The 288,358-nt window shown below is 40.3% G+C and overlaps 13 protein-coding genes and 1 long non-coding RNA gene across 34 annotated transcripts; 6 read left to right on the top strand and 8 right to left on the bottom strand.

Moving 5' to 3' along the window:
* Nucleotides 1–5,027: 5,027 nt before the first annotated feature.
* sipa1 (signal-induced proliferation-associated 1) lies at nucleotides 5,028–49,756 on the bottom strand. 5 transcript variants are annotated; one of them, XM_088088257.1, is made up of 16 exons: nucleotides 49,446–49,756; nucleotides 25,883–27,519; nucleotides 24,468–24,592; nucleotides 24,183–24,371; nucleotides 22,252–22,426; nucleotides 21,794–21,897; nucleotides 19,073–19,230; nucleotides 17,734–18,340; nucleotides 16,679–16,953; nucleotides 15,582–15,959; nucleotides 14,194–14,320; nucleotides 13,974–14,088; nucleotides 12,754–12,852; nucleotides 11,866–11,938; nucleotides 10,542–10,620; nucleotides 5,028–7,939 (listed from the first exon to the last, which is right to left on the bottom strand). In XM_088088257.1, the coding sequence occupies exons 2-16, from the start codon at nucleotides 26,988–26,990 to the stop codon at nucleotides 7,796–7,798; spliced, it is 3,756 nt and encodes a 1,251-aa protein (XP_087944383.1). In that variant the 5' UTR covers nucleotides 26,991–27,519; nucleotides 49,446–49,756; the 3' UTR covers nucleotides 5,028–7,795. The 5 variants fall into 5 exon arrangements, with proteins under 5 accessions (XP_087944383.1, XP_087944385.1, XP_087944386.1 ...); XM_088088259.1 differs by lacking the exon at nucleotides 49,446–49,756 and adding an exon at nucleotides 32,980–33,116; XM_088088260.1 differs by lacking the exon at nucleotides 49,446–49,756 and adding an exon at nucleotides 28,227–28,444.
* A 5,265-nt stretch (nucleotides 49,757–55,021) lies between these two features.
* LOC121952379 (histone acetyltransferase KAT5) lies at nucleotides 55,022–66,475 on the bottom strand. 3 transcript variants are annotated; one of them, XM_042499014.2, is made up of 16 exons: nucleotides 66,387–66,475; nucleotides 66,240–66,306; nucleotides 64,925–64,993; nucleotides 64,648–64,784; nucleotides 62,724–62,792; nucleotides 62,455–62,637; nucleotides 61,732–61,902; nucleotides 61,566–61,640; nucleotides 60,239–60,301; nucleotides 59,711–59,959; nucleotides 59,531–59,620; nucleotides 59,298–59,438; nucleotides 59,067–59,160; nucleotides 58,792–58,951; nucleotides 57,662–57,743; nucleotides 55,022–57,159 (listed from the first exon to the last, which is right to left on the bottom strand). In XM_042499014.2, exons 1-16 carry the CDS (start codon nucleotides 66,414–66,416, stop codon nucleotides 57,025–57,027), a joined length of 1,815 nt encoding a protein of 604 aa, XP_042354948.1. In that variant the 5' UTR covers nucleotides 66,417–66,475; the 3' UTR covers nucleotides 55,022–57,024. The 3 variants fall into 3 exon arrangements, with proteins under 3 accessions (XP_042354948.1, XP_042354949.1, XP_042354951.1); XM_042499015.2 differs by lacking the exon at nucleotides 62,455–62,637; XM_042499017.2 differs by lacking the exons at nucleotides 62,455–62,637; nucleotides 62,724–62,792.
* Nucleotides 66,476–68,019: 1,544 nt separating this feature from the next.
* On the bottom strand, nucleotides 68,020–88,691 carry abcg4a (ATP binding cassette subfamily G member 4a). The gene is made up of 15 exons (XM_042499375.2): nucleotides 87,964–88,691; nucleotides 85,032–85,269; nucleotides 78,259–78,376; nucleotides 78,041–78,173; nucleotides 77,897–77,947; nucleotides 76,821–76,966; nucleotides 76,589–76,712; nucleotides 76,259–76,373; nucleotides 76,038–76,174; nucleotides 73,849–73,947; nucleotides 73,555–73,723; nucleotides 73,363–73,463; nucleotides 73,117–73,275; nucleotides 72,449–72,567; nucleotides 68,020–71,930 (listed from the first exon to the last, which is right to left on the bottom strand). Exons 2-15 carry the CDS (start codon nucleotides 85,258–85,260, stop codon nucleotides 71,705–71,707), a joined length of 1,926 nt encoding a protein of 641 aa, XP_042355309.1. The 5' UTR covers nucleotides 85,261–85,269; nucleotides 87,964–88,691; the 3' UTR covers nucleotides 68,020–71,704.
* Nucleotides 88,692–91,036: 2,345 nt separating this feature from the next.
* On the top strand, nucleotides 91,037–92,061 carry LOC148187331 (cobalamin binding intrinsic factor-like). The gene is made up of 4 exons (XM_088088625.1): nucleotides 91,037–91,112; nucleotides 91,212–91,353; nucleotides 91,498–91,631; nucleotides 91,965–92,061. The coding sequence occupies exons 1-4, from the start codon at nucleotides 91,037–91,039 to the stop codon at nucleotides 92,033–92,035; spliced, it is 423 nt and encodes a 140-aa protein (XP_087944751.1). The 3' UTR covers nucleotides 92,036–92,061.
* A 231-nt stretch (nucleotides 92,062–92,292) lies between these two features.
* LOC121952096 (C4b-binding protein) lies at nucleotides 92,293–97,496 on the bottom strand. Of its 3 annotated transcripts, XM_088088623.1 has the most exons (6): nucleotides 96,256–97,496; nucleotides 95,870–96,013; nucleotides 95,512–95,676; nucleotides 94,651–94,818; nucleotides 94,374–94,574; nucleotides 92,293–93,363 (listed from the first exon to the last, which is right to left on the bottom strand). In XM_088088623.1, the coding sequence occupies exons 2-6, from the start codon at nucleotides 95,970–95,972 to the stop codon at nucleotides 93,344–93,346; spliced, it is 657 nt and encodes a 218-aa protein (XP_087944749.1). In that variant the 5' UTR covers nucleotides 95,973–96,013; nucleotides 96,256–97,496; the 3' UTR covers nucleotides 92,293–93,343. The 3 variants fall into 3 exon arrangements, with proteins under 3 accessions (XP_087944749.1, XP_087944750.1, XP_042354511.2); XM_088088624.1 differs by having other exon boundaries at nucleotides 92,294–93,363; nucleotides 95,876–97,496; XM_042498577.2 differs by having other exon boundaries at nucleotides 92,303–94,205; nucleotides 95,870–97,496.
* Nucleotides 97,497–97,627: 131 nt separating this feature from the next.
* On the bottom strand, nucleotides 97,628–102,755 carry hinfp (histone H4 transcription factor). Of its 2 annotated transcripts, none has more exons than XM_042499061.2 (9): nucleotides 102,168–102,755; nucleotides 101,689–101,915; nucleotides 100,787–100,898; nucleotides 100,463–100,615; nucleotides 100,273–100,350; nucleotides 99,012–99,132; nucleotides 98,769–98,907; nucleotides 98,551–98,675; nucleotides 97,628–98,454 (listed from the first exon to the last, which is right to left on the bottom strand). In XM_042499061.2, exons 1-9 carry the CDS (start codon nucleotides 102,325–102,327, stop codon nucleotides 98,136–98,138), a joined length of 1,434 nt encoding a protein of 477 aa, XP_042354995.1. In that variant the 5' UTR covers nucleotides 102,328–102,755; the 3' UTR covers nucleotides 97,628–98,135. The 2 variants fall into 2 exon arrangements, with proteins under 2 accessions (XP_042354995.1, XP_042354994.1); XM_042499060.2 differs by having other exon boundaries at nucleotides 101,689–101,918; nucleotides 102,168–102,752.
* Nucleotides 102,756–103,443: 688 nt separating this feature from the next.
* dpagt1 (dolichyl-phosphate (UDP-N-acetylglucosamine) N-acetylglucosaminephosphotransferase 1 (GlcNAc-1-P transferase)) lies at nucleotides 103,444–108,955 on the bottom strand. Its single transcript, XM_042499989.2, has 9 exons — nucleotides 108,502–108,955; nucleotides 108,241–108,361; nucleotides 107,943–108,156; nucleotides 106,670–106,816; nucleotides 106,307–106,391; nucleotides 106,025–106,213; nucleotides 105,819–105,906; nucleotides 104,667–104,822; nucleotides 103,444–104,570 (listed from the first exon to the last, which is right to left on the bottom strand). The coding sequence occupies exons 1-9, from the start codon at nucleotides 108,666–108,668 to the stop codon at nucleotides 104,505–104,507; spliced, it is 1,233 nt and encodes a 410-aa protein (XP_042355923.1). The 5' UTR covers nucleotides 108,669–108,955; the 3' UTR covers nucleotides 103,444–104,504.
* A 1,167-nt stretch (nucleotides 108,956–110,122) lies between these two features.
* On the top strand, nucleotides 110,123–135,900 carry c2cd2l (c2cd2 like). 2 transcript variants are annotated; one of them, XM_042499828.2, is made up of 15 exons: nucleotides 110,123–110,402; nucleotides 110,695–111,144; nucleotides 122,896–122,991; nucleotides 123,138–123,257; nucleotides 124,929–125,039; nucleotides 126,115–126,228; nucleotides 127,396–127,495; nucleotides 127,583–127,715; nucleotides 128,384–128,448; nucleotides 128,708–128,829; nucleotides 130,668–130,839; nucleotides 130,956–131,054; nucleotides 132,071–132,204; nucleotides 132,803–133,016; nucleotides 133,971–135,900. In XM_042499828.2, the coding sequence occupies exons 2-15, from the start codon at nucleotides 110,779–110,781 to the stop codon at nucleotides 134,213–134,215; spliced, it is 2,091 nt and encodes a 696-aa protein (XP_042355762.1). In that variant the 5' UTR covers nucleotides 110,123–110,402; nucleotides 110,695–110,778; the 3' UTR covers nucleotides 134,216–135,900. The 2 variants fall into 2 exon arrangements, with proteins under 2 accessions (XP_042355762.1, XP_087944759.1); XM_088088633.1 differs by having other exon boundaries at nucleotides 132,110–132,204.
* LOC121952942 (uncharacterized) lies at nucleotides 124,238–152,457 on the bottom strand. The gene is made up of 8 exons (XR_006106470.2): nucleotides 152,334–152,457; nucleotides 149,854–150,031; nucleotides 148,100–148,180; nucleotides 147,396–147,469; nucleotides 144,429–144,603; nucleotides 126,824–126,933; nucleotides 126,613–126,712; nucleotides 124,238–125,027 (listed from the first exon to the last, which is right to left on the bottom strand). It is a non-coding gene; the product is annotated as an uncharacterized LOC121952942 (long non-coding RNA).
* Nucleotides 136,625–137,291, top strand: h2ax (H2A.X variant histone). The gene has a single exon (XM_042499951.2). It carries the CDS (start codon nucleotides 136,728–136,730, stop codon nucleotides 137,154–137,156), a length of 429 nt encoding a protein of 142 aa, XP_042355885.1. The 5' UTR covers nucleotides 136,625–136,727; the 3' UTR covers nucleotides 137,157–137,291.
* Nucleotides 141,075–178,284, top strand: LOC121953028 (pleckstrin homology-like domain family B member 1). 8 transcript variants are annotated; one of them, XM_042499944.2, is made up of 25 exons: nucleotides 141,075–141,291; nucleotides 146,894–146,992; nucleotides 147,705–147,828; nucleotides 150,379–150,549; nucleotides 152,357–152,482; nucleotides 154,102–155,132; nucleotides 160,310–160,540; nucleotides 161,396–161,527; nucleotides 161,689–161,826; nucleotides 162,413–162,541; nucleotides 163,925–164,080; nucleotides 164,176–164,286; nucleotides 164,389–164,478; nucleotides 164,584–164,715; nucleotides 165,032–165,154; nucleotides 165,343–165,498; nucleotides 165,685–165,825; nucleotides 166,589–166,687; nucleotides 167,551–167,629; nucleotides 167,827–167,971; nucleotides 168,319–168,409; nucleotides 169,927–170,073; nucleotides 171,730–171,949; nucleotides 176,581–176,666; nucleotides 177,288–178,284. In XM_042499944.2, exons 2-25 carry the CDS (start codon nucleotides 146,933–146,935, stop codon nucleotides 177,426–177,428), a joined length of 4,059 nt encoding a protein of 1,352 aa, XP_042355878.2. In that variant the 5' UTR covers nucleotides 141,075–141,291; nucleotides 146,894–146,932; the 3' UTR covers nucleotides 177,429–178,284. The 8 variants fall into 8 exon arrangements, with proteins under 8 accessions (XP_042355878.2, XP_042355879.2, XP_042355877.2 ...); XM_042499945.2 differs by lacking the exon at nucleotides 141,075–141,291 and adding an exon at nucleotides 141,519–141,736; XM_042499943.2 differs by lacking the exon at nucleotides 141,075–141,291 and adding an exon at nucleotides 144,565–144,884.
* Nucleotides 170,063–201,587, bottom strand: stk36 (serine/threonine kinase 36 (fused homolog, Drosophila)). 4 transcript variants are annotated; one of them, XR_015778955.1, is made up of 22 exons: nucleotides 201,070–201,587; nucleotides 200,839–200,979; nucleotides 199,878–199,955; nucleotides 199,652–199,782; nucleotides 199,314–199,563; nucleotides 198,209–198,302; nucleotides 197,934–198,118; nucleotides 197,684–197,847; nucleotides 197,490–197,595; nucleotides 197,179–197,310; nucleotides 196,922–197,098; nucleotides 196,747–196,838; nucleotides 196,558–196,621; nucleotides 195,786–195,896; nucleotides 195,617–195,691; nucleotides 195,407–195,518; nucleotides 195,195–195,321; nucleotides 194,914–195,094; nucleotides 193,777–194,709; nucleotides 193,322–193,413; nucleotides 173,172–173,331; nucleotides 170,063–170,188 (listed from the first exon to the last, which is right to left on the bottom strand). XR_015778955.1 is itself a non-coding variant. In XM_088088631.1 (21 exons), the coding sequence occupies exons 1-21, from the start codon at nucleotides 201,151–201,153 to the stop codon at nucleotides 173,283–173,285; spliced, it is 3,375 nt and encodes a 1,124-aa protein (XP_087944757.1). In that variant the 5' UTR covers nucleotides 201,154–201,587; the 3' UTR covers nucleotides 171,956–173,282. The 4 variants fall into 4 exon arrangements, 3 of the variants coding, with proteins under 3 accessions (XP_087944757.1, XP_087944756.1, XP_087944758.1); XM_088088631.1 differs by lacking the exon at nucleotides 170,063–170,188 and having other exon boundaries at nucleotides 171,956–173,331; nucleotides 196,747–196,835; XM_088088630.1 differs by lacking the exon at nucleotides 170,063–170,188 and having other exon boundaries at nucleotides 171,956–173,331.
* Nucleotides 187,106–192,146, top strand: atf5a (activating transcription factor 5a). The gene is made up of 4 exons (XM_042499232.2): nucleotides 187,106–187,348; nucleotides 188,302–188,550; nucleotides 188,865–190,053; nucleotides 190,151–192,146. The coding sequence occupies exons 2-4, from the start codon at nucleotides 188,409–188,411 to the stop codon at nucleotides 190,335–190,337; spliced, it is 1,518 nt and encodes a 505-aa protein (XP_042355166.2). The 5' UTR covers nucleotides 187,106–187,348; nucleotides 188,302–188,408; the 3' UTR covers nucleotides 190,338–192,146.
* Nucleotides 201,588–202,684: 1,097 nt separating the features above from the next.
* On the top strand, nucleotides 202,685–217,824 carry LOC121952595 (A disintegrin and metalloproteinase with thrombospondin motifs 15). Its single transcript, XM_042499367.2, has 8 exons — nucleotides 202,685–203,936; nucleotides 207,951–208,083; nucleotides 208,219–208,386; nucleotides 211,484–211,767; nucleotides 212,336–212,513; nucleotides 212,606–212,778; nucleotides 213,994–214,169; nucleotides 214,300–217,824. The coding sequence occupies exons 1-8, from the start codon at nucleotides 203,010–203,012 to the stop codon at nucleotides 215,084–215,086; spliced, it is 2,826 nt and encodes a 941-aa protein (XP_042355301.1). The 5' UTR covers nucleotides 202,685–203,009; the 3' UTR covers nucleotides 215,087–217,824.
* Nucleotides 217,825–288,358: the final 70,534 nt, after the last annotated feature.

Consider the following 288,358-nt stretch of genomic DNA (forward strand, 5'->3'; position numbering starts at 1 on the left):
TGACATAGGGCAGGACTCTGTGATTAGTTTATCATTGACGCACATGGCTTGTTATATGAGGGGAATCACTTATTAACAGGTTGCATGCTTAAAAAAATGTTGTTTTTTTACACAGAAATCTGTTAAACATTTGATTAGTTGAATCAGAGTCCAACAATGTCAAGAATATAACTTGAAAAAGTTTTGCTTTCTACATTTTTTAAAGTTTCGTTTATGAAATCCTTTGAATAGTTTATAGTTTTGAATAGTTTTACAGAATATTTAATTTGATGGTAGGCTGGATAAATAAACCCCTAGGTGTGTTTCTGAGCAAAAGACGACCTCTTGGATAAAATATTTCTGTATCTGTAGATGTGTGGTATTGATCAAAGCTCTGAAATCTGTCTTAGGCCATACACAATGTTAAGAGGACAGTTCACCCCAAAATAAAAAAAAAACAATACCAGCTGTAGAGATTTCTGACTTCTCTCAAAAATAATGGAACTACATGGCACTCGGATTGTGGCACTCAAAGCACCAAAAAAAAAAAAAAACATTGTCTCTTTCCAGAAATCATGACCTTCTTACACAAGATAATCCACAGACCTTGTTGTGAACAGTTTCATGTAGGAACGATTTTCTTCCTACCAAACTACACCTGCCAAGTGTATCACCTCACAGAGGGAAGCGTGCATCTAAGGGCCCAGACACACCAAGTCGACAGTTAGCTGTTGGTCAATATCGAGCTGTTGGTGAGCGTCTTACATCCTGGTTTTTATTTTTTGTGCCCCACACCAATGGATCCTGTTTGGTCCTTTTTTGCTTTTTATGGCTGATTAAGCCAGATTAATGTCGGAGACGCCGGAGTCTTTTGTTAAATGAAGTCAAAAGTGATTGAAACAAACTTGTTATGGGCTACTAGGTGAGACTTTTCTTTTTTTAGCTACTTTCCACCAAAACCACACTGTAAATATCCTTTAATTCTGGCCCGATAGCTCACCTGAGCTAGCTAATGTTACAGCTCAGCTGAGGAGGACGCCATAATGTTAACGTCTCGCACTGTCACAAGCAAAAGCCTTTCGTTCACGAGTGGATGCACACTTGCTCCTGCGCAGAGACAAGGCCGATAAGTTAAGAGGAAAAATTTGTATTTTAATTTTGGGATGAACTGTTCCTTCAAGTCTCATTTATGGCAGAAAGACAGCAGTAATGCTGCAGGCAGATTCATATTTGGTCTCTTCTACTTGTTGTATGGGTCAACAACAGCCTGGCCATTTAAAATACAATATACACCCTGCAAACCAGGAGTCTAAACACACACACACACACACACCACCACATGGCCTCTGTATTTACAGAACACGGATGAGTCAAACTGGCGTTAAGCCCTTGAGCTGTGTGTGACACATAGCCCCTAGTGAAGACTCCGTCCTGTGCTCCAACCCCAAATAAAGACATAGGCCGGCGCATTGTTGTCATCAGCTCTCCTCCTGCTGTCAGGGCAGAGAAGATGAAGCGTTTTTCTGCGGCTGGTGTTTAGGAAAGCCTTCCAGAGGACAGAGTCCTGGCAAATGTTTGTGTGATGTTGTCGTGCTGTATTATGATCATGGAACAAGCTTTGGAAAGTCTGTTTGTCTTACCTCATGCTGCATCAATTCAAAGACACGGGAATGTGCATCCCATCAGGATTTCCAAGTGTTTTAAAAATATCACCTCACTCTTAATCTTTATGTGTGTTTATATGATACAGGCTGGTTTTATTTTTATATCTTTATAATGGCTCTTTATCCAATATTTTGTATTTAAATTAAAGTTAATGAAATTCTTTTTTAAATAAATAAATACATTTCAGAGTTATAGCATTGTCTGTGCTGTAAGATTGCGTGATATACATGAACCGAATCAGACTTTTATGGTTTGCTCTGTCAGCATTTTTCAGTTCCCTGCAGGATGTTAAGTGACTGAGAATATCTCGACAAAGAAAGCCGGGCCACGACTTTACTGCTATTCTGGTGGAGTTTTGAAGGGTCAGGGACAGAGCTTGGCGCTGCGCTATGCTTGCTCAGCTGATCTAAGAGGCAAACAGGAAGTTAAACGGTCTGTTTCTGGGATCCTTTAAAAGCTGGTGAAGTGTAATGGTCACAGAGCCTTCATTTCTGTACTGCTGATGCAATTCAATGTCAACACCATGGATGGATTACTGAACAGGCCCACCAGGAACAGGCCCAGGGGCTCAAATTGCCAGGGAGGGCCTTCACTTGCAAAATGTCACTCAAATTAACATGTGCAGATCAGGAGGAGACTTAAAATGACCAGAAAGGACACAAAAAAGACCATAAAGAGATGCAAAGGAGCTGCAAAGAAACACAAAATAACCACCAAACAGGCAAAACAACCACAAAGTGACACAAAATGACCAAAAAGACACAAAATGGCCTCAATAAGACATGGAATTACCTCAAAATGACTTCAAAATGACTCAAAACCCCCACGAGGAGACACAAAATGACCACAACAGCTGCATAGTGACCACAAAGAGATGCATAACCAACACAAAGTCTGTGCGTCTTGCTCCCATGAAGGAGAGGTGGTGGTGTTTCTGACAGTGTTGATGACAACACAATCAGTCAGAGGGTGGAGATTAAGTTCTCAGAGATTCTCAATAGTTAAAGTTGTCTGTCATTCAAATCAGTTAAAGTTTTGTCAAATCTCTTCAAAAGCAAAGCCAGATCATTCAGGCAGATATTATTGGCCAAGCAATGTAAACTTATTTTTCACTGCAAATTTGCAAACTTTGTTTATAAAAGAAAAAAAAGATTAAAATGTTTTTTGAATTTTTTTTATGTGTGATGCAACAACAACAAAAATCACATTTAGAAAATGAAGCAGTTTGACTGTGGGAGATGAGTGGTTTTTAATCCTCCTCCTCGGAGCTGCTGGTTTCATTTCAGCCGTGAGATTGATTCACACCTGGAACATCACTGCAAATATCCAGCTGGTACGACTGAAACCCAGCAGCACTAAATGTTTTACCATTACTTTTTTAATATTATGTCTGTTATTTCTTTTCCTTTGCAATTTGTTTAATTGATGCTACAGCCCGAGTCTGGTTTAGAGACGTTATTTCTAATGTAGATCCAGATCTAAAATAAAAAACAAATCATTTCTTAAAGTACCTGCATCATAGCCTTTTCCGGTGGTGAAATAACACTAAATTCTACGTACTGAACCTGAGTACTGCTTCCATCACGGGTCTTTCCCTTTGATACCAAAAACATTATTTTCCTCTAAATAGACTTAATAGTTTTGTATACTACAAATACGTTTCTTAGTTCAACTGCAATGAAAGCCTCAAGTTTTAAGACCTAAAGAGGCCTGCTAGTTCCCACATATAACATAGTGTGTCAGTTTTCATTTACACATTACATATTTATTAATTAATTAAATTAAATTATTAATTTGTGCTTTTGTTCAGCTTACTTTTACACTCAGCTAATTCCTTCTTTTCAGTGAATCTGATTAGGCTATGACCTGTGAGATAAATCATGTTGTTGCTTAAGTAATCCTGAGTTCTGTTCCTTGACAAATTAAGATCTACCTCTCTGTGGTCACCAAGGTCATGTCTAAATTTTCACCGCATCATATTCGCATTATTTGTCCTCATGTTTGTATCCCATGAACACTACAAATTAACAATACGTTTTAATAGCTAAAGACTCCTTTTTTAAACCCCTGCTCGGGATTCTGATCATGCAACTTAAGACATACAATAATACTGATAACTCTCTCATTTTCTTTCTTTTGTTTGTTTGCTAAATGATAAGAAAATAGAGATGTAGAGTGAGTAAATGCTAGAAACTTCAGAATTTTTTCCCATGTTTTTGTTTCAAAGTGACTATTGGCAGTGACTATTATTTTTTAATTGGTCCAGTATTGAGCAAGTGGGCTGCATCCAGCAGCCGTGTTTACATGACAGCTTCCAAAAAATCGTTGTTCCCATTAGTCACTTAAGCACAAAAACATGGGAAAATAGAGTCAAGGCTGAAAAACACCTTAGTTTCCCAATAAATGACGTGTACGTCTGATATTGTGTAGCATCTCTTCTGATGCACAGGTCAGTTTTAGGGACTGTAGTTTATTTATCGGAGGAGGGGTGTGGCTTGGGTTTTGTTTTTTTGTTTTTTCTTTAATCTTGATCATCCGTGATGCTACAAATATTTTTCCTTGAGCCTCTCCATAACAAACTAAAACATGTCTTTGCATGTTCACACCAAATTGAGGTATAAAGCCAATACAACAAGGAGAAAGCATCAAGGGGGTTGTCACCAAAACAAACAGCTAATTTCTTTTAAGAAAAAGGCAAATCCTCCTTTAAAATCACATCACACAAGCTGTTTGCACACATCAGCAGAATATAGGTGTTTGACAGCCGCACACAAGACGAACAAAATTACAAAAGGCTAATCACAAACACAGTGCGCATGTTTGGCCATTTTTTAAAGAACACATGCCTTTTAAAACAACTTGCAGGTGCTGAGTTTGTGAGTATATTTACAATAAATTCAAAGTGCAACCATCTAAAGTGGAATGTCCCTATGCTAAGCCAAATAAATACTCTAAACTCCCTCCCCGGAGCTTAAAAAATGATTTGACGTCACTCCCTCATCTTGTAATACCCCTGCCCCTCTCGTAAATAACGAACAGTCCCTAATTGTTTTGTTTCACCTTCAAATACCAATTCAACTGATGAAAACACTTAAAAAGTAAATTAAAGATTCTGAGCTATTTGCTTTTTTCTTTTTTGGAGTTGTTTATCTTCCACAAACACAAACAGAATGACAAACACCTCCAACAATCATCAACTTCATCTGCCACTGTGCGATTCGTCGCTGTGTTGTCTAAACAGCTGTTTTAGTTCATTCAAGATAAGGTTAAGTAGATGCAGCACGTTATGCCCAAAATATTGCTGATACCCCCCCCAACCCCCCCTCCTCTTTTGTCCCCTTTAGGTCATTGAGCCACAATCAGTTTCTTTTTGTCAAATACTCTTTTGGATTTTCTGAGACAATTTATTTTTTAAATATTTAAATACCAAAATAATCATCCCTTAGAGGACGCATACGCCATTCAACACATTCATTTCAACTTGATTTCAATGCATCATCACTCATTTTCAGCACCTTTTTCCTTTTAATTCGCTTTTAAAAATCATATATTCGTCCGTTTGCTTCCTCGAACAATCGGTGGTACTCACTGATGTTCAGTGATTGTTCAGACCAACAACACACATCTATTATTATTACTATTCCTTCGGATCTCGTGTTACTCAATGACTTTTCCTCGCACGGCGGATGAAAAGACCAGATGTTGTGACGGCCTCTTAGAAAATCCTTCATCTGCCACAAATAAAAACCTCAGTGAGTGCAACCAAAGACAAAGAAATGAGGTCACTAAGCTGGGTTAACATACATTACATTTTCTGGTAGGCACAAAGTCAGAGAAATAATCCTTCACATAACACCAGTATGACCAGTTTGACCATCCATTCTGAAAGAAGAGTTTCACTCATTAAGGCGTACCTAATGGTGTTTCAAGACCTTACTAAATATGCAAGAGCTACAACTGAAGTAGCTCAATACTAGTATGATAATAAAAAGTCACATTTCGCAAGATCTGCAGATAGTATTTTGTCGTATCATATCATGGTTTGTTGGGTTTTCTACAAAAAAACCTAAAATTCATAACCACCTTTTCCTTTCTGCCCTGTTTCACATTTTCTCTCAAGACTTCCCTCCAGTTTAAACAGCTACAAGAAAATCCACATTTGCATGATTAATAAGTTACATTTTTATACATACACACATACAGAGGGGAGCTTGGAAGTTGCTTGGCACATTCTCATGCTTGACCAACCTCCTACAATCTAAATAACTATACAAGACACAGTAAAACAGGTCTTCTCACACCGCCGTTCAGTCATGAGGCTTCAGCATGTGCGGGAGATGAAAACAGGACGCCTGCATGGCCAACACTTGTCTGCATAATCATCCTGCAAAAGGAGGGCGTACACAACCCCAATGCACTAACATGGAACTGTACATACAGTATCTTCACATACTGATAAAGTTTAGATTCATAATTTAATCTGTATATACTGTATCTTAATATGCTGGTACCAGGTATTCACAGTGACTCTAAAATAAAATTACAAGAGGAAGTTTGTACAAGAAACAAGAGAGTCTGAGTGACTGGCGAACGTTTGGCATCCCTTTTCATCAGAGTTTGTTTGATTTCAGGAGAGCTGCCTGGGCTTTTTTTTTTTTTAATTGGCACTGAGGAGAAGAAGTCCGACTCCTCTGGACACACAGCGGGACACAAAAAGGTGAGGTAAAGGTGGCGTCAGTGGGGGGGGGATGAGATCATATCCACCTTCTCATGTAGAGCGAGACATAACCTGGGCTAAATAAAGTACAGTATGTGCCCCGTCCAGTGCTGATTTTACAAAAAAAGAAAGTGCAAGAAACGACACAGAAACACACACAAACACACGTCGGAAGTGAAATGGTAAAATTTCACCTATTTGTCCTTACCGCTACCACTCGTAAGCCATAAACAATTATCCCAAAAATGGTCACTGTAGACATCCGCCAAACACAAAACATATTTAAATACAATATTCTGTATTTCACTATTAGTTCAAGGTGTTTTCAATTTGGACACCAAAAGCTATTTTGCCAGCTCAAGGAAAGAAAAAAAAGCTGCCTTTTGGCATTTTGTGGTTCAGGCCAGCAGGAGGAGATCTTCTACAGTATGGCTGCTACAATAGTGAGGTTAGAAGAAAACAGCTACAGGCAATCATGGAGGGAAGCAGTTCTTTTCCTGCCATTGTCTGCATCTTCAGGAGAGGTATAACCCTTTTCAGTATCCCTTTAATACTGTTTACCTCCAGGAGGAGCATGCTCAGTTCTTTTTTTTTTCCAGTTTATGTATGTTGTTTTTTCAATCGCCTCACCCTAAAAATCTTAAATACAGTACTTCTGAGAAGTGAAGAGGGCAGAGAATGATGTTCTTACGTAACAGGCCTTGCTCTCAGCCCAGTCAGTTAGCATCATTACATCTTTTGAAGTAGAAGGCGGCCTGCAGGCTTGTCATTGTCACGTTCCCTTTTTTTTTTTGTCTTGCCTCCCACACTATCAGCGCCACACTCAGACATCGCAACCAGCAGAGAGGAGAGCAATACTACTGTTCACATATATTATTGGTGATATATATATATGTTATATATACACTTTTGGTCATTTCAGATAAGACACCACCAAACATGCTATACAGTGTCTCTCAGTCTTAATTGCCACTTTTTTTATGCAAGTGCTATTCAGCCCAGCTTGTCAAGTATTTGAAGCAAAGGTACAGTAAGAGATGCACACACACGCACGCATGAGGCACACATCCACGCACATACTGTATCATACACACACCAAGAGAGAAGCACTCTGGCACCACCGCAGCAGCCTGTGAGCTGCACACTGGTCAGTCTGTGAAGGTCATGGGATGTTGGAAATGTCATTTCTTTCTTTCTTTTTTTTTTTTTTAATGAGTTGATTTGCATACTCCCTCACCAGCAGGCAGGTCCAGGATTTCAGGATTGTGGTAACACACAGATTAAAGAGGAAGTGTGTGTGTGTGAGAGTGTGTGTGTGTGTGTGTGTGTGTGTGTGTTTGCCTTTTGCAAATATGTAACAACAAAATGAGTAAACTGAGCGCACGGGCACGCTTTGCATCTTTCCGCTGGTTTTGTGTGCGTGCAGCGGCGGAGCTAACAGGGCTTGTTGACGTTGCACAGCAGCTCTGTGACTTTGATGAGGCGAGCCACTGTGCTCTGCGACTCCTCCTGCAGCCGCTGGTTGTTCTGCCGGAGGCTCTGCACCTCAGCCTGCAGCACCGCCTTGTCCTCCTTCTCCTGAAAGACATCGGCACACAACAAAACACAAGCCGTCGCTCAGATCGCTGTGGCAGGAGCGGGAGGGGAGCGACAGGTACAGCGCTGGCTTTAAGGAAACTAGTGGGCACACATAAACACAGAGCTTGGTATAAAGAACTCACAAACCAAAACAGTCCTGAACCAATTAGTCACCAATGTGATCATTTCTCTGACAGAAAATTACAATAGTTCAGACTCTAAATGAGAGTTTTTTCCAGGCTTTGGGATTTTAGATTGCTGGTCAGACTGAGTGAGCAACTATAATGGATATAGGGCTGCAATTAATAATCAATATTTATTATTGAGTAATATAACTAGGGGTCAACCAATAATCGGCATTTTGCCTATTATTTGTATCAGAACTTTATTCAAATGATCGTCAATAAAATTAATCAATGGAATTAATTTTCGTTGAACTTTAATAAAAAGTTGCAAGGAACTTGCTGTATATGGTGTCGAATGTTTCAGTTTTTAATCAAACATTTGCTGAAGGCATTTAAACAAAGTTTTGTGTTGAAGCTTGTTAGATTCCAAATTATAATTTGACAGAATTATTTTCATTTTTATTATAAATGAATATCAGTTCTAAATATCTGTCTCATTAACTACTAATAATCAGTATTGGTATCGGCCCTGAAAAACCAATATCGGTCGACCCCTAAATAGCAAAGTTAATATAACAGTTACATTTCAATGAATGATTTGACTTATAAAATGTCAATAAAATGTGAAAAATGATCAGAGCCCAAGGTAACAGCTTTACTGTGCTCGTTCTGTGCGACCAACGGTCCAAAACCCAAAACACTCAGTTTACTGTTCATTCAAAACACAAAAATGATGAAAATGCTTCATTTTGCTCCATAAATGACAAAGACAACTAATCCGTTATAATTATCAGTTTAATTGTCTGTTGATCAACTAATAAATTGCTGTCTGAGCACTTAATGGGTATTTTAACATAATTCTTGACATAGACTAAATGACTGGTTGATTGGAAAAATATTCATTTGATGAATTAATAATGAAAACATTATAGTCATAAATAAATAGAAAGTGTTTCATCTAATTGGTAGAATTATGTTTATATAATAGTGTACAAACAGAGACACCACCAACCAAAACATTTTCAACACAAGGTCCATTTGTCTGCTGCTGAGTGACCAACGCCGACCCAACACCAAACGACTTTACAAGCAATGTCACCGTCGCAAATTTTTAATATTGGAATAGAATCATGAGTTTTACCTCAGCTGGTGTGAGCTTTTGTGATCTTGATAGTTTGGTGTTAGAAAGTCATAAAACTGTATAAAGTCAGTCTTTTTCACATCTTGACATTGCCATAAAATCAAGCATGTCTAATGTTATTGTTAGTATTTGGTCTCGGCTCATTCAAATAGTGACGCAAAACAACCAATAGCTTTACTCTCTTTAGCACTAAACAGGAAGCAGCAAACCAGGTAGACAGCAAACATGGAGAAGACTTGGGGAGGGGGGGGGGCAATAGATTGAAAAAGTCCCAGTTCTCTTGTACTGTGAAAAAGGAAGAGAAACTGGTGTCGTAGTGTAAACAAGAGTTGATTTTTAATTTGGTGTGTATCTGGACTCCCCCAACCACTAATTTTCTTTCAAAATCATAATTTCTGAAACAGTTGGCCTCTCATTCCCACAGTCCCCTTCCACTAAATACAGCATTTAACCAACAGAGGCTGGTAGCAAGTTGAGGTGACAAAATCCAAAAGTTTGATTGCAAATACAGTTTGTCTTTATGGATTATACTGACGCCAAGTTGACAAGAGTACTGTCGACATATAGCGCCTTTTATCTTGTGTTTCTAGAGTTATGTGTTTTTGCTGACACATAAATTATTGTTAATATTTCGTATGTCTTAAAGGGAGTTTGGGAAATAACCTACAAAGGCCTATGATTGTAGTTTTGCAAAAAGTGACCCTGTAAGATCCCGAGTCTTTGAAACTTTTAGTGTCTGTGACTAAAAACTGACATTGTCTTTAAATTTGAGAGGGTGTCAGACTTAAGTCTTTTCAAGGTCATCTTGCATGGGAGTCACACATTCATTTTCTGAGGAAGGCCATGAAATATGTCTGGAAACTTCAGAAAATACACTTGGACTTTGTATTGAGAATTGTTTGTCGGCTGTCTCCGAGGTTGAGAATAAGAATAAGGACAGTATTCTTTGACATCTACATACACACATAAGTAGAAATGTACTTGAAAATATTAACAACACTGAGTTACATACATTTTTTAAAGTATGATATTGGAATATAAATAATTCTGAAATGCTACTGTACAAATTTACACAAAAAAATATGAATAAATTAACACTTTTTGAGTGTTTTTTGTATTTAATGCATCTACAGTGAGCCCTCTGCGACATGAAGTTACGGAGTGAATCGAGGGGGATTTGCACAAATAAACAAAAGCCGACGTTAAAAAATACAAATCATCACGCTCCAGCGACAGAAGCTGAACAATTCAAATACTTTTTCCTACCTGCTGACTTGTCTGTGGCGCTCACTGAAAACATTATTACAGAGAAAAACATTCATGAAAGTCAAAGCACCTTTTGCAGGTCATCCTGCAGCCTCTTCAGCATGGACTCCAGCTGCGACACCTTCTCTTCTAGGTGGCCTGGAGAGTCACTGCAACAGAGAGGGGCAGCGACACTTCGTCAAAAGCAATCACACAACCTGACGGTTCGTAATCAGAGAATGCATAAATAGTTGTCTTCACAGGTGCGTTTTGTCAAATGCTTTTTCTTGTACTTCTTTGTGTAAGAAAAACTTCTCCTCTCCTGCTGTAACGCCTTTCATTTCATACACCGAGTAAACTTTTTAATTTGCGTGATTGGCCTTGGAGCCGTCTGTCACTGCGGCAGCCTCAGAGCTCCAGACTTCTTCCCCGCTGCCTTTAACCTCTAACACTCAGAGATCAATTTAAAGTAATTGCTAAGGTGACAAGCAGACCCCTTTTCAGTGAGTACAGTCATCCCATGATGCATTTCGTCTGCAGTTACACATAATGACTCCGCTCCTGGTGATGTGAGCAGCTTGATAATGCTTTTAAAGGAAAGAACATGGCACTGTCGTCAAATGGTTTGGACCTAGTTGTGTATTTTTGGCTGGTTATTTTATCTTTTTGTGCCAATTTGTGTAAGATATCCCAAAGTGTTAACCATATCTGAAAACATAACTTAACTGAAAGAGAGTTTAGTCACAAAATATGATCTGAATCTTTTATTTAAGTGGTATTTTTTCCCTATGATGTCACAATTTTTGCAATTTGTATGTTCACAAATAGAAACTGATAGGTGAAATGAAGTTTACCGCATCCGCAGTGTCTTTTTCAAGCATTTTATATGTGAGCTGGAGCTGAACTTAAAGCCAAAATAGTCATCAATGCTGACCTTGTGGGTGTACGTAAACTGTGCCTGTAAATATTAGGCACTTCTTCTGAAGAAAAGCTTCATGTTGGTGTTTGCTTTTTTTTGTGATTGACTCATTCTGATTGTTCTCGTTCTGTGGACTTTGACGCAGCATGGAGGAGAAAAACAAGGTGACTGAGTAGCTGGAAAAAGTGCGAAAGAGAAATAAAATGGATCGTAGTGTGAGTTTTACAGAGAGATGACAACAACTTTGAGTCAGACAGGCTGTGTGCGTGCATCTGCGTCTGCATAAGTGCACCACTGAGTCAGCAGGAGTCTTTATGGGGGAGAGAAACCATCGCATTGAGTCAAACAGTTGGATGTGGCTGATAAAGTCTAAATAATTGAGCAAGAGTAGAGAAGTTGAGCTGAGAAAAGGGATGTGTGCAATGATCCAGACACAAACAAAACCATGAGACTAACTGCAGAGATATTGAACTGTGTGTACTGTATAGCAACTCACCTCTCCTTCGAGTCTTTCAGCTTGCCGTCTGTCTGGTCGGCTCCTGCTTGGGAGGCGTCTCCGGCTTTACGGTCTGCGGTAAAGAACAATGTCCATAAAGTTATGATTACTATTATTATATATTATAGTTATCCATATAGTTATTATTATTAAAATATCCACACCTATCGCAATGAAAACAAAAGATGAGGGAGACAAAGATGAACATAGACACTGTCTCTCATTACAGAAAATCATCGCTACACCTCCTACAGTAACTTATCCTTATGTAGTGTAGATCTGTTGCACTCTTTTTTTATGGCCAAAATTATGGACATCTGGACATCATTTCCACATGTGATTGTGGAATGCCTCACTCCAACACCAATATGCTGGGAATATTGGTATATAATGAGACAACTGGCCCCTGTTGTAGCAGCTTTGTGTCTCTTCACAGTCATTTTGTGTCTTTTTTAGTCATTTAGTGTATCCTTCTAGTCTTTTTTTCTCTCTTTTTGGTAGTTTTGCAGCTTTTTGTGGTTATTTGTGTCTCTTTGAGTAACTCTCTTGTCTTTTTTTGGTCGTTCTTTGTTTTTGGTTGTTTTGCCCCATTATAGTAGTTATTTTGAGTCTCTTTGAGGGAATTTTGTATCATTTTTGGTAGTTTTGTGTCTGTTTTTAGGTATTTTGCCTCCATACAGGTATAGGTAGGAGGAAAAAAATACATATTTTTGATTTTGGGGTGAGCTGTCCCTTTAAGATTGAGGTAGAGCCCTCATGGTGAGATAAAACACAGGGAAACTCTTTTTTTATTGATTTTTGTGTGCTAACTACTAAGACAGCTTGTTGTATTATTTTAGCTTTTTATATAACATTAAGTGAGGTGTGCAGATATAAACGGGTCCTCACCTTCTCGTGACAAAGCCTCCAGGATGCTGCGGCAGGCGGTGGCCAGGTCAGCGATGGACTGCCACTCCTCCTCAGTCGAATCTGTCGTCTCTGAGAGAACTGAGAGGAAGAGGTCCAGATTCATCTCAGTTTTTTCATGGAACGATACAGCAGAGCAGAGGGACTGCAGACTTTTGAGCATACAGTGACAAAGAGTCACCACTGGGGGATGCTGCTGTGTTAATGCTGGACAGATTCAGGAGGTAAATATAGAGGGGCAATGATGTCTTTAATGATGCCTGCGGGTTTCACTGAATTATGTTTCTGACTTCAAGATGCTTTTGACAACATGTCATTTAAGGCAGCATATTTAAATAAAGTAGATAACAGGTATGTGTGTCAGATAATGGCTGAAAATAATCTGAATACAAAAATTTTGATTGCATACAAATTCAGTGAAAACTTTAATAAGATACAAATTTTTTAAAAAGGACATTCTTATGCTACAATCGCTCATTTTTAAGATCTTTTACGGCCTTTAATGTGACCTTTTAGTTTCAAAGTTGTGCTGTCCTTTGAAAGACTTTCTGTGAAAGAACGTGATGTAAAACAATCAGAGGCTTTAGAGACCGCCCCCGCAAAAAAATAAATCAGAAGAATCAGATGAGAGGATGAGCAAGTGTGCTCTTATGGCAGCTAAACGATGAGTCTCATAGTCTCAGCGGAGGCAGAGCAGATGGTGGAAGAGGGGCTCCTTGATTTGGGGGCTGCCTAAAAACTCCACCCCTCCCACTACCCATCTGTCCCCCTTTTATCCCAGCCCTGGCAGGGGGTGGCAGCAGAGCAGGGGTGATATTAGATTAGCGGGATAGGGGGCAGCGTGGATGAAAGAGGAGGGACAAAGGGGATGCAGTGGGGAGCAGAGGGAGGATAATGAAGAGAGGGGTTTAAGGCAGAAAAAATCTGGAAAAAAGGACACGAATCAGGCCGAGATGATTTGCAAACATGTGTAATTGTTCCATTTTTGGCATCACTTGAGCAGTCGTGTCAGCTGTTGTGTCTGAGAGCTTTGTTTTGAGTCCATGATCAGGGTCACAACACCTCTTTGTGCTCTTTGTGTCCGAATTAATATACATGCATTTAATTTCTTATTAAACATGCTGCCATACTTTTGTTAAAGAGATTATGAATATATTCTAATTATATATATTTAATTGTTAAAAAGAAACAGGAGTACTTACTCTTGGTGATGGAGTTATGGAGACTCAGTGCTCGAGAATTTCTTTCAGCTCGGTCTAATCTGGAAGACGAGTCACTCACCGAAGCTTTGTCATCGCCAAATTCGGCGCCCGTGAACTGAAGACGGAAGAGATGGAGACAGAGGGGAAACGACAGTGTCAGAAAAGGGACAGAGCGCTGCGAGAGAAACCACTCAGATGTCCTTTCGTCTCTGCCTGTCACCTGTTCGTCCTCAAGGGGAACCTTGGGTTTGACAGCCAGGATCAGATCAGGTGTGGCGTCTCTCAGCTCGCCGACATTCTCGTAGATGTGGCGGCCCCCCTTCAGCCCCACGTTGTCGTAAACGTGCCTGTTCACCAGAGAGGGAGAGAGATGTGGTGTTGGTCGTGGTTGTTTGGGGTTAAAAAAAAAAAAACGCAAAGCAAATCTGCTGTTGATACTGTGTGATAATTTTTTTTTTATCCAATCCGGAGGTCAAAACAGAAACTGGAGCACTTAGACAAGTAATCTCCAGCACGGCTTAGATTTAGGCCTGATTGATGTTTGCTTTCCTGCACTCACAAAATCATCTATCAAAAATATCATATCTGATGCGGTTTCGGTCAAATGATTCAGTTCTGCTTTGCGAGACAATCAAGAGCAGTCAAATTCATTTTGGTGAGCAGCAGAGTTTAATGTCATCCTCATGAATATTTCCTTTATGCACTATTTCCTCTCTGAGCTGTCGAGGCTTTTTGGAGTTGTCAGGGGGGAAACCAATGGTGTGCTTAAAATTATTTGTCAGACAGATACAAACATGTGCTGCTTTTGCACATGCTCAAACAAACATCCGTGTGACTGATACAGAAGAAAATCACAAAATAATGCAGACCATAATATAAGTAGATTGTTTAATGGACAAAAATGTGCTAGACTAATGCCAGTGCAGTTAACATTTTGAGTTGCACAAAAATCCTGTTTTAATGTATCTGTACATCTTGGGGGATTTGTTGTTCTGTTCTTCAAATGGACTAGTTGTCCTTTCCTTGTTTAATCCTTCAAAATAAACTGCTCAAAACTGGTAGACACGAGCACTGGAGATAGCACCAAGGTTCCAAAAATCCTTAATGAAACTGGTTTGAGAACCATAGCTAATTCAATAGATAAAGAAGAGAAAAGAAAAAACTTAAAATCCAATGTGTTTTTTAACTTTTTACTGCTGAAGATTTAAAGATCTACTGAGCAACCATCCACATAGTTACACAGCGGGATTTAAAAAAAAAAAAGAGAAAGCATTAAAATTGAAAAAGGGACATCTAAGTGAATTTTCTCATGTAAAACTTTTGCATTAAGTTAACACCGTTCAGTGAAGCAGAGTGACACACGGCTTGGTGTCCTTTTGCCGCGCTCTGTCCTTTGCAGGGAAAGTGACGCACTGACTCTGAGATTAAATTGTGATGAGTCAGCTTGAGTTTGAGGATATTTTCAGCCGTGTCTGATGATGTAAGAACCCATTTACCTGATGGTCTCCCAGCATTTCTTCTATATTATCTATCGCTCTATAATGCCACCATGTCACTCAGGCTATAGCAATCTGAATGATCAGTGACATGGACTTTAGTAACACTTACCCATCGCACGTGTCCCTGTAGGACGGCTGTCTCTCCAAGGAGCAGCTGCGTGTGAGCTGCGAGCCGCTGCCGTCCTGGCTCTGATTGGCCGGCTGGTCCTGCAGAGAAGTGGCTCGTAACAAAGGTAAGCTGGGCGGTGTGAGGAGCGAGTCGTGACTTCTCTCACTTTGCCCTTTATCACTCGACTGCCCTTCGCCCTCTTCGGCCTCCACCTGCACCTCTGTTATGTCCGCTTCATTGACCCCAACCGCCTCGTCCTCCTCAGCCTGCTCTTCTTCTTCTTCCCTCTCGTCCAGCACCCAGGCCTCTCCAGACTGATCCTCGCCGGGCTTACACTCCACATCCTTGATGGCTTTCTGGTACAGCTCAGAGAAACTTCTGCAGAACAAGAAACAACAACATACTGAGTAAGAAGAAAGCAATCACGCTTCTTGTCGCACTGCTGAGTCATAAATTCATCTAGAAGCCAAAAACAAAGATAAGATGAAAAAAAAGTGCTATATTTGTCTATAACACTCCTTTGAAATCAAGAATTATGACATCTTTGTGGCAATTTGCGCTTTGTTGTCACAGAAAAAAGCATTTCAGGACTGAAATATTAATAAACTAGGTGGGATTCTCTGAGGATGCTTCTGCTGCCACTTTTAAAATGTTGCTCTGACGTGAAGAGCCGCAGAGGTGTCCAGTTAAATACTGGTTTTATTTATTTTAACAATTTAGTCCACAGCTGCCCTCTCTCTGACTTCAGCTGAGTGGAAAATGTGCTATTAACGGTGGGACAGCCTGTGCCAGTGTGATTAAAGATCATTAGAGGGATTGATTGGTTGTTAGCCAGCTGGTGTGACACTGACTGCAGGCCGTCATCCACAGCAGAGCGAGCTGTGACCCCTCAGTGACACCTCGCTTGTTTTCCTGAGCTGACTTGTCCCACTAACCCCCTCCTCCTTAGCCTCTCTCTCACATCCTCACTGGGACTACTCTCTCCAGAGCACGCCTTCATGAGCCCCTTCTCCAGTCTTTCCCCGAGTCTGTTGACCCCAAAAATGCCCTTGTTAGTGCTCTCTCCTCCTCCTCCTCACATCTGCAGCCTCACCCACCTGCGAGGCTTGCCGTTTTCGTCCGGAGGAATGACAGTGATGTGGATCTTGTGCGCAGTGCGGAGCAGCCTGGTCCTCTCCTCAGGGCTCAGGTGAACCAGCGAGTGTCCGCACAGCCGCACCACTCGAGCCCACAGCTGCAGGCCTCCGCTCTCTGCGTAACAGAACCGCTGCAGCTCCGTCACAAAGCCTTCCTCGTTCATGAGGAAGCCAGGCTGCCCGACTCCGTCACGCAGGGGGGTGACCTCCAGAGCTTCGCAGCCTCGCGTCACCAGCTGCAGATGAGCGGAGGAAGATGAATGAATCAGAAAGACATTAACCGACCACCAGTGGTGGAAGAAGAATTCAGATCCTTAAGTAAAAGTTCTGATACAACCGTGTGAAAATACTCTGTTACAAGTAAAAGTCCTGCATTGAATTAAATGTTACTCAAGTAAAAGTAAGTATAACCAGGAAAATGTACTTTAAGTATTAAAAGTAAAAGTATGTAGACAAATGTAGACAAATCTTAAAAGAAATCCCAAAATCTTGAATACATATATATATATATATATATATATATATATATATATATATATAAACCAATATACCAAACTCAATATATCTAAAAAAAAAGTATAGAATTAGAATTAGAATTATATTTTTAAAAAAAAGATCATCCAAAAAGACTCAAAATTTAAAAAAAAGCAACCCCAAAATTCAAAATTATTAAAAAAATATATATAGAAAAAGACTAAAATGTTTATCAAAATAGTTGGCAGTTAAAATTCTGGAAATCGACCGACTGATTAAACAACTAAGCAGCTGTACTTGTGTCAACTGGTGATTTTATTAATAACAAATCAAAAACAAAATGTTTTTAAGTAAAAAAGTACACTACTTCCCTCTGAAATGTAGTGGACTGAAAGTATAATGTGACATGAAAATAAAGTACTCAAGTAAAGTGTAAGTTCCTCAAATTCATACTTAAGTACAGCCCTTGAGTAAATGTACTTAGTTACATTCCACCAAAGATGCCCACTGCAAAATTTAAAAACCCGGACACAATCACCCACCTCTAGCCTTTGCACCACCTCCCGTATGTCCTCCGCCTGGCTCTCCATCACACTGATGGACACCGACTCCCCGCGCTCGTAGTAGATATCCAGACAGGGCCCCCCCTCCTTAGTCTCTGTCACCGCCTTCCAGCCGATGACATCTCGACACGAGCAGTTAAACACCACCCTGCGCGTGCACCTCTCAATGAGCACCACTGACTCGGCCGACACCCCGAGCAGACAGGGGAGCCTGTGCTCTCCCGCCTCCCCATCTTCTCCGCCGTTGACCATCACAGCCCACACCAGCGCCCCGGCGCTGTGCAGCTCGGCCCCTTTGGCCCCCTTCAGCTTGTCTTTGCGCTTGCCTCCCAGAGAGAGCAGGGGGAACTTGGTGGAGGAGTCGATGGGCGTGGTGGTCACGTAGTTTTCAGCCAGGTCCTTCAGGTATTCCTGTCGCGTGCGTGTGGCCATGGAGCGGAACTTCTCAGACTTCTCCGCAGCGTTTTCAGCATTCACTGCCTTCGCCAGGAGGAAGTCTCTGAAGGCAGGCGAGCGGGGGAACCGGGCACCCTTAGGGAACAGGGGGCCAAATAATGGCATGTCTTTAGAGCGTGTCACAGCCACCCTGAGAGCAGGAGAGAAAAACAGGAATGACAGAGTAAGAGAGAGGGCGCAGCACGAACATTCGATCTATGTCTTGTTTTTCAGTGCTTGACTGTTGGGAGGTGCTCTCCAGAATCACAAACATTTACACTGAGTCTGCTGCAGTGAGGGACAGATCTGCTTCCTCCTGAGCCGACCCACCACAACTATGATGTGATCCAGTCACAAATGTATTGTCCCAAAAGATTTCAGCCTGTAAAATTCGTGTAAGGTCTTTTTTGGGGGTGATAACCCTTTGAAACCTGGAAAGACAGCAATTTCTTGTGTTGCGTTCAGACAACTTTCAAATGCATTTAAACCTCTGAAAACTCAGCAAATTGGTTTGATTTGTTTTGAACACATGGGTAAAAAGAGACGTCCCACAAATTGCAAGAAATTACGGGGAGAGAGAGATTATTCATTAGATAATAACAATAATATTAATAATAATTATAACTATATATTTATAATATTATAATTATTGTAATTATTATTAACTATTTTATCTATATATTATTATACATTAAAGAAAAATTAACCTTTTTTCTTTGCTTTTTTAGTAAATTTCAGGTAATTTTCTTGTAAAGTCTTCCTGTGTTTTTGAAAGAAATCAAGTCAATTTGCTTAGTTTTTAAAGAGATGAAAGATGTCTTTATTTTCCATTAAATGCCGAGTGTATTTTGAACAGAGTGTAAGAGACGGGATCAAGTCAGACCTGTAATAGGTGTTGTCAGTGCAGGGCTCATGAACCTGAACGATGATGAAGACGTGTTGGAAATGGGAGCGGATGGACTTTGGAGTGAAGGGCAGGGCGCCAGGCTCCTGGAACACAATCGTCACGATGTCGTTACCAATGTGTCGCTTCCTCAGCAGCTGGAAAAGCAAAACAGAGACACAGAGAGGTTTATTAAAAAAACAGGCTAAAGTCTTCATAGTTAACTAAGAGGAGAACAAGTCACATCTCAGCGAAACTGTTTGACATGCGTTAGATCTCAACAATCTACACATAGCTTTTAAAAAGCAGTTAAAAAGAATCCACTTACTAAGCAAAATAGATTTTCTTTGAAAGCGCATTTCTTGAACTCGGGGTGTTCAGATCATTTAAAATCATTATTATGTTGTACCTGTCATATTCTAATTTAATGTTGTAAAATTTGTAAAAATGTAAAATGTTGTAAATTGTATGTTTGTACGTAATTTTATTGTTGAATGATGTTATAGCTACATTATTTACTGTATGTAGTCTTCGACCCTATTCTGCCATATTTCGGCAACACAGAGGTCATGTGGTAATATTGGCATTTCTGTGATGTGAGGTTGTATTTAGGCTTCCTCTGCCCCACATTTCTGCCTCCTTCTTGGTCAAGAGTTAAAGAGTCTGCGTCTGTATTTCTAATTAAAAGATTTGACAGCATCTTGGGTGCAGGAGGCTCATCTAGCTACACCAAAAGAAGGAAAAATAAGCTCAAATCCAGGTGACAAGACGAGTCGAAATCTCAGTGATGAGATGGATAACCGATGACAAAGGTTTGGTAGAATCAGTTCTGCTTGTTTAACCCAAATTTAAATGAAAAAAAGGAAGTTGGTGCTGTGTAGTGTTTCTGTGTTATGAAGAGTGGAGTTAAAAATAAATACTCTTCTAAATACAATTCCCTAATCCCATAAGATTTCTATCCCTGACAATACTAGTCCATGTGTATAAGGTTATAGTGTAAATATTTGTTGGTTTTATCTATTTTATTTAAATAGAGACCAAAGGGGGTGTAGCTGCCAAGTCAACAACTAACGGGCATCCAAATGAACAAAATAGTAAAAATCCATGCTGTTTAATGAAATAAAGGCCAGCTTGTGAAAAGAGCAGTCCTAAAGCTCAGTTAAAAGAACTAAATAATGACAATAAGTAATTCCACGTATTTTCTAAAACAGACATATATGGTCATGACCACGCTGTTGCTATTGTTGTGAGCACAACTCAGTGGAGCAGACCAAATCACCGTGACACCATTTGAGGGTATAAAACTGGTAATTGATGTAAATTGCAGAAATATATTTAACATTGAAAAACTCGTTTATTTTTTTGGCATCAATTTCAGCTGTGAGTGCAACTTTTATAGGATTGAAGTTAAAAATGGTGGTCCGAATTATCTGACGTTTCTGCTGTGCGTCTTTTATGCTGTGCTGCGTATCATTTTTGATAAACCAAGCATACTGACGTGGAAGCTAAACAAGATACTGCTGTGGATGGGGCTGCAGGAAAACATATTTTAGCCACTTGAAATATCAATATTAGTTTAATTTGCTGCTTCACTTAGAATATTTTCTCTGCTTTACCTTACACACTAACCTACTGAGGCAGACCAGCAACTCCAATATTCTGTGAAATAAAGTGAGTGTTTTTGTCAATGGAGTCTGGTGGTTTTGAGATAACGGCTTCAATTCTGAATTGGAAAAAGCTGACAGTGAGGGGAAGCAAAATATTCTAAATATAGAGTTCATTTAAACTGTTGGTGGGCCTTTTTTAGGTGGCTAAAAATAACCAACTGAGGCAGAGTTTGCTCAGCGGAAAAGTTTTGATGTATGTAAGTGATGCCAGGGCTTTCTACTTGCAGGCTAGTGTAAAGACATTGTGATTTGGCCTCTGTGCAAAAACTTTTTTGTAACTGAAAAATATAATTTCTTCTAAAATAAAAAAACAAACCACGACTGAAACTAGATTTAAAAAACACTTCATTAAAATATTAGATTCAGATTAGATTTTTATTTCAAACCTGAAAAATAAAACTAAAAATAAGTAATAATAATAAAAGTAAGAAAAAAAGAGAATTCCCAGCAGACATATTCAGTGAACAACGTAAGTATTTCATGCCAGAAAAGGAGCAAGTGGATGCTTTTATTAAAACAAATTGATATTATATTGAATATTCCCACTTCTCCATAAAAACATCTACAGCTGCTGTTGCCAAAAAGTGGACATTTAATAGAAGAATGTTAGGGCTTTGTCACTGCCACGTTTTGTTATTTAAACTTTGAATCTATATTAGCATGTCATGTCCAGTCTGTTTGTAAGAAACAGGCTTAAACTGCAGACTGAATATAAAGAACTGTCTGCTGAACGGGAAGCCTGGCTGAGAGGCGACAGTGAATACCTCAATGGTGGGAGTGAACACTGGGGGGCAGGATTTTTTATGTCATGCTTGTTGCGGAGTACAGAGGCTTTTTCTAAAGCATTTACCAAAGCATGACAGTCTGAACAGAGATGCGTAATGAAGGTTGTACCAAGACTGATGCAATTTCTTTTACAGAGAGAGGTGAAACGTTGGAGAAAAATCTCATTCTGTGGATTCAGAGAGATGAACTTGGCATTGGAATAAAAATGCATCTGCAACACAAAAGGCAGCAGAGGAAAATCAAATGGCATTTTTCTGTATTTTTTTACCTGTTGTGTGTTGTTGGCTGTGTACGGCAGCATAGTGGACACATGAAACATTATCTCATAGTCCTGGTAGCGCGTGTAGAGCGAGTGTGTCCCGGTTGAGTCCGCTACACAAGCAAAGGACGTACAGAAACACACACACATCACACAAAGAGACAGACAGATAGGGATTTAGCAAAATCAGTCAACGTGTCTAAATGAAAGACTTAACTCAAACTGTCACAGTCACGGTGGAATCTGTCCCATTTGCTGCTCCGTGCCGCTCACTGAGGGGAAAACAGCTCCCAGATAATCAGCAGTGACTATGCTATTTTGCAGGCATTACTCAGATTACATGTGGCTAGATAGGAGTTATCTCTGGCTTTCAGTGGTGCACTGATGCCCTTCGGATAATGGTCCTGTGACAAGGTGAGATACGGCCAATAGATGGGGATGCGGTGCGCGTTTATTTTCCAGCTTACTCTTGTTGTCCAGCTGAGCTCGGTATTTCTCCCAGCCCTTCAGCCGCACGCGCTCCCCGAGCAGGTCCAGAAACTCCTCAAACGCCGGCCCCGAGCTCTCATTGTTGTACATGTCTTCCTCTGAGCTCTGCCCGGCCCGGCAGTACATCACCCCAACCTTTCGCTGGAAATTCAGCTACATTAGAAGACAAGAGAAGCACAGAGTTTATAATAAGCCTGCCAAGACCTTTCATCTAACAGGGCATACTGATCATTTGACATCTTACTTTACAGCTCACAAAGCTTGACAGAAACATTTTCTGTTGCATAATTTTATACACCTGCACAGCATATTACACCATCAAAACTCTTAATTCCCCTCAGCTTTTATGAGTTCAGGCCGCACAATCCTTCAGACAGAGAGTTCATTTCAGGAAAGTTCTTTTTTTCAAGCAGTTCACCTTTAAAGGTGAAGCTATTGGCTCTCTGGTGTGTGTTTGGGGGGGGGAGTTATATGTTCAATAGCTTTTGCAATGAAATGTAAAGGGACATAAAAAAAAAAGTTTTTAATCATGTGAAAGGCTTAACCCTTCCAAATCTGATCAAATTGGCTTGATTTCTTAATAAGGCATAAGGCAATGAGCATCAAAAGAAGAAATAACCCCAAAAATAGCAGGACATTAGTAAAACAATGCAAGAAAATTAACTGAAAATTTGTAAAAAAAATTAAATAAATAAATAAATAAATAAAAAGAAGAAAAAAACACAAAAGGGGAAGAAATGGATTAAAAAAAAGAGATGACCTAAAAAATTATCATTGTAAATGTGTAATTATGATCATTATAATTATGCATTTTCCCGTAGATTTTTTTTCTTTTTTCCGTAGACATTTTTTTTCTGAGCATTTAAAAATAATTTTCTAAATGTACTAATTTCCTGCAATTTGTGGAACATTTCTTAGCAAGATGCCCATTGCCTTTCTTTTTGTTTAATACTTTATAATACTTGTAAAAAGGCATATCTGAGAGCAGCATAACAAAAGTGATGTCACTTCAGGTTTCTAAGGGTTAAAAGTACGCAGGATTTTCCTAAAAACCAATGTCAGCATTCACACAGAAGTCCTCGCTCTCAATAATGATCCCCTAAATGTGTGTCACGGTGTATTTTTCTGCAAAGACCCTGCCCTCTGCCTTTATTTTCTTATTTTCCTCTTATTTTGATGTGTGGTCAGGTGTGTGGGACATTTATATGTGTGTAGCCCGCAGCCAATAACAGCATGTGTTACTTAAAGTTACTTAAGTTAAGTTACAAATAACAGCACAGTTACTTAAATAACAGCACAGAAAAATGCAAATATCAATGTGTGTTTGTTAGGGCTCTGAGAACGTGTGACAAACAATTGCTATTAGGTTATATATTCTGATTATTAACTGACTGATTAATCATTAATGAAAAAATTAAAAATAAATCTAAATGAATTTCAGACTTGAAATGATTAAACAAACAATTTGGGCCATAAGAAAAAAAATATGAAATAAAGAATTTCTCCCAATAAAACAGCACATCAGAAAACAATGCAGATATATTAGAGAGACCGAATTACTAAAACTTAAACAACTGCCTACTGTGCCCTTTTCACAGTGTGCAGCTTGTTTAATGTCAAAAAGTAGCACCAGACAAAAGCGGCTGCTGTACTACATCATAACTGAACAGTCAACATGGTGGCAGAGGTCATTGAGAGGAATGAGCGGATGTAAAAACTGCACTTTCACATCTAAACACACCTGACGGATCACTGTGGAGGTGTAGACTTTAGAGTGTCAGCTTTTCAACCTTTTTTCATTCCTGACCTTTTGAAAAAGAGCTTTTTGCTGCTGTATGTTACTATCCGATGTCCTGAAAAGCTTCTATCAGACACACGCAGCAGTGTCAGCAGACGGAGCCTTACTCACCCCCTGCTCGTCCAGCTTCAGCAGGGTATCCCGGACCTTGGGGGAATTTGAGGCCAAGCGAAGACAGTGCAGGTTCAGTTCAGGCATGATGAACTCCAGCAGCCTCTTGGGAGACAAGCCCCTAGGGGTCGTGTGACGAGCGGCAGAAGGCACGGACTCCTCCAAGATGGAACCTCGCAGTGTCTTCATCTGAGGAGACGATTCACAGTCATCACATCCAGTCAAATCAATTTTACACACTCTGAACTTGACGAGAGCTTTGAGGAGAGAAAAGTGCCAGGTTACCTCTGTGGTGCGAAAGATGATTCTGTAATTGTACTGAGCTCCGCTGGATCCTTCTTTCTCCTCTCGACGGAAGCTGATGGCCACTGGACCGAGGCGGTCATCCATGCCGAAGAAATTCTGATGTTCTGTGATGACAATAGGGTCACGTACATACAACTGAGACAGTGTCTGGGTTAATGTAAGAGGACTGTATGAAAATTATTCAGGTAGAAAGGGGAGGAGGAATGGTATTATTTTATTTAAAACCTAATTTTGACTGCAAAACCTTCTGTCTAACATATCAAAGCAATATATTTATGGGAAACAAGTACGTGCCCGACCTTCCCCTTCTTCCTAATGACTTCTGTACACTCCCTAAATGATAAGACGATAAAACTGAAACGTATGCCATGATAACGAGTAGTAAAGTGATTGTTCATTCATGACTTACTAGCAATACAATGTGCTAACATATAATTTTAAGCTACTGCTGTATCTAACACAGACTCCATCCACTACTGGACTCTGTGTAATACTCTCCTCCAATCACGAGCACGCATTCGCCCACTGAAATTTGCGCAGACATAACCGGCCAATTGGAACATGCCAAATACATGCGGAGCCCACAGTATATATAAGATACATATGACAGTGTGAGGATCAGTGTGACTTGGTCGATTTTATGTCACGACTGGGTGTTCATCCATCGGGCTCCAACCACTGTACCAACAGAGTCCTGTACCATGCAAGATGGAACATAGGTTACGGTACTGTAACCCTGGCTCTGTTGGTACAGGTGGAGCCCTCTACCTCGGTGCCCTGTGGCTCCAGTGCCGCTCAATGAAGAGACCGTAGAAACCCAGCTGGCTCCGGTCGTTAAGATGTCAGAAAGACTAAAGACTCTTACTCTTAAATTTGGGAGAGCTGCTCATTTTTATAAATATTTTTAGACTGTCTTACAGCACAGGAATAAGATGTGTTAATTTTGAAAATAGCTGAAGTTCCCGTCTAACGTCATCTGTTAACAGAGTTCTTGGTCAAAATGACGTTGGCATTAGGTGTCCTGACACTGAATTCTGGTCACCCTACGTCACAACCTAAATTGAACCAAGTAGCAACGTCTGATGGTGTTGGTGGCCAGCTGGGATGCTGACACCATCATATGCGTCCTACAAATACTGTGGGCTCTGCACGTATTTGAGGAGTCATTCTAAGATTAGCTGATGACATTTATGCAGATTTCAGTAGTCAAACGTGTGTTTGTGATTGGAGGAGAGTTTTACCCATAGAGTCCTGTAGAGACCAGTAGAGGGCAGAGCCCGTGCTAAAAGAACCAGGGTTACAACAGCATATCTTTCTTTCTATCCCTGTAATTCTATTCTCTCCTTTGACTAAACAGAACCAAAAAAACTGCAGTTGACTTGCACAACACATACCTTTCATGTAGAAGTATTTGCGATAGTAATGGGCTCCCAGATCTGCATGCTCTATAAAGTAGTTGCTCTTGCCCTGCTGCTGGACGTTACTCTCTCTGGGCTCCTCCAGCACTGACACTGCATCGTTGGGGGTTCGCAAGCTCGACCAGAGTCCCCGCCTGCCCTGAGATCGACCCAGACCCACCTGCTCTTCTCCCCCAGTCTCATTGCGGAAGTGGGGGCAGCTGAGCAGCAGCTCGTTATCGTTGCCGTCACCTTCATCCAGCAGCAGCGACTGCTCAGGGTCATCTGTGTTCACCCCGTTGCCTCCCCCGCCCTGTGCAGGTGAGGACGGGGTGGCTTGGGAGAGGGGGCGCAGCTGGGAGGCGGCTGAAGCCCCTGAGGTGATATTCTTTTTCCGTCCAATACTGTCTCTGTTTGTGGCCGCTTCGGTGAGGTCAAACAAGATGCTCTGAACATCGTAGTGGGCAAAGTTCCTCACCCATGCCCCGCCACCGATGTTGTCATACGGACCTGGTTGAGGGATCTGAGGGGGTTTGGTCTTCTTACTGAGACCTTCAGGCTTTGGCGGCTTGGCAGGTTTTGGGGAGTCCCCTGTGGAAACAGACAGACCCCGAAAAAACCCATCAGGCTCCGGAGGGTTGCCCTGCAGTCCTAAAAGCAGGAAAGGGTCTTTGAAGCGGAGGGCGTTTGGACTCAGGGGCCCCTGGTCGTCTGTGCTCGGCTCCTGGGCTTGACTCTGTCTCTCCAGAGAGGACAGGCTGCCATATTCCCTGTGTAGCAGCACAGCACCATCCCCCTGAGCCCCCGCACCCACCTTCTCACCAACCACCCGAGCTGCTTTCCCCCCTGCCTTCCCGGAGGAGTCCAAGTCTCCTAAGGTTACATCGCTGTTACTTCTCTGCATGATGTGGCCCCGGCCCATCGACCTCAGCGTCAGCCCCACTCGGCTCGGAGTGAGGCTGTCTCCATCTGCTCCATCACCTTCCCTCCTTGGCGGCCACTCCACGACACTCGCCTCCCGTTTAGGGTCGAAGTTGACGGTGGCAATAGGCGGCCGCATGTTTTGACGGCGAAACTTGCGGATGAAGAGGTCATCTGACTGCATGGTGCCTGAGAAAGTGACTCCAGTCCAACGATCTTTTCTCCACTCTGGTCCACAGCTTTCCGCTCTCCCAGTTAAATTTCTGTCCTGGTCTCTATGGTGCTGGTGTGAAACAGGAGCACCGTGAGCGAAGATGAAAAACCCTTCTGAGTGAAAGCAACAAATATAGTCCTCATTCGCACCACTTAAGGTGTTTTTTGAACTTTATCAACCCTTGGGCTCTCATAGATGTCTCTGTGAGGTGCCACACTCTGTTTTCACAAGTCAACGAGTTCTCGAGTGTATATGAAGAGGACTGAGGTGAATGTGCAGCTGTGTCTCGCTGCAGGGGTCCGTCCAGGTGTGCAGATGTGTGTTTCGGTGGTGCTCCAGTTATGAGGTGCTCCTTCCTGCGGAGTAAGGATGAGAGAATCATCACTGGAGCTCGAGTCCTCTGTGCAGGAGAGGCTCTAGTAACCCTTCTAACATGGTGTCCAATCGTCTGCACTCTTCAGTGCCTGCTGCTTCCCTTTTGGTCTGGTCCACTTGCCACCTGTAGATAACAAAAACAAAAAAATGTCTTTTTTTAACCTCATCGTTCACCCACACTGCTGCTATCTTAATCGACAGCTTTATATTCAACTCATAGGAGCTTGTCAGAGAGCGCGCAGAAACACTGTGGAGGAGAATGGCTTTGACAAACAAGTATTGAATTCCAACAATAAAGCAGCAGGCAGGTCTGACGTGAGTTTTATTGTTGAGTAATGCCTTGTACCTCTGTTTTCTTTCATTATTAGTCTTTCCTTTACACACTTTCCGTTCCAAAGTTTCCCTAAATAGTTCCATAGCAGACTTAATGCTCGGCACATCCACCCTGCACACGCTCACAATAGACAGTATTAACAGAGGGGAGGGGGCCTTCCTGGCTCACTGACACACTGCCAACATACAAGAAATAAGTGTAAACTGTCTCCCACCCCCACATACGTTCACACACAAACAGACCCAGCTTTGTTGGTCCACACTCTCTCACCAACATTTAAAAGACTATATAAATAATAGCAACAGCAACAGAAACATTATTAACTACAGATATGTTACCATTTTCGAACAGCTGCAATTATTTTCATTACGTCAACAAAGAGGTTAAGAGTCATTTAAAGGCGACAGTTTGGTGCCAGGACTATGAAGCAGTGTACTTCCCTTTTTTAAAGTACGAATGCAATTCTTTGTGTTACGTTTTAAGTGCAGCTTACCTACAAAGTGAGTTTTGTTTCATGTACAGATCGGCCAGTTTCTGTCATCATTTGTCGCAGATGCCCCGTCTTTGGCCAAATTGACGTCAATCAGCTCAAGCTGAAACCTTTTGTTGCTCTCAAAAAGGTATGAGGCTTCTTCCTGTCTAGCTTTTTTCACATGCATCTCGTCTCTCGTGCTTGCAGCCTAAAGAGCAGGTGCAGTGGTGCATTGCTGCTACCAGAAAAGCCTCTCTCTCGCTCACACACACACACACACACACATGCAAAAATTGAGCAATGTGAGGAAGTCACAAGAAATCTTTGTTTCCCTTCCTTGCCTACTCTCACACTCTCTCCGTTTCCTCGCAGTCAGAGAATTTATCGGCAGACGTTTCCATTTTGCTGCGAAAAGCCTTTCGAAACCTGTAAACAAAATATGGAGGTTGAGTAATTGTTATCAGAGGTTATCAGTAGTTTTAGCAGTGCGTCACTGGGGCTGAGGTGTTCACATGCACTTTTATCATGTAGAAGACATTCTGTAACTCAGAGCTGCTCACTGTTAGCAGGAAGAGACTGCAGATTAAGTTTCTCTCAAAGGGTTTTTTGTAAATACTGCAGTGGATCATGCCTGCTCTTCAAAAAGAGTGGAGAAAAAAGGGTTTTACTGGGCTTTGTTATTGTTTTATATTGTCTTCTGCAGCTTTTGATCACTTTCAGCATTGTCTAGTGCCTGTTCTCTCATCATAGTCAGCACAGTTAGAGTGGTGCAGGACGTCATAGTGGAGAAGAGCAGGCATCCAAGTTTTTGTTTTGGAGCACTTAAAAATGCATGAATGCTTTTGTTTACATATAAACTATCTATCATATTTGATCTGAAGCTGCAAATTTTCACTTGCTCTCTTGAAAATACAAACTGCTTGAGCTGTGTGACATTAATATTTCAAAGGTTCCATAAAATGGAACATAAATATGTTGGAAGGACACTGTTTTTTCTTTGATAACACCATGGCAACAGTCATGTCAAAGTTTTAACAATTTATATAGAAAACAATAAAATGCATTTTAGTTTGGTGGCATGGCTCTGTAATGCTCAAAACTGACGCAGACTGTCTTTAGCCTACAATTGCCCCGGCAGAGCATGAGGCACTCAGCAATTGATGGAAATGAGCACAAATTGGGGGAAAAAAAAACATTCAAAATCCAAATAAATCTAAATGCTAATACAAAAAGGGGGTGGGAAGATGGGGTTAAATTACTGGAAACAGGCAAGATGCAAGTTTATGTATGCAGGTCCATAGTCAGGATTTTAGAAATACTGAGCCTGAATGCCCTGTGAGTTTGCATCCTCACTATAAAAACAATGCTTTCGTAAATCACAATTTATATGTTCAGTTAACTGTTTCCTGATATTTTCTTTGATTATGAAGCCTTAAAGAATGTAACTCTGGTGAAGGATTATAACATTTTATTTCATTTTCATTGCCTACAATGGTCAAATTTAGGAATACTGACTCAGAATCAGCCTTAAAAGACCTGTACATGACATTCAGACACACAGTGTCTGACACACAGTTCTCAACATGGAGGTAAATGAGCAGCAAATAGTGCTAACAACAGCACCGGTTCCTGACAAAGAAAGCAGTGTTATCATGAGGGGGAATGGAGGGTGGGCATTACGCTTCCTTGCAGACACTGTCCCAAAATGATGGATGTAGCTATACCAGTGTCACCCATTAGTTTGTGGACTCCCATTCTGAAGCCTCCAGTTTGGCATTTCAGCCATCGCCATATTATGTTTAGGGGCCAAAAGTGACAACACATGGGCGAAAGGTTGAAGCATGGGAGGAGCAAGGGGTGGATCTGACTGAGAAGCTGAGGACAGAGGAAAATCGCTATAGAGACCAAACCATTTTTATATCATGCTGTAAACATGGTTATTTCAGTCTATCATGACTGAGTATCTTCTGGAGCCTATCTCAGGTGGTCATTCAATGAACTGCAGGCTGCTGTTTGAGCGCAGTGCAGAGTGGAGAAGATTAGCTAGCCGGTGGAATACACACACAAGGACTCACATGCACTATTTGCATACACAAACAGAGCTTTTCTGCTATATTAACGTTGTGAATGTCGCATACAGCAATAATTTCTGATGATACAGAGCACATGACCTTGGTGACTTTATTGGCAGCTCGGCTCTGTGTGTACGCAGAATGGGTACCACATGTTTTGGTTAGTGTTACAAAAGGCTGTGGTCATATATGAGTGAATAATATGTGAAACACTGGAATATAAAATGACTTCCATGTCTGTCTTAACTAACTTGAGGCATGCTTCAAATTATATAGAGATGCTGCAGTGGTGCGATGAAAAAATAAATAAATAGATAAATATTTTTGTATTTTTCCAAACACCTCTGATTGGTCCCGGCTTCTCTCTCCCTGACAATTTAAGACACTTCCGGCCATGTGCGGTTCCCCATCTGACACACTGAGCAGTGGGTCACATAGAGAAGCCTCTGTGCAGCGTCTGTATGGTGCCAGGGCTGCTGACATTAAAACCCTGCTCATGTTTCTTTCTGGGAACCTGCAAATGTTCTCAAACATCATTACCCATGTGGGCACAAATGATGTTTGTCTACGCCTATCTGCAATCATTAGGTGCAGCATCATCTTCATGTTTCACAACGTCTTGAAAAGGTGTGAGCAATCAATTTTCTCCGCTGTCTCAAAGTGGGAGTGCAGATTATTGGCAGCAGGTTTGTTTTTCAAGAAAAAAAAATCACAGATTGCCTTCATGTTGTTCCAACAACAAACTGAACTTCCAGGGTTGGCCAGAAACACTCCTGCTCTCCACCAACACAGAGCGCGGGTTGAACTTGGACACTTATCACTCACCGCCTTTGTACAAATCACATATTCCTGAGCTTCTTAAGACCCCCGACCCATGAATCAGTGCTTGTTTCCATAGCAACCTGTCTAGTGCCACCCTCTTTCGATGTGGTATCCAGTCCACCAGTGCTTTATTGTTTATTCTACTCAGTGGGTGAAATGGCTCCACTTTTGCCAAACAACCCACGACTGATGATATTTGTGTCAGTGACCTCTAACTTCTTCCTCAGAAAACTACAAGACAACATCGACAACGAGGCACAAATATTATCTTGTCATGGTTTTACAGCTCGCGTCTTCTAAAACACAAGATGACACTGGAAAAAAAACAACAGTTCATAACAGTATATAGATGCTGTTTCCATTGATCTAAATGGGTTTGAAGATGGTAGGCAAAATACGAATGACAATTTAGTCTTGGCAGAAAGAAAATTGTACTTCCCACAATCCAACTGAGATCTTAGCCTAAATCAAAAACATGAGAAAAACTTAAAGTGGCACTCCACTTGAACTTACATTAGCATGTGTTATTAGCCATGCTAGGAGGCTCTAGGGATGGCAATGAAGGTCCAATTAGTTTGTGCTAGCATGTGCGAAACGACGATGCTGAACATTATAACCTGCTTTACACCAGCATGACATGCCATTGTGAGCGTTTTAGCATTTAAAAGCACAGCTGTGCCTAAGGATAGCTTCACAGAACTGGAGGCGTGGCTGTAGACTTATTCTTGTTTCTGTTGTAAACATTAACACAGTGAATGCAGTACATACTGGCAATTTAGTGTTAAACCTTTTGGTAACTTACACTATTACCATGTAGAGTGCAGTCAGGTAAAGTGGGACATCAGGTAAAGTGGGACAAATGTTTCACATCTTGAGTTCTTGGTCACATTACAGACATTATTAGCATTTTTGCCACTTGAAATTTTTTAAAATATGATGCAGGGAAACCATGTTGGCCACAGTACTCCAGAATTAGAATAAATGATAAATACACAAGCATGTCCATTGTTGACAATATGGCACCATGGAAACAGCAAGAAAAATAACAGGCAAGGCATGGCAGAAAAGCTGGATGATCTTTTTAAACGAATAATTAGGTTACATTGATGATTTTATGAAATAATAAATTAACTGAGCTATTCATAAAACACACAAACATGACAGTCCCATTTGACCTGAACATGTCATCAGAGTGAGTTCTTGATTTGATATTTTACTTAGCAAATTATATTCTTTACGGAAATACAGCAGAGATACAAATTAAGTTCTAAAAATAACGCTTAAGGCAGCCTTAAGAATCTCAAATGACCTGACTTCACCCAACTCCGTGCCAAAAGTTTAACATATCTAACACAGCCAAGATAGCATGAGTAAAACTTTTAGCAATTAGCAAACTTTATTTAATTGACACACTGAATAGTTTGACACCTTTTATATTAATTGGCTTTCTCAAAACCTCGTGACGTGCAAGCAAAGCTTGTAGTTCCTAATTAGTTTGTGGCTTGTTAGTACCTGGTGCTAATCAAAAAGTAAGCATAATACACTTAAATACAGGTACCAAAAGAAAACACTTTAAAGGCCTTAATGTTAATGTTGTTACAGATTTTAACTTCCTAATTGGTTAGAACTGAATTGCAAGTGGCTCTGAATAGGAACCGCACAGAACTCAGATCACCAAGTTATTAGCATGATTCACATCTACATCATCTCTTATGTGTTTCAGCATCTATCTGGTACAGTGTTATTAAGTTATTTTTCATCTGAGTTCACCACTGTGTGAGGGTAATAACCACATTCCCTTTGAATCAGAATCAAGTGCAGAAACAGAAAACAGGACTTTGTGGAAAGGAGACAAACATTTTAAAAGACTAGACATTTTCTTACCATTACTGATTTGCAACGTCTTCAATCAAATCTTTAATAGTCCGGATTCTAAAGTGCATACTACCTCCGCATCAACAGTGACCTCCATTTGACTAGAAACTGTCTTCTCTCTGTATTATTGCTATAGAGAAGTGTGTGATATACCTTACAAAGAGATACAAAGTGAAGAGGAACTAAAGTGTTTAGTCCCTGCCCCCTCAAGTTTCAGCTCCATTTATTTGGGAATCCATTGTTTCACATTCTCAGTAAAAATTTCTGCCGCATGCATCAGACTGCTAATTTAAATGTCATTGTACATCTTCCCCACAAAACAACACTGAAGCCTTGTCATTTTAAACAACTACCTTTTGATCCAAAACATTGCTACCCTAGAAAAACCAACATACATTATTGATAACCAGCTTAATGTTTTCCCAGGATATTTCAGGCTTACGAGCAATATCAGTTTGGCTTAAACCAAACCCTAATATGATCATAAATGATCATTTTGTAGTAGCAGGACTGACTGAGTGGCAATAAAAAAGAACTTAAGGATATTATGAAAGCTTGAGACAATAAACAGCAACGGGAAGCTCTGTTTTCCAAAAGCTTTCAATACAGCTGATTATTCTTTGATTGTAAACGTGCATGGCTTTAAATGTGATGATGCTGCATCTCCCTGGTTTGAACTGATCCCAGAGCAGGACACAATATCAGAACTTCTTATTTTTTAATTGGTTCAGTTTGTATTTCTCCAAAAACTGTCATGTCGAACTAAAAAGGAACCAGTGCAGTTGTTTATTTTTTCCTTGAATACAGCCGAAAACAGTCTAAAACTAAAGAAGGTTACCATTCATTGTGGTATAGCTGCATTATTTCTTAACATATTCAGTACATAATGTCATATCATAAAACAGGAGGTCATTGCCTATACAAGGATCACTGCTATTGACATTATTGGGTCAGGAGAGACCTTCTGCTTCGAAGAGGTGAATTTACAGCTCACAGCAACTTAATACAATACAGTCTCTGGCTTTTGTTTGATATCTAGCAACAGCAAAAAATGTTGTTGCACATTTATGACCTGTCACCTTGTTTACTATATTACATGAATGCCACTGTCACACTAAAGACCCTGCAGCGCCCATTTAAACTTTAAAATTTGTACGGAAAACAAAGCAAATTTCAAATATTCATACTGAACAGCCAAGTCCGGTTTGACTGGCATAATTCTGAGTCGGGTACAGTCCTATAGTTAACAATGCTGTAGGAGCTTACTCACTGAGACTGCTTAAAGGGAGACCAGTGGGTGGCCACCATATTCCCATCCCACCATCAGGACGGCGTTACCAGCGGTAATCGAGTATGAGCAGTGCTGCTATAGTTAGCTAGCTTACCCTTGACCCAGCTGGTGTAGAGTGGTCAAAGCTAATATTAACTAACTAGTGGAGACCAGAGGGTTGGCAATGGCCACCTTGTTTCAGCATGTTAATGCAGCCAGCCAGCTGTCTGTCAGCAAAGCCAACAGAAAATAAAATACAACACAAAACATTTACATCACAAAATATTAAAATGTCACCACCTCTAAATAGGTTGCGCTTTGAAATGGGGAGCTAAAGCTCACTGACTTAATAGAGCAGTAGACTACTGGGTGATGGGCTATCAAAAGAAAAGTGAACCAAAATAGACATACCTTCACAAACATACACTGAACATTTGACCCAAGAAGAAACATTGCTGAGAACATAAAAAACATTGAAAGGGCTCTTTAATGTGTTATATTATGAGGACATTGAGCTGTGGAACATGGGACCCTGGGTACATTGATAAGCTCCTGACACTATTATCATGAAATATCAGATAGCAACACATACTATCCTTTTTCCTGTATAAGAAAGCATATACTCTGTACAGTTATAGTTGCATGCACTTGCCCACGTTCACAGTGCACACACACGTACGTCAGCACCACAGATGATGCAAACTGCGCATGACCTCTAACGCTCCCTGAGCCACAACTCTACCACCACATCAACAGAAACTTCACCCTTTACTCGGCTGCTTAGCAGAAACCACTTAAACATTTTGTATTAAATGACTTTAAGGAGGAACTGCATTTAATTTGATCTGCTGACTTTTGGCATGACTTAAATCTCCATGATCTGGTTGTTTTGCCATATACACTTCACAGACTCCATATGTCATCTGTGTCTCAATGGTCTGTCATTCTCCTGCCTTTCATCCACGCTGACTGACGCTGATTCACCACATGAATCCAATCATGGATCATAACTCTGACATGTATTCATATGGTCAGACTTCTTTTTATAAAAACAGCTGCATTCTCAATAGTTTGCAGACAGTATATGCAGTGCTCCTTAAGCATTGCATCAATTTAAATAATAAACAGAATAAAACTGTGTCTTTTTCTCTGTTTTCTGCCACAGGATCAGCACAGGAGGGATGACCCAGACACGCTGCTGATGCTCTCCAGGATTGTTTTTGAAAGATTTGGAGCGTTCACTAAAACACTCTGAGGATGCTGCCCTCCGCAGATCCTCTCACGGTACCGGAGCCGCTCTGTGTCCCAGAGAAACTCAATAATGCATGTAGACAGCAGTGTTTAATCCTGCATCTCGGAGCTTAAAGCTCTGTTAGCAGCCAGTGGACAGTAATTATCTCGGTATTGTGCTCACATGCTCTAGATAAACTAGACTTTATTTTAGTGCTGAAAAATCAATTTCTTTGTGTGCTGAGCTCCATCGTGTCCATCAGAGGTGACGACAGCACTGGGGCTGCCTCAAAACCTCGGAGCAGAAAGGAAAATGCGAAATTACACTGTGGAGCAGCAACATTATTTCTGCTTCAAAGCATTATACCTCTGTGTATAATTTATTTTCTTCTTTATTTGAACTACATTAGATGCTTGGTTTAGATGTCTGGTTTAAGTGATGATAGTAAATGATGTCCACTTCCATGTCAAAGGGAAACTTAAATATATTTTTCAACCTGGCCCCATTTTCCAAACTCTTTGTGACTAATTGGAGACATATTTATGAGATAGGTCCAGTGTAAAGACTGCTGCAGCTGGCAGCAGTGAAACAGGCTGCAATGTAACCACTGTGGGCACGTTAATTTACATCCGCTAAAAGTGATTGTTTTTGCCACTTAGATCATTATTCCAAGTGTCGTACAACATTTTGGAAAGCACCCTAAAGACATAGACTTTTTTGATAAGACAAATATTGTTTTTGTATAACCAGAAACATCTCTGAAATCACTTGCCAAACCTCCATTTAAAAACAGTCGTTTTATCTTAAAACACACTTCATTCAAAGTTGACAAAACAAGATAAAACACAAAGCTGTCTTGGTTTGTCTTTCCACTGTTTCAGCAATTACCAACTCTGGTTTGGTTGAACTAAACTCGTAATTCCCCCAATTAGATATGAAAACATGCATCTATTAAGGCTAAAATTATTTTTTTTAACTGATTCTGGTGTATTTGGCTGTGTCAATTTTGAGGCTGTTTTTAGTTACACAAAAAGGATCTTACTCTTTCGCAAAAAGGTCTTTCTCTTGAGGGATCCTTTCCATTGTGTTGTTAGACACAATCTGAGAGTGGCAAACACAAGCAATCCTAGTGGATGTAAATGGACCTTGCATAATTGCCCCAAATGGTTACGCTGCAGCCTGTTTTGCCACTTGCGGCTGCAGTGGTCTCACTCAATACTAAACCAATTTCAAAAAATGTCATTCTCATTAGTCACTTGGGTCCAAAAACATGTGAAAATAGGGAACAGGTTGAAAATTGCGGAAGTTACCCTTTAAGTCCAGGACAAGGTTAATGGGCCTCTGGTGTACAGCGTGAGGACACAAACTGAAGTCAAAGAAGAGTCCTTTTAAAAGCATAGTGTTTTGGGGAAGTCATGGTCGCTTGACTTATTTTGTACCCGCTCATGCAAGTCTGCGTCCTGTGAAACAGGAAGAGATGAGTGACTTTTGATCCCTGAGAGGATGGGTGTCGTCATCGTTTCTACACTTCCACACCTATGGCAGACTGGCTGCAGTATGAATAAGCAGCCTTTTTTGCCGGTAACTGAGGTCGACTTAACCTCCACCCATGTGTTTTTATCATAATTAACGCTGATGTGGCAGTCATTTGAAGTATCTAATGGTAAAAAAAAAAAAAAAAAAGATTGCGTCCTGATATAGAAGATTGAGATTGGATCTGTTTTGTCCTCAGGTGAAGCTGCAGAAATCGGCTTAACAGCTTAGCAGCAATTAGATGTGATCAGTGACAAAAGTTGTGCACTTACTGCAGCCTTATCAACTCCATCACATCAAGTTGCAGCAACTGCTCAGACTTGCAACTCAATGTTGTGCTTGTTGCCTTTCTGTTTGAAAGAACTGAAGCTGTGACATACGCCTCCATGCCTCCACATATTAGACAAGCAAAAGCAGCAGGCTGTTTTGACATGTGACATTAAAATGATAAGTAAAGATGGAGGAACCGGCACTGACACCAAAGTCCGGTTACTGCACCTCAGTGAACATCTAACCAGGCGAGTAAACGTCCAGCTTCACAGTCTGGGGGTCAGCTGTGGCGCTGTCTATCCTCCTAGTTAAAAGCTGCCTTGCCAATTCTTAACCACAAGGTCTAAATCAACTCCTAATAGTGATTGATTTTGGGGAATTTAAAGCTGAGCTCAGTCTCACTCTCATTTATTGATCCCACACAGCCCTGACATATATGAGATCAGGTTACATCCTTGCTTTTGCTCCCGATTGAGTGATGCTTAACTGACCTAGCTGCAATGCTTTTAAGAAGGTAAACGTGTATTAATGTGGCTGGATCTGATTCAGAAAATGAGTTCATTCTAATGCCCAACGCTTGCTCTAGGCACCCTCAATCCCCTCCTCACCCCTCCCTTACCACACTGCGGACAGTGAACTGGGCCAAGTCCAGAGGCTGCTAAGTGGATGGTACTGCAGCACTCTCCTTTTCGTAACATGTTTTATCTCTCTTTTTTATTCAAACAGTTTGCAAACGTCAGTCTCAGCTATTGGTCCCCAAAGACACATAAACCTGCATCCCTGGCAACCGGTGCTCAACGGGCCGATTGATAAAGAATAAAAAAAAAGGAGGAATAAACGTCAGGGTGGCTGGAAAAAGACCAGGTTTTTTAAGGGATTATTTTGAGCAATATTTTTGCGAGCGATATTTTGCAGTGACAGAGGCTGTGGCACTCAAACTGTAACCCGCAGTTTAATCCTGTGATTGATAAACATCCTGCACATCATTCATACCTTAAATATGACACATGCATCATCACTACTGCTTGGATGCTGCTGTCTCAGTTCTCGGTTTAATGATGTTTTCACAACACTTCAAGGTGATGCTGCTGACAGATAACAGACGAGCGGTTACATCATTTAAAGAAGTTGTGGTTTTCCTATGACGACTGAAGTGTCACAAGTTGGGATGCCAACTCTTATGCTGTGAAATGCCAATAATATTCACGAGCGATTCGTGACCATTTCTTTGCCCGCCATGTTTATGCATTTATGACTCCAAGTCGGAAACTGGTGTTCTAAAATAATGTTGTTATCAATGTTAATAAACTCAGCATGCTTTATGGGTAAAAGTTTGCTTGCTTGTTATAGCTAAGAGATACATACAACTAAAATGTGAAACTACTAAAAGTAAATGATGGCTACTAGGAACAAAGAATATCATTTTTTACTGTCAATTGTTGACACTGTTTCCATGCTTTCCGCCATTTCTGCTGCGCTTAAATGACAAGTAAAAATTACAACTCAGCAACTATCATCCAAATTTCCCACTTGTAATTACTCACTTGGGAGGGCCTTTCATGTGCTTATAACTTGTAAATATGGTAAATATTGTGAATACGATATTTCTGAGGAGCACACGAAGACAGCATAACACCACCTCAAAACTGTTGCTGTTGAAACATAGTGGCCACCCTCCAGTCTCCCTCAATGTCGCCTGGACGAATAAGTAACTTTTGAGCAGCAAACCCCCTTTGGCATTGTTCACTATTTATGTTAGCACTGTTATCGCCGTTAGCACAGACAGTGGTGCTGCTGGGACAGCAATATGAGCAGTAATTGCAAAATAACCTATGCTACTAACAAGCTTCCGGCTGACTCCGGTGGTGCAAAGTGCAGAGCGACTACAGCTAACGTTGGCTAACCTGCTGAGACCAGAGGGTCTATTTCTGCATATTACTGTCAGCGAAGCCTACAGAAAATAAAATAACAGGCAAGACATTCACATCACAAAACATTAAAATGTCACCACCTCTAAATGGAAAGCACTTAGAAATGCGGTGCACAAGCTCCCAATGAATAAGAAAGTGTCTTATGTGTTTCACATCATTAACCAGTTAATGGGTATACACTGAAAGAAAAATTACAATAAATATCCCTCATCACAACACAGGAAATCTAAAGTGAGCCACACCTTCTTTGTCAGTTATGTGATGCTAGCTGGATCTTTCAGGGTTAGTGTTTTAAATAATATGCTGATATTTACTTGTCCTGTTTGAAAGAAGGGTCATGATGAGCTCCAACATGTCTGGAGAGGAAAATATTTCAACCAGTGGAAATATTAAAAAGGCCAATCAGCAGAAAGTGTCAGTAAAATGCGGTCTTTGTCTGCAACAGCTCTGCTGTGTAGCGCTGTTGTTATGTGGAGGTCAAAGCTCCCTTTAGGCTCCACAGTAGGACAAAGCATCATCTCCACACAATCGAATACTTTTAATTTGAAGGAGAGCTGTCCTCCTATAAATGTGTCCTTGAAAATTTGAAAATAAAGTCTTCTGCCTAATAAATTATTAATGAGGCTGGGTGAGAGGGGCGAGGGTTACCGAGATGTTAATTATTCATTGGTCGGTTGCTCCCTTGTCCACTCTGGAACCGTCTGGGATGCTCACACAGACACACACAAACCAGAGCTGATTTGTTATGTCTTTTATCTAAGTCTGTGTCTGACTTCCTTTGTGCACGTGTGCTTCATGTCTTACAGTAAACCATATGCTTGAGGTCATATACCGTATGACTTCAGTGGCATCTGGTCCAGTTTCAGTTCTTTTTTTTGTTGTTTTTTTTTTTGTAGAGACGAGGTTTTGCTGAGAAAAAACAAGCAGCAGGGAGTCAGAGCAGCAAATTTGAATGCTTCACAAATCAATGCATGCCGACTTTGTTGTATTATTTTTTACTCATAGCGGATGCATAATCAGTGGACGTCCCCCTGCAGTCCATGCAAGGAGGAAGTATGCTCTGAAAAGCTTCTTCTATAGTATTGTCCATGTTAGAAACTCACTTCCTCTTGAAATAAATAGTACAACCTTAAACTGATGCACACTCAAACACAAATTGAAGCGCTATTGTTTCAACACAACCTACGTGCCATTCTGCTGCAGTAAAAGAAAGCACCTAAGTGGCGCTATTGTTTGATATGTTATTTGCCATGACATCAACACTGTGTGCTGGCAGAGCACTGCCACTTCCTATCTGAAAATACACCTTGTGGCAGGCCGTGTGTGTGACGGAGAGACAATTTAAGGCCTAAATGTGAGACGGTTTGAGTGCATGCGCGTCTTGGTGTGCCTTTGCTGACTCCATAAAAGCCTTATAGATGTGGCACAGTGTCCACACATTGACAGGAAGAGCAGCTGTCCCTCTGTGACCGCCCTGTGTGTGTGCATGTGTGTGTGTGACAGGGAAAGGAACTGACCCTCAGCTTCATGACTGCATCTATTATGTTGAGACAGGGTTCACTGTTACTCCTCCGTCATCGGTGTAACCAGTTCAGAGGCAGAGGAGAAGAGATTGCACAATATTGCTTCAATAGCTCTCTGAACTGTCCCTCTACCTCGTCTGCTTTCAGAGGAAGAGACGCTGACCTCCTCCGCTTCCTCACTGTCCCTATTGTCCGCTGAAATGTAGCCGAGTGCCCATGAAATGGCTGCGGCGCTAACAGCATCCACACTCATCCCCGCCTCTCAGCTTAAAACCTTTTGTTTATGAGGGAAAATCTCTGAAAGCTGTCTTCAGTTACTCTGAATAAGCGTTGCTTATAACTTCAAGGTGCTGCAGAAAGGCCAGTTCTAATTGTTGCCATCAAACTAACAACCTGCACCGGTTCAGCTTATGTGCATTATGATCTTAAGCCTTTTTTCCACCAGTAGTCCATTTCAGTTCAGTTTGTTACACATGAGTAAGGTTATTTTTGAGTTTCCATTGTTATGAATAACAACAATAGAAGCGTTCCATGCTGTGCCATTTTTCGTCACCTCTCAGTTGTGGTACGTAGCACACTGATCAAACACGAGTGGAGCTAGAAACACTGCAGTCAGTGGATTGGTCAATAGCGAATCGACACTTTTGCTTGGACTACGGTGGACTGTAACCACTGTTCCTACAATGGCAACTTTACATGTACTACTCAACTATAACTAGAAAATGAAAGGATGTTTTATGTTTATTAGTCAAAAGCATGTGTTGACAATGTCCTGAATAATTCAACACACCTTAAATGTCGATATAATAACTCCGATCATTACATTAGTTTTCATCGTTTCTCTTGCATGACATACTTTTGTATATGAATTTCAGCCGCTTTTTGCGAACTGCAAATATTGTATTTTCTCACTTGGGGAAAAAAAAGTGTCAGTGTCCTTCCCATGCACTCTGACATCACTGCACTGTTGCTCGGCTCGAAACACATAAGCCTGCTATTTTTTGATCTTAAAATGTCGTGCAACCCGGTTCCAGGGACAATTAGCAAGGTGCAAACGTCCTCGCTGAGGAGAATATATTTAGCGAAAGCTGGACTGAGCAATGATGTGGCTATTACCATCACCTACACTTAAGAGTACCGATTCACGGTTCAAAACAGATTCACGGTTGTCTACACAGGCTGCAAACTCCTATCATCATTTTGGAGAAATAAAACGTAAAACGGCCTAAGTGATTATTTGATGTGGATGGTCACCCAGATACCCTGTGATACTTCCATTTTGTCACCACAAAACAAAATTTGTAAGAATGCTATAATTATGAATATCATTCCCCAAATATAAGCAAGTGTAAATCTAGGTTATGCGCTCTTGCAATACAGTATAAAAACACTGGAAGAGATGTGCAGCAGTAAGTCTTTGGACTCAAGTCCCGAGTCAAGACTGTCAATTCCCAAGTCCAGTCCCAAAGTCCTAAACTTTGGGTTTCAAGTCCTTAACAGGTCATAATGAGCTCTTCACTAAACATAATGCCATATTAACAGATAAATAAAATATTAATAATAAATTAATAAAATAAATAATTAATAAAAATCATGAATGCTTTTAAAAAATTGTATTTATTTGTTAGAACATGATTGTTCAAGCAAATATGACTGAATTAAATCATAAAAAAGTAGTGCTTACATTGCACTTTCATAGCATACAGCAATACTAACCAGTACCTTAACAGAATTAATTTTGAATTTTTTTGTCCTGTCTTGTCGCATTTAACTTTCTCATATTTAAAAACTCTTTATATCTTTCTCTTCTCAATAAGACATTTTCTGTGAGACTTGTAATATTGAGGTTTTATGTCTAAACAATACAAAAAGATTAATGTTAGCATCAGGTGATTAAAATACACACCTTTTAGCCTTGAGCTTAGGGGAAAGTATCAAGTCAAAAGGCTCAAGTTCAAGTGAAGTCACAAGTCACTGATGAGGAAGTCCAAGTCAAGGGGCAAGTCTTTATGATTTTGTCAAGTTGAGACTAATGTCATCAAATAATTGACTGAAGTCTGACTTGAATCAAATGTGTGTGTCATGTGAACCTCTGGCAACTACTTGACCTACCTCTAAAAACTATCTCTAGCTAGTTGCGCAAATGTAAAATGTAAAAGGTCCAAAAATCATGAGTATCCTTACACACTATTGTGGGGGGCTCACTTTACATCTGCACATTGCAGGCATGCACTTGCTGCAGTTTACAGCCTCTCTCCTGCCTGGTGGCCTTGTGTCATTTACACCAGCAGCTCTGCACCTTCTGACCTACATAAAAGACGAGCTCATGCACCAATATGCTCACTGTGGTGATGCAGATAGCTGCTGATTTATTGTGATGCTATGGACGCTATGGCCATAAGAGAGAGCGTGCTCTGTAAGTCCTTGGCTTTTTCACTTGTGAATGAAAACACACAACACGTCACCAGCACACTGCATCGTGTGAATTACTAAATGCTTGCACAGAATGATTCAGTGAGCCATTACAGACAGAAACCTGCTCAGAAGTTTATCACTCTGAGCCTGGAGCCAACGTTATTATTTCTGGTGCTAATTTTTCTTTACTAAAGCATAAAATTGACACATAACCGCCGTGACTGCGAGGCAAGTATTTGTGTCACATTTAAAAAAATGACCAGGAATATGAAACATGTGAGAGAATATAATTTCAAATCAAACGTGTGACACCGCTCCCCTCTCCCCTCTCTCCTCCTCTGAGGTCACAGTCAGTTCCGTGTGTGCGGTCGCTGTGAGAGCACACAGACTTCGCAGCACCGAGTGGCTCAAACTGCTCTCGCCTCTCACTTCTTTATTAGCGATGCCTTTTACATGTAAATGAAACAGTTGAGGCTGTGACTTCCTCCTCATAGTTGTGACAGAACAGAGAGGCCCCTCAGTCATAAATAAATACGCTGATAATCTCTAATATTTCATGCTTCAGGCCAAGAATAGAATATACCTCATGAAGGTATTTCTACCCTCCTCTCAGCGCGGGATGTTTTCTGCCTTTAAAAAAAAAATCTTTATCTGCTAAGAATGGCGATGTAGTGACGTGGTGCGAGCGTGAATGGTCGGTCCTGGTTCGCTTTCAGTGGCTCTGAATACCCTTGAGTGCACTTCTCCTATAATAGCAACATGAACAATGAGAAGGAGCCACTGCACCGCTTAATGGTTTAATGTATGTATGACATAACTGAGGGGGACATTGTGATTAAGGACAATAAGCTGTGATGTGTTTCTGAAAGGGGACTTTTTAGAACATGCGAACGTGGTATATGCGAATGGATTTCTATACATCTATGTATGTCTAAATAGAAAATGTAAGTATTGACAGCACTTGCTTACATAAATATGTCTCATAAAGGCAGCAGCGTCTGCATATTTTAGGACTATTACATCAGGGGTTTGTTGGAAATCCATGGTTCAGTTTCTTTTTTCTACAGAAAGTACAACGATCATCAAATCTATTACATCATTTATTTAAAAAGGTTGAAAACATCATTCATCAACAACAATTACGTTTTTTTGGTACTCAAAGCACCTATTTCTTTGTTCACCCTTGACTTCACGCTCGCACAGCCGATGGATTTTGTGATTGCTTTCAGAAAAGGATATTAATGACTATTATTCCTTTGTGTCATTTGAAACATTTAACAGAATTGCTTTGTGCAGACAGTGGGTGTTCCAAAATCATTCAGGGACATTATTAAAGCTTAAATGGACAAAAAGACAACAGTGATTCTGCAGCCATTGAGAATTAACTCCCCAGATGATAAAAACAATCTCACTCAATATTTGTCTGCTAATTTATCTCGACTGTGCAGTCCTTCTCAGGGGCGTCACAGTGGGGCTGATTACTTATGGGAGGTGGGGCCCACAAACAACTTGGAATAAAAAGTTTTGTTTGGAATATTTTATTTCTCAGGAAAAAAATGTCATTACTAAATTAAAATTGGGTAAATAAAGTGACTGACAGACTGAATTTTTTATTTAAAAAAAAGTAATGGAAGCTCTCCGAGGCCCGTCTTACCCCTTGCAAGACACAAAATGGCTTTTTCCACCACTGCCTGAGGATTTGTTTTTAAACACAGCTAGAAGCACGTAAGTGACTGCTTATGTTGCTGCAGCACCAACATACACTATCATGTCTTTCCTGGAAAGAGACAACAGGGTTCCAAAAACACAAAGAAAGAAAGGAAACAGAAAGAAAGCAAACTGAGGAGAAAGACACTTTTGACTGACTATATGATTATGTCCTCAAATGAAAACTTTATCAACAGCCTTTTAATCCTTTAAGTTTTCAGTCTGCTCACTTTAATCATTTTTAATAACTCAAAATCACATGGACTGTAGTAGGATAACCAAAAGTGTACATGCAATGTAATTACAAAACAATACTTTGCATATATGTATCAATACTGTGCTGTATTCATTATTGATCATAGAAACTATTTATGAATAGTGTCCAGAATTTGGTGCTACAGCCTTGGTCCTACTCTGCATAGTACTACTGGACAACTAAAAAGAAAAAAAAAATAGGGCAACAGCCTCTGGACAAAACCAATGAGGCCTGAGACTTTGCGACTAGCGGCCAACAGGGGACAGGTGACAACAGAGAGCACAAGCTAAGAGGATCCACCCAGAGGCTTATTCTGCCAGCATCCTGCCATTTGATGAGGAGAAGGCTCCGCCTGTCCAACTGCCTTCCTCGCTGAGCCCCCACAGGGAGCCTGCCGGGGTGTAGCCATGCAAAATGGCTCCAAACGAGAGGGATGATACGATGCTGACTCAGACCAGAGCAAAATCTGCCTGGTAACCTCACAACGTGTTTGTCTAAAACTCAGTGACTGAGTGCAAAATCAGATCAAAGTCACTTCATGCTGCATTTTGGACAACCTAAATGTCCAAATATACATACACAGACCCTCTTGTAGGGTGCAGCACAAACCGGAACCAACTTCAGGAATTTTTGTAGCCTGCATTTTCATTGTATTGTCAAGTGAAGACTGCTATTTGCCGACAGAGAGTCATTTTAGAAGTCACAGTATCATTAAGTAGAGAAAGAGGACAAACGATGTGAGCTAAAGTTTAAATCCTGGCAGACAAACAGCATAAGGAGCTATTAGCCGGGATCTATCGGCCCTGACAGTGACTCAATCTCAGCGCTTAGCTGTGATGCTGCTAACAAACTGCCATCATCATTATTCAGTGTAAAGCACACAAAGGTTATTCACTTCTCCACCTGCATTTAAAAAGGGCAAAAAGCAACAACAACGCTCTCCTCTACAGTTGTTAGTGTCTCTCTGTGATTGCACGAGCACAATGATGATTTTTGATGTCAGAGGTTACGACCGGCATTAAGCAGCGACTGAGGGAGCATTTAGGATTATTTTAATGGCTCTGCTAGACAATAAGCACCATGTCTGAATCCACACACACATGTACGTGCTCATGCTCTCTTGGCTCTTGTTTGGTGCAGGAAATAAAAGTAGGCCGATCGATTCAAGAGTCTCCTCTGACTCTGCTCCCCTCCTACTCAACCTGGAATAGCACCACAGAAGAAGCCTCTCATAGGAAAAGACGCCCCTCGGTTGTAAATTATTGCACTGAAAAAGCACAACTCTTGTGCATGTATGCTATTTTTTTGCTCATGGACATTTCAGTTTTTTATCTATGAGCTCGACTTCAAAAAAAGTATGAGAGTCTTTTTGGACTTTTTCAGAGTTTCACATATTAAACGTGTCAAATAGCTGCACTGCCTCCAGTTTGAATGCTGCTGGACTGAAAAGCAGCAGACTGAGTGCCAATACATTCATGCAAATGCTTCGTGAGGACTGACCGTCAAGTGTCAAGTGTGTCCAGAACAGATTAAATTCAAGATACAGGATTTCCCCTACACTCATTTACTTGTGGTGGCCCATCACAAGTAAAACATCTGGCGCCACATATTGATTTTATATGTTTGGAGCTGGACCGTTAGTCATTAGGAGCTCTTTTTATATATATACCGATCGTTCACCACTTTCGAGCACAGACCCTACTCTGGGCACAGATGGAGCAGGATATCACCAGGCAAAGTAAAAGTAAAACTTTGATAAATCGCGCTGGGTCATTGCTTTTGATTTTGCTCACCTCTGCAGCAGCAGCAGCTCCTCTTATCCACTCCACTGATCTAATCAGCTGACAGGATCCATATATATATATATATATATATATATATATATATATATATATATACCATATCCCACCCACAACTTAAACTCCTCAAACTGCTGCTGAGAAAAAAAAGCATGACAAGTTTCACCTGCACTTCTACCACAGACCCACAAAAACATCAAAATTCAGAGAGGGGGAACAGAATAAAAAGACACACACACAAGAAAAAAGTAAGTTTTCACCTACCGCCACACACAGATTATAATTCTGTGGGAAACACTCAGATGTGCCTGTAGGCTAGATGTTACAGTATCCAAACTGGAGCAAAAACAAATACTCAAATAATCATCTGGGGTTTTTTCTATAGATCAATCATTTAAGTCATTTTTTGAGCAACAACATCAAACATTTTCTGATTCCAACTTCTTGAACATGATGATTTGCTCACTTTCCATGATAGCAACCTAAATATATTTGGGTTTTTAGAGTGTTAGTCAGCCAAAACAAGCAACGTGAACGTCAGCTCTGTGAGATTATGATTTTAGCAGCCGAACAGCTAATTGAGAGCAACAGATTGATCAATGGTGAACACTTGGAAATTAAATCGTTAGTTGCGGCCCTAATCCAAACATCTCTAATGCCTCATTACTGCTCACACATGAAGATGTGACTCCTTACTAATAGCAGGTGGACACGCAATTGTCATACATGTGCTCGTATGATTTGATTATGGAAAATAATGAATACTAAGTGGCACTAATTGCTAAACTACTTTACCAATAGAGTGTATTTCCATCAGTTTGACTTAAGAAACATCTCTCCAGGAGAGAGGGGAATTAATGAAGCAGGTTTGTTTGTCAAAAATTCTATCATTAAATTTTCATTGAGGTGGATGGCAAATTGTGGACTACAGGGGGCACAATGGTTTCACTTATTCTGGGATTAGTAGGCCTTTAAATTAAATTTTGATTGGGTGCACCAGCTCTGTCAAATATTACACTGTGAAGTACTCTGGACAATGTTTGATAGATACACTGACTGAGAATGTGACTGTTCTGATATAAACTGTAAATGCAGCGCGGTGGATGGCAGCAGAGCAAAAGTCAGACAGCAGCTGAGTTGGATGAAAAGGCTGCATACTGTTAATACTGTTCTGCCACTGCACCTCATGCACACACACACACACCATAAAGAACAACTGTGAGTGCATTAAAGAAAGTGGATTTTCACACACACACAGCCGAACACAACCCTGAATTCAAAGTTACCCCTGATGAAAAACATCACACCCCCCTGCCAGGAACACAATGCCATCAAGTCACATTCAGGTATCACACTTTGTTCCCTCCATCACGTCAAGTCGAGCTGCATTTTATTGTTTAAAATGCTAATGTCAACCACAGTGAACACCACACTGAATGAGGAGCCATGCGGCCCAATGTAAATTAAATGGCCCGTCCTTTGAGTGCACTGGCTTATGTAAGCTGCTTGTCTCTCTACCCCCCCCCACCCCCCAGCTCTCCATCCATGCCTTTCTTTCCCTTCAGCAGCCTTATCCATCCCCTGAAACCCAAACGTCTCGTAAACACACAGCCCCATCCTAAATTGGAGAGTGCAGGGGGGGGGGCTGTGGCAAGGAGGGGAGAGAAGGAGGAGGAGGAGGGGGAGCCTGACTCCCGCATCCCTCATTTTCTCTGCCACCTTGAAAACAACACCCCAATTCCGGTTGTGCTTCTCCATTCCATCATTGTTTGTGCACTCACATGCAGTGGTGTTACAATGCTTCACACAAACCCCCCCTGCACGCCGCACTGCACTGCTGACTTTTCCATCTTTATCTTTGAACATATGGATATAAAAAAAAGAAAAATCCCGGTCCTCTTTTTGTTCCTGCATCTTCTTTCTCTCTGTCTCATTCTCTCTGTGTCCCTCCATCCATCCATCCATCCTCTCCCCTCCTCTCCTCCCTCCTCCACCTTGCCCTCATCTCTGAGTCCTGCAGCCACGAGTGCTCTACAGCACGGTTTGGCTTCTTGACAATGTCATAACAGCGTTTTTTAAGACAATCCTGCCTTGTTGGAGGGTGCACAATGGAGAGAGACAGGAAAGATGATGGTGGGGGGGGGGGTTAGTGTCGGGAGAGGAGGAGGAGGGGAGGTCAGGGGATGAAATGCGACAAAGGTTGTGAGCTGGATTCAAACCTAGGATGTCGCGTGTATATGGTACATGCAGGGCTCGCTGGGTAAAATGCATTTTTTAAAGGGCTGATGGCAACACAATGGGTAGAGAGGCAGAGGACGGACGAGCTGGATATCATAATGCCATTATTTCAATCCTCTATTGCTCTCATACATTGTCTCTGGCTGGATTGTGTGAGTACAAGAGCATGCCTTTACAGAGGTATGTGACATACACGGTGTGCGGATCCATCCATCTGAATTCATTATCATCAGAACGAGGACACGGGGAGGCTGGAATGTGAATTCTCCATAATCTCGAGACAGAAAAGAAAAAAGGCTTACCTCCACATTTCAGCTCTGCTCGACCCTGCCTTGTTTCATCCTGTTCCTCTCTGCCGACTCCCTCCCCTTCTCTCCCCATGACAGCATTTTTCTGCTATCTATCTCCACGGTGAGGCTCTCTCTCCTCCTGCCGTCAGTTCCTCCTGTCTGCCGTTCTCTTCCTCCTTCCGAAAATAAAAATAAAACAACACACACTTCCTGATCTCTGTGTCTACCGGCTCCTCTATTCTGTTGTTAAAGTCAAGGGGCAGGTTGATTTGTGCTGTCCTCCTCCCCTCTTTCTCTCCTTCTCTCGCACTGATTCTATTCCATTCACATCACACTAAAGCCAACCCCCTCTTTCTCCTCCTCCTCCTCCTCCTCCCTCTCTCTCTCTCTCTCTCTCTCTCTCTCTTACACAGCTTTACCCGGCTCCTCTCTCCTCCCCCCCCTTCCTCATCTCCTTGTCAGAGAGGTTGAGGCAGCGACGGACAGCCAAGAGGAGAGCTCTCTGTGTCTTAAACTGAGGATTTAAAATGCTCTCAGTGGCAAGACTGTCAATTTAAAAACGTGCTGAATCAAGGGCGTATAATAACATGACACGCACCAGCAGGAACGTGGAAAATCAGAAGCTGATGTAATGTCATATCGAGATTGTCACCTCCCTCAATTTCTCTATCTTCATTTAAATATTAAATTAATGGAAAGAGACTATCACAATGTCGCACACATTCATTTAAAGTCTCATTTTTCCGCGTCCAAAACCGACATTTCTGCACGAGAGAGATAAAGGCTCCAAAACAGACTCAGGGGCAAAGGTGAAAATGTCAGCGTGTGTTTGTGTGTGTGTGTGTGTGTGTGTGTGTGTGTGTGTGTGTGTGTGAGAGAGAGAGACAGTTTGTTTATTTGTAGAGACCTCTGTGTACTCCCCAAACGCAGCCAGTGTGGGTCGAGACCATAACAAACAATCAACCTGCAGAAGAACAATGAGAGCACGGGAGTGTAACAACACAGCCTGCCTTTTCTTCTCCGTCAGTCACTGCTTTTTAAATGGACACATACCTGAGAATTTGGGTTTACTGATGTTCAGGAGAGGAGAGGAATCATGCTGCTTAACCTGCACCGCAGCAGAGCCAAGCGTCCGGCACCATCCCCCTAATTACTGTATGGAGTCCCGTCCTGGCCGTACCATATGGCTGTGTGTTACCAGGTCAGTGGCTCTGGTCTGAGGTTGGGGGCTGGGAGGAGGAGAAGCCTGCGTTGTCGGTGCTGTGTGCCCTGGAGAGATAAGAGAAAATAAAAACAAAGGCACTAGTTGATAGTAGTTAGACAGTTTTCTTAAAAACAAGCGTACCTCAGGGTGTTCAGTCTTTTGAGTCTTCTCAAAAGACACCCCCTTTTAATCTGAAAAATGAGCAAATACAAATGTATAACAATTCATTACATCACGTGCAAGTGAGTTAGAAAGTATTCAAGTGAAATGTCACCTAACATTTCCACGTGAAAATATGGAGTTCACGGATATCTTAAGCACATGAACTAATAATTAAAATATGAATATTCAAGTGCTTTAAGACTGGCTTAGATTGGATCTCACCCTGATGCAGTTAATATAATATACTCTTGATTTACTGGTGTTTATATGGTTGCTGGTGCATGATCTGAGACGTGATGGTCTGAGCCTCTCAAACTGAGGTCACTGTGGACAATCAGTGCTACAGTGACACCATGTGGAAAAGTTTCACTAAGGACTCAAATGCTTGCAGTTCTGCAGAGAAAGACATCTGTACATTTTACCAGTGGCACCGCTAAGGACAAGCCAGGAGGGACCACGGCCACCCTGGTTCAATTACAGCCTCCAAACTACCTACCCTCAGAAAAATAATGGTAAATGATTAAATTCCTCTGTGTGGTGTTTTTATGGCGTGTTTCGTTTGCACTGGTAAACTGAAATTTCCAAGTTCCCAGTCTGAAATTTCAACTTGAACGCCCCCTGAAGTCCAATTTACTCATCAATCCTAACTTCAAAATCCAATATGTACTGTAATACTTTTTCAAAATAAATAGTTTTTTCCATACAATCAAAATACTCCTTAATATTTGTTTTTAAGGAAAAAGACAACCAGACTCCTTTAATGAACATTAATGAACCAAATTCTATACAGATACTGAACACATTAAAACAGGATTGTTGTGGAACTACAAAAAGTTGACCCTTTGAAACCTGAGAGAATTGGCTTTAATTCTTTAAAAAACCAAAAGGGCAACAAGCAACATAACAAAAAATATTCCATAAATTAGCAAGAAATTAGCAAAAAGATATAATAACTGAAAATAAGGAAAAAATAAAAAGTAAAACACAAACAAAAAGAAACTAAGAAACTGGCCTCAAGAGAGTGCTAAAAAATTAAATGTATAACAAGGGAATTATAAATATGATTCTCTGGACATTTTTTGATCATATCTTATACGTCAACTCCAGCTAATATAAATATCCTTTCGTTTCACTTTCTATGTTTTTGCTTTTGCACATTATGTATTTTTGCTGTGTTTTTTAGTGGAATCAAACCAGTTTTCTCAGCTTTTAGAAGTTTAAATGTTTGTGAAATGCATCTGAATGCAGCACAGGAAAACTGATGTTAATCCAGGTGTTTAGGGGTTAACTGTGCTGGTATTAGTCTTTCTGATGCTTTCAAATCAATTAATTGACTGATAATTTAAGCTCAAAAACACCTTTAGACAGAAATAAAAGATGTTTTTTTTTTTTTTTTTGGATCTCAGAGGCCCAGATAGCACACAATCTGGCACCAGTTGGGACTCAGGAAGAGGAAATGTAGTAAATGTCAGGAAGAGCTGCCCAAATGAGTAATGTGGTGAGGATATTAGATTAGTGTGAAATTCTTCCTGGTCCTCTTGAGGGCTGGTGTGGCTCTGCCAGGTGCAGAAAGAAAATAGGTGTGATGTGACGAAGGGAGAGGTTTCACCAGAGCTCAGAGTAGAAAGAATCATCATTCAAACTTGACATGCAGAAGTTTAAACAGTATCAGTCATTTAACCCATTTGAAACCTGAGCAATTTGTCTTGATTTCTTGCAAAAAACATAGGAGGACGGCAACGAGGAACTTAAAAAGACATGGCCTAAAAATTAGCAAGAAATTAGTAAACAGGTTAAAAGAAAGTTACCTGAAAATGGGCACTAAAAAGTAGTAAAAAAAAAAAAAATCAAGAAAATGAGTGCTGAAAAATGAAAAAAAACTATATGTATAAAAAAATATATATATAAATATATAGAGAGAATTTTAATAACTATGAACATAATTTTTTAATATGTTTTTATCTCTTTTTTTAAAAAAAAACAAAAATCGTTCAGGTCATTTTCCTGTCTCATAATACTAATTTCTTGCAATTTATGGGACATTTCTTGCAAAGTTGCTCGCTGACTTTCTTTGCCCACATTTACAAAAGACATCTGACCAACGTGCTCGCGCTTCAGAGGGTTAGGCGGCTGGAGAGTGCGTCTGAAAGCAGCACAAGAAAACTGCTGTCGATCCAGGTCTCAAGGGGTTAAGTAGATCTAACCAGTAAAGCCTTGCTGTATTTCAGACCCAACACGTGTGTTTGCCCCTGCAGAATTAGGAGCATGTTAACTGACGGTTTCACACGGTCACCTGTTCACCTACCTTCCTCTGTCCTAAAGGTGTGCGTCAGCAGCGGCACTGAACTAGTTAAAACAAAACAAACAAAAAAACGTCCGGTTATCTCGTGCAGAAATGCCTTCAGGTACTCACTCGGGTTAGTATCATATTTAAACAGTTATTATGTATCTACCTGTTCATTTTCTCCACTGCAGGTGTCCATTTGTTGTCATTTTTCCAGTCTCTCGCCGGCTGTAACGGAATTACAACAGTCAGGCTGCACTTTTGCATTTCTTTTCAACAAGCATCTCTGCAGCCTTATTTTAGCTCGACGTTTGAACTTCGGTAACGCATTTTTGAATTCACAGAGGTGGATTTATAACGTCGCCCCCTGGTGGCTGTAATAAACTTGCTGAAAAGGGAGCTTAACCCAAACTGCACTTTTTGACTGGTATCCATACTGCATGTTGGAAATTACATTGCACCAATTTCATTATTGAAAATGTATATGTTTCTACAAAATGACACACATTGCAAACACAAGCAAGTTATATTCTTCACAGTCCTTGCAGGATCTCTCTTTACACTAATGTCAGTGACAGCCATTGAAATTGACCAGTGGTTAAAACTTTACCTGTAGTAAACCTGTAAACCCCTGACCGGGGTGATCTGAGCCGGTGGAGCCACCCTTTATTTCGAGACAAAATTGGTCACATGACCACTTTTTTTCCCCCCAATCCATTTATACTCAACTGTGATAGAAAGAGGCCTATGGAAAAAGTGAGAAGCACATTCAAGTACAAAAACCCTTTTTTTGTTCAAGAAGTTCTGATTCTTGTTCCAAACATTTACAAATTTGATAAATCATACATGTGATTAAGTAACAGAGTACGGTATGAAGCCACACTGTTGGCATGACTTAACTCTAAATGCTGGATGATGCACAAGTCTGTCAAAACTATGGAGAAGGAGCAATTTGAACCAAAAGGCCTGAAAGAAGTTGAGTAATATATGGTTACTATTAAAGTATTCTTCTACGGTAATTCTGTATTACATTCTTACATTTTTAATGAACAAAATTATTTTTAATTTTAGACCAAAAAACCCAATTATGCCTGTTTCTATAAATGAAAGACAGAAAAGATTTAAACAGAGCAGTGGAAGACGTACAGAACGGGAAACCCATACGTAAGTTAGTAAAATCAACAGGATGACTTCAAAGTGATGTCTGAATATCAGGATGGGCAATATGTTGAAAATCAAATATCACTATATTTGTTTATCAAACACCTTGATATCTATATTGCAACAATATTGTAGGGTTGACTATTTGTGCTTTCACAAAATATTTACACAATGAGATTTTTAATCAATAATCATGGAGTAATGTGGATATAATGACTGAATGGGTAAAGGCAAAGTTCAGGAAATGACATTTTTGTTAATGCAGCCTTTAAAACCAGAAAAAAGACAACATTTAGGATATATTATATCCAAAATCTAAGACAATATTTACCCTCATATCACTATATGTATAGAATATTAATCCATTACCCAGCCCTACATGGATTTGAAACAACTTGGAGAAGTTTTTAAAAAATGGTATAAGATTCAGACCCGTGTGGCTCAGCTTGCCCCTGATGAGGGTTAAACTGAGCCACATAGGGGGTAAATCCACGAAGACCACTATTTTTTTCCTAGAAAGTCATGATTTGAAAACCGTTAAATTTAGACCAAAAGTGATTATTCCCGGAGATGCTCCACATTCAGAAATATATTGTGGTTAGAGACAATACTGCCATGCCCTCAGCGTAAAAATTCATCAAGTAACAAATGGCTCTACTCACCCCGCTCTCCCCTTCACACAGCTGAACCTGCTCCTGTGGGCGCGCTGCTAATAAAAAACACTGCATACTAAATAGGGGGGCAAGACTGACTTTTAAAGACACACATTTAAAACTCTTTCAGGGTTTTTAAGATGTTCTTTTTTTTATCAAGTCGACAAGCTTTTTCATATCAAACGTTTCAAATCATACTCTCAACTGTGTTCCACTTAAAGATATACTAAATAATTTCAACAGGGTAAATTCAACATCCTTTGTGACATGTAAACATAAAACACAACTGAAAGTCAGATACCACTTTTATGTCTTTTCCTGCTGATATTGTGCAACCAGTTAGTTTACATTAAGTAAAAAAAGACACGAAAGACAACTGTACACAAAATTTACATTCCTCTAACAGTTCAACATGGCTTCTGTCTTCTAAGCTTTTTTTTTTTTTTTTAGTTTTTTTTTTTTTATACAATCAGTATGTACAGTTACAGGAAACAGATGTTTAGACCGGGGAACTGATTTGTCTCATTGCACACTGTACAGATGATCATGATTGCGGATAATCTGAAAAAAGGAAGGTTCACCTGGATGATCACAAACTAAGAATATAAATATTTCCAACTATTTAAAATAGGGAAATGAAAGCAGAGCTGCTACTGTAAAAGATAACGAAAAACCTGAACTGACCGTGTTGGAATGTAAGCAACATTATAATTGTGGGTGCTGATGTCTAGTTTTGTATTTTTTGTCTGTGCCCAAACTGTTCTGGCTGTTTATTTAAATATCATTTTGTGAGCGATATTTCTACTGCAACATCTCTGTTCTTCTTATTAGCTGAAAGCGATAAAATACAGGCACTGAGGGGGAATCACTATAACTGAAAATGACCTTGTACATGTTCACATGAGAGTTACAACGTTTCATTTTTACTCCCAAGACGTTTCAGCAATGTTTTGAAGCCTGCACACTTTGCATTAAAAAAATCTATATTAGAAATTAGAAAGTGATGATTTTGGAGTGTTTTTTAGACATTAGTTATTATTGTTGTTTAAAGATATATTATGCAGGATCTCTTTAAAAAAACAATCTATAGACTCATACAGCGGTAATCCCTCTCAATCATCACCACTTGAAGTTGTAGAGGTCTGTTTATCTGCAGACTCTGTCGTCTGCATGTATTTTCTTAGATTTTTTCTTAATGTCTGCACTCAGGATGTTCATGGGCGTGTATTGCCACAGCCCTCAGGTGAGGTCTGGGCTTTATAAAAAAAGAAACCAGACCTTACTCAACAGAAACCCAAGAGACACAGCACAGAAAAAAACAACTATAATGAGATGAAATGTCACACGAGAGTGAATCTGGGTTTGGCTTTTAGTTTCACTTTCGCTGGCAAGCGTGTTTACAAAGAGTTATCCTGCAAAGTATACCTTAAAGGAGTGCTACGAGTCTTAAAAAAACAAAGTTGTTATCAACTAAGGTTTTTTTAAATATATGAGCTGCATGAAAAACTAAAGTGTTGATACTAGATTTTGGTGGTAAATTCATTATTTTGATGAAAACATTTGAATGCCACTTCTGTGTGTGGCGATTACAAACGATGTTGACAAAATCCAACGCTTACCGTTTCATGTTGAATTCAAGAAAATGAAATACACTTTGTGGTTTTACCTAATGTGGAGTCATCAATAGATGCGGCAAATCACTGTAGAACTTAAATTATCTATAAAACAACCATCTTGCTTCCATTAGATGGTCTGCATGTTATAATTTACACTATTAAACAGACACCATGTCTCTATTTTAACGCACTGTTGGTCATAAACAGGATCTTTTACACAGTAGTAGGTGTTTTGTATATTTTGGCTGCGTCGCCGTTAACTAGCTTCTCTTTTGTCCCCACGTCTGAGAGCTTTTTAAATTCACAATATATAATGAATATTCACAATAAAAGCTTATGCATCTCAAGTGACAGTTTGTGTTCACTGTTTCTTATCTGAGGAGGAGTTCTGGGCTCAGAAAGGGTTTCAGGTCCTCGGTGAGACGCCTTAAGAAAAACCTTTATCTGATCCACTGTTTGTTTCAAGTCTGCTGTCTGGCAATTTGGGGATTTAGTGAACCGGGTCGGGAGTCTACCACTTGCCCCTCTTGCTCCAGTCCTTAGGTGTGAAGTGAAGGCATTTTGGATCTATGCGCAAGTGTCTCTTCTGCATTGCTCTTTCGTGCCCGTCCACTATGTCCTCTGAAAGAGTCAGGATGTACTGACCCTGGATACAAGAGACAAGACAAAGTCAAAACTTGAAACAGAATATCATATCACATTTTCTTGAGCATACTGCACAAAAAAACCCAGTGCGGCTACATCCATTAGTCCTCGGACTGGATACAGCTAGTTTATCAAATCAGCTGGCAGCTGATGTTTTGAATTAAAAATTGCCGTCACTGATAAAATTAGCATGACCTGCAAATCAGTCAAATTTCCCCCTTTTTTGGATATTTTAATTCTCTTCACTTTTTGGCAGAAATTCAAAATATTGGAAACATTTGGGGATCCTGGTATTAAAAAAAAGTTGAACAAAGAGTAGTATAAAGGCTAATGACAGCAGTGTGACGTGCCTGTGCGTTTTTTATACTGCTGTTAGTGTTTTCTAGCTGAGAGGAGGGCGGCGTCAGCTCAACGGTTAATTTACACAGAAATGTTAACACCGCCATGCTCCAGATATTATCACAAAGAGCACGTTTGAGGGAAATACTAAAAATGTCTCTCACCTTGTAGTAGTTGATGAGGTTGAGGTACTGAAGTGTTGAAATGACGTCTTCTTTCTTTACACTTGTGATCTCACTGATCTCACTGGAGGTTACAAAAAAAACCCAAAGTCAAATCAGGCTACAGGCAACAAAAATACATTACCAGATTTAATTGTGGGTAGTAATGAGCGATATGGTCAACAAGTAATATTGCAATATTTTTTAGGCTATATCATGATACAAAATATATAGAGAGAAATATTTTGAAATCTCTCCTAAAGTACAATAGGCTGCAAAATCAACAAATTTAATAATGATAAACACGCACTTCGATAATAAATTTAAATAAAGTACTGTTAGAAAAAGTTACATCCAGTACTGTTACAATAAAGTTATAATTAAGTCAAGTATTGTTACAATGAAATAAATCAGAGGTACCACTGGTGCTTGCATTTAAAGGTTCACCTCGGGCCCAAAGTGTTTATGTTTTGTTGTGAACTTGAAGCTTCTGGTAAACAGTTAGCTGTTAGCAGAAAGTTAAACTGTTCAGGAGGCGCCACTAAATCTAAGTATTTATTCACTGTGACCTGGCAACAAACTAACATCTCTACAGTTCATGTAGCAATAATATTTGCAAGTCGCACTGGTGCTTCATGGTAACAAAATGGGACTGAATAGTCGGCTTCTGGAGCCCTGCAGATACAAAAACACTTCAGCATGTTTATGTGCGACATCATCATGTTTGTACGGCGTTTGTTTTTTTTGTGTCTCTGAGAGGGAGGGAGCCATAGGAGAGAAATAGAGAACAGCTACGCCAAAGCAAGGCTCACGTCAGTAGCTAAATAATAAAATAAATAACTAAATAAAGACACCTTATACTTGATGTCCATTATATAGTGATTTTGTACATCCCACGGAGAAGGAGCCACAATACATTAAGTATAATCGATTTATCAGCCACCCCTAGTTGCTGGTAAACATAAAGGTAAGTAGTCTCTATGTGCTGCTGTGCAGAGGTATGTTTTAAGTGGGAATACACTTATTTAAGTGAGTTAGGGTAAATCTACATTTTACCAACAGGTAAGTGCAAGAAAGTCTCAAGAAAAACACAGAATTTGTTCAGATAAAATGCAAAGAGTCACGACACATACTTGATGGTAATCTGCGGCCTTTCACCATTGTCAGGTTTAAGGTCCATGAGAATTTCCAAGATGGTCTGTGACCAGTAGGAGCGATAGGACAAAAGACCGAGGTCAGAAAGTGGCTTCTCGGGAGTGCCCGTCTTCCCTTCTACCTTGGACAGCTCGTAACCTGACAAATACAGACACAGTGAATACATCAGTACAGGTGAGATCAACAGAGAAATGCAAAGAATTTGACTGCACGTGTATCTATTGAACATTGTGCCACTGCTTTCGATACTTACTGAACTCAATGAGCAGTTTGCCATAACCTCTCCGCTGGTACGGAGGCAAGGTCAGGATGCAGGCAACGTTATAATCTTCAGTCGACTCTTTTTCCTGCACAGGGAAAATCAAAATCAAGTTTAGTTTCGGGGAAGCCCTGTTTGTATAGGGGATTGTTTCCAAATTGTTATGAATAGGCTGTAAACACACACTGTAGCAGTAATTAGAAACGATTATCATCATCTGTGTACCTTAGAGAAGTACCCCACTATGTGGAAGCCTTTGGAGTCATACTCGGTCATAACATAGAAGAGGAAAGGGTCTGTGTCGTAATACAAGGTTTTGTGGTCCAGGAAACATTTAGCAAGTAAACACAGGTTCTGGGAATAAGTCTGGAGAAATGTAACAGACATAGATCAATCAAAAACGGCAAATGTTGTGAAAAGAAATCTTGAGAGGAGAGAGGATATTTTCGGTTACTGACTTTGTTTTTCCTGCCGTCAATCTCAAAAAATGAGATGGTGCCTTTGCGGTAGATCTCGTTGCCTGGGGGATGTCTTAGATTACATTTTGTCTGTCAAAGATATAACGAACACGAGGATGAGAACGATCTCAGCAACAAGAGATTAAGGGCTTAAGATGGTGACATGCTGATGATTTTTACCAAATGCCTCTGGAGACACTTCAGGCTTTTGAGGTACTTGAGACAGAATTCACAGAGGTAGAGGATGGGCAATGTGGTGAGTTCCTGCGGGTACGGCGAGAAGTACCAGGGCTTCAGTCTGTGACGTCCTAATTCTATACACTCTATGTTTTTCATGCGGGTGACGATGTCGTCGTGGCTGCGGTCGGACACCAGACTGCCTGTCATGCGAGGCGCAGACGGGATGCCGTCCGAACTGTCTTGGGAATCCTGGTGGTAAAAAATGTAGGCATCAGAAACGCTCGGCACTGCAGCTGCGGATAAAAGGTTAAACTGCTTGATCAGACAGAGCATTAGCATTTTAAGATTTCTATACATTCAGATTTGATTAAATATGTAACATATATGATTACAGTGGTTGTAGACATTAGCAAAGGACTAGAGTTGGTCCTGAGGTAAGCAGAACCTCCTTTTATTGGAGCCACAGAGGCACAGCTGAATATTACACAGAAACACAATCAACAGGCAATAACAGGAAATAAAACTGACCTCAGGTGGTGGGAGAAAGACACTGGCACTTTGAGGGTTGTTATACTGCAAAACCTTTATCATCTAGCAGAAAAAGACAAAAACAGCGGCATTTCAAAATAAAAGACACAGTTCTTATTTACATTTAACAGTTTGGTTATCAGATACAACAGATTGACGAGCAATACTGAACTTCTGTGTAACATCTGCGTTGGTGCGTTCGAGTGTGCTTTCAGCGAGCAAAACTGGCAATCACAGAGAGCGAGAGTGACGTTACACAATGAATGAGTGCAGAAAAGAGCAACCGTTAGACCAATTACTTCATGTGACTGACAGACTGTTTTGTGAACTTTTATGACGAACCCACTGGCCACTGTCATCAGAGATGACGTGAGCGTGGGAGGTCGGCTGCAGCAATTTTCTAAACTCAGTACGACAGCTGAGCTGCTCACATCGAGAAGCCTGACAGAGTGAATGGAAAAACCCTGAAAATCTAGATCTGACCTGCTTTGTTTGGTTGTTTTCTGCCTCGTCTTTTTTTTTTTAATGGGTATAACTGCCTTGTTACGTGTATGTCATCAAAATGGACCAAGTTACAATCACTTCTTCTGCTCGATGACGCCACCAATCGCTCCAAAACAAAGAGCACGCGTTTAAGATGACTTGGTCAGACATCATTAACATTTGTATCACAAAATAAACTGAAGTGTAATTTTTTTATTACTTACTTGCGGGAATGTTATAGGTCATGATGTTTGTTTCTAATTAATTTAAACTAAAGAAGGTCCTGACAAAACAGATTTACGGTTCAGAGGCATCTTAGCAGGGCGTTGTGATGTGTGATGCTTCAAACACCATCAAACACAGCGCACAGACATAACCTGCAAACACTCTAAGAACATTTAGAAAAATTAAAAGTATTCAGCTGAAAATTTCTATCAATATAGTTGTAATATCTGTATTTTATAGGACGTTACATAAAAATTAGCATGGGGGGGGGGTTAGTCTATTTTATATCAGAGAAAAAGCATTCATGTGAATTTTTTTTTTAAAAAAACTTTAATTTCAGATTCATTTTCTAACAAATACTGATGTAAAACTTTAATCTGCTCACATTAATACAGTCAGTATTTGTGGTCTTTTTTCTTAAATACTGGTACAGATGATAAACATAACAGTGTGTTCTTTGACTATGGTGTACATTTTAATATTGTGTGATACTGTACACATATTTACATTTGTATAGCAAAAATAAAAGGACAAAATTATGCTTCTTCAAAACCAGTGACTCCAGACATTTGACACGAGAAAATAAAAAGCTGACTGTAAAGATGAGACAGTCACATACCTCGTCAGCTCCCCCACAATTAGCTTTTCTCTTCCTCCCGGGCTGCGAGGGGATGAGTCGTCGGGCGGTGCCGTTCTATCGTTATAAAAAAACAAGAATTAAGCATTAAAAAAAAAAAAAAAAAAAAGACTTAAACATTTAAAGAACCCAGGACGCGTTTGTTTACCGTTGTGAGCGAGGAGATCTGTTCATGGTCTTCGCGGGACTTGAAGGTGTTGGTCTCCCTCACAGCAGGAAAAACAGATGCCTGAGAGGCTTCAGCTGAACTTGGCAGGGAGGGCACGGGGGTGGCCGGGGATACCTGAGTCGCCAAGGGGACGGCCTCTACTTTCCTCTTCTGCAGCAAACAAACGTCATTAGATATTTGGCTTAAAACGAGCACAGACAGACCAAATGAATCAGAATTTTTGTGTCCAAACAAGATGTTTTGATTCCAGTCAGAGGCATGTGTTACACAGCAACAAAGTAACGATTAAAATCTGGGTTTTATTGCATGAAGGAGTGCCATGTTAATATTATCTGCAGTCTGTTCACTGGTATGAGCTAAAACTGTGTCTGCTTTAATAGCCACAGCATATCACATTAAGCAGGATTTACCAATTTCTTTTTATCTCCAGGTCAAACTAGTCCAATGTAATCGCCCTATTAAAACCTGGTATTAAGATGCAACAGACACAGATCAGCTGCAACTGCACTGGGTTTACACTTACAACTGAAAAGGAGTCTAAACTTCCTGCAGCGACAGCTTTTCACTCTTTTCTGGTTGAGCAATTGATTATGTTAGCTGCTTTGTGATATCTGAAAAAGACTTTGTTACACCTGCAGATAATGAAAGCTCATCTTCAGCACTACATGGGAGATTACATCACAGACAGAGAACAGCAGCTACCTTGAGAGATTTGATGTTGAAATGTGGCTTGACAAGTCCAGTGCAAACACCTGACAAACTTTTGGATACACTGTGTGTTAAACCACTTCCAGATGTGATCTGCACGACCGGATCACCATCTTCTTTTTTTGTGTCATGGTTGTTTATATCTGGTTTTCCATGCAGTTCAGCATGACCCGATAGCTGTATGATCACACAAGATGCACGTTAACACCAGGTTTAAACAAGGTCTCAGTTTCATTTCTAGAATGTGTGAATTCAACTTGTACCGGTGTGGGGAGGGTTTTGCCTCTGGAAGGAGCTGTGGCAGATTGTACGTTGAGATCTAGACTCTTCCTCTGAATTGAACAGAAAGGAAGAGAAGGAAGGCGGTTAACTTACATTCATATTAACCCTCGGGTTAATACGCAGGGATTCACTGCACACACACAATGGAACTAGTGTCGTCAATAGGGGTGTCACGACTCTCCAAATTCACGATTCAATTTGACTTTCCATTTTAAGATTCAGTTTTTGATCTGAAATTTGCCACTGTTAGACTATCGAGTCTTAATTCCTAGATCAACAGGTCACTGGTTTTCTGTCCTAACACTCTGTCTATGGTTACAGCAATATACCATGATACTGGTAGTACACTGTAGTAGGAAAATTGATGGTTATCATACATATTTACAGTATCCAAGTAAAATGCAACTGGATGGAACATCTCACCATCTCCTTTCCTCTTCAACTGCCTGTCAGACTTTTTACACACATTTTAAAAAAGGGTTTCAAGTTTAAATTTTCTCAAATCAAAAATGCATCTGTTTTCACTCCTTTAAGGCTCATTGTAACTGATAATATTAACTATAATTGTGTGATATCATATACTGTGAAACCGCGATATTTTCTGAGAGGGTAAATATACTGTTGACATCCTGGTTCATTTGCATTTTCAAAGTCTTCTTAAAAAAAGACAGGCTACGTGGTGTAGAGCTCAATATAGCTGCCATATTCTATTGGGAGTGTTTTACACTGAGGCCATATGGTCAAATTTAAATAATCTATTTTTAAGATTATAATAACCATAGCTTATTTCACCAGTCAACTGGGAACGGCTCAACTTCATGTCACTCGAATTGTAGTTTTTCTGTCAATGACGCCTTCGTTGTTTACATAACTCACTGGTAAGACAAAATGTTGCCTCACTTGTGACTTTAGGAAATCATGAAGATTTTACAGTTCTATTGTTTCTCCATCATCCCCGAGTCCAGCAGTGGCCGCGGCGTCTCAAAAAGTGCAGCTGCAGGCTACTGCTGAGCTATGCTGTATCGTCTTTAAAGTGTTGTTCTTTTCCCCTTCTGAGGAGCGCACGTCAGCAGGGGTGGAGAGAAAAAAAAAATCTAGGAGAATCACCAAACCTGCTTTTAGTTTTGGTCAAAATGTTAAGCTTATTTTGATCAATTTTTGATTCAGAATCCAAATCGTGACACCCCTGATATTCAATGATAACTTAAATTTCAATCAAATCTGAAGAAGAATTAATGCAAAAATATAAGAGTGAAAAATGTTTCTTAAACGTAAAGAGTTCTCTTCAACAAACACCCCTATACATTTTTGCTAAAATTATCCATGCGTGTTGAGACTGGGTTAAATATATAACCACAAAGAAAAACGAAAAAAAAAAGTTGAAAATAAAATGCTGTATCCATACAGCCAGCACAGACATCATATATTGTGGTATATTTTGACAGATTGTTGCAGCATGCAAAATATTGTAGGTCATTAGAAAACAGACCATGTAAATAATTGCTAATTTCATTGTAGGTATTTTTCTGCCCAGTAAAACAGCCTCAAGTGAAAATGATGAACTTGTCAAAACAGCGTTACTATTTCTATTTGTGCTGCTTGTAGTGACGACTGGTTACAAATACTAATCTCACTTGTGACCACCAATACTGTAAAGATTACTATATTCGCTAAGCAATATTCATCACACAGTTAGTGAAAGTGACATCAATAACTCACTCATCTAATATAAACTGTCTTATTTTTAATTACTCGGTGGCTGTCAAACACGCTGGGATGTAAAACTTAAGCTCATACTGTATAAACTCGTGTCTTCATAACAGCAAAATGATCTTGCCAAACGTAAGCATATTGTTGCTATATGAGTGCTCAAGATATACATTTGGCAGCGTAACATAAACTTACCACTTCTCTCTCTGGGGAGCTGGGACGGGAGCCTGGAAGACCATTCTTGGTTGGCGTTTTAGCTTCTTTTTTAGGAAATTGAAGCTTCTTCATGTCCAGCCTGTCTCCTGTGACCCACTCATCCAGGCGCTTGTTGACTGTTCACACGAGCAATCATAAACAAACAAGAACACATGGGCTGAGATCTTTGTGTAACTGATTCAGCCCATGAAGGAACTAAAATAGTTAGAACTGCACGTCAAGAAAAAAACTAAAAGTAAACACAAACTGTACTCACAGTCGATATAGTGAACATAGTAAAGTTTTCTCGAGGAGACTTCCTTCACGCTGAGAATTTCAGCCAATGCTGCAAGAGAAGCAGAGAAGTCAAGTTCAAATTTACAATGAACTGTACTTAAATCACACAAGAATTGTGTTGGACTTTGATGAATTAGCTGCTAAAACATTTATTGACAGATTTACCACGATGCTTAACAACTGTAGATAAACACTGTGGGTTTAAGTTTTCGTGTAGCTGTCATTAAACTAAGGTAACACTTAGTGCTAAAACAATTACTGAAGAATTCAATTAGTGGTTTGACAGAAGACAAAAAACAAACACAACAAAGTGTTGGTTTCTGCTTTTCAAGTGTGATAAATTGCTGCTTTGAGTTATTGTAAATTCTTTGGGGTTTTAGATTGATGCACAGTCCACAAGAGTGATTAAAAGATGTCAAGCTCTAAATTCAAATAGACATTTTACCTAATCTACAGAAATATTATAAACAACTGATGAAAATTATAACTAATAATAAAAACAAACATAAGTATAAGCCCTTGTCGCAACGTAAACCTAAGGTGTCATCGCGACACTAGAAATACTCGTATGGACTACACATATTGTGTTCATTTTTCTTGTGATTAGCGTTTTTATTGTGTATAAGAGTGAATAGTTTTACATCTTCAGACCTTTAAAGGTGGAAACACCTTTCTCACTAATCATATAAACACTGCACCCTGTGACAAGGGTGGTGAATAGTTATTGTTCATTTACAGAGTCAAAATTAAGCTAATACGTTAATGAACCACTGCGCGAAACTCATTTGGAGATAAAGTAAAATAATGTCTTTTTACAATTACAGTTTAACTGAGGAAATGTCACTGAGATGTCCGACTAATTTTGACTACTTTTATTGTGACTCTTATTTTCTCATCCTCCGACCTGTCACAACAAGTAGGACCACTTTAGCTCAGATATGATCCCTATAAATGAGCCAGTCTGCATTCAGAGAACCAAAGGTTTAATCGCAGCAACCAGTTTCATATTTGTAAACAGCAAACTGATGTCAGATGGATTTCGCCTAAGTTGGTTTTTCCCAATAAAAAAATATTTTATAAAAATGTCCGCAACAGTTAGCGAGTTTATTTCTTGTTGGGTCTGACAGTGGTTTAGTATATATTAAAACTGCACGCTGTCAAACGCCATGTGTGCCCCGTGAGTGTGGTGTTTACGGCGCTTTAACTGGAGGCCGAGGCTCCTGATAACAACAGCTGAGGCTCGCTACTTCGCGTTAGCTAGCTTAGCATCGGAAAAATAACCGGACAATACTTACGCCATTCGTCCTCGTGCTCTTGGTTTTTACGAAGAACGGGGAGTCGACAGCCCTCGACAATCTCGACCTGTCGAAAATAACACGTTAATATGCATCTGGAAAGGACTCATCGTCTCTAAAATAAAATTACATCTCTCGGAAACCTACCGATGATGCGTTGTCCGCCATTTTCGTCATCTGTGAGAGCAGGAGCGGGGTGTTGTGGGAAAATGCCGGTCCACGACAAAGATGACACAAACAGCAAGATGGTACTCCGTACAGTACGCGAGGAGCGGAAGTCGGAAAACCAAACCGGAAAAAAGAAGCAGAAGTCCTTCTATTTTCACAATTAAAAAGAAACATGTCATATTCAAGAGAATACAATTACCAACAGCAAGCAAAGGGCGAGAAATAATGACAAAATTACAATACAAAAATAAATTATAATCAAATAAACATCAAGTGGTTCAACAGGAGAAAGAGATAATGAATACTACTCCTACTTCTACTACTGCTTTTACTATTACTACTTCTACTACAACAACAACAACAACAACAACAGCAAATAATAATAATAATAATAATAATAATCGGTCTAACTTTAGATAACATTTTTCATTCAAGGGGTTACTCAAGTGTTTTATAATGAAGTCAAATAAAAATAGAATAAATAAAAAATGGCAGATTCAAACAAGTGCAAATACTGCTCAATGAAACAAATGAATAGACAAAAAAAGGAAGACATTGTAAGAGCACTAAAATATGTGTAAGATAGAAATAAAAGAAAGGAAGGCAGGACTAATAAAAAGGCTAAAATGTCAGGGGAAAAAAACAAATTAAGAATGACAATCAAAAAGGCAATGCTGAATTTAAAAAAAAAAAACAGTTTTGGATTGTTATATAAAAATATTTACAGAGCTTGCATCTCCTCTAGCCTTGAATGGGGAATGCCATGATTTCGGTGCATAGCTGAAAAGGGCTGAGCTGAAGATTTTCTTATTTTTGTAATAGTTTATAGCGGTTTCAAAAACTGTCAGCAGATGATCTGGGGCTGTGAGGGGTTTCCAAAACTCAGATTTACAAACTAGACTCAGAAGATTTTATCCCTGCAAAAGTCGATTCTATGGCCACTTGGAGGCAGCAAAAGACAGACTGTGTCAACAACATTCACAGACATGGGCTGTATAAATGAACCACAGATTACACAATGGTAGGCCTATATTGATATATATCACAGGAGCTGTAACAGTAACAACAGCCAATGGAGAAAGGACCAAATGTATTTAGCTTTTAATCAAACACACTATTACAGCTTTTAATTTAATTAACTTGAATGATGTTTTACTGTTTGATATCAGTTTCCTCTAAATATGTTGACCACTGATTCATATAGTATTTTTGTTAAAACAAGTTTGTTGAAATTGTTTCATCTCTGTAAGTAATTATTTGACACCACTAAGTTTTTGTACACAAACAAAATTATGGATGGTATCATTTTTTCCTCTACTGGTGATCAATAATGTAAAGATCATTCTTCGCGGTTCTCTCTTGCAACTTGACTAGATGCTGTCAGATTGGTTCAAACAAAGTGGATCACAAAATGATGCACAACAACTACAAAGAGATGCAAAATTACTACGAAGTCCATGTGTCTTGGTCCTATGCAGGAGAGGTGGTGGGTCCCTTTGTACATCAGTGCCCAGGGGCCCATTGTTTCATAATCCACCCATGATAGGCCTCATAAATAAGTGTGAATTTGCAATAGTCAGCGTTTAAGCAAATCATGTCACTGAGCGAGGGCAAAGGTTATAAATGATCTTTATTAGAATCCTTGGAACAGCGTTCAATACACAGAACTTGCATTTTTTTGAGTTGAGAAACAATGAAATAACCTGTAAATGATAAACAAATGATATCGAACAAAAAACAACCAGCCTTCCATTTCATTGCTAATTTTCAATCAGACAACCGTAGCTTTCTGTAGGGATAGCCTGCATATTATTATTAACCATGCATGATAGAGTGCACTGAAATCAGGTGGCTTCTTATGATGAACGGGTGAAATAGTGACAAGATTTAAAGAAAGTGTCAGAGTGAAAAAGCTGTTTGATTTTGTACATACACTCGGCTGCATCCTGCAAAGTCACTTCCAGAATACTGCTTGCATGTGATTATATTAAATTTCCACTGGAGCCAAATCAAATCTGTCAGAAATGATCTAATTTCTAAACCGACAGGAAAACAAGTCTTAAGAACATGAAAATTTTAGGAGGATTGAAAATCTAGAAGGTTCCCACTGGACGTCCTTTCAGAGCTCTTTCTTTGGTCAGAAAATTAATGAGAACATTTGACGACATAATCTCACTCTGCATGCTCTGCATTTCACAGCAGCAGAGGGATGATTTGTTTTCTTCTTTGGTACCGCGGGCCTTACGACCTCAGGCCGAGACGTTCCCAGACTGGTTAATGACTTCAGCACTAATTATCCCTGCTTTGTTCCAGGGTTGAAGCTCTTTTTTTTAATCTTACAAAGTCATACCTGCAGGTCTGCTACCAACTCATGGCTTTTCATATAATTTGGGGAAGGATAAAACACATATCTGCTGCGTTGGCATTAAAACTGACTTTATGCAATATTTCTCCCATGCTACACATTGAGAGCCAATTATCTTGACGGGGTCTGGCATTAAAATGGCAACATCTGCCTGGTGGCTTTAAGTCATCCAGCACCCAACAACAGTTAATTTTTCTTACTATTATATACTGCTTTTGTCCCTCCAATTAAATCCTTAAGAGGGTCATCCAGTAAAAAACGTTCACCAAATTAAGGAGCAGAAGCGACAAAAACACAATGAAAAGATGAAAAACAGACAGATTGCAGCGTCACATTTTCCGTTGATGAAATTGGTCTCAGAGTTCAATCTCCTTTGGATGGTTATTGCACAAGGGCGTAGGTTTACATATGGATGGAAGGGTCCTACCTAAATTTTGGGAGGACAGAATTGTCTCTACTAATATGTGAGCAAACTCGATCACACTATCATCACTGAAACAGTTTCCACCATAAATTGGTACATAAAACTTCACCACCAATGCTGAGCTGAAACCTACGCTCTTGTTATTGCACGTAATAAAACTGGTAGGAACAAAAGGACTCAAATCAAACTCTTAATATAAGACATATGAACTGACTGATGCCACAGCAGTGGGAGGTATAACAATTAAACATCACAATGTCGACTATTGCTATTAATGACAGAATCCAAACCTCCACCTGCAGCCTTCAGTCTGTGCAGGGCTGAACAGTGAAGCAGATCACTCATCGCCGATCTGGTCCAGTTTATTCCTAAAGCGACCTCCAATCTCTCCAGCTACATAATGATACATTTGGCTGAATGTTGTTTAACCTTCCTTCCAGCACATTTCACACATTTCTGCGATCGCACACTCCTGATTCCTTTTTCTTCTTCTTTTTTAAAATTCTACACCCGTGATGCACTCGACTCCAGATAGTCTAAACATGTTCAGCAGAAAGCGGAGGATTTGCATCTCCTCAAACATGGCAGGATACATACATTTGGAAGTAAAGCTGTTAAAAACGCTTTACTTTACTGAAATTCAATATTTCATAAATTTCATTCCTAATGTGATCATGCAACATTCGGTTGCTGTTTTCCAGTTATACTTTCAAGCAGCACTCATCACATAGATATATATAAAAATAAAATCAAATACAAATAAATAAAAAAGAATAAACATACATTGAAAAGTGCAAATGTACATTTGTTTACAGCATGACATATTTACTGTACAATCGTTGATTATATACTCACATTATTGTATGCATTATAATAAGGATTACTAAGTAGCATAGTTTAAGTAAGAAATATTTCATAGCAAGTCTATTGGAAAATATTTGCATTGCCCTGCAACAAGGAGAGGCTCTTCTAAACATTGCCAAAGGTGTGTTTGCTTGTTTGTGTTTGTATGTCTGTGTGCATATGTACGTGTGTGCATGTCTGTGGGGTGTGTGTGTGTGTGTGTGTGTGTGTGTGTGTGTGTGTGTGTGTGTGTGTGTGTGTGTGTGTGTGTGTGTTTGCGTGTTTGTGAACCAGCATGTTGGTTGACATAAGGTGTATGTGCAAACAACGAAGCAGAGGAAACTCAAATTCTCATTCTAGTTCAGAGGCACAAAAACTGCCCAGCCAGCGTTTCAAGTATCTAGCATTGTTTTGGACAACATGGACACATCTGTCGGACATCAGCAAAGCAGAAGAAAAGGAGAAAAATAAAAGGATATTTCCTTTCGTAGCTCCGAGAGGAGGGAGCTAAAGAGTCGTACAACGAGTGGAAACGAGCAGTTCAAAGAATTGTGTCAAAAGAGCGACACTGATTCAACTTTTTTAACCGTAGAATAGGCTGTTTACCTAAATCACCATTCTCTCTCTGTGCAGCAGCCCTCTGCATCAGGATGGAAACAGCACTCATGCTTGCTTTATGCTCCCAGTTCACTGAATGCTTCCTCAGTTATGGCAGAAACAAACACGTCTCATTAAGTAAGGAATCGTAGACCTGGTCGAGTCTATATCAGTCTTTGTATAAGACACACTGCTTGACTTATTCACCAACGTTTCATCCAGCTCTACCACCGTCTATGGTTGAGGCAGAAGGTCCTGCAAAATTGATTCAGAGATGGAAAGCGAAGCAAGTCATCCACTGGCAGTCGGTTTGTTATGGTCGTATTCCGTACAGAAAAGCCATCGTATTCGTGTCTTGGTTAAAGACACCTAATGAGATGATCCTACAAGAGAGCGAAAAGCCACACAAAAGTTTTCTGGCACTGAAAGTTTCTTCTTTACCTGATGCATCCATCTTGATGTCATGTTTCAGGGGGCATCTCAATGGGTCCTGTCCAATGAAGAAGCTTACAATGTGGACTTTGGATTGTCTGTTTAGGCGTTGAATTGAGAAGCTACAAGTTATTGAACACTCCTGCACCGAGGTGGTTACTGTGGCTCCCCATAAACTCAGAGGCTTTTGCTCATGATTCATGTGGCACTTTCTTGAAGTGGGTTAGGGTTAGGATGTTAAGGTTAGGTAAGTATAAATCCAAATTTTCTCAGTTTAAAGACACATGCTCTCTGTTACTGTGTTGGGTATTCTGTTTATGTATAGTGCAGATACACAATAATTCGGATAGGTAATGGTGATCTGAAATATACTATAACCTGAGGGACAACTAAAAATGGGCAGAGGGTAGAACAACTTTTCCTTTTTCTTGAAATACAAACCCAAAGAGATAATATTATACTGTACAGTCTGGTGGTGCAGCACAGCTTTCTGATGATTTGATGTGCTGGATTGTGTATGTCTTTTTACATGTATGTAAAGTGGAGACAGAGAAAGAGACTATACTGTATGTTTGCTTACTACCTCACACTGCTGGGTTATGAGCGGGTGTCCGAATCCATCAGCCTCTGGACAACTTAACGCTCTGACTTGACTTTGTAGCGTAAAACCAGGTAAGTGGCCAGTCTGAGGATCAGGAAGAAAACCCCCAGCACCATGAAGTCCACATACAGCTTTGCATTCTCCACATCCAGGAGCTGCAGGACCTCCTCTGGCTTTTGGAACTTACAAGACAGGTCTGGACACTCCAGCTCCGATCGATTCATCCCATAGATGGAGAGTATAACTCCCTCAAAGCCGTATCTGAAGAGCAATAGAGAATCATTTTGGATCAGAGAAAGACTGACCTTAAAGACCAATGGCCAATATTAACCAGTAAGAGCATTCTGATGACATGAGCTCAACATTCTGTTTCACTCTGTGTATCAGTCTGGACCAGGTCTGGACTTGCTGCTGCCCCAAACACTTTTCTGAAATTACAATCCAGTCGAGCCAATGATGTTGACATCGTAAGCAAAAAAAAAAAAAAAAAGGACTGGCTCACTGGGTGATGTAACATGCAGGCTGCTTCTTGCAAAACAGTAATGACGTATGTGTGCAGTAAAGGCAAGCGCTAGCGCCAGGATTAGCTGAAGGAGTTCGTCTATCAAGACGAGTACTCCCGTCTATTGAAAGTGTTTGTGGCGGCAGAGACTCCAAACTGTTATGGAGCGAGAAAGAGAATGTTGAGCTCATGTCACCAGTATGGTCTTATCAGGCTACAAAATTAATTTAGCAAATCTAACTCCCTAGTTTGAACCACATAAAGTTGCTTACAGTACCTGACATAGGACACATAAGAGCTCCACTGTAGGTATTTGGGAATGGTGTCAAAATTGACAAAGAAGCCAGAGAAGAGGAGCACAGGTATGGCTGTAACTGGACCCACGAAGGTTGCCACCTGTGGAACAAATAAGCAGCATGTAATTAATTCACTAAGTGGTGAAGGTGGGACCAAGTCATTGCACTCAAGTTGAGTCCCAAGTCAAGTTTCAAGTCCTAAACTTTGAGTTTTGAGTTCTAAACAATGCAAAACTTAAAATTTACAGAAATCACAATTGCATTGTGAATTTTTCATTATTTCTTTAAAAAGGTTTGTCATAAAGTTGCTTAGCTGTTAAGCTAACGTTAGCTAAGCTTGAGCTTGCTAACTATGCTAATATAGTGACTTTCTGCTTTTTGCGCAACTTCAAATGTTGAACCAAGTTGGAAGCTGTTGTAGCTAATATTGATTTTTTTTTTTAGGGTGGCTAAAACACAGTTAGCTGCTGCTCCCGTCCGCAGCAGTCGCTGCATTGCTTCTGTGCTGGTGCTCCTGTCTGTTTCTCCACACTGGGGCCGTTCCGACAGACATCGGCTATAGGTAATAGACTGACTGTCGATAAGCACCTCATACAACCCCACTTCAAAAAATCTCAACTATTCCTTTAAAATATGCAGGTTTGCTTACTTGCAGAGAAGTGGATGCAGCCCCTATAAGCAGGCCGAGGGATTGGGCCACCAGGGCCGTGGATGTGGACAAAGCCATAAAGAGCAGGTAGCGTCCAGCCTCCGGAGGCTGTTCAGTCATCCAGTACACTATACTACAGTACATGATTGGACAAAGCACCTGTAAAAGACATTTTATAGTGTTGGTAACTGGGAATATACTGTATTCGTGTCCCAACCATTGTGTCCTCAATCATTTGAACATTACCTGGAACGGTATATCAGCCATGGTTTTGGCCAAGTAATAGGCCTTAAGGCTGTACCAGTAGTTGAGATGTTCCCTTATAAACACGGACATCTCCAGAGGAACTGTGGAACACACAGCAGCGTTAAAAGACTTTCCACTTCAACCAGAAAAACAATCAATGTTTCCGATCTCTCGTTTGACTTAGAATCTTACAGGTTAGGATGGTGGGCATCAGGGCAGCAAACATGAGGAACAACATTGAGAAAAAGAGGAAGCCAGTGTTGTTGAAGACCTTGCTCGCATCATTTCCAATTTTGAGATAAAGCAGGCCAATCAGCACACCGATGCAAATATGGGACATCACCCTGAGGTGGGTCAGCACCTTAAAAACGCACAAGATAAATATCAACACAACTCAAAAGACAACAATCAATTTTTTTTGTAAAACGTTTTGCCTATCAAATGTTGAGCTTGAGCAGGAATGAGTTCATAGAATAATGAATTTACCATGTCCCTGCATATCGTAATGAAAGTTCTCTTAAAGAGGATGCAGAATTGTGTGAATGTACTGGTGGCAAAGCTGTGTTTCTCAAGGGTTCCTGTGTCCTGTGGAGACAGACAGAGAGAACAAGAAGTCAGTTACATGCACATAGATACAAAACAAGCATTAGCAAGACAGAGATGTGATGTTGTGAACAGTAGAAGAGTGCAGATAGTCTGATAATATAAATTACTATTTTATTTAAATATTGATCATTATTATTATTATTTATTATTAAATACATATCATTTAAATATATCGTTTTTTTAGGGTAACTTGCGTGTGTATTCTATATCATGTAAGACTTGAGCTGATTCAAGATTGAATTCTCCCTGTCTGATGCTCAAGAGAGCTCACTTTATCTTAATGATGTTATAATGTCATTATAGACATATATTGTGTCCCTGAAGGAATTAAAACCTCCAACCCAAACTGTGTCTGCACCACACTAAATGTGATGAATAACAGCAGATATTTTGAGTGGCAATTGAGGATTACTATAATAACAATAGTATCTTAAATGATGCAGTTGCAGAATATGGAAGTTGGGAGGCAGTAGCCAGAAAATGAAGATATTATGGAAGTAAATACGAGACATAAGTATTTGAATTTTGACTTTAAATTTTAATTATATTGAAATTCAAACACAACTGGATTTATAGCATTGAACTATTTTATTCTGACCATACATCTGAATTTATTTGCTGTAATTCCCATCTTCAAAATTAGAATGAAATTAAAAATTAAAATATGAAAATTAGGATATTTCCCTGGTATTTATGTGTTACATTAACGCACACTGGACTGGATTTCTGTTCACAGCACACTTTAGGTCAACTTAATAATTTAAACTTAAGATATTTGCACTGAAACTCTACTTTTATAAAACTGTACACTCCCTCCATTGCGTGTTTTGTATATATTTTTTGTGTCCTTTATATTCTATTTTGTCATTTTATATATTTAAATTGCTTCTATATTTTTTTATTTTATGTTCTATTCTATTTAAATTTTATTCTTCCTTCTTTCTTTATGTTAATTGTTTTGCACCAAAACACCAAGTCACATTCCTTGCATATGTAAATGTACTTGGCAGTAAATCTGATTCTGACTCTGAGGTGAATTCAAATAAATAAATTCAGATACATGGCATTTAAAGCAAAGTATTATAGTGCCATGTTTTCAGTGATTTGAATGTATTCAGTGGTTAAAACTCAAAAGCTTACATTTAGCTATCAACATACATATAAGAACAAGAACAATCATAATCTTTAGTTATGGTAACAGTTACTGGCTGATAACTACAACTAACTACTAAAAACCCAGAAGAAGATAGAAAAGACAACAGAGAAAATCAATAAACAAATAAAATGTTTAAAGGTGTAGAGAGCATAATTGCACCATACAAGAGTAATGGCTTATCACGGAGCACTTGGTGGTTTACATTTATAGTTTTAGCAGTTAGCTAATGCTCTTATCAAAGACCAGTTATGAGGCTGTGAAAGACAGAGTGAGAGGAAGTTGACAGATCGATGAAATGGAGAAAAAGAGGAACGGTTTCGAATATGTGGACAGGAGAGGGTTATGGCAGTGATACTCAAATCTGGCCTGCAATAGAGTCCAGGTGGCCCACTGACTTTTTTGTACTTTCAGTGTTAATATGGTGCCAGAGTGCATAACAAATCATCCAAATGGAGCTCTTTAAAAAATCAAATATAACTAAAGCATTGACAACAAAAATGCAGTTGCAGTTTTTTTGTTCTTATTTTTGCTGTGTGCAGGACATTCCTAGGCTCAGCCTTCAGGTATTTATTATTTCATATTTGTCAATCTTGGTCTCAAGGGAAGAGATGGCCATCTTGAATTCCACCAGCGCATGTGCACATCATTAGAATCTAGCGTTTTACGTAATTTCTTCGTGTAACTTTAGTTAATCACTTGTACTATGATACACTTGCGACAAATTAGAAAGGGAAATGTGGAGTTAAAGTTTGAAACTGTGCAGGAGCGAGAGGAGAACGTGCCTACTCAGCGTCCGCCATACCATAATTGTTTGGGGGTTTTTTTGTTGTTTTTTTTATGATGTGAGGCTCTGACATTTGTGAATGTGAAACATACTACATCATTGCTAGGTGAGAGGGTTGCTGTCACTCACACTGTGACATTGAGAGGGACAGGAGTCACTTTTGTCTCTGGAGTTCTTCTTGCCCTCCTCAGAGCACAGTCCACCCTGGACCGCCTCAAACAGCACTGGATTCAGATCCCCGTACTCCCCTGACGCCACCTCAATGACTAAGGACAGAGAGGACACGCTAGTCAGAACAAAAACACGGACAAAAACAGGCACACACGTACTAGAGGAGTTGCTTGACTTACTGAAGTCAGCAGGATTGTGATACGTTGGGCAGTGGAGGCCCAGGTTCTTCAGATAAGGGATGAGGTAAGGGACTGTGCCCTTGTATATACACTGACCCTGACTGAGGATGTACAGCTGGTGGGGGAACACAGGTACACAGTAATCAACATTGTTTCCAACACACTGACTCTGTGAATAATATATGAACAACTGACAGAACAATAGGCTTGTGTATCGACTGCTGCACTGCTTGTCAGCTGGATAAAATGAATCATGCTAACCTGCGTCCTGGTCTGAGCAGCAGCTAATGGAAGACTAGACGTGTCCAGCGCTATAAGCACTCGAGTTACCTTATCAAACATCTCAAAGAGCTTTGCACTGGGCTGATGGATGGTGCAGATGATTGTCCGTCCTCCCTGGGCCAAAGACTTCATGAGGGAAACCACCTGGAAGCAGGACGCACTGTCCAGCCCACTGGGATGGGACATAAGACGAGACAAAAAACCAACGAGATGGACACACTGTTTAATCTGGATTCATTTTGAGATCATGTAGATTCAAACTAGGTGGGTAAAACCCTACCTGGTGGGCTCATCAAAGAACATGACAGGAGGATTGTTGACCAGCTCGAGGGCGATGGCGAGTCTTTTACACTGACCCCCAGAGATAGAGATGGTGCGTGTCTGAGCACACTCCTGAAGACCCAGAGCAGTCAGGATCTCGTCCACCTTAGACACAAACAGAGAAGGATACACATGTCATAAATAACTGACAGTAAGACTGGGCAATATAAATAAAATTAACTATCATGGTACATGTCTACATTTATCATAATTATGGAAGCGTATTGCTGCCACGCCAGAAGAAAAAAAAGAAAAAACAAGAACAGTTTCTTGTTCCAACAAGACATTTTCTTTACTTAACAAGAAACTTTTTTTGTTCGAAACACACCCCTCTCCCTGCTGATCTCCTGACATGAAAATGTGAATGGCCCTATCTAGAGCCAGTATTTGGTTTGTCTGATCTGAGCTATGGCAGTGCAACATGGCAATCTCCCTGGATGAGGACCTGCTCCCTATGTAGATATAAACAGCTCATTCTAAGGTAACAAAAGCACGGCAATACTTATTTTCAGGTTATCAAACACAAAAGAAGAGATACTTATTCCATCACATTTCTGCCAATATATCCCCTTATATCCTACACACTGAACCTTTAAATAAGAGCTATTTAAGGGTTTGCACTGGGAAGTTGATGTATGTCAACAAAAAGATACACTGATATTCAGACTCTCTCTACTATAATGTAAGTCTATGGGAAAAAGTCTTTATGGGCCCCATCCGTGACAGACCCGGAGGTTGTAAATACATGGTTTGTCCATAGGAACTTCTTTTTATACATCCTTGGTTTGGTGTCTCAGGCTACTGTCCCTGCATGGGCATACCAGAAGTGTTTTGTGCCAACCAGCTAAGGGGGGCAGGAAGGGGGCAGAGACCATAGCGATGGAGCAGCAGTGAGGAGTGTGTACCCACAATGACCTCATACAAGACGTTTAAATGCTATGTCTACTTTGGTGTAAAATGCGTGGAACTCTGTCTCTATTGTCTTGCCCGTATGTAGCTGAAAAGCAAATCCGTAATCAATATATTCAGACTTACAAGTTCTGTTTTGACTTGCATGCTCTCATTCAGTTTCAGATTGGCAGAAACCTGAAAGACAGACAGAAGCCAAAATATTAATATTGAACAATAGGATTTCATTTTCAGTTTTTTTTTTAAGTATTATTTTTGAGACGACCTTACCATCATGGCCTCCCTCACAGTTAGGTGTGGAAGCAACATGTCGTCCTGCATGATGTAGCAAGACATCTTCCTGAAGGTCCTCAGGTCCCTCGGTCGACCGTTCACCATGATCTGGCCTTTCATGCCTGTCTCCCTGTGGCCCAACAGAAAGCAAAACTATGTTGCAGCCATTTTCTAAGAACTAAATTCAATCTAAAGAGTTATCTTCCACATCTCACCTGTACCCCGCCAGGATATTCATCAGAGTGGATTTTCCGGCTCCAGAGGGCCCCATGATGCCAATCAGCTCTCTGCTGTTGAATCTTCCCGACAGACATTTTAGGAGCGCTTTGTATCCTGACAAAGAAGAAAAACAAAAAGCTGCGGTTATTGGTCTGAAATTGTTTGCACCTTCTCAGATATTTCACTCCATAATCTTAGAAAAAACATAATGAAAAATCCACCTAAATACCTAAATAGCAGGTGTGGAAAAGTGAGGTTTTTGAGTGTTTGTCTTTACCCAGTGTTTCTTCTAGTCATGATCCATCTGCTCAATCATTTATTAATCACCTTCATAAACTCCTGACTGTGAGAAAGATGAGCAGGTGGAGCTGGTTGGTGTAATGGCGTGTTTCTGCTATTGGACCTTACTTAGCCGTGTAGTTCAGGGACACTGAGTTCATTAAGTGTTTCTACGCGCAGAGAGCCCAATTTCACTCCAGCAGGGAAAGTCACAGGCTACTAAATCTGCATACCAGGAAGCCTCAGGCAGAGCTAGGAGCGCTGTCCATCATACATGTGGTCCGTACAATTACCATTCTCAGCAGGATACACGAACTACATCCACCATTTTAAGAAATACTAGAAATGCTAAAAATGTTACAGTTACATACAAATGTGTGCAAGTTGTTATCAGTGTCTCGGTCTTGGGTCTTCTGCGGGTCCTCAGAGTTACTGCAGGGGGGCCCACAAATTATTGTTTACATTTCTTTCAAAAATTAGAATATGTCTGAACATACATATTAACATGAATGTTATCAGCATATTATCAGCAAAGACCAATGGGTGAATTCATAAAACAAAAAAACATTAGTGCTCCAGGAATTAAGGTATTTTATTAATGCCAGTTCCGTCGTCTTTAAGTCAGTGGGTTGGGTTTTTTTAAAACTATGAATTCTGAAGCTTTTCGGTGTCTTAAAAACAATTTCGTTTACAGGTGGCTAAATGAGACTACAGAACATCAGTAAGCCGAACACGGCTGTACAGCCTTGTGGTGGTAAGGACGTTAAGTCATGAGACCATAGTGTAGTTTGTTTAAAAAAAGTCTAACATTCGCTTTTTACTTCAGTCGATTATATTAACACTTAAAAATCCTAAAAGTGGTGTTTGTGAAAATGACTGTGCGTCACAATATGTGTGCGTATCATATGAGCTTGTTTGCCACCAAGCATATTTTCTGTAATAATCCAATGGAAAAATCCCATTGCCTTTTTGACGATGAAACCTGGAGGCAATGCTTACTTCTGTCTAGGTGGAGGCAGAGGCCTACAGAAAAGTGTCATCCCTGGGGAACTCTGTTAATGATAGACTAACTGTTACCCATGAATCTCTGTGCAATCACGTTCGCCAGCTAATGCTAAATCACTATCCATTACAGCAAGCCAAACTAGTTAGCTAAGCCTACTTTTTAAACATATTGGCCAATTAGCTGTACTGTGTGGACCATTAAAAGGTATGTTCATACATGGCACTTTGGGCCGCTCTACATCTTATTAAAGGCCCAGTTTAATGGGCTATACAACTCAATTTTATGCAACATACAGTATAGTAGGTTGTCCCCTCGTTATCTAAGAAAAAGACAGAATTCAAGGTGAAGTTGGTTGTGAAGAATAAAAAAACACAAAAGATTTGGTCTGGGCAGCAGGTGCACATCAAAACAAAAAAGAAAGAAAAGAAAAAAGAGTTCAGAAAGACTGATGCTCATGGCTCCCTCTGTGGCGCCAACAAAAAACCCACAAGCATCACTTCCCTGCAGCGGTTTTAAAGATGGTTGAACTGGTGTGGCCTTATAATGAAGATGGCTTTAGCTGTGTGATGCAACCAGCTAGTTTTAGATCTGACAGATATGGAAAGTTAAAAGGGGCTGTAAGTATTTCCTATGTTGTCACCCGTCTCCCTCGCCTCACCCATTTCTCCATTGTCTTCAGGGATGCTGCCTCTTCCTGTCTCGAGCTGTGTAATTAGGGTCTCAGCGGAGCTGCCAGACCCCTTAAACCCTCGCTCTATGAGTAAAGTCTTCTAATGGCAGTGCCCCCTCCTCCCACACACAGTTATTACATCAAACAGCCTCCACTCAGACAGCAGAGCAGCCTGCTGTCAGTGAAGCAGCCCTGCTCTGGCATGTGGTGCATACTGATGATCTAACCCGGCGCTGTAGGTCGCGCATAATAATGATGTTATCTGTGTGAGGCTGCAGGCACATCCTGATCACCCACAGTCTCATGAGAGCCACAGAGTATGTAAGACACCTCACCGTCAAAGACACGCTGATTTAACAACATGTGACAGTGTACATTGAGCGTGATCTTAGGAAATCTCAAAGTAGTTGTTAGACAAATTATTTTGAGTCACGGTCAAGGTGGGGTCATCACATGCCTCAAACTGACACAAATGACAACTGGCTTCCCACAACAGGGATATAATGTTTCAATTAATCAGCTTGATCTGGGGAAAAAATGTTATTTCCCCTCAAACTTAATCAGTGTTGGCTTTTTTTCCACAATCTTATCAAAATTCTCTAATTTCATTCTTATCTGAAAGGAGTTGTCTAGGCTCTAAGCTCTGGTGAAGAGGTTCTTTGATTAAATTTGCTGGGTTGCAATGAGAAGTTAACTCCTGTTAGACATTTGCATATCTTGTTTAATTAACAATATGCAAATTTTCACAGCCAGCAGTGTGGTCACACTGCTGGATTTAAAAAAAAAAAAAGCATTTCATCACATCAAAATAACAACCTTTTTATAGCCCATAAAATGTAGTCTGTGCACATTTTGCATTTCACTTCCATCACACTGTGTCTAATAAAACCGCAGTGAAATATCATCTATTTTTATTGCATACATTCTGCTTTTTTGTCAAAACCTGGTGCCAATATAACCTACAATGCAACTTGACCACTAACAGTTTGGTCAGCATTTCGAGTGTGATATCCTCGAAGTGGCTAATGTAGCCTGCAACTACTAGCCTAACTGATGCTGACTCAAACGACATCACTTCAGTTCACTACACTTACTACAACTGAGCTGACTTCACAGGGCTCCCTCTGGTGCCACAAAGGGTTGTACAACTTTTTTTTCCCACACACCATTATATTCCCCAAGACATGTAAACATACTTTGATATGTAAAGTCAGTAGAGTTCTTCTTTAAAGGTGCGATGTGTAATGCCTGGCAGTCATCTCCAAGCAAACTACTATCTAACAGTCGGGCAAGAACAGCTGAAACTCTGACAACCGATCAATTAACGTGGTTATCTTATAGGGTCGGTTCATATGACAACACTTCTTGCATGAAATGTTAAACTTTTGTTGGCAGTTTGGCCTTTTGTTAAAACAACAATGGTGTTTTGGGGGCCTGAAACTTTTGAAACTGGGTTCCAGAGAGTACTTTTTTTAAAACCCCTACTGTCGCTGTGTAAACAGGCAATGCGCAGATCCTGCAAGAACGGTGACGTCACGGCTGCATTGCATCTCAGACAAATAGCCATGCACGGGTAGGACAACAATAACAACAATGGTGGACTACCAAGTTGTGTTTGTTACACCGCCAACCACTGGCCTGGCATGCATACGACAGAGGTTTTCGTGTATACAAGAATCATTTTCACAATTTTTATCATATGAACAAATGAATATCTTACACATTGCACCTTTAAGTTGGGGCTATAAATTCAAAGGGTATAATCAACGAAGTTCAAGCAGATTAGATTAATTATGGCAAATTGTCAGCAGATTTGAAGAGAGAAACAAGTCTTTTAAACTAAATTAATATGTCCAAGCTGTGAAATTACACACACAGAAAAACGAAAATAAAGGGATTAAAGAACCATAATAACAATGAGATCTGTCTGATGTCCTAGATAATTTTCCAATTGTCCACCATGCTATTGAAGATAAGATACCCAGATTCTGTATAAACTGCTGCCATTCTGCATATGACAGATATAGAGATCATCACTTTGACTTACTTGTCTGACCATATGGTCCACAGCATAATAAAAAACTTTTCTTTCAAACCTAAATAAACCTAATTATCGTGTACATTTTAGTAACCATTCTGCAGGAAAATTACAACATTTTGGTGGTAAAACAGCATGGATTACTTTGCATCACAGTCATAAATTTCAGTTATTGTGTGCATGTAGGTGCATTTTTAAAGGATGCAAGCTGCACAGAGCATATAAAGTAAAAGAGGTGATGCCTCTCTGTAATGACTATGCTCCTCTTCCTCTAGACAAATTAACAATGCAGGTGCAGAGATGTGATCACAGTAAATAACAAAATGCAGATCTGAAATCACCTGGAGGCATCTAAACATTTTCCTGCCCCCCCAAACCTCTTCCTGGTTGCCAGATGGAGCCAATGAAAATCTTGAGGTGACACACCAAAACAAAAACTAATAACTGAATTTCAGGAATTCTACCATGCTGTTGTAGTGTACAGGCTTGCTGAAAGGGAGTTGCTTACTAGTATACAGTAAAACACCAATTAATAGCCTCAGCTGTCTCAGCTGAGACATCGAACTGAAACACCAAAACAACCCCCGCACACTCATACTCGCCTGCTGCAGAGCTGTGTACACAGCTATGCTCTCTGAGCAATGGGAAAGCAGTCTATAGCCTATTTTAGCGGGTTTACCCGTGTTTAAAAAAACCTGTGCGCATGTGCTAATTTTGGTGGTAAAAGTATTAATGAGACCGACTTTAATTTGTCAAAATGTGCAGCCACATCCAGCTAGTAAAAGGGATTGGCATTTAATGGGGACTTGGCTTTTCATTGTAGCACAAGTTTTACAGTATTTTGGTTTCTAATTTTATGGTTAATGTTACTAATCATCTGATTTGCATAGATTAATACCTTTCCAGTGAAAATTATAAGTTCCACAGCAATCCTGTTTTAATGTACTATGTATCTGTGTGTACACGTGTTTGGCGTTTCATTGTTCCTCAGATAAAGTAGCTTTCCTTTTTCTCTTATAAAGACAAATAATTTAAGGGAGCACATTGATGGAAAGCAACAAAGCATTTACTCAGAAGAAGCTCTCTCAAGTTTAAAAACACCTCACAGAGGCCTCCAGTCATTTTTTGATTATTTTGGCAGGGGGACAACAATTGTATCTCAGTAGCCTTGTGTTTCACCAGTTAGGAGAAGACCACAACAGAAGAAGACATGAAAGCAGGCCACAGCAGCATCATCCTAACAGGGATAAACGGCTGCCCTTGCCAAGAGGACCCCACTATGAAAAATGAAGCAGTGGGTAGCTCATAGATCATCTCACCTTCCTGAGCCCTTCTACAATGAAATAAAAAATTAACATTTATTGCTTTTACAATACCTTCCTCTTAGCGGCCTTTCCCCGTTCGCCACAGACATTTTAAGGAATGACTCATAAGTAGCATGCCAGTGACTCAAGGCCTTGAACACATTTAATTACTTATGACATCACAGGTGCAAGGCTCATTGTTTACATCATCCTTTTTACCACCACCAGCTGTATAATTTCATACAATTCAGCTGAAACGACATAAAATGAAGTGTTTTTTCCGAGGGGAAATAATCACTGACTACTAAAGCACACCGCAGAACAACAGCCTTAAGCTGTGTGTGATTACACCTGTTTTACAGCTTTGATCAGGCAGACAGGCACTGCAGAGAATCACCTCTGAGCTTAGCTTGTCAAATGAGACACAAACACCGACAAGCCCCTCAGAATGAACTACAGCATATGTCAAATATAAGCAACACACTGCTTATGTTATTTTCTGTGAGTGGCAGAGGTAATTGGAGTGGCAGAAAGGGCCTAAAAGGAGCTGGATGGGAGGTTCAGTCAGATTGGAACGAAAGCAAAATGGCAGGCGAGCCTCTCAATGAAAGGCACAGCTTAATTAGTAAAAGCTGAGACACTTCCTGTTCACACATCATCAGCCTGATGAGCTGAAGCAGGCACCCTGAAGAGACAACACAAACAAAAGCAGAAACCACAGGTTGATTTTTGATGAGACCACCGAAGGAAAAACATGTGCATCAAAAGCTTTCTAGGCGTGATCCTCAGCCATACATCTAGGTCTCACATGGAACAACAAACAGTCCTCCGCCAGGCTTTCATAATGCACATTAATATTACACAAGACTGGAAAAAACACAAGATGACCTGCTATGCTTCATATAGGGCCTTCCTTAAGGACGCCATGTGATGAAAGGATTCCTCTTAAGTCCACACCCGGCTAAATATACAGAACAAATCAACAGCAGCTACATGTAATAGTTTACAGAGGGTGGCTTGGTTGAGATGACCAAAGGTTGAGGGCTCATTATTAATATAGGTGGTGAAAACTCTTCATATTTCATGAGCAGATCAATCGCGGGCCTGACTCACTGCCACCGTCTATCGTCAGACAACACAGAGAAAAAGAGAGGCAAGCAGTGTGCCAACCTGCGAGCGTAAATTATTTACCATGTCTAAACTCTGCTGAGCGCAGCAAAGCTTACAGCACACTGGCTGCTATAACATGGAGGAAGTCTGCAGGCATGAGGGCAGGGCCGGACTACATGTGTCAGAACAATAGAGCAAAGCAAAAGACTAACGCTGAGCAAAAAATACATTTCTTAAATGCCACCAAGGCTGTTTTACTGCCTCCCGTGAAATGTCTGCACTCCAGATATTGATCGTCATGGGTGGTGTGTGCTTGCTTGCTCATCCATCATGGTTACTATGTGAACTAAGCTTTACAGTACCTCTCCTCCTCCACCAGGGACCCTCGCGGATGGTGTACGAGAGCTCATTGAACTCCAGGTCCACAGCGGAGCGACGTGGGAGGTGGGAGAAGCGCTGGGCCTCGGTGATGTGGTTCTCCACTTTCTTCAAGTGGGTGAGCAGCGGCGCCTCTGGGGGCGCTCCGCTGTGGAGTTTGGTCTCCTCCATGGGGATGCTGACCGAGCCCTGCTCCAGTGTCCTCTCAGCCATGCTGAAAGGCTGCAAAGGAAGACAGATGTATTAGTTTTGTCAGGCTTAACTCTTGGAAACATGAGTAAATTGGTCTTTTGTTTTTTAAAAAACAAAGAGATAAGGCAATAAGAAACTTAACACAAAATAACCCAATTAATTGCAAAAAAGGAGAAAAATATAACCAGAAAATTTTAAAAAATGAAAAAAAAAAAGGTAAAAAAACAAAACAAAAGAAAACAAAGACAACAACAAACAAGGAAATGACCTGAAAAAAGGTTTTTGAAAATTCTAATAGTAATCCTGTAAACTAATTTTATATATATATATATATATATATATATATATTTGTTTTCAATATAAAGCACATCAATTTGCTTTAGGTTCAAAAGTTGAAATACTTGCGAAAGCGTCAGAGCATGGCACAAGAAAGTGATGTCAGTCCAGGTTTCAAAAGGTTAACTTCACTCTCCTGTTCTAATAAAGAAGCCTCATACTCACACATTTATCCCCCAACCCTAAGCCTTAACCCCTAACCCTAATAAAAAACACATCAGATTTTTACAGGAACGTTAAAGGTTGTGGAATAAACAAGACAAACATTTAATTGATTGATTTTAGTTCCTTTGTTTTCTAATTGTTTGACTGACTGATCCATAGTGAAATGTTGCCTCAGCAGATGTGTGGACACAAAGGTTTGCTGTAGGAATGATTTCAGGATAACTGCAGTCATGATCTTAAAACTAGGTGCTGGATATGATCTGATCAGGGTTTGTTTTATGGACTGGCTGGTTGAGGGGAATGAGATTATGAGTGTGAGGAGTCGGGATCTGGTTTCAGTCCTGCAGCACCCTCATACTGCTGATTCACATAAATCTCCTTCTAGACAAGGCAGCCTGTCTGAGGTGTGTTTTGAAATATGTAGTGGCTGCTAGATATGCAGCATCACCTGAACATGTTATAGTTCATTGCTCAAGTAAAAGTCAGTGGATGATAAGCTTATTAAAAGCATACTACCTAACATGCAACATACTATAGTAGGCCTATGTGCACAATTTGAAAGTGTTTTCAAAACTTAATCAAGTAATTTAGATTCACAACTGTAAATAAAGAGCTATATAATTATAAGTTCAGAGTTTTGGTCATGTTTAAATGCAAAAAAAAAACAACAAAAAAAAACCCTAATGCGATATCTGATTTATTGTAACTTGACTGAAAACAGTTGCCTATTTTATGTACATGCAGGCCTGAGAACATTACAAACCAAATCACAATTTTAAGATTACTCTGATTTTGTTTTTGAACAAATAAAAGAAGCTGTGCACACACACAGATACATGCATGAAACTATGGCTGTTTAGGTCAGAAATTAATCACTGAAGCTCCTGTTTGTTTTACTTATATCATATTTACCAGAGGTGGGACCAAGTCATTGTTTTGCAAGTCACAAGTAAGGCTCAAGTCTTTATACTCAAGACAGACAGGCAAGTCCCAAGTCCTAAACTTTTAGATTCGAGCCCTAAACAAGTTACCAATGCAATGCAAATTCTTAATTTACAAAGATTATGAATGCTTTTTAAATGTTTCTTCTTTTTTTTCTTTAAACAAGTTTGTTAAAAAGTTCTTTAGCTGTTAGGCATATGTTAACTAAGTATTAGCTTGTTAACCATGTTAATAGTGGTAACAAGTCAACTTGCTGTTCCCATGTACCTACTGTGTGTAAACAAGTAATAATGCCCTCTTCCACAAGTGTAATGTCAATATTAAATTTACAAAAAACATGCAAGTCTCTTTTGATTTTGTCCAGTCGAGTCTTAAGTCATCAAATTTGTGACTCAAGTCTGACTAGAGTCAGACTTGAGTCACAAAGTCTCATGACTTGAGACAAACTCATGTGACTCGAGTCCACACCTCTGATATTTACATCCAGTCATCTCCCGCAAAGTTTTCATTCAGGCACATTTATCCTCATGAAAAGAGCATTTAGTGACAAAACTCATGTCCGAATCAAGGTTACTGTGGTAAATATTGGAAAACATGACACATCTACCACTCTCATCAGTGGCTAAGAGCTATGAAGCAAGGCAAATCCCCAATAGAGACTAAAAATCCAAAATCTAAACTCATGCCACATCCGAACACATAATTCCTGCGTACAAACATCCACTGCTGCCATGCAAGTGTTGTAGTACTCTCCAGCTCCTGCCTACTATCCATGACCTACTGTACATATCAATCTCCTCATGTGAAGAGGGCCAGTGAAGGAAATTGACCACAGCTTCTATTGATCATCCTGCCATTAGTGAATTTCCATTACCAGCCTGCATATAAGCTCAGTAAAACACTGACAGGCTTTAATGGCCTCTCAGTCAGATTGAAGGCCCCCACGTTCTGTCATGTGCGGCATAAAAAGCAAGGACATGTGAGTGCACACGGCCATATCAAAAGTCTCCTATATGAAATATGGTCATTAAATGTGTCTATATAGCTTTGCAGATGTGACTGTGTGCTCTGCAGTGACTGTCAGAGATGCTGCCAGCTCCTCACAAGAAAGCACCTGTTAACAACAAACTGATAAAAAAAACATGAGACTATTCAAAAAATAACAGCAGTGGAGGCTTCTTTTTTTACAGTAGATGAGTCATAGATGATTATTCTGAGGACACATGCAAGTCATGTGTGTTGCATTGCACATGCACACGCACACAAGCACATTGCACATACTTATTATGGTGTGTTGAAACGACCAGGTGAGCAGCTAAGCCCTGGTTCTCCTCTCTGGGTGAGAGCAACAGTGCTCAGTTGATCCCTTCAGACGGAGCAGCACAATCCCTCCACATCAGAAGGTCTCCCGAACAATCCCAGACAGTTATTTCAAAAATAATAAATAAATAAATAAATAAATAAAAGATGCACACTGTGCGCCACAGTCCAGGAAAAAAAGATCGGTTGCAAAGGACAGAGCGGTGTTCTCCTTATCAATATCTCTCGGGGTGCGGCGCACACCATCCCGCATCCACTACAGCAGCAACTCCTGAGATTAAAATCATGTCCGGCCTCAAACTATGACTGCATCCCGGAGAGAATCGTCAGGGGAGCAGGATGCCTGTCATGTTGATTCTCGGCAGGATTATTCCTCTTTTTGAATCCATCCGCTCCGATGGAGATACTCACACACATCCTCAGCCGCGGTGTTGATGGAACAATCTTCAGACATCTGGACAGAAACAAAAAACAAAAAAACAAAAAACAGTCAAACAGCGCTGCAGATGCTTCAGCAGCAGCAGCAGCATCAGCATCAGCATCAGCAGCAGCTCGATGTAGCAGCCACCGTTATCCTCTCACCGGTTGGTGCGTCTGTGTGGTACGCACGCGGCACGCCGGTCTGGGATACAGGGCGTTGCTGGCAGGATGCTACTGAAAAATATTGTTTTGGTTTTGTTTCCTTCTAATCCTCATCATGACCTAGAATCTACGAAAAAAATTGTACAGGCACAATACAAGAATTGACCATAAACACATTTTAGGTCCCCGTGCAGACATTTGGGGAGGAATTACGGTGATTTAAAGCAAGAGCACTGACCTAAAAGTTGGAATTAATTCACAGTTAATTAAATATATTCCCTTCACATTGACCGCCACAATCTACTTCATTAAATTATCCTCCCTGATGCCAATTTAAACCTTTTAACGATTCCATTTCTATTCTGGGGCTACTTTGGGCTGCTGTCTCTGGGGAAATGAGTGAAAAGGGAATAACACAATGAAATTAGGATGAAGCTCCACTGTGAATTAGAGGGGTTTTTTTGTTTGTTTGTTTTGTCTTATGTTGCCACAAAAAAATTGGTACAGATGATCAATCCGGCTCCATCGCTGTCAGTGCACTGCTTTTGACAGTCTGTGTAAACACGAGGAAGGTTTTGGTGAGATTTGAGGCCCCGCTGTCTCTTTAAAGGCCGCACCTGCGCAGCTGCCTGGTGCTGATGCTGCAGTGCCCGGGTTATTTTCGGTAAAACAGCCGGGGTTACTCGCGTTCAAGCGGGCCCTACATGACTTACATCACCCATGAGAGGAAATCAAAACCATTTTTAGCCAATCGCACCTGCCTCTTAATCAGAGCAATTTAAAACGAGCGCTCCCGTCGCCGCACGAGCAATTTCAGCACAGCAACCCACCTCTCTCTCCCTCTCTCCCTCTCCATCTCTCTGTGATCTGACTCCTTTAGTTATATTTGCAGGATCACATTGTTAGACAGAAACACTGCAAGACCTGTGAACCTGAATCCATCACACTGGTTGCAGATTACAGACTATATGCTTTGGCACAGTGCTGGCCATAGCACATTCAGCTCCGTGGGCAAGCCTTCCTAGCAGGCCCCCACCACCCCCAAAATAAAATTGAAAATGTATTATTTTTATGATTACTGTACAAACAAGCACAAGAGCTAAGGAAAACACAACACAAATATATAATTTAGCTAACAAAGGTGGTGGTATGCGCAAAATTTGCAAATTTTGTCTTTTTTTTTTTGTATGTTTTGTTTTGTATTTTGTACTGATCCCCAGATGGCTGTTGCCTTTTCATTTTCTTGATGATGCGTCACTGATGAACAATATGGTAAAATGCATTGCCAGGACAGTAGCCCCTTTCACACTGCCTGTTCAAGGCAGGGATATTGCACCTTTATGCCTCATTTTATACCTCATTTTTCTTCAAGATACAATTACAGACTAAGAGGACAGGAGTCTTATTGCCTTTATGCCAGCATGGGAGGTGGTAACAATGCCATAGCAGTGTGTGTATAAAAGGGACAACCGGCAGGATGGGACCATGGGCGGCATGGATGTGACATTTTAATGATGTGTTACCTGTGCAGCACAGGAAATTTAAAAAGCAGCTCGTACCAATTAACAGATAACTTAAAGAACAGTAGCTGTAAATGTCTGCAAATAAGAAGAAAACAATGAGATTTATGAGTCTTGGTAGCACCTCTGCTTAGGCCTGGAAATCATCATAAGTTTTCACTGTGTTGCGACATATAGTCTTATTATACTATACTATACTATACTATACTATACTATACTATACTGTATTGTATTGTAATGTATTGTACGGCAATGCACAAAACAAAATCATACCATACCACTACACAACACTACAAGGCACAACATAACACGACATTAAACTATATTATACTAAACTATACTATACTTAATATAATTAAGCCTTGGTTTAATGGAGACAACTCCTATATATAACATTGCCCCTGTCACGCTTGATTGATAAGACTGCTATAGGGACTCACAAGGCTCTACTTATTAAATCTATCATTCTACCTGAAAGGCCAAATCCTGATTGCATAATGTAACATTTTCGTTGAGGAAGGAGATGTGACCTTTCTTACACTCTCTGTAGAATAAGCTTGAGTTTACATACATAAATGATCTAAAAAAACGACCAACCTTTCTCATTCATGCCCTTTGAGAAAACATAACCATGAGGCAGATCATTAATCAACTAAACAAGCATTAAGAGACTTTAAAGATAACAGTGTTCCTGTATTCATAATGCACACATTAACAGTGACTGACTGGCACACGTGTGAGATAAGACCAAACACTCATGTTCATTTTCAGGCCGTCACTGTGAATGTTGAACTCAACAAAGACGTCTTTGCAAAGAGACTGCAGGAGTAAATATATTGTGGGACTTGAGTGTGCTCTGAAATGAGGGTTAGGCACACTATAAGTACTGAGACGAAGCGTTCGTCATCATCTGAGGGATAAGATCGTACAAGATGGCACTCAGAACGACTGCTCTCCTCTCTGTGGGCTTTCTTCTGCTGTTGACACGAGGAGCTCTCTCAGATGCAGGTGATATATTTAAGAAAATATAAAAATACAACTTTAAATGACTCACGCTTGTGTGCATGTACCATGTAAAGCATCACTGTAATTGAATATAACATGCAGGTCGGGCGACTCTTCCTATCAGACTGTCTGTGGAGAATGACCTGTCTAACATGACTCCCGAGTCCTATTTCAGCTCGGTGGTAGAGGGAGGTGTGCTGCTGGGCGCTCTGAGGAGACTGCAGGAAACACAGCAGGACTTCAAGTAAGACCACCCATGACATCCCCTTTAATTCTTCTACACAACGCCCTTTATTCTTAAAGGTGGCTTGGATGTTTCTCATACATATTTAAGCTTATTATGACCCATATTTGCTGAGTAGATAGTCCTGATTCTGTGTATGAGCAGGTTCACAGTGAAGGAGGACCCTGACTTTGGCCTGTTGTTGGAGAGTGTGAATGGAGTGGCCGGAAACGAGCGTGAGCGGACGTACTGGGAGATCCTGTCAGAAAGCTCAGGAGAGCACAGCAGGCTGGATGTGGGTGAGTATCCTCCCTAGTGTCAGTGTAACATGACTTAACCCTTTGCAGCCTGGATCAACATCAGTTTTCTTGAGCTGTGTTCAGATGGCTTTCACTCGCTACTCACCCATTTATAACCTGAGCAAATTGGTTTGCTTTCTTTCATAAACATGGAGGTAAAAGTCAGTGACCAACCTGGCAAAATATTTACCACAAATTGCAAAAAATCAATAGAAGATGACAAGAAAATTCCTAAAATGTTTAAAAACGAGGGGGAGGAAGTTTGGGGGTAGGGGGTGTTTATGTATGAACTCAAATGTTAATTTCTTATTCAAACTTTTCCCTTTTTTGCAGGTATTGGCTGCTACACACCTAAAGCAGATGAGCACATCATCCTTAGGTTCAGCACCTGGCCGCAACAGTGATGAACAAGCTGTTCATCACTCAACGTTCTTCAGGATCAGATTCAGATTCATTTTAGTTTTTTAGCATTTATGGCTGTTTCTGGATTATCAAGTTTAGGTGTAAAGATGTGTAAATGTTGAGACCTGATGTGTGAGAATGAAGAAAACAGCAACATCTAGTGTCTTTTTAATGCAACGTCACATAAAGTTTGGATGTGCATGCAATTTTACAAACTATACTAAGACAGCCTGCAAAATATCAAACCTGTAAGCAAATAAACACAAAGTGGTACTGGTTGAAAAATGTATGTAACATTTATTTACATCTTGTGAATGTGTGGCCAGTGATTTCTCCTTCTATGATTTGTTTAAAATTCTTTTTTACATTAAATATTAAAAGGGGGATCATAAATGAATACAAACAGTATTTTGAAGAACAAAACACACAATATAAGAAGAAATTTCACATGCCAGGAGGTGTGCTGCTTATTAAAATTGTTTGAGTGCAGAAAGTTTGGATAACATGGGGAAGTGAGAAGCATACAGCATACGCTCATGACAACTTCTATTCTGTTTAAGGAAACTTCAACAGATCCAGGCTTTGAATCATTTTCAACTGTTAAATTTCCATAAATACCTTATTCTGCCACACATCAAGACGGATCTGAATAAAAAAAAGGCTGTGATGAAGGTCTGTGTGACTTAAAGCTGAAAAAATGAACGAGGTGTTTGCTGTGGGGATTAGTGTGAATGCTTTGACTTCAGAGCATCGGTATCTTTTCTTCTTTTCAAATGCATCATTTTCACATGTATACAACCCATCCATCTATATAAAAATAAAGATTTCTTTTTACAAAAAAATAGATACAGTGTGCTATTTTTTATAATTAATAACTGAATTATTAAAAAAGGATTACATGGTTTACTACCTATAAAAGTAATTTGCTTATAAGGTCTACAACACCCTTCGTGTTAAGTGTGACCCCTGAGCTCCCTGACCAACGCTCCTCCCTTTGTAACAAGATTAAGGTTTCATCTCCTCTCGAGACAGATGGACTGAGAGGAGGAGCGACGAGGAGGAGACACTAATCTCTGGGGTTTCACTTCCCTTTCTCCTTGTACTTATCATTATTTCTTTCATGCTCTTAGAAACACACACATGTTTACAGACACGTTAAAAAGAGGATAGGAGAAAATCCTGGTAGGTGGAATTTGTGACATGAAAAAATAGCACCTAGTTGAAGGAATACTTCACCCCTTTAATGATCATATATGTATAAATAACTCACCCTGTGTCACGTGTAACTGATGAAGAAAACTTTGTTTTTCTCACTTGCCTCCACGGTGATCTAAGAATCCAAAAATGGAGAAAATGCTTGATGAATTAAGTCATAGGGGTCAACGTTTTTAGAACAGCAAAACTATATCAAAACATCCAATCACAAACTCAAACAGGTATTTGGGAAGAAAGCGTTTGTCTCGCATGCCTCCGCGGTGAACGAAGAATCCAAAAACTGAACTGATGGAGATCTGAGGCTTTGTCAATGCTCTTTGTGAAGCTCTTTGAACAGGTGAGTAATAAATATACAAATAACCATTTGGAGGGTGAAGTCGTCATTTAATTCAGACAAACAGGGAGTGCTGTCAGTTACCAAATACTGCCATTTTTCTACCTAAAATTAGCATCTTGTTAAAAAAACAAACAAAAAAAACATACCATCTGGCACTTTAGGTAAACTTTTTATCCTAAGTATTTCAAATAATTATTTGACCCAAGTCTGACACTGCCTCTGAGACTGTTTTAAAATTCCCCTCACTCTTCTCCTCTGACCCTTTTGCCACCTTACATCACACAGATTAACTGAATTAAGCACTTCTGCTTTGCTTATAATTCACCACCGACTCGGAGAGGGATTTGGACCTCAGGCACTGAAATCTTCTTGTCATAGTGTAAAATCCATATATAGAGACCCAGCAGAAATCGTTGGCTTCAGTGCGCTGTGCCAGAGAGATTATATTAATGTCTTAAAACATCCAGATTTCGGTCCGCTCATTTGTCCCCACAATTGGATAAAGAAGCAAAAACACAGCGTAGCTCTGCGGTGTACAAGCTGCCTGTGTATTTCTTCTTCATCTGATGTCTCACTGTACAGTCAACATAGAGCTGTCTCCATGATTTAGCCCGTAGATGCTAAAAATAACAAAACAGAAGTGTTTTTTACATGGACTTCCTCAAAGAACGGTAGGACAAATTAAAGCATTAACTGACCACATTCAAATGTATTTGCACTGAGACAACATTGCAGCATGCTAACATTGCATAATCAATGCTTGGCGGTGTGTCAGGGAAGCTACTCACCACATGATAAAGCACAGTCACAAATGCAAGGGACACACTGTGCAAAGAAGCGCTTCCAGCCAGTCTCCTTCTTCTTACAGTTGTCTATCCGAGTGCAGCCTTGTTTGGGTGGGCCGAAGTAGCTCTTATATGTGCAGGTGGAGTTGCACGTCCCATTTAGTTCCCTCTCACTGACTTCAATGCGTCCCCGGTGACACATTCCTAAAGGTCGGGAAGAGAGAGCTCACGTGATGCGCTTATAAAGGATCAGAAAATTTTCGTGTCAGTGTTTACTCACTGAGGCAGGTAGGTTTTGGGGTCCAGAGGCCGTTAGGCTGGCAAGTTCTGGTAGGGTTTCCCACCAGCATGAAGCCAGAGCGACAGGTGTACCTCACCACAGAGCCCACCCACCAGTCGTTACCATATACGACTCCGTTATAGTCCGCATCTGGCCTCCCACAGTTCACTGCCACACAAAATAAAGGAAAGGCAAAACTGGACATAAACCTCTGTATAGCAGATTAATCAGACAGCGTTATCAACTTACCTTTATTTATACAGCAGCTTTAATACAAACATGCAGCCTATAGTGTTTCACTTAGCTAAACTGAAACCACACAGACGAAAAATGACAAATAACACAGTTTTGCAAGACTAGAAAATTTTAACAATAAAATATAAAAAAACAATAAATAGTCTAAAAATAAAATAAAATAAAAGGGTGGAGGACCTTTGTTCTTGGTCAAACCTAAAAATAAACCTAAAATGAAAGAAAATCTGAAATGTAAGGAGGAGCAAGGTCATTAAAAGCTTTCTAAAAAAAACAAACTTTAAAATCTTTTCTGAAATACACGGGTCGTCAGTGTAGTGTCTTTGCAGTGGGGTAATGTGACCCACTTTCCTCGTTTAAAGTTAACACTGTGGCTGCAGCTGTCTGAACTTGCTGTAGTTTTCTGAAGATTTTTTAGTCAATTTAGTGCAAAGAAAATTACAATAACGTAAATGGCTGGAAATGAAAGCAGGAGTGAGTATTTCGGCATCTTTCTAAAAGAGAGGTAAAAGAAAGGTATTTTGATAAAAGGAAGATTTAATGACCTTGTTAGAATTAGAAGTAAAAATGAATCCCAGATCAAATGTCAGTCAGTTTTGGTAGCCTTACCTCTGCACAGAGACTTGTAGCCGAGCCAGCAGCAGCTCGAGTCTCCACAGCGGTCTCTCCTCAGCTCCTGGTGTCGCGCCTTACAGCCTCCTAAACAAAGAGGCGCTGCCCCGGTCCAATATATGTCATCTACAAAGTCCGGTTGGGGTTCCCATTCTATCTCACCTACAGTAAAACATTTTTATACAATTTTTATCATACACCACAACTGGAAAAATCAGAAACATTCACATAATCGATAAAACTGTAAAAGGTTTTTCGAGGCCTCAAGGCCAAGAATAAAAAAGATGGTTTATTGTTGTTACATTAAGAGCATTATAGAAAGATAACAATATACTGGTATTATTGGAGGTCTTACCACTACCTTCCACCTCACCAATCCAGTCAGGATACTGAGAAATGGCTCTCTGGCAGGACCCAAACAACAGCAACAACAGTGGACACAACCTCATGGAGCCCATCTTCAGATGCAATCACTTTCTGTGGAACACCGCTTATGGATCTGGGAACTGAGTCATATTACTGTCCAGCAACATCCTATACATCCTCAACAGACATGAAGCCATTAAAAGCTGTCCCAGTAGAGCTCACTGGCTGCAGACTGAGGAAGCAGAGAGCGGTAAGTAACACTTCAACTAAGCTGTGTGTGCTGCCTAATCTTCTACACACAGCTAATGCCACTACGCACTGTAAGTCATGCTGCGACGAGACGCGCTGCTGCAGGTTTGCCATGATTTAAGTCACCTGATCAGCAGAGCTTTTCATGAGATCAAAGCAGACAGTCAGCTTTCGGGTTCTGAAAAACAGAAATTTTGTTGTTTAAACATTTACCATCAAAGCTCTGATATATCCTACTTTTGAGTAGAACGAATATACAGCACGTACACGTTTTTGGGCTCAAAATGATTTTATCTAATGGAGGAATATAGAAGTGCCTTCACATAGTCTACTCCGACAGTTTTACCACTTGAGCACCAACATTTCAGATCGCATCCATGAAAAGTATGAGTGTATATACTGTCAATAACACTACAGCAACCACATTTCAGTTTACATTCACCTAGTAAAATCTCAGTCGATACATTTAGATCAATAGCATGTCCAGTGTAGCAGAACCAGATTCAGTCAGAAAGTGTTGCTGCAGTAGAGCAGATAGACTCAGCGGCGGGCGCCAGAATGGAACTACAGATGGTAGATACTATCGATGTAGTGACCTGTGAATCATGGGAAAGAAGAAAAAAAGATCCTCTCTCAGGGACATGTTAAAAATAATTAAATGGCATTTTGCGCTTCATTAGAGGGGAACACCGACTAAATTAAGAATTCCAATATGTTTTTTTAATGGTTAAAACTTTAATCAATATTTATGAACATAAGCTACTCTCTCAAAGCCAGAAAGTAAATGTCAAACTTGTGTAGTCATGACATTCACCCGGGTGCTCTCAGCGTCATGTAGAAGAGTAGCTTCCAACCTTTTTCCATAAGGGACCCCTTTTCTGTCATTAACAAAGTGACGACCCCTTACTAAGTGACATATTTTACACATCTTTCAGTGCATGCAATACAGAACAACAGCTAAAGCGCACGCTTCTCCCTAACAGTAACAATAACTGCATTACGTTTGTGTAAAACGAGCAATTTAGATTACTCTAACAAGATTAATTCCAGTGATTATTACATCTGAGATGTATTTTCTCCATCACTATAATCTGATTTTGGACAGATTCAGTGTTTTCTTCTCTTGGCTATAAATCTGTGAATGTTTAAACTGCAAGAAAAAAAGAGTTTTCTTGCACCCCTTTATATCAAGAAGGCCTTGTGGCCCTCCGTGCAGCTTTACCCCCAGGCTGGATGCTTGTGATCCGGAGCACTTTTCCCCAATTTATTGTCTACGGAGCAGCTCCAGACTTCATACTCTATCAGACAAATTACAAATTTGAGTTTTAGCACTCTAGTGTTTGGATTTGGGAGAGAGATGTTTATGTTTACTAATATTTTTGGACTCTCTTAGACCATAAGTACAATCTGTTTGAATTTTGAAAATGGGCGTAGTTCTCCATTTAAGAAAATTTACTGTGCAACAAATAAAAACATCTCAATAAGACAAAACAAACTATTTCATGTATGATTTTTGTCATTTATTTATCCAAATAAATAAGAAACACGCCACTCTTGTAACTCAAACCACTAACCTTCAAAATGATGTAGCTGCTTTACTTCTGCATTTGAGACAACATTTCTAAAAAATGAAAGACAACCTTCTAGTTAGTTCAGCATTAGTATCAAACTATTTAAAGATGTCACAGTCTGAGATGTGCAATTGAAAAGAATTAAATATTGGAAATTGTGTTCAACATAGGCAAACAAAACAGGTTTAATACCTAACATAGGCTAATGGTTAAGACGGGTGATCATGGAGTACACATCCCTTCATTAAGCAGTTTAATTCATATTACTGAGTGCCTCCAGACACCGTTAAAGGCTCAGAAGTGTTGATTTTTCAGTCATGTCTCATGTATCTGTGAAACAGCAAAGCTAATTTCAGAATATCCTGTTATGTTTAGCACGTGTCTGTACGACTGTGGCAGTCAAACCGTGTGAATGTCTTACTGCTGAGCATCGTTTTAGAGTTGCTGCATGACAGAGTCCTCCCCTGCTTGTGACAAACCTCCAGCGAGAACGTACAGCATGCTCTCCTCCTGACTGCCCTCCTCAGCGCTGGCGGCCGGCTCCTCAGTCCTCTGCTCCTCCAGCAGCACGCCTCTCAGTTCCACCTGCAGCTCCGAGGGAGCCGCCCCCAGGGAGTCTTCTTCAGTCTGGCCGCTGTCCTCGTCCTCCTCCGCTTGCCTGCTTTGTCTTTCCCTCATTAGCTGCTCCGTCAGTTCCACGCTCTCGTAGCGAATCAGCTGCAGCCGCAGGAAGCCGTCCTCGTGTTCCTTGTACCTGACAGAGTGATGAAGAGACCATCAGCGCTGCAAAGCGCCACACATCTTTAATTCAACATCATAAGGTTGACTGATTTGTCAGTGTGGGACTTACCTGAATCTGGGGTGTCCGGAGGGCCATTTGAACTGGTGCTTTTTGTGCAGATGAACTGTTAGGTTGTTGCCCCGGGTGAAGCATTGATCGCACACATGGCACTTGTAACGAGCTACGAACTTCCCCTGATGACAAAAAGGAAACCGAGAACTTCAGTGACATTGAAACTCCCTCTATGAATGCAAAAACAACAATTTAAAAGATTTGCCTATTTTCACCTCATGCTCTCTTTTGTGGTGGATCTTCATAGTGATGAGAGTACGAGACGTGAAACCACAGCCAGGAACATCGCAGTGAAAAGCCGGCTCGCTGCTGTGAGTATCCAGGTGTTTGCGCAAATCTACCAGATTCTTACAGCTGCAAATACAAAATCAAGTGAGGGGGTGTTTGCCACAAAGAATGCATGTGTGTTTAACAGCTTTATCTTGTTTGGAAGTGCTGCAGATTCAGAGAATAGCTACCTGTATTCGCAGTATTCACAGCTGTATGGCCTCTCGTTACTGTGACGGAACTTGACATGGTTACGCAGCGCAGAGGGCGACGGACAGGTCATGTCACACAGCGGACATTTATAGTGGCTCACTGAACAGACGAGAAAAAGACAAACCAGTGATAAGAATAAAGCCTCTAATAATACTGCAGAGCTGTTTGTTGTCAAAAGGATTCCCTCACTCACTCCGACAGCAAAGTGTATCACATGGTCAATTTGGACAAAAATAGACACACAGGGCTATTTTTACTGACGCTCATCTCAGACAAAAAAAATCCTGGAAAAGTAATTTATTCTAAAACTTGACACTGTTGCTATAACAACACAGACGTCTATCACAGAGAATTTTTGACTGTGAGCTGCTTATAGAATGCAGGGCTCCAGAGAGTAGAGGATTACTGATGTTTGCTAGTGTTTATATGTACACAAAAAACATCTATTTTTCCACTTTTATCTGCTTATCCAGAGCCGGGTCGCAGGGGCTGCAGGCTAAGCAAGACGTCCCTCTCACCAGTAACACTTTCCAGCTCATACTGGGGGATAAGTTCCCAAACTAGCTGAGATATATAATCCTTCCAGCATGTTCTGGGTCTGCCCCGGGCATCCTCGCAGTTGGATATGCCCAAAAAACCTCTTATGAGAGGCGTCTGGAGAGGCATCGTGATCAGATGCCCGAACCACCTTAACTGGTCCCTTTTAATGCAGGAGAGCCGCGGCTCTACTACGAGCTTCCTCCCAAATGCCTGTGCTGCTCATCTCTAAGGCTGAGCCCAGCCACCCTGTGAAGGAAACTCACTTCAGACACTTGTTTCTGCGATCTCATTCTTTCGATCACTACCCAAAGCTCATGACCATAGATGAGGGTCGGAACATAGATGGACACAAAACGCAAAGAAAAACAATATCAGACCAAAAAACCCCAAACAAATAAAGATTATGTTGGACAAATGTTCACTCGTGTGGAATTTCTAGTTATAGCTTAAGTGTCATGAGACCAATCTATCAGTTCTGAAGTTTCATTTTGCACAAATGAACTGAAACCACGGCAGCACGGTGACTCGTGCCTCACAGCAAGAGCGTTCCGTGTTCGGACCTGCCGGCCGGCTGGAGCTCTTCTCTGTGGTGTTTGCATGTTCTCCCTGTGTCAGCATGTGTGATGTTATTTGGCTGAAACATGCAAACTGAGCAGTGCTGAAGTAACAACTGGTAACACCGTTAGCACAGTGACTGACCATGGGTTCTCATGTGGTCTCTCAGTAGTCTTTCTGTAGCGAAACGTTTGGAACAGTGAGAACACTGGAACCTCTGGCCTACAGCACACAGAGACACACAAAACAAAATTTACAGGAGGATTTCATTTGAACATGTTGCAAATATTGTTATAAAGCTTCCTGTCATAGTTTTGGCAATTCTTTTTTTTACCTTCCATGGCGCTCTGACGTATGATGTGGTCAAACAACTTGGTGTTGTTGGCGTACATCCCCCCGCAGCCTGGACACGCCACCACCTTCTCCTGAGTGTGGCTGCGCAGATGCTCCCGAAGCTTAGGACGCCCTTTAGCGGTGGCTTCACAATCTATGAGAGACAGGGTCTGGACTTAAACTCAACAACCCTACAGTCTTAGTACTGAGCCGAAAGTGTTTTCAGCCATTTAAATTTCTGTGACCATAAATTGGTTGTGTAATCTTATGCTACATTGACATTTCGGAACTATGATCTTGAGATAAGTCGTGTTGAATGACATACCTTTCCACCCACAGCGTACTGGGAATTCACAGTCTCCTGCTGGTATATCTATGCACTGGCTATGCATCTCCACATGGCGATAGAACCACTCTGGGTTTTCATAGGGTGGTTGCTTTCACAAATATATACAGAAATAAAAAAACACAGACATATTTGAGTTCATGAAAATATGTTTAAATTCTATCTCATGTACACTTAAAATAAAAACAATACAATAAGAAATAAATCCTTGCATTATCTGAACTATGTAAAGTTAAGATAAACTGTAAACTGTGTTTTGCAGTGTTACATTTAAGGGGCAGTGTGTAAGATGTTGGGGGATTTAGTGGCCTCTAGTGGTGAAAACTGCACATTGCAACCAGATGAAACTTTTCCAGATAAAAAAATTATTCAATGTTCTTTGTTTAGTAGGGTTTTTTTAGGGAGCTAAATTATTTGCAGAGGACTCATCATCTCCAAACTAAACAGGTGATGAAAACTGGTGAAAACACTGAATACAGCAGTTTTATGTTACAAATCAGTGCTTCGGCCATGGGTTTGACAAGCCACTAGCCCAGCGCTTCTTACTGCGTGCTCACATTTTTTTCTCTGACAATTTAAGATTATACAGAAAACATTTTGTTAATAATCCATTTTTGTCACTATAGCCCACTAAATACTACACACTGGAGCAAATGTATCAAGGCAAGTAAGGCTAACAAGATATGATTATCTGCTGTGTTGTTTGATATGTGTCACAAATACAGATTATTGCATTCAGTGAAAAGCATGCTTAACTGTTACCTGCATGTGAGTAGGGGGTTACACACTCTACACTTATCCAAGTTATCTTGCCTTACTCCATCATCATCATCATCATCATCATCAGCAGCAGCAGCAGCAGCAGCCTCAGTGCAGCTTACCTCACATTCCTCCCAAAGGCAGATAAAATTGTCTGGGATTTCAGGGATGATGTTGCGGTTCTGGTACCCGATGGAGCACGTGCCAATCTCTGGCTGGGCATTAAGCACCTGCTGACCCAGCTGCTTCAGCTTAGTGTGGTAACAATGAAAGAAGAGATGTCTTCGTAACTCCTCAGGACCCTCCACAGAACAGAAACCACAATCTCTCCAAAGACAGTTTCTCTCCTCTTCTGCAAAAAAAAGTAAAGCGCTTAGATTAGTCGGCATCACCTTTTGGGGGCTTAACACTGCATCAACATTTCTTGTTTATCATTTTCTATTTCAGAGCACTATTTGATGTAAATGAAGCACTGCTTATTTCATGTGGCCGACGCGGCAGTGAAGTATTTTCTTTCCACATAAATTGCTACAGCTCTACATAAACATTAGCTGAGCCACAGGTAGATACTCGGAACTTTATTATAATAAAAACTCTTAACCTTCAGTCTCTTCCTCGTCCTCCTCCGCCATGTTCACAGCATTAAGATGACCCTCCGCGTGCTTGCAGAAATTATCCATCCGACTGAACGACTCTGGACACGAACTCCATTCACAGTCCAGTTTTAGTGTTGTCTTGTGAACCCTTCTGTTAGGAGGCATCTTTTTGGGTCAAAAATGGGTAAACGTAGTGTGTTTTACCCACAGACTGAAGCTACAGACGGTGCACAGCCTTGACCATAAGCAGCCAGAGGCTAGCTAGCAGCAGCTAACTGTCACCAGAGTCTGAACATTTATCAGCTCTACTGACGTTACATCTTTACAGACATATTCCTGGAACACCGGAAATATAAAAAGCACTAAACACCTCACAAAATATGGGCTTAGGCACAATAACTTGACGGTTAAAGGCACAAAGACGATGTAAACATGAGTTGTGCTGGCTGGCTATGAAAAAGCGCGACCTGTGTGCAGCGCGAAATTCTTCCTAGACACACAAGTATACTTCAATAGTTCCGGGTGTAATATGTTCCGCCCTCAGAGGCATGTCAAACCGGTCCACAGGGGGGCCGGTGTGGCTGCAGGTTTTGTTTCCAACCAAGTGGCAGCACACCAGACTTGACTCATTTAATCAACTGATCTCCGTCTTCAGACAGTTGATTGGTCAAACTGTGTGCTCTTGGTTGGTTGGCACAAAAACCTGCAGCCACACCGGCCCCCCTGTGGACCAGTTTGACATGCAAGTCGCACTACTTTTCTTGGCGGATTTTCTTTACCACTTCCACTCCACTACATTTGGACGCAAATATGTAACATTTTACGCTTCTTGGTTTTTTTTTGTAATTCAATGAAGCTATATATACATATATACATACATACATATGTATGTATATATATGTGTGTGTGTGTATATATATATCCGTCCAATACCTACTAAAAAATCTAGGCCAATACTGAAATATGAGCATCTAAAACTCTCATAAAAAATTACACAAAAAATACACAGAGCATAACATATAATCAAGCATTTGTGGCCAAGATATTTATCATATCTTTACAATTTTGCGATGCAATTTCTTCATCTCCTTTTATACACCAATACCAATATATTTGTGATGACCTAAAATTTGGTGATAAAATCCCTTTTAAAACTTCAACAGACATTTTCACCTAGTCAAGTACTTATAAGTCTCATGTGTATGTACGTATATATATGTCTTATTATTACACCTGATTAAGTAACTGGATAGACCACGGCATATTAACAATGGCAAAGTCTTATATTCATTTTTTTCAGATTTTATTTTTGAATTTGAGGCTTCCATCTCCACAGTAAACAGTTTGTCACTTGTTACATTCCTATTAGCAAAATAATCCAGTGCTAGTTTACTTCACATTGATGTTCGCTGAACCCTCAGGGGAAAAATGCATATCAGTCATAAAAATACAGCTATGTATCCAATAATACCAAGAGATATATAAACAATCAATTCTCATTTTTCTCATCAGGACACCTTTTACCTCCCATGGACCCTTAAGTAACTTTAACAACTATCCAAGCATGATAATCTCTCTTCTAATATTCCGTCTATTTACCCGCCTCCAGCTAATACCCTGTCTATAGACTGATTACAGATTCCTCATCTCTTCACTGCTTTTCTTCATGACCACTCTATGTGCGTTTGTTCAGAGGACATTTTTTTTTAAAAAAAAACAAAACAAAATTATATTAATTTAATAATTCATATTATTAATGTTGCGTGGATTGAAAGTAAAATTAAGCATGAATGGGTACATTTCCCCCAAGCCATTTTAGCTTTAGCTGCAGATTCAAGCAACAGATTGCTGTTTGAGTATTTCTCTAATTTTTGGAGCATCTTTCAATCTGTTATCAAGTGGTAACAATTTAGTAGCTGGCAGCCACTGATGTTGGGCTTAAGACCCAAAGTCATGCCCACTTACTGTACTTTCCTTTAAAAAAACACAAGTACAAAAATATACCTCCAGGGTGGACACACAAGATCATCAGGACCCAGTTACTTTTTTTCTGCTTGTCATTTCTGAAACTTAAGAAAATAACTCAGAGTGCCCACTGTTGATGTCAGACCCCTCGCAGTTTATGCTTATGCACCGTATGTGAAAATGTTTTAAGAGGTGAAATATAGCTTTGAATCTTGCATTGGGTCAGTACTGCAGGCAGAGTCTGAGGCAGAAAAGTAACAGTGAGGTAATGGAACCTATTAAAAAAAGGCAGCTGAACCACTGAGCCTGTAAAAATAGCTCCACAACAAAATCATACTTCCTCAGTCCACATTCTCTCCTCTTTCCTGACAAGCTGTCTAGACGTCGTAGAAGAGCCGCACCAGGTGATAACGTATCCCAAAAGCCATTGCGCTGCCCATCACCTGGAGAAGACACGAAGACGAGTATCCAGTGAAACATTCGCATCATTTAAGAAGACTGTTCCAGCTTATTTGGATACAGCAGGTGCTTTGTTGTACCTGTATGATGAGCATGATGGCTGTGAGGTTTCTCTCATGGGTGGGTCCGAGTAATTTCAGTGCCAGATTTATTAAGGTCATGTTGTTGCACTCAATAAAATCATCATCTCCCTCCTGGGCTCTTCGCACCTCGAGCAGCTTTAATAACTCTGCCACCTGTTGAGGACATTATTGTCATCAGCCAATAAACACGGCAGGAAGCCTGCTGCTGGGCTGCCTCACATGTGTTTATCCACCCAGACCAATATTCACTACATGCACTTTTTTTATAGGTAGTGCAGTGACTATTATCTGAGCCGATTATCTGACAACGTAAACTCGTGAAGTCAGAGACTGTTTTGTGATACTAACTACTCTGATAGCATTGTTGTTTAAGTTTTTACTGCATCTCGTCTTGTATTGATTCAGTAAGAGACAGTGTATTTTATTTTTCAGGACGATCCCATATTATGCCTGAACAAAAGTATTTCCAGTTACCGAGCTCTGTGTCTGTCAGAAGGTCTGACCGGGATACTACTATCTCAGCAGGACAATAGTGTAAATGCACAGCTGACTATAGGGAAGGTTGATTTGTTTCTTGAAATATTTTTAATTTATTCCCATTGAATTGCGAGTTTATATTCATAAAATTACATTTTTTTGGTCAAAATATTATTACTTTATTCTAGAACACAGATATGTGGGATATGTTTGAATGTTCAAGAGGTTTTGAACACGGGCAGAAATCTCGCTAAATCATGTGTGAGCTATTGAAATCCAGTGGTTATAAATTAATTCAAATAAATTTAAATACATTTTCCATTCATATGTGTAAGTGCCAGAAGTTGCTTCCCCAAATAAAAGACACAAAAAAGGATGTTAAAGTAAATCATGCCTACATGTGTGTATAAGAATAAATATATGAAAGCAATACAGAACGCCATTGAGCCTTTACTGCATAATATTCTATAATGCCCCATTTTTGTATTGTGAATATTCATCTATCACGTGAATGTTTTGTTATTCTTTACATGATTAAAACATTAAAACTTACCCAGAACGCAGAAATTGCAGTGTTTGATGCTCAAAATTTCCAACGTTTTTAGTTTTTTCTTTGGGCAACATAATTAAGTAATAATTTAAAAAGAAAATACACATGAGAAAGGGCTTTACCTTCAGGATGAGGTGTCCTAATTTAGATAGGTCCTTTCTTTTGAATTTAGAGTAGCTCATCCCCAGTTTGCCTGTGTCTGGATTCAGCCTTTCATTAGCAGTAACATTGGGACAAAGATAAAAAGATGAATCGCTGACATTGAGAGAACACAATCAGCAGAAATGATGAGTGAAGAGATATCACAAACAGATCTGACGTCTGTTACCTGGGGAGCCGGTGTCGGGGACAGGGGATGATGCGAAACAGCTGAGGCAAGGAGTAGACAAAGTTAACAACTTGAGGAATGAAGAACAGCAGCATCGTTTTGCTGAAATGTCCAAGGATGCCGACTACAGCGAAGGTCATCCCAGCAAAGTAGCAGAAAGTGTCTCCCACAAACACAGATGAAGGGTACCTGTGACGACACAGGTCGCAAGTTAACACAACACAGATCCTGCTATTACAAATACTTTTCATAAAACAGTCGCGGGTGATAAGTTTAACTTACCAGTTGTGGTAAAAAAGTGCTAATGTGGTGAAGAAGAATGGTATCATGAAGTAGAGCGAGAAAACGTGGTCATCACGGTAATCTCCTGAGAAAACAGAACCAACAACAAACCAAATGTCAGACAAAACATGTTTAGCACTGTGCGTGTTATGCTATTAATTTATATTCATAAATCACAGTTTAAAAAAGGGGACAAACTCTGTCAGTGTGAGATGATAATTCCACTTATGTCCAGACAATATTCAGTTTTGATCAGTTTACTTTCAAATTAAATCAAATTGTTCATATCCAATATACTCATGGCTTGCAGTGTAGCGGATGTGATCTGTAATGCTGATGATGAGAAAGGAAACAGCCACACACCGCTCAGCTCCAGCAGGTTGAAGATGATGATGGATCCGGAGATAAACAGGGCTTGACCCGATTCGATGCCATTGATGCCTGCTAGGATGTTGATGGCGTTTGTGCAGAATACTGCCAGCATTCCCATGTAGACGTAATAGAGAATACCTGCAAAAGATCATAAATCATACCATCACTGAACATGAAAACAACAGCAGTGGTATTTGAAAATTAGTACCCCAGACAAAAATCATGCTATGGGGATTTTACACTGAGCAAATATCTGTGTGGAGAGAACACTTCTCCACAGTGCCAGATGCCATCAGCGGTGAGCAGTGTCCACTAAACATGCAAATGAGCTTCCCTGAGACGGATTGTGCAGAAATAACAATTATTGCATCAGCTGTTTGGGTGGCTGATCTCAGGCGATCTTAAAGGTGCAGATGCTGAATGTGAATGTCCTGAGCTGGTGTGGTTACACGCAGTCTGCGGTTGCAAGTTCGTTTAGATGTATTGTCAGATTCACGGAAATGGTCTTGCAGGTGAAGATGCTGGGTGTGGAGGTCCTGAGCTGGTGTGGGTATATGTGGTCTGCAGTTGTGAGGTTGGTTGGATGTACTGCCAAAGTCACTGAAACGATCTTGCAGGTGAAGATACTGAATGTCAAGGTCCTTGGCTGGTGTGGTTATACATGGTGTGCAGTTGAGAAGCTGGTTGGATCTACTGCCAAACTCTTGGAAACAACTATGGTGATGTTTTATGGTAGTACATTGAGCATTCAATTGATGGGCAACAGCTCTGGTGGACATTCCTGCAGCCAGTACGCCAATGGCACGCTCCCTTAAAACTTGAAACATCTGTGATGTTTCATGTGAAGTGTGAACACATTTCAGAGAGGCCTTTTATTGTGACCACCCCTAGGCACAAATGTGTACTTCTGATGCCGTATATTCAAGATCTTGATATGCCACACCTGTCAGGTGGATGGATTATCATGGAAAAAGAGAATTGCTCACTAAAACCGATTTCAACAAATCTGCAAACAAAGCGTGAGAAAAATTACTCCATTGAGTGCACAAAAAGTCTTATGACTTTACCTTAAACCTGTAAAAAAAATGGGAGCCGAAAGGAAAAGTCTTGCGTTTCAAATATCTGTTTAGTGTATACCCCATTTGGCCTGGGAACATTTTGGGATCCCCCAGGAGGTGCTGAAGGACGTGACTAGAGTAGAAGGATATCTGAGCTACATTGCTCTTTCTACCCAGACAATGCTGCAAATAAACACACAACTCACCCAGATCCAAGTGCAGGCCAAGCAGGGCTCTAAAGGGCTTGGGCACCACGATAACTGTGTTGCCGAAGTTGGTAAAGTAGACCATTAGCAGCGGCAGGGAAGCCATGGTGGGAAGCAGGAGTTTGTGTCTCCATCGCAGGTTCAGCACATCATCAGCAAAGCCCAGGAAGATCATGCAGCAGATGGCCAGAAGTGCACCAATCAACTGTACAAACTGAGCAAAAACAACAACACAAACACAAGTTGAGTTTCAGATTTGAGATATGTACACAGGTTAACTATGAATTAATGGACACACCTCATCATGTGGGAAGCCCATGCACTGATCTCCTACAAAGCAGCTAAGAAAAGGCACTGGGATGAAGCAGAAGAGGATGATCAGGAAGACAGTCCCACTGATGACTCCCTGGGACTCTGGGCTGCAAAGAGGGGCACCAGAAAGAGACACAAGGCGAGATTAGGGCAGAACAAGAGTATATTTGACTTTCAAACTTGACAAATTTTACCTAAAATGTTATTCAGGATACCAAATGATAGGATAGGAAGGGAAATGACTCACACTTCCTTTTTGGATGTTTTGTTTAGGTCCATTCCGTATAATCTGGCTGAGATGAAATGGTCTTTGAAAGCAGGAATGAGTTTCAGTGTGCCCAAACAGCCGAGCACAGACAAGAGACAGTTAATCACCAGCGGCAGGACGGGGACCGGGGACATGTTTTCAGGCATTTCGGTTTCTGACAGTTCAAATCACGTTTCTAGCTAATCCAATGTTGCCCCTGCAGGCGATCGATGAGCGAGCTTTGGCTGCCTTCAGAGGTGAAAACATGTCATATCGCTAATTTAAGACTAAATACATCTCCGAGCTTCCGGTGTCAAAGAAAGAAAGGTCCTCGAGTCGCAGTGGTAATCCATACCATCTTTCATTACGTGTTGTTGATGCTAATATCAGCTCACAGACAGACTGTCTAAACTCCACGTCTGTTATCAGTTTAACCGTCAAGTCCAGAGAGAGGAGGTACTTACACTTCCGATCAAACTCTTCAAAATAAAACGTTATTAAAAATGGTTTGCGACGCATGATGTTATTATCTGGAAACTAGTTGAATTAGGGGAAGTCTTTGATGAATGCATATGAAAAGTTGTCTTTTTCCACAAAATCACTATATTTGCAACGTTTTTTTGGTCTGTTTTTTCTGTACATCGTTGTTGCTCACTTGACATACATGTAAACAAACATTTACTTCATCAACTTCCTGTCACGATATTGACACGGAAGTAACATCTTCTTCTTTGGTTGACATGTGTAGTAAACTACTGCCATCTGTTGGCAAACAATATTTTTTGGAGAATATATTTCTTTCTCTTTCATTTCATGAAATGGAAGTAGTTTACCTTCGGCTGGGGAAAATTAGGAAGGGCAGCCTATGCAACAAAATTAAATTCAAACAGTCAGTTAATCATACAAGATAATAATGTAAATAAAGAAAAGCTAAAATTGAAAAAAGAAACGAACAAAAGTTCTATAACAAAATGGATTGTAGAAATATTTCAAACTATGAATAAAAGCCTTGATCTCCCCTACTCAAAATTAAAAACTACCAGCCTGATTGTGTCAGTGAGAAGATGTAGGACTATACCTCTGAGTTTATTTAACATGGTCACATATGAAATGAGGGGCCTCCGCCTGATGATTTTGATCATCAAACACTTAAATGCAGCATTCTGATTAATTGTAATGCACCAATTTGTCCCTTTTCTGTATCCATTTATGGTATAAATGACTTTAAAAAAGTCCTGCGCTACCCTTGATTTTATTGGGGGGCACAAATGTACATGTTCGTGTCCCCTGCAAATGTAAACCCATGATAATGAGTAGATGTTCATTACATTGATTAAACACAACTAAATTTAGGATTATGCAACAGCAGAGTACAGTAAGCACAGTATAGACAAAAGTAATGCAGGATTTAAGACTGGATTTTGAGAGACTTTCATCATACTGTAGTTGACTGTGTAATAACGCAGAATCCCGTTGATTTTTTTTAGAAGCTTGAATAAGTGCAAAAAAAAAAAAGATTATTTCTGACGTTTCAAGTCTCCTGCTTTTATTTTGAAGGCTTTGCCTGTCACTTCCTCTATGCAGTCGCGTGTCTCCTCTGCAGCGCCACCTGTGGGTCACTGCTGCTCTTTGTCAAATCATCATTGAAGAGGTTACAGAGGTAGGAGGGGACGAGCAGCGGAGATTGGACACCCACTGGAGTCTGTAAAGCAGCAGCAGAGAGCAGGAGGCTTCATTTTGAATCGATAAATAACATCATCACTCTAAATATCGCTGAGGACTCGGAGATGGGACAAACACATTTGTTGTTGGCAGCAGATCGCCATAAAGCCAGCTTCATGTTACCAATGCCGTGCTTTCGATTCCCTGCAGCCTGCAGCTCGGACTGTTTAAGTTAAACGGTGGGTTGTTATGAAGCTGTAATTGACTGTCGGAGTTGTGTCTGTTAAACTGCGCTGCAGCCTCCTCTGCTAATGCACGAGTCATTTTTAGATAAGTACGTAACGCAGTTTAGAGCACATTGGCTTCATATGCACATTGTGTTTCAACGTGATCTAAAACGAGCAAATTAAGTTAAGGCGGTCACTGCCTCCATGTCTGTGCATCCTCTGTGTATATGGGTTATTCCTGAGTTATTACTTGTTATTACTCATTAAATCCGTATGACTGACTGTTTTTTGCTGCTTCTCACAGGCTACAGGGAGCTGATCTGCTCTGACTTACAGTCTTGATATTTCCATCTGGACCTGGTGATATGAGAGGCTCCAGGAGACGGTGATGGAGCTCCAGGAGTTGGGCTGGCTGTGTCTGGTGGGTCTCTTTCTAACTTCCCTGCTCATTGTGCTGGGATGGCTTTTCCAGTATTTGCTGACCGTGCTGCGGCTGTGGAGATCCAGGAAGACAGCCAAGCAGGACAAGAGAGAAACAGCCTGGCAGCAGCTCTCCATCACTCAGCCTCACCACAGCCAGGCTGGAGGTGTGTGGGGCTTCCTGCTGAAGCTGCGCTCTTTCCGGGATGGAGGTTCTGCATCTGAGGCCGGGGTTAAAGGCTTGCTGACCTCCCTGCTGTCCTTCAAGTCCTTCAGGGAGCACTGGCAGAGGACCTGGGTCAAAGCTTTGAATGAGCAAGCGTGCAGGCATGGGGTAAGATGTGATGCAGCACAAGTCATATTGCAAAGGAGAGCTGAATAAACATGATGTGTTAGGGAGCACGCCTAAGGTTACTCTACTAAGCAGGGCATAAATAGTTAAACAAGGGCTGATACAGCTGGTGTGCCCGTGTCCGCTGGAAGTGTGTGTAGGCAGAGAGGTGGAGGTGTAGGAGTTGGAGTGTCTAATCGGTAAGAGGATGGGGGGCAGAGCGTTGCGTAACAGCTCTGAATCAATGCTCATAAGAGCAGAGAGGCAAGACCAGTCAGCGTAGCCACAGTATGAACACCCACACCTCTTAAAAATAGTCTGATACCCCGGCCTGTGGGGGAAATGGATGTGTTTGATCACAGTGGGAAGAGGCAAAATCTGTGCTCAAGACAGAACATCACCTGAACTCATAACCTAATGTTAACGAAACTGTTAAAACTGCAGCAGGTAGCTGCTTCACACACAGATGTTGGATCCAGTGTGGTGAGCACTCCAGACAGTTGGTCGTCTGGCATGTGCTCGAGGCTTATCGAAAGTTTCTAAAGGTCTTTCTCCTTTCAGATAGTTCCTTTGATCCACTTAAATCAAAGTCTGCCACGCAGTCAGATGTTTCCTATGAACACTGGAAGAGGAGCTGGACCCCCCCCCCCTCCTCCCCTCAGGAACTCTGTGTGTGTGTGTGTGTGTGTGTTGAATGAAAGATGAGTTGGCGGGGAGTTTAAAGGGGTCAGATCAATCCACCGAGCGAACGTGCACAACACACAGCACTCAATTCTGACTCATAAGGGTCATGGCTGATTGAAAGCCCCCTCAGATGTTCAAACATTTTGGAGGAATACGCAGTCTGCGATGGTGCAAGTGTTGCATATTGGTTTTGGAAAAATAAATACTTGGAACTTAGCCTAATGATGCAATTAATAGGTCACTGCTTGTTCAGCAAGATACTCTTTGCCTGTTTCAGTACGCAGATTAGAAAGATGTATGACTTGCTTAAATATGTCTTTTTAGATACACTGCTAATAAATAGTCAACAGAGAGGAGGAAAAATAACATTCCTCACACTAGAATACTAGTTATTATGGTCAGGCTATAACTCAGTGTTATTTATCAGCGCTGTGATAATGTAATTATTATGTGTGATCATTTTACAATGTTCTGCTCTCCAAATGAACAATTCTCAATTGTTATTAAAACTATATTTAGTGTTTTATCTGGTGTAAAACACATCAGTGGAAAATTTAATTAAATTATATAACTTAGAATTTTGCATGCTTTTGCCATATTGTATACATAAATATCGGAAATATGGTTATTAATGTCATGATTATGATTTCAACTACATTGTACAGCTCAGTAATAAACATAAATCATAAAGGAATACTTTTACATAGGAGGTCAACAATTAACCCTTAATTGGTTTACCACTAACAATATTTTTAACAGGTAACACGGTTAATCTGTTACTCTTCATTTTCCTGCACTGTGTACCACCTGGTCTGGCGGGACACAGACAGCCTGCTGTCCGTGTTACATGCAACAGAGTGTTAGTTAGAGCTCACACATCTTTATGGTCTAAACTTCAGGATGTACTTTCTCTGCATACCACACATGTTTTGGTACGCAGCATTAAGCCAGCTGTATCTGTTTTCATAAAAGTGTTAAGTATTTTTGCGCTGGCAATAAGCGTTCAGCAAACTGAGTGGTGGGATTCTTTGGAGCTGCTTCTCTTTGATATATGGCGGTAATTTAGAGCGTGCCACCTGAGTTATCTTACATCAGCTTAATGAGCTGATCCATTGTGACCTTCAGTGCTCTCAGTTACCAAGTAACTCTACGACGTTAGAGTGAACCTTGGGTGAACTTTGGAGCGTTTAGTGAGAGTAAGATTGATGGAGTTTCTAGGTGACAACATGAAAAATAAATGACAGTATTACCTAAAGTTAGTAGAATTGGTAATTTAATATCCGTTAGGCTGTACTAAACACACAAGGAAGGCTTTGAAATGAATTTGTTTTGGGTGGGGTGGGGTGTGCTTTTACAAACAGAGGTTGCTGTGAATATTTTTTGGTATGTTATAACCTTCGTGCTCCTTTGTGGGTTTAATCTATGATGACAGTATGACCTTTAGGCTTACAAAATGTTTTAAAAACACAGTAGATACATGGCTACTACCCAGCAGTGATGAAGTATATGTTTAGTGTAAGATAAATCTCCAGACTGGGTAAATGCGTCAGTGGTGGAGGAGACAGAGACAAGCAGTCCAGGTCTGTCTGTCCATTTGGTGTTACGCTTGTGAACCGAGAGTGCGAGCCAAAGCTTCCCGAGCTCACTCATCACAATAAGTATCTGCTAGTCATTGTGTTTGCGTGCAGAGCAATCTGTTACTTTAAATGTGTCTAGGGCGTATGCAAATCACTTTCTAAGTTTGTTAATGAAACTTTGAATATGATACTGAAATAAGAAATCACCGACATGTTTTGAATAGATATAGCCTACTTGCAGGAGTCAGTCTAAGAGCCACTGTGACCTATTGATTTATTGTCTATGTCTTGTAAGTTAAAGCTCACGTGTTTGGTCTCCATGGTATTCATGATTAAGTTGTTCCAAGTGTTTTTGTCTGTGCTGATTAGAATCGGAGTTGCAACTTGGTTCATTGTTCTGGCTTTTCACCTCCTCCCTCAAAACCTGTCTGGAAAAACCTGCTGCGGGGGTGTGTGGAGATATGGCAAGTATTAAGTGGCCACGAACGAGTCACCTCGCATTCTTTGCCTCTCACACGGACTAAGTACCTGCCACCTGCCAGGCATGTTGCCGTGGCCACTACGAAAACAGACACTAGAGCAGCTGGCTCCAAACTATGGTCCCAAAGACTCACGTTCTCCTCTAACTTGCATTTCCTGATTATGTTTCTACAACCGACAAAACATGAGCTTCCCTGTAGGAACACAGCACGAAGATACGGCTTCGGTGTCATCATGTGGGGATTAGCAAGCAAATCCTTTATAGCATTAACCTAAGTACTTCTGCAGCATCTAAGAGTGATGCTGACAGAGGTCTTTAAATAATTATGTCGAAATGTATCCAAATGAAGGCAAGTGGAATGAGTCCATATGGAAAGTTGGCACAATAAACAAGGTTCAGCAAAACCCTTTCTTCTGCAGTCACAATTATGTGTGGTCAAGCATTATAGCGGCTTTTTTACTGTTTATGTTATCATATTTCTTCCTAGTAATTATTTTGCTCGAAACCTTGTGGGACTCAAACTGATAGTCTTGAACCACTGTAACATAACAATGTAATCACCAAATTTTCGACATTACATGAATCCTCCATGAAGTCATTTGACATGATATGATTGACAGAAAGTTAAATTAATTTGTTTTGGGCAATGGTTGAATTTGCTCTCTTGCAGAAAATGAAATACAAGAGTATGCAATATCTTTTATATCATCATTATAGATGTTCTGATACCATTTATTTCTTCTCAGTACTGATTCTGATACCTTAACTTGTGTGTCGGCCAATACGGAGTGCAAATTTTATACCATTATGTAAAAATTAAATAAAAATTAAGAGCTATATTATTGTATGGCGTGGCTCACGTTAATCCCATGGTAAAACATGAACAAATATTTTGAATATATATTTAACATTTTGTTAACAGTTAACGTTACACCAAACCCTAACCCGAACCCTAATCCCTTACCCTAACACTACACTAACTGAAGGCTACTCTTTTAGAGTGGAGTAGAATTGATTTTTGGGAAAAACTGCCATTTTTTCAGGCGTTAAAGACCTTTAAGTTTTATGAATAAATTAAGGGCTATCAGGGTATCAGTATTGGAACAACTCACACTATGAGCGACGCAGCAACAGGCTACGAGTCATTTTAGCTACTGGCTACTAACTGACGCCCGTCACGCGCTCGAGTTTCACACTGGAGCATCAATCAATCATAGATGTTTTTGTTTCTAGCTGTGATACTGTGTTATTTAGTGTAGTTAGTAGATGCAATGCTAGCTTTATGTGCAGTGCGGTGCACATGGGGGTGCAATGGGGTGGCGAAATGCCATGGGGCTCAAACTTAAGACGACATTCAGCTGAGGTGCTTTATGGCAAGTATGTAAGCCCATGACGACAGAACTCTGTTAGCGAACACTTGAGTAACACTTTAACTCAGCAATGTAGCGGGTCACGCTGTCGCGTTATCACTCGCAGCATTAGGCCATGTCTTTGGCCTCCCTGGCTTTCCATAGTTTGGGCAACGCTCAAGTCAGACTTCTGTCATCCAGCTCAGACTCCCTGGATCTTATTTTTATTTTCTCACCATTACCTGTAGCATTATACACTTTTTTAGAACCAAGTCGCTCTTTGGGTCATTGTGAAACATGATATCCCTTTCAGGACTTATGTTTTGTGCATGAATGACACATGCCATTGTATTCCAGTCACTCAGCGAGTGTACCTGTTCATAGTTACATAGATGAACATTATGGAAATTTCAGAAAAGGAGAGTTTTTGCTTTTGCTGTTAACACCTCTTACTGTGGGTATTTGGTATTCATGGGGCTGTATCTGTGCACTGTCTTCTACCAATCTTATTAAGAAGATTTCACAGGAGTCAGTGGGTCCTGTCTGTAGTTTTGAATTACGATCATTTCCAGTGTCTGGTTTGGCTGTCCTCGTCGATATTCTGCTCACTGCAGCAGAGAGTGACGTAAGCCAGAAACCCTCCAATACACAACCTGGGACCAAATGCTGCTATCATACAGAACAGCTCATGCTGTCTCACTAATTTTGAGTGTCGTCAGAATGCTGTCTGACGACACTTCGTCCTGAGGGGGGACCTGACCCTGACCTCTGAAGTTCAGCATTCAGAACAGCAAGATGAGACTATAAAAATGCTTCTGGGGGCTGAATCCTGACAGGAGGGTTGGGGGTTGTTACATAATTACAGTCAGCAGCAGAAAATGGTACGAACCACAGCATCATTTGGCTTTTTGTTTGGTGTTAGTGACAGCCAGCTTCCTCCTTGACAATATTTAGTCAAGAGATTTGTATTTTTATCTCTGACACTTAAAGAGGAAAAATTATGATTGCATTTGGGCTGAGGAGATGGTGAGTGCTTTTCTCAAGATATAGATTAGAGGAGACAATTGCAACCCGCGGGTGAAATGTCTGTGCACTGGCCACGTGTTGCAGTTGGGTTCTTCACAATTTTGGAGCCCCCTCCCCCTTCTCACTCCTCCTGTGTCCCTGTAATCCAGGGATTTGGCCTGAGGTTTCATTGCAGCTGGTTAAATGCGACGACGTCAATAGAGGGATGCTCTCTTACTGCATTAAACACATGCATGTGGTGATTTCCATGGAGTTTACCAGTTCACTATACTGTATGTATACCCACAAACAAGCTATGTGTGTCCAAGGGTTAATGTGCATTAAACGCAAGCCATTTAAACATGAGATATTAAACAGAGAGATTGAAGACACCTGAAGATGTTCAGCAGCACAAAAGCACCTCCTGCTCCTTCATCCCATGATGCAGCCTGTTTCATGACTCAGTTGTTTATCTGGAGAAAATGTCTGTCTGCTGAAGCATTACTGCAGAAGCCTCTGGATATAATCTTTCCTTGGCGGGCAGGCTTGATATGGAGCTATTCAGATGTCTCTGGCTGGATTATTTCGTGGAGGAGGCTTGAAGAACTGGACTGGTTGGCCTCTTCAGAATAGCAGATCATAATGGCATCGTCAGACTGTGTGAGTGCATCTGCAGCTGACATATGATGTCAAGCCATCGTCACTGGGTTCAGTGGGTGGTAGAGGAGGACTAATAGAGCATACGAGTGTGCATCTGCAGGGAAGGAAGTTCCCTGTCTATTCAAGATCTGCAATTATAAAGAGCCTGGTGATTAGCTTGAGGCCACAGTTCAACTTCTTCCCTCTCTGACTCTGAGCTGCCGGTAGATGATTAATGCACTGTGATTATGCTCAAGTTGATTTCGTCTTAACGACGACGAACGTTAAGCACTCAATGTCATTTGCAATGACAGTGCAGGAAACTAACATCAGTCAGTCACCGTCGGTAATGAAATCCTAATTCATCGGACAGTTTTACTTTAATGACCCGAAACAATCTGTGATAGGCATTAATCTACAAGGTGGCCTAAACAAATTGTGAAGTGAAGCTAGATTCTAAATGCTAAACATAGTTGTCCTTGCAGTCTTGTTACAGCTCGTTATAGTTTTGAAGGGACAGTTTTCCCCCAAAATCAAGTGTCCTCTGTCCTCCTCCGCTATCTGTCTAGATTGTTTTGGTGTGAGTTGCAAACTATCTCTGCCATTCATATTACTGCGCAGATGAAAGCGTGCATTGACTTATGGAAGGCTTGTGCTGCTGACAGCGCAAGATGTAAACAGTACTAGCGTCCTTTCGACTGAGCTGTAACATTAATTAGTGGTACACGGTGAACTAGCAGGAGAAGCATGCTTTCTTCTGCGCAGTGATATGATTGATGCCAAAACAATCTAGATTGACAAATAGCACTACAGGTGCGAGGAAAAACAATTATTTTTGATTTGGGGGTTTGCTGTCCCTTTACTGACAGATTACATCTTATAGTTTTATGTACAGTGAAAAACGCAGCTCTCGGATCACCAAACTGGAAATCAACTAATATTCACCTGCCTGATTTGAATCAGTTGAAATGTAGTAATGCATGATTAATGTCTGGTGGGTGGATTGGATTATAGATGTCAGTAGCTTGCAGTAAAAACAATACTAGAGTTTAGAGCTAAATGCTAACATTAGCATGCTAACATGTCCATAAAGACGCCACTAACATACTGATATTTAGCAGGTAATGTTTGCAATATTCACATTTTAGTTTAGAGTGTCAGCATGCTAACACACGTTGTTAACCCCACTAGCTGCTAGCATGGTAAAAAAAAAAAATCCGAATTTCATTCCAAGTTATCAAACCGGTGCGTTTGTATATGGAGGCTAATTGAACTTGAGACATGCTACTGAAAGAAAAGGCAGGAAAGGAGGATGAGGGTCAACAAAAGCCACAGGCGGAGTGTATTTCTGGTTGACCCACATGCTTTACAGAGGCATCCAGCCAGTCGGACCCAAAGGGGGTGACTCTGATAAACCTGAAGTGACACCGTGGATGTCCTCAGGAACTGTCTCTTTCCAGAAATACCTCCCACACACACTCAGTTGGACAGTGGTGGTTCACAAGGACAAATCAGAGGTTATGCGGCTAGCACTCCCCTCTCCATGACAGAAAGAGCTCTGCAGCCTCCGCCAGGAGGATACACAACACCACAGAGCACCAGATGGATACCTAGGCAGCCAATGGATGAGAAATGTCTAAGTGAACTCCCTTATAAGGAAAAGAATAACATAAAGGGATACATATTCAAGGCTCTACCTCAAAGGGTCAAAACAGTAAATTAATATTTTCAAACATATTCCATTTAAGGCACATGATCAAGCGAAAAAGTGGGATGTACGCCTCAACATGTTCAACTGGCACTGTGGGAAAAACTAAAATATAAGATGCTGGGATTATAATACAGCCCAGGAAGTTAAAAATATAAAATAAAATACACACACACACACACACACACACACACACGCATATACAGTACATATCAGCAGAAAACTAAAACTGACCTAACCTTCTCTCAGGCATGCATAGTTTTGACCGACACAGATTGGCAAGCCTCTACTTGCTGTGTGTCCTAAAGAAATTTGGAGAAAAGTATGAAAGCTGTCAGTTTGTCTTTGTCATTGATTAGCATGTTTCACAAAAAAGCCACCATGGCTTGTCTACGTACCTAAGGGGTTTTAGGCTTGAAAACTGTACTAGTGGCCTAGTGGTTAGGTGTACCAAATCGATGTGACAGACATTTGTGACTCTCAGCTCTGAAGAGAGTATATAAATATTTGTATAGATTTATTTATAGACGATGGTCATACCTCACACTCTCCCCGTATTTCCCGTCTGAATCCACACCTTTAGATTTTTAATAAAGGCAAAATGTATAGGGGTAGAACGGTGGTGTTAAGTTTTGGCATTGAAAATAAAATTTGGCATTGGAAAAAGAAATGTTAGCAGTAAACAAAACCTTCCACTGACAAAACACATGCATTTTATTTAACTGATTATTATTACTGTTATTATTATTTGCATTCTGGTGTGTTTTCCAGTGACAATCTTCTGACTTTTTTCTTCATGTTACTCTGTTTTTACACTGCGGGAGGGGGGTTCAGTCTTTTTTTTTTTCAATTTTACCTTTCTGTCACTGTTTTGGCTTGGAGGGGAGGGGGCGAGGAAAGTGTGATTTACATATAAACTGCACATTAAGGAGAGAATGGTTCTGCTTGACACACAGTCCTGCAAGAGTGAAATGGAGAAAAAAATCTGAAGATTGTCCTTGAAAAGTATATCAGAATGCAAAAAAATATATCTTGATAAAATGAAATAATAACAATTTCAATGCATGTGTTAATGCACGTGTTTAACTTAATGTCACTGTTCTAGGTCCTTACATCTGCAATAAAAATGCGAGAAAAATAATCATTTCGCTGCCATCACTCTTATTATTGCAGAATGTGAATGTCCCAAAAAACACTGACATTTGGGAGTACTTGCTCACAACATTGTACTGACACCAATTTGCCTCATTGCAAAGATGCCAGCGGGGGCTTGACTGCAGCGACACAAACCTTCAGTGATGCACATCCATGAGCCACACACAATCAGAACATTGTGATTAATGGGTTTACCTAACCTCACTCAATCTGAGATACATCACATCATGTTCGTCCTGCACTTTGGATGTAATGAACGGTTGGGTGACTGAGCAGTTTTAGAGGCTCCAGCCAACCGAAGTAAACACAGCCGGTTGTACACTCGAGTCATGTGGCTGTGGTGTTGGTCCAGGGAAGCTTGCAGCATTGCACTTGGCTTTCTGCCCTTCTGGCTGGAACACTGACACACACATACACATGAGCCTGCACACACACGCTGCAAACTTTGTTATATCATCCTCCCACCTCTGCCCCGCCTCCACTGTTGTGTTTGATAGCGTTTGGACTTGGACCTAGAGGAACATATGCCCTGACAATAGGGGATTTGTTTTCTCTCACTTGCATCTCCTGAGCCAGTTAAAGCTGTCTATTGAAACAGATCCTCTGGCGCACACACACACACACACACACAGTGATAGTAGGCCACTGGTTTGTCACGGTCGTGGTGAATCCTTTCATACAACTGACATACTCATATCTTTTGTCAGGGGTGTCTACCAAGTCCAACAGTCACAGAGTAAAAGCTGCTTTGCTGTGAGCATGACTAAGCATTATCTGACGCAGTCCTATTTGGACTCTGTTGTAAGACTAAAGCAGCCTGATAGAGAGGGGTATTCTCAAAACAACTTTTGCATTATTAGAGAAGCTCATATTAACATGAACGCACTTCCTGCCACCCTTTGGTCAAACATATGCTGTCATTTTTTTGCCAGTATCTTCGGGCAATGTTCATCTGAGCGCACAAACACACAGAGCGGCCTGGACTTAAATCGCAGTCGTGCTTTGCCATGCATGGTAAATACGACGGCCTCATGTTTGTTGGCTTACACTGTATGACAGCTTACAACAGATTTTATTCAATCATTTAAATTTTCTCTACTAGACTTAAAGGGACACAGTTAAAGGGAAATGTTGATATTTTCCACCCTGGACCCTATTTATTCCATTTTTGTGACTAATCAGAGAAAGAATTTTTGAAATTGGTCCAGTATTGAGTGAGAGCGCTCCAGGCAGCAGCCACGAAACTGGCTGCAATGGAATCCCTGCGGGGCAATTGAGTATCGTCAATCTGCATCCACTAAAAGTGCTTGTTTTTGGCTCCTCACAGGCTTAGATTGTTATTATAAGTGTCGGACAACTTCGTCGACATTTTTGTTAAAGAGTAAGATCCTGTTTTTTAAACTAGAAACAGCCCCAAAATTGCTATTTTCAAATCCACATACTCCATTTAAATAAACAGTAATTTAATACAGTGGTCCCTCGCTATAACACGGTTCACCTTTCGCGGCCTTGCAGTTTCGCAGATTTTTTTTAGTGCAATTTTGCATGCTTTTTTTTTTTAGAGCGCATTGTGTTCTGCGTCCTGATTGGCTAAGGGACTGTAGACCATTGTCAATCAATCTCCTCCGTGCCGTGTCTCCTGTACAGTACAGAATGCGTTCAGCTTGCCAAATTTACATAAATCTTCGATCGCTAGGCACGGTCGGAGGAACTGTGAAATACTCATGAGTCACTATTAATAATTTCTCATGTGTCCAACCTCGTAGGTGATCGTTAAAATTAAATTTGTTAGTTCTAAAAGCCATCATAATTATTTATAGGAAAACATTTATATTTTTATTTCTCAAACAAATGTTTGGGCCTGAAAACAGGTTTTGATCTTTGGTTTCATTCTATAATACTGGCCTTATTTGTCAAAGAAGGTTTGAACTTTGTGTTTGTGTTGATGTGTTATGTTATGATGATAATGCCTGTCCTAGAAAAGTGTATAAAGTGTGTAGTGAGGGGTTTTACAGCCTTAAAACATCTATAATAAAAAAAAAATGTAAATTGTATTATTGTAAAAAATAAAGCTGACTACTTCGCGGATTTCGCCTATTGCGGGTTATTTTTAGAACGTAACTCCTGCAATAAACGAGGGACCACTGTATTGTAAAACACTGTTCATTCAAAGTTGTCAGAAGCAAAAAAAAAAAAACACAACCCCTCACAAAACCAGTCTTGGTTTGTCTTTATACTGTTCCAAAAATCACCAACTGTGATTTGGTTGAAATTAACCCTTAATTTGCCCAGTTAAATTTGAAAATATGCTGACTTCATTACATTATTGTTAATTTAAATGGAGTCTGGTGTGTTTGGCAAAGGCAATTTTGGAGCTGTTTCTAGTCAAACAAAATAGATCTCGATCTTTAACAAAAAGGTTGATCTCTGTTGGGATCCTTTCCATAATGTTGTCAGACACTTACAATAACAATCCGAGCCTGTCAGTGGCAAAAACAAGCATTTTTAGTAGATATAAACTGCAGTCAATTGCCTTTTAGGGATTCACAGCCTGTTTTGCCACAGCTGGCTTTACTGGTCTCAGTACTGGACGAAATTTCAAAAATTGCTTTTGCCATTACTTACCTAGACATAAAACATGGAAAAATAATGTCCAGGTTGGAAAATGCTGAATATACCCTTTAACTGTGTCACCTTGTAATGGTGAACCTTTGGCAGGAGAAAATAATCATACATTAATAATCTTGACACGATATTTGCTAAAAGAAATATTTCTGTTCCTGCAGAGGATTGCTGTAGCAGGGAATACAAAATAGCAATGTTGATTTGTAAGGATTGCATTGTGTGACTAGCATGTAAATGAGGTGATCAGTACCCTGAAGAGTTCAATCTCCCTAAGAAAAGATCAATGAACTTCTTTCAACAAGCTTACAATTCATAAAATGCCCTAGTTCATTTACATTTTATTTTAAGTGATGCAGCAGCAATTTCATTTACTTATTAACCAGAGATCTATAAAGACTGCGACTAACTGCTAACCAGCTATGTTCAAGACTTTATCACTGCAGTACAAAATCTTTTATGTCATCCCCAAGTGCCTCTCCTCTTCCTCTTATGTAATATTTAGGACGTTTGTTCTCTTCCTGTCTCTGCCAGAGCTCCATCCAGATCACTTTTGACAGCAGCCTCCAGTTAACCGCTGCCTCTGCAATAGATAGTGTGACCTGCACCGACCAATCGCCACACCGAATGGTAAGTAATCCATATAGTCTATGTATATTTTAATTTTTAACTAGGGCAACACATGACATAAATCCTGGACCAAATGTCTGTGTCAAAATATGAACTATTCCTCCCAATTCAGGATTGTTCCTTTTCAACCTCTTCTTGTTTTACAGGTTTTACACTGTAAATGTTGGGTGGACACAGTGACGTTTCCTGTGACAGTCACCCAGCAGTCACCAGCTGCCGTTTCCATGGACACCTATCAGATCACTATAGCACCCATGGTGGCAAAGGTACAAAACATGGACTTTATATAAAGATTGACAGCGCAAGCTAAAATATCCCAAAAGCAGCTGCTGCTGTCTTGTGCTGGTGACATCATTTGGAGCCAGAGTCTGCGCAGTAGCAGTCGGGAAGTGGAACCGCGGCATTGAGTTCCCACCCATACACCCATCTGACCCAATAGCAAGCAGCGCCATTTATTGCGAGCACACTAAATCACACACCCAGCTGTCAATCATGACATCACACCCTCTGTTTGTGCCTCAGCGCCGACATTAGCCACAGCCAGAGGCATTATGTTTATCAAGTTTTATGTGGCATTCTTGTAAATGACTCAAGAACGCCTTCAGGGAGTTTCTTCAGATTTAGCCCAAAAATCCATTTGGAGTCAGGGGTGAACTCATTAGATTGTCATGATCACAGGTCAAGGTCACTGTGACCTTGTCTTCCCCATTCTCTTGAACATAATATCTTAAGAACAAGGTCAACTTAACTGTGACACCATAATGTTCCTCAAAAACACTCAGACCATTATTAAACATCATAACTCAGGAACAGAAGGGGAGACGTTTGGTCGGATATTAATTGGTGACACTAATCTCAGATACCTGCCTTAAAACTCTGCTGATTGTATAGATTTTCTGTGCTGCCGGGGAGAAGGATATATGTGAAGCACCGGTGTTTTAGAATGTGTAGCTTCTGAGCAGCAACATCTGCAGCCTGTTCGATGCATTGTCATGTGTCACGGCTAGATGTGACTCTGGACAGACATGGATTTAAACTGTAAATGAAACTTAGCTGGATCGCGAAGGCATGCAACCATGAGGGAGTGATCAAATAACTTATTAAAGCCCCACTTATCCGAAAAATGAACACTTGACCATACATCAAGGTGATCAGAACTGCCTATTATCTATCTATTTGTTTGATGTGTACTTTTCATTTTGGCTTTTCAGTTTGGCTCATCTGCTAACATAGAGGGGGCGGGGTATATGACCTTTATTGCAGCCAGCCATTAGGGGGCAATCACAACTTTTTAGCTTCCTTTTTCAAGAACCATCTATGTTTATATACACTTATTGGTACAAAAGCACACCAACCTGATATTTTACAATTTGCACATTTGAGGGCAGGCCTCTAAAAAAAACAAATGAGAATCTCAGCTTCATTTGCATTGTTATTCAAACGTGATGAATCGCACACTGTCCCACCATCACTGTCACTGCTATTAAATGAGGAGTCTACATTTTACTAGTCATGAAAATCAGAAGCCTCTGTCTGATTTCAGTAATGGAAGCCAAAACCATGAATGCACTTATCATAAAACCTATTGCTTCCTGACTTTAAGAGGATAAGTAGATTGGAAGTAATTTTCAGACTGCAAATCACACTTGTCATCAAGCATAATGTGAAACTAGAATTTTTGCACCAGAATAAAGCCTTTTCTGCATGTTTTCTGCTTCCACGTGTTTGCTGATGCTGTGGTGTGAAGTGTAAAAGCTAGCAGAGGCTGCCAGTCATCTGGGAAAATTAAGTAGTGTAGCAATTATTTAGTAATGCCTCATGTAGATTCATTACTTGCCTATATTACTCTTATAATATATTCTTACAGCATTCCTGTTAACCTGCTGTCTGCCTCTATGTCTAATGTGTCTAACCTTTGCTCTGTTTGTCTCCATCAGGTGGTGGTGTGTCTGGAGGAGGTGGAGGACGAGGGTCTGCTGATGTCCTGGACTCTTTCCAAGCAGCCATCATTCACTTTGACCGTGTCTCCGTGCAAGCTGCAGAGACAGGTGAGAACGTCTGATAAGTGATACCACTAATATGATATGTCTGCCACATTTCGTCGGCAAAGGCTTCGTTTCTGAACCGGTTTAGAGTTTGCATACAAGGTTGCATACATTCAAAAAAGGTTTCATGTAGTTTTTTTTTTTTTTTTCCTGAATCTGTGCTCACGCTTTCTGTCAAATGCTCTTCACAAATCTCAGCATGTGATGTTTTGCATGTGAGTCACTTTCCAGCCCATTGAACTCACCATGAGTCACGAGGGAAATGCCGTTCTTGAATATCATTACATAAACTTTCATGCCATTTCGTGCACTTTGTCTCAGACAGCAACAAAGTCAATTAAGCAAGGATTTAACGGGGACCTATTATGCTTTTGGGGGTTTTCCTTTTTTGTTCTGTGTAGCATTTTTGTGCTCGTAAAAGTTTTCCTAAGTAATGAAGCCCAAACTCCAAGCCAAAGGGAGCCCTCTCTCCCTCAGACAGTTCCTAGGCTGAGCATTATCTGAAACAGCTCTTTTGAGTGTCAGTGTTCACTTCCATAACTTGGTGATATCACAACATAACAAATTGAATAGAAGGTGCACAGAGAGAGCCAGCTGAACAATCAGAGCAGACTGGGATTCTGGGAGGTGGGACATAAACTCAGACAGACTGTTTCAGACAGAGGTGCTGCCAAGCCCCTAGGAAGTGCACCAGGCTCTGATGCAAATTTTACATAGTTGCCAAAATAGAATTACACCGTCCAGGTTGGTTCTTGGGGATACAGACTGAATCTGACAACAAGAATATACTACAAGGCACTGGGAGAGCGCAGACCTCTGCCAAAGCCACTTGGCTTATCTTGCAATGATAACAGAAGACAAAAATAATTTGTCTATCCACATTGTGTTTAAATCCCCCTAAGGTGCTTTTTGAACAAACTAAAAGAATTTTAGATTAAGGCATCAGTAAACAAGATAATATCAGGCTTAAAAAAATCGATTAAAAGCCCAACTTTTTGTCTGTGGTTCATTTTGCTGACTCTGATACAAAACAAACCACCTTATCATCAGAGTGATCAACTGCTTCTTTTTGTCTCAGGGTGCTGAGGGTGGGGCAGACCTGGACATGATTATGGGACTGATAGAAGACACTCTGTTCAGCACTCAGCCTGCCATGGTCCTCAACCTCAAGACTTGCGCCTCCAGTCCTTTGGTAAGAAATATGTGGGTTTTTTTCTTACCATTGCTACCAGCAATAATACAAACTAACAAGGAGCTGTTCTCTGAATAAATTCATTGCTAAGACTGGATGATAGATCTTGCGCTTAAAGGAGCAGAGGCGATTTTCGTGGCACCCGGGAGGGAGGATTACAACCAGCTGAAACTTCTCCTGGTTAGAATTCTTTCAGTGTTCTTTGTTCAGGAGATTTTTAACAGGAGCTGCATTATCAGCACAGGATTCTTCCTCTCCAAAACAAACAGATCAGGCAATTTAAACCAGTAAAAACACTGAATAAAACAGTTTCACATTTCAAATTAGTGCTCTTCAGAGGCTGTTCAGCCCGTTTGCAACAAGCACCTCCTAAAGTGTTCTCACCATATTTCTGATCCAGACATTTAGGAGGTTTTAACAGGGAGCCAGATTATCTGCAGAGGTGTCCTCCTCTACAAAACAAATGGACCAGGTTATTAAAAACCTGTAAAAGAGCAGAGCAAAGAAGTTTCTCATTACAAATCAGTGTTTCTCAGTCACAGTTCGGCTTGTCGCAGACAGAGTGTTTGCCCAGCACCTGCTGATGTAGGCTTACCATTTTCTCTGATAACTTAAGATCCAGATGTTCAGGAGGTTTTAACAGGGAGCCAAATTATCCGCAGAGGTCTCCTCCTCTCCAAAACAAACAGACCAGGTTATAAAAACCTGCACAGAATAAAGCAGTTTCACATTACAGATCAGTTTTTCTCAGACACAGTTCAGCTTGTTGGAGACAGTCAGGATCAGACAGGATTTAAACGTTTGTGAGCACTGAATAAAGCAGTTTTATGTTAAAAAATCTGTGTTTTTCCAACAATACTCATCACTGGGGAGCTGCTGCCAGCGCAAAAAAAGGGAATGACCCTATCTAGAGAGAATGTTTGGTTTGTCTGTTCTGGGCCAAGTTATGAATATGCTGATACAACATGGCAGAGTCTGTGTATAAGAACCCACTCCCTGTACAGTTAAAAACGTCTCGTTCTGAGTTAATAAAAACATGACGATTCTAATTTTAAAGACATTTAAGTGTACTTATCATGTTATGTTCCATTTCTGCTCATATATTCTCCTAAATCCAACACACTGGACCTTTAAAATGATTTTGCCGTATGCTCTGAACACCCCCAGACTCCTATGGACCATCTATCGGTAGGACTGAACTCTGTACCCCAGAGTGTCTTGGTGAGACGACTACTGCTCCGGCAGCTCAGGGTGACCTTAAGTAAAGGTCAGATATTTTCCCTCAGCGTCAGATCATTTCCGCCCTGCTTCCCGCAGACTACCGAGGTCTCACTGTCTCACTGTGTGCATGCAGGTCAGTGGTCTAAATCAGGGGAGCTGTGCTGTGTCCTGAGCTTGGACCAACCCTCCGCTGAGAGGACAACCCGCTTCCTGTCAATGTCCAGCAGCACCAACGCCCCACTGGAATGGAGCGAGGAAATCAGTCTGTAAGATGGCAGCTGAGATGTGGAAATTGCTTTGTCATGATCGTGTGCATTCAGAATTAACCCTTTAAAACCTGAGCAAATTGGCTTGATTTCTTTCGCAAACACTGTAAGAAAGCAATGAGTAATTTAAGAAGAAATGACCCAGGAATTAGCAACAGATTCGTAAAAAGTACAAGTACCAGAAAATTAGCAAACAAAAAAAGATAAGTAAAAAAAAGCAAAAAAAAGGAAATTACCTAAAAAACTCCTTAAAAGTAACAATTTTATGTAAAAAAAATATTCTAAAAATATAGTTATGATAATTCTAATTATAGTTCTCTACTAATTTCTTGCCATTTGCAGAACATTTTTGTCTACTTGCTCATTGCATTTGTCGTCATGTTTTTGAAGGCGATCAAACCAATTTACTCGGTTTTCAAAGGTTTAAGTGATTATGAAAAGGGTCCAAAGGCACCACAGTAAAATTGTTGTTTAGGTTTTGATTTCTGTACTTTTATCTCACTGATTTGAAGTGGATGATGTCACATTATTTTCTGCATCAGAAGTTTTCAGAGGCTTTAGAGAAAAAATCAGCTTGAGAAAGTTGTCATATTACTCTAGTGAATATCTTTTTTTGCACAGTAGGGTTTCACTTGTGTTCTAACACATTTGTTTCGTGTGTGTTGAAGGGAGCTGGGCTTAGAGACCAAAGAGCTTAGAGTGCGACTTTTGGAGCGGAACGGCAAAAGAGAACGTAAGGCATTTCATGATACCAATTTACTATTGGCTGCAGTTCAGAAACTTGATCAGCAGGAATGTTTAGACTGCTTAAGCAAAATCATCGATGCCTAAAATGCACTGTTGGCAGACTCACTGTAACAGTTAGCGTTTTGGGGTGTATAAAATGTCAGGAGCTGCTCCCTTTGTGGCCTCAGAACTACTGTGAATGAGCAGCTTCCATGCTGTTTCTACAAATATGTTTAAACTTTCTTCTTTGTCTTTAATATGAGTAGAATTTCTGCCGGGCCATGCCTCTATCGCCTTGGACCTCAGGAGCAAAATTCCCACCGGACAACATACACTGTCAATAAGTCCCGGCCACGGCTTGGCACCAAACGCTACCATCACAGTGGAGGTGAGCGACAAGGGGCTGCGTGTTTCTGGAAAAGATGTAAAGCTCTTTCAAAGGCGATCTCGTGCTTTGAAGTGTGCAGTTACATCACAGTTTATTATCTAACATCAAGCAAGCTGGAATGAAACAAAGATTCACAACAGGAGGAGAGGGAGCGTTGTATAACAGCTGATACATAGTCCATTGTCATGCCTGTGATGGCTGTCTCAGATCTCCTGTGGCCTTTTCACCAGACAGCTCGTTTTACTTTTTTGCATCTTGCAGTCATCAAAGACAACACCAACATCTGCTTTATCTCTGCAGGCTAACTTTTCAGATTAGTACATTCCCTGCTTTCCTGTAGCTCTCCTGCAACCTGTTATACCTACACTGATTGGTCACAGAAATTTTCCCTGCAGATCCAGATGTCAGTTTAAATAAAGCGCCCACATCTTTAATAAAGTTCAATCGTTTTTTTGGTATAATTTGCAGGATTTCTCTAAACAACAATGTTTCGACTCACGCAGAAGTAATCCCCCTCAATCATCACTGAGGTGGTGTACTTACTGGCGGAGTCCTCTGCCTGTATTTTCTTATCTTTTCCAATTTTATTGTGTACTGGATGTTTCTGGGCCCAGGGCACAGGTGAAGTGGCTTTTTTCTTTTTTTTAAAGGAAGCAACTAGGGGTTAACAGATTATCGGTGTGGCTGATTGGGGGGTCGATATTTGGCATTTTGCAGATGATCTGTATCTGCATTTTACTTTAATGATAAATTAATTAATTAAAAAGTGCAAAGAAAGTGTCGGCATGGGAGGAACTTTTACTTTTTAAAACCTCACGAAGGTATTTGTATTTATTCATTTTTTCATTCATTCATTTATTCATTTGCTAAAGGCAGTTCAGCAAAGTTTTATGTTGCAGTTTGTTATATTCCAAATTCTAAATATTGACAGAAAGATCTTCAAATTTATTGTAAATGCATAGTGGTCATTACTAATCATTTGTATTGGTATCTGCCCTAAGAAACCAACATCGGTTGCTCCCGAGAAACAATCAGGTGTCAGATCATGAGCAACCAAGAAGAAGCTACAAAAATGGGGACGCAGAGTAAAGAAAACACAAATATATCAAGGCAAAATGCCCAGTGCCCAAAGCTCTTGGGTATCACTTAAAATTGTGATACTTTGAACACACAGTAGTCAACAATAATCTGTTGTTTGTTTGTCAAGCTTGTCCAACCTAACATGGAGATGCTGGTTTTGTGCCGCAGTGTGTATTACAGTTTCTGGACGTCCGGCAATATGGCTTCAAGCCATCAACAGCAAGAACTACAGAATGCAATGAAAGGATATAATCATGCTAAACTTAGTGCGTATCAAAATAAATAAAACTAAAAGTGACTTTTGGATGGCACCAAGCCTTACAGAGATAATATCAAGAAAGTAACTTTAGTCTTGATCTGGCCCACGATAATTCATGTCATTTTAAAAATAAGTCAGCACCAACCTACAGTATCGGTACTTAGCTTGCGTTTGCCAACATTAGCTAACTCAAAAATTGGCTATACACAATGTAATGTGTCTGTGAAGATTGTGAAAAATTTCAACATTTGTTTTTCTTTTCAAAATAGACGAGCCAAACAACACACAGTATATCAAAAAAGGGGGAAAGTTGACCAAAGTTCCAAACCAAAGCACCAACCTTGCTCAACTCTCATTGGAGCACGGAGTCAAAACGGGCGGGACTTAGGAAGGGTAGATTCCTGCATAGTTTACCTTTAATGAAGGGCCTATCCCCTCAACATGTTTTATTTTTTTTAAATAAAAAGTGTTTTTTTTTGTTGTTGTTTTTTTACTCCAGCTGCTATATGTGGAAACAGAGGAGCCCCGCAGCACCCACAACACTCTTCCACTACGCTCCGCACTCACGCCTACCAAGAAAGTGGATGTGGACCGAACCATAATGCCAGATGGAACCATCGTCACCACTGTGACGACCGTCCAGTCTCGACTAAAACTGGACCGCAGTCCAGGTAAATGTACAGAGTAAAGTCTGCCATTTTGCCGGAGTAGGTCTATAACAAGATGTCTGAGAGTGCCGTGATCGTATTAATGTCACAATGACATAAATAGCCGTGGTGCCTTTCAGGTGACTCCCCTGTGCGTTCACCGTCCAAAGTGGAGGTGACTGAGAAGAAACCCACCGTCCTGTCAGATGGCAGAAGCAGCACCAGTCCCAACCTCAGCAGTGAGTTTCAGAGTGAAAGGCCAGACGTTGTTTTACATAACAAATGCAAAGTAGGATAAGAAGCCAGCTGCAGTGTAACACGAGATGAGAGGAATGCATTTTTCAGTACACATCATGCACTCTTGCTGCAGGTACTCCTGAATCCCCTGTTTAACTAAACCTGTTTTACAGCAGGTTTACACAGGGAAACTATGTGCTTATACAAAACAAAGAGCAAAAACGTCAAATAAACCGGAAAGATGATGTTTGATAAAACATCAAACTGTCAACAGTTATTTGTTAATCCGAGATGAGAATGAGAATATTTTTGACCTACTATGCATGTTGGCCTACAGGTTGCACACCACCTGGGTCTGGTGGGAGCTAGCCAGCTAGCGGTGCCGCTCATTCACTTCTGCTAGCAACGCCATCCTGACCCAACAGTGGTGCTGAGGAAACATTGCACGACCCTTCGGTCTCGCTTCAGGTTTCCCCGGCAAATAAGCAGCACAATTTTGAGCCACAAATTGCTTTTGGCATTGTTTAGGCTGTTATCACTGTTAGCAATGTGAGCATGGTCAGTGGTGCTAACATAGTTAACAATGCTAAAGGGGTTTTCCCCTTCAAAATGAAGCCACTCCTTCACCGGGGTTAAATGGGAGAGACTAGTGGGTGGCGACCATGTTTCTGGCAAAAAGCGTCCCACCACAGGGGCGGCATTACAAGCGCCACTATGTCACTAGCTCCCACCCAACCCCTGATACGAAATCCACAGTGGCCGGTGGCGCTAACGTCAACTAACCAGTGGAGACAGGAAGCTCATTGAGTCAATGGAGCACTGGACTAAAAGGAAAAACCACTTGTATTTCACATTGTTTTGCTTTTTCTTTTTTAAAATTAACCTGTTAATTACTGGTTAATTGGGGTAATTATATTAAATGATAAATCAATTAATTAACATGCACCTTCTTGAAAAACTATATATCCCAGTTTATGAGTGTAGTGCTGATTTACGTATTTGTGTTTCTGTTGCTCAGCGAGCAGCCGCCTCTCTAATGGCCTGGATCCCGTTGCAGAGACGGCCATCCGGCAGCTGACGGAGTCCGCCTCCAAAGTAGCACGGAAGACACCGACAAAGAGGAGCACGCTGATCATCTCGGGGGTGTCAAAGGTCAGAGAATGGAAACTGTGTCAAATGTAGCTGGTAAAATGACATAGAGGTAAAGAGGTCATTTTTAGACATACAGTACACCATGTTTATTTTAATGCAGTTGTCTTATCAGAACATTTTCTGCATTTCAGTTACCTGCACAACTATTTTTGTAAATGAAGAGAATGTGTCAGTTTGGTTTAGCTTTTTTTTTACCTTTTGAGGATTTACCAAACTTTAATACATGAGCCAAAACAGCTTTTAAGGAATCTAAAACACAATGGAGGAGCTAGGCATATTGAGTTTGATCTAAATTTAGTCTATAGTCACAGACCCCCCCATTGGTCCACGTTACAGGAGAATAAGAGTCCTCTGACCTGATTTTTGCCTGAAAGACTGTAGAAATAGATTTGGTGCAAGAGGCTTCACTTGAACTTGGACAAAATTCACCGGAATGTTTTATGATGTTAAAAAGTGTCGCGTATTTTAAGTGTTCATTTTAGCCTGAGTTTTTAGAATGCAGTTCCAATAAGCAGTTACACACTTCCCTCACACCTTTCTTAATTGGGCCAACATTTTTTAAAAGACATAATTTGATTTGATATCTGTCACTGGGCAGGTTCCGCTTTCAGAAGACAACTGTGCGTTATCGAGCGGCTACGCTGCAGCCATGGACGCAGCCATGCATGGCAACCATTATGGGGCGGGGCATCACCAGGACCCAGATGAAACCACGCCCTCCGACGCATCGGAGCGCCCATCTGTGGACGATGTGGAATCAGATACTGGTTCCACTGGTGCCTTGGAAACCCGCAGCCTCAAGGACCATAAAGGTAACACAGTTTGCTGCTCAGTCAGTGTCCACTAAAACCATCAGAGATTCAGTTTCTACTAACTAACTAACATTTAGCCATTCAAATATTGTTTTTGCTTTTTTTTTGACTGCATTCTGTCACTTCTCTCGTCATTTGAGCATACGTTAAAGAATACATTTCGATTCCTCTTGTAATTTAAAATAGGATTTATTTCCAATTTTATATCTCACTGCTATTCTGTTAAATAGTATGATTTATTTCACATGCAAACAAATATTTTATAGCCTTACATAACACCCAAAACTTGAACTGAGCATTGACTGATTTAAGGGTCATACAACATGATGGACTCTACTGCCCTCTGGAGGCCGCACTCCAGTTTAGACCCAACCAGACCAAAGTGGTTTGGAAAAGATGAGTGGTCAATTATATTAGGAAATCAATATGGTGAGGGAGCTCAGAGTTCAGCGTAAGTGTGTTTTGTTTTTTTTTTTGCAGGCAAATGGTTCAGAAATCTACTTGCCCAAATTACAATAAAACCAAATAATAACCAAGAGTAAAGTTGTTATGAAAAACAACCCCTGTTTGTCCACCCTGCTTTCAAATTGCACAATACATTACTGGATTCTGGCTCACGCCCTCTAATTCCATATTCCTGTTTTCAGGATAAGTGGCATGCTCACTTGCACTTCAACTAAACTTTGTCTTTACCCACCACCATTTCTCTCATGTACTCCACCACCACTACACATGTGCACCTCCCAACAGAGAAGAAGGGAGTGAGATGTCTCACTCCTGACCTTCCCCCATCATCAGCTCTGTGTTTTATTCTAGTGAGTTGCTAGATTTACGAGCTTGAAGTGGCATTTCACTTGCCCCGCGCGATTGGTTAGTGTTTTTCAACAAGGTCCTAATAATGTAATTATGGATTGCCACTTAGTTATAATGACATTTTCTGTCTGCTTCCTGTAGTGAGCTTTCTACAGAGTGGGACAAAGCTGTTGTTCCGCAGAAGACATCGAGAGAAGGAGTCCTGCCTCAGCCAATCCCATGAAGACATCTCCAACATGGGCAATAACTTTGCTGCCGCTGCAGCCATCAGCCGTAAAAAGTCTGGCAGCTTCTCCCGGCGTCTCATCAAACGCTTCTCTTTCCGCTCATCAGGCAAATCAAAAAGCAAAGCTACCAACGGAGGAGCGAGCTCACTGGACAACTAATTATCATTGTCAGGGCGAGACATGGGTCACCCTGACTTAAACTTTGTTTAAATGAATCTGCCATCACCGTCAGAAGAACAACTAAACCCTACAGGAGTCCAGTCTTGGACAGGCTGAACACCCCAGGCGGGTGTACGTCATGAAAGGAGGACACCTCTGGGAGGTTTCCTCTAGAGAGAAATAAACGCACCTTCAGGACAGAAGTCATGTTTAATCACATCACTAAAGTTAAAATGTGATATGAAAACTATTTCTTTTGAGAAGAAATCTGCTGCTCAGTGAGGGGACGGTAATGGTCACAATGAAATGTCTTGCGCTCTGTTTGAACACTAACTATAGTGGTAGTGTTTGACTCTGACCGATGGTGGAAACGCTCTAAACTATTTCATGATATAAAATGCCAGTATGATGCTATTGGTTGCACTTTGGACTGTTTTTTAACAGCACATGTAAAAATCTTGAGTTGTATAACAGTAATTTTATTATTATGTGGTTCTCATAAAACAAGTGCTATTTATTTTATCCCCAAAAAACAAGTCATCATAGTTGCATTACACTGTAAAATAGAGACATTGCTGTGTGTTTTTCCCATGCAACTGTAAGTTTAAACACATAGTTTAAGTAAGTTAAGAAAAAGCAGTCTTTTAACTAATTGCTTATACGTTGGTTTTTAGGATGTTGTTCAACATTGTATCTTATATAAGGGGCAGAAAAGGTAATATATTTATTGTACTTTTTATGTTATAAAGGTACTTTCTGTGGAATATCATGATGCATTTCAGTTAGCTTTTGAAACCAGACAGCATCTCGATGAGACTCTTCATGCCGGGCAATAAGTTAAATCTTTTTTCTGATCAGGTCATGTTCTCTTTGTGGCTACTGTTCACTCCAAGTAAGTCAAAAGTGCATTTATGCACATTATAGAAACTTAAGTTGATGTTCATGTGGACATTTCATTATTGCAATAACTATCAGTAATGTGCAGCAAGTCTGCATATATTGCACGAAATGTCTTTCATGGGTTGCAGGCAAAATCATGTGCATTAAATCATAATCATGAACGAAACATTGAAAAATAAAACAATCTTGTATTAATATTTAGGAGCATTATCATAATTCTTTTTTTTTAAATAGATTGGAAAAAAAACAGAACTTGGATGCTCTGCTCAAAGTTTACAGTGAGGTAATGGGTGGAGTGGGCATACTCAGGACTAGAAATGAAACTGTTAAACTGTTACTAGCAACTAGAGAGATATGAGGAAACTTGCAACATACTTCAAAAGCCAACAGAACTGGTATGTAAAAATGTACATACATTTTCCCCCATTTCTGTTTTGTCAGAGGATATCAAAAAATTTTTTGACTGCATTAATTATAGGACTTTAGAACAACCAAATTAAATGATTTTGATAACATTTGCAGGGTTACCTATAATATAATATATCTCATAAAAGGGATCACAGAGGTGTACTGCCCCGCTGTCAAACGGACTACGTGCTTTAACTACAACCACTCCAAACTGCTGAAGAAATGAGAAAAGCCACTTCCTCGTCTAAAGACACATTATCTACAGTATGCGGCTGGAATGTGAAACAGAAAGCAGCTGCAAAATTTAAGATATATGATTTCTGTTGTTATATTTGAAATGTTTAATTTATTGCAAATAAATTATTTTTGAAGCATCACTAGATTATTTATGGCTACTTTTTAGGAGGTGACATACCAATGTCAGTCTTCTGTTTTATGATATAGATACAAAAAAGATTGTGTAGAGCCATGTTGCTTAAATTGAGCCTACACTGTCAGATAAGACAGCAAAATTACCTTGTATGATATGGCACATTACACTAGAAAAATGGCCAAGAGTAGCAAAACTTCATGCAGCAGGGTCTTTTACTTTTTACTTTTTATAACATAATATGTGGTATTATACTGCTGTACTATAGTACAAGCAGTATAATACCACATATTATGTTATATCTTTCACTATGTTTTAGAGTATATTTATATATGATCACAGGTTTGTCTGGCTCCTTCCAGGGGTTTTTTTTTCAGGCCATCTTAACATGAGGAATATACAAAATGTTTAAATGCCACCAATGTTCATGCACACCACATTACATTTGTCTTACTTTTCCTGCACAATTCAAAAAAGCGCCAAAAACCTTTAGCAGGAGGGAAGCTACTCGATTGGTCTTCTTTATCCGCAGCTTTACACATGAGCCAGTCACAAAGGGCTGGAAAACAACAGCCAATCGCTGTTGTTTCTCCTGTAAGACCCATTGTGATTGGTTTGAAGCCAGAGCAGATAAACCAATAGTCACTGACTTCCTGTACCCTTTGACCTCTGAAAGCCAGTCATAATTGGCTAGTTTCATCACAAAAGCCAATCACGTTGTAGGGCGGGACAAAGCTGGGGGTTTATATCCTGGTTGTGCAGTACCAATCGCCACATCAGTTGCCTATAACGACCACAGCATCTCTACTCAGAAAATAAACGCGACAACCGAAAATGTCTGGAAGAGGAAAAACCGGAGGAAAGGCCCGCGCCAAGGCTAAGACTCGCAGTTCCCGTGCTGGTCTGCAGTTCCCAGTGGGCCGTGTCCACCGTCTCCTCCGTAAGGGTAACTACGCTGAGAGGGTCGGCGCCGGAGCCCCTGTGTACCTGGCTGCCGTCCTGGAGTACCTCACCGCTGAGATCCTGGAGTTGGCTGGAAACGCCGCCAGAGACAACAAGAAGACCCGTATCATCCCCCGCCACCTCCAGCTGGCTGTCCGCAACGACGAGGAGCTGAACAAACTCCTCGGCGGGGTGACCATTGCCCAGGGCGGTGTCCTGCCCAACATCCAGGCCGTCCTACTGCCCAAGAAGACCGGCCAGTCCGCGCCGAGCTCCGGCAAGGCGGGAAAGAAGGCCTCCTCTCAGTCTCAGGAGTATTAGCTTGCTGGCTAATAACTTTCACCCCAACGGCCCTTTTAAGGGCCACCCACCCCTCATCGAAAGAGCAAATGTCCTTGTTTGTTGCTGTCGTGTTTAATTTCTCTTTTTTATTTAATAAACGCTTGTTTTGTAAAAGTGGTCAGCACCATTTGTTGTAAGCTAACCGCAGCCAGAGCTAACGTTACTTGCTAGTTTTATAAAGAGTCTGCTACCATTTTTGATGAGTTTAGCCAGTCATTGTTCACCAAATCATGGCAGACCATAGCACCCTGCACTTAAAAACAACAAAAAACATTAGTTGTGAGGTTTTTAAGTTCTTTGAATAACAAACTAGGGTTCACAGTTAACATTGCTAGTCTTGCAGGCCATTACTGGTCTAGGAGAAACAAATCATGGCACCCGCTGATGAAATAGGATCCTTTATACACACCTTTTGTTCCCAGAGGGGGGACTCTGCAGCTTATACATTAACGACAAAAATAAATACTCTTAACAAAAACTCAATAGCTACATAAACAACTTAAAAGAAGCTAGATCCATGTGAAAAGTTACCATAGTTAAATGAGCGGTGCCACGGTGGTGTAAGTAATAACAGCGTTAACGTGTCTATGTAAACAATGTATACCAGGGTCATTTAAAAACATGCACTGCAGGTTCTTTAACTTGAATCTGCATCACAGCCTGCAGGTCAATGCTCATCTGGTTCCTCCTAGCATGACTGTGCAGCTTTTGTGTAAGATGGGCTTTAATTTGTCCATCTTCAGCCATTAAATTAAATGTGAACAAATTCTCCAGTACACACTCTGCACACACTTGACACACTGCAATTCATATTTTGCTCAGAAAAAAAAGCATAGTAAGAGTTGAGCTTCTTTAAGTGTTGGAAATCAACTTTTAGTCCACCTGCCACTGAGGCTGATGGATTCCAAAATCTACCAGCCACTCAATAGATGATGAGTGAAGCAAATCTAGCAGCCACTTGAACAAAATACCAGCATTTGGCTGATGGCTGGTGCTAATTTCCAAACTTGAGGCAAACCATACACTCTCACATTGCCTTTGCCTTACCTTTAAGCAGGCCATGGTGTTTAGCTTTTGTTGAAGCCCTGGTGTTGATTAATGGTCATTTTGAAAGCTGTGGTGCAGTAACATTTTGCTTATCCCAGTTGAACTGAATATGTGAGGCACCACAAACTACAGCCTACAAAATGATCATAATGTTTAATCACCACCTCTAAAATGACTACTGAACATTTCCATTAAGAAGGTAGGATTCTATGCAGCACTACTGTATTAGACTGCAACAGCTGCAGTGTACCTAAGAAACAGACAGCTGTGTGTACGTTGATGTATAAAACCACTTTTAGATTTAGGGCAAGTGGATTTGAACATTGTGGGATATTACCCATCAAAACAGTTTACTTCTGTGAAACTGTGCTTAATTCAGTGCCTGTGCATCTGTTTGCTTAAAGCATGCATGACACAGTAACGGTTCTTTCTGCTCAAAGCTCCAGGTGTTTCCTCATAACATATAGAGAAACAAACAACTGCAGCCACTTCATAAAGCATGAGCACAGGGACACCTGTAGCTCTGACACAGCAGGCATGTAAATTCTGAATGAATGAATGAATGAATGCCATTTCATTCTTAAGTATGCCCTCTACTTATCAACTCCACCATCAACATTTATGATATACTGTATATGTTAGAAAATAGGCAATAAAACAATCAAGCAAGCACATTTCTGTTACATGAGACAAACACCATCAGTCCAGTTCCAGTAAATCATGTGAATCATTTTTGGTAGTGTATTAAGATAAGAAGTTTAAGTATTTTGTGGTGTAGTATAATTATCCAGGTGTCACAATCCCTCAAAATGTCAGCTGGCAAATTATAATCACTGGAAAATGATCTCAACCATTGAAGCTCCCTCACAATACACACCAGGTTGCATAACAGAAAATCACGGCCTCTGACACCTTGCTGGACAGCAACACAGCACAGTAATCAGACTACAAACACATCCAAGAGTCCCAAATGCAACTGATACAGCATGCCAGAAAAGAGCAATACAACTGCATGACTAAATGTACCCATTCTTCACTGCAATAATCCATGATGCAGTCTAACTTTTGCTGCCCCAAGTAGGCAAAGAGTCCATTTTTGCAGGTTTCAGATCTGCTGATTCTATAACCTTTCACCATACTTCAACTGATACCGAGCAAACTGAGCAAACTGGCTTGATTTCTTTCAAAAACATGGGAGGGCAATGAGTGTCTTTACAAGAAACAGCCCAATAAATTGCAGGAAATTAGTAAAACATTACAACTACCTGAAGAAAATCCAAAAACAAACAAAAAAGTTTAAGTGACCTTAAGAAAGTACAATACATTGTTTTTCTTTTTTTTCTGTAAGAATTTTTAATAGATAATTAAGAACATTATAAATATAGTTTCTGGATATTCAGTTGATTTGGATCTTTTTTGGAGTGCAGGTAGTTTCATTAATATTTCTATTTAATGAATTTAAAATTTGGCTAAAACAATAAGCAAATTGATGACATGTTGTCCATTGCTGAAGAGAATAGGATTTTTGCATATAAATTAAGTAAAATTTTCTTCCAAAATATGTTTTCAGGTTCAACTGAAAATCAGCCCAAAATACTGTCACATACACACATTGAACAATAAAATAAAACTTATTTCAGTGGGTAACTTTGACCCGTCAGCTTTTGGTTTCTGGTGTAACAGCAACAAACTAAATGCAACAAATTTATCAATTAATTAAAAAAAATGTTTGTGCTACAAATTGTAGCCCGTAGAAATAATCACAGACAAAGTTCAATATATCGTATGAATTTCATGACCTGAGTCCAAAATGCACTTCACTGACTTTGCCACTAGGGGTCAATTGTTTCATGCATGAAAATTTGGGATATGTGTGACATGTTGATGCTCGTGTGTTTCCAGTTAATAACAACCGAAGACAGCTCACTTTACATATTGTTTCAACAGATATTTAACACATGCACCTCACGATAATACCACAAAAAGACTGCTTGAATGAAAATCACATCAAAGTGATATTAAAACATTCAAATATCTTGATCTATCCATCAGTCCTTCCAACTGTCACACTCACTAACTCTACGCATGGGATTCCTAGGAGACATGGTGATTTTAATGTCATCAGCGGCAGATTACTCGTTTTGCCATTACATCTCAGACATGTGCAGCTAAAAATGCACCCATAACCTTTCCGCAGGAGGACAGCCTGCAGATATTTCTGTCTGCTTCCACTGTTTTATTAGTGGCAAAAGCAGCGTGACGCACCGAGTCTGAGCCGAGCCCAGGACAGGCTGAACCAATTACTCGGGCCTTGACAACGTGTCCAACACCGACGGCCGGGCTCAAAATTCCAGCCTGGGAGGAAAAACTTGGACGTCCATTGGCTGTGATAACTATAATTTACTGACTGGCGCTCCGTCAAAGGCTCTAAATTTACCAGCTCCTCTCAGCTGTTTGTGACAATATAAACAGTGATATGTCAGAAACTATGCATGAAGCAGAAAAGTCACAGAAACGGTTGACTTGAGAGAAAGTATGTCCGGGAAATGTCACTTGTTCTCTTCACAAAGTACAAACAAAGGCAATCTAATCCTTTACAAGTTTGCAGTGATCTCATCCTGAAACTTTTTCCATGTTTTGTTCATTGCAGCTCAGCAGGATAATGAATGGAACAAGTATTACCTAAAGCTGGTTCGAGGACACTAAAGGGAAAGATTTCACTGGGTAGTGACCAGGCACAGTCTGTACATGTGAGAAAATCTGGATCTGCCTTGTAGGAATCACAGAGGAATTTTAGATCCAAATGAAGGGGAAAAAAGAAAAAGTGGGGAGAGAAAAAGGGCCGGAAAGAGGGGTGGACCCGGCAGAAAGATGTATATGGATGCACTGAGTGTTTCACCTTGAAACAGTCCCGGCAGCAGTGAAGAACTGACAGCATATTTCCATCCTCCAGGAGAGAACTGGGAGACTTTTCTCATGAGGAGTTGGGAAGATGCCACGTCTGTTATGTTTTTAATCTTTGGACTGAATCGTCCCACAGATGACAGGATGCTCCTAGCCAGCTCTGGTAATGAGAAACAAAAATGTTCGCTTGATGGTGTGTAGTAATGAGAGACAGAACAAGTAGGGGAGAGAGAAAGAGATAATGGGGCTATTGTGGCAGTTTAGACTCATGGTTTGCAGCTCAATGTGACCCAGTTATCTCTTACTCATTGTGTGACAGACTTCACATGCATTCATTACATAGCCTAAATATTTTTATCTTTAATTACTGACTTTGTGCATGCAGATTTCTAACCCCAACCCTAACCCTACAGAGCAGGTGAAAGTCATTTGGTTTCAGAGAGAGAGTTTAGGAGCCAAACCCAGCTGTCTCTGTGCATGAGCACTTTTATGTGTGTGAGAGAGATCAGGCTGCCTTTAGGGCTCACGCGTCCAATAATGCACTTTGGTGGAATTACAGGCTGATGAAGTATTTCCCCAACAGGAGTGTGAGGTGCACATGTGCCTGAGTGAGTATATTTTTAGATTTAAAATGCCAGAAACTTTCAAATGTGATGCTTTTCTTTATGACAAGGAAAACAGGTCAGATAAACTTTATCATTACAACTTGATGCTTCTAAATAATATGTACACTTTTCTTATGTGTGGTGAGTAATGTGAGACAAGTGGACAGATGTTACAAAGGAGTGCATCTGTTTTGTGGGAGACTCAAAGGATATTTTTGGGGGAATATAAGCAGCTTCCTGTTGTTCTTTTTATGTATGCCTCTTGTTCGTCTGGGGTCCAGCCTCATCAGAGCAGCATATGGCTGACCACATGATGAGAGTTGGTATTTTCTGTGCTGTGTGACGATTGTTGCAATATATGAGAATGTGGGTGTTACATCAAGCAGAGCAAATCAGGATAATCACGTATGTGCGTTGTAAATTTGCGGCAGAATATAAGGATAAGTTTTGCATTTTTCCTGAAATGTTGTTAAAATGAGACGCCACGATGTCCTGACAGCTATCTAAAATTTTTACTGTAGACGGAAAATATCTGTATGAGCCATCTGTGAATCAGTCTTCCGTGACGCCTCCCTTAGGATGAGGGTCTTTCTTGTGCTGAACCGAGTCTCACGTGCAACATTCCTCCCAACCACAACAAGCTCCAGCACTCAGATGGTTAAGTTCAGCTTAGTCCAAAGTGCATGTTTTGGCCTGCCAATCTTAGTGGAGGAGGCCGGATTTGTGCACAGCTGAGAGGAAGTGCTGACTGGGTTTAGGGCAGGGAAGTCCCCGTTACCTGATTTAAAGCGAGAAGGAAGGTGTAAGCTGTTTCCCATCAGACTGGAATGTGAGCTGCATCTACCTCTGACTGTATCCGACTCAAGCATTTTTGTACCTGACCGCATGCTTCCACCTGTCTAATGTCATGTGTAGACATCCTGCGGAGATCTACAGATGTCTGCTCCACAAATCAGGTTAGCCAGAACAGTCTGTATCAGCAGGGTAGAGACGGAAAGGGGGTATGGTGGGGGGTCCAATGCTAAATGTTTTCTAAAAAGCCCCAATCTTCTTCTTTATCTTTTTCCGAAATGATGTAATGATTTTTTTTTAGGTATTCTACTATTTCAAATGGCTTGAAAAATAGTGCATATAGCTGCTGTAAATGCCCCTTGGATCGCATTACGTTTGGGCTTTTAAAAAAAAAAAAAAAAGATATAAGAACAGTCAAAAAAGGCACATCGTAGCTATGTTCACATATTTGAATGAAACAAACTGAACGAGAGCAGCAACCAACTGAATCAAAACATGCATGCACCTAGGTTTGGGCTAAGTGACCCCGCATTGTTTACAATTTCTGGCTCCACCCCTGATACAGGACACACACACTGTACAATCTGAAGCTCCCACTGGACACAAGATTCAAACAACCGTCGTATCAGTGCAGTCAGTAAAATACAAACACTGACACTGCAGCTGGAAAATCCTCTGGTTGAACTTTTGTCATCGTCCTACAGCAATCATAACTTGTTTGAACGCTGAGGCATATCTACAGATAATTCAAGCTCACAAACAAGACCATAAAACCGAGTCGCATGAACTCATAGCACTGGCGAGGAGTCAAGATCAGAAAGCAAACTGACATTAATATCGATCAGTAATCCATCTGGACATTCATACTGATGTGTTTAAACTCTAAGGCAAAATAAAAACATTCCTCTCATAGTCTGGATGGTTTTATGTGAGTGAAATATTACATAGCCTTTTTATTCAAACTTAATTTGAAACATTTGTGAGTTTTATAGCTTCACCCCAAGAATAAAATAATTCCTTCAAACCACTTTTGCTATAAAAATGCCTCAAACAACATATTTTCAAATCCCTGTGCTAATAATCCAATAAATCACAATATTTACAGCCATGCGACTGGAATTTGGTGAGTAATACACTTTTCTAAACTAGATACTGGTAATAATGGCTATTGATAATTTTGTTAAAGATTGATGTTGCCTTTAATTAGCCCCTCCCTCTGCTATATTATTGTATTAGCTGTAGCTGGAGTGACTAATCTACACTTCAAATCCCCATTTAAAGGACACTCAGCAACTTTTCACTCCCTCAGCTGTAACTTCCACATCATCACTGAGGGCGAATGACTCAAAACATCAATGCTCTCTACTAGACTTCTGCTTCAAGTCCATCTGGTTACTTAGCTGTCTCTATTTGTTTGTTTTTATTTTCCTTAGTGACTCATCATCTGCTTCATTTCCTCCGTCTCCTCTCTGGCCTCTGACCATGGGAAAAGCCATGAGAGATCAATAGTGGAGTGTTTCTCCCACTCTCCTCCACTCTCTCTGTCGGTATCGGGCCAAATGGTTCCTGTGGGACGTCTGAAAAGATGGCTCACATGTGTTCACTCACTTCCTGTGGAACATTGTATTTTCTCTGTCCCATCATCGCTAATGTACCGAGCACAGTGCACGCATTATGATCCAAAGAGCTTAGTCATATTATCATAAAGTGTTATTTAGCATTTTTCCGCAGTGGAAATACCCATTTCACTCTCGTTTGTTACATCAGTGGCGCAGAGCTCGGAGGGGGAAGTCAGAGGACACAAGGTCTTTTCCATCTCATACTCCTACACCATGTTGTATTTCCTCCCTGGATCTGACTGTTAACACCTGTTTTACTAATAGACAACTCTGAGGAGACTCACAGCATTGAAGGGGCCGGATCTCCAGGTGTGGTCCATCTGATCTTTCAATCAATGGAAATCCTGTAGGAGTGAATACCTCTCAGGGACAAGGAGGAACTGAACTTTGACCCCGACGTTTCTCTCAATATGGAGTGTTTTGAAACTGGAGTTGAAAGTCTTCACTCATAGAGTTTGTCTGCCAAAAAAAGAGAAAGGAAACCAATTTAAAAAACAGTCAGATGTAACAGCATAATTTTAAGGGCAGTGCCGGTGGCGGGTCCCCCTCTGTAACTCTGCACCGGGATGGGGAGGAGAAGGGTTTGGGAGGAGGGAAATAGCAGAGGAACTCAGTGAGTGAATGAAGAAAGCTCGGAGCAAGACGTAAATAATAATGTGGACACTGCTCTATGGATTAGTACACTACACACAGACTCATGGATCTAGCTGCTGTCTGGACTCTTTAAGAGTAGAGAAATGGTAAGAGCTGCATGCCTGTCTGTAAAGTGAGTAAACTGTTGACTGTTTGCAGCACTGTTGTGTTTGTTAATTGTTTCCTGCCTCATCCTCTATAAAAAAACACACCCTCTTTTATTTTATTTATCATTTTAAATGTAGAATTTAAACAGTCAGTGTTCACCCTGAGCAGAAATCATTTCTCTTTAAAAGTAGCAGCCCAGACTGCGTGGCTGCCGGCGGTGTCTATTTTCAGAAGCTCATGGCAACTCTGAAGGGCATAACTGCCCCCATAATCACAGGTTACAGTGGAAGGAGCTGCATTTGCAAGCACTAAAACTATTCTCCGGCCTGGGTGTGTACGTTAAATCACTGAGGCTTGTGGGTGCAGGAGCATATGTGTGCACATGTGTGTGTGTGTGTGTGTGTGTGTGTGTGTGTGTGTGTGTGTGAGTGTGTGTGTGTGAGTCAGACAGCCAGACACACACTGACCCTGCCCACTCTCCCGTCCTCCTGTGTCTGACTGCGTGGCTCAAAGAGGGCCAGTGTTGACAGCCCGTGGGCTGACAGCAGAGGCGTGAGGGGGTCCAGTGTCAGCGGCGAACAGAGGGGACGGTCTGTTCTCCGTGTCACTGGGTCCTCTGAGACTCGCACACTAGATGTGATTGTCAGATATGTGTGGTTTCACGCGGCGGCTTTGTCTGGAGTGACATCAGACGCAGATAGAACGCCCTGTTGTCTCAGCCAGGGGCTAAACTGGGACCGTGGCAGCTGTGGATGGTTTTTGGCATTTTTTTTTTCAAGAATTTGAATTGATTAGTGATGTCAGCATGGAGAGACAAAGAGGTCAAGCATTTGTTTTTGATGCAACAGTCATGTGACAGTGTGCGCATGGGCCAGTGTGGTCACTTCCCCATTAAAGAGTTTTAACGATATTGAATAAATACCCTGGTATACCATAATAATGTGATACTGTCCAAGCCTAATACAGAGAGGGGAGGGAATTAAAGGAAAGAGCAGAATAAATGAGAAATTCAGGTCAAGAGTTGCTATTTACTGTTTGGATGAATATGTAAACTATATTAATCATATGTTATTAGAGACTGACTGCTGTCTTCACTGCCACCATCAAAGCACCAAAAGAGGGTATATCTTTTGGAGAGATGGTGTTCATCCCTCCAGTGGAGTTTCAGAGAGGCCGTTGTTGAACGTAGCCTTCTTTATTCCCTAAATTTTTAATCTATTTGTTTGTCATATATGGAGATTGCCACATCATTAAAGTGATCTTCAAAATCAAATGTCAAACACGCCATACAGTAATTTTTTTCACTAGTAGACAAAACAGACACAAGATTGTCGGAAGTTTTGACTATTTCAGTTTGGCCTGGAATGTCGAGCTGATACTAAATTGTTGCCAGGACTAGCAGCCCATGTGGGTGATAGTAAAAGACGTGGATACCAGGTTTTAGCAGAAAAATATGGTGAGTCATCTGGCTTGCTTATGTGTCTGTGTGCGATTGTTTGAGGTCCGTCTGGTGCTGTTTCCCTCTCGTCTGATGTGAGCGGCGATGAGCAGGCAGCTGGATCTAATCTGCAGCATCTGTCTGCAAACACGGAGTGTGTGTGTGTTTGTGTTTGTGAGATCTGTATATGAGTCACAAGTGACTCATCGAGTACAGATCCCCCCAAAGTGTAAGGGGCCTGCAGAGCTCATTCACACCTGCTGCTGCTACATCTCAAAAGTACTATTGTGATTAACTGAGTAAATTCACTCTTAGATTGAGGCATAAATCAACACAAACTCTTTATGGATTATTTTGTCCGGCTAGTTCTGCTGAAACAATTACCCAGTATAATGCTTTGGTCACATGGGCTTATAAGTGGGGCAGGAGGTTTCTAAGGAAAGCACTGTTCCCATTGTAGTACAACTGTAGTAGCAGTATTCCCAGCGTACCCATTCATGCCCTGCTCTCTCTCTCTCTCTCTCTCTCTCTCTCTCCCCTTCTCTCTGTGTATGTGTGTGTTTGCTTCAGGATCCTAATGTGTCAGATAATTCTGACAGTCCAGCCGACATGGAGCGTATGAGCCGGAATAAAGTGGAGCATGGGCGACAGACGCACCAGGTGTTACAGGTGAGTCATTTCTTACTTCAGGGTCGATAATCATAAAAGCTGATACAAACGGGCGGCTAAATCACAAGAAATGTACTTAATTGCTGTCATTTATCTGCTTTGAGTCAGTTTGTTGCTCAATGTCAGATTTTAAATGTTTTAATGATTTAAAAATCAGATTTTAACAATAAATCAGCCTAAAATCAAAAAAAGGAATCTACCGATCAGTGCTTGCTGTAAAAATGGACATATCTACCTTTTTTTACGTAAATAATTGTAGTATGTGTTATTTCTTCATCTTTATATATAGAGAGACATGGGCATTTCTATGAGCTGTCTCAGTAATATGGACTCTAATTGTTGTATTCCTCTGTATTTCTAACGTCTGACATTAAAGTAAAAAAATCTTAAATGAAAATCTTACCATGTTCAGTCTTCCAGTTGGAGACAGACATCTGGGTTATATATATGAGGCTCACATTAGAAACGGGAGTTCAACTGTTAAAAAAAAAGAAGAATCAAGTACATATATTGGACTTCTGATCTGACCATTTAAATATGTATTCTTTGCTGTTTAACTGTTCATACATGTAGTTTTCAATTTGAAGATTTGGTACAAAGCTAACGACCTCTTAACTGACTGCTAAGATGTGTCAAATCAAAATGCTGTGTGTAGAAAGTAACTCTGTATTTGTCATGTAATATTGCTCTTTAATTGATTTTGTGTTGAAAGAGCACACCTTTAGACCTGATTGAGACGGGCAAGTCCCTAAAAGTCCAGGCAGAGCGCCCCCACTTGGTTAGTTTGGGAAGTGGACGTTTGAGCACCGCCATCACCTTGCTACCACTGCTGGAAGGTGAGCCCCTGTGTGAGATTTTGAGTGTGTGTTGATATAAAATATTGTTGGGTTCATTAAAATGTAAACTAGTGGCCAACTAAAAATAAAGTATTTTCTCACTAAAACTATTCACTACTTATTTTATAGATATCTCAGTGCCCTTGAATGGAACATATGAAGCCTCATTAACAGGTGTTTTATGTGCACTCCCGACTTATCATGCTGCACCATTATTCTGTTAAAGAAATACTTCACCAACAAAATGATCATTTTCATATCAATTACTCACCCCTTGTTATGTTGAATTTATGAAGATGAAGATTCTCGCATGCCTCCATGGTGAATGAAGAATCCAAAAATTGAGAAAATTCTTGATGGAGTAAAAGGGGCCCACATGTAAGAAGAGCAAAATAATATGGAAACATCCTGTTTACAAACTTTCACACAGCTCGTGCAAATCTCATCGAAGTCTCACTTATCCAGTCATATTCTCAGTAATTCCCAAACACGTAGACTTTTGCCTAGCACACCTGGGTAAGCATATGTGTTTGAACTTTGCTCAGTGGAATGCACAAGCACAGTTCAAACTGAGTGGCAACATCTGGGACAGAAAAATGAAGCCAATGCAGCAGTGCCAAGAACTGCAGTTCTTTGCATGGGCACTTGAATCTGGCTCCAAATCCTATCTCTCTGGTCGCACTCAGTTCATTCAACTCAAAACCTTCACATTCCAGCCATTTCTTGTCATTACCGGTGTTCCCCATGGTTCAGTCCTGAGGCCCCTTCTGTTTATCATCTATCTTCTTCCTCCTGGCCATATCTTCTGTACATTTAACATCCATTTTCACTGCTATGCGGATGACCCCCAGCTCCACCTGTCCACCAAACTAAACTCCACTCTCCCGCCCACCTTCTTCTCTGACTACCTACAGAAAATCAAATCCTGGTTCTGCTGCAACTTTCTCCAACTTAACAGTGATAAAACCAAGGTCCTAGACTGAAAAATGAAGCCAATGCAGCAGTGCCAAGAACTGCAGTTCTTTGTATGGGCACTTGAGTCTTTCTCCAGAGGCGAGTCACAGACCCCCATGTTAAAATTCCCACCTTTCCAGCAGAAACAACCATGTTTACAGCCTGGTACAAAAACCCTTTTTTTTGTCTTTGAATAGAACTTTCTTATGACCTTAACCATTTACATTTTATTATGGGTTAAAGTTACAACTAATTAATGGCATGGCTGTTTGAGTGTCCGGTGACAAGTTGCTACCACAGCGAAAGCTTTGGCTAGGTAAGGTAACCATGGCATAGCCCAGAGTAGCTGTTGCTATTTAAGTGTGTTTTCAGTTCATGAAAAAGTCTTGTTCAGCTTCTGTTTGTGCTGAAAAAAACCTCTATGGAGTAAGATATTCAGTTTTTCTGGTAAGTTCATTTTGTTTTGATGTTTTTGAGCCTGTTTTTCACCAATAAAAACTTGCGTTATCATTATCATAGTTAACCATGGCTGTAAATTCACCATGCTAACCAAGCTAGCAGCCAGCATTAGCTAGTTTGTGTAGTTATATCCACCCTCTTATCCAGTGCAAGCCCCAAAAAATGTAAGATGGTGGCAGCCAAAATGCTGAACTTTAAGGCTAAAAAACAGAACTCCACAAACCAGTTGGTTACCTCATAGTGGCAAGTCCATTATTTTATGGCTCAAACGCATGTGCTTACCCCAGCATGCTACTCATAGGCCTATGCAGAGGAGTTTTAAAGAGTGATGTTTTCGCAAAATTCAACAAATAAACAAAAGGTAAATTATTCCTTCAAGGTGACCTGAGAGGAGCTAATATGATCAGGAAATTACATGTTTTTAACCCACATGGTAAAGTACAGTTTGTATAAACCCTGATATCTCTGTACTGACTACAGGATCTGTAATCTATTGTTAGCATACATACACTTCCATAATCATATGATTTAAAATAAGTCAATTGTTCTTTAATAAATAAGCGGCACGACTTGTCACAAGTGATGAATTGACAAAAACTGGTGACATCTCACCTTCTAACCATCTTGTTGTTACTCATACTGCGCCACAGTTGCAATCACACCCTTGCTTGTGATTTTTCTTGCACCATTTGTCTTGCACTCAGCCAAGTCACCACAGAGGAAGAGAAGGGTGTGACAGTAGCACCCATGAGAAAAGTCTTCTGGGATTTTCCGTATGTCTCCATCTCGTCTGTTCGAGAATAGACAGTGTTGAAGTGAAGTTTTGTGCGCTCAGACAACAATATAAATACAACTGATAATCAAATTACAACACAGGAAATAGTTGATGGTTATATTAATTTCCTCTGACGCGATGCCTTTCATCTGCCCGGCTGAGCACATCTCTTGAGACTAACACCTGTTTTTCAACATTAAATCACGTGCTGATGCCATTTGTAACCCCACCCATTTGGCCTTGACCCCTGAGATGACACCCATACTTCGAACTGTAACCTAAGAATACTTCACAGAAGTATTAGCAGGTCCATGAGGATCTCCTGTAAGTGACGCTGAGAAAATGTTTTCTCTTGTTTACAGGGAAAACCACGCTGGGCAGTGGGGAGACAGATATCCCTCTGCAGGGCCACGGCATTGCAGCTCAGCACTGCTACATTGAAAATCATGCAGGCAGCATCACCCTGTACCCATGTGGGAACCAGTGCTCTGTAGATGGCCTTCCCATCACCAAACCCTATCGCCTGACACAAGGTAACACTGCCACAGCCTTAAGTTTTTGTCTGTTTTCATAATAGGATTTTTGGTGTTACAGCTGTTTTTCTTGCACCTTATATCAATCAACCTTACCTATATAATTTAACTTTATATATGTACTCTAGTGGAATCACTGACATACCCTTTGCTTAGTTTAAATCCTATCTCTGTGGCTGCACTCAATCCATTCAACTCAAAACCTTCAAACTCCAGCCATTTCCTGTCAATCCCGGTGTTCCCCATGGTTCAGTCCCGAGGCCCCTTCTGTTTATCACCTATCTACTTCCTCTTGGCCATATCTTCTGTACATTTAACATCCATTTTCACTGCTATGTGGATGACACCCAGCTCTACCTGACCACCAAACTAAACTCCACTCTCCCACCCACCTCCCTCTCTGATTGCCTACAGAAAATCAAATCCTGGTTCTCCAGCAACTTTCTTAAATTTAACAGTGAAAAAACCAAGGTTCTCTCATCAGCACCAATCCACCTTGTCAAAATATTCCCTTACCATTGATAACTCTTTAGTTTGTCCCTCCCCTCAGGTTAAGAGTATGAGTGTCATCCTCGACAGTACACTATCATCTCAAGCTCACATCAATAACATCACTCGGTTGGCATATTCCATATTTCCATCTACACATCTATGCCATCACACTGAACTACGTTGTTGATGATGGCAACCATTAAACCTGCTTGAGCATGTTAGCGTTGTCACTGAGGGCCTGTTAGCGTGCTGATGCTAGCTCAAATTTCTAGGTATAAACTCTTAGTCTTGTGTAACTCTCCCTTCTCTGTGATATCACACTGATGTACAGTCAGATGACTCACTGAAATGGTAAATGAATTGTAGTTTTACAAACTCATACATAAACTGAGTTCTGCTGTCACTGAGGGCAAGGTTTGATGATAACACTGTCCAGCTTCACAACAACAAAACTGTCCCATGTCCTTCCAGTAACTGGCATACTTGCCATAAAAAAAGCACAACAGTCCCGCCCCCCTCAGTCCCCTCTATGTGGGATCCAAGCCAGCAGCTACACCAGAATGTCATTTGAAGCCGGGTGATCAACCAGTGTGTGTGGAGGCAGCAGCTGCTGAACAAGAATACTTCAGGCTTCATTCAAAGGACCCATGTCATAAAATCCTGATAAAAACAACCCGGGAATGAAGGAAACTGCTTATTTTATATCATAAGGAACAACATTGCAGCAAAATGGACCTTTGACTTTATTTTGAAGGATGACAAAAATATTTAACTCCCTGTGGAATATTCAGAACTGGAAACAAAACTTCAGCTTGTGACTCTTTGGGAATATATCAGACCTTCTTGAAAGCCACTGGAATTGCAGGGAATGGAGAGGGAGATGATTTTGCTTACTGGTTAATTACATGTGAGTTAAACTGAGTCAGTTTGTGTATGTCAGAGAAAAAACACTTCCTCTAATTGTAAAAGTTCTCTAAATGACTACAAGTCAAAAGAACAATACTAGATATACTGAGTTATTTGCCACGTCTGTGTCACACTACCCCTTGCTTTCACTCTTCGATCCCTTTATTTTACCACACATCAGGCTGAAATGTGGTTCGCATTCAAGGCTTGTTTAGTTAAATCTTACAGACAAAACAGTCCACAAGTGCTGTTGAGCAGGACATCATTAGAAATACATCAATGACACCGCCTCAGAAATAATGTATGGCTGGTATCAGTCAGTTAGTAAAATGTTTGTAGCAGTACATTTATTGTGGTGTAAGGGTTAGAAAAAGATGTTAACATACCCACATGGTCTTATCTCCGGCAGGCTGCATGCTGTGTTTTGGTCAGTCGGCCTTTTTCCGCTTCAACCATCCAGAGGAGGCCCTGCGGATGAAGAGCATGCTGCCTGGAGGGAGTCAGGGACGGAGCACCACAAGAACTCAACCCACTGGTAAAGATCCCACTTTGATAATTTCACGTCATACTGTGATTCAGTAGCTGTGAAAAACATACAGTTTATGTTAATAATCCGTGGATGCTGTTAGTAGGGCTGGACAATATATAGATATTATATTGATAGCCTTACAGAGGACTAGATATCACCTCACATTTTGGATATCATGATACTGCAAGTCTTGTCTTTTCCTTCCTTTAAAAGCTACATTACGGTAAACTGTGACATCAGTTTACCGTAATGTAGCTTTTAAAGGAGGAACTTACCAGACTGTTCTAGCTGCTCTATTTGCCTTTACCCACTTAGTCATTATATAGACATTACTGATGATTATTTATCAAAAATATCTATGAGTAAATATTTTGTGAATACACCATTGCTACAATATTGTTGCAATATCACTATTGAGATATTTGGTCAAGAATATTGTGATATTTTATTTTGCCTATATCACTCAGCTCTAGCAGGTAGTAATGATAACCAATCAGGGACCCAGAAATAAGCTGGTATGTATGAACAGTTTCTTCAGTAGCTATTCTGGGCAGAGCAAATGCTTTGGGCTGATAGATATTTAGTCACAGTTGGGGTCCTACTAATGTAATGTACCAATCAAGAAGTTGCATAAGTTCCCGTCACTGCTGAGCAAGGATCGTACATCTGTTGCGGTGAATTACAACTTTGGCCTCTGAGTAGGATGACATATGTGATAAAGCTGTGCATTAGCTGTATGGACTATTCACGTTTTAATCCAAAGAAATTGTTACTAAAATGACGGTATTCACGATAAAAGATAACTGTTAACATTTGGTTGGTTGAATATTTTGATATAAAACTCAGAACTGAACTTTTGACATTGAACTTTTCATTTCACCAAGTTTACCATCTCTCGATTTTCATATCCCCAGCTGTACAGTTGGTCTTGTCTGACTGAAACATTGGTCATTATCCTTGACTGGATGCAGAAATAGCTGGTTCAGGGCTAATTATCTGTGGCCTACATTGTGATCTAGTTCATTTAAATCTGTGGTTTTCGCTCAAGGTGTGACCCCATTGTGACAAAGGATTGTTGTAACCTTTCTTGTTACAGTTACATTCAGATTATGTTATATTATTCTGGCCTGTAATTGCTTCAACTCGTGCTGCCGATGATATCTAGAATCCATTCTCCTCTGACCTTACTGGTTTGGCTGTCAGTGCCTGAGCAGCACAGTCAGAGCCACCACACCCTGCCCAGTGTGTATGGCCCACTCTTTCCTGACCGGCCCTGATTTCATCTGCTCTGAATGAGGTAAACGGCTGCAGCTTTTATATTTAGCAGCTCCAGATCCCTGCAGGATTACGACACAACTGAGGAGCACAACATCCCGACTGCTGGGATGGGCTCCAGAAGAGCACAGGCTCTGAGACATTTATTTGTTCAGGTGTTTGTCCTTTTATGGGCTTCCCCCTTAGCACTGACCTGAGGTGTGCTGGATGTCAGTAGGACAAAGATGACACAGGACAGATACCTCCCACTATGTTTGTTTATGTGTGTTTTTGCAACTGTCTTTTTGAGTGTCGTCTTCCGTTATTCGTCAGGAATGCTCACGCACAAGTGTTTCTGTCTCCCTTTGTAGACTCGAGCATTCTGAACGGAAACCATCAGTCTCTTTCAAGCAATGGCGACTCCAAAATCAACAACATAGCAAAGAACCTCCAGGACTCTTTGGTGTTGAAGGCTGGATCTGGTAAACAGCCCATTCATCAGCCCTCTCCTCCAAACATGCTCAATGGGAGGAACGGCTCCACGACAGAGGACTCCATTAGTGAAAACAGCAGCAGCCTTCTGAGCCAGAACCTCGGCAGAAAAACCCCTCCAGTACCAGCCCGGTCCCCTCATACCAACCACGCTCCAGTCCCCCATCCACGGACCTCACTCTCTGTGGCCCCGAGCGGTACAAGTGGTGGTAAGAGGGCCAAGGAGAGCCCAAAGCTTCTTAGGAACAAAAGAGCGGAGGCCAGATCAAGCCCAACATCACCTAGCAGGGGGTCAGGACAGGGCCAAGAAAACTCTAACCGAAGTCGCACAGCATCCCCTGTCAAATTTTCCACAACAGCTCCATCCAGTCCTCGAGTAAGAGGCTCTTCCCTGCAGAAGAGATCACCCAGCCCCATGAGGACTCCAGAGCCGGCTGGTGTCACCAGCTTGAGAGAACTTCCTCCTCTTAGCCCTTACATGTCCCGCAGAGGGGCTCCAGGATCGCAGGGCTCAGCTTCCTCCCTCGCCTCACAAAGCTTCCCAGTTAAACCTGAGGGTCCCCAAGGCCACCTCAAACTTACTACTTCAAAAGCAGAAGCCATGAGGGCACTGTATGCCCAGGGTCCACCACCACTCTCTGGGCTGGAGAAGGAGCCCGGAGGCAGGCAGTTGAGGTCTGGCCTGGGTTCTCTGTCTGGTTCGTCTCCTCTCGCGAGCCCTCGTAACCAAAGAAAGACCTCCAGTATGACCACGACAGGATCCTCCAGCAAGGAACAGAGTCTTGTAAAGCCATATACTCGCGAACGCAAGAACAGCATCTCTGAAATTAGCGACAATGAGGACGACTTGCTGGAATACCATCGCTGGCAGAGAGAGGAGAGGCTGCGAGAGCAGGAGATGGAGAAACTGGTGAGTGATCAGCGCGTCAGATGTGACTTCACACTAGATATAAGGGTAGAAAGTCATTTCATCATCATATATTCAGCTCAAATTCTGGATGTTGATGTGAGCATTGCTCAGGAAGTCAAAGAAAACATTTGCTGCTCTGGTTTGTCCTCTATGACTGTTAGTTTTTCCTATATCCTGTTTACAGGCGGAGTTTGTATATACTTAAATCTTCAATAATCCATTTTTGACCGATTTGGAGAAAAACATCTAAACAAGCTGACAGGTGCAGAGTCACAGCTGTATCCGGGTGTACAAACTACTAATACATCTTTTAAAACATTTTTTATTTGCAGACTGTGCAAGAAATCCCATGATTTTAAGGGACATTATGACAGTTAACCCTTTGAAACTTACGCAGATTGGCTTTATTTCTTTCATAAACATGGGAAGAGAAAGAATGAAATGAATGAGCCCAAAACAAGTAAGAAAATTGTAAAACATACAAGAAAATTAGTTTTTAAAAAAATTAATGAAAATTAAAAAAAGAAACAAGAAGAAGGTAAAAAAACAAACAAGGAAATAACCTAAAATAAATTCTCAAAATTGCAATAATTCTATAACATAATTTTAAATATGTAATTATGATAATTAGAAATATAGTTTTTCCCTAGACATTTTTCCCTCTTTAAAATACATTTTAAAAAATCTATTCATTTCTTGCAGTTAGTGCAACAATTATTATCAGGTTGCTCCTTGCCTTTTTTCTAGTGTTTCTGAAAAAAATTGCACCAACTTGCTGAGGGTTCAAAGCATTAATTACTTGTGAAAGGTGTCTAAAAGCAGCTGAAGAAAAGTGACGTCGCTTCAGGTTTCAAAGAGTTAAGCAAAGGTGCCGAGCCTGCTGGCACAGCCGACGCAGTGTCTGCATTCAGATATCTTGTCTAAATCTCCTGGCATACAGCCACTAGCTCATCTCTCCGGAGCATTACTGGCATCGTCGGCCCATGTGGCCAGAGCGACCCTGGGTGAACATTCCTCCACAAGTCTTGAGGTCCAGAGCGCAGGGCGCGGCTGGTTGTTGTTCAACACTATATTTATCAAAAGGAAGAGTGGCTCTTACTTTCAGAGTTGCCACCGCTGGACTGAAGGCTCTGTTTTATTCGCACCCACACTAGATCACTGACTGCATACTTGTTATCCATCCTCAGTCCACACCCACCAGCCCTCCCACCACCACCATTCTTCGGCCCCCACCCCAGCCTGCCTCTGACAGCTGAAGGGACCATAGGGAGAGCAGGGGGTGGGGGTTCCTGGCCCTCCATGTTCACAGACTATTTCAGGAACCAAAAGGTTTCTGGTAACAAATAAGAGTTACTGACAACGTGCGTCTGAGTTGGACTGATAGGCGTTTGACTGCTGCAGATACAGCATGTGCACGTTTGTGTTGAGTCATACAGTATGCAGTGGAGTAATGTAACAAAGTAATAATACTTAGTTAGAGTACTTGAGTATTTTTTGGAAGTATCCGTACTTTAACTTTTACATTTACCCCACAACATGTGCTTAATAAAATGGATATTTTTACTCCGATACATTTCCCCTAAGCATTTTAGTTACATACTACGAAACAGGAAAGGAAGGGAGGGAGGAATAACTGGATTTTGTTCTTTAAATCCTTTAAGTAGTAAAAAAAAAAAAAAGACCTTGTTTTTCTTCGTGTATTACAGGCTTAATTTTTAGGGTAGGGTATGTTATGAAGTAAATGTCATAATACTCAAAATTCTGATCGCTTGCTTTTTTATAGCCAGTATTTACTTGTACTTTTACTTTTAATACTTAAGTAATTTTAACATCATGAAATTACTTTTGATACTTGAATACAGTAAATATCAGATATTTTAACATTTTTACTCAAGTAATATTCTATTAGGTGACTTTAACTTCTACATTCATTTCCTGGTAAGATGTCTGTACTTTTACTCAAGTATGGCTTTTAAATACTCCATCCATCACTGCCGGTATGTGAAAACAATGTAAGCCATAACAATACATAACCAGGTAAGTGATTTTGCTAGTGCCAATGGTGTGCTGATTACTGTTTTTGCTTGTGATGCATATTTGGAATTAACTCCAGACAGTGATATTATGATGTTTAAGGAAAGCTAAACACCACCACATGCAAATTCTATTTTATTACACCACTACCCCATAATAAAGCCTTAAGCTCAACCAAACACTCAATTTATGTAACTCTACATTGAGATTTTGTGTTGGCTGACATTTCAAAGTTTTGGGTGATTCCTGGTTATGCTAAGGCTCAGGCTACTGCATGCATACTGTAAAATATATGTGTTCCTGTATACACAGTAATTCAGGGGACCTTTCACCACCTCCTGATTCAGAGCATAAAAATTCTAATTTACTGATCTAGAGAAACCTTGCCAACATAATTTTAATACGTTTTGTTAACATAATAATGTTGATAATTACATCAACTTAATATTGTGTCAAATCTAAACTCAATTTTATGTGTTAATTTATTGAAAACAAAATTTAAATTGTAGTAAGGTAATTATATTGCTTGATAATTAAACTTCTCCTCTGTCAGTTCAGGATTTCAAGTCCACTCCCCTGACCACTTAACATGCCTGGACAAATTCAGACATTGAAGGCTGTGTTCAAGACCTGCAGGCCAAACAACTACAAACCGAAGGACATTTCTTACTTTCTGTCTTATAAGCTTGTGTTTTTCTATCAGTTATAAAGTTAGCGTGACTTAAAAATGCCTTCGATTGTACAAGAGAAACTCATTCCCCTAACTCAATGTAATGTGCTTATTACACTTGATTTCATTAGAAGTTGTCATAACTCAAAAAGATTGATGCAAACCATTGCGTTATTTTTTTGTTGAGCCAAATCATTTGTTTTTAAGTGTAGGATGCACACATGTTAGTGTAGATAACAACTGTGTGAAATAAGTTCCTTTATGACCTCGTCAGCGTGCTAAGGGACAAATCACGTAGAGGCAGATGGAGCTTCAAGCTTGAATGATAATGCAAGGCTGCTGTTAAAAGCACAATAAGACATTTTGGGGAATAAGTGAGAGCCTATGTACTTTCTCCCCAAGAGTTCAGAGATTAATAGCGCTCTATCCATTTACTCTGAAGGTAGAGCCAGGGGACGGTTAGCTTAGCTTAGCATAAAGACTGGGAGCAAAGGCAAAAGGCTAGCCTGGCTCTGCCCGAAGCTAGAAAACCTCCTCCACTAATTAGGACAATATCTCATTTGCTCAAACTGTACAAAAAGTGTAAAAAATAACAGATTTTACTCTGAAGCTCACACCAAGAGACAGTTAGCTTAGTAGAAAAACTAAACAAAAGCAAGCACATACTGAAGTGTAAAACTTGGACTGTGACGTTAACTTCATATTTAACATTCAGACATGAAAGCTTCCATCTTCTAATTTAATCCTTGTTCCCAAAATGTCAAAACTGTTTTGAACTACTTTAAGAAGGGCACTGCATTATTACTCTTGAATCATCATCATAGCATCATCGTATCAGGGGACCTCTAAGCTTCCTGTTTTTCTATTGCAGGTGTGTTGAAATTTCCACACAGAATTTAATGGCAAACTAGCTGGATCGCTATGAATTATGTTTGGGTTCCTGGATAGATTCTTGGATTGTTTGTACAGCAGCCTTAACAGAAGCACACAAAAAAAGATCAGCTGTAGGCCTATAGATGAGAGAGACAAAGAGAGGATTTCCTCTCTGTTAAATGAATGCCCTGCATGTGGCACACTGCTCTCTTAGCACAGTTGGCACAGCTATGCAGGATTTTTTTTAATCTCACTTTATTGAACCCAACCTACATACACAAATACTGCTGCTCTTTAAAAATCCCATGCTGCACTTTATCTCTTACTTGCAAACGTAAAGGGCACAGCAAGAGAGGAAAAGATGTGATAGAAAAGTTAATTTTAGCATCAATTCCACCAGGAAATTTGCAGAAATATTTTCCATTTTTGTGGGAGGTTCTGGTTATTGATTTCTATGGCAATACATGATGCAAAAATATTTGAATGGCCAAAAACTGTAACATCTCAGTAAAAATAGAACAGTCTTTTTGGTGTTGAGTTAGATGAGAGGGTCAACACCGCTCTAATATCTACCGTAACAAAATCCAGCTGATATAACATACAATAACGTGATGTAACATGTTATTAAAAGAGCTTCAGAGGTGTTGGCAGGCCGATTTTCTTACCTTTAGATGGAAGCGGGCTAGCTGTCCCCCCCCACTTCCAGTGTTTGTGCTGAGCTCCTCATCTGCTGTAACTGTAAATTTCACACACAGACATGAGAGTGAGATCTTCTAATCTTACTCTTGGTAAGAAAGCAAAAAGCTGTCGAATCCAAATATGTGGTTCATTATAGGTTTATATTTCTATCATTAAGTCTATATTTTACTTTTAAACTTGCCAGTTTAAATCTCTGAAGTCAAGAACTGAACTGTGCAAACAGCACAGACAACTGTCTGAGGTGTAAATCTTGCAGTTAAAGTCAGTGCTGACAGAGCTTATGTGGTTATTTTAACAGCCTGAATAATTTAAATGCCAGACAAAAATGGCTGTTGGTTGTGGAAATAATAAAACAATACTGCAGGAAGAAGCACATCAGGCACAATTGTTCCCAGTCTCACCAGATTCCTAATTATTGTTTCACATTCTGTTATTTTGATGAGATTAAAGAAAGCATCCCATTGTTTGGAGTGATGAGAGACAACAGCCTCGCCACAAGCTAGAACCATGTGGCATAAGAAACAAAACACAATGAGGAACAAAAAAAATAAGAATGTAAAAGAAGAGCAATATGATCGGAGAGTAAAAACTGTTGCAGAGTAATCCCAGCAGCCAAAACTCACCAGCGTCTTCCATTTTTTGTTCTTTGAGTTATAAAAGTCTGTAAAATTCTGATCTCATAAACAGCTCCAGCTCTGACATGTTTTACTATAAACCCCCTCCCGAGAGACAAACTACATCAGCTTCGGCCTTCCTGCTATCGGGTTACAGTTGTCCCGTGCCAGTGGCTGAGGGACAGCTGCCTAAATGGGACAATGTCACACAAGGACTCTTGCAGCTAATCTGCAATCTGACCTATAATGTGGGACAGGCTCACTTACGTGTCACATCTCTTCTGCAGGAGCGACAGAGGCTGGAGACCATCCTCAATCTGTGTGCGGACTATAATCACGAGGACAGTGCTGCAGAGCTGGCCGAGGTGGTGAGGAGCGGGCTGCTGGGGGGCGCTACGGGGACCTGCTCGGACACAGCGGGGGGGATGTCCCTTCAGGACAGAGCCCAGCGGGGGGGAGAGAACGACGAGGAAACACAGAGAGAGGAGTCAAGCAGCACAGAGAGCACACATCAAGAGGTAATAAACACATACATACAGGCATGATTTATGTTTTTGTTTGATTAGAAATCTATAATCAAACATCGATACACACACACACACACACACACACACACACAGATATATATATATATATATATTTATAAACCTTTATTTAATCAGGTCCCACCGAGATCAAGATCTCATTTTCAAGTGAGACCTGAGTACATAATAAAGAAATAAAACTACCAATTTAACATGTACAATATCAGTTATTGTAAATAAAATAATGTAAAATAATTTTTAAAAAATTATAAATCAAAATACATATAAGTCAATTAAAACAAGTGACAAAATCTGTCAGGATTTTGATTAGATTTTTTAATTGACCCATTGAAAGCAGAGTATAAAGCTTCTGCTGACACTGATATTCATTTCATGTGTGCAGTGCAGAGAATCTAAAAACACTCTTTCCAAAATCAGTGATAGTTCTAGGAACCTGCAGCATTAACAAGCCCAGTGAGCGTGGGTTTCCATGGTTCATGGTTTCCAGCTCTCCTGTCAATAACTGATGTCAAATAAGACGGCAACTTTTCAAGCAGCCCTTTATGTTAAAATAAAAACAAATGCTGGTCTCTTTGACTGGAAAAAGAAGACCAATCCACTTTTTAAAGAGAAAACAGTGATGGGATCCATAGCTGTCTCCAGTTTTAAATCTAAGGGCTGAATGGTAGACAGCATTTAGGGGCGCAAGAGTGGAAGTTGATGCATGTTGATAAATCACATCACCATAATCTAGGACTTTTGATTTTGCTTTGTTAGTGCATCAATATGAGGTTTGAATGTGAATTTGTCATCAGTCCAGGCGCCTAAATATTTATTATGCGCCCTCAGTGTGAAGAGCTGTTAGCCGGTCAGGAGCAGGTCTACCTGGAGGAGGAGAGGAGCAGGATCTTGGCCAGGGTTGATGACTTGAAGCATCGAGTCAGTGAACTGGAGCTGCAGCTACAAGAGACCAAACAGGAGGTCAACACACACACACACACACGCATTAAAGACATTATAGCTTGTACGCTTTTAGATCGACTCTTATAGTGAGAGGAATGGCAGCTGTTTCACCTTGAAGTATTTATTTAGCTCGACTGTACTTTGCGGTTCGCAGACTCTGACTCCACATTTGTCTTTAGGTGGAGATGGAGCAAGCCCTGCTGCAGGCAGAGAGGCGGGCAGAGCAGGAGCAGGTGGAGGCTGAGAATGAAATCATCTCTCAGCTGCAGCTCAAACTCAGCCAGCTGGACAAGGCCACCCAGAAAGGAAAGGAGAAGGTGGGCACATGGGACAAAAGGACACGATGACATAAATGCTGTCGTTTGCTCAAAGCTGTTGGTCTTCTACATACAGTTTGCACGTGAATGTTCTTGGACGTCTGACTGTATAAAAACTCACACCTTCCTGAATGTGCAGTCTAGATACCAGATCTCCACTGACATGCACTGCTTATTTAATAACTGTCTGTCCTAAAACACAAAGTACAAACTGTCTTTTCTCTGAAGTGTCAAACAGTTTTTGTGTTTAAAAAGACAAAAAAAAACCCAACAACAGCTGAAATCTTCCTCACGTGTTAGGCTTTTAGCTGGATGTGAACACTAAAATGTTGATTCAGATGTGCACATATTTCAATTCTTCTCCTATTTTAACAAATGTGTGAAGCACTGCGATCCTTAACGCACCTGCCAACCTAACCTCTGCTTCTTTCCTCTAATACTTTAACTGCCTGTTAGCTTTAAAGCTTGCCTGCATGGATTTGAGTTGTGTGTGATTTTTTTTTTATTTTTGTTTCTCCCTGGGTTGGTGTGTGTGTGGATGCGGTCCCAATCGTGCGTATGTGTGTGTGTTTCTATGTGTTTTTAGGGGAGGGCTAATGTGTCGGCTGAGCGGAGGGTCCTGGAAAAGCAGAGGAATGAGTACAATGAGCTGAAGAGGCAGTTTGATAAGTGCCCCTTGTCTCAAAGGGAACAGTTACAGGAGCAGCTCAGCAGGGTCAGTGTTCTCACGCAGCCCACTGGCTGGCAACAGTGAGTTATAATATACCGAATACCACAGCTCTGAACAGAACCGGCTGCAGACGTAACACTGACTCTGTTTTGAAGCACTCAGAGCTACTCATAAATCTGCAGACTGTGCATTTCTTCCTTTTCTGCTTCATTATCTAAACATATAGGGTTATATGTGTCATTTTACAGTTAGCTATGCTTTTGCTGCTCCAGCAGCGATTTTTACGCTGCTGCTTAATCTCTGCTTTCCCCTTATTCTCAATGCTTGAAATACCAAAGGCAATTAGTAATCATTAATAATGTCATTAACAGCTTTGCATGTCTTTTTACCATGAATGGTTCCAGTCACATACGCACACTTCATGTTTACAGGCAGATTATTATCAAATATCATGGTGTCAGATTTTGGCTGCTTCATCGTGGACATTAAAGTATAAGGCTGGCATTTGTGTATATTTTTCATATTGTGAAGAAATCCCATGAAAACACCAAAATCAAGAATGCGTTTGTTTCTCTCTTAATACTTTATGACCTCTTCAGCTTTTCTTTGGCACTCTTAGTGAGAACGTAAATCTTATGTAGCGGGTCAGAAATGTAGTTTAATTTTTTTTAAAGGCTCTGGGATTTTCAAAACAACTGAGCACAGTAGGTTTGAGCAAATGTTACTCAAACAGGAGTAAACAGTGCTTCTGCTGGGGACTATTTTCGAGCATGGATGAATACATGTTAGTGAGTACAGCAGCAGTGCCTGTGTTCATCATAACAGAAGGGAAATGTCACGGGGGGCATATGAGATGTATCAAACTTTGGCCACGAGTGGCACAGTGGTGCAAACGTTAGCACTGTTGCCTCACAGCAAAAGGGGTTCTCAGCGGAGCTTGCTGGACAGTTTGGGTGCTTCTGTGTGCATGTTCTCCCCTTGTCAGTGTGGGTTTTCTCCAGGTTCTCTGGCTTCCTCCCACAGTCCAAAGACATGCAGGTTAGGTTAATTAATTTAACTTTAATTTGCCTTTAGGCGTGAATATGCCCTTGAATGACTGTTAGTCTCGGGATAGTCTGGCGACCAGTCCGGGCCGTACCCCACCTTCACCCAATTTCAGCTGGGATTGGCTCCAGATAACCCTCAATCCTTAAGAGGATATAATATACATTTAAGAGGTGACAGAAAATAATTATAGTGGAGCTTTGGATGCACAAACAACACTAGTCTAACACTAATCGTTGTTGGTTTTGGACATTTTATGGGATTTTTTTTGTTAACAATAAGAAAAATGTAGAATATTGCTAGCCTTATCCTTTATCCTTCACTGACTGAGTGATTGATTTCAAACAGCGTGAATAACCTGCATGTATATCTGTATGTGGACAGAAAGCTGAAGCTCTGGAGTCTGGGACCAAGCAGTTTGAGGAGCTGGAGTTCTGCCAGCTGGAGGAGGAGAGCAGTCTGGATGAGAAGAAGGAGGCTCAAAGCTCGCAGCTCCTCCAAGAGCGAGCCGAGTATCACTGCAGCCTGGCCAAGAGGAAGGTGTGTAGCAGAAAACACATATAAGTGTGTAAAATATGATCACCAACATGAGATCATATGTCAGCGTGGCTTCAAGAAAACTGGTTGGTTTGCAGGAAAAGATGGCTGCTATGGAAGCTCAGGTGAAGCAGCTGGGGTTACAGGCGGCTCTGGACTGTGAGAGGATGGCTAGAGACAGAACAGTGACTCTGCAGCTGCTACACAAGGTTAGCTTTTCACCGCTGATATACTTAATATACAGTGGGTATGTACTTAATTCACAGTGTGGTGCATAGCAAGCTATGAAAGTGCCTGTTTTTGTCTTTAAGGAGCAAGACAGGTTGTGTGCTCTCGAAAAGAGGTACCAAACCCTGACAGGAGGGAGAAGCTTCCCAAAGCCCAACAACAACATGAAAGAGGTGAGCAGGAACATATCAAACCCGTCTGTGGACAATAAGCTGGAGGAGAAGTCTGGAAAAAAACAACAGCTTCAAAGTGGATTTTTTGATGAACTTTTTAAACAGGACTTTCTTCACATCAGCGAACCTGACCTTGTCTCTGTGGACGGTCCTCCTAGTAGCCCCTGTCCCTCCTCTGCCTCCTTCTCCTCCTCTCACATCCCCTCCCCTGAACCCTGTCCTGTTAGGCTGCAAGAGGTAAATCTCCACAAAGGCCTCTTTGTAAGAAAAGCTAACAAATGGGCTAATAAATGCGGCGGTTTCTACGATAGAAAACGGGCATGATGGTGTGTTAGCAAATACTGACAAACAACAGCAAGCTTGCAGTGTGTATGCTGTAAAGTTTCTGCAGCGTTTTACATTTTCCAAATTGTGTGGTTATACTTTCTAGAACTGAAGTGTGAGATGGTGCAAAAACATCATTGACATGTTTGCTTTGTGCATCTTTGCATGACTTTTCCAAGTGTAAACTCTTGGCAGCCTTCTTATCACTGTGTTTCGGCTGTCGCTGCAGGAGTACCTCAGGCTCTCTGATGTCTATAAGATGTACGGGAATGCTTCTATGCAACCTCACTCTTCCTCCCCTGCTGCTCTCCACTGCCTCTCCCTCACTGTCGCTCCAGCTCTGCCATGTGAGGTAGACACTCTGCCTTCTGCAATACTCTCTGATATGTTTTCTCTGTACTAAATACTGAATTCACCGACGCACATTGACAGTATCTCAAAGAATCTTTCGTATAGGTTCTGCTTTGTAACGTTCTTTTCTGCTTCCTCTCTGTTCTGAAAATGTATGTGTGTTGTGTGTGACTGGTTGTCTGTGTGAAGGAGTACATCACAGTCAGTCAGTTAAGCCAGATCTTTGGGATGCAGAGACTCAATCCCTCCACCTCTTCTTCTACTCCATCATTCCAACTTGCCTCTGAATCTACCTTTTCGTGCCACTCAACTGCATGTGGCCCTCCCTCCTTTCTCTCTGCACAGGTTTGTTATTCTTTCCTAAATGGTGGGGTCCTGTTTTTCAGTTTTTCCAACATTGTGAGCCATGCGCTGAATAATTTCTATCACTGCATGGACTGTTTCATATTTTCCTACCTTTCATGCTGCTTCTGTCACTGATGCCGGTGCTCCCCTTTCCCCTCTTTGGCTGCATGCTTTTCATCACTTCAGAGCCAGCCTGAGCTGAGCAGGAATGCACTGCCTCCTCTTAACCTTGAGCGCTGGTACCAGGACATCATGGCTGCTGGAGACTCTCAGTCATGTCCTCCACCACTGCCTGCAAAGTCTTTTTCCACACGCAGACACAGTCAGGTAAACTCTGCACTCTTTCTTGCAATATTTTGATAAAAGGCAACAAACAATAGGCAAAATACATTGCCAACACAGTCTCAAACTTCTGAACCCGATAGCTTCTCAACTAACTGTGTCATTATGACTAGGAGGCCCTCTAGTGGACGAGACAAGACAGGGTGATTTTTCTGTAGTTTCAGGGACTTTGCAACATGTTTCCCTAAGAGATGCTGATATTAGTCTAATCTTCAGTTGGGTTCTTGATCCTGCATGCTCAAAGTAAAATATAGCATAAATTCCTTTAAAAATAAAACTAAGTTGGAAAACTTATCCAGTTTTGTTACACATGCTGATGGACTAAAAGTACAAATATGCATCAGTGGAGAGGTTAAATGTATCATAGTGCTGTAGCATCAGTACAGACAAATAATGTCATCCAATGTTGAACCCAGCTGAAGAGGTGAGTAACAGAAAAAGTAATAAATCTAGAAGAGTAGGAGTATAGACTGGCAGAAAATGTAATATTACACAAAGTACCAGTGCCTCAAAATTGTACTTGTATACTTCTTGGGTAAATGTACTTGGTTACCTAACAGCCCTGCCCAGAAGTGTACGGCAAGCCAGTAACCATAAATTGAATACGTTTCAGTTTTTTGAAAGAATTTTCCAGATTAAAAAAAAAAGAATGTAAAAGATGTGTTTTTTTCCCCCCCAGGAGCAAACACACATCTACTTTTCCCTCAAATGTGGAAACTAAGGAACAGATCTGTCTTTCTCTTCTCAGCTACTGAAGTCTAAATCAGAGGGTGAGGTTGGACAGGCAGCATCAGGCACACTGCCTCACTCCAGCAGTGCTGCTCATGAGAAAACTGCATCCACAAAGGTGAGCACATTAGTTTAAAAAAATATTTCAACAACAAAATGACCATTTGTATGCCATTTTACCTTGAATTCGTAAAGAAAATGTGTTTTTCTTCACGTTTCTAAGGAAAACCGCAAACATATTGATTTATTCCTTGATTGGGGACCAGGTTTAACAACAGCAAAACTACCGTGTGGACAAAGGTATTAGGCCACACCTCTTAATTCAGGTGTTTCATTCATTGCCTCAGGTGTATAAATCTGGATGAATGGGCAAAAGTTCCCAGACACACTCCAAAATCTTGTAGAAAGCCTTCCCAGAAGAGTGGAAGCTGTAACAGCTGCAAAGGGGGACCAACTCCATGTTAATGCCTATGGATTTAGAATGGGATGTTATAAAAGCTCCCGTGGGTGAAATGTTTAGGTGGCCCAATACTTTTGTCTATATGGTGTATATCAGTCATCTGTTTCTAAACTTTCACACAATTCGTTCACTATAATCCAAGTCTAATTTATAAAATCATGGGGTTTTTTTTGCTAAAACTTCACTATTTAAAACTGAACTGACAGTGAAACTTATCTATGCTCTCTTCAAAGCAAGACTCCAATACGGAGGGCTTTTTTAAATGTCAAAAATGCATGTGTTTTAAAAAGTTCTCAGCATACGACTGGACTTGGATTATACTGCACGAGTTTGTTTTGATACAGTTTTGCTGTTTTTGAAATGCAGTCCCTGTGGAGGCATGCAAGAATTCAACTGAACTAAACACACACGACTAACTGATACACAAATGGTCATTTTGAGGGTTAAGTATTCCCTTAACATATGTAAATTGTAAATAAAAATTCAACGTCATTTAAATTGTGGTGTTTTGTGTTTTTCAGGGTTTACAGTTAATGCTGAGAGAGATGTCTAACCCATTAGACATGGACTCCAGGAGGCAGCTGGCTCTGCAGAGCAGAGGTACTTGACTCCCTCAGTCACATCTCATCTGTTTAGCTCACTGGAGGGTTTCTGGACTGTACATCACCGGTGTGTCAGGTCTACTTAGAGTAACTCTGGGTCTGGTTGGAATCATGCAGGAGCAATAACTTGTCAGTATCAGTAGAGGGCACTGTAAGTCTGTGACAGCTGTCTCTGCACCCTCTCCACTCCCACAGATCTGTCTCCCACAGTCCATCACTCCATCCTGCATCATCAGTCGCCACCGAGTGGCAACCAAGCGTACGACACCCTGAGCCTGGAGAGCTCCGACAGCATGGAGACCAGCGTCTCCACCGGTAACTCCGCCTGTACCCCAGAAAGGTGAGAGACTGGAAAATGAGCAATTGGCTCTGTTTCCATGGGAACACTCAAGTCTGCCCCGTCTCCCAGGAGAAGGGTCACTGCGCTTTGTTCCCGTGACAACATGTTTTGTTACATGTCTGCTCCCGTGACTCCACGACTACACTGGCTGTTGCCATGCCAACCTCTTCAAGTTTTCAGTGTTTGATGAAGTTTGGAGTTCAAAGACTCAGTTTACGGCAGAAACCTTTGTCTCCATCTCCTCCTGCTCCCAGTGTTTGGTTTCCAGGCATGTCTGTTTACTTTGTTCATCCCAAGCTTTGTCGTAGCTATGTCATCAGACACTCCTTGTCCTCTGTGTGTTGTAGTGCCTGCGGGTTAGAGGCCCAGAGGATAGAGGAGATGGAGAAGATGCTGAAGGAGGCGCAGCAGGAGAAAGCCAGACTGATGGAGAACCGAGTGAGTTCCCAGCTTTAGTGCTGCACAGATGTGTTGTGAAGGACGACTGACATCATCTGATATCACATCACATCCTACACATCATCTCCTCTAAGTTCATTTCAGGTTTCAACACAATAGGTCAATTAACCAGTTAGCTGGACAATTAACCAGCAACTATTTAAATGATCGATTAATCATTTAAAGGAATAGTGTGTGGGATTTAGTACGATATAGTGGTGAGGTCTGCAGATTGAAACTTCTCCCATGTGCCGAGCCTGAACTCCTGGTTAGAATTCCAACAATGTTCAATGTCAGGGGGTTTTTACCATAAGCCAAATTATCCGCAGAGGTCGAGCTGTCTGTGAGGTGTCACTACAGTCTGCAATCAGCGTCATCGTCTTAGCCAAAAATGGTCACTTCTGGCTCCAAAACGGCCACAAACAGGCAGCTAGATTTATACAATCTGTGGGTCCCACGCCCTATTTAGATACAAACAGATCCTGTAAGATGACAAAAACATGAGAATTCTTATTTTATTATTAAGATAATTATACATAAAAAAACATTTTTATTATATTACATTTCTGCCAATATGTCCCCCTAAATCCCACACACTAGAGCTTTCAGTAATTCTTCAAGGAAAAAATGCTAAAAATGTGTCAGTTCCAGCTTTTTAAATGTAAAGGTGTGCTGCTTTTCTGTCATATATGATAGTAAACTGAATATCTTTGGGTTTGGGGCTGTCTTTCTAATGAAACAAGCAATTTTGAATGCATCTTGATGGTCTGTGAAATATTCTAATGAACATTTTATGAATAAAACCATTTATTGATCAATTAAGAGAATTATTGGCAGATTAATCAAAATGAAAATAATCATCAGTTGCAGCCCTAGTTTCAACTGATTAACCTGAACATATTGCTTCACCTCTGGTGTAACAAATGCTGTACTAATACAACATATTTAAGCTGTTTCCAGTAGTGAAAATAAAACAAATCCGCACTCTCAAGAGTCATATTTCGGTTTCTGACTTTGCAACCAAGGAAGAAGTCAGGGCTGGGCAATATGGATAAATTATACAACATATTCTCCTAAAAGTTCATGAACAGTAACTTTTTTTATCTATTACAGGAGTCTCATGTTTCTCCTGTTAAATAGATAAAAAAAAATACAAAGTTTATCAGAGTGCTCCCTCAGCTCGAGGTGTGGTGAAATGCAGTTGTAAGTAGTTTGTTTACCTTTGTATTATTGCTACATGTTGAAACAAAGTAGACCTGTATGTAAGTATCTGAAAGCTGCAAAGGATCATTTTACATCAGCAAAGCTTCCCCCTCTATATACAGACTTAAGGGATATATTTTACAAAACCCTGGATTGGGACTTGAATTCTCCTGTGCATCCTCTGACAGTCGTTCACTTTGTATTGCAATATTTGCCTACCATTTACATATTCTCCCCGTCTCCCTTTTGCCCCTGTTATTTTCCCTTCTCTTCTCCCCATCTGTTCCTCTTTCTCCTCTCCCCGACGCTCCCAGGAGAGGGAGGTGCAGGCTCGGCGGCAGATGTTGGAGGAGGAGCGGAGGAGGCGAGAGGAGGCCGAGAGGAGGCTTCAGGATGAGACGGCCCACAGGCTGAGGCTGGTGGAGGAGGAGGTGAAGATGAGAGAGAAACACTTCTCCCAGGTCAGTGGAGCAGCGGGAGGAGACGGGCGGCGGGAAGAAGAGAGAGGAGGAGAGGGAGGGAGGAGGGGACGGGAGACTTGGGGGAGAGGATGAGAGGCGAGACACTAAAGAGAGGCTGGGAATATGGGAAGATCAAAGATAGTCAGGGATGGGAGAGAATGGGAGGGTGGAGAGAAAGAACAGAGAGAAAAGTGGAAAGGGGGGGGCACAAAAAATATATAATATACACATAATTCATGCTTTAATCCTGACAGATGATTTAATTACCAGGTTTCTGTGGTATGAGTACTGCCAGGAAACAAACATATTCAAATCATCAAGGACAAGTTCACCTGGTTTCTCATGAGTCCAAAATAAAGCTCCTATATTCAATATTTTTATATTAACTGTAGTTAACTGCAGCCACTGCAGGAAACAAACTAAAAGTCACTGAGAGGCTGATGCTGGGCCTGATGTATATATATACATATATATGATTATTATTATTATTGTTATTGTCATGTCACTGTCTTTTATTATTATTAATAATATTTAATTGTAATTATTAAGGAATCAACTCATTGTAGTGATCAAAAGAAAGTGTGGTCAACAAAAATACGGCGACCCATTCACCCTCTCTCCTATTAACCCAACAGGTGAAAAGCAGATACTCATAAAGATTATGAATGTCACTGCCCAAATCTCCCAATTACTGCGATCATTAAAATGCTAAATAATAATATCCCCAAACACTAACAAAAAGCATGTTACAATATCGAAATATAAACCATCCCAAATCTTATTTATCTTAAGAAGATTCACTCCAGTCTAAATGAATTCATAGCTCCTACATTATCAGTGCATCAAATGATGATAACCCATGTCCAACAACAGCAAAACTGTATTGAATTTTTAATTTTTTTAACAAACTTTCACACAGCTCCTGCAGTATAATCCAAGTCTCATATAACCACTTACATGCTCAGTGTTTCCCACAGCTATACATTTTTGACAAAACCTTACTATTTAAAACACTTTTGCATACACAGTCTCACACACACACAGACAATGTGCCAGGGCAAGCATGTGCGTTTGAACTCTGCTCGTGCATTTCACTGAAATCCCACTCCCCAGCTTGTGCTTTGGCCAGGAGGTGTCAGGCGTGGGTGAGTGAAGCGCAGAACTCCTGGCCAAGACGTTGTGAACGGATGTTTTGACATTGAAACGCTGCCACCATTTACTTCAGTTCATTGAGAATTTTAAAGTTTTTGGATTCGTTGTTAATTTTGGAGACATGCAGAAAAAACAATGTTTTCTTCACATATTGAAGGTAACACAGGGTGTTACCTTGGAGTGATTTAAATACAAAAGATCATTCTGGGGGTTAAGTATTCCTTTAAAGACCTGACTTGAGATCTAAAAGCAGAATTTAAAAACTATCAAAAATAAAACCACAATACCTTGTCAGTGAGGCCTTGTATAGCCTCATACTTTAATTATTTAATTAGTAACCAAATGAATCGAGAAGACTATAACAGCTTAGAAAAAAAATGCTTAATTGCCATGTCAGCCCCACCCCCGAAAATTTAAAACCGCTGTGCTAATTGCTCCCATATCTTCATCTGCTCATACCACATGGTTAGCCGCATTAAAGAACATAAAACGTGTTCTTCACAGGCCCGTCCCATGACACGCTATCTGCCGAACCGTAAGGAGGAGTTTGACCTGCGCGCCCACGTGGAGTCGTCGGGCCACAGCATAGACACCTGCCCCTTTGTCATCCTCACAGAGAAGATGTGCAAGGGCCACCTGGTGAAGATGGGTGGCAAGATCAAATCATGGAAGAAACGCTGGTTCGTTTTTGACCGTATCAAGAGGAACTTCTGCTATTACGTGGGTGAGGATACAGTGACATTTCAACATGATATGAGGATATGTTTGTCTAATTATTAGGTTTGTTTTTTAGTTGAACTCTCTTGACTCAAGAAGTCTGATTGATATCAATCAATCAAAAAGATCAATCACATGAGAGGATTCAGCCACTTGATTAAAAAAAAATCTAGATCAAAGGAGGAATCCACAAAGAATGCGTGTCTATTCTTCAAGTTGTGTTGCCGTTCAATTCCAGTAATGAGGAGTACTGGAAACCAGTCTGCTCCAGTTGAGATTTGGTATGGGGAACATTTAAAGTGAACCAGTCACTACAGAAATACTCATTACTCATTATCCCTGGAGTTCACAGAGACAAAAAAAAGTACGAGTTCAGGATTTACAAATATTGAAAAAAAAAGATGAAGCCGAGTGCTCACTCAGTTTCACATTCAGTACGTCCAGGAAGCGTTGAAAAGAAAATCTTCAGGCACTTTCAAGCACAGAAAGGAAACAAGTGCCGAGGTGAAATTATGTTCCAAAGATGGACTGCTAGAAGTGCATCCCGTGCTGTGTTACTGTGTCGTATAATGCAGGCCATATAAACACGGACACTCCCGCACATTAAATAACTTAATGCCCATAAAAATAAAAAAAGAATGACTATGAGTCACAAAGTGAAATAAAACGTTTGTCACGTTAAGAATTGCTGCTCGTGCTCACCCTCCTGTCCACTCACATTTATTGACATTAATCCCAATCAGTATGATTGTATGATAATAACGAGTAAACTTAAGCAAGACAGGCATAACATGTTTTTGTTTTTAAATATTGATGCTACAAGGAATAGCGGGACAGCATGGACCCTGTGCAGATAAAGCAGATGTTAAAAGGACACATTGAAGCTCCTCTCCTTAGCGTTCAGAGAATTCTTCCAGATAATTTCTCTCAGTTATAATTTCTCTCAATGTTCCCGAGCAAAATAACTATTCAACAGCGACCCTGATCTTCATCAGGACAATAAAAAGACCGATTACACCTGGTACTCTTAAATAGACGATACACCAGAAATAAACAATATTTCAGGTAACAGCAAATGGATGTACACTTGTTTTGCGCCTTTCTGGCCTTTTGACCAATCAAAGCACTTTTTACACAAAATGTCACATCCATCCATTTACGCGCTGGTGTGGTGGCCAAAGCAAACATACATGGTCCCACTAACTACTCAGTCAGCCAGTCTCACTCACCCACACACCGATGATACAGCCATCAGGAGCAATCTGAGGTCCAGTATCCAGCCCGAGCATACTCCGACATGCAAACTGGAGGAGCCGGGGATCAAACCGCCAATCTTCCAGTTAATGTGCGACCCGCTCTACCTCCTGAGCCACAGCCGCCACACAAGTGCTGAAAACACAAAGACCACAATGACATTAAAATACTGATAAACTAAATGCAAATATATAAAAAGACAGAGGACACACAAATCAAATTACAGCAGCTCTATCAATAGCAAAACTTAACCCTTTTAAATCTGGACTGACATCAGTTTTTCTTGTGCTACATTCAGACACTTTTCACAAGAATTTTCACCTTTGAAACCTGAGCAAACAGGTTCAATTCGCTTCAGAAACACGGGAAAAGGCAATAAGTAAATTGCAAGATACTTCTAAAAGGTAACAAGAAAACAGGAATAACTAAGTGTTTAGAATAGGAGAGAGATTTTTTTTCTTTCAAAAAACAGGTGGAAATGTCCACAAACTATATCTATATATTTTTTTAATTAAAAATATATCACAGAATATATAATATTTTTATATATTCACATATATTAATATTCTTTAGCATTTTTTCCTATATCATTTTCCTTGTTTGTTTTTGTTTACTTTTTTTGTTGATAATTTTACAAGGAATCCTCTTGTAACTTTTTACTAAATTTTTTGCTGATTTGGGGTCATTTCATGTTAGGTTGCTCCCAGGATTTTTGAGAGAAATTAAGCCAATGTGCTCAAGTTTCAAAGGGTTAAGAAATGTATCATTAAAAATGGTTTATAATCGATTTCCTCATTCAACCTTGAATCTAATTGGGCATTAATGTAAAAATCCTATAGGTTTTCAGCAGTTTATTTAGAATGTCACTTATTCCTTCCACTCTCAGCAGACTGTCTTCACAGGAATGATGTTCTGTGTGGACTTTGAGACACGGTATCTTTCTCTAAAAAGCTTTATGTCATATGTTGAAACTGTCTATCAAAGTCCTTTAAAAATCTACAAATACCACTTAAAGAGCGACATAAATCAACCTCAGTAAAAACTCCCACTCCTCCCTCATGCCTTTGAGGACTCAGAGTTACAGCCAGTCTCGGCCTCGTTTACACAGAGATTAAAGTGGTCAAACTGCTTTGCTCACATAAGAATCTCACTCATGTTGCGTTCGTTAACTCAGAACTTAGTACAGAAAAGTTCCTGCTGTGCACTAGGCCAGGACCTGATTTATTCAGTTCAGCCGACAGCAGTGCCGAGGCGCTTCTGAGAAATGTACACTTCGCACTCTTTCCTGTGTTTTTCAATAAACCCCAACTTCTGTCCCAACCAGCGTTTACTCATCTGGAGCCAAACACTAATTAAAGCTGCACTAAGTGGAATTTTCCGCCTCGATCTTGTGTGTTAAAAGTCAGTTTGTAATTCATGTCTGTCGGACTGTCCCCCTAAATTTGAAACCAGAACAGTTAGTTTTCTGAATAATTCATGAGCGTGTTTTTGGGACATTATTTTACAATCAAGTTCAAAATAGAATCCGAGTAGATTTTCATTACTGTCGCCCCTGTTCTCTCTGCTCCCCTCTCCCTCTCCACTCACTCGCCTAGCCTTTTCACCCCCTTACTCCTGACGAAGATGATGGTGATGATGGTGATGAAATAAGATGCAATACTTTCTCTAGATGTGTTTTTCTTGGGGAGGAGGCTAGCTCCTGGCTTGTTCGTGACTAATAAAACGAAACTCACATTTCAAAAACATTTATCTCATTACTAAGCAGATTTGACTTATGGAAAAGGGAAAGCAAGAGAAAGTGTCAGGCGTATTTCAAAAGATTGCCTTTAATTGTTGCTGGATGTTTGGCTCTTTAGCCGGGCGCTCCAGTGCGCATGGAAAAGACACAAAGACCACTGTTTATTTGAACAAGAGCGGGATCCAGAAACTCTTTGAACCGATTTCATTTGAAGAAAATTGATCTTAGACGTGAGAAAAATTAAATGCCTACAGTTAAGCCCAAAACTAGAGAAACCCATCAGTCCAAAGACTGCGTCCGTTGAGTTTCAGCCACAGGTTTCCCTGAAACACAACTACAAAACTCCCCAGTATGAGTGACTTTAAAATGCCCAAAGATACTCTGTGAAGAGCAGAAATCCAAAGGACTGGACAGAAGGTCCGACCTGCTGCAAGGGGAATGTCGAACCGATCTGATACACAAAAGAGAGGCATTTCTTTTTAAGATTTACAAAAGAGCTCAAGTTGTGAACCTCGCCGGCAGGAAGGAGGCTGAAAAAAAAACCCACAGAGACAATCCAGAAAGTACGACTGAGGAAAACAAGTCAAATTAATAGGATGGTAAAGACTTCAGGCATAGCTTGAAATAGACTCGCACTTTTAATTAACTTTTACTGCGATACAGTGCGGCTCATACCTATTCATGGGTTATGTGTTGCTGGGAAAAAGAGTTTACACCTTTCCCGCTTTACAGCTGTTTTTGTGTCGGGTTTCTCCATCTAGATTTCCGTTAGTGTTCATCTGTTTTACTCGCTCACAAACTACTTTTATGACAGGATTTTTACCTTTTGTTAAAGATTAAGAGAAAGTACTATGAAATGATACTTTATATTTTATTTTATTTGTTCTTTACTGTGCTTGGTAATAAATCTTATTCTGACTCTGAAACAAATGTTACCTTTAAAGTTAGTCACAATAAACAATCCTCATCCGTTCAGATATCTGCTATTTAATTTCTCTGACCTCTTAGTTGTTTTCATTTCAGTCATTTCTGACAGAAGAGGAAAAGGGAAATTTGTCAAAAACTGAAACAACTTAAAAAGGACTTTTTTTTTTTTTTTTTTTAATGATGGTGAATCAAACATTTTTAACAGTCTTATCTTGGATAAATGACCTGATTGTGAAACTTTTAATTGGGACTCACCATCCATGTCATTGTAAAACACTATATTAGGTGCGTGTGCACTGTTTGACAAAAAATATATATATTCTTGTGCCTGGTTTTTATTTATTTTTCCCTAAAACATTAATTTCTAATCAGATATTTTAGGGGCATAAGAAAATGTGCATCTTTTTTCCCCCCAGGTAATTCCTTTTTTTTTTTTAGGTTAAAATGTCACTAAAAAGGCCACTTTTTTAAAAATATAAATAACATTTGATAAAATATTGTGTGACCATCTCTTTTTTTTGCTTCTCTACAGGTGTGTAAGAAACTTGTGTTTAAAAAAAAGACAGCTTGTTATTATCTGGCCAAAGACAAACATGAAATGCATCCCCACATCACTGTCTGATTGTACTGTCTGCTCGGGCTGACAGAGGTCTTGCATCAGTATAAGGCGTAATGTAATGTATCTTAATATGTTTTTTTTCCTCTTTTTCTTCTCTCAGACAAGCATGAGACCAAGCTGAAAGGACTCATTTACTTTCAGGCGATTGAAGAGGTTTATTACGATCACCTGCGCAGCGCCACAAAGGTAATCAACGCTCTTTTTTTTTTGCCATTACTTATAGTTCAGAACCTCATCTGCATTTTATATTGTCTTATATGGCTGTTTAACATTTTAAAATTTAGCAATAACTGTAGTGGAATAAAATCTGAAGGAATCTGAATCTGAATCTTAGCAAATTTCTAACAATTCGCCATAATGAACTTTAATTCAATTACATACATGCACATCTTTTATTTTTGTTTTGTATTAAAAATGAATCATTTTAGAGGAAAGCCACATTTCTACAGTCTCATAATTTATCTATGAAGTCTGGCTGTTTGCGAGCAGCAATTACACACTTGACACATAATTGCAATATCCTGCTGCCAAACTGGAGGTCTGCGTTACATAAAAAAGGGAATGTTTTAATTGGGAGCTATATTTAGATGGTAAAATCCATATTAGACTGGATTAAATTGTTTTTCTTTTTAATTTCAATTATTTTTTTCTCATTTTGCAAAGGCACAGGATATCATAAACACAATATAAAAGCACATTTTAACGGTTAGTATATGATGTTATATATTCTGTTCTCTGAGGCAAAAGATGCAACAGGTGCCGCCTGCAGTCTAACAGGTCTCTCCCTCTCTCCCTGTGCTCCTACAGAGCCCAAATCCGTCTTTGACCTTCTGCGTGAAAACCCACGATCGCCTCTACTACATGGTAGCCCCGTCCCCGGAGGCCATGAGGATCTGGATGGATGTCATAGTAACGGGCGCTGAGGGCTACACACAGTTCATGAGCTGAGGGACCAGTGGGTGGCAGATTTGGAGGATGACAGGGACTGAGGGAGCGAAGCCAGACACCTGCGAGCCAACCTGAGCTGCAGAGACAAAGCTGAAATACAAGACACATGGCCTGAGTGTGTGACGAATGGACTTTTTAAGGAATGAAAAATCTGGGGCTCTCATAAAGAGCCTGATGCCTTCGAGCAAATGAGGGCTTAGTAATGACAGAGGTGCAATGAAAAGAATATCTGAGGTGTATTTATCTTTCAGCCGCTATGAAAGGGAAAACAGTTTAAGCAACCTGCCAATGGATCTATGAAAGGAGCTTAATAAGATCAATCATATTCTGTTACCAAAATGTAATTAATTACATTATCATTTCTGAGGTTTCAGGAGGAACGCTTAAATAAGCTCAAACAACTTCCACCTCTGAAGCCGGTGTGTGCAGTGTTATCACTCTAACCGATGCCTTTTCCCCCTTTTTTTTTTGATACATTTGTACTTTTTCTCTTGTTAATTTTTCTTAGATGAAAGAACAATATCTTGATGCTTCTAAACAATTACAGTAAAATTTAATAGCAAATATTCTAAAAAAAAAAAATTTAAAAGAGTCATATGCTACTTATGTGATGAAACATTTCTTGTTGCCAAATACTTTACGTAATGTTTTGTCACAATTTTACAATACAAATGTTAATATCACTCTATATATTGTTTTATTCAAGCATACGACACAGCATTAATCTGTCTGTATTTTACATAAATATGTCAAAGAAAACCTTCTATGAGCATTTTAACAAAATTTATAAATTATAGTACTATAATGATATTGTAAAACTACCATGTACATGTAATAAATACAACTATGTGATGCATCTGTTGCTTTGTTTAACTGGATGAACTACTTTGCTGCAGACAAATTGGTTAAACTGAGGACATTCAGTTACAAACTGCTTCCTGCTTCCTAAAGTAGCGCAAACAAATCATTAATTACCAGCTTTCTTTAAATAATAATCTCATGCGCCCTAATGAGCTGCTAGCGCTCACATGCAAATGGGAGCCCAGTATAGGTGCTCCTTTTAAGACGCCGCAGCTTTTCTATATACACAGCAACAGTCAGGTGGTTTAATTAGTTAATTGGCTCGTTAGCTCAGATTATCCACAGAAGTTGCTGCAGAAAGTTTTGAGTCATACGCCACATATGTAAAGTATTTCTGGCACAGTGTGATTAATTACACGGCTCGTGCTGTGCTGGGTAGGCCACACAAAAATAAAAAAAACATGCAAGTGAAATTACATGCAAGTTAAACACGTATGATTCAACATCGAGAAATTTGAAATCATGTAAGAGAAAAAAAAGCTCCCATGTAGGAGAAAAGTCCCCTGTAAACAAGTATGAAAAAACCTAAATTTACAAAAAGTATCTCCTCACATGCTCTCGGTTCACATCAGTGACAGAGACATGCACGTGCAGATAGGTGATAATTATTGTGGCTGTGTGATTCATTTATAGCGGGGAAATCACTGGAATATTTAACAGACGCGCAGGTAATCGCAGAAACACACCTTGCCCATGACAGGTACCGATTAGATTCAGCACTTGAGAGGTTAATTTTTAATTCCCTCAGTTTGAAGTGAAAAACATTTAGTGATATTTATTCACATTAACAGTTCAATACACGTCCTTAAAACTCAGACACTAGAGGGGACTACAGCTTACTTGACAGCGTTCACACCATTTGTGTTTCTCTGACCTTGGGAAAGATTTTCACACATCGTGACATTCGGTATCTTTGAGTCTCTGGCACACCCGGCTGAATAATAAACAGATCTTTAAGAGGGCAGTGTGAGCTCATTACCGCGGTGATGAGCATGAGTGACACCCAGCCTTATTGTTGGTGAAATATTAATGAGCCCAGGGTGATCTCCTCTCACTTTCACACACACACACAGACCGGCCTTTCCCCCCAGGCCTTAAGAGCACAAATAAGATAGTCGGGGCTGTGAATTAGCACGGGTCTTGTATGATTTTGTCAATATTAATGGGAGATGTTAACCTTGTCTGAAAACACCCTCAAAAAGTCTGATGAAACGGAGATATCTGTCGGCAAAGAGGGCGAGTTTACAGCATCACCTGTCAAAGACTTCCACATCCTTACATCCTTCAACACAAATTCAGCGCAGACGTTTGTAATTTACAACTTCTCATATCCACATGTGAGTTCAGAGTAATTTAGGAGATTAAAGAGAGAAATCTCCTGCCCAGCCCCGAACATGCCCACACACACACACACACACACACACACACACACACACACACACACACACACACACACACACACACACACACACACGCAGACGTACGAGATGAAAGAAGCCTTCACTAAATGCATCTGATACACCAGCCAAAGTTCCACTCTTAATGTTTACCGCTTTGAACAAATCACCCTCTCTCGCTTTGAAGGCGATGTAAAATGACACTCATGAATTCCAAATAGGGTACACGATGTACAAATCGTTAAATTACAATAAAGGAAACATGTTTTCGGATTTCATGGCGAGCACAACAATGATATGTGAAAAATATCCAGAGGGGAGAATAAGCACAAGCACCAGCGCTGACCTAATGAGGCCAACAAAAACAAGAGATTGTGAGCGCCACAACTGCACCCCAGTGTGGGATATTATTCTTTTTTATTTCCTTCACTAGCAGCCATGAAACTGAAGTACTTTCCAATAACACTGCAATGTGAAAACATGTGAGTATCATACTGCGCGCGCTCTGTATTTCTACCTACCCAATTTTTAGATAATAAATTGGTTTTCAAATTGTAAAAACACACGCATGTGAAGTAAAGGATTGATTATAATGTCGGCTCTGTTTATAAAGTTTCTTATCCGTTACATCATTACTTTGGGCAACATTGTCGTTACCACGCCCTTCACCTTTGCCCTCAGTGAGTTAGGTGATGCAGAAATAGATATATACTTGAATTCATATAAAAAACTACTAAAATGTAAAGTCAAAATGTTAAAGCCAGCTGTTTTAAATGAACTTAAACAGAGAAACCCATCAGTTTAGTTTGAAATAAAGTTTCTGAGTTAACAGTGTGTTATGAGCAAGAAGCGTACGGTCCGGATAAATATCGGCTGTGTAAAGCTCAGAGGCGATAGACGTTGCACCTCGGGGGTTTAAAAGGCTCTGCAGGGGAGCGTGACACAGCTTGAGTGCTGTGAATGACACTGAGGAACCATTCGAGACTTGTAAAAAGCTAAAATTTATGAAGAACACAAGTGATGCACGAACAGTAAGTTAAAATCTGTAAGCCTTGATTATTATTTTGCGATCCTAGTAATAGGGCTGTTTTTCCTGTTTGTAGTAAATCCATTTTGTTTAAATTCTATGATTTTTTACAACACTTAATCTCTATAAACAGATACTTTGTACGCAGAATCTGTAGGCAACAGGACAAGATTTTGGTATTGGAAGTACTTTGTTTTCTGTTAATAGTCAGAGTAGCATTGACCAGTCACATATGAGTGGGCTTTGGTTGCATACAAGTCAAATGAGAGCAAAAAAGCCGAAAAACATTGGCTGAAATGCAATCTTGGAGCCTGCTTGGAACCCACTGACAATTGTCACTGACACTTTTTATGAGCTTTTTTTAAAGGTCCAGTGTGTAAGATTTGGGGGGATATATTGGCAGATATTGAATATAATAAGTATGTTTTATATATGTTTTTTATTAATACTTTAAAATAAGAATTGTCCTGTTTCCGTTACCTCAGAATGATCCAATTACATCATAGGGAGCGTATCCTCGTCCACTGAGACCGAGAAGAGTAGCCGAGAATGAATAAACTTAACACTAGGGGGGGTTTCCGTTAACCTTCGAATTGCGCAAGATGAAACTGCCAATGTAAAATACATCTAATGGAAACATGTACATTTTGAAAAAACTATCACAAAAAAGTTTTTACGTTCGCATGAAGTGGCATTTCGGGCAATTTGAAAAAGCCACATTTCACAAAACAGCAAAGGAAACATTTTTCATAGGTCACATGATGCTCTGGCTATGTGCTTGTCTAAAGGAACCGGCTCCCTCGGCCATGATGCAGCAGGCGCTACAAGAGCTGTTATTGCATCACATAACTCCTCAAAAGTTGAGTGGAAGTTTTGAATCCACAATTCCTCTGTGAAATCGTGGACTATCACCTCCCAGAAATCGTGTAAGTGGCCATGTATGAGGGGCTTGCTTTTCCATAATCGCTTGCATAACATGCGCATGTCACTTTCGACTGGAAATACTGACAACTAGTTCAATGGCTGCAATAGAAATAAAACTGCTAATGTTTTGAAGATCCATCGCCATGCTTCTTGGAAAGTTGAAATGCTGAATGAAAACGCTGTCATCTCACAATTGTGTTTGATGGACATTTCAAAAATATTGCTAACGTTTTGCTGAATCTGTAATGGAAACGCCCACTGGCTCTTTGGGAAATTCGCTTTCCATGTTCTAAATAAGCAAAAAAAAGAAAGAAAGAAAATAAAATGAAAAGAAAAGAAAAAAAACCCAAACACACAAAACCAAACAAGAAAATGATGGAAAAAAGTGCGGAAAATTGATTTCAGTAACATAATTTAGAATATTTAATTAGAATAATTAAAAATACAGTTTTCTCAACATTTTCCCATTGTTTTTTAAAAGAAATTCTAATGACCCCCTCCTACTTTTTTAAAGTAATTTACTGGTCTTTTTCCTGTCACATTTTACTAAATTCTCGCAATTTTTAGTACATTTCCTGCCAAATTATTCATCATCTTTTTCCTCATGTTTTCGAAAGAAATCAGAACAATTTTCTTAGGTTCCAAAGGGTTAAAACGGTTATGAATGGTGTCCAAAAACAGCACAAAAAACAGATGTTGATCCAGGTTTCAAAAGGTTTGTCTGCTTTCATATGCAGATATCTGTTTGCAAAGATGAGCCAAAATGTCCATCCATCCTTGTGTTTAAATCTGCTCATCAGACTTTTCACAATGAGCGGCACACAGGAGACGAGCCTTGGCCTGAATGTCCACTGGCTATAGTGGAACCACCGAAATTGGCTGTTGCCTCTAGAGGTGTAGTGAAATGATGGCCGATGTTTCCAAGCTTGTACAACAATTTTTCCATTAACATTATGTGCCAATTTATAACCCTGCTGATACTGAAGTTAACTTTTCCATTATGGCGTTTAATTTTCTTCAGTCAACATACAGTCAATGTAGGCTGCGCTTCTGGCTTCATGATGCATTTAGGAGTGAGAGCAGGTTAGAAGTGATCTCCTTAAAGCTGTGATGTCCCAAAGGGGGACAAAACAGACGCTGTGGTCCTTTAAATCAAACACCTCTAATTTACCATGTAGTCCTTGAGGAACGGTAAACAAACATAACCCTGCCTGGTCCACATCTGTCAAAGCTGAATGCAAATGAAGCTAGCCTACATATCCTTCATGAATGAAAATAACATTACGCTTGTCACTTTTTGGAGACTCGATTAACTGTTTTCGTGCCAAACAAATAAGAGTGATCTGCAGGCTGAAACACACACAAAAACATCCACAAATCCCCCCTGAGAGGCTCCCATTCACAAGTCGTAACTGAATTCCATGTTTTCATCGTATGTTCAAAGAGGGGCAAAAGTTGAGGACAATAAATTCTGAGAGAGATGATGATGAAATGATGGTGTAACCCTTACTAACGTGCCATACGTGCACTTGGCATGCAGCATCAACTTTTTTTCTGACTTCTCGCCTCATACACAATATTCAGACAATGAATTGGGCTTCAAATGATGGACAGCCTCGACTCGCTGTGGAAAACTGAAATAAAAATCTCAGATATATCTAAACAAGTCAAGTTTGATCTGAAAGCTTTCCCTTGACTCAACGGTTACATTTTGTTGTGATGTTTCAACAACATTTTATGAAATCCACATTTTCCGCTGGATTATCAAAAGCAGTAAGTAGAATTTAAGCTATTTAGCTGCATATTCAACACATTCTCCCAAATACTGACAAAGGAAATGCTAATGAGACAACAGGTAAACGCAGCAACGCTATCATGAGCAGCACTTTGGATTTCTCTCATGATGCGCAAACAGGCGGCCCTCAGTGGACCAATTAATACAGACAGAGAGAGCAGTCAGCGATTTCCTGGGAGACCCTCTAACTTCACCAGCGACTACTATCTCAATCTGGTCTCCATTACAACCACATTTATCTAGATTGCATCAGGTCGCCCTTCCACAAATTTCTCAAAGATCCACTCATGATAGCTACCGCACACTGGGCATTTTGCTGAATAGCTCCTCTGTAACAGGGCTGTCCCTTTAAATGACTCAGATTAACACAGATGGACTTGCATTTGTCAGAGCACATTCTGTAGATTAACCCTTTGAAAACTGGATCAACATTGCATTGCATTCAGATGCTTTTTGCAAATATTGAAACCTTTGAACCCTTGGAAGGAGACTGGTTTGATTTTTTTTTCTTTACAAGAAAAAAATAGCCTTTTTTAAGCTAGGGTAACATTTCCAGAGCATAATTATGAATTAGTTATTTTACAGAAATATATATATATATATATATATATATATATATATATATATATATATATATATATATATATATATATATATATATATATATAGTTTTCATTTGATTTTAGCAAATTTTCAGGTCATTTTATTATTCTTGGTTTTCAGGTCATCGTTATTATTTTTTGTTTGTTTTTAACTTGTTAACTTGTTTGATTATTTTTTTTTCTGATTTTCAGGTAATTTTCATGTGCTTTTAAAAAAAAAAAATTATTATTTCTTACTTAATTCTGCGTCATTTTATCTTAAGTTGGTCAATGCCTTCTACCAATGTTTTTGAAAGAACACCAACACCACAAATCACACCAATCTGCCCAGGTTTAATAGGGTTAACTCTGTTCAAAGGGCATGTGTTCCTTTGTGTGGAAGCAACTCCTCTCCAGCTCCTCTGGATAATGTGATTATGTGCGATCAATTCAACTTAGATGTTTCCCGATTTCCACTCAATAAACAGACGTGCTGCCCAGTGGACAAATCTATTAGTGTCCCAACAATATGCAAATTCAGCAGAACTGGAAATAAGCCTATTGGTTTTGACAAAACGATAATGTCACAGAGATGCAACTCAGCAAATGAGATGGAGGAATGGTTGAACAAGGAGGGGTGCAAAAACAGAGGTGAGGTGGAAAGAAAACAGCAGGTATGGAGAGAGAGAGAGAGAGAGAGAGAGAGAGAGAGAGAGAGAGAGAGAGATGCAAATCCCATGGCAACAGCAACCAGAAAACAAGTCTAAAATAGGGGGCAGTGTCCGCTATTACTATAGCAACAGGAGAACAGCACATTCACTCAGCTTCGGGATTTGCTGAAAGGAGAAAAACAAAGCTTTATTTCTCACATAATTGTAATTGACAGTCATTACTAGCAAATGAACTGGGTTCCACAGGCTGTGTCTCACTAAATTAGCCACACAAATAAGGATTCTCAAAGTGCATTATGGTAACAGTCAACAAGAAAAGGTGAATAATCTATCCTCCTCCACCAACTCTGTGTCATTTCATCAAACAATGTCCCAGTGAAACTGGTATTAATATGAGCCGACAGCTATTGATTAAATTAGTCAGACAGAAAGAAATTATAAGTAATTGCAAAATAATTACACAAATAGACTGCATGCCCATGATGGCAACATGGATTCCAATTAAAGACAGTCACTATCTATTGAGTCTCACAATAAATGACACACTCTCTCATTAAATTTGCTCAACTGTATAATCAGTCAGGCGCTTGATTACCACAAGCTGTTTGCTAAATGTGCCACACAAAAAGCTTTTCTCAGCTCTAAAAACTGCACCACTGAAATCCACACCCGGTTTGTTTACCTGAAACATGTGCACAGTCTGCACTGCAGAAAAAAAGACAACAACACAGTGATGCTCTGCCTTGCCTACCACCGACCAATCAGATTTCACATGCAGCCAGATGCGACCAATGAGAGAGCGGCAGTCTGAGCACGCGCAGCCAATCGCTCTGAGCGTGGACCACTGATGCAACGGCGATGCAACAGAGTCCTCGCTGAACAACAAAGTGCGTTGTGAATCAAATAGTCCCCCGTCAAAACAATGCCACATAGTAATGTACAGTCTGTAAACTGCGTGTGTGTGTTTAAGAGCTGCGTTCACGTAAATCAAGCCTATCAGCAGGTGGACAGTCATTTAAAGGAGCGCTGTACGCCGTTTACGGTGCTGCCCCCGCTTCCCCGGTGCTATCTCAACCACGGGTTAAAGGATAAACAATGACAAGGTGTAACGCGTTACTAAACGTCATTACTTTTCGGACTACTACTGATATACAAATACTGTAACGAGTCAGAACCACATGTTTCAATTTCACTGCCAAATTCCCACTTTCATTAAACTATTCCGTCCGAAGTGGTATTTGTCCTTTTTAAAGAAAAAAAACAAAAAACAAAAACGCGACGCTGAAGTTAGTTTCCGATTCGTCCCATGCGATTCCGCCGTTAAAGGAGAGTTACGTGAAAAATAACTTACATTGTTTAGTGACTTTACTCAAACATAGAGTAAAGATTTCACATATCTGAAACAGTGTTTAAATCATCTTTAGCCTCTCTGGGATAATTTAGTCCAGATTTGACCTGTCTAGGTATAGTGGTTTTTCATTTGGACCAGGTCCAATGTGGACCACATGTGAAAAAAAATAGTGAAATCTACCATTATATGTTTTCACACATAGAACATGGGTTTCCCAAATCTGAAACTGTGTTTTAAATTATATTTAAGATCTCTGTGATAATCTACTTCAGGTTTGACTTGTGTAAGGATAGTGGGGGTTTTTATGAGCGTGTGTTTTGTTTTGCAATGTGGTCCATATGTGAAATAGCAGTAGTTTACAATTTTTGGTGTTTTCACAAATAGACTGCAAGTTTCAAAAATCTGAAACTGCATTTAAGATAACATTTGTCCTCTGTGGGATTATCTAGTCCAGATTTGACTTTTATAAGGTCTAATGTGGTTAACATGAGGAAAAAAGCAGTGAAATCTTCCTTTTGCTTTTTCACAAGTATAAAAAAGATTTTGTAAATGTCAAAGTGGGTTTCGAAAAGTGTCGAGGGTTTTCCTTGAATGTCTAACATGCTGTCACAACAGTAAACAGCCACTAAGCAATGTTAAATACTTTACCCTTAAATCTCCCCGTAATTGCTGAAGCGGAAACCTCGAATCGAAAGCTAACTTCAGCATTGTTTAAAAAAAAGACTTGAGATTTTGTGGCTACGCTGAGATAAACATAGCTCTCCATGAACAATTAACTAATGTAAACTATTAACTTTTTGTTACATTCGACGCCTTTCTAGTTCATTTTTTCACTTTAATTTCCTTTACACTTACCGCTTGCAACGTTTTTCACCATTTCAGGCTGAATTAGAGCAAAAATTGAAAGAAATTACAACTAATGGTAAATTACTACATTACTTTTGAAGCAAACATCAGGGAGTAACTGTACTTTTTTTTTTTTTTTCCGGAGCCCGGCGGTGAGTTTGTGGGACGTCCTTCAGTGGCACGCGGAGGGCGGGGGCGGAGGGATCTACACTGAGCAGCACGGTCTGTGCCGGTGACGCAGTCGGTTGCTAGGTGTGAATGAACTGATGCTTTCTCACAATTAAGCAGCCCCTCAGTTTACAGGTCGACCACAACAAAGCAACAACTCGTCCTTTTTGCGCCGTCCCGGATATTCCGAGCTAAAATGGCTCTTTAAACTCGTGAAGTAGTCGGACCCTAAGAGAATTCGTGCTTTGCTTTAGCAACGCACCCCCAAGTGCTCTACCTTTTTCTTCTGCAAGAATGGAGTAAGTACAACTCTCTACTCGCTATTCATACAGCTGTGTCAAGTTTGTTTTTGTGTTGTTTTTGGTGTATTTTCTCGTTTGTTTCAAGTATATACAGTTGAGAGGAGCAGAGTGGTGTGTAGGCTGGCGTTTTTACTTTACACAATATCTTCTGTTTTGACATATTCATATGGACTATTTTCTTAAATATTTAATGCTTCCTAAATGGCGTCCTCTCTAGGGTTCAGAGTGTTTTGGGTTGCTTCTTAACAATGAGTGGAAGGGTTAATAGCTGTTTTTCTATGTGATATTATATTTTATGTACATGTATAGTCTGCAGCCTTTGTTCTGTACATTGGAGATACAGTATCCCGTTTGGGTCACTTTTACTTGCGTGTCTTGCCAGGTTTCCATGTAGATACTACATTAGTGTCACTTAAACTGCTTAAGTGGTCAAACAGAGGTGATTGATTTTGAAGGAACATGGGATTGGAGGCGGCTGATCTGCATTAATCCGATTTAATGATCAGGGTGTCTCTCACTCAGAGAGTTACTCCAGTGCTTCTTGACAACAGTTGGGCTGTTGACAGCGTCACTGGGTCCCACGTGTTTTGAGACGTCAAGTGCATTTTGCTTTGAGGGAGTTCAAAGCTCAAAGGACACAGCAATTATTTGTGTGTCACTGAATGATGGTTGGTTTTTGAAATATTTTTTTTTAAATTCAGTTTTTAAAAAAAAAATGGTATTTGCTATAAATGTGCATGTTTGGGAGAGTTAATTTTGCTCAAAATTCTGTGATTCTTACATGATGATCTGCAGGTGATTTCTTCCATCAGTGCTCCATCAACAGACTGAGACATGTTCGGAAACTTGCTGAGGGCATCGGGAGTGATATTCCTGATTCCCACTCGACTGGCTAAGTTGTATCTTTTCAAGCAGCATGTTTCTGATTCCTGTGTCTGTTTACCCTCCAGGTTTCATTATGCTCACCCAGCCCTGCTCTCTGTGGCCCATCTGTCAGACCCTGCTCGCTCACAGCATATGCTTGGACTTGGACTGAATCAAAGCGCCAACAGACAATATGATGGCAACATCAGCTCCTGTTTGGAAGACTCTTCGTGTCTGCCCGGCAGACCCCCTCGCTCTCTCTCACCCACAGGCTAACCACAGCCAATCACAGGGGTGCAGGGGGGAGGTGTCAGAGGAGAGTCAGCACTTAATTGGTGAGTTGCAGCGAGTACGCTTTTTTATATTTTTCCCCATTTCAGGTGGGCTCGGCACTGCAGCACATTCGTCCTTCTTGAACAGTAAGTAAAAAACTAGCTACGCCTAATGTGTTGATATGCTGCAACTATATTTTGGAAAAATCTTGCTTTGCATTTACTGTTGTCGATCAGATTATGCCTTTAGAAAACTGCTGCGTGCAACGTTGGATGACTGATATTTTTCTTACGTTTGCATGAACGTTGTTTTTTAGCTGCAACATTTTACTCCAGCAACAAATGTAACGATTGCAATTTTTTTCTCTCCTTAATAGGTGATGGTCTCACTGACTGGATGACGGAAGAAGTGGATTTCTCCTCGTACCTCCCAAACCCTCCTTCCCCTCCCTCCTCCACCAATGCCTCCCTTCCCCCTTCACCCCTTCAGAATGATATCCAGGTGCCCTCTGACTTGGAGGTCATGACCTCTCTGCTGCAAGAGGAACTCGCCCAACTAGAGGACTACTTCCTGTCTGAACCACTGCCAGAGAAAGGGCCGAGGCTGGGAAAATGCGACAGGGGTCCACTGCCGGCGGGTCCTCAGCCGTTCAGTCAGCTGCCATACGCATCATACTCGACATCCAACCAATCGGAATCCAGCCCCCTCCTTGTTACCCTGGCAACCGGAGAACTGGACCTGCTGAGTATCTGTGGCGGGCCCATTGGGCGATCCAAAATTCCAAGACACGCCCCGTACAGCTGCAGTCGCCCCAGTGGGTGTGTTAGAAAAAGAGTTCCTGATGGTGTGAGGTTCAGTGAAGGCTACGATAACAGTTTGTTGAGTTCCAAAGGAAGTAACTCAGGTAACTCGGCGGTGACCCTGACCAGTAACTATGGCTGTGTAGAGGACGAGCAGTTGGTGGGGAAGAGCTACTGTCTGGGCAGTGCAGTCGAGGTCAGAAGATGCGCCGTTCTACCAAAAGAAGAGAAAAATTGCTGCTTCAGCCAAGATGTCATAGGTGGTGCAAAAGTTGTTGGTGGTGGATTTGGCTTTGGCGGATCACTTGAGGTCCCGCACAAGAAAGAGGATCTGCTGATGTATAGCATGAGGGAGGTCAGCGGAGGCACTGGTACCAACGAGGTGCTGAATAGTATCAAAGCTAGTGTGGAGGTGACAAAAGCTACCGTTTCTTGGAAAACAGAGAGCAGTGAAGGTTGTTATCTCCCAACGACGCCGCAGTCTGAGGCCTATCATAGCTTCTTAGGTAACATCAACGAACAGGTGAAATCAGAAGGTCTACAGATCGCGCAGCATGATTTACACTGTAATTTCCTGGAAGATCAGGGCCCAGAGTGTCTTTTAATGGCTAGGGAGAGTTTGAACTTAGAGTCTGCAGGTCACAGGCAAGCATGCAGGTTGAAGGAAGACCACTGTGCTTTGAAATACGAAGAGGACCTCATTCCAGCCGAGGGCGGCGAGCGCAAACAGAAGAAGAGAGATCAGAACAAAACTGCCGCTCACAGGTAAACATTAGTTTCTGCTTGATGAAGTTTTACTCATGACATCATTTCACGCGTGAAGGTCTGCATTTAATCTTTGTTGGGTTTTCTTTAAATGCAGGTATCGCCAGCGAAAAAGGGCGGAGCTAGATTCTTTGGAGGAACAGTTGCATTGCCTTGAAGGGAGAAACCGGGAGCTCCGGGACAAGGCAGAGTCCGTAGAACGTGAAATCCAGTATGTCAAAGACCTGCTGATTGAAGTTTACAAGGCCCGTAGCCAAAGGCTCAAGCAGGACACAACAGCGTAACATCAACTCCTGCAAGTACACTCACAGAGGGCGTAACAGGGAAAATTTGGTGTCTTTAAGATTGTCCAGAATTGAATGTTCAATTTTTTTTTTCATGACGGGCGGGGTAAATGCATGCTTTGCTAATGTGAATTATTTTTTACATTTTAAATCAACACTCTATCCAATGCTTCCATTGCTTTCGCACTCGAATCACTTGAGCCTGCACTGTGGCATTGCAATGCTTTAAATGACAATCATTTTAATAGATCTCGCACTGCGCTGATCTACTAATTGAAATACAGTTATTTCTGAAAAAGTAATGTTGTTCATTATGCAGGTTTAATATTTTTAACAGCCTTATATTGGAATTGATGTCAGCAATAGAGCTTCGTGTTTTATTTACAATTACTGTATCACCCTTTTTCAATAGTTGAAGGCGTCAAATATGTTTTTAGTGTCAACATGTGAAATTGCATCATTTCATTTTAAACACATCTTTTAAACCAAATACTTTTTGATATTAATTTCTCGCCTCCCTTGAACAGCAAATGTAATTTCGATTCCTAATTTCAAGAACGGCTGGTGTACAAAAGAGCAAAAAAAAGTTTCGTCATCAGCTTTAGCAGAAATGTAACAATTTTAGAAGTTTAATAAATTTACTATTTTTTGGGGGAAAAGGCGTTTCATTGTCAGGTTTACTGCAGCCCCAAATATTCATCAGTGAAAGGGATGTGGATGGTTTGAGAATGCAATTTTATGTTTTTCGTTTTTCTGAAGGTCAAACATCTACTTGTTATTCTGCTTTGTTAGAAGCATTTCTTTGTCTGATGCATTTACATTTGCTTTTTCCCCTGATACTTGCATTATTTTCAGTGTAACGAATCGCCTGTTTTTTGCAGCAATGAATAATGTCCAAATTATAAAGTATGAGACCAAAAGATTATCATTGATACTGTTTTGAAGGTGGGAACTGACATTTTATTGTGTTTGTGACAGTTTCAAAATGTTTCTTCTATTGCATATTGCAAAATTATACAATCTATTTTGCAGCTCAGGATATGCAATTTATCCTCAAGTCCTCCTGTGGATGGCAGGAGACTTGTCCTTCATTTTACATGATAATAAATTTCACTGCTATTGACATACAGGTTTTCCTGATGTAAGACAAAAAAGGTTTTCATGATGTACAAATATTGTAACTAGTGGCGTTTTAGCAGCCTCCTTCTGCATGTTTTTCCATAAATGAAGTAGAAATTGTAGGATTTGAGAAATAAGTCGAGGATTCTTCCTCTAAAGTGCTTGTTAAGGCAATAAGTTTTATAGGCCTCTGGCTGATCTGCACTAATTTGTAACAACTTTTGTATGTTCAGGGAGTGGAGTGTGTTATCCTTTTCTTTGTAGAAAATTAAGTAAAAAAAATATCATTAGGTTATTTGTTCAGGCTTTTGCAGTGCTAGCTTTGGTGTACGAGGATACTGTGTAAGTTCTTTTAAAACCTGATTTGTTGCTAAGCAAATAACCACTACTGTTACTGTTAAATATGCCTATACGGGGGATAGATTTTTTTCTATGCATATTTATTTTAAGACAATCTTGGATATGAGCGCTGGAGTTATTAACATGTTTATTTATTCGGTTCTTGGCAAGAAATTCATGTCACACTGTTTGACTCTCCTGCGGTGTACTATCAACTCCGATTGTTAAAACCAAAAATATGTGACAGCACATTATGATGCTTTTCAGTTTCAAGTTTAATTTAATCATATTCCATTTGTGTGACGTCAACTGTTTTTTTCCTTTGAAAAAATAAAGTGTGTCATCAACTCAGTCCGTTGTGATTTTTTCAAGATTTTTGTCCGACTTGGGGGATTTAGTGTAAATTATTTTTAATTTCATATTAATCTAAAAATATGTTGTTTGAACTAGAAAACGTGTAGTGCCTTATATTGCTCCTTATGCAATAAATCTTTTTAGCAAAGCGATGTCCAAACCTGCAGGGCCCGATGGACGCCGGCACGCGCTGCTTTTCCCTCCGAGCTCGCGGCCCGTTCACACACTTTTCACACGCTCTCACTGAGGCGAATTATAGTTTTTATCGTCGTCATTATTGAGCCGTTCTTGCGTAGATATTCAGCAAAAATTAAGAAAAATGAAAAGGAGATGAAAAATTAATTCAACGTCCGACAATTGCTTGTTTTGGTATTTTCATAATCTCGCAGTGCCCGTTTAATAAATCAAGTCAATTTTATTTTTAAAGCCAAAAAAAAAAAAATTACAATTTTACCCAAATACGGTTTAAAATCCGTGCAGCACAAAACACACTCTATCCTGAGACGGTCAATTCGGGTAAGAAAACACAAGCCCTATAAGTACATTTAAAAGAATAACGTGCGCAGTTTTTAAAGGGAGTCAGCACAGGCTCACGGAGTCCGTTTACATCTGTAGACGGTACACCTAAACACACGCAAAATATCGACTGAAATAATCACAACCTGGCAGCTGTGACAGCAGACAAACAATTCTGATGCAAAAGTTTTGTTTTTTTATACCCCACCCATATGTTGCTCATATAACGACTATATTAGATTCAGCTCTTATTGTGGAGGTCAAAAAAAGCTCTTTTCTAATTCAAAGGAAAATCACCATCATTTGTGTAGAATTTCGATTAGTTTCATTGTTTTTTTCTTATAAAAATTTGAGCATACACTAGCATTAACTGAAACATCAGTTGACAGTAATAACAGTTTATATCAACACACAGCTAGTGTTTCTCCTTTACGAAAAGTTAGGCCTGCTTTTTATTTGACCCATCTTTATTCTATGTGTTAAGTTCACTTTTAAATAAAAAAAACACTTATAATAATATAAAAAGGCATATGATCACTGTCTGTAGTCCTTTACCACACTGCTTCAGACAGGAGGAAGACGTATTAAAATAAGGAAGGAGAATTAATTACACATGGCATTAAATCCATCATTCCTGGTGAAGTGGTCTCACTTACAGCTGTCTGATGAGTTGCTGATAGTCACACTGTGAAGGTGCGTGTTGTGAAGCCTCAAGAAGTTTCTTACTGGCATCAAGGGACCTCAGCACCTTCAAATGAATGCAAAAGAAAGTGAGTACCTTCAAAATATTTGTTTAAAGTGCTGACACATGCACAGAGGTGAGACTGATTGAGGCAAAATACCTGACTACCCAAGTAAAGATTATGCTGTGAACTACAACCACTAAACACGTTTATATAAAGGATTTAATGAGCTCAAGGCAAACCTACCAACAGTTTTAAGGAGCTAAGCCTTAAAGACATTCTAAGAAAATAATGTGAATTGTTTTCTTACACCAATAAACTAAAAACTCTTATGATTAAATTCAAACGAAGGTCTATCTATCCAAATTTGAAAAACAGTAACAAACTCATTGAAATGTCAAAATCTGCCCTCCTGTAACCTGCATTACCTGACGGATCGCGTCTTGCTCGCTGTACAGGCACAGGGTTGCTATGGCAGCTTGTCTCACTGCATTCTGGGAATCCGTGCACGCTGCTCTCAAAAGTAAGCCAGACACGTCTTCCTCCAACAACAAGGACACAGCTCCATCAACATTTACCAGGTTTCCCAGGGCTGCACAACAGTGACGCCGTGTGAGGGCGTCGGGGTCACTGATCAAAGTCGCCAGCATGGCCGTTGACCTCATGGCCTCCTTTACCCACCTGCACCCCTCCTCATCGTCCACTTCCTGTTCTGCTATAGTACACAAATCTCCTGCTGCCTCCCTTTGTGAACACGTGGGTTTATTTTGTCGCTTCCCTTTGCCCCACCCTGTAGTGTCACTGCCCTTTCCATTGGACCTACCCGTTTTAAACCCTGCCCCCGCTGCAATATGCCCCAACCAGTTCCCGACTGCCCTGCAAGCTATTCGGCGGACCAGCATGTGGGAGTCATGAAGACAGTCTATCATACTTTTGAAAATGTCAGGTTGCAGCATGTGTAGTGTAGGAGGCCTGAACGGATCCAAATTCCCCAAAAGTCTGCATGTGGCAGCCCTGATCTGGTCATAAGAGTGAGTCAGCGCCTGGTGCAGCGCTGACGCCTCCAGGTGAAGCTGAAGGCGGGCAGGCTTTGGGGAACAACGGGCTACTTGTGACAGCAGAGTTAAGAGCTCCGCAGCAGAATCCCACAGCACATCCAGCTGCAGCAAGTCAGAGAGCAGAGAGCTGGCAGTTCTGCTCAGCCGAGTCTGGTGCTTGGAGGCAGCGTCCTCGGGTGGTCCGAAAAAACCACAAGCAGCTTTTGCGAGGCGGGAAACAGAGCGCGCAGGGTCACACAGGAGCAAACGGCTCAGCAGGGAGAGAGGCAGCTCTAACAGCAGAGGGGGGGTAGTTTGAATTACCTGCCAAAGCACGAAAAAAACAAAATCACCCAGACAAGTCGTCACAGATCAAACAGCCGACAACAAACAAGACGAAAGTTCAGAGGCATTAAGATGTACAGTAGTGTGTGGCTGATGAGAGCCCTTTGCAAGAGTTAGCCTATGTTGCATCAGAGAATTATGTTTGTTAGCGAGGTCTTTATTGGAGCATGGGAAGGCCCTCACCTGCAGGAGGCTCGCAGCAATACCACAACTGTCATACAAGTGTAAAATCGTGGACATGGTGTGTGCAGGCAGGTCCAGGGCAAACGGAAAGCACAACAAGTGGCAGCTCAACACGGACAGGCTGTCATAACTCACATCCACCTCAAGTCTCCCAGGACTGCTTTCAGCAAACAAAGGAAGACTGTAGGGTATAACAGATGTTATTGTCAGCTCCAGGCGTCATAGCTGTGCTGCTCTAAGACTGGTGGTACAAATGAAAGTTAACAAATCTAAACACCAACCAGTCAGTGCCCAGCAGCTGGCCGAGAGTGGAAACACATTTTGATTCAGGGTCAGAAAACAGAGGAATGCACGAATATGGATCCTTGGTGAAGATAAACAGCGCAGTAGACAGAAAGGAATGCAGCCCTGAGGTAAAAAGAAAATGAAAAAAATGAGTAGACACTTAATGTGTTTTTAAATATTAAGGGCCTTACGTGACACGTATATTTACCATTTTCTGAACAAAAGTCTGGTGATGTCTTTGCCAGTGAAGTGCCAATTTTTTTCCATAGATCCAGAAACATTACGGGATCCAAACATGAGGATCCGGAGCTGTTTTCATGCTGTTAAAAGACAGAAATGAAGACATTGCAGGTTTATCTCTGGAGTCCAATCATCAAAAAAAAAATAAATTTTTTAACACATTTTAGTTTAAGTTGACCTCAGAGAGTGTGTCGTGGAGCAAAGACAGGAGGCCGTCACAGAGTCCCCAGCCAGGAGGAAGAGGGAGTTGGGGCTGATGAAGCACAGGAGACAATGATGGATCACTTTAAACTTGCAAAAAGTGTAAAATTATTGCACATTGCATTACTTTAAAACAGATTCAGTACCTCGTGTGAGTCCAAACGCAGGTTTTTCAGCAAGGAGATTAGATTGTTGACGTCGACATGAACATCAACATCATGTTGTGTTAACAGAGACAAGAGAGAGGCAGCCAGAGGCTAAAGAAGAGATCACAAAATCAATCATGTTACACAACTGGCAGGCTATATAAACATAAACCAATTACCAGAGTCGCTCTTTATGTACACATACTAACTTAAATAGCCCCCTTTACACTGCCTGTTCAAGGCGGCAATATCACACCTCGCTGTTCTGAGTAAAAATTAAAATCGTGGAATTGGGAGACAGATTTATTTGTTTTGAGCCGGCAACAGGAGGTGGTAACATTGCAGCAATGGTGTCTGTATAAAAGGGACAGGCAGCAGGACAGGACCATGGCCAGGATGGGTGTGACATTTTGACACTGTCTTATGTGTGGAGTTATGTGGAGTTAGCGGCTAACTTAGATGTTAGAACAACATCCTTAAATGCCTGTAAATTACAAAAACAAATTGATTGTTATTGCCATGTTATGCAATTGTTATTGTTTAGAAAGGGCTGCCAACGCACATATGTCACACTAGAGGCCAACTTTGTTGTGTTAAACATCACGCCCGTCATGCCTCTTTTGATTCTGCAGTGACTGCATGCTATCTAAAATTACAAACTGGATAGGCATGATGCCGCAGTTGTTTGGGTCTGTGTAAAAATTCAAAGGCGCTGTAGAGACTGGACTTTGTTGCGGCCTTATAGCACCATTTCTGTGTAAGGAGTACTTACTGCCAAAGGAATGAGGTCTGCTTGACTGAGTATTGTGACAAAAGGTTTGGTGAACTCTTCCAGTCTGCAGTAAGAAAACAGATGATGAGTTGCAATAGTTGAGGGATATGTGATTGTCACTCACTTGTACACATACAGCAGTCAACAAATCAAAAAATCTGCTTCTGTAAAAAAAAGGAAAAATCAAACCTGTGTTCTTCTTCCACAGAGTGACAGTGTTTCTCCCAGTAGACCATGAGCACAACAATCATTTCTGCAAGTGTTTGCACACGCCATGGCTGCTGAGGAAATACAATAGTGGAAAGAAGTCAGTGATACTGGTGCAGGAATAATGCAATGCTGACTGCGATTCCTGAGCATTAACCTTGATGGAATCTGAGTTTTCTACAGCATCACAGACAGCATCAAAGAGGACATGGGGTAGTCCAAGTTCATGACCAATTTGGTTTGACTTCTCGTGGTCAGAGATCAGAATCAGGTTGCTTATGACCCTCAGAGGTAGGTGAATCTGCCACATTTCTGTAACAACGCCACCTGATAACTGAACAAACAAAAAAAGAGACTAAATGCAAATTTGTTTCCAAAAAGAATCAATTGATGCCACATTGAAAACTGTATTACCAGAGTTTTAAATGCCAGGATCTTGGATTTAAGTTGAGATATTACGGCACTGTGGTTAAATTGTTCTTTCTGTTGCCCGCTTGGATCTGAATCTTCGGCCAGTTTCTCCCAGTAATCCTCACTGTCAACATCCTAAAAGAACAAGAAATTATTAACATTTTTGGTAAAAATGTTCCTTTAAGATAACAGTTTCTTAATTATCAAGACCCATTTGGGACTGGAAGAGAATATATAATCTATATTATGAAATTAGAGATATTTTATAAATACAGACTGTCTTTTTATCAGTAGAAAAAGCAGCTGGCACTGACCTGCTTTTGCAGTGCGGTCTGATTGTCCTCATTGCATCTCTGCACTAGTCGCGGTCCGACCTCTACAGAGGGGAACTCCTGTTCATAGTCCCTGCTGATCTGACCCCTGCAGAGGAGATGCACATAATGGTGAACACACACCTCAGTCTGTTTTGGTAGTATAATGCATCTTTATTCTGAACTTCAATAAACACCTGTGTTTGGCTTTTACGCCAGCTTGATTCTGGATGCTTTGACTGGCAGCTGTCATGACTGATTGACCCGAGGTAACAGAGACATCAGCAGAGCGAGGCTTGGCTCTCAGGGATGCTGCTGCCGTTGCAGAGTTGGCCCTTTCATTTCCCACTCCATCCTTTTTCTGTTCATGGACAGCGAACAGCTTAAAGCTCCTCAGTAAATTTCCAGGCGACTAATTTGAGAATGAAAAATCCATTTGTGACTCACTTTCGCGCTGTCGCTGCCGACTGGTTTCCCTCTGTTACTGTTCGTCTGTTCCCTGGCCTTTCGCAACAATCTGCTCCCTCCAGGAGTCTGCACCGTCTTTTCTGCCACTTGCTGAAGTTTCAGTGCCATCATGTCTGGGCTGGGTGTGACTGTCAGAGGGCTGAAAAGGCCTGTGTCTGACAGCACTGTACCAACACATTAACATGAGAAAAACACTGTTAAAACCAGACATATAAGAGTAGTGTTGTGCATATTTGGAAAAGTTTAAACATCACCTAAAACACCATCAGCAACAAAGGGATGGTGCAGGAGGTCTGGCCACGACAACCTCTTCTGAGGGTCTTTGGTCAGCAAACCTTTCAGGAAATTCTTAAAGGCAAATATCAGATAAGCACTGTGATTAAGGCAATATTTTCTGTTTCTCATACATGAAATTGAAATATAAATTACAGCCTCCCTCCCTTGTATGCCTCTGTGAACCAGTCAAATTGCAGATACAGTTTACATCCACGTCTGTGAAAACACATGGACGTTTCACACACATTTCCATCCCACGGCGCAGAAGATCGATGCAATCACCACACCTTCAAGGTGGGCACCCAAGATTAGAGTCACACGTTGTGTGAGGTCACAGTGACCTTTGACCTTCAATGACCAAATGTTATTTAGTTCATTCTTGAGTGCGAGTGGAAATTTGTGCCAAATTTGAGGAAAATCCCTCAAGGCCTACTTAAGATGTTGCGTTCAAGAGAATGAGACAGAAGTAAGGTCACAGTGACCTTGTCGTTTGTCCAACAAATTCCAACCAGTTCATCATTGAGTCCAAGTGGGTGATTGTGCCAAATTTGAGGAAATTCCCTCAGGGCAGTCTTGAGATATCACGTTCACGACAATGGGACAGATGGTCAGACAAACAACCCAAAAACATACTGCCCTCCAGCATGACTAACTCCAGCAGTGAGGCATAAAAAAGCTCCTAATGTCTTGTCTGCCCTTTACCAGGCGTGTGATTTGTTATTTTTGGCAAACGTGAAGGTTTTCCCCCTGAAGTGCAGTTTACCTTATGACTGACACTGAAACGTAACTAACAAAAAAAAAGAAATAAAAATTATATATTTGACTATTTTTATGCCAAGAAAGTAGGAGAGGAGGGCAGGCTATTTTAGAATTTGTTTTTCAGGGATCTGGTCAAAATCATCTGAACTGGGCTGGGGGTGTAAGGGTGGTACTGTGACCCAAAACCACAATCTAAAATCTCTGCAATGGTCCTGCCCTTAAGCACAACTTTAGGTCGCCTTGATGAGACCTTGAAAAAAATAATAAGGCTGACAGTTTTCACTGTTCAATTCCATCTTTATGCAGACTGTAGCTGTACTGTACCGTGCAGGAGTCGCTCATGGTGTCTGGCCATTTGACATGGTCCCTCACGATAAGCTGCACCAGGTGGAAGATGGAGTTAGTGTAGAACGGAGGCGCCCCCGTGTGGAGTTCATAGAGTATGCATCCCAGAGACCAGAGATCAGCAGTGTGGTCATACGGCTTCTCCTCCACCAGCTCAGGGGACATGTAAAGCGGTGTTCCCTTGATAGAAGTCAGCACCAAGGTGGAGACGCTCATGGCTCTGGCAAACCTGCAGCAAGATTGCATCACATGTAGTTTTTCTTTGAGGAAATTATCGACACGGCTACTGTTCTTTAAAATAATGAACATCTACTTACCCAAAGTCACACAGTTTCACCACTCCACTTTTCCCCAACAGAATATTTTGTGGTTTCATGTCACGATGAAGAATGCGATGGGAGTGTAAATAATACAGGGCTGAGACCAGCTGGCAGGCGATCTCACGGACCTTGAAAGAAGGAATGAAAGAGAATATGTTGATCATGAGAAACCATGATAAATCTGATGATGTCTGTCATGACTCTGTGCACTGAAAATGAATACCTGGCTCTCTGGTAAATGCCCATCATCCTCAAGAATCTGGAACAACTGACCCTCTGCGTACTCTGTTACAACCACAACCTGTTAGAAACATATTATTATAAAGTCAAATGCAAAGATGATAGACAGGGGTGTAGCACAAAATTCTAGGCCCTATGCATAAGTAGTCTCTGTAGGACCCCACCCTTTTGCTCTTGATCCATGTCTCTGTCATGCTTCCTTTGATTTTTGTTTTCTTTCATCCTTTTCATCCTTTTTCCTTTCTCTGACTAAGCATGACAGTGTACGTTGGCATCACTCAGCTTTAGCTGCGTTAGGAGAGGAATCCTAGTGCTGGGACAGACTAAACCATTTTGCACCGTTAAGAGGTGAGAGGGACCTTTTTTTAAAATACAAAGTTAAGTCTTTTAACCCTTTAATACCTGGATCAACATCTGTTTTCTTGTGAAGTGTTCTGACGCCTTTTGCCAGTATTTAAATATAGAGATACAGGGAAAAAGGCAATCAGCAACTTGGCATGAAATGTCCCATACATTGCAAAAAACGTGACAAAAAAAAGATCTAACACTTATCTAACACTTAAAATGCCAAATGACTAGGGAAAAAATATTAAGAAAACTATATGAACAATTATTATAATAACATATTCAATACTACACTACAGGAAAAAAAATATTTCTGTTAATATTTATTATTTCATTCTAACACTTTTTTCATTCAGTCACTCTCTGTTTTGATATATAACTATTTTTTACTTCTCTTTTTTGTGTGCTAATTTGTGGTAATTTTCTTGCTAGTTTATGGGATATTTCTAGTTGAGCTGCTTGTTGCCAATATGCTTAAGTTTCAAAAGCTTAAGACAATTCCTTCAGACAATTTTAATTTAGTCATGGCACTATTACCTAAAAATAAAAAAACTGCAAACAACATTCTGTGTCTTTTAAGCAGGCGATAATAAACATACCTCAGTCTCAGTCTCAAAGCTGTCAAAGAGTTGAACAATATTAGGATGTTGAAGATCTCTCATAATCTCTATCTCCCGCTTGAGACTCCGGAGCTCCTTTTCAGAGCGACCCACCTTCGGCATGAACTTAAGAGCCACCACCTGATGAACACAGACACATGCGAGCTGAAACTTTGTGGCTAAACAAAGCAATAACACGACTATCAAACCTTTCAAACCAAAGCTACCTACCTGGCCGGTAAATCTTTTCCTTCCCTTGTAAACTCGACCAAACGAGCCCTCTCCCACAAGCTCCAAAACATGATACGAGTTCATGTCGACGGTGACCGGCAGGAGGCTAACGGTACAACGGTACAACGGACACCAACTCAACGCCGAGAAGTTAACTGTTAGGTCAGTAAACAAGCGGCTTTTGTTTTGTTTTTCAATTACTTAAGTGCAAACACAGTATATTTCTATACTCGTGTTCAGAAGTTTTAACTCTACAAGTTAAAACTTTTTGCTAACAGTCTAGTTGAGATGCTAATGTTGACATATAAGCGACTCCTGCTGAGAGTCTCTACTTTTTAGATACACAAATGTAAGCGCTCGAGAGCAAGTCCAACTGCCGTTTCACAAAAGTAACAAAAGATACGCTAAAGTTTGACTTGCGACACACATGTTTTCACTATATGTAAGCTATATAGGTACATCTCTTATTCTTTGAAACGAACCGCTATTTTTTTGTAAATCTATTTCCATTAATGTAAAAGTCAAAACTGGCTTTTCTGTGGACAACCCAGAAGCAGGGGTCCTTAGCCTAGCAACCGCAGTTGCGTGCCTGACAACTGGGCTGAAAAGGGGCAACAAAACAGGCGGAGAGGGAGAGTGGCCTCATCTGAAAAACGGAGAACATTAAAACACGAAATGATGCCTATGCTCCCAAAACGCTGGTTGAACCACCTTCATGCACATATAAAGGCAGCTTAAACTGATTTCTCTGTAAACGTGTGTGCCCTCTGTCCCCTCCTTGTCTCTCAGACTTAGCCTACATCACCTGTCGGGGTTTCAATCGGCACCTGTGATGGCGGAAGCCCAATATTCAGAGGCTTTACTTTACTAAATCTCTTTTAAAACAAAAAGTTCAAGGTTTCAAACAGGTTTCAAAACATCCTGCCAAAGGACTATAGTTGAAAATAATCCTGTTGGCAAACACTGACCCATTTACAGACATTTTTAATTAATGTGTGTTGTTCCAATAAATGACATGAAAATTAAATTACTTTCAACTACTGCATTACAGGACAGTAACTATCAGACTACACCGTCAATCGCTAAACTGTAGATTCCAGTTATTGTATTCACCACCAGATGTCAGACAAGAGTTACCCAAAGAAACAGATCTGTCCATGACGTGAGAGCTGATAAAACAATCACAGCAGCCTCATTATCCTCGACAGGATTTCAACTGCAATATTATAGAGGCATTTGTCATGATTACCTTATTAAACATGTGTGTAATATCGCTGCCGCCCATTGGTGTTCAATTTAAGATGCAATTTAAGTTATTAAAACATCCTCCTTTATTTATTGTTTATTTAAAGAAGAATATTATTTCTGCTGATCTAGCGTGCTGCTCTTTATGTGAGGTAAAAAGTGTTTTTATTGTATGTATCTCCGCAATATTGTCATAATTGTCAATTTAAGGGTGAGATGACGGAGCTCTGCAGATTATGTGGAGTGAGTCTAAACGCAAAAAGCCCAGAAAGTGGCAGACGTGATAATTCACCTCAGTGTTGGGACATGATAGGCCTGCTGTTTGCTGAGTTTCAAGTGGCCGCAGAAAAAGTCTCGAGCTGAGACGCGCATCCAATGAGCGCCTCCAAAGACTGCCCCCCTCCAAAAGGGAGATTGAGTTTCCATATTTTTTACACATGACGAAAATGCATAAAGTCCACAGAAGGCAGCAGTCGACTCAGCACACACAGGTGGAGAATGGGAATGGGTCATGACCAGGAGGAGTTTGCACTGAGTGGACTTGTACGACCTGCATTGTTTTAGACTAGCACGCTCTGGATTATGCTCTTCATGCTGATCTGTGGCTCCCAGCGCTTCCACTGAGCTTGCAGATTCAATATCGTTTTTGTTTTCTCTCATGGTCGTTGCATTCTTTATTGAATGCAAACATCGTCATGTTTATCAGAACAACTTTTCTCCTCTACTTTGTGGTCTCACTCTCAAAACTTGCTCGTTGCATGGAAAGTGAACTCTGCTTCCCTAGATTGGATAACAATGACAGGAGGGATTTTGACAACGACGTGGATATCTTTAATGAAAAACGTGTCCTAAAAATAAGAGCTTTCAAGCAGGAATTAGTGATCGACCTACACCAAGACTCTAATTTCATTGCCCCTTCCATTTCTAACCAAGACGCATTCTGGCTCTCCAACACCGATGTCACCACTGACCTGAGCCGGTGTTTTTATTCCGGATATGTGAACGCCGACCCAAATTCTTACGCAGCTTTGAGCCTCTGTAAGGGTTTACAAGGTGCATTTGGCTTCCACGGCTGGGAATATTTTATCAGCCCGGTGCAAAATGACACCACGAGCGCGGAAGGTGCGCACATCATCCGGCGCAGAACCAGCAACAACCTGAAGCTGAATTCCACCTCTAGGTGCGCAGTGGACAGCGACATAAGTCTCCAGGTTGCGCAATCGTTGGAGAAATACAAGCGACTGCAAGATTACAGCAATGTGACCGAAACGATGCTGCGGAGGATGGGGAGAGCCAAGAGGTTCGCGTCGATCCCCAGGTTCGTGGAGACGCTCGTGGTGGCGGACGAGTCCATGGCGCAATTCCATGGAGATGACCTAAAACACTACCTCTTGACACTGATGTCAGTGGCAGCGCGGCTCTACAGACACCCCAGTATTCTCAACTCCATTAACGTCGTCGTTGTGAAGATCGTGATTATATCCGAGGAGGACAAAGGACCCAAAGTGTCCGGTAACGCGGCCATGACGCTAAGAAACTTTTGCACATGGCAAAAAAAGATGAATAAAAACAACGACAAGCATCCGGACTACTGGGACACAGCAATCCTCTTTACTCGACAGGTAAAAATACTTTATTTGAGTTCACGCTGCAGCAAGGTCTAAGATAACAGGGGAGAATGTGGTGTTTTTGTATGCGTAATTACGCACAGAAATGCGTAAATGTGACATTTCTTGGCGAATACATCGTTTATGCTCTAGAATAATGCCTATTATAAAACATCCACCGTGCGCCCCCCCCCCCACACACACACACACACACACACACACAGCCACTCCTGCTGCGTCAGGTAATTGGTTTGCACTCAAAACACACTCTCCACCTCTGTTGAACTCAGAGAGCAGGCACTCAGTGAATATCCAGCCCACCAATATTTTCACAGTTTTGACACTGAGGCTGGGTCACTGAGGAAATCACTTGAGTTGAACAGAGCAATAGTCTTGATTGCTCTTCGTGGATCCTTAGGGGTTAGTTTTATGGACTTGGAACCCACCACTGAGTTCTCTCTGCACTCCCAAATACTTGGCAGATGACTCCAGGTCACAGATGAAGTCATTGCTCACATTTATTGGTCAGTGTGTAACCCACTGATCTATGATGAACTGTCTAACTTGTGTATTTGGGCCACTCTGATTTTATTTTGACACCGATGACTCGGAATAAAGCTGACAAATACATATCTGATTACTGAGAATGAATCTGTTCTAATATAGATTACTCTGCAGATCACCTGCGAATGCAATCACAGTCTCAAAGCTGCCGCCCCAGAATTAAAGAGTCAAAGGTTACTAACATTGACTCAAAAAATGCTTGTTTTAACTGTAACTTTGCCAAATTTAAGTGCCACCAGGGATGCATTAGTCGGAAGAGTCCCATTTTTCTCAGCCGTTCTCATTCCTCCCTCAGCTGTGGGTTTTCCCTACCCACCACCTCGCCTGCTCCTCATTAAACAAGCCCCTGAAGGGAGTGATGTAGAAGGAGGGGGAGGTTCCTATGTGCAACTCAGCGATGTCACATCCCTCCATGTTTCTGCCCCACCTGCTCGCCCCAAACTCTGAAACAAGCGGCTCCAGAGGGGCAGTCCTGCACAGCTGCAGTCAGCCTGTTGCATCTTTACAACGCATTCTTCACTCTGTCACACACTTCCTCTCTCATTCATTCTTTTTGCTGCAAGGCTCCCGTGTAAATACAGTACACTTTTCCTGTCTAGGCCATCACACTTAAAAGATGGGCTGTATTTTCCATAAAAGTATTTCAGCCACAAAATCTAGGGTGTTACCAGGTTTTGAGATCATGAGCTCCACGTGCAGAGTTGACGTTATAAACTGGCCAGTTTAGATGACCCCATTCAACTGGACCTGCCTACAGACAGTGAGTCATGTAGTCTGAGATATAAAGCAGAAAGACAGATTCAATCATTGTTCTGGATCGGCTGAATGACCTATGTTGCAACAAGGGCTGTATTTGAGACGAAGATGCATGTGCCAGGATTGGCCAAAACAAAAACACTCACAGTGCGCCCCTTGTTTGTATGCAAAACTGCCAGGTTCTGTTTGTCAAAATATGACTGACATGTATTTTTAACAAACATTTTGCCATACAGGCCTGTAGCATGCATACAGACAAATTTACCATTCAGAGACTTAATATACTTACTATGATGTACTTATCAAGGGCGTGTTCAATATTTTACACTTTAGCTTTATGCCCGCTGATAACGGAGCATTCTACTGAGCAAATCAGCAAAGGTCAAAAAGTCAGACAACAGTCCATCTTGTGTTGATTCATGACTTGGTGACTTGGAATTAGTCAGTTAAGTCAGTGGTGTTGCTCTGGTGTACCAGGGCTGCCCATGGGCATTTAAGGCACGTCCACTGTCTGCTGTTCAGCAGCCCACGTTGTAATTTGTAGGTTTTATGAAGACCAACTCGGTGTTGTCCAGAGGCAACTGCGGTTGTCTTAAAACTCTATACCCAGCATGATTGTTGCGTAAAGTATGTTGCAAGTTTACTCGGTTCATTAGGTTACTCAAAAAGTTTACTGTATGTGAACATCCAGTCTCCAAAAGATGCAATCTCACTGTAATTCTGATGTATTTATGTTTCCCCTGAGAGAGATGGGGTGGTAGTACTTAAACTCACAGCGTGTTTGCTCTTACATGATAGATAATGGGCTGGGAAAGAAAAGAGTACACCCAAGTATGTTAACCCACACTGCTGTATCAGAACTTTTTTCCATTCCTCATAGTCATTAGTTTCAAAAGTTCCAACTGAAACTCTGAGCATCCTAACAGTTGTGAATATTGCACCCAGAACACAAACCATAATGGGCCAGATGGTCGTTAAATGCATTGAAATCTGTAGACAAATTAAAATGGAAATATTTAGTCGCTGAGATAATATTGTTTTTAAATTGCAGAAACACACAAAAATGCAAAGATAGATGACAGATGTGGGAAGTAGGTCAAAGCAAAGAACAAACTCATTGACACTGCTGTTTCTTCTCCCCTGTTCGTTTTGCAGTTTTTATTTTTTGCTCATAAATGGCCCAAGCGTTCAGATGTCGTCTGCACACATGAGCACATCTGGACTACATTTGAGCTGGCCAACAATTGTGGTTCTGTGGTTTATTCTAGGAATGATTTGTCATAGCACTCGAGGTCTTCACTTGGCACTGGGTTCTATGTGTACGTCCAGTGTGCAGAGGAGGACTGTAGGGGCCGTTTGACATTAATCTGTGCGTTATCGCTAATAGTTGACCGCCACTAGTTTTCTGTGTGTCTCTGGGTATGTAGAGACAGGGCTGTTTAGGGGCCAGGCAGATGGGCGGGTCTCTGTGGTGGTTACTGCTGAAGTTGTCCTGTGATTAGGAGGTTCAGCTCCAAATGGATACTCACTAAGATTGGGTTTTAAAAACCTTGTGGTGGAGAAATAGGTCATCTGGAAACTCTGCTATGGCATGGAAATGTTATGATTGGGGACAGTCTCATTTACCTCATAGAAGAAGGTGTGCTCTAAACACTGGTGCCCACTAAAAACACTTTAAAACTGGGTGGTGGAAAGATTGGATTAACACAGAAAACAAACCTTACTGTAATGACAATAAAACAACTTGAAGGATAACTCCAGTTTGTTACAACCTGGGTCTTATCTTTATAATTTAGGCCACAGTTTCTATTGGTATTAATAACATTGTACTCCGAGTTAAAAACATCAAGATTTTAAACTCTGAGGTTAGAATGTTGTTACCAGTTATCATATAACACACATGGATGGATTAATAAACAAGCCTATGGGCACAGGCCCCGGGGCCCAAAGTGTTAGGGAACCCCTTGTCTTCACTTGCAAAATGTCAAATTACCACGTGCTGACCAGCACAAGACTAAAAAAGACCACAAAGTGACACAAAACAAACAAAAAAGAAACAAAATGGCCACAAAAAGACACAAGATGACAAAAAGACACAAAATTAATACAAAAACACATAATGACTACAAAGACATAAAATGACCACAAAGAGATAAAAATGACAATGAAGACACAAAACAAACAAAAAAGAAACAAAATGGCCACAAAGAGACACAAAATGATAGAAAGACACAAAATTACTACAAAGACACAAAATGATTTAAAAAAGACACAAAATGACAACAAAGACATAAAATGAAAACAAAGACATAAAATGAAAACAAAGACATAAAATGACCACAATGAGACACAACATGACCAAAGAAATGCAAAATAACAACCAAAACACACAAAACAATAAAAAAAGACTCAAAATAACATCAAAGAGACTCAGAATGACCATAAAAAGACAAAAACCCACAGAAAGATGAATTAAGATGACAAAGAGATGCAAAACCACCACAAATTCTGTGTGTCTTGTTCCTATGTAGGAGCTGTGGTGGCCTTTGCTCAGGGGCCAGTAGTCTCATATTCCACCCATGTTAACACATACAAAATGAAGACCAAGGCCACCAAATTGAGACTCAAATAGTAATAAACTGGAATTCTTCTGGCCTTTTCTCTAACTCTGACCCACTCAAATACACTGAGGCATTTTTTTTTCTCCAGGACCTGTGTGGAGCCTCCACCTGTGACACTCTCGGCATGGCGGATGTTGGCACCATGTGCGACCCCAAGAGGAGCTGCTCTGTGATCGAAGACGACGGCCTACCTTCAGCCTTCACCACTGCCCATGAGCTCGGTGAGCCAACGCCACCCATTATTTAATACACATAGGTGCTGTCACCTTCCCTCTGGTGTGAGGGCGTACGCTCGAGCACAGATAAGTATCCCTTTACTCATAAGAGACATCTGACATCTCGTTCCCTCTCGACAGGACACGTGTTCAACATGCCTCACGACAACGTGAGGGCCTGCGAGGACGTGTTTGGGAAACTGCAGGACAACCACATGATGTCTCCCACTCTCATTCAGATTAACCGCACCAGCCCCTGGTCCCCCTGCAGTGCTGCCATCATCACTGAATTCCTGGACAGCGGGCACGGTGAGTTTTGCCCGACCCCTGACCCCAGTGTCTGACTGCAGGCAGCCTCATAGTGTGTTTGAAGAGGTGTGAAACAAAGTCAGAACAGACACAAACTACACATCAAAGTCTGTCTACATAACTTGGGGAGTAGCTTCTTACTGCATAGATGAAAAAAGTTATATAATGCCTTTTGTGGCTCCACAGGGAGCTGTGCAAAGTCTGATAGATTGCCTCAAGTGACATCACTTGAGTCCGTAGCCCTTTTTACTGAAATTGCACAATAGGGGTGAAATGAAGACCCTTCACCACATCGGCTTTGCTTTTTTATACAGAAACAGCTTCTAGTCTGCCTCAAGAGTGACATATGACACAAGTGTCGCACAGCACTTTCTGAACACTAACAATAGCGTAACATGGCAATAACAGCCATTCACTGTCCATGTTTTATGGAGGATGATCTCTGCTCGGACAAAAAGGAACTACCCGACCTCGTTTTTCCAATATACAGACATTTTCGGCTGCTGATCTTCTTTGAGTTAGCTCCTACCTGCTTTATAAAATACCCCGTCAGTGGGTTACACACATAAGACATCACACTCGTCCTGTCCTGCAGGCTGTTGCTTTTACACAGATGTCGATTCGCCAATGTTCCTAACTCCGCTGGCTTTCACCTCTCTTCTCCCACTCTGTACCTTTTACACAAAATGGAGAGGCAGAATAACGGCACTAAATTCCCGCCTTGAACATGTAGTGTAAAAGGCACTAGCATCAGCTGTGGTTGAAGACTACAAGTTTGAAAATGAAAAAGATCTGGTGGTGTGACGTTAAAAAAAAAGGCCTCTGTAATCTCTACTTGAGGCTGGCAGCTCAAAGCTACATTTAGCAGTACTACTAGTTAAACACAGCAGCACTAAAGCTGCATTGTAAGTAATGTAGCTGTCATGCTTTGACAAGAAAAACAATATCTTTGGTTCAGCTGCATCAATTTCAATACTTTTTTTTTTTTTTTTACACTGCCATCGTGACTCCAACAATGTTTTAGGGGTGTGATTTATTTTCATTTAGCCTTTTTTTAATCAGGTTAATCCCATTGAGATCAAAGATCTCTTTTTCAAGGGAGACCTGGCCGAGAATGGCAGCAACACACAGTTACACCAACAAAAACACTCATACAGTACACATTAAAAATACGCCACAGTCTTCAATCATCAGTTAAAATAGTTGCACACAGACAGTCTGGCCTCAAGTCTTTTCATTAAGGATTTAGAGAAGTAATTCAAGTGCCACCAACGTGTAGTTGTGTTAATCACGAGACAAGACATCATTTATGCATGGTATTATTTATATAACCAGAGTTGTTTCTGCCCACGATTCTGTTTGTCAGAGGATCAAGATATGATCTCCGTGCAGGAGTTGAAGAAGAACAGGCTCCTCTTTTGACATTTTCTCAATTTTAGTCCATTACGCTGCGTTAACAGCCCCTTGATTTGCAACAATCATTTGAGGTAAACGCAAGTGAGAGCATGACTGAATTTCATCAGTCTGTCTTCAAATGTGACATCTGCCTTGACCCCATATAGCACCATGCTCATAGAGAAGACTTACAAAATCCAAAAGAAATTCACTCAGTTGGATGCAGATTGTTTGCCAAGCAGGCCAGACCACAGGACTTGGCCTCAGAGCAATGCTAAACGTTTATTTTAAAACTGCCCCCACATCTGTCCCAAATTAGAGGGCTTGTTCTGGGGAGAGTCGCCACAGTGGTTTGGACAGCGAGGTGTATCTGCCCAGTGTTTCCCATGCAGGTTTACTCCAAATAGACAAACTTTTTTCTTTTTTTTTTTTGCTTCTCTTAGAGTCCATTTAAGAGATGGTCCGAGAACAAAAGAACACAAACTGGTCCAAAGTGAGGCACAGAAGATTTTTGACTCAAAAGGGAGTGATTTCTATCTGACAATGTTTTAACTTGGTTTTTCTTTCTTCCTGTCATAAATCTAGACTTCAAAAGGCTATGAGGAGGGAAAAAAACATGCTGCTACATGTTAAGAGGCAATTTTCATGTAGCGCTGCGCCCAAAATTATTTGTAACCTGGTCATGTCTACAAACACACACACACACACACACACACACACACACACACACACACACACACACACACAATACCAGCTATTGTTTTCAATGATTGCTCTTCAGAGAGTGAGAAGGAAGGAAGAGGAGAGGTTGAGCTTGACTTGTTTTATGTAGTATTGTACTATCAGTTAATCAGCGGCTTTCTTCTGCCAAATTTGCGGTGAAATGGGAGGAAAAAACTTTGCCACCAGTTACAGCTCATTCACTCACCGCCTTATTATCTGTTGTGAATTCGCCGCAACACGAATGGCGAAATAAACGGTTCAGAGCAACTGAACTCCGTTTTTCCCCTGGTGCTAATGACTTGTTTTGGAAGTGTAAATTCCCCATAAGGGTGAGAAACGGTGTGATAAAACCTCCTCCTGGAAGCCTTCTCATACCATGACGTTGATCTTTCATGTTTCCAAGCACCTGCTCGTCAGTCTCCTCCTATTATTAGCCTGTTCCTGGAAAGGTTTCTCCATGCCATTTATTGTAAATGCAGTCCATGCCACTGACCTTTGAACTGCTTGCTAGTCACATGTTATTTTGGTTCAAAGCTAAGATTTCAAGCCCAGATCTGAAAGTTTAGGAATATTCTAGTTTAACTTGATCCCTGGGTGGGATCAAACATGAGGACAAGCTTGTGGGTTTTTTGTTTAAGGAGGGTTTGAGGATGGGATGGGGGTTGGGGTGGGCTAAGTGTGGGGCGCTCATGTATTTGTGTGCGTTATGTGTCTGTGTGTGGTATGTGGCATACACTGCATGCACTGCATCAGGCTGTACTTTCACTTCAAAGAGCCCAAATCACAAGGGCGATGGCTGCTTACTGCCTCCAACCCACAATCCCACCCACCCACACGCACTTAATGAAAAGGACAGTGGAAATATTGATGCATAAGTACAGATTGCATTGTTTTCCGTGATTTTGGGATAATATTTTGGTGAAATGTCAAACAGTGGTTGTAGTTTCAGCGTGCTGACCACTGAGTCTCCCTCTTTTAGGGGAATGTTTGCTCGACCAGCCACAGAAACCGCTGGTTCTCCCTGACGTGCTGCCGGGAGCATCCTATATCCTCGACCGCCAGTGTGAGCTCGCGTTCGGAGAAGGCTCCAAGCCCTGTCCCTTTATGCAACCACCATGCGGCCGTCTGTGGTGCACAGGAAAGTCAAATGGCCATTTGGTGTGTATGACTCGGCACTTTCCCTGGGCAGATGGCACCCACTGTGGAGACAATCAAGTCTGCGACCGAGGGGTCTGTTCTGAAAAACGGGACCAAAATGTGAAGGTAAGGCTCACAGAAAGCCAGACTTCTTGGTATCACCTTTACCTTCTTGCTAAACCAAAGTGGAGCTAAGCAGTACCCAAAAGTTTGTCTTTGGCTCATAATTATTGGGGAACCTGTTTTGGTGTTATATCATACCCATCTTTTAAAGATATACAGCAATACAGTGCCTTTGTCAAATAGTGCTATATGAAACCATTAGAGGTACTATACTGTAGACTTGGGGCAGTATGAAAGTGTGTGCAAAAAGGTTGAGCGCCTCTGGAAATACACTATTTCGATGTACTGCTTGTATTTCTCCTATAAAACTAAGCTAAACTAAGTCGAGAACCTCTGGAGAACAATACAGGCACTCAAAAAGGTTCTCCATTGCTTCTTCAGCTCAGTTTACTCATTATACTGGGAAAAAACCAGTAGAGAACCTCTAAAGAAAAATACAAGGGCTGTGAAACTGTCTTTGTGTGGCAACAGTGCTATATACCATCAACCCAAGCCAAAGAACCACTGAGATACCAACATTTTGTTTTTAAAAAGGTCTTTGTTGTTATATAATCTTCCTGTGTATTTCCAGGTGGACGGCCGCTGGGGAAAGTGGGGCCTGTTTGGTTCCTGCTCACGCACATGCGGAGGCGGCGTCCAACTGTCTAAAAGAGAGTGTAACAACCCAATTCCGTCAAATGGGGGTAAATACTGCCAAGGGGTTCGGGTCAAATACCGGTCCTGCAACCTGAACTCCTGCCCTGACACAGGTACGAGGCGTTAAAAGTGGACAACTATGTTCAATGACATTTTTCCCCTAGAGCGTTCCCACCTCTCACCTCTCTCCCTCCTCTCTGTGTAGGGAAAACTTATCGTGACGAGCAGTGTGAGAACAGTGGCCGCAGCTTCAACAGCAACCGCATCGACCCCTCTGTGGTGTGGGTGCCCAAGTACTCCGGAGTGTCCGTCAATGACAGGTGTAAGCTCATCTGCAGGGCTAACGGCACTGGCTACTTCTACGTCCTGGCACCCAAGGTAAACATAACACCTTAAGTGTACTCTCTACTTTGTCTCAATAAATGTAATGATAATTTGATTGGTGATTGGCCAACAGTCTGAATAAATGAAGAGTTATGAGGCCGAGAAAGGACAACGTGAATATATGACAGCCAGCTGCCTCTGGCCTACGTGCAAAACGTGGAGGGAGGAATGAAGGAGAAGAGGAGGAAAGTTTATTTCTTTCAGATAGCAGGGTGTAGAGTGAGCTTAAGCAGCAGTTCACACTTCACTCCATCATACCGGCTTAGGAGGAGTAGATAAGAGTGCTCAGGGGACACGCAGCACTGAATCACGGAGCAGCTGCGTGTTTTAACCACAGAGTCATGACTTTGAGGCAATAATGAGGTTACAGTACTTTCTGCGTATAATTAAGTTTAAAACATGAGCTAGGTTTTGGTTAATTTGGTGTCAGATACATCTTAAGATAGAAAAAATGTCTGCGTCAGGGTGCGGTTGACCACATCAAGTGACCTTATCAGTCACAGACGGACAGACTGGCAGTGAGGCTGATTTGGTTGACAGCCTCACTTCTGATACTATCCTCCACAGAAAACACACTACCTCACCCTTGCATCCATGTGTTCAGTATTTATCATTTAAGTATCTAACTAGTACACTTATCATCGATCATTTCAGCATTTATTTTGCCTGCTTGTCTATTAATGAAAAAAATGGGACCGTATGTACTGTATTGGTAGAACTGTTGTCAGTGGATGTGCCAAAGAAGTACAGGAAACAAAACAGCTAGTACACAGTATGTAATGGCTGATGGACTGGTGGGAGGCCACCATGTTTCTGCAGCAATTGTCTAGTCCTAGGGGCAACATCACCAAAGCCAACACAAAATAAAACAAAAGGCAAGACATTTACAACACAAACCATGAACATTTAACCACCTCTTAATGCATAGCACTTTGAAATGCAAAGTTGAAGCTCACAAAGTCAATGGAGCTCTGTGCTGAAAGGAAAGGTCTCTTGTATTTCATGTCCATTTGCATATTCTTCTTACATGGTTAAAATTAACTAAAACTGACACCCCTAACCTGGAATAAAGTTATAAGACAAAGTAAATTCACAGGGACTGTAGTGTTAGCTCCAGTGTGTGCGGGGTGCTCTGTTGCTCCCTGTGACCACAGATTTCTGTCCTGTAGTGTTTATGAAATAACCTCATAGCATCTTTGTACATTGCAGGTTGTGGATGGGACTCCGTGCTCCCCAGACTCCACAGGAGTTTGTGTCCAAGGGAAGTGCATTAAGGCTGGCTGTGATGGAAAAATTGGCTCCAACAAGAAGTTTGATAAGTGTGGAGTCTGCGGAGGTGATAGCAAGGGCTGCAAGAAGGTGTCGGGACTCTTCACAAAGCCTGAGTGAGTAAAACCCACATCGTCATGGGACACTGCTTACGTCATCCTTATTTCCTCCCTCACTTAAACACGATAGCATTATCAACTTCACTATTGCAGGCTCTCATTGACTGTAATATGTTTTGTCATGTAGGCACGGCTACAACTTTGTGGTCGTGTTACCGGTGGGCGCAGCCAACATAGACATCCGTCAGCGAGGCTACAAGGGCATAAGGAATGATGACAACTATCTTGCGGTTAAAAACAGCGTGGGCCACTATCTGCTCAATGGGAACTACATAGTGTCGGCTGGAGAGAGGGACATCATTGTCAAGAATAGCCTGCTGCGCTACAGCGGCACATCTGGAGCCTCTGAGACCCTGCAGGCTGTGAAGCCCTTGGGAGAATCCCTGACTGTGGAGGTGCTGTGTGCGGGTCAGATGACGCCTCCTCGCATCCGCTACTCCTTCTACCTCGCTCGTCAGACCAAGGAGGACAAGACTCTGAAGAAGGAGGGCCGTGTGACCTCCCATAACAGTGTCCTGGCTGAGGATAGTGTCAAGGAGAAGGACCCACTGAAGAAATCTTATAGCAAAGAGGATCCTGCTCTTGGGAAATGGATATCTGCAGGTTGGGACGAGTGCTCAGTGACCTGTGGCAGTGGGATCCAGAGGAGGATGGTGCAATGTCTGAGAGCAGACGGGAAGCCAGGATTGGACTGTGATCCTTCACAAAGACCCTCAGCCACCAGGGTTTGTGGAGACCCCTGTCCTGAGTGGCATATTGGGCAGTGGTCACCTTGCTCCAGAACCTGTGGGAAGGGCTTCAAGAGACGACCGTTGCACTGCAAAACCCAAACTGGGCATCTGCTCCCAAGGGACCACTGCACTGGCTTACGCAAGCCACAGGAGCTGGACTTCTGTAGCCTAAGGCCTTGCTAATGACTCAAACCTATAAACTACAAGACTTTGTAATGTTTGAAATGGACTGAAGTGAATCCACCTGCAAGTATCTCACACACCGTCTCTGTCAGATGCAGATTTTTCCACCTGCATGATGGGGACACTTGCTTGGAAGAACAAGAATATCTGAAGGAGAGTGAAAGCCGCAGGATGAATGCTGGAAGATACTCTTCACTGCCATCACTCTGACTTCAAAAGACATAATCCAGGACTAACTCTGATGGCAAAATAACATGATCGAAGGTCAAACAGAAATGTAGTTGAATCCCCTGTATTGTCAGCAGACACAGAATTCCCACTTGCAAGCAATCAATCTAGTTTACCTTATAAGTCTGGAACCCATTTTATGTCATAACATTTTAACTGCTCAGGTTTCAGAGTTTTATTGACTCAAATAGATCAGTGAAGCCTTTAGGTTGTCCAATAAAAATGATTCAATTCATTTTTCAAAAGGCAAATATACCAGGATTGACGAGCGTAACTCTTTACAAAGTGGATGAAAACATAACGCCAACAATACTTCACATATACCCCCTTTTCCACCAAATTAGCTCTCGTTCCTGAACTAGTTCTGTTCAGGACTCTTGGAACCTAGGTGCTCACGAGCGCACCAGCCCACGTTTTCATCAGTTTTTATCAGAACCTTTGTAAGTAGGGCTGTCAAACGATTGCATGTTTTAATAGCGATTAATCGCGGACTTTCTATAGTTTATCACAATTAATCACATTTTTTAATCACGTCGTCAATTCCATTACTTTGCATTTCAAAACAGTTATAAAGTCCATGTTAACAAGGTGAAATTTTACCTGATCATTTTTTTACCGAATCGATTGACAGCAAAAAAACTGCATGGGACTAGCATTAAGTGAGCTTTTTCGTAAAGGGGAGGCTCATAGGTACACACAGAACTCATTTTCACTCAGATATGCAGAGGTTAAAGGTCGGAGCATTATTCTGCCCCCTTACAGAAAAGCCACTATGACATGGTTGGTACAGCCTCTTAAAGATGGGAATGTTGGCCGGCGAGTAAATGCGATTAAAAAAGATTAACGCAGAAATTATCTGACACCACTAATTGTAAGCAAAATTGTGTTATCAACAGAGGGCATTGCACCAAACTTAACAGTTGTAGCAATGTGGCAGACCCCACTGATTACCTGCGGACTTCTTCTTCTGATCTGTTATTACATACATTTGTTTTGGTCCAAAAACAAGCATGAATCAATTAATAAGATCACTGCACTTTTCTTTCCCGATTATTTTTTGGCTACAGTCCATTGTTGCCTTCACCATCCTCTCTTTCAACATGTAGACATACCCACTGATGTTTTCATACTTAGCACTTCAGGTCAAGGAAAACCTTTTTTTTTTGTTCCAGCTGAGAACCAATTTTTCCAGTTCCAAAGCAATTTATTTTTAGTCCAAATGCTCGGAATGGTTCAAAATTACGTGTGGGAACCGCAACGGAACCCGTTGCATGTTGGTGGAAAAGGGGAAACAGAAAAGAACATCTGCCTAATGATTAACATGTGTGATTTTCATCTGCCATCTCATAAGGTGCTCTTTTCAGGGAATCTTTTTTAAATCACGGAATTGACTTGGAAACAAAACAGAGCAAATCACTGTTGTGGTTGTGCAGATGAAGCCTTGCTGCTGCGTTGTTTATTCAATGCACATGTACATATATTTTAAATCTGTTGTAGCAAATCAAGATTGATACAAAATTGGATAGATTTCTACAACCACCGATGCATTTTCAACATGTTTACTTTCACAGAAACAAACAATAAAGATGCAACCAGCATTTCTCCTCCAGTACCAGGAAGCTTTAGACATTGATTTTCTGCAGACCTCACTCAGCACCAGTCATGGAAACAGTTTAAACTAGAATCTGAACTTGCACTGGTAGCTTTCATGACAGATCTGACTAAACAAAAAGGGCATGAGACAATGGCCAGTGGTCCCGGTCAGCTGCTGTGGCTGCCAGCTGTGGGATTTCATTAGGCTGTATCACAACATTGCGCTGCTCAGGTGAGACACGGGCTTAGCCTGATGTCACACACACATATACACATGCATGCACTCACACATGCACACATGCCGTGTTCAATTCCCAAATTCTGTGTTCAACACATTTGACTGCTTCCTTTATTTCCTTCTATCATTCGACCACAACAATTGTCCTCTCAGTTTATGGTGTTCAGCCATGTCGAGTCATGCCTGTCTGGCACAGTTACCACAGATAATTTATTATCAATGAAACGATAAAGCAAAGAGGGGAAGAAAAACTGGCAAGCCCTCAGTCACGCTGTACAGAGTGCGTGTTTCCCTGGATCTCCTCGTTCATGGTCCCCCAGCCCGAGCCAAGCTGTTCCTTGTACACACTCGATGAAATCCTGTACTCTATTATATTCTTGTTTTGTTTCTTGAAGGGGCCACATTGTCCAATTCAACATCCAACTACAGGATGGATCCTGCGTCAGTTGGATTATCTTTTTTATTTTTTATCAGCTTTTGCACTTTGTACAGCAAAAGAAACCTATGACCTACATGGGCTGTATTGTATACTATGTATATATTTATTCAGCTCTGTGCAAAAAACTAATGTAAATACGTTTTAAGTCTCCTTTTTTTTTTTTTTTACACAGGCATTTGTAATTGTCTTTGACTTAAGTGTATTTATTCCAAAAATAAAGCCATTCACAAACAGAACTAATCAATAGTGCACTGTTTGTTCCTGTTCAGCAATGTTTTTAATGTTAGTACCCAGGCCTGGTCACAAATTTTGCTAAGAAAATTAATTCATTCATTTAATGTCAATAGTAGTTCACGAGCAGTATTGCAACATTCACATTTAACCTCCTCTGTCTGAGTGGTTTAATAGTTACAAGATATGAGTCCATGGCACTATTCTGCCTTTTAAATGAACCGCATGAACTTCTTGTCCTATTAGCGACCACTGACTTTTTATTTTCCCCTTCACTGATTTTTTATTGAACTAAATTGTTTACAATTAACAAAAGGCCAGGGGGAGTGAAGAGTACAAGAGAGTGGAGAGGCTCTTGTGACCATGGATGTATAATTTGAGACAGAGCCCAGTTCATTACAATGAAAGTTGCTTTGTGGGACATGATGCTAAAAAAAAATCTCAATTTCTGCTGTATGAAATTGCCAAGATCTTCCACAACGTGGTGCCCATAGAGCAAGCATACTAGAGGCTTTCAGCAGCTGGGCGGCTAATTTATGCCGGCAGAGCAGCTCCTACTTTTGATTTAGCGCTCCACTAACTCAAACAGGGACATAAATAAATTAAACCTGCAGCTCTTCTAGACCTTCAAAGTGTCATCAGACTAAATGGATCAAATTCTGATAGTGAAACAAGTCATTTTGCAGGGGCTGTGACCCTCATTATATGTATGTAGTAATAGACCTGGATACAGCATTTAAGGTTTCCCCCTATTCATTCCGATAAAAGTTGCTCAGTGGTTCATGAAGCTGTATGAGATTACCCAAATCTCCCACATTACCACCCACATAGGGCATGCGCACTAAAGACTTACGACGACCATGCGTGGCCGAGCTTTTGACTTCCAGGTTAGCGCTCTGCTAACTTGAATAGTAATCAAAATAATTTCATTGTTCAGCTCTTCTGGAATTTTTGAATGTTTCCAGACCAAATGCAAAAGATCTTAATAGTGAAACAAGTCATTTTGACAGGGCTGTTGTGCAGCTGGAAAAAAGTGTCCTTTGATTTACATACATCTCTTTTAAAAGAAAAAGTCTATGGAAAAAAGTCTTTTTTGGCCCCATGGCATCACTTGACAGACCCGGATATTGTAATTCCACATTTGGTCACTATGCCTAATTGGCCTCAAATTTGGGTTACTGGGGGCTTAATTTTGACTGACTAGAACTGACTAGAAGTGATGTGTTGAATGTCACTAAATTACCAAGCTTCCAGAGTCATGCATTTTGCAACACATCCTAAAAACCTAAAGAAAGTTCACTCTCCCCTAGTACTTCAAAATAATATCAACCTTCATATGACTGCTGAAGGACATGCATCAAAGTCTTTATCTTTTTAATCTGACATTAAGAAGAATTATGCATTTCAATCCTTTAAAAAAGCATAAGCATAAGCATAAGAAAGCCACATTCGCCCTTAAGCTAAGTTTAAGGGAGGGACAAAAAAAAAGCCTCACCTTAGATAAATTAATGCACAGCTTTTGCCAAAAAAAATCTATAATACTGCCACAGGGAGAAAAATTACAGAACTCACACTGAGCAGACTTATGGCGAGGGTCAGCATTAAAATTAAACAGAAAAAAAGGGAGGAAGCAGATCAAGTGTGGATCATGAAACATGTGCCAGAGCATAAGCCCAGGTTCTCTGCTTCCTCTCTGTGAAATACCCAAATTAATTACCTCACATGTGCAGGCACAGTAAACTGTGCATACTGTGGGGGAGATGGGTGGCCAGCATGCCTTGTAGCAGCTCACTGTAGCCTATAAACTCTACTTTCCCGTGCATTTGTTTCACGGTCAACACTTCAGACATGCAACTACAGATATTTTCCACCGGCTGACGTGGACTCGTTCTCCCCGTCTGCGTCTATGACCTGTCCAAGAATGCAGCTGTGTGTGAGAAGGTGGAAATTTTGAATTGCGGGAATCTGGCATGATGACTTATGCATGTCTGAGGACTTTGGGAAAAAGGGCAGCGTCTAGCATGGGAGGTCTTGTGTCAGACATTTTTTAAGCTTTTTTTCAGAAGGAAGTGATATGTCAAAAAGGCTGAATAGTCTGACCTACATAAGAGCAGATAGAGGAAAAGCTGGAGGAGAGCCAATGGAAATATTTATTTGTTCCCCTAGATGCCTCTTGCCCGGGTTTACAGTCATATCTAGTTGCAGGTTTGATGGCTTTAATTGAGCCAGACTCCTTATCAAAAAGAATATTTGGCATCAACCGCCTCTCGACAGTGAAGCTTTTGATTTGGAAAAATAAATCTCATATATAGGGATGTCTGTGTTATGTGTGAACTTAAAACCAGGGATTAATGATCTCAGCCTCTAAAACTGTGCAGTGAATTCTCCATGCATTCTCCAATGTTGGAAGAGGAGGGGGAAATAATGGAGGAGTTGGACCCTGACCTTCGATTCTTTAAAGAAAAATTTGACTTCTTTACAATTTGAGTCTTGTATTTGTAGTTGTGGCCATCATTTCTTGACTTCCTGGTCCAACTTTGCCATCCTTACTGGAACTATATGTGCACACTTCCTGCATTTTAAACGATTTGTCACAGTCTTTTCAGTTTTACCTCTAAATAAAGTGCTTTAGACAATCTGGTATCTTGTCTAACTACTTGTGTTTTGCCCAATTCAATTTTATTGGACTGTTGTTGCAATGTTTCCAGATGCTGCGGGTAATTTCTTTGGTGAATACAATCATGATAACCAGTATTCCAGAATGGCTCTGGTAATGGGTACCAGAATCATTTGGGTAACTCTGTTGTTTACAAATAAAATCCTCCACAGACTCAGCGAATTCACTGACGTCATTGGTGACGTTGAGGTTGTTGTCCTAGAACGTGCTCCAGAGCTCCATTTCTCGCTTCACAAGGGGCATGGATTGCAGTTTCTTTTTTTTTTTTTTTACATATCCTGACCTTAACAAGATGGCCATGATTGCTTCCCCTAAAGACAGGCAGTGACCACGCTCAGCAGGCACCTCCAAACTACGCATAGCAGTGAGCCAGAGGGTTTATTCTCCTTGTGGGGCAGGGCGAGCAGGAACAGGACAGCATCTCACATATGTTAAAGGTTTAAATTTTGATGAACATTTGCCAAAGGCATTTAAACAAAGTTTTGTGTTGGAGTTTGTTATATTCCAAATTTTGACAGAAATATTTTCAGTGTTATTGTAAATGCATATCGGTTCCAAACATCGGTTATCTGTCTCATTCGGTATTAATAATCAGTATCGGCCCTGAAAAACAAATATTGGTCGACCTCTAGCCTCTTCCGTTTCTCTTGTCAAAGTCGACTGCTCGGTCAGAGACATGAAGGCATAAATTAAGACAAAATTTTGCAGAGCTGACAGAGAGGCCACTGGAAAGTTCCACGCCTACGTTGTAGCTGTTGAGTGATGGTCCATCTGTGACTTATTGAATTCTTTCTGTGGTCAATTTACTGCTAACCAAGCTAACCATTAACTGGCAAGCTTTGCTCATGTTTTATAAATTTGAATTATCTTTTGTCCTTGGGCAAAACACTGAACCACTAACTGCTCAGATGTACAGAACTACTCTCACCATTGAACAGTAGACAAACTTAACTATATTTCTGCAAATATTAAGTCCTGCTTCACTCTCCACTGCTGCAGGGCTTGACATGGAGCCACAGTCTTGACGATCTGGGTCAGCCAGCAGCACATCATTGCATTTCCTGTTTAAAAACAATAACCAATAACTCTACATTCTTTTGCTCTTTTTAATGGTTCCCCCACCAAGGAAAGGCTTACCCCAAATTAGTGAAACCATTATAAACTGGTGGAGACCTGAGAGTTTCTGTAAGTTATTAGAGTGAGAAGCCCAGTGACAAATTTTCTGTGGCGTCTTCTGTCTGATCAGCAGCAGATTTGTGTTTTTGCAGCGAATGCTGAGTCAGATGGACTGCACACCACAGACCATTTTAAAGATCTCAAAGAGATGCTTTGTACACAGTCCATGTGATTCTGAATGGTTAAGGCCCAGTGAGCAGCCCCATTAATGCGCATCTCTGCGGAGGTCTGCTGACTGCAGCAGGAACGATGTGCCTGCAAACAATAGTGATGACGGATCCGCAGCTGACCTCTGCTGACGGAAAACTATTCTAATGATTCAGCTTAGTGTGGCTTTTGGCACATTTTTATAGTGTGGTTGTAACTTTATTAGACACCAAAAATCATCATCAAGAAGTCAAAAGCAATTATCCAAGCACGACATCTTTTTAGAATCCCTGCTGCACTGTTGAACCGAGTATCGTGTCTGTCAACTAAATACAAAGTTTTGCACAAAAAAAGAAACAAAAACAGCTAGGGTATGGCTCTGACAAACATGACAAAATGACAGGTTACTGTTTGGGAGTTTCTGCTGGTTTCCATTTCCAACAAGAAATATTTTGAGACATTACAGCATATTGTGTGTGCATATTTTGTGTATGTACTTTTTTGCTGATGTGAGTCACACCGGAAGATAACACATGCTTTGTATTGTGATGGTGTCTTGTAATCCCATGTGGGATGGGACAGAAATGGCATGAACGAAACTATTTTTTGTAACAGGCTGTTAACATTTCGTTAATTTCTGCTGTAAAGTCGGCAATTTTAACGTGGAGGTCTATGTGGAATGACTCGCTTTTTGGAAACAGCCTCAGGTGGCCATTTGAAGAACTGCAGTTTTTGACACTTCCACAAGCTTCATTTTTCAGCCTTGAAGGTTGTCGCATGTACTTGAAAACAATGTTAGTATTCTATACCTCTATACCTACCTACATTTGTGTGTTTCATATGTCCCATATCACATGTAGGTGACATCACTGTCATCGGGAGGATGGTGTGTCACCTCGGCAAGACCCCTGCCAAGCTACAGTTTGAGACCAACAAACACCAAAACTGCTTGTTTTTTGCAAGTCATTACTGTACAAAGTGTCAATGGTTTTTCCAGCGGGGATACTGCCACGAACAGTGGTTGTTGTTCTTTTTTAATCAAGACATGGTTATGGTTCCAGTAGGGACTGTGCCCTGTATTTTAAGCCACAACATGATCTTTTTCTAACCATAACCAAATGGTTTTTATGCCTAAACCACAGTGCTGCTGAAATGTAAAGGTTCAGCCTATCCCTCATTATTCCCTTATTATTATGTACAAACATAACATGACTGCGGTTTGTAAAAACATACAATGGCAAGATTTTTTTCTGTTGATTGGTGATTTTGGTCTCATCTAACTCTGCCAGAGTTTGATTTCATAATTAAGAATTAATGTCTCAATCTGGGATCCATTTGTTTGGTGCTTTCTGCAGTCTTGTGTAAATGTTCATACACTACTCATGTGGAAACTTTGCAGGAAAGCTTTCTGATACCTCTGTTGATACAGAAGTACTACAACAGCTCACTCCAGTGACACCATGTGATTGCAGCACTGTGGCTCAGCTCCAAGCCAAACAAAGATGGTTTGGTCACCTGTCACTGTAATACTCACCTCTGACCTTGCTCGGGGGGAAAACATGTTTTAGGATAAGTGGGACAGAGATGGTAACACAGATTCCAAAATCTGCTCCACTTTTTCTTCATCACTGTCTGCACTAAAAGTAATGTTCAAAGGTGAACATTGTTGGGCCCAATCTGAATGTCTGTTTTTTTAATAGGTTCTTATGGGGGAAAAAAATCACAAGAAAGGACACAAATCAGTCAGCTGCAGGAGTATTTTGAAGATCTGCAGAGATAAACCTCTGACTTCAGACTGAGCTTGTTTCTGTGGCATGTCTGTGAGGATAAGGTCACTGAGGACACTCCTTTAGCCAGAGCCTAATATTAACTAAATTTTAGAGCATTTAAGACGAGTAATGACCACTTTCTGAGCTCAAGCATTTAGTGTCTGAATGCAAAGCTTTGATAGCAGGTTACATAATGAAGACATTTTAGTCTTTATCCATGATGTTCGTGAGATTAAAGCAGTGCGAGAACAGTTACCGGACACTACAGAAAACAACAGCCTTTTTACCTGTTTGCAGGAAGAATGAATGGACCTGTTCTTTGATGTTAAGCCTAGCATTATGAAGAAAGAGCTGCTGACTGGCATTTTACATAATCTACAGGGGTATCAGTACCAAGCCAACAATGGCACCAGCCTCTAGTTTCGGCTTCGGAGGAGATGTTTGCTTCTTTAAGCATATTGAGTGACAACAGCATTTATATTTGATATGGGAGAAAACAAACAAGCATTAAAGACACCAGACTTCTGGTTTATCTGACTGCAAATGTGTTTCTTTTAGTTGGAAGGTCAGTGTAATGATCTCAGTTCCTGTGCAGCCTCACTGTCCACGTAATCACCCCAATCACTGACATTCTGCACTAAAAGAGAGGGCTATATAACACTGCGAGACACTTTCATCTGGGTTCAGTTGAGAGAGGGCCCAATAAATGATATCTTCCCTTTCCAACCATGAGGTTATATTCAATTAGAAGATGCAGAAAATGCTTTATTTTCCATTGTCGGCCTGCCGTAAGACGATGGAAACCTCTGACTGACCTGCAGTGGGGCTGAAGCAAAAGGAATGCAGCGTAACCAGTATGGTTGTCTGAACATAGGTGGGTTTATTTTCTCATCCTAGAGAATTTAAAATGGAAAGAAAATTGATTAGGACGAGCTAGGTCGAACTGTTCTTCAGTTGCAGGTTCAGCAAGAAGCCAGACGGTCAGGCGGGATTTATGTAGGCAAAATTTCCTTTATCAACCACTATGGGGAAAAGAAAAATAAGAGTTTAAAATAAGAATATTTTATCATGTTTTGGAACAGTGTTTCCCAAAATGTTTTGCTTGTGACCCCTTAAAACAAGGCAAATGATATGATGATGATGATATGACATTTTGTACACAGAGCCAATTCAAAGTGCTTGACATAAAAATAGATGAAAGAACAGAGTATAGAAAATAAAAAGATTAAGAAGTATATAATGCATAACACAAATAAAAACAATAAATTCCACAAAAAAGTGTGTTTACAAAAATACATATTTGACTTTATCAACTCAAATCAAATGGTAAAACTACGCATTGGCTTTATTGCCTTAAATGTCTACAGAAACACATTTTAGTGCACTGTTTAGCTGTAATATGATGTTTCCTGTACTGTTAAAAATGGAAGCAGAAAAAACTCAAATTAGACTGTAAAATTAAGCAGAGCTTATCAAATATTAACCAAGATTCTGTTACTGCGTTGTTTATTTCTCAGCTAAAATGCTTTCAAAACCATATTTTAGTGTATTGTTTAGCTGTAATACAAGATTTGTTTATTAGTTTTTTGGTTGTTTTTTTTTTACCTGCTTGCTGCCATACTGTTTTTCAGACAACCAACTGGCATTACATCATCCACCAGTAGGAGCGCTTTTTGTTCTGGTGGGCGCAGTACATTCTGGAAGTATTAGGTTTTCTACCTCTTGAGCAAAACTGAATGCAACAGTACTTTTTTCTTTTTTTATTTTATTTATCTATTTTTTGTATTTGCATCTTTCCACTGCATCGACAGCTCAGTTTTGTGAAATAGAATCTTTCTTTCAGTGAAATACTTCTTGAAATGATTTATAGACAAGTAGTAGTATTTTGAAGTCAATTCTTGCGACACTAGTAGCCAATGGAGGGACTCTATGAACAATAAAGATGATAAGAATAAGTTAACTAGCAGTTCTTTTCAGTCCAAAATCATCTTCGCCTGCTTCAGGGGTTGCATAGATAGAATATGTTCATTTTTAGTGGCCTGGAGAGGTTCAAAAATCCAATTATTCACAGAAAATGTGTAAAGATTATAGGAGAGTCTGAGAGGTAGACATAACTTATGTTTTCTTCTGGTTCCTGTCCTGTTAATCTTCTCAGGGGTCCCAACCTCCCTGTTGGGAAGCACCGTTATAGAGGAAAGACCTTCTGTTTTCTGGTCCTCTCCCATTTGTCAGTGTTAAAATTTATGCTGCAGCTCCCATCATGAGTTCTCCATGTGAACCTCAGCTATTCGAAAAACGTGAAGTGTCTGAAGCAAATTCCAACAGAGTAAAATGTATCTTTCCTCAACACTGAAACATGACCATTTCTGGTTTGAGTTGTAGCCTTCATGTTTTGCAAAGTATGTGTTCAACGATAGATGAGTTCAGTTTAGCTCAAGCCGAGGGTGGAATGTAAATTTTTGCGTTTGAGTATAGAGTTGTTTATATTCTGACCAGCCAAAACTTGAGAACAAGAGTGGTCCGTATGCATCAGTGCATATGTTGATGCTCAAACACAAAGTCCTGTAAGGCCGCCAGCTGAACATTGCTTCAGTGCAGCTGTATGAGAAATAATTTAATGTTTCATTTGACTTGCTCATCCACAGGCACACCATCAGGCCCAAATCTGGGGTTTCATATTCCATTTACTCTAATCAAGAGGTTTTTAAGGTCCCGCAATGAAGAGAGAGATTAAGTAGAACCATGTGTGTCTTTATGAGAGGGGATATGGTAAGTACCCAAAAGTGGGGGGCTTGTTTTAGAGTTCTGACATTTATTCTTCACACTATAATTTGGATCACAAAGACAAAGCCAGGCGAATGAAAAATATGGCATCAATCACTGAGCTGTGATCAAAGTCACAGAGTGTATACAGAACACTGGAAGAGCAGGACACGAGCTGGCTGCTCTGGACGCTCGTAATGTTACTCATGAATGTTTTGGGTGGTCTGGCTGCTTTGGGTCCTTTGTTTAACCTGAACTCAGAGTAAGTTTGACTTGCACAAAACGTGCCCAGGAATAGCCCAGTGTTAGCTGGCCAGAAAATGACAAACAGTTACCCCGTTTTGCAAAGAAATGCAACCTGTAATCCATCAGAATGACTGCATATGCAAAACGTGCTCACGTGAAGGTTTGCAACAATGCAGAGCAAAGCCTTGCGTTTCTGGCTGGCTGTGCCTCCTGGTTTCAACAGGGAATGCTAATGATGCTAGTGAGCCATTATAGGGAAACAAAATGGCAAGGTTTTCCTATAATGTGACAAGTTCCTGGCAGAGACAAATAATCTGCTGAATTTCAAAACATCAAGTTATGCCTTTAACCTTGGACCAGAAGAGAAGTAAAGTCCTGCTGCCTGCGGTTAGTATGTGTTTGGATTTCGGCCACATCAGTCTGGCCCCTGTAGAATGAGTTCATTTCTCATTGGCTGAGCCTCTTGAAGGGAGAAGCGAGAGGATGAAGTCATATGATGCTATGAAGCTATAAAACGGAGTGTTTAGCAGGCCATTTTATTCTTTCGTATATCAGTCTGAATCCAAACGTGGACTACAATGTGCAACCGACAACGTGGCATTATGAAAGTTCATGCCCAAAGTTTAAGTCTCTAATCTCTAAATGAGCAGTCGAGATCTCTAATCATAAGACATGATTTATGAACTAGAGCAATCAAGGCCAGAATCCCACTAATCTAAACCTGATGTGGGTAAAACACCCTGAAACATGCCTGGAAAATGCATCAGATCTGTTCAAAACAAGATCATATGCTGCAGAGTGGATAGTACACTCGTGTGAATATACAGACTCATGTTATGCTTTTTGTGAGATAATTCGCAGATTGATTCATCTTCATAAAGTCCTTACGAAAACACAAGGGCGTTGTGCACTTCAAATATTTCAAACATTTTTCTTTTTGAACTAAAAATGTGACACAAAGGTGACATTCAGGTCACGACGTTCAGGTCAGCGTGACTTACAGATGTGTGAGCGGATGTTCTATCATGAAACTTGCCCAGTGAGAACAACAGAACAAAGAGAACAAATTAAAGAGGAACTAGACGTGCAGTACGATGTAAAAGAACAGCAGAGCTTATGCCTCCTGTTGGCTTCTCCATGTCAGCATGGGGTGAACTGGACTGCATATCAGAAAAGCAGCGCAGCAGTGAGGTCATTAATCGTGGCAGGGGATAAATAGCAAATGTCCCTGCAGCTCTGTGTCATGCTCTGCCAAAGTGCATGGCAAGCGTTGTTGTGTTTCTAATCTTATTATTCATTTAGTGCTTCTTTTTTTTTTTTTTTTTGATCAAGCTTCAGTCGCATCAAAAATCAAATCAATACAAAAAGTACAGTGCTCAAGCTCTCTTTATACATACCAAGTTGTGCCAAAAGTATAAAGATAAAAAAAACATATTCCGAAAGGGAGTCATTTTCCAGTTGCAAATGTGCAATGACTTCTGGAAGAGTGCAAACCAGCCTTGATTGATTATTATCAGGTGCACCTCTGCTTTTTTGGTGCCTCTTCAAATATTTAATCCCATGAGTCTGATTTATCAAACCAGCCTCGGATCATCATTCTCCAGCTGTGAAACTTTAAAATCGACACAAGCAATGAGCGATATCACAATGATGATTAATGTCTGTTCTCCTGTCTAAGTTTCCCATTGAAACAAAAGGGGAACAACAACTGTGACATGGCTGAGGGCCAACAGACTCTATGGGGCAGAGGGGGCCCATTATGCTTTTCTTTATTTTCTGTCATTAAATGTTACAACGCTGGATGTTCGTATTAAACACGGCCAAACTTTTAAATAATGAGGTAAACGTATGTGAAAGTAATCCCTGTGAGCAAAAACCTCAGGTTTCAGGCCGCCCTGAATACTGTTTCCAACATTTTCTTTCTACTTTGAGACAAGCTGATGTCGGATCTTGACAGATTTCTTTGCATGGTCATCAGCTACAGGCATACTACTTCAAGCGTTTACATTTCATCGCCTGCACTGCTACATGTTGCTTAGTTACAGGCTGGCGTCAAAGAAACCTCAAATCTTGTCTGCCAGTGTTAATTTGTCATGATTTCTGATCATACTCCTGCTGGGACATCTCAAGTTGTGAAGAATTTAGTTTAGAAGCTTTTATTTGTGATTTTTCATAATAAAAAAAAGTCCCACAAACATGACAAAAACAATGCTACATGTAGCTACATGCTAACATCAAGGAAAAATGCCATCTTGAGTGTTGATGTTTTTAATTTGTCCGTGATTTAAGTCCATATGTCTGCTGAAACACGTTCTTGTGAAAGTTTTAGTTTAGAAGCTTTTACCAATGCTTTTTCGTGGTAAAAGTGCCACTATACTCTGTAACAGTCATCCCACCAGCTGCAGTGATGGTGCAGAGACACTGAAATATGGAAGAACTGGAAACTGACCAGTCAGATCAGACTAGGATTTTTTCAGGAGGGGGGCTTAAATGGACGGGTGCTAAATCAGAGCGTTTCAGGCGGAGGTGTTCTAGCACAGACAGTGTGAGGAAAAATAAAGTGTTTTTTGAACATTAAGGCATTAAGGTAAACATGTTCTAGCAGAAACCCAAAATAAGAGTATGAATCCACCTTAAAACAAGCTACAAAAGCTAATTTCCAGGTAGAAGGGGAGGAAAAGTGTAGACAGGATTTATAAGAAGACACTGTTTTATGCACTGAATGTGACACAAATATTGAAATACAACTCTTGAATTTATACATCTTTAAAAAAAATCATGAACATGCTTTTAAAATAAAAGTGTGTAAAAAAAAAACGTGTGTAATATGAGCTTAAATGGCTCAACTCTTAAATTATTATTATGAAGTCATATATTGTCTAGAAACACAGTGTGGTGGTGATAAATCCTGGGAGACCTCGGGAGCCTTTTGTCAAGTGATAAAATGAGGGGAAACACTAGGCTTTACTCCTGAAATTTAAGAGCTTTAACAGATCTTTTTTTTTTAAGACTGACAATTTGCAGCCAGGCACTGCGGTGATTTAAGCTGAATGCTAACACTAGGTTGTGAATATGCACACAATCACAATGCTACCATGTTGATGCTTAGTAGTTATAGGCTAATGTTTACCATGTCTTAGTTTAGCTTGTTATGATGCTGACATTTGTGAAAGCAGCACAACTAAGTTCATAGTTCTTGGGGAGGTTTGAGTATTTGGTCATAAACCAGTTTGAGACATATAAAAAAATTTTATCCAGTGGTTGCACTTCAAGGCCTTGTGATCACCAAAATATTTAGATTCATCCTTAGGGGAGCATAAATGAGTGCACCAATTTTAATGACAATCAAATAGTGGACACATTTCAGTCAAAACCACAAATATGAACCTCATAATGGCGTCAGAGGGAAAGTCAGGGGATTAATACGGTCATTAGGTCATTAGGATTCATCATCTGGGAACCATGAATGTGTACAACAGTCTGTACCAAACCAACAACCTGTTTTTTCCCTGTGGAGGACCAACCAATCAACCAACATCGCCATACAGCCATGCTGCTATCAAACTTACAATACAACAAAGAGAAAGATGGTTGCTAATGGTGAAGACTGATGTGGTCCTAAATGGGACTAACAAAGGATAATTCTAGGTGCACTGAAAGGAAACCGAAACACAGTGGTCATAAAGTCAGGACTCCTCTGCCGTTACAGTTGCGAGTTTGTGTCGCAAAGCAAATGTTTCCACTGTAATTATTGAACCTTTCCAGGCAAAACATTAAAAACACACTGACTCCCTCCTCCGAGGCATCAATACATTTAAAGTTAATGAAAAACAAAATAGAATAAAACAACATATGGTAGTAATAGTCCCTTTTTTTATCCCCCTTACTGCAAAACCCATTTAATGAACTGTCCAACAGTCACATTAGTGAGTGCTTGTGGTTTTCTAAGGTAATCATTACTTTATGTAATTTTATGTGATGTTTTTACAGAGGCACAGGGGCTCAAGAGCCACTTGACTGCTGCATTTGCACATTTGTTGAGCGTAATTAAATCAGGCGCTGATATATTGAGTTTTCAAGCAGCGTCACACTGGTTCTTGTTACTTAGAGCTGATTTAAAACAGCAAGTTTTTTTGTTGAAGACTCAAATTCTATTAAAACTATTAAAGACTCAAATAGCAAGCAGGGTTGGAAGACTCAAGCCTTTAAAAGGCACATTTAAAGATCAAATTCAACTGACATAATGGATTACTTATCTGTAGATAGAAAATTAAAAACAACCTCTAAGCTATATGGTTTTTCATTTAAAGGTCAAAGGGGCTCGCCACATGTATCTTGGTACAATATGTACTGGCTTATGGATTCAGAGATTGGCTGCTCTCCGGGTGTGATGAAGAATTATTTGATTCAGATAAAGCTGACAGTGGAGCAGGAAGTTTCCTAAAGCTGCAGTCAATTACAAAAAAATTATGCAGCACACGCTGTTCTGACACACAGTGATATACAGAAAACAAAAGATACAAAACCATAAACCAGAGCACAAGGATATAATATTGAGCCTCTGACAGTGTTGCATAATCATAAGTTGGGTTCCAACATAATATTGCTTTAGTATGGCCGCGATATCAGTCAGCTGGGCAATTTATAGAAATTTAAACTGAATCAAATTACATATAACAAGGTCTACGTTTAAATGTCCTGGCCTGAATCACATTCTCAAAGGGTCAGGAGTGGTGACTGAAAAAAGTAAATCATAACCCTAGATTTTCTTAACATCACACGATGATAATCGTTCCATCAGTCTGTTACTTTATGGCCCGAACAACGCCGTCTGAGCTATGTTCATTTGTCAGTCACTCCTACATGTCGATGAGGCTGCGCTGTAGAAACGTTAGAGAGCTCCAAAACAATAATGCCAAATGAACACGGGCCCAAACATTATACATTATGAGCCTGTTGCTCCAACGGCTGTCAGGAACAGAGTTTGAAAGCTGCCAAATGCATCACAAAACAGAGCACAAAAGAATGAGACTATATGTGATCTTTACCACGTGTTTTACAACTTTTGCACACTCACAGTAATAACTGGGAGACCTGGAGGGCCTTTTTGGTTTTTCACATCTAATGAGAAGGTAAGAATAAATCAACGAAATGATGTATGTTGCAGTGAATAATATATAATAAGACGTTTTACTGCCACATAAGCTTTTTAAAATTAAATACCAAAAAACACATTGGAGCTATGCATTTATAACAGGGTAAATTATGATAAATGCAGATTTGGAACAATGAAAGCTGGGTAGCTGCAGATTATTTTTTAGTTGTGCATATCACAGAAGCAGAAAACAACACAGAATGGTCCTGGTGACCAGAATTCAGCAGCCTGGTGTTGATGCCAAACAGGAAACGCTATGAAGCCAGATTTCTGTTGGCATTAATGAGGTCACTGTACCTCTACAGAATCATTCAGAGGTTAAAGAAACACGTACTAAAGTTATGACACCTTCCATTGTTGCATTTACTGTTTCTTTGTAGCTCTTCTGCTCTGTAGGTAACCTGCATGCTGCTGATGAAAAAACATATACAAGGACCTGAACTGCTCAATAAGGCAGTCAGTAGCCATGCAAAATACTACTCAACAAGAGTCAAAACCCGTACTAGCAGCTCTGTAAGAGTGTACTTAAAATCACAGTGGTGCTTTGTGCTAAATGCTATTATCAGCACGCTAACATGTTTACAATGATAATGCTGAAGGAGGACAATTTTATACACATCCTCTTGGTGCAAGATTATCAACTTCACACTAGGCTACTCCATCCAAGTTGGATACAAATGAGTCAGTATTCAACTTTTTAAGCATTAAGTAAGTGTACAGGCTTTCCCATTTCTTTACCGTCACAGTGAAAATGTTAACATGCTGCTGTAGAGCAGGTATCATGTTTACTATGTTCATCATCTTTGGCATGCGAGCATGTTGAAGCTGGCTGCATGCCTCTTGTGGCAGGCTCCACAAAGTGTGCGCACACCTGCAGACCTCCGCAATTACTTAGCGGAATTTGAATTGTCAAGGTCTGAGACTGCACTGACTGCACCACAGCTCCTTGTTCATAACTTGGTCACTGACTGGCTCATTGGTCTGTTGGAGCCCTGGCCCAATCACTCACTTTGCCACATCCTTTCAAAATACCCCCACAATTAGATAACCAACATGTTAATGAAGACCAGACAAACATAAAGTGCAAAACAGCACATGTGCTGTACAGTGGCAACAAAAGCATCTGGTTAAGTTTTAACAAAGAGCCATCAAATTTCTTTTCTGATCAATGGTAATTCCCAGTGTGAATAAGTGGTGGCCCACATAAGCATGTGCAGAAAAACTGTTGCGGACACACCCGCAGAGGAGATTGTGCATTAGCTGCCATACTGTTTGCTAATCAGCAGTAAACACAAGAGATCAAACTGATGGGAATGTTATTACATTTGCAGGTATTTCATAATAAACAACAGTATTAGACAATTTAAAACATTGACCTGACAGTGGTTCTCGATGAAAAACTGATGGATGAGCGAAGTGATTACTCATCATTACTCTTATTCAGCCTTTAAAGACCATGAACAACTGTACCAAATTGCATGGCAATACATCCAACACGTGTCAAAACATTTCACTCAAAACCCAAAATATCAGCTGCATGGATATATAGAGGTGTAAAGGAGAAGTCACTAGAATTAATCCTCTGGAGAAAAAGAACACCTGAACCAAATTTCATGGCAATCCATCTAATAGTTACTTCGACCATGGTTAAAAACATCCCCCAGTGCAAAAACACACACCTCCACAGCACGAGGGCAAGCAAGGTCTCTAAAGATGATTGTGATTGGTTAAGAAATTAAAGACCAAAATGTTTTCTTCATGTATGCCAAAATAACCCTCGACATTCTGTGATGGCAGAGCGTGAACATGGTGCGGTGGGTCAGGCAATGAAAGACAACAGTCTGTTTAAGAAAGGGTCCTTTTAAAGAACAGTTTGATCTATGATATTCATTTGAAGTGCAAAAAACATTCAACTTCCACTGACACAAACATGCTTTTGTTAAAAACAAGTTGCATATCTTTCAAAGTTTTGGGGGTTTTCTTCATCTCTTTTCATACAATATTAAATGCATTGTTTTATGTATTCGTAAACACAGTGTTTTTTGTGTGGCCAACATTTTCTATTGCCTTGGGGCTACATACTTGTTTATTGATGAAATTGCTCAGAGATCATACTGGAAAGAATCCCCCGGGTTGGACGCTCCCACAAATCATCTATGGTGACTCATTTGGAAAGTGTTGACATTTATGCATAGGACATCAGTCAAAAATGTAGAAATATGAATCACTGTATACAGTATGGGGCAATGCATTGCCATTTGTTTCTAAGATCCCATGAGGCTTAGGAAATTTACAGCTTTTTTGCCCCAAGCCAATGCAGTGTGTCTGACATGTAACCTTTCTCTGGGTTTGGAATCTAAAGGTTCATTCCCATTGCAAAAAAAACTGCAAACACCCGCTGACATCTGGCTTTTTAATGCAATGAGAATGCGTACAATCGGCATTCACACTCGGGTTATATGACTCTGCAGTAGACACGGGGTTTTATCGCCTCCGACTCGGATCAGCATTGATGGGAACCCAACACACCGGTGAACATGGTAATTTCAGTTACCTAACAAGCGAGATTCAATGTTGCGCTGTCATTAATTACTGTCCCTCTCCTCTTAAGCAGCATCAAAACACTGATCCAAATACATCTGCACTGACTTTCACAGAGAGACTTAATAAGGAAGAGATGTAAAAAGAGAAGAAACCACTAAAAAGTTTTCAAAGACATCTGTCCCTTCATCTGTCTAGTGTTTACCGGTTCCCAGGAGAACAGCCTGTTCACTAGGTCCACTAGAGAGATTGGTGGTAGCGGACTCCACATGAGCCGACAGCCCACATCAAGGACATGGTCACTGAACAAATAATAGAATAAAAATGAGTAATCAAGGTCTCTTCTGGTCAGTTTCATTTATTTGAAACACTTTAAATAACTTTTGTTAACTTCATGTTTTCCTTATTCTTAGAAAATCCAGTTAGTTTCACTTGACTGAAATCGACCAGTTCAAATATACCATGGAAAAAGTTGAGGTTTAATAAAGAGAATTCCCAACTGTCAGTAAACAAAGACAGAATTCGACAAGATTCAGCAGAACTAAACTCATTCTCTCTGGCTGTACAGCTGGTACATCAATGATTTTGTGGATGACACTGAACAGAGCTCAGCTGTAGCATCACTTTGTTTTTAAGTGGATGAAACAAAGATAAAGCTCCATGAGATACTGAACAGATTTGCAAAGACAGACTTTAAACCCATCCATCCCAAAAGCCAGCTCCAAGGCGATATGGTGCGATGCTGATGGTGCAGACTTTTAATGCGAGCTGCTATTAGAGACAAACATCAGACATATGTTCTGTTTTACCTCAAAAAAACTCCTGACCCACGGGTCTCGTAATGTTTGTCTTTCTCTCAAGCAGGGAGTAAGAACATGGTCCAATATTGGCTGCTTTAGTCTCACAGGAGAGGATGGTTTCTGTTTATTTTTCTGCATTATTCTAGGGTGGACAATAATGAAAAGATTACAGAGATAAACTTATCTCACTCTTATAACCTTATCTTAAGTTGTCAGCAGTGAACAATCCATTACCCACAGAAAATTAAATCTGAAGCCAAACGCAGATTCCATATTTAAAATATGGGTTGAGAAGTGATATTTATTACTAATATAATATTGTGTGTGAGTGTTGGTGGGACCTTCCCAGGAACATTAAAAAATTACTTTTGGCCATGTTATGGTTTGGAGCTGTGCCTGGTTCTGGCGAGCCTCCCTGTTAGCTCTTACTGCATCTGTGGTTGATAAATGTCCCAGGAGACGTCGGTCTAGTGGTCAGGAAACCCACAACTATAGTCAGAGTTTCGTCAACTTGTGGCGCTTTCTTTCAAAGTATAAATTATGATTGATGTTCATGTTCACAGAGAACCTGGGAATGGTCCCTGGAGTCAAGGTCATGACACAGTGGGCTGGGAAACGGTTTTGGGGAATGACTTTGCTTGAAGACTTTGAATTCCAATAAACAGCATTCCAGCTACATGGTCTGGCTTGCCACAAAGACCAGCGTGCTCTTTGTAGACCCCAAGTGTTAAAGGGACTCTATCAAAAAACATGGATTTTTTTTCTTCTTTTAGCTGCAAGCTTGGCAGCATCTGCTACACCGCATAATTTAAAAATATAAATGTGGTATTAATTTGAAACATTTGCCATTTGTATTATTTTTTTAAATATGTGACTGTTAATATTACAAAAATAAGGAATGGAGGAATGCGGTATAAAGCAGAAATCAGCGTGGTGGCGACCCACTATCAGCAATATGTATTTATACCACTCGCCTTTTGGTGGTACATGGCTCAGAATCCGAACACAAAAATAGGGAAGAAAAATTGACTGAACTGAGCACACTGTGTCTTTTAGTGTCAAAGACTCAACAGTAACAGTTGCCAGGTAACACTGGCAAACATTTTGAGAAATTGGCAACCAATTCTTGCCCTACAGTTACCATCAGTGGCAAAAACTCAATCCAAAAAATAAATGCATTCCAAATATTTGTAAAGTATATAATATATACTTTCGTAATATTTAAGTATTTCTGTAACAGTCAGAACTGCAACCTGACAATGCTGCATGTGACAACACTGCACATACGTTGATGCGTTGTCTCATGCACTAGGGCTGGGCAATATAGAGATATTATATTGTATGGAGATATGAGACTATATATCGTCTTAGATGCTGGATATTGTTATTTTTTGTTTATTGTTATTTCGTGATATGGATTAAATGGTGTTTTTTTTCCACATTTAAATGTTGCATCACAGTAAGTGATGTACTTTTCTCAACTTACCAGACAGTTCTGCTTGTTTTAATACTTGCCTTTACCCACTTAGTCATTATATCTACATTACTAATGATTATTGATCAAAAATGGAATTATGTTTTGTTTTTTTTTTGTTTTTGTTTTTTTTAGCAATAGTACCAATAGTCATTCCTACAATACTGTCACATCAAAGAAGCAATTTGGTTTAAAAAAAAAGAAGTAATGTTAGATTCTGTCTCAGTTTGTCAGTTGTAGCATTGATGAAGTGCTTTTGAGGAGATTTAAAATATCGAAGTTTTGTCAAAATGTATACACATACGGTTAGCTTGATAAGATTCTCTACAATTCAATTATTCAGTTCATTTTACTGAAGCCGTGAGCACCAAAGAAGACAGTAATACCAACCAAATAACCAAATAATACCAAATAACCAAATAATAGTCTGGGTTATTTATTGAAGTTTTATGGTAAACACCCAACAGATCTCGGTCTGCATTATGGGTCCAGCCTCCCTAACCAAGTATCGCCAACAGGGTCTGAATAACGTAATGCACAGCAGATTATAAGCCCCCTCTACACAGTTCATTAATTTGAATTAAACACAGTTTTTATAAGAATGTAAGATGGGATCATAATTATGGCATTTAAAGCTGTGATTTTATTCACTCATTTATTGTGATATTTTTGATGGCTCATGGATTTTATTGGCGATTGCTTGTCCGAAGAAATCATCCCACTGCCTGCATGATTTCTGTTTTCAATTTATTCATCACGGTCATGATTTGCTTTCAATGAAAACAGCCTGTTTTGTTTCCTCTCAAAACAAGTCAACCTTCTCAATATGGGAGACCATGTATCTGCTTTGAAAGGTCCTTAAAATGTATAGTGGCAGGTGAATAGTTCACATTCCAGCCAGATACCATCAACAAGACTGAAACCTGCAAGTATCCTTTAACAGTATCAATATTATTTTTTTAGTGATTTTGTTATGTTGGGGTGCGCTTCTCATTTAATTGTTTCATGCTGCCTGCTGTGCGTTGGTCTTTAAAACACATGTGGTCTAATAAACTGGCAGTTTTTTTTTCCTCCCTGATTTCTGTTTTACACAAGATACAAAGCAGACATGTCAGTTTGAGAAAGGATGTCTAAAAATATTCCTGCTGTGTGATGGAGTATTATGATGAATTATATTTCAGTTGTCTTTTTTTTTTTAACTCAAATTGACAAATTATTGCTTGTTATTGAACTATTTACATTGTAAAATTAGGAAAATTGGGGTGACCTAAGAGAAAACTAACACAATTAGTTAATGATGTTTTGACATGAAATGTTTCACTGGCAATACTCATTGCAGAACTGTTTTCACTGCTATGTACATCCAGTGGGTGATCTGAAGGGGGGCGAGGGGGGGCATAGGACATTATGCTCTTGAATCAAAGGCCATTCCAAAATACTGGAATAACAGCGCTTAGCACTTCCCCCGTGGTGAGCACATCCCAGTATCATTTGTATCTTATGTAAGCCTCAAACACAGGGCTGATAGGATGCATATTTCTGCTGACAGCTGATGGAAAGCATGCAAGTATTCAGTATTTATGTTACTGCAAGAAATCATAGAGAAAGACTGCATTGTCCTGTTTGCTGCATTGCAGATATTTCCACTGTCCAGTCACATGTTTACTGATTGTAGCAGCCAAATATATGACGCCTTGGAAAAAAGTATTTATAGCTATGATTGGACTCTTTGTTTAGTTACTGTAGCCCGTGTCATTGTTTTGGTTCTAGCTTATTGATTTTAGTGGTCTAACTCCTTAAAATAATGTGGTCATTTTAAGATGATGAAACCAAAGCAGTGAGAGTCGATCTGTGACAAGTTATAAAGGTCACCTAGTTCACTTGTGTGAATGTGACTGGATCGTCACTGAGTCTGTGATACGCTGCATGAATGAAAGTAGGAATAAAGTGTTGCACACTCTGGCTACATGTGCATTCCTCTTTTATTTATGACGTTTTGGCCCTTGAGCTGTTTCAGGCCCGTCATCTGAACAAAAGACAAATGCAAAAAGGAAGACAACAGGAGCGCTTCTGGTGTCCCTCAGACCACCGGTGCTCATGGAAGGGAATACTTAAAAAAAAAGGCAGGAACTTATAACCAAAACAACTGTGGTGTAAAAGAACCAGAAGCAGGCGCTCAGGATGTCTGAAAAGCATATAAGGCCTGTATTTCATAGGGCTTCAAACATTAAAAAAACGTTGGTGTCTCAGTAATGATTTTCATAGTCAATGAGAGCACCTGTTTGATTCTCAGTTTTGTATCTGTTGTTTTTATTTGTGTTTTACGCCCCACTTAGAGGCCAGAAACAGCAGTTTTATGCTTTCACCACTGCACACCTGTGGTGACCGCAACTATAATCACTCTCTTAATCTTAGTGTGTCACTACACCCTGAAGAAGGCCTGGGCAGATACGCATTGGTGTATTTTTAGTGTTTGTAGCCGGATGAATTAAAGGTTTTTTTTATGATTTTCAAACTATCCTGAGTGGACCGGTGGAACAACTGGAGTAACTACGAAAACTGCAGCAGTTTGGCTCTGAGGGAAACAGACAGGGATCTGGTTGTCTTTGAGACAAGGATAACGAAAATAATAGCAAAAGGGGGACTGAAAAGTTTTCTGCTTCAACTTTAAATGAATACAATTTTAAACGTTGTGAATTACTTTCAGCTTAGAAGAAAAATATGTTAAACCTCCAAATGTTCTCAAAGGTCACCTGATGTGTATGATTAATTCACCAACTCATCACCCTGTAAGTTTACAAAGACACCATGGAGTTGACCAAAGCCAATAAAACATTGCTTGCGTCATGAAGCTGTTTGCTTTAACTTTGTCTTCAAGATTTTCTGGCACACACAATTCCTCAGCGAATAAATATAAATCAACAACAGAATCTGTTGTGATCTACCCGTTGCTCCACTGTGCACAGAAGCTCCACAGAGGCTTCGGCTCTCTATTCACGCACATGAACACAAACAAGAGGATCAAAAAAATGCAATAAAGTAGTGTCACAGTGAATCATGGTACTCTGGATTTCATCAAAGTCTTAGAGATAAATGTTGAAATGTGGAGCTCTGGGGAACCTGACTCAAAGTGATCAATGATCAGTGTCTTCCTCCTCTTCCTCCTCATGAAGCCATGGTGGAATGCAACTTGATTGAAACGAATTGTTGGCCAGAGAGTTCAGTAATGAAAATGCAATGGGACATTGTGATCTTGAATCACAAGATACTGGAATAACAGTGCTTAGCACTTCCCCCGTGGTGAGCACATCCCAGTATCATTTGTATCTTATGTAAGCCTCAAACACAGGGCTGATAGGATGCATATTTCTGCTGACAGCTGATGGAAAGCGTTTAAGTATTCAGTATTTATGTTACTGCATTGATAATACAAAAAGATTGCATCGCCCTGTTTGCTGGACTGCCGATGTTTCCACTGTCCAGTCACGTTTTTTGACTGGTGAATCCAAATACATGAAGCTTTGGAAATTGGTATTTATAGTTCTGTTAGGACTGTTTGTTTAGTTATTGTATGTCATTGTTTTGGTTCTGGTTGACTGAGTGTAGTAATCTAACTCCTTAAAATAATGTGGTCATTTTAAGATGTCAGGATGCAAGCAGCATCTCAAAGCAGCGAGAGTTGATCTGTCTCCTTTAGATTCAGGAGTATCAGCAGTAAAACTGAGAAAAGACAAGTTATATAGGTCACCTAGTTCACTTGTGTGAATGTGACTGGATCGTCACGGAGCCTGTGATATGTTGCATGAATGAAAGTAGGAAAAAAGTGTTGCACACTCTGGCTCCATATGCATTTCTCTTTTATTTAGATGACGTTTTGGCCCTTGAGCTGTTTCAGGCCCGTCATCTGAACAAAAGACAAATGCATATGGAGCCAGAGTGTGCTACACTTTTTTTCCTAACTTTAAGTTTGCTTCCAGTGATCAGCCCTTTAATGCAACCCTCGGTGTGCATTAGGCTTAGGCAGTATCTATTTTTCCATACCTCAATACCTTCCTGACATTTTACCAAAGTCTATGGAATATGATGGTATTTACAGAAAAAAAATAAGGTCAAAGCTGTGCTATTGGTGGAAGTCATTGTATCACTGTAAAATGTAAATAATTGTCTTGTCCAGTGGTTTCAAACAGGTCCAAAAGTGGGTCACAGGTCCATTCTGAATGGACCGCATGTGACTTGTAAACATGTCAAGTTTGTTTAAAAAAAAAAACAACAACACTTTTTTTGAAGTACAGTTAATTTCCACCACAGAGCTTTTATTTTGAAGTGCCATGTCTGTTTATTTTTGCAGCATGTTTTCTTTCTTTATGTTCTAAGCCAACTTGTTTACATTTCATCAAATAAATATACTATAATTTATTGAATGTGTGGACCTTGAACTAATGACTAAAGAGAAATCTGAAACCCATGACTGGACCCGCTGGTTTTCTTAAATGCAATTAGCCTACCAAGGTAAGTCTTGCTAAGTTTAAAAGCTTATGGCTGATAATGAGTAATGAATAGACAGGAAATAAGCAGCCTTCATTGCTTCATTAACAACAGTTGCTGTGACAGATACTGACACATCAGTGTGCTGAACAGAGATGATGTGTTCAGTAAAATCATGTGGCTAATAAACTGTTTTATAGTTGGAAGTAATAGTGTGTTATATGTGGCAATACTCCCAAACAGAGGGCAAAGGTATTTTTCTGTTCTACTGGTCTTGTAACCAAGTGGCAACCTCCAGGGCTGAAAAATGAACACGGAAGTGGCAAAAACTACATGTACACCACCATTCTAAAATGCCAAGCTTCACAGAAGAAAGAAACATGCTTACAGTCTGGTACAAAAAAACAATTTGGGTCTCTATTTCAACTTTCATGACAACTGAACGTGGGTAGATGTATTTTCATATAACTCACTCATGTACGTTTTCTTAAGGCTTAAATTTACACATAATTGAAGGTAGGCCAGTTGCCCAAATATGGTCACTTCTGGCTCCAAAAACCCAAGATGGCGACGGCAAAAACACAGAGCTTTTTGCCTACACACGGACTCACTGGCGTCACTACATCCATTAACTTTATCCCCACCACTTGCAGTCGCCATCTTTCTGAACTCAGATGCCTGTTCCAACAGTAGTGACTGACCCCTGGTGGCGTGTGCTGTGAGCTGCGATACATCACCTTAATACAGCATCTCCATATCATTTTATTAGAAAAAGGAGCATCTGTATTTTTGACGGTATTGAAAATCATATCTTCGAGACTTCTAAATACCTCAACTCCATCACTATTCTATACTGTACTTTGCATGCACGAGACAGCTGACGCCAAAAAACATGATAATGCAGGCCACCATGTACGGTAAGCAATACACACGCATTGGCGCACAGGTTCTCCGTTTGTCCATTTTAAACTTTTGCTTTTCCCAATTATGCAATGCAGCAATGGAATACTATACTACTACTGTAAACTTCTTTTCTATTTTATACTAAAAATATAATTGCAATCCATCTTTAATGGGAAATATAAAAAAAAAATCAACTTAAAATTTAAAATTGAATATCTGTATCAGAGACAACCATCAGAGCACCAATAGCTTAAACTTTCTTCCTACCTCTTACTAAATCCATATGAACGGTAACTAAAAAAAAGATCCTTTTAATTATCATATTAAAAGCATAAAAGCCCTACAAGAGACACTGATGAATAGCTGCACACTGGGATCTTTAGGGTGTACTTTACTGAGTGGGCCAGTTCAAACAGCCTATCAAGTGCACACATGTCTGGCAGGATATTCATCTCCGTTGTGTCCTTCACTCGACACCCCTGCAGTGCGTTGACCCACGGGCTCCGTCTGGCTGGCTGCCAAGGGCGTCAGTCAGAGAGACTCGAGCTGATCCAAAACGGATGTGGATGTCTTCATTATGGCTGTCACAGCAGCTCAGGGGCCTTTCAGCACACAGACTTTTTGGCTTCCCTTAATGCAGGTGTGGTTTTGGGTCCCAGCCAGTGTGCCAGATAAGAGGATGCCATCACTGTATGAGCTCATTTCAACACAGGACGGAGCTGTAAATCTGTGTCCTCAGTGACATCCAACATATAGAAGACCTGCAGCTGATATCCTGAAACACATCCGCTGGGATTTCGCTGAGTGTTTTGATTCTTTGATCTCAGTTTTTTCAAGGTATATGTCGAGTTTTCAGTCTCTCATGTGGTCGAGATTGTAGGTAGGAAGACCAGAGGGTCTTTGACTGCCAGCTCAAGAAAAAACACAGTATAAAATAATTACCTAGAAGCACAGAGAAGTGCAACAAAAGCTGCAAATCAAAGGAGCCGGTTGCACCAGATTTTTGTAACTTTAAACTTAACCTCGATGTAAGGCAAGAGTTTACTCAGTACAGATAAGTAACAGTAACTGTGAGTTGAGTTGACAAAACTAACATCAGCTTGTTTATGTATGGCCCATTTAGAGTGGAGAGGAAAAGAGGTAACATGAAGTATGCTCAACACCTCTGACTCAACACTTGATATGTGCTGTTAACCAAGAAGATTTTTAATTTTATTTCCAATTTTCCCATTTCTGGAATTTAGGCTACAGCTGTTGACGTTACAGTTATTTACTGCTCACAATGGTTTTTGATTGGACAGCACTACAGATGGTTCCAATCAACCCATTTAAACATGAGTCTTTTAAGTCTTTAATTACTTAATCTTTTCTTTTCCGACTAGTTTAAAAATAGCTAGCTTTGGAAGCGCACTTTAATGGATTTACAAATAGCTGGTGGCCAGATTCAAAAATCTTTCCACTTTATATCTTTTCATCAGTGTTATTGAAGTTCACGACAGGACAAGGATTAAGGTCTGATGAGTAGTTGGTGTGCCTTCTTTGTAAAATTATATGCTAATAAGAAAAGTGCTTTCAGCAGAGTGCAGGTTTTCAGAGCTGATCACGGCCACTTCAGACAACAGCTGGACTTTTAACATATTAACTTTGTCTGCAAACTACTGCACAACAAAGTACAAAATAACAACAACGAACACATTTTAAAAAAGACAAAAAGGAAACTATTTAACTGTGTAGTCTCCTCTTTTGAAGCACAAATATCAAATATCATTTAAAGTTGAAGCAGAAAATGACTAAATCAACAAAAGCTTTACACCTACACGATCGGGCAGAGAAAACGCTCTGGTTCTGAAATGCTCCTGCTGTGGTATGATACCATGTGGAGGACGGACCAAAACCTGGGTTGCAGCTGATGAGAGCTGCGGATGGTGGAGTTATTCATTTTGGCTCCCATACAGTCAAGATGGTCATAAATATCAAAAATGGGGAATTATTAATTTCGTATTGTGCCTAACTGTAGTAGATGACAAGATATCAGTTACTGAATTAATCTGCAGATGCTCAAAGTGACACCAAACTTTATATGGATGTCAGTGAGCCATGGCAAAGGCGGGAAAGTGGCAGCAACACGCAGGAAGGCTTGTTGTTTTTAGCCTGGCTGTTTCCCCTACTGTCCATTTATGAGGAGTGAGGAGTCAGTATTTAATGAAAATCAGTCAATAAAAAGCGTCTTCTACGAACTGTAAATCACAGCAGCCGCAGGAGGTCCTTGAGCATAAAGTCATGAAAGTAGACACACAATATTAGGCTCACTGGTCCAGTATTTCACAAGATAAGTTGGGCATAAACGTGTGACAATAACAGTAGATACTTGCATGAAGGCCACTCGTGGGAGTGCATACAAAAATCAAGTAGTGCTGGAAGCTTAGTGTGCTCTTACTCACTCAATGTGCAGTAATTCAAAAGTTAATTCAAAGAAATTTGTATCACCCCTCTCAAAGTACTGACTGCAAACCATGACCTGTTTTGTGGGGCAGTTTATACATCAGCAGAGCAGGCTCATATTCCTCCAAACATCACCACTGTGAAGACAGTTTGCAATCAGCAGTCAACAGCCGGGAGTTGCGTTAGTTCACCCAAGATGAACTCTTGCAACAAAAACCAAAAAAAAAACCCATTGTGCATTGGAGGATGGCTAGGCAGAAGTCCAGGGTAAAATCTGGGTAGTGACAGTTGGTAGCCAAGTATCTAACAGTTTCTCTGTTTAGTAAATATTCAATTTGAAGTTGTGAGCAGACATCATCATGGAGACGTCAGCCAGGCGAGCAGAGAAGACTTTCTGCTGCTGTGCTGCAAGAGGGCAACCAGTTTCAACACCAAGTTATAGAACAAAAAGGTCAATCTGTGCAAATGTTGAAGTTACGGCAATTAGCAAAGGGGGGGTGGAATTTAAAGGCGACGGCGAGACGGAGATTAGGATGTCACCAGGTTTCCTCTCAAAGATGACAAGAGGATTTAGACAGAAGGAGAGCAAAGTGGTTAAAGGGGTTAGAGAGGGTAAAAGAAATTCCCTTGTGGCAAGAGACAAACTGTTCCTGGTTGTTTTACAGAGTTTCTTACCACACTGGAAGAGAAGTGGGTCACTTGAGAAGTGACTCATTGACTGCAGTCGCAGTGGGACCTCAAAATGAATTATCCATTCAAAGCCACAATAGCATGAAAACTGGATATTGTTCAAACTATTTTGTTTTGGCAGTTGTCTCTATGCCTACGGCACATAATTATCATCCTGGAGGATATCCTGCTGTTACTGTCTTCCTTTGAGTCGTTGATAGCTTGAAAAGCGGCACAAAGCTCACAAAGCCACCAGTACGTGATGTTTGGATGTGCTTGAATCTGTTCAGTGGGTTTGCTCTTTGACCGTCTGTCATTTTTGGGTTAGCTGATTTCAACAAAACTCACGCAGTAAAAAAAAAAAAGTGCAATAAAGTTTCAGAAAAGCAGCTGTGTAATTGACCCGTTTCCATAGAGCTGATTTCTGAAAGATGAATTCTGGAGCAGCTAATGTTTCCGAGAAGACTTGTTTAATCTGGATTAGGACTTCTTGTTTTAAATGTAAAAACAGATAATGGCAGATCTCATAAATCCCTCCCCCCCTTTCAGTCCTCAGGGGACATACACTACAAAAAATGTTTATAGAGGTTAATAGGAGTCCAAGAGCATTAGACAGGTTGTTTTAATTGTGCATATGTTATTGATTTTCAGCTCTTTTGCTCTTCTCCTACTTGAATCTGCAACTGGCCATCTGTGTGTGACATCAAGGCTGCGTTATAGGTATCAGTTTCAAACTGGAAAAGTGCACTCAGAAGAGTGCAGGTCTCCGCCAGGTGTGTTGGGGTTCATGTGGGTGGAAAACAAAGAATGCAAATCTGGCCCAGGATAAGGTGCCAGTGGCCCCCCAACGATGAAAGTGATTCACAGTGGGAATTGTTTTTGTACTTTTAGCACATATGAGGTGCCAGAGTACAAAAAACAACATCAAAACAGAACTTGCTGATCAAAACAAAAGTGCCAGTGAACGATCCCCCACAGCCTCCAAATGCATCTTGCTTAATTAACCAATATTGTGTGGTATATTTTAAAAGTCATGTTGAGGGCCATTTAAAATTTGGTTTGCGAGCCACATTTGACCCCAAGGCTGGACTGTGGACATGTCTGGTCTAAGATGATAACCACTGGAGCAGCTGTGACACTTTCTGCTGTTGCTGGAATAGAAAAATGATTTTCTGCAGCATTGTCATGAGTAAGAGGACTTCTCCTCAAACAGAGCTCTGCAGAGATTTTAGCCTCTTTGAGCCCACTGTTTTGGTTTTACAACTATCAGTCTTATTAACTGATGTAGTCTCAGGGACTCTAATTGATCTTTACTTCAGCAGCAGCAGGTTCCAGCTGTGTCAGCTAAAAATGAGAAGGTCAAATTAACCGTCTTTGCACTTCCTTCCCACCAAAAGACAAGTAGTTAGTCACTAGCTGGAGTTAATAGTTATTTAAGTCTAAACCAGAGCAAAAAACAGAGTGAAATTTATACTTAAATGTCTTTGTTGAAACTTTGAGGCCATATATTTAACTCTAAATGAATGCTAATGTTGTTCTGTGTATGCTAGACAAATAATAACCTTATATGGTAACAGTATGTCAGGTGATTGTCTCTAAACAAGCCATAATAATGTCATTGGCTATATACCTGGACACATAAAGTTCAAATAGTTTTCCTGGTGTTCTTTGTCTTCATTTATTTACTAAGAATCTTGTCCTTCTTGTTTTTCTTTCAGTAAATGTGTCGGTATCGCCAGCTGGATGGGGGTGCTCCAGTTTTGCTCACCTTAAATGACATTTTCCTTTTGTATAAACAGACTTGTCTGTATCTCCTGAAATGAACTTTATATGAGGGTAAGAGGTAAATACTGCCTAGAGCTGTAATGTATTCTGCACTTCCTGAACAGTTTAATTACCCATCAAGCATCTGGCTAACCAGCGCCTCAGCCAGCTGGACATGAATTACATTCAAATAAGGTCAAAATTAAATTGCAACATGATAATAATAACATAGAAAAAAAAAAGACTTTCCCCGATTATTTTACTGCAGTGTTGAAATGGGCTTTTGAATGAGAGCATATTCATTTTGACAGTACGCATAATGTGAACAGTGTATGTTACAATACATTGGTACTTTTGTAGCCGGTAATGTGGAGATGTACTGGATTTATTGTGGTTGGTCTTTTGACAAACATTTATCACAATAAACTTAACTTAGGCAGTGACATAAATTATGTCAAATTAATCCTTAAAAACCAGAGCAAAATGGTTTGACTTCTTTCAAAAACATGGGGAGAAGGCAATGACCAATTTAACAAATGGCCCAAAATATCAAGTAATTGGTAAAAAGTTCCCAAAAACACCTGAAAATAAGCCAAAAAAGTTTTAAAATTTAGTTAAAAAAAACACACAATAAAATGATCACAAAAAGTAAAAAACAACAAATATATATATATATATATGTAAAAAAATTTAGTAACATAATTTTAAATATATAATTAGAATGAATTAGAATAATTATAACTATATGTTTTGAACATTTTTCACTAGTTTTTGACAATTTTTCTAATAGTTCTTTAAAAGATGCAATTTGTTGGACATTTCTTGCCTTTTTCCCCCCATGTTTTTGAAAGAAGTCAAACCAAGTTGCTTAGGTTTCAAGGGGTTAAATAGCTTGTAAAAGGCGTCTGAACACAGCACTAAAAAAGTGATGTTGAACCAGGTGTTAATGGGTTAAAACAAGGATTCTTTTAAATACATTCACTTGAAAGGTAATTATTTCAGTATTTCCGTCAGTTGTTTCATGGAAAGCACAAAGGGCACAAAAGGCTGCTGGTTTACTACAGTGTCAGTATCACGAGTGACCTCGGTCTGAGGACAGCTGAAGCTTTGCTACACACCGTCTACTCTGCAGGCGTGACAAAGTGTGTGGAGTTTATTTTACCGTTTGTGTTTATGCATGTGTGGTCGGATGTGTGTCGGTCTGAGCTCAGAACAACAGCTTGGGTCCAGAAGGCCCCAGTGATCCTCATGGTGCCCCCCCACCCTTCCCCCCCTCCACCCCAACAAACACACACACACACACACACACACTCCCTCTCTTTCAGCTGTGAAGGCTGGGCCGACATCACTCCGCCCTTCACCCTGTGACTCACTCGCAGAATATTCTATTTTCCCCTTCTCATTTCTTTTTTTTTCTCCCCAAGGCTAAAGCTATCCATTTTATTTAGCTTTGGCCTTCAAACAACTGTCTGTAACACTAATTCATTCAGCAGGAAAGTCACACATCAGCGGCAGTTTATCTCTGCTCTAACACTCTGTTTGTACTTGTATACACTGTGCTGTATGTTCCTACTGTATCAGCTGCAGTGATGACAACATTATCCTAGTTAAAAACAGAATTCTTGTTCAAATAAAACAAAGAAAATTGAATTTAAAGTTAAATATTACACACATTCGGTTTATCGTGAAATCTGCAGTCCGAGCGCTGCCAATAGGGAGTGGAATGAGAACATCTGATCATAAAATACATCATAAAGGTAAACATGTAATCTAATAGGACTGTGCCCTCAGTAACAATGCGGACAAGAGTTTCTTCAGCCAAACTGCAGTATCTGCTCTCTGCTCCCGACTACAGTGTAGCACGCAACAAGTCCAACCACCTGCGAAACTCATTAGCTCGCAGCAAATTGGTTCCACATGTAGAGATGCACTCCCACAAATGGTGTGTCACATAAAATGGAAATCTTGGCATGAAATTGTGTGTGTGTGTGTGGGGAGGGGGGGCGGACGGTGTGAGAAACATTGTTGGACAGCAGCTTACTGAGACGAGCTGGTTTGGGTTTTCTACCTACTACAGATATTTCCCTGCAAGAAGACAGAAAAAGGGGTAAAACATGATGTGCCTTCAGCGAAAAAAATTAATTCAAAGCTCAGTGGATCCACACAGGAGCGCCCTCTGAAAAAAAAGGTGCTTAAATTTTAGTGCTTCTATTCATCTGCACATACAGTGTAGGACAGGTGCAGGAGAAACAGTATGTTCTACTTGTGCCTGTTGTCCTGTAATTTTCCCTTTAAAGAAACCTTCAATTACCTCAATACAGTTAATCTATAGGCCTTTCTTAAACCTTTAATCTATTCTCTATGTGGGAGGTTTTCTCTATTCAACATGATGGCCTCAATTACAGTTAGACTTCTAAGCTGTTGAGTGTCTTTGGGTCTGGGGGAAGTTTTGCCCTCCACCGTCCATTAATCTGCAGGTGTGAATCTGCCATAATGTCCCACAGGTCTCTGTTTGTGGGCGTCAGACTGAAAATGGTCTGTGTAAAAACAACACAGAACACTTGAAGTGTTGGCGGAGGCGTGTTGCTTTAGATTATTGGTAAGACATGAAATACGTTCCAGGTGGTCCTGTTTACGGAACACAAGTTAAAAAAAAGTTATCGTGGTGGCAGTTATTTTATCTTTTATGTAAATCCCTTTAATGTAATCCTGCATTCATGTGATGTCGGAAGGTTGCAGTTTCAAAGTTGGGAAGTCATTCTTCGGACTTCATTGTGTTCATGTGAGGTGTGAAGTTGTGAGTGTGAGGTTTGAGGTTGTGAAGTGGGAACAACACAGAAGTTTGAAAGAAGATGGGTTGCATTATAATGCATTTAAACAGCTGCTGGAAATAAGCAGCAGCCATCAGCCAAATGCTGGTAAAGTTGACTTTTGTCCACAATGTTTATGCATTTATGACATCAAGCCCGCAACTTGTGTTATAACATAATGTTGTTATCAATGTTAGTATACTCGCCTGGCATGCTTTATAGTTAAACGTTTGCTTGCTTGCTACAGTTAATAGATGCATATACTAACATGTGCAACTACTAAAAATAAATGATAGCTGCTTGGAAGAAAATAACAAAATATAGCCCACCGAAAGCAAATTTTGCAATGGAGAAAGAGCAGACCTGCTTCCAGCCCCTTTTAGAGATTTTAAACTATTATTTGCGAAAAAATGTTAAACAGAATATTAGAATTAGTAAAAGTAACATCTCTGGAGAGGAACTTTTATCTCCAGATCCTGGTATGTGTGGCACACAGAATGAAATCCAGCTCCAAATGGAGCACTCGCATTCTTCTTCCTTGTCAAAACCTGACGCCTACATTACCCACAGTGCAACGCCCGTCAATTCAGTGAGAGATTCTGGTAGCCACTAATGTCATGAGCTGTCATGAGCTCAAAGAAGGATGATTTTTTAACATTTCAAACTTGAAGTCTTCAGTCCCTACTGACTTTGCCTCAAGTGACATCAATTGAGGTAACAGTTTTTTTGCAGCTTCCTCTGGAGCCACAAAAGGATTTATACAATTTTTTCCCAACATAAGCAGCGGTCCTCCCCAAGATGAGTAAACAAACTCTGATGTGTAAAATCAGTGGAGTTCCCCTTTGAATTACCAAAGCTGCTAGTTTGTCTTGAGGAGGAGGGCTGAGTCATTTACCTCCTCCTCCTCTTCTTTGTTGCCATATTGTATTATTTTCCACCCTAACACCCATACAGCCCACAGAGACTCTTGATGCAAAGCAACATTAACTCTGCGACAAATGAACATTTGGCCAAAGACCACCTCCACAAATGATGTTACTATGATCGACAATATCTACGGTAACTGTTGTTAGTCAGGATGTGACACATCAGCATAGATAAATAATGATGTTCTTGTGGTTGGAAGAAAAATTATATTCCAGCTGTAACAGCTGCAGCAAATTATTTCTTTTGCACAAGCATGATGTTTAACGGTAAAACAGACTGAAACTGAGTGAGGGGAAAAGAGGACAAGTTTGATAGTACTGAATGGCTTCATGTTGACTTCAGTTTCTTGTTTAGTTTTACCTCTGTATTGATTTTTTGATTTATTTTTTTAATAAGATTACGCAGTATCCTGAACCACAAAAGATCTAAACATTAAAGCTTTCTGATGTACTTCAGAAAAGAGGTAAATATGAGTACAAGCAGGCACTTTGTTATTGTAACAAGGTAAAACTTTGTCGCATAATATCAACAAATATTCAATGTTTTTACAACTTTAAAGCTACAGTAACTTGTATGCTTTTATGTTGAAAGTGTCACTATATTCTGAAAGTACAAGACAAAAAATTAAGTCCCTCCTCCTCTTCCAAACGGCTCTAATGGCATTCACCAGAATCGGCCGCATAGCACCAAACTAGGCAGCGCTGAACAAATACGAATCAAGATTCTGTTACTGCATTGTCTATTTCTCACCCTGAAGGTTTCAGAAACATATTTTGGTGTACTGTCTACCTGTAAAATGAGAAAGTGGCTGGGCAGTGCTTGGTACTCCTATTTAACTGTATGCAACATGGTGTCACAAACCTTCTCATTTTACAGGTAAACTGTGAACTAAAATATGATGTGGGGGTTGTTTTAAGAAACATATTTTTGTGTACTGTTTAGATGTAAAATGACTTTTGACTCAGCAAACATGTTAGACACAGTATAACAGGAGTACCATCACTGCCCATTAGCTGGACCAACTTTCTCATTTCACAGAAATAGACAATGCAGTGACAGAACTTTGATTCCTAGTTCCTTCCTGCCTAGTTTGACAGTTTGACCAGTGATTAACATGATGACAGCTGCGTTAAGGACTCCTCTGCTCTTATCGGTTATTTTTGTTTACATGCTGTAAGGCCATTACAAGCACAGAGAGCACACAGAAGATTTTTTTTTTTTCACAGATTCAGCAAATAAGAAAAAATGATTTTTTTATCAAAGTTACCAAAAGCTTTAAGTGCGATGATAGCTCTGTGTCTGTTAAATTATGTAACACTGAAAGACTGAGGGCAATAACTTTTTTGTTGCCCATGGAAATGACTGTTAACAGCGTGGGTGGTTCTACTAAATGTAGCCCAGCAGGGCTCTTAAACGTAAATTACAATGAGTTTATTTAAAAGAGTAATTTTCCTCACCTGGGAATCTGTAAATGTTGCAGGTTGTGTTTTTACTTTAAGGCCTACAAACCCAACCCTGAGCTCCTGCCTGCAAACCATATACAGAAAGCTTAAAACCTTTAAAAAAAGACCCACTAACTGATTCCATCAATCTGCATAAATGACAGTTTCTACTTTAGTTTTAGTTTTTTTCTCATAACGTGGCATTGGCCTGGGACACACACCTAACATTAGTAGTGTAAAGGAGGGGTAAATGCACCAAGATGGAAAGAACATAGATAAAACTCGACATCATCTTTAGGACACATTGTAACAATCCTGGATTCAACCACATTCCCAATAATCGGTCCGTATTATTACATTAAGAAAAAAAAGAGCAGACAGATGGTGCTCTTCATCCTTTTAAGGACACATCATCCTCCCTCTCAGAGCCATCCAGGCTCTCACACACACACACACACACACACACACACACACACACACACACACACACACACACACACACACACACACACACACGCTGTGGCCAGCTAACTTTTTCCCATTAATCTCAGCTCCCACATCTGAACACGTCTCTGGATGGTGGTGACACTGACCACAGTAATGAGAACAGCCGTACAGAGCAGGCCTCTCTCTCAGAGATGGATTCTTCCTCTGAAGTTAAACCACATCTAGAGACGATCTGGATATGAGAAACATGGTAATGTCAGCAGCAGAGGAGGCCTGAAAGCATCACTGTCATCACCAATCTGTCAGAATCATGCAGAAAGGTCCTCTGGTTCCTTCCTCACAGGCGGAGGGGATTGAAAGACATGTGGAACTATCTGCCTATACGTGAGGAGAAAATTTGTATCTTTATTGCCAATTTGTAGTTGGCAAAGCTCTCCTTCACAACCTTAAGTTGGCCTTCACTGAAAAGTACAAAAAACTTCTAAAAGTACCAATGCAAAGTCAAATTACGACACCCATACAGGAAAGATTACTTCAAAAAAATAACGTTTTAAGGATAAATCCAGCTAAACATCCCTTGGAGTACTTTAGTTTTTTTTTTTTTCATCCTGCAGTTCAAAATCTCTCCCCGAGCAGTGACCAGTGTTATTCCTCGGTTTAACAGTTCATAACACAGAATAACACTCCCTACAAACAGCACAATCTGCTAAGCAAGCAGAAAGTAATGGACGTGGACCTCGTCCAAGAATCCCAGCTTTGATATATCCCAGAGTAACAGTTAAACCACAGAGCAGGTTTTACAATATGAGGGATTGCTGCCAGGCGTGGTGAAGAGGAGGGAAAATATATGTTAGCATCAAGACCATGAAATGGCAACGAGGCAGAAAACATTTTACTTTGTCCATTTATCATGCTGTCTTTGTTGTTGTAATAGTTCCATGTGCTTTCATTTACATTGATCTCTATACAGACATTTAGGAAACAATTCAATGTGGGGATGGTCATAATTAAAAGTTATTCATTCAGAATGGGTACATTTTCTGTTTTATGGAATAGTCTGACATTTTGGAAATAATCGTATTTGCTTTCTCACAGAGAGTTACATGAAAAGATTAAGACAAGTCGCATGTTTAAACAGTTAATATGAAGCAGGAGCCCGTTACCATAGCTTAGCATAAAGATCAGAAACTGGCTTTGTCAAAAATTAACAAAATACACCAACCAGCATCTCTAAAGCTCAATCACTACTACGTTATGTCTCATTAGTTTAATCCGTACAAAAGCTAAAATGTAAAAACAGTTATTTTATGGTTTTAGAGAGGGATATGTTGCGTTGCATTTACCTCCGAAGAGAGGTCAGAGCTGGGAATAACACGACACTCAAATTGGCCGCGTTTCAGTACAAGTCAGAAAAACAAGATGTTGTCAGCAATGCATGTTGATAACGATGCATTACATTGCATTTTGCACACACAAAATGCAATGTAATGCAGAAGTGCTAAAAACTGCAGTCCATCTAAAGGCCACTAGAGGCTGGCTCCAAAAACAGAGTCAATCACCAAAGGCTCCAGTGCCAACTTTAACAGCAGAAATAAACATGTTTACAGCTTTGTGCAAAATACAGTTTTGGTCTCTATAACAATTCCAACATCTATGACAACTTGACAGAGGTGGATTTTTTGAAGTTTACATTTTATTAAGGCCCAAAGCACGTTGAAGGGTGGGGTCGCTTGAGTGAAAGGCTGTCTGCGAGGTGTCGAAAAACCTAGATGGCTACGGCCATTATTTGTACAGTCAATGTAGCAACATGTTCTCAGATAGAAGTTGGATAGTAGTTAGAGCACGACTGATTTAATGTGACACAAATGAGACAAAAGTGCTAATAAACAGTAAATTACTGCAGCTTTGACTACTGCTGATGAACGGAGCAGCAATATTGGATTTTGATGTCAGGGTTAGTGAGGTTCCTCCAGAAATCTGACTTCAGAGGGTGTTTCAGTGGAAATTTCTACATGGAAATTCAGAAATTACAACAGCACAAATGGAACTCACCAATATGTGTGGGACTATTTCTTGTCTGGAAGCAGTTACTTCCTGGAGTCGAAGCTCATTGCCTAGACTCCAGGAATTGTCTGTTATATTGTTCAGCAGTTGTAAAAAAAAATTTTTTAAAAAGTCAACTAAATTCTTTTGTGTTTTGTTTTAGTGTTAATGGATAAAAGAAAGCTGTGCAAATGAGGATATTGTGGCAATTTTAACATTTCATTCTAAACCACAATCTCTCTACAAAATACTAAACATGTCATATTTTATTGCAGCTCCCTCTTTAATTATGTTGGTTTGAAATGTTTAAATGTTGTGCTTCCAAACCATATTATTATTTTGTATGGGGATGGTTTAATGGTTACAGAACAACGGTTTTGCAATTAAAATGGTTTTCTGGTCATTTTTATGAATTCCCTTTTACTGTAGATGTGGTTACTGTAAGTTCCCAAAGTGATGTTTCTGGAAGAAGAAGTGGGAGGATTTATAGTTTTTGGAAGTCTTTGTGTCAGAAACAGTTGAGTTTAGGGTAAACATTTAGACTAAGACAAATAACAGACTGCATATCACAAGTTCAGTTACAGCATATTGAATGAGACAGCAATGTAACAGTACAGATAAGGAAGCTGGAAAAGTTAAAGGCATGTAAACAAAGTTGTAAAATTATGTAGTATTACATAAATGAGTATTATTTGGCTTGATCACTGATGCTAACAGAAATAAGCTGTGGCATTAAAAAGCAATTTCTCAGTACTGACATTAAAAATTGACATAAAGACCTGTTTGATTGAAGATTGAACTCAGTGACCTCAAGTTGTTAAAGTTTTGGCTAATTGCCATTTAGGATTTACAGCTTCTACATAATTTAACGAGAGACAGTGTAAACTTCTTCCGCTGACAGACCAACAGCAGCTGCAACCAGTGAGTAAATCAGTTTAGTTTACTCCAGACTGATACAGAGTCAAATCGGTCCGAGGATGCGGAGCCTCGTGTGGTCCAAACGTGACAGACCATCCCCATCCGGCTAATGAAACGTGCCACTGAGGAGCCTGATAGGACGGACATTAACAGCATCATGGAAAACACACCCGAGCCAACACCAAAGCTGCTCTTGAGCTCTGGAACAATAAAGTGTCCTTAAGCTTTGGAAATAAAACGGTGCTTGGATGTAAAATACAGAAATACCTGAAGTTATTTTTCAGCATCAGCGTGGAGTTAAGTCGGATCAAATGACCGCCACGTCCTCCCTAATGGCTTTCTGGAGATCTTGATGTCAGTTTCAAGGGACTAATTTCTGTCTTAGTTTTATTTTTCACTACAACATCAAGTCATGAGTCCACGTTTGAGACACAGTGTCAATAAAACTTCTAGTATTCTAATGAACGACAGCAATTTGACAGATGATCGTAGATTTCTTTTAGTTTGAGTTTTCAGACAGATTCATAAAGACAAATATCTCAGTTTTATCATCTATTTAAAAGACTGTGAGTGTACAATATTCTTCACTTTGGTTCTTAAACTCAACATATTGGATCACATAATTCACTCAGATTTAAAGGGATTTACATTTCCAGCAGCAGCACAAAGATAACCATGAATCTTGTCTCTCCTCTGCATATTTCTGCCACGAGGGATTACCTGTGACGATCAACAGTAAAACATGTGCACAGGAAGAAAAACGGCTGCATAAAAGATATGTACAGGCTACGTCTTTCTTTAAATGGAAAGCTGCTGTATATACAATTTTTATAGTGTGACAGACGTACTTGCAGTGGTATTTGTTGATTTTACATGTTTTGTAAAAGCGTCTGTTGATGCCTCAATATTTACAGAAACGAGAGATGCATCTTATTGTCTGAAACGGTCAGTGTTTGATGTTTTGCGTTTCAAACTACAGCTTAATATCCTTCCTAATTTCAAATGTTTTGAAAAGATGTTTCTGATCAGATACCAAGCATTCATTAATCTTGTTTTCTCACGTTAAGATTGTATCCAGAGTTCTTTTCCGCTTCTGAGAAATAAGGTCTGGTATTAAGAAACAATGTGGGAAAAAAATACCATAAAACACGAAGACCAGAAGTCCTGATGACGCAGATGCGTGATTTGTGTTTGTCCCACACATCATGCAACACCTGCCCCTGAATGGTGTGGCACAACAATAAAGAGTTATTATAATTAAAGTGTATCAGATTTCTGTGTTTTCATTGAAGCATTACATAACTGCAAGAAAATATTGATTCAAGATGAATGCAAGTCTTTTTTTAACACATATTAAGAAAAGGACTCGAGACCGGAGACCACCGACTTGCAGGGTACGTGGAGCCTTAAGTAGAAACACCTGATGTTATTTGTTCAGATAAAAACAAGTTGTATTTTAAAGCTTTATAGACAACAGCCATGAAGCAGGAAGATGTAGAGCTGTAAACAAACGAACACAGCACGTGTCTTTAGGTCACCACATGGTTGTTGAGTGAGACCAACTGATACAATGTGGCAACACTTACTCATACATCCATCATGGCTTGTACATCCAAAACAAAGGCTCAAATTTAAACGCCCCCAAACATCACTGTTTTTCACCTATCCCAATGTGATTTTACTATATCTAAATCCTCGGCATGTAATTCTTCACAGATATAAAGATATTAAGGCTTTATTAATTTACCACCTCCAAAGAAGCCTGGACTATATGGATGTCCGTCTTGCAGAGAGAAGAGTGGCTTTAATTAGAACCAAAAGGCTTGAAAGCTGCCAGTGTTATAAAGCTCTGCCTTGCCAAAGCTTGGCGCCTGTGAGCTCAGCACAGCCTGCAATTTGTGTTTCATCTGCACCATCAGAGCAAAACGAGAAACATGGGTCCAGGCATGTCGCATGAATAAAATATAAAAGCTGGCTTGCATATCCAAGAAAGGTTGATGATTCAATCAAGTTACATCGCAGATACGGTAAAGACGCAAATTTACAAGGGACAATCACTCCATTTTTATAGTGATTTTAGTCTGACTCACTGGATGTAGACTGTAACTACAAGCCCGTCATTGGACGACTATTTGACTATTCTCTCGCCATTTTGCTATTTGTGTTTTCAAAATCCTTCTCACTACAGGACACAACAATCTCTGCGCTATACACCTATACACTGAAAACTGCACGTTTTGATGAAAATTTGGATCATGCAATAAGGCATGCCTGCTTTGTACTTCTGGTGAATTGTTGTAAAGATCCACAACTAATACAACAACTTGTTAGCGCACCCTAGAGCTCACACTCCGTCTCTGTTTGTGGGACTCTCATGCCAGTCGGAAGTTGATTTGCAACATCTTTCAAAAGGTTTTCTGTCAAACGATATATCAACATGACTCTGCGGCAGAGGTCTGATCTTGGACTGGCCCGATTCCCTGCTGAATCAGCAAACTCTCTGTTGCTGCAGTCTCCGGAGCTGCTCTCCTCCCGGAGAGTCTGAGCGGTTAACATCAAACATCCAACACTGAGCCACTAAACCAAATCAACAGACTCCCATCGACACCAAAACCACTTATCTCTATGCATTAAGCTGTTAGTAACTGTTAGGTAATGTTAGCCATGTGATGATACAGTTAGCCCTGTCACTGTGAGAGTTCCCCCTGACACTATTTTGCAAGAGCACTGTCTTGGACTTGGTGCCGCCAAGGATGAGTGTGATTGGTTTAGAGAAACATAAACAAGCCAGAGCGTTTTATCTTCATGGTTGTGATCACAGAACAACGTGCTTAAGAATCATGTGACTTTTAAGAGCATCCATGGATGGATTCAATACATGGTTCATATTAATGCAGGTATGGGGTCCAGCACATTGTCTCTGTTTTTCACAGGTGCAAATGTGCAACTTCTCTCCACTCCCAACCTGAAATTTATCCCTACTGCTATTCTTTTAACTACTAATTTATTAAAATATATATTTTCCCCAGAAATTTTTAAAGGAGCCTTTTCCTAAAACTACCTTTTCAACCTACCTTCAAGAAACAAATAAGCTCATGACAGTGGCATTACAGGATTTGGGGGTAATGATGTATGTAAATCAAATAAGCTGCCAAAAGCCCTATGCTTTATGAGCCAGTGGTCAAGACATGCCAAAATGTGGTCATTTACAGCGCGCTGAGGCTTAGACTTGGACACGATACATCACAGACAGAGCACAAGCATTAGCATGTCTGGCGCATGAGCGTGTTTTCATGGGGACTTTTTTTGTTTGCTAGATTGTGAAACTAACAGGTCATTTGAGGACTTTGAAACAAATGATGGCAGATGCTGCTGTAAACTTGGGCTCCATTTGTTATTGTTGTTAACCATGCATGAGATTACAGATGTTTCCATTGTAAGCATCACAAAAGAATTTTGTCTATAAGCTCTCCACAATAAGAAACTCCCAAGTATAATCATTGTTAATCTTATTGCCATAATAAATATGATGGAGGGATTTCCCTACCAAACCCATGGTCTGACATATGCTCACTGATTTGCTCAGTATGCTCTGGAAGAACTGACCCCTTGGCCTGTGCACCACTTCCTGCTCTATAAAGGGCAACCCCACACATGTCCAAGTAAGTTTTACTGCTCATGACAGGAAGCCCCTCAGGTGATGCTCTGTAGGTGACCTGATGAAGCCAGTGGAATTTTACTGTGTTAATACACTGACTCACTTCTCTGCTGACTCACTGCTCACCATTAATACTGTTAATCCTTCCTTTCAATTAATGAAACAAAACATCTTTGGAAAACATTTTTTCAGACAGCAATGGGCATGCTCAGGAGGCTTCTGCGGTGATTTATGGAACAATTTAAATGCTATTCACTGAAAAGCACGTTAGAAAATGCAAAATGGGATGATGCTAATATCTTTCACTGGAGTTTAAGACAAATTGCAACATGTTGGGAAGTCTTTGACTGTACACTGCTTTTGATTGTACAATGCCAAATTAAAGGCAAATGTTACAATTTGCAGATAGTTTTTGCAGTTTTGCCCATCATTTAAGTTAAAGTGATATCTTATTCACTTAAGTATTTGCTAAGATTCTAAAATTTTTAAACTGTATGACTGTCTGACTGCTTATGTTTCTTGTTTGCCATATTAGCCAAAATTTAAGATGTTCCGTTTAAAGAGGTTGGGGGTTTCTATATTTGGTATCACAGTGGATAGCTATGGCAGGATGGCATCAATTTGGGAGCATAGCACCTACCATCAGGTTCCCCCCTAAGTTAACAGCGTTCCCCCCTAAGTTAACAGCACACCTTTATGTTGAGAGCCAAGAGCAGGCAATCGCAGTCCACACTCTGAATCATAGACCTGCTCTGAATGTTGTACAAAGCTCCTTAAAGGAGTTTCTGATGGCTAATCTAGCATGTTTTGCTGCAGGAAATAATTGACAAGTGCAAATGTGCCCAAACACACCTCCCAATGACTTCACTGCATCAGTGTGCTGGGTATAATCATCTGCCAAGCAGACAAGATTTACCAGTGTCACCGAATTTCAGGTAGAATTCAATGTTTCACTTGACAAGAGACAAGGCTTGAGGAGGAGGACCTTTATCTTTGCAATAATAGTATGTCAAGAAAGCCTCAATCTGCTTTAAGTTAGAGATTAGTTAGTTAGTTAAGGGTTAAGGATATACGACAGTAATCTGTCGTATGTCCCAATAGTGTCTCAAAAACAGAGCGTAGCTTTAGTTCCGGCAGGCCACGTTGTCAACCTCAGCCCCTCCTTTTCATGCTGTGTCTGACTTATCAGTGTCATTTCTGTTCTTCATTAATGTTTGCTCTGTTCTGTACCCAGCGGGTCTTTGTCGCCGCTCTCCCTGGCTCAAGCTTTCCTCATACGCATGTGGGAAGGGCAGATAGGTGTGTTTTCTCTGCCTTAGGCTTTCTGCATGGGCACGAGGAAGGGCAGAGAGGTCCCAGAACAAAGCCATCCTGCCAAATATCATGCTGCAAATGGAAATAAAGTTTTCTTTAACTAAAATGGTCCTGACTAAAATGGCTGTGGAAAGGGGAGTCATCTTATAATCAAGGCCATCTTATATTGGAGATTTACAGTAACTTGAGTATGACATTATTAACAGTGGTTGTATAAAACAGGAACTTTAAATTAGAAGTGAATTGAATTAGCCAATGCAATTAAAATTTAACACAGGCATATATCACTATTATCGAATCCCATCATAGTGTTTAAAATCTTTCAAACCAAGCTTGGATCCCAAATAAACTACTATATTTTATTGCCTGAAGTAAACCACAAAACTGCCCTCTTGTATTCAAAAATAACACGTGAGTGTACTGCAGCAGGCTGGAGCTCAAACCCAACAGACCAGTGTGGATGTCAGTTTTTATCCCAAACACAGCCAACACCCTGCATGCCATGTCCTGAATTACCTTGGTAACTGAGTCAAGTGTGTAAACTCTGTTGCCAAACCCTGGCACTAATTGATCACTTACACTCACTTATAGCTTGGAAGAAGTCAAAGCCAGCAAGTCGACTGCGAGGCCCTGCAGACTTGGAAACTCCCTTTACTCCAAACCAACATGTAGGCCAGTTCATGACACAATTTCAAATTCCTTTAACAGCCATTGTGTGGTAAATGAATAGCAGTTATGCCTGTTTAACCACAGCTGATTCACTGACAGATATAACATGGAGCAATGGAAAATACACATGCCTGCAGTGGTGCGCCCTGACCCACATCCTACTCCTTCTGCACGTCCTGTGAGAAAAGAGCGAGGAGCCTCACTCAGCTGCAGGAGGGAAGTGAACGCTCTTGCAGGTGTTGACTGAGCTTCGAGTAGGGATTCAATGAGACAGAAAAAACAGAGGACGTCTTACTTGACTTCAAAACCTCAACATCACTGCCTTACCTGCATATTCTCATGAAAAGGTGAGGAAACAGCATGTGAGCTATCAAATTTATATTAAAACTCTCACATGATCCAACTTTTGATGTGAGATATTTGAGATGAGGTAGAAGAGGAAGAGAGAATATGTTTCTTTAAGGAAATACCTGTAGGGAGTCTGAAATGAAAGTCCTCATATGTCTACCTAAAGTTGTCCAAATTTTTATTAAAGAAAAAATATACAGCTGTTAGTTTAAACACAAAGAAAGTCTTACATCATTCGGATCATAATGAGTACCAGAAATGCTCTTGTCAGAAGTTTTCTAACAAACAAAAAACTGGAAACTGTTAACCTGAAGTGTAATGACAAAATCCAAAGTGATGGGACAAAAAGTGATCTTTTATATACAGTGTATGCGATGCAGATAATTAATAAATCATGAACAACCAAATCGCCAGGAAAAATGTTTGCACTGTACATTTCTGCAAACCATGCACACGTGACATTTCCAAATTAGTATATAGTGAATCTGTTAAAACATTATGTTTCAACAACGCTGTGGTTAATGTGTGGTTAGATCTAGGCACAAAACCACTGGCTATGTTTAGGAAAAGATCATGTTTTGGCTTAAAATACACAGTTTTGGGGACACAATATGCATGAAAAAGCAGCAATGCCTCTGTAAAAAACAGCCACTTTTTGTGTCACTATACTGGCAGGAAATGCAGTGATGCAGTGATGTCTTGGTTAATAAAAACCACTTTTTGTTGCATTATTATGGGGACACAAAAAACAACCACATGGCCACAAAGCACCTATATTTAGTGCCCAAGAGGCTGCACAAAAAACACTGACAGGATGCTACAAAACACCCACTGTTGGTGCTTAAAGAGCAGCTTGAAAATCAACAGTGAGTGGCTGCAAAACACATATGTTTGGTTGCTACGATCACTGACATTTGGTGTCTAAAAAAGCACCTGAAAAAACAGTGTTACGTCACTATAACACACCCTGGTTTCCTCTCTAAAAAGCCAAACAAAATACTGCAACAGGTTGCTACAAAACACCCACGTTTGCTTCCTAAAAAAAAATAGGATAAACATTTTGGATAAACAGCAACAACTTAATACAAAACATTCATGATACAAAGCATTCATGCCAAAAAAGCCATAAAAACATCAACAGGTGACTACAAACACCCATTTTTGGTGCCAAAAAAACTGCCACAATGACTTGCCAAATCACAACAGGTTTTGCGGTTTGTTGGTCTTGAACAGTAGTGTGCAGCTTGGCAGGCATCGAGCCTAGGTTACACGCCGTCTACCACCCCCCCCCACCTCCAGATGAAAAAGTAAGCTCAAATATTACGTCACCTTAGAAACACTGGTATAATATGAATAAAATGTGCAAATGTAAGGTATTTGTGGTTCGCAAAAATGATAATGTACAATTCCAACATTTTCTTCTGGTGACTGGGCTGTCATGGAGGTTTTCCAAAGTCCTCTACATGAGTTTCACGGGCTTGAAAAAGTAAAAGACATCTTCTGTGTGTGGTACAGCTGAAGTGAGAGCACTTTACAATCTACGACAAGACTTTCTAGTTTGGAGAGTTTTGTGAATCTAATTTGTAACACTCGTATGAGCAAACCTCACAGGAAATAATTAAGACAATTTTAGGATAACAATATGAAATGTCCCATTTTCTGCTTTGGAAACATCTGCTTGCATCCATGCTGTTTGCTGATGATGTCATCCTTCTGGCTACATCTGCAACCTCTGGTGTGCACTCACGAGGTTTACTGCCGAGTGTGATGGAGTCAGGATTACAATCACCAAATCCAAATGTTGCTCTATAATTTTTTATTGCCCCACTGAGGTGAGGAGCGAGCAAAGGCAGCAGCACAGATCTGCTTGTTACATCAGACTGAGGTGGTAAAGAGGGAATCAATCATCTTCAGATCTATCAGATGTGCGTTTCCCAGCCATTAATTTGCTTTTATTTAAGACTTTACTATAGTGATTATAATGTTTATGTGGTTCACTCTGCCACTCTGAAACCTGTTAGACAGATGGGCACTTAAGGAGCTGGAACCTGTAAATCTCCCATCATCTAAAATGTAACAGCTTTGTCTTAGAGGTGATTTGTTTTCATTTGTTTGTGGGAAAAGTAAACCACACATCTGATGCCAGCCTTATAAAGCCAGTACTTGGTAGGGTTTCATTAATTTTTCTGCTTTCATCCCAAAGCACGTGGCACTGAGAGAGTCATGTTGCAGTCTAACATGTTGTGGTTTGATCTGCCCGTTAAACAAGTGAGCCAGGTCCCCATAAACTCAGAGACTGGTGTTTTATTTTGCTGTTTTGCAAGAAAAGAAAGAATACAATAGAAATGTTTGGATTCAGCAGAGGCCCATGTAAGGACATTTCAGTCAGAGGGAAACTTATTGAAAGCACCTGGTGGTACGTGCAGACAGGTTGTCAGACTGTTCTGATACAGTGAGACACCCAATAAGCTCTCCAGGTTTAAGATGGAGGCCTTTTGAAATTTTGGAAATGCTTTATTCTTGTGCAAATGCTACATTGTGAAAGCAGTGGCTGTACAGAAAAACTCCCAATTTGCATGATATTTCCAATATCTGTACTTAACCAATCTCATCTGTCTTCTGAGAAATATGCCATGATATAATGTGATGAAATAAAATGTTTTAGAGAGTGTCATGAATTCTGACTCTTACGGGAACATGTTTAGAGATTCAATTACACACACACTGCTTTATTTTTAATATTGTGTACTTTTGTCTGAGCAGAGCGAAAAAATTCTCTTTGACCTTGATGATTTAGATGAAAAAATGAGATATAATAAACAAGCGAAACAACAGTACACTAGGCTACCATTATGTACTACTACACCAAACTGCAGCACAAGGATATGCTCAGGTTTACTAGCACGATTAGTCACAGATACTTTATCATTCTTACAAAAGAGCAAAAGATAAAACGCTCCAGGTCTATGCCTGACTCAGAATTATGTCAGAATACTCCGATTTTTCAGTTCAATACAAATATTTGACTACAGAAATTACGAGTTTGAACAGGGCTCAGCAGGACGCTCAGTGTGACATTGACACGCACAATATACTGTCAACAAGCCAACTATGCCAACAACAGATCAGAAATGTGCAACGTTCTTTAAAGACAATAGATATCCAACAAAAGCCAGAGACTATATTGTGTTCAGTTGTTGTGAAGTGTAAATTCACCACTTCACCACTAAGCAGAATGCAGAAAATGACGCAATCTCAGAACCTGCCAGGGCAAAATCTGTCCTCCTCTGGGCAGCTGCCTGCGTGTCCGCAGCTGCCTGTACCCAAGAGCAGCATGGGAGAAAGGGGCGCTCACTCTGCAGCAAAATTTAAGGACTGAAATGTCCCCAGAAGTGAACTGCACACTGACTGACAAAAAATATGGCTAGACTCGAAGGATTCTCAGTCATCTAAGAGGTCATGATTCGAATTTCTGGCTGTCAGGGGGCAGCCCTATAACATTAACGAGTCAGTATGATTTTAATTCCCATACTATATCCAGTAAAATCCAGGAAAACAGCAGCCTTTAAATAAAGAGCTTGATGCTTGCATGAGAAATGTTAATTCACATAAACATGCACAATAATTGTAAAATCAATGCAATGGTTGAGTTAAAACAGCTCTTTTTTGTTTTCCAACAGCAGCTTGTTCAAAGTATGAAGTGCTAGTAGATATATTCTTAAAGTGATGCGTCTGAAGCGTTTTACTATGTGTCATATAGTGAATCATTCATAAAAACATGCTCTTATGCCAGCATGTAATCGCACACAAACACACACATGTTCATTTGTTAAATGTGTTCCTGATGTTCCTGCCAGGTTTCTCTTGTCTTTAAGTTGTTGTGTAAGTACTGTGATCCATGATGAATACACATCAGCTTAGGCTTGTATGTACATTGGCACTAACAAACAGAGCAGCTTTGGGAATAATAAATGCAGGCCTGATGAGGGTCTAATCACATTGTGGGAAAGAATAAAAGGCAAACAGGTTCAAGAAAGTAAAGTATGCCTATGACACATATTGTAAATTTACATACTGTGCTGTGCACTGAAATCAGGCCAAACATCCTTTACATAACAGAAGATGATGATTTATAGCAGATTTTAGGATGCTGGATTTAAAGTACTTGAAGTGCAGTTTAGTACTAGGCAGAACACTGACAATATGTAACTTGTTTTCTCTGGACTGCCTTACACTGACTGACGCAAAAGGAGTTGCTGGAAACATGAACCTTCCTATTTCTTATTAAGACATAAATTATATTAATATTACAATTTTTTGTTGAAATATTTTCAAAATTAGTGTCTATCCAAAGCCATCACATTTTGGTCATTCTGAAAACAGCAAAGACATGTGCTGCTTTTAACCTATATGTAAACAGGAATATAATCCACAGCCAGGCAATGAGCTATGTGAGGTCGACTTATAGACACAGCAGTAAGCTACTACCGGCTTGCTCAATGACAATGATAACACGCTGATGTTTAGCAGGTTCACCATGTTCAGCATCTTAGTTTAGTATGCTAGCATGTTACTAATTACACCAAAGTACAGAGGCCAATCGGCATGTTAGGGCATCACCAAAAGGTTTTTACAGTTTAACCTGTGGGGAACATGAATGACTGAACCACATGTCGGAGAAATCCATCAAGTACTTATTAAGACACATATCACTCAAAAGCAAAATTGGTTTTGGTGGATGACAAATCTAAAGATCTCCAAACGTTTTAAGATTTATTCATTGCATTCCAGTAACGAATCTGTTTAGTATGCTGGAAGAAGATTTAGCATGTCCCATAAGAGCAGGCCAACATATAAGTTATTGCCATGGTTTCCTAAACAAAAAGCCAATGGGATTTTTCCATGATTTTGAATAATTGCACTAAAAAAGCTTAAAGCAACAGGTTTTGTTGAGAAAGAACATTTTCTCAAATGTACACCACTTTTATGATTTTCAGAGTATATATGTAACTGCCAAAAGTTAAAAGCAGGGAAAAGACGATAAACAAACTACACCACAATCCAATGACATGACTTCAACGTCGCCACCACAACGAGGCTGTAAAGTCATACTCAGCATGCTGACGTTCTGTGGTTTCATTAAGCCACTTGTTATTTTTTATGACACGTAAAGGCTTCAAAATTTACGATTGGGGTAATTTCTGATGTATCCTATGCCATAAAAAATCTCTTTAGCTATTGGTAACCACAGACCTTATTTCAGGCATCTTACCAAAAACCCATTGAGAAAACCCATGGACTTCAAGACACGGAAACCGGGAGTGCTAAAACATTTACTCATTTCTGAGTTTTAGGACTCGTACTTGCACCACTCTACACATACAGTAGTATATCAAATGCAGTATGCCTAGTATAGAAGGAAGTGCTACTGCAAGCCAGTATGCATTTCTGTATATACATATATATATTTGCCGTTTTGTTGTATCTCTTAAGTAACATTAAGTGACAAGGTTAAGGTCTGCTGAGTTCCAAATCACATCCTTTTTTTTTTTACTTCAAATTTCATGCTGCGGATTGCAGTGAAAATATGAGCAAGAGGGGCAAAGTTCAAGCTGCACTGTTATGACGAAGTAGTATGTCACAATTGTAAGCATAATATATGAAACAGCACATACTTTATAAGTGCAGCTGCAGCACGTACTGTGAGTCAGGATGCAGCCGCTATCTGGGAGCCAAGGATGTCACTAACAAATTGTATGCCAATCCCTCTTGTTCTGTAGACATGGACATATTTTAAGGAAAAAGGGATAATGTTTGACCCCCTGGTGGCATATGATGAAAAGTCAGCAGAACACCAAAGTCAGTGAGATCCGGTCGGTATCAAATAATTTCATGGCAATTCATCCAATTCTTGCTGAGTTGTATCAGTCACAAATGTAGAGCCACTGCACGAGTGTGGCTAAAACAAAAAAAAAGATAAAAGCTATTCTATGTTGTCCCTCCATGTCGTAAAACTGCAGCTGTAGCTTTTAAAATGTTATACTTTGTCATTCTTGAGAGGAAAACTGTGGGCTTGTGCATGCATCTGTGTGTGTGTGTGTGTGTGTGTGTGTGTGTGTGTGTGTGTGTGTGTGTGTGTGTGTGTGTGTGTGTGTGTGTGTGTGTGTGTGCGCGTTTGTTTGTATGCACGTGTGTGAGCAGCAGATTCCTGGAAGACAGCACAGACAGGATGACCAGAGTCCACCCCTGCAGTTCAAAGCACTGGGTGTCTCAGGATTAAGTGCTTTGTCTACGAACGATGGGAGGACTCATAAAACCCACAGCACCCTGCAGTGTGTTACTCAACCCGCTCTGCTGGTTTTCTTCATAAAGCAGCGCCGTCTGGCTGCGCACGTTTATTAATGCGCCAAAACAACTATGTCATAAGGTCGGACTTGTTTCAAATATTTTATGTACGCCCATGACTCGTAATCATTCAGGCAAATATTTCAGTATATATCCCTTGTCAAATAACAAAAGATTAGTAGTGGCTTGTAAAACTGATCTCTTAAGTCTGAGTCTGCACTCAGCGGGATGTAAACACTCACAGGTCAAATCAAGACACTTTTTTACAGAGCACAGCAGTCCTTAAGGGGGCAGGAACCATATGCAGAATATTATCTATTTGCTGACATAATGTATGAGGCACAGTTAACCAAAAGGTACTGTATTACACAACTTCTATCAACCTCTTTGAAGGGGACAGCTGCTCATTAGGCCACGTAAAACCAGCGCTGACAGAGACCCCCTCCTGGTCCAGGTTGTTGACAGTGGTTTCTTGGTGGGATAGAAAATACCTGAAGCATTACTTCTAATTCACTTACATGAAGCAGATAGTGATAATTATCCCCATGTTGTGGTATGATTAGTATAACAACAAACTTTTACAGGGGTTCATTAAAAATGTTCTCATGACGCTGTAACTGTAAAGCCTTGATATTATCACTCAGCCACTAGAGACCATATGTAAAAGAAAGAGTGAAAGAGTCAAAGCAAACCAATGACGGCATCTATGTTCCATACTGCTGTTCACTTGTTCCAGTATCCGTAGATCTCTTCAACATTTCCACTGCTATCTCTCCGGGGGGAAAAAAACGGCAGAGGCAAGTTGATCTCTTGAATCATATGTTGTCTTACTCAGCCATCGGCGTGTTGTTGTTACAGATTGATGGGGCCCTGTGCTCCGACCCCCCGGGGGTTCCCAGAGGTTGACGCACTGCCACGCTGTAATGGAGTCAGCATCACATCACAGAAACCCCAACGCTACAGCACATTTCCATGGCTTGGCAGAAAAACAGCCATCAAAGCAGAAGAACCACACATGCGCTTTCACTCTACTGGACTGCTCCAGTATCTTTGAACCCCCAACTGGAGGTTCCCTTCCAAACTACAACCCTGGAAAGCAAGAAAAGACAGTTCAAAGTTGGAAAAAATATGGGGCGGAAAAGGATAGGTGTTTCTAGGGAAAGAAAATGCTGGAGGTGAAATATCGTTTGTTGGTCAGTCATCTGGTCTTAAAGTTGCTTTGTTATGGCAGCAGTGATCTGAACACTGTAACTGCACCGCTGAGAAAAGACTGATTTGCCTTTCTTTCCATGTTTCCCACTTTTTTCTCTAACAAGTAATGCAAAAGATTATAATTTAAAATTTATGTCTGTTACTTTGACATTTATATGGAGTATGTATGTGCTGAGTGGAGAAACAGGTCATTTAAGTATTTTTAAGACTTCTGACAGATTTTTAAGACTTTTGACAGATTAAATTAAGTCAATTAACTCAATTTAATACCAATTGAGGCCTTATTTTTAGATTAATGAATTTAATGCCTTATAAGATTAGTCTCACATAGCCAGACTTTTCTCCACACTTTGTTTTAGTGCTGCACAGCACTGAAGAAAGGTCTGGCTGAACAAATCGTAATTCAGAAAGAAAATGCTCTAGGTAGTTTGGATTTCTTCAAACCAATCACAACCCTCTTGGGCGGCATTAAGCCCAGATTGCAGTGTCAGTGCCCTTGCAAAACAAGTTGATTAACATTTGCATGTGAGGAAGTGAGCCTCTATAACAGCTAAATACCTGTAAAAGAAAACACTATATGAAATATTAAAAGGCCTTTTAATATTAGGTTGCTAGCTCCGTGGCTGTTACTGTTTCATGCACAGCGTGTGGAGATAGGTCTGGCTAAGCACAATATTAAAACCCATCAGCTATAAATCTGACAACGATAAAGCCTCTGGGGGCAACTGCCAATATTTCGGGGGTTCCAGTGTAGCCAGCAGATCTCAAGGCCTTCCTCTTCTGTGCGCTGATCTTTTCAGCAAGTCTCTATAAAAATATGTCTGCATATGAATGCATGTATAGAAAAAGGCTAATACAAAGCAAAATTATTACCAGGAACCGACCATGGTGCTCTGACATTGCATTTCAGATAACATGTTCTTTTGTTCTCCACAAAAACTGTTTACCTGTAGCTCACATGTGATTGGTAAATACTACTCGGACTACAAATTGGAACCAAAATGCTTCCAATACTAAAATCCGTTCCGTTGCGTTGCCTGTAGATTCTGCAGATATTTGCAAATATCCATTTATACAGATTAGGCCATGCACAACTAGGAGGAGAATCCATCTAAAATACACAGCCAATAGCAGGCTTACACAAACAGCCTACACCCTGTGAGCCAGATACTGCATTTACGATCGGCTAATGGCTTAGTATGTCTAATATGTCTGCCTCTCATAGTTCTTCAAAATCACATCCACAAGAAAAGACGCCTTTAAAAGTTTAATAATGCAAAAATGTTCTTTTATCTTTTGTGTCAGCTTACGTTGACATGTCACGCTGTCTTTTTGATAGCGGCTAGCACACTCTCACAGTCCAGTAAGATCATTGCTTCATCATCAAAAAATACACTTTGTAAATCAAGTTCCTCTTGTCACGCCAACTTTATGTCTCAGTTTAAGTGAGTATCTTAAGTTGTGGTTAAAACTAATGAAACACTCAGAGCTGTCAACCGTAAATCTGGTTTAGTTCAGCAAAGATTTCTTTCTGGTAGAAGTGGTTAAAGTGCAATGACCTTTAATTATTCTTTCTTCAATGCTCGCACTTCTTAAACTCATAACTCACAAACACAAACTTATGTGTTCCAGACTTTTGGTGTGAAAAAGGCCCAGCACCTCAAGGTTACGTGGATAACAAAGTAATGAGCGAACCCTTTTTTTAGAATGTTTAAAACCAACATCCAATTCAATGTAGTGGCATTAATGATCCATTTATTGTTTCAAACTGCACTTTTCAGTCATCCAGAGGACAAGCTTGTTCATCTGCATTATTCTGACAAAGAGTTTGACGTTTCACATGATCTCTGTAACCTTTGCACTATAATCACAAACAGACACTTTGCTTGAGGCGTTTTACCAAGTACAGACATAATTCAACATGGCACATTGAGCTTTTTAGAACAGTAATCAGAGTTTCGGCACTCCTCTTGATATTTTCTTTATATACTGTATAAAGGTTGTGAGTCAAAACATTTGAGAGATATTATAGCAGAGAGAATTATACCAATGTGTGTAAATGAAGAGATAGCACTGACATAGATAGTTTGTGGGGAAGCCAAAGTAGAACCAAAATAGAGAACTACATAGTATCATTATATGATTAAAAAAATGTGATTAGGCAAAAAACTAAAATTACCGTTTATGTCTGTGACAACAAGGATGCTTTACATGAATCTTGCCCCCGGCAGCACAGAAGATCTATACAATCAACACAGTTTCAAGGTTGACACCCAACATTGGTATCACCAATTTAGTATCTGACCAAAATGTCTCCCTTTCTGTTCCTGAGATATGATGTTGAAGTTGACCTTTGACCTTTTGTAAATAAAATGTCATCACTTCATCATTCATCCTATTAAATATTTGTGTGAAATTCTGTCATAATTATCATATAAATTCTTGAGTTATGACTATGTCTAATGAGTCCACAGTGACCTTGACCTTTGACCACCAAATTCTAATCAGCTGATTCATAAGTTCAGGTGGATGTTCGTGTCAAATTTAAGGATATTCCCTAAGCTTTATTTAGATATTGCGTTCAAGAGAATGAGACGGAAGCAAAGTCACAGTGACCTTGACCTATGACAACCAAATTTGAATCAGTTCGTCCTGACTCAAAGTGGAGGTTCATGCCAGTTTTAAGAATTTCTGAAAGTGTTGTTGAGATATTGCGTTTACAAGAATGGGACGGACGGACAAACTGAAAACATAGTGCCTCCAGCCTCAGCTGGTGTTAGTGCTGCTGCTGCTGCTCATGCTAACTGGGTAAACTCTGGAAGGAGAAAGGCTCTGGAGACAGAGGCAACAAAAATTTGTTGATCCAATGGGGAGTCAAGGCGGTGTGGGATTAGACCCCTCATGCAAAAATGATCATATTCAGGTATCATTTGACTGGAGAAGTTTCGAAAGATGTGGCAAATCAACTATAATTGGCCATGTCAGCAAATGGAGCAACATCAGCGATGAGAGTCCTGTGAGAAAGAGTGTGGTCTTAAGAGCTAGGGAAGCCAACCTCGGTAGCCAGCTAATCACAGGCTTAGAGGCTAGAATTGAATTTTTTCCTTTTTTTTTTTCTTTTTTTTACTAAGGAATAACTTATTAAGACCAACAAAGAAGGGAAATGAACAAACTCAGAGTTTTGTGTCCAGATATTCTGCTCATATTCTGATCATTTCCAGGTTGTTTTTGTATTTGAAAATACATAATTGCTTGCACATATTATATGAATCAATTTTAGATTTGAAAAGGGATGTTCTGGATGACTCATCAGCAGACATGTTCTTGATTATATCATTGGGTTTTGAAGCAATTCTCATGCACACTGTTTAGAAGTGAGAGCATAAAAAGGGCTTTTGCTGACTTGCCAAAGTCTCTGTTCATAAAGAAAAAGGGATTTGCATCTTTTGAACCAAACCTGCCAACTGAAACATAAGTAAAACTGGCATCAAGTGCATAACAAAGTGAAAAATTGCATGTAATAAAGCTTCCTCTTGTAGATGACGGGAGGTTAGAGGAGGGATACAAGAGCTTTCGACTGCCAAGAGCAAAGGGGGAGATGACAGCGTTAGCATTAGTACCCCAGTTCTGAGTGTTTCGCACCAGAGAGCTCTCCTCTTCACACTGCTAAAATCTGTCTTAATCCTCTCTTCTATACCCCTCTCTTGAATCCCTTTAGTTTCTCATGTCAACATTTACAATACACGATGAAGACTGTTCCAAGACTAAAACATGTTTGTACAATTGCCAAACATATTCCACCATGGCCCTGTGTGCAAATTGAGAAAATATGATGTTACAAAACTCATCGGGCCCTAAATTACCCATGAAAATAACCTCAGTGCACTCTAAAGCAGATTTTTTTAAATCTAAATGAAAACTTTGTGGACATAAATAACTGGTTGAGAATTCCAGCAATATTCTTAGTCTCCACTTTGCTTTCATTCCTGTCTATTTTTCATATCATTGGAAGTAAAGATACTGAATAAGGTGAAATATTTCAAATTATCCCTGACGCGTGTGTGGCTCTGCACCAAAATATTCATTTTTCTAATGAAGGATGATCTGTTGCTGAATGGAATTGACTCGCAACTCTTGCCATGTTCCCAAAAAATTGGAGCAAAACCATAACCAACATAATATTGATAGCTAAAGGTTAGGAATATCACAGAGACATCTGTGAAGAACTAATCCACCCTGAGTTGGCACATCTGCTCTCCTAAACTGATCAAAGGCCTTTACATCCTTCACCGAGAGATCAAGGCACTTTGTCATCCTTAAAAACTAGAAACAAACAGTTGTGCACCTCCACGCACCTGTCAAGTTGCACTTACAGTTTACTTCCATGTCTGTGAAAACACTGACGCTTCACACACATCTAAAATCCGACAGCACAGAGAATCTGTACAATCGGCAGAGTTTCATGGTGCGGACGCAAGATTGGTGTAACCAATTCAGTATCTTCTGTTCCTCAGATGACATGAGTAATGACCAGAAAAGAACATTATGACGTCAGTTTTAACACTGACCTCTTTGATATAAAATGTCGGAACTTTATCATTATATCCTGCAAGACATTTGAGTGAAATTTGACCATATGAATTCTTGACTTATGGCCAAAACATGTTTATGAGATCACCATGACCTTGACCTTTGACTACCAGATTCTAATCAGTTGTCAGTGTCATATTTAAAGAAATTCCCTCATGGTGTTCTTGAGATATCACTTTTACTTATTCTTAAGCCCAATTGAACATCTTGCCAAATTTGAAAAAAATTTCACAAGACGTTCTTGAGATATTGCATTCACAAGAATGAGACAGATGAGGTCACAGTGACCTTGACCTTAGACCTATGACAACCAAGTTCTAATCAGCTCATCCTTGAGTCCAAGTGAAGGTTTGTGCTAAATTTGAAGAAATTCCCTCACGGCGTTTTTGAGATATTGTGTTGACAAGAATGGCTTAGCCGGCCCACGACCCAAAGCATAAATCCTCTGGCTTCGGCATAAAAGGGGGCATAAAAACTTGGATAACACTCGACACCAGGTTCCCTCCTCCACCCAGTTTTCATCATTGGAACTTCTCATGCTTAAACTGAAGGCTTTTTTCTCCCTCACTCCGTCTTAGTGACTAAAGAATGATTATTCTTCATTAATACAAAAAAAGCTGAACACATTTTTTTATATATATATTCTTAGTAAGCATATCTACAAATTATTTCACAGAGTTCTAGAAAAGAGTTAAGGTGAGGACATTCGTGATCAGGGACTATGAGGGGCCTATACACATGACATATTTTTTGAGCCTAAAATCCATTATTATCCATGTAGATTAACAGGGAGGGCTCAAAAGTGAGAGTGAAGCTGTCGCATCACGAAAGCATTCCCAAACGTCTATTTTTTTAAGACACAACGACTGCTCCGTCAGTTTGCAATGTGCACCACATGTCATGTGACAAAGAACATCCAATCACAGCCAGGAGCTAGCTTTCCCTCCTTCTGTAAATATCAATCGACAGTAAATATATGGGAGAAGTTCATCATTTTAGTGCAGGGCTACCCAGATAAGAAGATCAGCTCCAAAATCAGGATTTCTTTTGAGTAGGCGATGATACGGTGCTGGTTATGGTCGCTTAGCAAGTTCAGCACAACCCTGCCTCTGAACCTTGTAAAGTTGGCACACAGTAGGCACAAAAGTAGCACCCATGACTAAACCTCTTGTTTTCCAAGCAGTAATAGACCCACCATGTGTCCTGGCCACCGATTTACTGATCCATCTACGTCCCAACCCTCCCCTGTGGTCACTGGTTGGGTAGTGACCAAAAGAATGAGACTGTGGATACAAGCCGCAGTGAATGTCCTCTGTAGCGTGTCTCAGCTCAGCCTTTGAGATAAGGTGAGGAGCTCAGACATCTGGAGGGAGCTTGGATTAGAGCCTGTTCCTAGGCATCAGAGGGGACTGGTTTAGGTGATTCAGGCATCTAATCAGGATGTCTTTTGGGCGCCTCCTGTGAGAGGTTTTCCGTGCGTGTTCAACTGGTAGGAGGCCCAAAGGAAGACCCACAAGAAGGACATCTGGAGTATCTTGCTCAGTCTGCTGCCCCCGCAACACAGCCCAGGATAAGGATGGATGGATGGATGGATGGATGGATGGATGGATGGATGTCAGCCAAAATTTCATATTGCATGACAAATGCATGTGCATGACAGCTGATCCTGAGTATTTTGAAGAAGAAATATATTTGAATTTGTACAAGTGGCTACAGAATGTGGAATTAACACAGAAGTTGCACAATTTGCTCCTAATGAACAATAAACTAACCAGAACTTAAAACAACAATTTATTATATCATAATTTGAATGTAACTGCTATGAGGCATGTGGAGACATCAGTATGTCTGAATAAAACTAACAGTGCTCTAAAGTGTGGAAATTTTTTTTATGAAAGCAGTGCTTCTAAAAAGATATCTTTCCTCCCATCTTGCCATAAAAAAGTCAGAATACTCTACAGACCATAAAGACAAACTATAAAAAAATGACTTTAAAAAATTGGGATTTGTTTGATTTGAGACATGGAGAGAAGCCTCAGGCCTCCCTTGTCTTTCATTAAATACACACACATACACTTTCATTCCAACACAACACCTGGTGCCAGAACATAGAGTACAAGGAGAGAACCAGAGATAACTCATGTCCTCAATGTAATTGTCAAAAAAATGTGTGTGAAAGTCAGAGCGTGAAAGCTTTCATCTGCATAAGAATGAAGGCTACCGTGTGTTTCCACCTGTCCACATGTGGGTCTTGACCCTGCTCAGCAGTGAACATGCCCCTAGCATTGTTTTATGACAGGAGCTCCACCATCTCTGAGCCTCCCAACACCTGTACAATAAATCACCAGCTCACTCCTGTAGGTATTACATAACCTTGCAGGGGTTTACTGACGCCAAACACTGAACTGCCTGCGGTGGAGGTCTGACACGAGGCTGACAGGAGTCAACTCATCTTCTACCCGGATAGGTGGCGCTGGTGTCATAACAGGTGCTTTACAGTCGAGGGAAACAGCAATAAAACACGTTGTCTGGAACCAGAAAAGTCATCCAGAAGTAGACATTAATGTTCTTGTGGTTTCTGGGCTCGAACAATATTTACCTACCAGTGATAAATGTTTCCAAAGCAGCCAATTGTGGACTGTATGAATTAATGGAAGTACATTACTCACAATAAGCATCACATCCACTTTACCCCCCCGAGCACAAAAAAAGTGATTATGCAGCTTTAATAGCTACAACCTGTTCAGGACTTGAAATATGTAAAGACAATTGACTCTATTGTTGCAGTAGTCCATGTGACCAATACATCATTAGAACAAACTGTTTGTGGTGTTGGACTGCTACATGAATTTCATATGTTGGGTTTTCAAAAACAGATATGGAAATCTTCTGGTACAAACTATGATTATAGTTCCAAAGTCGGGATGTAAAACAGCTGCCGTTTCCATATGAACAAAATATAAATACGTGACACGCAGAGGCGGAAAAAGTGATGTGAACACAAACTTAAATAAATAAGTCACAGTGTGAGTGTGTACAGTGGTGATATGAGCTCATGAGATCCAATCTCAGCATCGCAGTCCAATCACAGCGGGACGCCAAAGCGTCTGAGACACTTAAAGGAGACCAATTATGCTTTTCCTTTATTTCTGTCATAATGTCAAAAAATGTTGGGTGTTCATATTAAATATGGCCAAAGTTTCAAATAAAGAGGTAAGCATATGTAGAAGTACTTCCTGTGAACAAAAACTTCTGACTGTTCTAAACTACTAATGTTTTTTAACTGTTTTTTTTTTTAACTCTTGGCAAGCTGACATCCAACTGTGAAGGATTTCTTCCTCAAGAAGTGTTTACATTGCATAAACTGCTACATGTAGCTACATGCTAACATTGGGGAAACCTGTAATCTCAGCTGCCAGTGTTGTTAATTTGTCCTCGATTTCTGATCATATTTCTACTGGAACATGTCTGGTGGTGAAGATTTTTGGTTTTACCTTTTATTGTGATTTTTCTGGGTAAGAAATGCTGCTACACTGCTTTACATTTCCCAGCTGCAGGTACACTGCTACATGTAGCTACATGCTAACATCAGGGAACCTGTAATCTTGATTGCTGACGTTAATTTCGTCCCTATTTCCGACCACGTTCTTGCATGGAATTTGTGTGGTTGTGAAGATTTTGGTTTCGAAGTTTTTATTGGTGATTTTTCACAGTAGAAAGTGCCGCCCCTGGGTAACAGTCATTCCCTGATTGCAATGTTGAAGCAGAGACACCAAGACATGGATGACCTACAAACGCTGACCAATCAGAGCGGAGAGGGCTTTTGTTGAGGATGTTGGCTTAAGAGACATGCGCAAAAATGGAGCATCTCAGACAGAGGGTGAGTGTGGGTGAAGTCTTTTTTTGAACATTTAAGTATGTAAACATCTTCTAGCAGTAACCAAAAATAGAAATATGAACCTGAGAATGAGCATAATAGGTCCCCTTTAAAGATGAAGAGCAGTTGATGTCTGTGTGATAATGAACTGGTGTTCCTGAGTGTTTCTGCCTTCTTCATACAGATCCCATTGTTTTCTGAGATTGTTTTTGGTCGTGGCAAGAACAAGACAAGTTTTAGAAAGTCCCTCTCTGTGGAGCCAAGTGTTAATGCAAACCCTTTGACTCTTCAGGAGGGAGAGTGGAGGAGACCCAAGAGCAGCACATGAGTGATGTCACTTCTCTCTTCATCATCCCTGCATGAGATGTGATCACACTGTACAACAAAACATAACTGAAACATCTTCTCTCTGGAGGTCTAGCTGAGGTGGGTATTTACTTTCTGTGAATTTGGCTCCTCTTTTACATAAATTTACCACACGTGGCTCATACATGCAAAAGGATAAGGACAGGCTTGGGGATTAATTCGTTATATAAAAAAATGTTGTTTTATCATTCTTAGTCATTTGTAAATCATCCTAAATTCAGCTTCATTAATTAAGCTTCCTTATAAACTATACTCACTCTCTAGAGTGCCTCAAACTATAGCACTGTGCCTCTAGCGTCAGTTTTGGACGCTCAGGGATGGCATGTCAATTCCTGCTCGTCGCATGCATAGCATCTTTTCAAAATAAACTTCTGTGTTCACAGAAAACATAGAGTCGTCGTCAAAATTACTAGTGATGCACAATATTAGACTTTTTGCCAATATCCGATATGTAAAGACTCATGGCCGATAACCAAAGCCGATAACAATATATCCACTTATTTTCCCCACCCAATTTTAGCAATCATCAAGTCTCCTCTGAAATTAACATCATATTATGGATATTCTTATCATCATGGTCTACCAGCAGATGGAGACAATTCAATGTATTTAATATTCATTCATTGTACAAAATAAGAAAAATAATTTAACTTAAGGTTAATGACTGTTACGTGCTCACTTTGTGAATAAAAAAATAAAATATTTCAGGTTGCCATATTGACAGAAAAGAAAGTGTTGGCCAGTTCTGATATTTCATTTTGAAGCTAATTTCGGCCTATATACCTAAAAATTATTTTAGCTTTCAGAAACAAAACTACATGGTTTTGGCTAAAATAGCATCTGTTATGTAACTTAAGTAAGTTGACGACTATGTCACATGATATATGTGAGATTAACTACATAACAGTTATTAATGTGAAAAAACTCAATGTTTTACATGCAGTCGACAAAGAGCTTTGTGTTACGTCAATATCGATCATATGAATATGATCAGTATAGTCAAGCCCTGACAGGCAGTGAGGTGACTGAAGTCCTACATCAGCACGTGCTTCAGTGTGGTTATTCTGTCTCATGTCAGCTGTCATATTGTTTTCCTGCGTATCTCATGTTACAGCAGCAGTTCCTCTCATCCCCTTTCTTTCCTTCAAACTCTGCCCCTACATTTGAAAGAAATCAGAAGAAATCAGAAAGAAAATGTGCTACTTGATAGTGTTAATATGACAGCTTTGACACGCACTCCATCACTGCAGAGAGACTCATCTGATTCACTTCAGTGCCAACTGGCCTTCAAGAGCAGACAGACCCATAAGTGTACCCAAAAGTATTTCACTTTCGTTTTTAACTAGCACCAACATTGTTATTCCTTCTTGTTACCCAAATCTCTCATGAGACCAAAAAACAAAATCATGAGAGTGTTTTTGCAGCCCAATCAGCAGATGCGTGGCATTTCTGTTATCATTTAGCAGATACATTGAAACGTTTCATGTGTTTACATTTCAACAATGCTGTGGTTTATGTGTGGAAAGATTTAGGCACAAAAAAATGACTGGTTTTGTTGTTTGTTGGTCTCAGTGGTCTATAGCTTGGCAGGCCCCTCACGTAAGTGTCACATTGCTTTATGAACACTGATATGAAGCTTAATAAATGTACGAATGTAACATATCAGTACTTTGCAGAAATGTACATTGCCAACATTTTCTTGTAGCAAATGGGCTGGTATTTGAACTGCTCAAATATTTCCCTTTACCCGTTCTTTCTACAGTATAACATACAACACAGTCGTCTGAATCAACTTCACCTCCCTGAATACCAAACCCCAAATCAGATGATAACAATATCAAGGTAAAATATTTTATAATGCAAGTTTTGGATGTTTTGGAAGACAAATATTTGAGAGTCAAATTCACAGCAACACAAAAGATGTAGTTTCCGAAGAATCCAAATAAGATCCCAAACGCATCTTTATCCTGAAGTCATTCAGCTTTAACACGATCGTTTAGTCATCCATAGAGTGTTAATAGTGTTGCAAATCTAAACGTACATCAAAAGCAGACTATGTTAACCTGAGGAACCTCTGCAAAAAACCTGTTCACAGCCTGGCTGCTGGTATTTCATGGCTTTTGTGTCACACTTTAGGAGAGCAGTCGCAGTCTTAATCCAATTAAAGCCATTTCCTAGAAGTCCCAAAACCCCCATAAAGCCATCAGACCTCATTTCACACAGGTCGCTTCACAAACGGAAGAGTGGGGACCTGACTGCTTGGGTTTCATACAGAGCTTTGCAAATACTGCAGACGGGTGAGAGGGTGACGATGACAAGACAGATGCTCTTCATGATTTCTGTTCTTCCACTGACCAGTATGGATGACCCCTGTGCATACTTTTAACACTACAGTCAAATAGTCAAAAGGTCTTTTTTAACCTTACATCACTATCGCCAAAACCACCAAACTCCACTTAAATAAACACTTTTTTATCATAATTTATTTATCTATTTTATTATTTTTTTATTATTTTATTTTATTTTATTTATTCATTCATTCATTCATTCATTTTATTTTTACAGTGACAGTGCACATTTAGAAACATTGCTGTAAATGAGCCAGTGTTAGTCCAAGGCTAATTTATAACAGTTTCCCTTGGCCAGGTGGTAAGATAGCAGTGAAAAAGAAAGACATAAAAGCATGCAAACAGTTAAAAGTATGAAATAAAAACATGAAGGTAAAAAAGGGCAAGGGGTTAGCACAAGAAAAGCATATGAAGAAGACAACTCTACTGCCTTAGTATGCACAACAAAATATATTCAAGTATTAGCAAACAAGGCAGTTATAGACAACAAGACATAAATATTAGCAGACAGGACACAGTTATGTAAAACGAGGAAGAAGCAATTAGCAGACATCACAAATCAGCAATAAAACAATTTGACTGCATGCAGTGCAAATGTAAAGATAGGTATTAGAGCAAAGACTCCACACACACACACACACACAGAGAGAAACCACCTCAACCAAAGTCAACAGAAACAAAATTAAAGTCACTAAAACTGTCTTGGTTCATCTTTTCTCTGGTCCAACAATAACCAGTCTGGGTTTGGTTTAAATAAACCCTTATAAAGTCCAATAAGATGTGAGAATATCATGAGAAGAGCACAACAGATGTCAGACATTGAAGAGCAGCAGGGGAAAACAGTGAGCACAGCCAGCATATTTTCATGACTACTTGGGTGAATTAAGGGTTTATTTCAACCAAACCAGAGTTGGTGATTATTGGAACAGTGGAAAGACGAACCAGGATGTTTTTTGTGAGTTTAATAGTGTTTCTTTTGACTGAAGGCTGTTTTATAAGGATAAAATTATGCTGTTTACTTAAATTGACTCTAATGATTTTGGCTATGGCGATTTCAGGGCTGTTTCTGGTTAAACAAATAGGATCTTACTCTTGTAAAAAAAACCAAAAAGGTCTATCTCTGTAGGGACCCTTTCCATAATGCTGTCAGACACTTATAACAATCTGAGCCTGTCAGAGGCAAAAACCAGCACTTTGTGTGGCCGTGAATTGAAGTTGCGCACACGCACCGCATGATTAAATTGCAGCCTCTGCTGGCTGCAGTGCTCTCACCAAATATTGTTCATTAGTCAATTAAGACACAAAAATGTGGGAAAAGTGGGTCCAAGCTGAAAAATACCAAAGGTACCCTTTACAGTTTCCTTTTACTTTTTGTCTTTAGACTTTCATATCTCTGCATTAAAATAAGCAGTGATGTAAAGATAACGAAAAGAAACATAAAATACTACATATGTCGTCTTCTTGATGCCTCCAGCACCTCTGACTCTTACACAGGGTGCATGTTATGCGAATGATGTCACAAAAATATCACTTAATTTTTTTGGCTTTATTAAGTGCATGTAATCATAATTTGAAACACTTTTCTTCTACAATTCTTAAAGTGGAAGAAGTAATACTGTATGATATCAGTGATGTGAAACTAAACAACAGCTTTTTTTGGCTGTATGATTTATCGCTGTTTGTCAAAATTACCTAACTTCTGCTGTGGAGTTCTTATGTTGAAACGCCACCGGGGGAATTGCTGTCTACTGCTGATATGTGTCTTACAACATTGTGAAATTTCAACCTTGTTTTTGGGTGGAGGCCCATTCAGTTTTTGGTTTTTTTTTTTGCCTCTTCATGCATTGTATACTGTGTTATTTTTGTAATTTTGTGTATATTTTGCACAAAAATAAAAACATCAAAACCCCATGAGACATCTTGAGGACGTACCTGAAGAGCAACACAGTCACAAATGATTTTATTCACACTTTGACAAAATCAAAGGAAGTTTATAAATTGAGCATGCGTCAGTCTATTTACTGATGACGTTACATGAAACTCTAAACTCTTTTATTGCAGCAAGCCACCTTTGGTACTGTTTTAGTACTGTGATGTACAAAAAGTTTGTTTCTTTGAGCCTTCACATCTGCCCCGAAAGTACAGTCTTAGGGCACAACATTGTCAATAACACAGGACCATGTATGACGACCAAGACTATCTCTATTACCTCTGGAATTAGTTGTGGGTCATGGCAGTATGACGTGTAGAGGTCGACAGATTATCGACCTGGACGATTATTGCGGCGGCCAATATTTGTCATTTTGCTGATTAAATAATTAAATAATCAAATAATTTTCACTGAACTTTCTGAAAAAAGGTTACTGGGAACTTGCTGTGTATGATGTTGATTGTGATTGATGTTTGATTAAACATTTGCTAAAAGGCATTTAAACAAAGTTTTGTGTTGGAGTTTTTTATATTCCAAGTTATAATTTCGACAGAAATCTTTTAATTTTCATTGTAAATGCATGTCAATTCCAAATATCGTTTATCAGTCTCATTAAGTACTAATAATCAGTATTGGCCCTGATGATCCCTAAAGACATGCACAGATGTGTGCACAAAATTTGGGCAAAAATGTACAAGTCCTGCTAGTTTTCTACAGCAGTAAGTCTTTTAAAACTTGAACCATAGTGGTATTTCATCATCAAACCAAACTGTACATATCTCACCTCAGCCAACACTGTGAAACACTGACTCATCTTATCCTGCACCACATGTGGCTGATATCAAACCTCAAACCTGGCACAACGCAAAACTGCATTCCTCCAACATGACACCTTGACCCCCACTGGACTGATTTACACTGCAACAATGCTCACATACCTCCGTCTGCCCTCCGCCCATGTAGAGGTCAGAATTACTGATGACGGCTTAAGTGTAATTCCTGGATGCAAGTCAAATATGACCGCCTTCTCTGGGCCTGATACTGGATCTGCTTCTTGCACGTTTCCCATGCAATGACCTCATAAGTCCTCACACACTGCAGGAGAAAAACAACCCAGTGTGCCATCGAACAACTTCTCCACTCTACACAACTCTGTAAGTGTAATAAAGTACAGTATAGTGTAAACTTATGCTGGACGGGTTTATTTAAACTGATTATGTTTCATGCTGTGGATGATGCAATGAACCCTGCACAGTTTGTAGCCGCCTTATTACCACGTTTAAACAGACTCAGAGCACGAGCCTGGCCTTCGCCGAGGGCATATAAGACTAGTTATTAACATGACAGGTGGTGTCACTTTTTACACTTCCTTTGAGGTATAGCCTGTAACTACTATCATGTGAAGAAAGTGTACGGAGTGGGAAGAAAAGTTAACAAGAATGTTGCATAATGTTGGATTTCGAGGGGCACCCCTCTCCCCTATCATCTGTTCACAGGTAAAAAAAAAAAAAAAGAAAGAAAAAAAAAAGAGAGAGAATTCACACTGACATGCTGCATTTCATCGCCCCCAGACAGCTGCTGTCTAGAAGCTGCAACACAATCTCTGCATGCAAGATATTTCTCTGTCATGCCGGTAAAGTTTTGTCAACAGCTATAAAAGTATGCAAAAAGCCTGTTGGCAGATGGGGAACAATAGCAAAGTGGCATGAACACACTGTTTGGGAAAATACCCCAAAAAAGAGCAGATTTTTACCTTATATGGCTCATAGAAGTTCTGCACTGAATTATTGAGATAACAAAAACAACAGTTTTTTTTTCCGACCACATTCCAAGAACTGGACCTCTAAGGATTCTTGGTTTTTGAGTTTGAAAAAATACGAGCCGTTCGTGAGGGACAAACGCCAAAGAGAAAAGATCCCTTAAGAGGAGCTATAAAACTGTCCAGTAAAAACAAAAGCAGAAAGGAGAGAGCATGTTCACATGCTTGCAAACTGACATTAAACTTTAGTCTCAACAGTTTCGACAGTGTTTTCACATCTAATTTGGCACCGGCCCTTGTTCAACATTGTTTATCAGAGTTTCAGCCATTCAGCAAAGATACTGTACAAGTATCACTGACACACAGACATGCTCACTATCACAAGCTAATACAGATTAAAAGTGCATTGTACTTTATGTCCAGGAGTCAGGACCCCTGAAAGGACTGCTAGATAAATATGGGGGGGGTTTAAGATAAAAGACAAAAAGACAATTTTTGCTAGAAAAAACTAGGTTTATTCTTTCTGACTTTTCTTGAAGAAGTGTGTAAGATTTAGGGTGCTTTAGTGGCATCTAGTGGTGAGGATTACAGACTGCAACCAGCTGAAACTTGTCATGGCTAAAATTCCTTGTGTTCTCTGTTCAAGATGTTTTTACTGGGAGAGGAATTATTTGCAGAGGTCTCCTCTTTTCCAAAATAAAGGGGCCAGGTGATTTAAACCGGTAAAAACACTGAATAAAGCAGTTTCGAGTGGTCATCTTTCTTCTCTGATTACTTAAGATCCAGACATTCACAAGTGTTTTTATAAGGAGCCAAATTATGTGCAAAGGTCTTGTAAGGTCTTTTACAAAACATGAAAAAAAAGAAAAAAAATGTTTTCCTTCAACACTCTCATTGCAAAACACGAACGGCCCTATGTAGACCTACAGTATCTAGATCTAACCTGTTTGGTTTGTCCATTCTTGGCTACTGTAGAATCATGTCACTGCAACATGGCGATCTCCGTAGACAAGGACCTGCTCCCTATGTAGCTCATTCAAAGGTAACAAAAATACAATGATTCTTATTTTCAGACAATTATAAACTAAAGACAATACATTTATTATATTATACTCCATTTCTGCCAATATACCCCCCCTAAATCCTACACACTTGACATTTAAATCTTTACTCTTTTCCTCTGAAATACTGAGATTTTTGCCTTCTCAGGACTCTTTCTCTGTGTTACAAAGAAACAGTTAAAGCAATGTAAGGCACTGCCTGGCTGTGAAGGGTCTCAAGCTAAAAATGTTGGGGACCAGTGGCAAAGTCCATGATGTTTTCCATAAAGACAACCACTGGATGTCAGTTCCTGACACACGTCTGTAATAAAAAATTAAATTCAAAAACAGTGGCTGCTAAAGTCAGACAGTGGGAGTGTGCATCATGTTGGTGACAGCCACTAATTACATAGAACAGGGTAAGCAGGAGAGGTACAGATTGTGATCTCCAAATATTTGTACCAAACTTGCAGTAACTTGCACTATTTTAGGATCTCTAACATGGTAATTTGTGGTAGAGACAAACGTTTAAATACAACCCGCTCTTGGAACACATACCAAACGGAGCACCTTGACCTCGGTAATAAACGTCTGACAAAACGTTTCTGTCTATTTTGACTGGCAGCGCAACAGTCAGCTGCGGTGTTTTGTCTAACTGTACTCAGGTTTGTTTTAAATCCCCGTGGCATTCACGTGCTGAAGTGTCTTTGAGCAAGACGCTGACTCTTCAGTAGCTCCAGGGCAACTGTGCACATGCTGACCTGAGCTGACGTGGAGAGGAAGGGCTGAGAGGAGAATTTCCCCTTAAGGGGATGAAGAACAACAACAGTTTCTTTTTTTGGGGGGACATTCTTTGGTCAGTCTTTAACTCACAGGCCTTTAAAATTAATCAAATAATGGGAACACCTCATGACAAAGGATACTGAAGTCACTACATCAATTTTACAAAGGTGGTTGTAAATGTGAGCCCCATCACCTCGCAAAAATTAGCATGGCGTTAGCATTTTTATATATGCAAGTTTTCAAGGCACCATCACTTCTGAGCTCCAAGAAGGCAAAAGCATGTTTGCATGTTTTGCATGTTAAAGTAGCTATAATCGATATTTCTATGACAATTTTCCACACTGTAAAATCTGACAAGTTGATTTTACTTTAAAAAAAAAAAACCTAGAAAACTGACTACTTTGAAAAATGTAAGTAAATATAACCGATAATCTTAAATCACATTTATTTTATAACTGTTAAGTGTTAAGTTGAATTAAAATGTAGTTATATTTACTTAATTTTGTGGTTGGTTGGAGAGTTGGTAAAATGACAATAATAAGTTTAATAAATCAATCTTTCTTAGTTTTAGCAACTTCAGTAAGTCAAGTTTACTGTGCTATATATCTAACTAGTCAGTCATATTTGTATTTTCTCAAACATGTTAACGAAACAGAACTTGCCCTAACTTAAAAAAAAAACCCTAACTTTATTATTGGCAAAATCCTCTTTGTGATGATCAAGCTAAGTCAGACTAACTTGCTTTATTGAAGTAAAACAAGCAAATCTCACTTGTCATTTTTAAGTTGCAACAAATTCACAAAATTAAATAAATAAGGTTAAATTTCAAGTAAACTTAACACTTTGATGTAAATATAAATTCTGATTTATAGTCATATTTAAATTCCTTTTTCAAGGCCATCTGTTCCCAAGATTATTTAAAGTGAGATCAACTTGATTTTGCAGTGCAATAGACAATGAAAGGGGTCACTTGTAGTAATGAACCTACAGTGGAGTTTCACCTGAATCTGCAGCTCCCCTCAGCTGCATAAAGCTTTATAGTGCATAGCATGGCTGTCAGCCGCAGCAGGCAGCTGTTTCCTATACAAAAAAAAACAAAACACTTAACTCACACAGCACCAAACAGCAGGCAACAAAAAAAGAGGGGGATTTTCCTCACATAGGTTGGATGTAACAGTACACTGAGGTCACAGTTCTGTGATAGTTCAGAACAGCAGAAGAATAATGTGTTTTTAACCTGTCTTTGGTTTTATTTTGACAAGACAGTAGTGCAATGATAAAACATAGACAAAAACCTCTTGGACTGAGGTAGTATTTCGCCTGCTGTCAACTTTAGTGAGCTATTTTCGTTAGGCACTAAATATATAGAGCATTTTGAACACGATTGGTGACTCTAAATTGTCCTTAGGTGTGACTGAGCATGTATGGTTGTCTGTCTATATGTGTCGGCCCTGCGACAGTCTGGCGACCTGTCCAGGGTGTACCCCACCTTCCGCCCAATGACGGCTGGGATAGGCTCCAGCCCCCCCCCGCGACCCTTACAAGGACAAGCGGTTACAGAAAATGACTGACTGAGTGACATTTTGAACACACACTATACGAACACTGAATAAACATTTGCCTGTTATCAGTCAGAATTGGCAACTCATTACACTTTATTTCCAACTTCAGTCTGACATCGTGTCCGCTCTAACCGATTCCCATGGGAGTGTTCGATTTTCCCTAACCAACCACTAGAGGCCGACATATCCCCTGAACGTAACGTCATATCAGGTCCACACTGATGTGTAGCTAAAACAACCCATGGTTTTGCTGGGGTATTATGAGTGGAGTCGAGCTAAGACATATAGAATAAAAGAGCCTGACCTCAATTTCCCCAGAATGACGACCTGGCTGAGATGACAGTTCATGTAGCCAACATGAAATCGCTGTTTGAGGCTGCCTCCAGAAACCAGTCGGTCCCCATAGACCTTTAAGTTAAAATGAACAACTTTACAGCAGAAAAAAACACGTTAAGAGCCCGGTGCAAAAAAAGGGCCTTTAGAACTAATTTCACCCTTTATGTCAAGTGTGTGGGGGTGATTCGTTTTACATAACTCAACGGAGTACATCTGATTAAGGCTTATTAAGTTAAGTTATCCATTATTAACAGCAGAGACACTCTGAGTGACAAGCTGCCTGCCGATCACCAAAATGTAGTCACTTCTGGCACCAAAAAACCAAGTTGGCGAAAGCCAAAATGCTGAACTCAAAACAGGAGACCACAAACCAATGAGTGATGTCACGGTAGCTACATCCATTATTTTTACAGTCTGTGGTCACAACAGGCTATAAAACTGAAAATCAGCTCCTATGCCATGAAATAGAAAATACGAGTTGCTTTTTTCTCATTTGCAGTGATTGGCAACTCAAGGTGATGCTGTCAAATCTGCGTCACATTCTCCAGGTGGCCAGAAACAACACTCCAAATTATTGTTAATGTTACTAACTGCTGTTAACTACTGTAAATAAGCAACTTTTCACCAACAAGTTGACTGTATCAATTTCCTGTAAAAGGTGATGATGCATCAATGCTGTGTTCACAACTTGTTTCTGCTGGTCCAAAGTGGTTAAGAAAAACAGTTATTGCAGGTTTAAAGTACATATGTATTTGAATTGACAATTTATTGTCAAACCTTGACTCTGTTAATTCAAACTGATTAAAAA

This window comes from Plectropomus leopardus, chromosome 15, assembly GCF_026936395.1.
Source record: "Plectropomus leopardus strain MGB_pleo_1.0 chromosome 15, ASM2693639v1, whole genome shotgun sequence".
NCBI lineage: Eukaryota > Metazoa > Chordata > Actinopteri > Perciformes > Serranidae > Plectropomus > Plectropomus leopardus.

Excerpts from the sequence above, each read along its gene's own strand:
- sipa1 (XM_088088257.1), bottom strand. The coding sequence starts at position 26,990 with ATGCAGTCAGATGACCTCTTCATCCGCAAGTTTCGCCGTCAAAACATG. Across the intron at positions 16,954-17,733 it reads AGGTGGTGCAAAGGCTAGAG|CTGGTGACGCGAGGCTGCGA; the intron begins GTGGGTGATTGT and ends GCTCATCTGCAG. Across the intron at positions 11,939-12,753 it reads GGAGGCTTTGTCACGAGAAG|ACCGTAAAGCCGGAGACGCC; the intron begins GTGAGGACCCGT and ends TCTTTACCGCAG.
- LOC121952379 (XM_042499014.2), bottom strand. The coding sequence starts at position 66,416 with ATGACGAAAATGGCGGACAACGCATCATCG. Across the intron at positions 62,638-62,723 it reads GCAAAACCCTCCCCACACCG|CTATCGGGTCATGCTGAACT; the intron begins GTACAAGTTGAA and ends GTGATCATACAG. Across the intron at positions 60,302-61,565 it reads ATTGTGGGGGAGCTGACGAG|ATGATAAAGGTTTTGCAGTA; the intron begins GTATGTGACTGT and ends TTTTTCTGCTAG.
- abcg4a (XM_042499375.2), bottom strand. The coding sequence starts at position 85,260 with ATGGCTGAGAGGACACTGGAGCAGGGCTCGGTCAGCATCCCCATGGAG. Across the intron at positions 73,948-76,037 it reads GTCCCTCTCAATGTCACAGT|GACACAGGAACCCTTGAGAA; the intron begins GTGAGTGACAGC and ends CTGTCTCCACAG. Across the intron at positions 71,931-72,448 it reads TCTTATGTGTCCTATGTCAG|ATACGGCTTTGAGGGAGTTA; the intron begins GTACTGTAAGCA and ends ATTGCTCTTCAG.
- LOC148187331 (XM_088088625.1), top strand. The coding sequence starts at position 91,037 with ATGGCACTCAGAACGACTGCTCTCCTCTCTGTGGGCTTTCTTCTGCTG. Across the intron at positions 91,113-91,211 it reads AGGAGCTCTCTCAGATGCAG|GTCGGGCGACTCTTCCTATC; the intron begins GTGATATATTTA and ends TATAACATGCAG. Across the intron at positions 91,354-91,497 it reads GAAACACAGCAGGACTTCAA|GTTCACAGTGAAGGAGGACC; the intron begins GTAAGACCACCC and ends GTGTATGAGCAG.
- LOC121952096 (XM_088088623.1), bottom strand. The coding sequence starts at position 95,972 with ATGGGCTCCATGAGGTTGTGTCCACTGTTGTTGCTGTTGTTTGGGTCC. Across the intron at positions 95,677-95,869 it reads TGGTGAGGTGGAAGGTAGTG|GTGAGATAGAATGGGAACCC; the intron begins GTAAGACCTCCA and ends GTTTTACTGTAG. Across the intron at positions 93,364-94,373 it reads TGACTGTGCTTTATCATGTG|ATCACCGTGGAGGCAAGTGA; the intron begins GTGAGTAGCTTC and ends TTGGATTCTTAG.
- hinfp (XM_042499060.2), bottom strand. The coding sequence starts at position 102,327 with ATGCCTCCTAACAGAAGGGTTCACAAGACAACACTAAAACTGGACTGT. Across the intron at positions 100,351-100,462 it reads ACGTCAGAGCGCCATGGAAG|GCCAGAGGTTCCAGTGTTCT; the intron begins GTAAAAAAAAGA and ends TGTGTGCTGTAG. Across the intron at positions 98,676-98,768 it reads ACCACAAAAGAGAGCATGAG|GGGAAGTTCGTAGCTCGTTA; the intron begins GTGAAAATAGGC and ends TTTTGTCATCAG.
- dpagt1 (XM_042499989.2), bottom strand. The coding sequence starts at position 108,668 with ATGCCTGAAAACATGTCCCCGGTCCCCGTCCTGCCGCTGGTGATTAAC. Across the intron at positions 108,157-108,240 it reads TGGGCTTCCCACATGATGAG|TTTGTACAGTTGATTGGTGC; the intron begins GTGTGTCCATTA and ends GTTTTTGCTCAG. Across the intron at positions 104,571-104,666 it reads CCATCATGCTCATCATACAG|GTGATGGGCAGCGCAATGGC; the intron begins GTACAACAAAGC and ends TGTCTTCTCCAG.
- c2cd2l (XM_042499828.2), top strand. The coding sequence starts at position 110,779 with ATGGAGCTCCAGGAGTTGGGCTGGCTGTGTCTGGTGGGTCTCTTTCTA. Across the intron at positions 122,992-123,137 it reads ACCAATCGCCACACCGAATG|GTTTTACACTGTAAATGTTG; the intron begins GTAAGTAATCCA and ends CTTGTTTTACAG. Across the intron at positions 125,040-126,114 it reads CGTGCAAGCTGCAGAGACAG|GGTGCTGAGGGTGGGGCAGA; the intron begins GTGAGAACGTCT and ends TTTTTGTCTCAG.
- h2ax (XM_042499951.2), top strand. The coding sequence starts at position 136,728 with ATGTCTGGAAGAGGAAAAACCGGAGGAAAGGCCCGCGCCAAGGCTAAG.
- LOC121953028 (XM_088088629.1), top strand. Across the intron at positions 146,993-147,704 it reads AGACGCACCAGGTGTTACAG|AGCACACCTTTAGACCTGAT; the intron begins GTGAGTCATTTC and ends TTGTGTTGAAAG. Across the intron at positions 147,829-150,378 it reads CTTGCTACCACTGCTGGAAG|GGAAAACCACGCTGGGCAGT; the intron begins GTGAGCCCCTGT and ends TCTTGTTTACAG.
- atf5a (XM_042499232.2), top strand. The coding sequence starts at position 188,409 with ATGATGGCAACATCAGCTCCTGTTTGGAAGACTCTTCGTGTCTGCCCG. Across the intron at positions 188,551-188,864 it reads GGAGAGTCAGCACTTAATTG|GTGATGGTCTCACTGACTGG; the intron begins GTGAGTTGCAGC and ends TCTCCTTAATAG. Across the intron at positions 190,054-190,150 it reads AACAAAACTGCCGCTCACAG|GTATCGCCAGCGAAAAAGGG; the intron begins GTAAACATTAGT and ends CTTTAAATGCAG.
- stk36 (XM_088088630.1), bottom strand. The coding sequence starts at position 201,153 with ATGAACTCGTATCATGTTTTGGAGCTTGTGGGAGAGGGCTCGTTTGGT. Across the intron at positions 199,956-200,838 it reads GCTTTGAGACTGAGACTGAG|GTTGTGGTTGTAACAGAGTA; the intron begins GTATGTTTATTA and ends TGTTTCTAACAG. Across the intron at positions 197,596-197,683 it reads GGCGTAAAAGCCAAACACAG|GGGTCAGATCAGCAGGGACT; the intron begins GTGTTTATTGAA and ends TCTCCTCTGCAG.
- LOC121952595 (XM_042499367.2), top strand. The coding sequence starts at position 203,010 with ATGTTTATCAGAACAACTTTTCTCCTCTACTTTGTGGTCTCACTCTCA. Across the intron at positions 203,937-207,950 it reads CAATCCTCTTTACTCGACAG|GACCTGTGTGGAGCCTCCAC; the intron begins GTAAAAATACTT and ends TTTTTTCTCCAG. Across the intron at positions 208,084-208,218 it reads CACCACTGCCCATGAGCTCG|GACACGTGTTCAACATGCCT; the intron begins GTGAGCCAACGC and ends CCCTCTCGACAG.